Source organism: Coregonus lavaretus (genome assembly GCF_964263955.1).
Source record: "Coregonus lavaretus genome assembly, chromosome: 20".
Lineage (NCBI taxonomy): Eukaryota > Metazoa > Chordata > Actinopteri > Salmoniformes > Salmonidae > Coregonus > Coregonus lavaretus.
The window spans coordinates 40,902,382-41,130,978 of NC_140007.1; the positions used below are offsets into that span (position 1 = coordinate 40,902,382).

The 228,597-nt window shown below is 44.3% G+C and overlaps 4 protein-coding genes and 2 pseudogenes across 10 annotated transcripts in view; 2 read left to right on the forward strand and 4 right to left on the reverse strand.

Annotated features, from left to right (window-relative positions):
• Window positions 1-11,224: 11,224 nt before the first annotated feature.
• LOC311147517 (transmembrane protease serine 12) lies at window positions 11,225-13,024 on the forward strand (the record flags this gene model as incomplete). The annotated part of the gene is made up of 4 exons (XM_084184270.1): window positions 11,225-11,415; window positions 11,800-12,077; window positions 12,463-12,605; window positions 12,788-13,024. The coding sequence occupies 4 exons, from the start codon at window positions 11,225-11,227 to the stop codon at window positions 13,022-13,024; spliced, it is 849 nt and encodes a 282-aa protein (XP_084040396.1).
• Window positions 13,025-32,702: 19,678 nt separating this feature from the next.
• LOC311147283 (disco-interacting protein 2 homolog B-A) lies at window positions 32,703-118,746 on the reverse strand. The gene is made up of 37 exons (XM_084183967.1): window positions 118,528-118,746; window positions 80,245-80,316; window positions 78,702-78,872; window positions 77,409-77,534; window positions 76,486-76,698; window positions 69,886-70,032; window positions 66,288-66,407; window positions 65,859-66,056; window positions 65,536-65,627; window positions 64,925-65,035; window positions 64,589-64,712; window positions 63,749-63,858; window positions 60,967-61,069; window positions 57,549-57,707; window positions 57,054-57,173; window positions 56,610-56,724; window positions 56,386-56,525; window positions 50,135-50,271; window positions 47,938-48,018; window positions 47,613-47,740; window positions 47,190-47,304; window positions 46,214-46,415; window positions 45,986-46,098; window positions 44,399-44,479; window positions 44,088-44,211; window positions 43,727-43,848; window positions 43,415-43,526; window positions 43,075-43,184; window positions 42,653-42,783; window positions 42,258-42,426; window positions 41,932-42,102; window positions 41,702-41,763; window positions 41,519-41,576; window positions 40,829-40,903; window positions 37,935-38,109; window positions 37,013-37,136; window positions 32,703-34,667 (listed from the first exon to the last, which is right to left on the reverse strand). Exons 1-37 carry the CDS (start codon window positions 118,610-118,612, stop codon window positions 34,415-34,417), a joined length of 4,749 nt encoding a protein of 1,582 aa, XP_084040093.1. The 5' UTR covers window positions 118,613-118,746; the 3' UTR covers window positions 32,703-34,414.
• A 4,034-nt stretch (window positions 118,747-122,780) lies between these two features.
• LOC311147284 (cyclic AMP-dependent transcription factor ATF-7-like) lies at window positions 122,781-174,375 on the reverse strand (the record flags this gene model as incomplete). Of its 5 annotated transcripts, XM_084183972.1 has the most annotated exons (12): window positions 122,781-124,242; window positions 125,172-125,268; window positions 125,997-126,185; window positions 129,217-129,357; window positions 129,922-130,041; window positions 130,341-130,425; window positions 133,474-133,661; window positions 134,054-134,230; window positions 134,644-134,774; window positions 135,117-135,213; window positions 145,519-145,590; window positions 174,341-174,375. In XM_084183972.1, 11 exons carry the CDS (start codon window positions 145,564-145,566, stop codon window positions 123,980-123,982), a joined length of 1,536 nt encoding a protein of 511 aa, XP_084040098.1. In that variant the 3' UTR covers window positions 122,781-123,979. The 5 variants fall into 5 exon arrangements, with proteins under 5 accessions (XP_084040098.1, XP_084040095.1, XP_084040094.1 ...); XM_084183969.1 differs by lacking the exon at window positions 174,341-174,375 and having other exon boundaries at window positions 134,069-134,230; window positions 145,519-145,614; XM_084183968.1 differs by lacking the exon at window positions 174,341-174,375 and having other exon boundaries at window positions 145,519-145,614.
• A 10,817-nt stretch (window positions 174,376-185,192) lies between these two features.
• LOC311147285 (ankyrin repeat and SOCS box protein 8-like) lies at window positions 185,193-186,726 on the reverse strand (annotated as a pseudogene). The gene is made up of 3 exons: window positions 186,598-186,726; window positions 186,186-186,290; window positions 185,193-185,824 (listed from the first exon to the last, which is right to left on the reverse strand). The product of its transcript is annotated as an ankyrin repeat and SOCS box protein 8-like (transcript).
• A 17,285-nt stretch (window positions 186,727-204,011) lies between these two features.
• LOC311147688 (eosinophil peroxidase-like) lies at window positions 204,012-216,983 on the forward strand (annotated as a pseudogene). The gene is made up of 12 exons (XR_014615644.1): window positions 204,012-204,169; window positions 205,160-205,344; window positions 205,466-205,598; window positions 206,364-206,493; window positions 206,617-206,823; window positions 207,236-207,599; window positions 207,812-207,972; window positions 208,189-208,447; window positions 208,591-208,761; window positions 215,636-215,873; window positions 216,045-216,312; window positions 216,920-216,983. The product of XR_014615644.1 is annotated as an eosinophil peroxidase-like (transcript).
• Window positions 216,984-224,696: 7,713 nt separating this feature from the next.
• The window catches only part of LOC311147286 (la-related protein 4-like), a 4,598-nt gene continuing 697 nt past the window's right edge, over window positions 224,697-228,597 (reverse strand). Inside the window, exons 2-6 of the mRNA XM_084183973.1 lie at window positions 228,440-228,491; window positions 228,055-228,213; window positions 227,709-227,881; window positions 227,238-227,448; window positions 224,697-227,070 (exon numbers count right to left, since the gene is read on the reverse strand). Of these exons, the coding sequence (XP_084040099.1) occupies window positions 226,627-227,070; window positions 227,238-227,448; window positions 227,709-227,881; window positions 228,055-228,213; window positions 228,440-228,491 (1,039 nt within the window). The 3' untranslated portion in view covers window positions 224,697-226,626. The remainder of the gene's footprint in view (window positions 227,071-227,237; window positions 227,449-227,708; window positions 227,882-228,054; window positions 228,214-228,439; window positions 228,492-228,597) is intronic.

Below are 228,597 nucleotides of genomic sequence, written 5' to 3' on the forward strand. Positions count from 1 at the left end.
TGATGAAGTAAAGAACAGCTATAGACAATGACATTAAATGAAATATACAGTGGGGGGAAAAAGTATTTAGTCAGCCACCAATTGTGCAAGTTCTCCCACTTAAAAAGATGAGAGAGGCCTGTAATTTTCATCATAGGTACACGTCAACTATGACAGACAAATTGAGAATTTTTTTTCCAGAAAATCACATTGTAGGATTTTTAATGAATTTAATTGCAAATTATGGTGGAAAATAAGTATTAGGTCACCTACAAACAAGCAAGATTTCTGGCTCTCACAGACCTGTAACTTCTTCTTTAAGAGGCTCCTCTGTCCTCCACTCGTTACCTGTATTAATGGCACCTGTTTGAACTTGTTATCAGTATAAAAGACACCTGTCCACAACCTCAAACAGTCACACTCCAAACTCCACTATGGCCAAGACCAAAGAGCTGTCAAAGGACACCAGAAACAAAATTGTAGACCTGCACCAGGCTGGGAAGACTGAATCTGCAATAGGTAAGCAGCTTGGTTTGAAGAAATCAACTGTGGGAGCAATTATTAGGAAATGGAAGACATACAAGACCACTGATAATCTCCCTCGATCTGGGGCTCCACGCAAGATCTCACCCCGTGGGGTCAAAATGATCACAAGAACAGTGAGCAAAAATCCCAGAACCACACGGGGGGACCTAGTGAATGACCTGCAGAGAGCTGGGACCAAAGTAACAAAGCCTACCATCAGTAACACACTACGCCGCCAGGGACTCAAATCCTGCAGTGCCAGACGTGTCCCCCTGCTTAAGCCAGTACATGTCCAGGCCCGTCTGAAGTTTGCTAGAGTGCATTTGGATGATCCAGAAGAGGATTGGGAGAATGTCATATGGTCAGATGAAACCAAAATATAACTTTTTGGTAAAAACTCAACTCGTCGTGTTTGGAGGACAAAGAATGCTGAGTTGCATCCAAAGAACACCATACCTACTGTGAAGCATGGGGGTGGAAACATCATGCTTTGGGGCTGTTTTTCTGCAAAGGGACCAGGACGACTGATCCGTGTAAAGGAAAGAATGAATGGGGCCATGTATCGTGAGATTTTGAGTGAAAACCTCCTTCCATCAGCAAGGGCATTGAAGATGAAACGTGGCTGGGTCTTTCAGCATGACAATGATCCCAAACACACCGCCCGGGCAACGAAGGAGTGCCTTCGTAAGAAGCATTTCAAGGTCCTGGAGTGGCCTAGCCAGTCTCCAGATCTCAACCCCATAGAAAATCTTTGGAGGGAGTTGAAAGTCCGTGTTGCCCAGCGACAGCCCCAAAACATCACTGCTCTAGAGGACATCTGCATGGAGGAATGGGCCAAAATACCAGCAACAGTGTGTGAAAACCTTGTGAAGACTTACAGAAAACGTTTGACCTGTGTCATTGCCAACAAAGGGTATATAACAAAGTATTGAGAAACTTATTTTCCACCATAATTTGCAAATAAATTCATTAAAAATCCTACAATGTGATTTTCAGGAAAAAAAATTCTCATTTTGTCTGTCATAGTTGACGTGTACCTATGATGAAAATTACAGGCCTCTCTCATCTTTTTAAGTGGGAGAACTTACACAATTGGTGGCTGACTAAATACTTTTTCCCCCCACTGTATATACTGAACAAAAATATAAACATAACATGACTCCTGAGTGGCGCAGTGGTCTAAGGCACTGCATCGTAGTGCTAACTGTGCCACTAGAGATCCTGGTTCGAATCCAGGCTCTGTCGCAGCCGGCCGCGACCGGGAGACTCATTGGCGGCGCACAATTGGCCCAGCGTCGTCCAGGGTAGGGGAGGGAATGGCCGGCAGGGATGTAGCTCAGTTGATAGAGCATGGTGTTTGGAACGCCAGGGTTGTGGGTTCGATTCCCACGGGGGGCCAGTATAAAAAAATATGTATTCACTAACTGTAAGTCGCTCTGGATAAGAGCGTCTGCTAAATGACTAAAATGTAAAAATGTAATGTAATGTGTTGGTCCCATGGTTGATGAGCTGAAATAAAAGATCCCAGAAATGTTCCATACACACAAAAAGCTTATTTCTCTCAAATGTTATGCACAAATTTGTTTACATCCCTGTTAGTGAGCATTTCTCCTTTGCCAAGAAGCTCATTAAACAGTATGATCATTACACAGGTGCACCTTGTGCTGGCGACACAACACAATGCCACAGATGTCTCAAGTTTTGAGGGAGAGCGCAATTGGCATGCTGACTGCAGGAATGTCATCCAGAGCTGTTGCCAGATAATTTAATGTTAATTGCTCTACCATAAACCGCCTCTAACATCGTTTTAGTTCCGTGTGGCTCAGTTTGTAGAGCATGCCACATGCAATGCCAGGGTTGTGGGTTCGATTCCCACAGGGGACCAGTATGGAAAAATAAATGTATGCACTCACTACTGTAAATCGCTCAGGATAAGAGCGTATGATAAATTACTTAAATGTAAATGTTTTCAAGAATTCGGCAGAATGCCCAACCGGCCTCACAACCGCATACCACGTGTAACCACGCCAGCCCAGGGACCTCCACATCCAGCTTCTTTACCTGTGGGATCGTCTGAGGCCAGCCACCCGGACAGCTGATGAAACTGTGGGTTTGCACAACCGAAGAATTTCTGCACAAACTGTCAGAAACCGTTTCAGGGAAGCTCATCTGCGTGCTCGTTGTCCTCACCAGGGTCTTGACCTGACTGCAGTTCAGCTTTGTCACTGGCTTCAGTGGGCAAATGCTCACCTTCGATGGTCACTGGCACACTGGAGAAGGGTGCTCTTCACGGATGAATCCCGGTTTCAACTGTACCGGGCAGATGGCAGACAGCGTGCATGGTGTCGTGTGGGCGAGCGGTTTGCTGATGTCAACGTTGTGAACTAAGTGCCCCATGGTGGCAGTGGGGTTATGGTATGGGCAGGCATAAACTATGGACAACTAACACAATTGCATTTTATCGATGGCAATTTGAATGCACAGAGACACCATGACGAGATCCTGAGGCCCATTGTCGTGCCATTCATCCGCTGCCATAACCTCATGTTTCAACATGATAATGCATGGCTCCATGTTGCAAGGATATGTACACAATTCCTGGAAGCTGAAAATGTCCCAGTTATTCTATGGCCTGCATATTCAACAAACATGTCACCCATTGAGCATGATTGGGATGCTCTGGATCGACGTGTACGACAGCGTGTTCCAGTTCCAGCCAATATCCAGCAATTTCGCACAGCCATTGAAGAGGAGTGGGACAACATTCCAGAGTGAAGGAAAAGCAGTCAACAAGTGCTCAGCATATGTGGGAACTCCTTCAAGACTGTTGGAAAAGCATTCTAGGTGAAGTTGGTTGAGAGAATGTCAAGAGTGTGCAAAGCTGTCATTAAGGCAAAGGATGGCTATTTGAAGAATCTCAAATATAAAATATATTTTGATTTGTTTATCACTTTTTTGGTTACTATATGATTCCATATGTGTTATTTCATAGTTTTGATGTCTTCGCTATTATTCTATAATGTAGAAAATAGTAAAAAATAAAGAAAAACCCTGGAATGAGTAGGTGTGTCCAAACTTTTGACTGGTACTGTATATATATATATACATATATATATTGGAAAGACACTAAGAGACAGCAAAAATACTATTTACACACTATTCATACACTATTCATACATTTTTTTTAAAATATTTGTATATACAGTTAAGTTAGCTCTTTAGAAAGAGGCCTTCATAGTTCCAGGTAGAACCTTTTTGGTTCCGGGTAGAACCCTTGTGGTTCCAGGTAGAACCCTTTTGGGTTCCATGTAGGCCTCCTGTAGCTCAGTTGGTAGAGCATGGCACTTGCAACGCAGGGTTGTGGGTTCGATTCCAACGGGGGGCCAGTATGAAAAATGTATGCACTCACTAACTGTAAGTCGCTCTGGATAAGAGTGTCTGCTAAATGACTAAAATGTAAAAAAATATATAGAACCCTCTGTGGAAAGGATTCTGCCTGGAACAAAAAAGGTTATTCAAAGGGTTCTCCTATGGGGACAGCCGAAGAACCCTTTTAGGTTCTTGATAGCACCTTTTCTTCTAAGAGTGCAGTATAAAACACTAAAATTGTTTAGGTATGGCAAGCATAGAATTAGAATGCTTGCCATCTAATTCTATCATGGCAAGTTTTTCACTGTCACACTCCATGCTAACCATGCTTGGCCCAATGTATAAAATACAATAGTATTATGGTAATAGTACAGTAGTAAAGTAGTAGTATAGAAATGTGTCATGTCATGAATCTGTGCCAACAAGAGGAAAAAAGAGACCTATCTGGCAACAGACCACAACAGACTATGGGATGTGGAACTGTAAGGAAACACCTTCCACTGACCTGCATTTCCTGCTGAGTCAGAGGATACACTGACACACTATAGTACAACACATCTTACCTAGAGCAGCACGATGCTTGGCCTACCATGCATAGGGTCCCCCTCGTAAACTAGGTTTTTAACCTCAAGGGTATTTTCCAGGTTAAATAAAGGTTAAATAAAATATCTATACAAAATGTTATGTTATGTTGTTATAAATGTTAATTATAAGTGCATTCATAGGGTGATGTTTACTATCACACATGGTGCCAGGCTGCTACACTTACTTTGACTATGTAGAGTAGACACTAACTTCACAGAGCTAAGGATGCTATATGGGATGATACGTGATCATAGGACGACATGGTTATCAATGTGTCTCAAATGGCACTCTATTCCCTTTATGGGAATCTGGTCAAAAGTAGTCCAGCGCTTATAGGGCTCTGAAGACACTAAAACAGATGTCAGGGGGATGAATGACCCTCCCTGGCCTGAGAGCACACTGAGAGCATTCAGACACACACACACACACACACACACACACACACACACACACACAGAGAGAGAGAGAGAGATCCACAGAGGCCTCCACACCAAGAGCCTAATCAATGAAATGGAGTCAGAAGAGCAACACTTCACTCTGACACACTGACAACACACTAATACACTACACAGTCTAATCCCACTAATAAACTACAGTCTAATCCCACTAATACACTACAGTCTAATCCCACTAATACACTACCGTCTAATCCCACTAATACACAACACAGTCTAATCCCACTAATACACTACCGTCTAATCCCACTAATACACAACACAGTCTAATCCCACTAATACACTACACAATCTAATCCCACTTATAAACTACACAGTTTAATCCCACTAATACACTAGAGTCTCATCCCACTAATAAACTACACAGTCTAATCTTACTAATACACTACAGTCTAATCCCACTAATACACTAGAGTCTCATCCCACTAATAAACTACACAGTCTAATCCCACTAATACACTACACAGTCTAATCAAACTAATAAACTACAGTCTAATCCCACTAATACACTAGAGTCTCATCCCACTAATAAACGACACTGTCACGGACGTTTACGGAAGACTCGTGGAACCAAGGCACAGCGTGTTAAGCGTACATACTTTATTTGTGTACACACACATGAACCAAAACAATAAACCAAATGATACGTGAAGTCCTAGGTTATACACAAAACCCTACGGAACAAGATCCCACAAATGACTAGTGAAAACAGGCTGCCTAAGTATGGTCCCCAATCAGAGACAACGAGCTACAGCTGCCTCTGATTGGGAACCACCCTGGCCAACATAGATCTAAACGATCTAGAAAAAAACATAGAAAACTATAACATAGAAAATTCACACCCTGGCTCAACATTTAATAGTCCCCAGAGCCAGGGCGTGACAGACACAGTCCAATCCCACTAATACACTACACAGTCTAATCCCTCTAATACACTACCGTCTAATCCTACTAATACACTACACCATCTAATCACACTAATAAACTACACAGTCTAATCCCACAAAAAAAACGACACAAATCCCACTAATACACTACATAGTCTAATCTCACCAATACACTACACAATCTAATGACGGTGTAGGCCGTCATTGTAAATAAGAATTTGTTCTTAACTGACTTGCCTAGTTAAATAAAGGTAAAATTACAACAACAAAACAATCCCACTAATAAACTACACAGTCTAATCCCACTAATACACTAGAGTCTCATCCCACTAATAAACTACACAGTCTAATCTTACTAATACACTACAGTCTAATCCCACTAATACACTAGAGTCTAATCCCACTAATACACTACACAGTCTAATCCCACTAATACACTACACAGTCTAATCCCACTAATACACTACAGTCTAATCCCACTAATACACTAGAGTCTAATCCCACTAATACACTACACAGACTAATCCCACTAATACACTACAGTCTAATCCCACTAATACACTAGAGTCTCATCCCACTAATAAACTACACAGTCTAATCCCACTAATACAGTACACAGTCTAATCAAACTAATAAACTACAGTCTAATCCCACTAATACACTACACAGTCTAATCCCACTAATACACTACACAGTCTAATCCCACTAATACACTACAGTCTAATCCCACTAATACACTAGAGTCTAATCCCACTAATACACTACACAGTCTAATCCCACTAATACACTACAGTCTAATCCCACTAATACACTACACAGTCTAATCCCACTAATAAACTACAGTCTAATCCCACTAAAAAACTACACAGTCTAATCCCACTAATACACTACACAGTCTAATCCCAGTAGCTAATACACTACAGGAACTTTAATTTACATTCCCCATTACATTGGCATTGTTTTACATTAAGTATTGGTGGTTCCCAATACAGTATAACTGTAACTTTGCTTTCAATTTCATTGAGAAAATATCAATATTACAGCACAAATTCAGTTGCTGGTAGATCCATTTCCCATATCACCCTCACATAATCGGGTACTGCACATGACACACTAGTACATAATCATGTCGAGGCGTCTGTCAAAAGACAATTTCTAAATACGACCACAATCACTGTTCAACAACTTAAAATGTATCCCTATGATATGACTTCAGTCAGAGTGCAATCTCTTTCTCTCTCTCTCTGCACATGCACACACACAAACCAGCCCTCATCAATATTTGAAGTCAATATTCTCAACGTTTCTATGACTCTAAAGCTCATGTCTCCAGGGAGGGTACTTCTGCTGCTGCCCATAGCAATATCAAGCTGTCCAGAGTACAGGTCTGGTATACTCATATCAGGACAATTCACACATTCTACAAATTATACATTATTACATTTTAGTCATTTAGCAGACGCTCTTATCCAGAGCGACTTACAGTTAGTGAGTGCATACATTTTCATACTGGCCCCCCGTGGGAATCGAACCCACAACCCTGGCGTTGCAAGCGCCATGCTCTATCAACTGAGCTACACGGGATTACATTATACAGCCTACACAATCTGTAGAGGGTTGCATCTAACCTCTGAAACCATAAGGCCAGAGGAGGATGAGGCCTACCATGTATCATGTATAAACCTGCAAATATCGAAACATAGCGCTAACGTATTGCAATGAATAACGTTGTATCAATCTCACGATTTCAAATGAAATATTAAATTCAAGGCGTGTCCTCACACTGAATGCTTGTCCACTGTAGAGCTTGTTGTATAACTGTGTTGTTATACATTCACACAATATAGCTAAATACAGGGATTGACAGCGTAACCAACCTTACAGGCAGCTCGAAACACTTCTAACAGGCTAGAATCGCAACAATAGGCTATTGCAGCCTAAAAATCAGAGATTAGAAGAGAAAGAAGGGAAAACTGCATTCCAATTCCTTATCACTCCCTCGTCTCGCGCTGCTCACGGGCGCTGTCCATTTCAGCACCAGACAGGCAAGCGAGAGAGGCAAGCAAGAGTAGTTCCTCAAATATCCGGTAAAAAAAATAAAAAAATAAAAATTGCCTTTTGAATGCGATATAAACATGCACACTATTTTTCTTTGATTGCTTTACTCCGAAAAAGTATTGCATTCGGGCGTTAAAGATAACAGGACAAGATATTTTGGGCAGAAATTGATTTAGGATGCAGGCCATGAGCCTATAGTCATAGGTTACATTAATACTAACAGGGATATGGGGCTGCAGGTGTCGGATAATCCGATAATGGTATATGTTCTGTTGATTAAACAAACACAAACAAGATCAAAATTCACATGATGGTTGTTTAGGCTACAGCGTTTATTTACCTAAGTAAATGTTACTACACTGGCTGATGTAAGATTAGGCTAGCATATGCATCAGCATAACGTGATAGCAAACATCCCGCATATTCTATTATTGCTTGGACCCAGTGGGACATAATTCGAAATGAACCATTTTTCATTCATTTTGTTTCATCGGGTGGCGGTGCACCCGCCTAGTTTTATGTAACCATCTCAGACACAGCATTCAGAAAGCGCCATGCTGCTCTTACTGTTAATGACCGCGTCTCACAGGTAAACCGGTGGCCTTAATGTCCTTAGGCTACTTAATGACCTTACTTCACAGAATGACAAACATTTTCCAAACATAGCCTAGGATACACATTCGGCAACATGGTATGATGGCAAATGGCAATCTATATTCTGTAACTCAGTGTGTTGTTGCACCAGAACCTGCCATATTCCTGGCAGTCGAGGGCCCTATCAATTTCAGGCAACTATTGTTTACTATAAACTCAATGACAGCAATCTACCTGCCAAAGACATGCACACTAATTTAGTGTATCGTTGTTATCTAATCTGATTTTCACAGGAGGAGCAATAGGCTAAACACTGTCAATCGAGTATTGCTGAATGGTGTATTTGTTTTGATGTATAACAAACGTGTCTGTTTTTATATCGATCATTCTACCGTTGCCAATCGTATCACAAAGTCGGTTTGTAGACTTACATAATAAGACAAATTAACCATCGTGCACAGATATTGTAATGCACACGTTTAGCAGCAGCCTACCCACGAGTGCGGCCCATCACAGCCTAGGAAACACAGCGAAATGCTGCAATGGGTGGTTTCTATGTTAAGCTTTTAGGCGGTTAGGTTTTTCCACCCGGCAAAATATCCCATCTCGAACACATTATCCTACCTTGTCGCCATCAACATAGTAGACTCAGAAAAAAAATATATAGTTCTCCATCCTTGTCTCCAATAATTCAATGTTTGTAGGATATTCTGAGCGTTTTACGCGCTGCCCAGTCCTAAAATTGGCTCCAATTGAAGGAAGGAGATATGTAGGCTACCACACCCGTAAAGCCTTGTCGACCACCAGATCGATACCAGGGTATGTGTATGCAACGAAATTACAATGGTTATAAGATTCTTGCTTTGATGATCAATTTTGAGATGAAAGGTGGATGAAAAAGTGTCGTGAAGGATAGCAGCACCGTTTCAAAGGCTCTGGCACCAAAAAACACACCCCCTACATGTTAGAATAGGCTAGAATAGATGGATGAGCATTTTTTGGGGATGGTGGGGGAGAGAATGATCACATTAGGCAACTGGCACTCATCCCTTAGGCCAATATTTGCAGCGTGTCATAACTATCACGAAATGAAATACCATTTCAGCACAAAATCATTCATTTTCGTTTGATAATCATACTTTTAAAATAATTAAATCGTTGAATTTTTGAAGCTGTCAAAATAGGGGCCATCGTCTTCTCCTTATAATTTGTCCTATTTGTCTAAACAATATTATGGCTAGCTCAGTGAAGGATATTAGCAAAATGTCGATTAAGCTTAAATATAACGGGAATCAGGTTGAGGGTAAGGCAGGCAGCCAATTCAAGCCAAAAAAGATGCTGGGCAGAGAGCGGCTCTGCGACATTTTTATCAGGTTATTGAAGACTATACAAACAACCGATTCCTCAAAACATGCAACCATTTTAGAAAAAGCTAAGAATTTACCTACTTTCTAAGCATTACAAGGAACCCAGAAAGGCGTTGCTGGACTGCAGATGTCGAAAAGATTCGGGAGAAACTGCGGTTGTCGCCATATTGTTGCTGCTACCTCCCCTCTTAGTGCCCTGGCTGCATTATTGATGACTCGCAACAGAAATGTAAGGGAGTGTCGGCAAATGCATTTTACTGAAGAAATCAGTGACCACCACTACAATTCATTTGTGCGTCAAAGATAGGCCTACATGTTAACAAAATAAAGAGGTCAAATACCTCGACAAGAGCTGAAATAGTTATAAATTCTAGCCTGTAGGGCGTTCAGCACAGGCACAGCAATTGAACGAGCCATATCAGCTGCCCATGGTGGACCACTTTTTCCAGTCTTGTAAGATTTGTGATGGATGATATGCTGTTTAGGCTACTGTAGACCTACATCATGGCCAATATAGCCTAATGAGTTGTTTGCATACAATAATGTTTTATTTACTGTGTGTAAGTGATCATTAGGCTATTGATGTGGGCTACAATGATGACATAAGACACTGAGGAAATTGGGCCTAAAATTCGTTGCAAATAATGATATGCAAAATCTGAAATGATATTGTAGCTTTTGATAGCCGATATCAATATTATCCCAGTCCCTAGCTATTGACAAGTGACCTCACACATACCCTACAGTAAAAATTACGTCACAAAGCCGACACCTCTGCTTTGGAACAATAAATGAATCAATCAATCAATGATTGGAGGAGATCCACCAATCCACCTGTCAGTTTAGTCCACCTACATGTTCCTCACATAAAGATGGACTTTAAGGCATTTGGAATCTTTTTACAATGTGCCCTGTCCATAAGTGTATTGTTATCTGAAGTTTCAGCACAAGGAAGTAAGTCCTAGACCAAATGTAGCCTATCATGAAAAGACTTGTGCGCAACGAGTAGGTATATAGGCCTACGCTTTGCAGGTGGAGCGCGAGCTAAATGTTGCCAATAAGCGATGACGCCTAAATTGAATCTAGTTTACTGAGCGAGGCTTGCGCTACCCGTGCTGGCACATGCGCCGATTAAATAACCCGCTGGAACGCATATTAAGCCGTTCACATGTCCTAATAATTCGAAAGATTGCTCAGAAAACCAGTGTTTTTAATAAGCTTATGCTTACTTCGATTTTGACCTTACGCCGATTAAGTTAATCAGAGTAAGGTGTTTACTTTTGCCATACTCGGCCTACTGCGATAATCCGTTTCATATCTAATTATTAGTGTGCATGCTTGACCAGCATAACTTTCAACTGAAACTTCAATTTACATTCTACATTTCCATTATTCTGCGTTGGTGATGATAGCATGCGGACAGCGGCCGTTGGCGGACGCTCCAGGAGGTTCACGTGTTGTTGGAGGGCGCAATGCACCTTTGGGTGCATGGCCTTGGCAGGTCAGTGTGCAGGTGATGTCCTGGCACCTCTGTGGCGGGACCATCCTCAACCGCCTCTGGGTGCTCACCGCTGCACACTGCTTCACTGTTGTTCCGTGAGTCATCTAATTTATATAACCAACAATAAATAAATGACAAGAATAGCCTATATTAACTCTACATAGGCATGGTGATGGCTGGGTAGCCTAATAATACAGGCAAAAAGATCATACCAGACAGGTGAACAGGTAGGCTACAATCACTTGAGATACATCATTGAAAGTGTCACTGATAATACATTTTCTTCAATTGCTTAAAGGCCTAATAAGACAAAACGATTTAACTTAGAAATGACTTTGCAGTGACAGATACATACTCTCTCATCCTTTAATATTGCCTTTTTCCTCCTAGTCATTAAACGCTGGAAAAAGCTGCTGACACTCTTCTGCTCAAAAGAATAATGTCTGTTGTTCACCCCCAACCGCTTTTGCTGCACCCAGACCTCATAGGATGTCCAGTCTGCGCGTGGTGTCAGGACTGAACGTGCTAACAGAACCAGGGCGGTACTCCCAGCGCCGCTATGTTGTGGAGGTCAGAGCTCATGAGAAGTTTGACCACCCCAGCTACTCCAACGATATAGCTCTTCTGCGTCTCAGCTCTCCACTGGAGTACACAGACTTTGTCCAGCCTGTCTGTACAGTGGAAGACGAGATGGAGGAATTCAACTTAAACCTCAACCAGTGTTTCATCAGTGGTTGGGGCAGCACTTATTTCAAAGGTTTGTGTGGGATCTATTAGGAAATGACAATACAATATGATACAATACAACCGTTATTAATCAAACTGTAACATCGGAAATCGGCCTCCTGCTCTGCTCTCAACCCCCCGTATAACACAAACACATCCATTTGAGAGGACCAAAGGGTCCACAGTGCCACAGTGCAGCTCCCCGGGATGAACAGCAGTTTAGGGGTTAAGAACCTTAGCCTGGGTACCAGTTTGTTTGTGCCATCACGCCACTCCTTGCCACTTCTTGTCATGCATGACAAGGAGTTGACATGATTGCACAACCATTTCTGGGACCAGGCTATAAGGGTATAACAGTGCTGAATGTTGAATTTAGCAGGAGATGAATACAGCATGTGTGTCTGGTCTCGCTTTAGGAAAGCCAATGGACACACTGCAAGAAGCTGAGGTGGAGCTGATTGAGCAAAATATTTGTAACCGGATCGACTGGTACAACGGTTACATCAAGAATGGTATGATCTGTGCTGGCTCTGAGACCGGGGTGGTTGACACATGTCAGGTGAGGTGGCCATCCTGTTTGTGTCCCAAATGGCACCCTATTCCCTTTATAGTGCACTACTTTTGACCAGAGCTCATGGAAAATAGGGTGCCATTTGGGACATAGCCCATTAGAATAAAGTTGTGTTCTCCATGATAATAGCTACCATAAAAACACACTCTGTTGTTCACTACATTATGAAGGGAGACAGTGGAGGCCCACTCCAGTGCTTCAGTGAGGATCAGGAGAAATTCTACATTGTTGGCGTGACAAGTTTTGGGGATGCCTGCGGATTGCCTAAAAGACCCGGAGTGTATGCTAGGGCCAGCAAGTACTCAGCCTGGCTGAAGACAACTCAGTCAAGATCATTGTCAGCCGTCTGTCGGCTAGATAACAGATTCATCTTAGTCCTGTCCAGTGTAGTTTCTATGCTTATCTGAATGAGGTGAACTGCTGAATCTGGTCCAATGTTTGACATCAACTACTCTCCCATGGATGGTCATTACATTTTGGTGTGTTGATGATTTTACGTTGTCAATAGTTTTCTGTCACTTCTCAGGAGTAGCCTAAATAAACTTGGGTCATATTATTCAAAGGCTCTGTAGGCTATATTTGATGGGTCATTTCAACAATTTAATTATTTTTGAAGGATAAACCTGTGAAATGCCATAAGGCATTGGTTCCACTGTCTTACTTTATCATAGCAACCCATAAAAACATTAGCTAGGCCTTAAGGAACATGAAATTAAATGTTGTAGCATACTTCTCTCAAGGAATTATATTCCTTGAGAGAATTATATATTAATATATTCCTTAGGCCTACTAGCCTACTTATATAGGTAACTTTTTGATCTCACAGGTTTGCAAACATGTCAAGTTCAACCACTGAGCAGTGGCGGTTTGCCCACTAGGGCATTAGGGGCGGCGCCCCGCTTGTGATTGGTCCCAAATTAAAGTACAAATATTTTTTATACAAATATAATATATACACAGTACCAGTCAAAAGTTTGGACACACCTACTTATTCAAGGGTTTTTCTTTATTTTTACTATTTTCTACATTGTAGAATAATAGTGAAGACATCAAAACTATGAAATAACACATATATAAGTATTAAACAAATCAAAATATATTTTATATTTGTGATTCTTCAAATAGCCACCCTTTGCCTTGATGACAACTTTGCACACTCTTGGCATTCTCTCAACCAGCTTCATGAGGTAGTCACCTGGAATGCATTTCAATTAACAGGTGTGCCTTCCTAAAAGTTAATTTGTGGAATTTATTTCCTTCATAATGCATTTGAGCCAATCAGTGGTGTTGTGACAAGATAGGGGGGGTATACAGAAGATAGCCCTATTTGGTAAAATACCAAGTCCATATTATGGCAAGAACAGCTCAAATAAGCAAAGAGAAACGACAGTCCATCATTACTTTAAAACATGAAGGTCAGTCAATACGGAACATTTCAAGAACTTTGAAAGTTTCTTCCAAGTGCAGTCGCAAAAACTCTCATGATGACTGCCACAGGAAAGGAAGACCCAGAATTACCTCTGCTGCAGAGGATAAGTTCATTAGAGTTACCAGCCTCAGAAATTGCAGCCCAAATAAATGCTTCACAGAGTTCAAGTAACAGACACATCTCAACATCAACTGTTCAGAGGGGACTGTGTGAATCAGGCCTTCATAGTCGAATTGCTGCAAAGAAACCACTACTAAAGGACACCAATAAGAAGAAGAGACCTGCTTGGGCCAAGAAACACGAGCAATGGACATTAGACCGGTGGAAATGTGTCCTTTGGGCTGGAGTCCAAATTTGAGATTTTTGGTTCCAACCGCCGTGTCTTTGAGAGACACGGTGTGGGTGAACGGACGATCTCCGCATGTGTAGTTCCCACCGTAAAGCATGGAGGAGGAGGTGTTATGGTGTGGGGGTGCTTTGCTGGTGAAACTGTCTGTGATTTATCGTGACAACTTTATACCAGTTGTACGTGGGCTATTTAGATTGGTCATTATGGAGATTCCCTTTTTCCATAAAACATATTAACGCGCTAGAACTGATATAAAGGCGACAATGCATTGGAAAACAACTTTAGGCGTACTAGAGCTCTTTAGATAAATTCGCTCAGAGGTGTTTTAAAGTAAACTGCATTCTAATGTCGACTTTTCTTATGGATAACCGTATCAAGCGAAGGGTTTTACTCATGCTCAGTTCTAGGGTCTGAAGCGCTGCGCAAGTTGACATTTGAAATGGAAGTTATGGAACTCCCTCGCTTGCTTGTGTTATGGGGAAAAAGTCCACAATGAAAATGATATTATATTTGCATCTGTTGGCCATCAAGTAGGCTATTAATTTCTATGCCATTGTAGGCTGCTGTAGCCCACCATTTGATACAATAAATATGTTGAAATGACTATATCACTGGAGTCACTGCAAATCAATTTGTGCCACTTGTGAAGCCTACCAGGAGCTGGCAAACGGATTTCATAAATAGCCTATAACTTCAGTTTGTTGTTGTAGCCTTGTGTTATTATGCAATTATTAATGGCCATTTTTTGTTAATTGAATTGGAAGTTATCAATTGTGATCATGGTCACAGCTCAATCGCAAATGTATCATTCTCAACATTGTGGACCTTTCCCTGAAATGAGATGTTGGCATATCAGGGGCTATAGGCTACCTGCATCTAGCTCAGTAAACCATGGCAAAGTTGAATTGAAGTTATAAACCCAGATTTTAGTCAGTGGCCTATGCCTATTGAAATAAGTCAATCTTGCAAATAGGCCATTTATAACGGTTTGTAGTCTTAACATCTGGCACATAATAACGTCATAATTGCCAGAAAATAGCCTAACATTTGTTTTTTTAAGTTCATCCAAGTGTTTCTTGCTCAGAGATTTCGAGATCCTCTGTCCAACTTTCATCACTCAAACTCTCCTGTCGGATTTATCTATAGTTATGCACATGAACAAATGGGATTTATTTAGGCTACAATTATAAACTGGGTGGTTTGAGCCCTGAATGCTGATTGGTTGAAAGCCATGGTATATCAGATGTGTACCACAGGAATGACAAAAACTTACTTTTTACTTTTCTAATTAAGTTGGTAACCAGTTTATAATAGCAATAAGGCACCTCAGGGGGTTGTGGTATATGGCCAATATAGCACGGCTAAGGGCTGTTCTTTGTGATATATGGCCAATATACCACAGTTAAGGGCTATGTCTTGAGAACAATCCTTAGCCATGGTATATTGGCCATAACCACACCTCCTTGGGCTTTATTGCTTAATCATAGCAGTCAAAACAAGTTAAATCGACATCCATTGATGGAAAATGATTTTTTTTGCAACCCCGGCTCTGAGACCACGTTGCAGAATCAGGTTCTACTGTAGGTGACAGGGCAACATGTTGTGTTGACTAAAACAGCATCAAACCGGGTGCATCACGAAGCCTGATCAAATTAATTAGCCAGCTATACTAATTTTTAGAAACATTGAGAAATTGTTTGGTTGATTTTTTTGGTCAAATTAACCAGTTATCTACCTTTGATAAGCAGCTAGCTAGCTATAGCGGGTAGCTTGCTAGCTAGCTCCAATGGCAATTTAAAGTATTTCTAAACCAGTGGAGGCTGCTGAGGGGAGGACAGCTCATAATAATGTCTGGAATGGAGACAATGGAATGGCATCAACCACATGGAAACCACATCTTTGATGTGTTTGAAACCATTCCATTGATTCCATTCCAGCCATTATTATGAGCTGTCCTCCCCTCAGCAACCTCCACTGTTCTGAACTCATCAAACTAACTCGGAAATATGAAGTTAACTGGCTAGCGCATCATGCTTTGTGACATTATGTTAGCTAGATAATGTGTTTTCACTTAGCTATTGCATCTGCATGGTTGTTGTGTTCTCCCTGGTGCACTCTTTTGTTCGTGAGCTGGCTGCTTGTTCTAGTATAATCTAATCTGTTCAAAACAGTGGCAGCATGTACAGCAGTGATCATTCGGTTTTTGACATACAAATGTGAAATAGGTGTATTTATGCTGTTGTTCAAATGCACAGATCGCTTTATATATATATAATCAAATAAACTACCGGTAGTTCAAAAACTTGACATCATATTTCTGTCAATGTCATGCTGCTTTGTTGACAACTCCAAACATCTCGCGCACCGGGTATTAATAGTAATTGTTCTAATTTTGTTGGATTTAGCTACATGTGCAAAACAAAAGCTGTTTAAAATAATAAGAAAAAATATGTTGCAATGACACCGTTTTGGTTGGCCTGCACATAGGCATATACTACATACATAGGCATATAATACACAGCCTCCACTGCAAAGTGGACTGGACTCTTTACAAATCGTTACATTGTGTATATAACGACTTGAGTTCACCAATCACGGCGCTCTGTGGTGTGGCGCGCAGTCAACGACCAATGATGGTAGTGCTTCATCCAATGTAACAGTTTTTGACCGTTTGAATAAAGACACTTCTTGTACCAGAGCTTGTCAATGTAGCTAGCTATTTAGCGAACGCCTGGTCGAGCCAGCTAGCTAGCTAAATCTAGCTAACCTACTTTGCTAAGATGAACTCCTGTGCCAAATTGTTCATTTTGATAGCCATCGCAGGAGTTTGTGTTATCTTGTATTTGGCCACTTTGGAGGGACATTTTACAATGGACCGTAAGTAGCTAGCACAGAGTTTAGCTTAGCTAACGGTAGTAAACAAACATTCCTTGGCAGATATACCTGTATTATACTAGGTGTATTATATATTCACACATATACACCTGTATTATTTTCTGCCTATACAAACGAAATCATGATTCAATACAATGTTTTAGCCTATTCAAATATGCTGATGATATGGCTCTAGTTGTCCTTCAGCTTGAGGGGGAGACTATAATGAAAACCTGTATTTTAATCATGCCATGTCTCTTCAGAACTGGTGCCAGGAAAGTGCCCTGGTAATCAATGTTGGTAAAACAAAATAGATAATTTGCAACAAAAAGGACTCCTCCCTATTCAAACCTGTTACTGTCAGTGGTCAACCTGTTACGTTAGCTAGTTGACAGTACGAAATACTTGGGCACTCTGAATTGTACTATGAACACTGACTATATTTTTAGGAGGCAACGCTGGATTTTTACCTGATCAGGAACTTAAACAGCTTCGGTGTGAGCTAGCACATTTTTGAAATGGTGTACAAAAGTCTGGTAGAAAGTATTCTTTGCTTCAATATGACCACATGGTATGGCAACCTTAGTGCCAAGAACAGCAAAATACTGTCCAGAGTAGTACAGTGACATATGTGCTAGAGGAAAGCACTGACCATTACAAATGACCCCTCCCACCCACTATTCCCAGAGTTTGAGAAGCACCAATCAGGGAGGGGGTTTAGGATGCCGAGGGCTACTAAGAATATATACAAAACGTATTTTGTTTCAAGTGCAATAAGCACATTAAATGCTGAATCAGAACTGGACTTTCGTTTTGTACTGCATAATTAAATTCATTGTGATGATGAGTTTTTTGTTGTTGATGGTCTCGGACCATGATGCACATATTAATGACTGAAATCACGGACAGTTGAAGTCGGAAGTTTACATACACTTAGGTTGGAGTCATTAAAACTTGTTTTTCAACCACTCCACAAATGTCTTGTTAACGGTTAGGACATCTACTTTGTGCATGACACAAGTAATTTTTCCAACAATTGTTTACAGACTTCACTTATAATTCACTGTATCACAATTCCAGCGGGTCAGAAGTTTACATACACTAAGTTGACTGTGCCTTTAAACAGCTTGGAAAATTCCAGAAAATGATGTCATGGCTTTAGAAGCTTCGGATAGGCTAATTGACATCATTTGAGTCAATTGGAGGTGTACCTGTGGATGTATTTCAAGGCCTACCTTCAAACTCAGTACCTCTTTGCTTGACATCATGGGAAAATCAAAAGAAATCAGCCAAGACCTCAGAAAAAATTGTAGACCTCCACAAGTCTGGTTCATCCTTGGGAGCAATTTCCAAATGCCTGAAGGTACCACGTTCATCTGTACAAACAATAGTACGCAAGTATAAACACCATGGGACCACGCAGCCGTCATACCGCTAAGGAAGGAGACGCGTGCTGTCTCCTAGGGATGAATGTACTTTGGTGTGAAATGTGCAAATCAATCCCAGAACAACAGCAAAGGACCTTGTGAAGATACTGGAGGAAACAGGTACAAAAGTATCTCTATCCACAGTACAACGAGTCCTATATCGTCATAACCTGAAAGGCCGCTCAGCAAGGAAGAAGCCACTGCTCCAAAACCGCCATAAAAAAAGCCAGACTACGGTTTGCAACTGCACATGGGGACAAATATCTTACTTTTTGGAGAAATGTCCTCTGGTCTGATGAAACAAAAATAGAACTGTTTGGCCATAATGACCATCGTTATGTTTGGAGGAAAAAGGGGGTGGCTTGCAAGCCGAAGAACACCATCCCAACCGTGACGCACGGGGGTGGCAGCATCATGCTGTGGGGGTGCTTTGCTGCAGGAGGGACTGGTGCACTTCACAAAATAGATGGCATCTTGAGGAAGGAAAATTATGTGGATATATTGAAGCAACATCTTAAGACATCAGTCAGGAAGTTAAAGCTTGGTTGCAAATGGGCAGAACTGAAAAAGTTTGTGCGAGCCAGGAGGCCTACAAACCTGACTCAGTTACACCAGCTCTGTCAGGAGGAATGGGCCAAAATTCACCCAACTTATTGTGGGAAGCTTGTGGAAGGCTACCTGAAACGTTTGACCCAAGTTAAACAATATAAAGGCAATGCTACCAAATACTAATTTAGTGTATGTAAACTTCTGACCCACTGGGAATGTGATGAAATAAATAAAAGCTGAAATAAATCATTCTCTCTACTATTATTCTGACATTTCACATTCTTAAAATAAAGTGGTGATCCTAACTGACCTAAAACAGGGAATTTTTACTAGGATTAAATGTCAGGAATTGTGAAAAACTGAGTTTAAATGTATTTAGCTAAGGTGTATGTAAATTCCGACTTCAACTGTAGATGACTAGGTGCCCTTCAGTCTTGTTAATGATGATGATGATGATTAATGTCTTTGACCATTCATGTATTTTAAATGAGGATCTCTTCATGATGATTACGGTTTTAGACCAATGACGCAACACATAGGAACATTGAACTGCACCGGTACGATAACACTTTTGTACTTTGTATGGTTTATTTATTGATCTCGAGAATTATGCGCTCATGATGGTGTATTAATCTTGGTTTTTATGTGGTGAAGCCCAAGAAAAATTTCCACATTGCGACAGTAAAGTTTTCCTAATTCTAATTCTATAAGGGGCTCAGCTAAACTGACGTACAGAACAAGTATTTGATACACTGCCGATTTTGCAGGTTTTCCTACTTACAAAGCATGTAGAGGTCTGTAATTTTTATCATAGGTACACTTCAACTGTGAGAGACCAGAAAATCACATTGTATGATTTTTAAGTAATTAATTTGCATTTTATTGCATGACATAAGTATTTGATCACCTACCAACCAGTAAAAATTCCGTCTCTCACAGACCTGTTAGTTTTTCTTTAAGAAGCCCTCCTGTTCTCCACTCATTACCTGTATTAACTGCACCTGTTTGAACTCGTTACCTGTATAAAATACACCTGTCCACACACTCAATCAAACAGACTCCAACCTCTCCTCAATGGCCAAGACCAGAGAGCTGTGTAAGGACATCAGGGATAAAATTGTAGACCTGCACAAGGCTGGGATGGGCTACAGGACAATAGGCAAGCAGCTTGGTGAGAAGGCAACAACTGTTGGCGCAATTATTAGAAACTTGAGGAAGTTCAAGATGACGGTCAATCACCCTCAGTCTGGGGCTCCATGCAAGATCTCACCTCGTGGGGCATCAATGATCATGAGGAAGGTGAGGGATCAGCCCAGAACTACACGGCAGGACCTGATCAATGACCTGAAGAGAGCTGGGACCACAGTCTCAAAGAAAACCATTAGTAACACACTACGCCATCATGGATTAAAATCCTGCAGCGCACGCAAGGTCCCCCTGCTCAAGCCAGTGCATGTCCAGGCCCGTCTGAAGTTTGCCAATGACCATCTGGATGATCCAGAGGAGGAATGGGAGAAGGTCATGTGGTCTGATGAGACAAAAATAGAGCTTTTTGGTCTAAACTCCACTTGCCGTGTTTGGAGGAAGAAGAAGGATGAGTACAACCCCAAGAACACCATCCCAACCGTGAAGCATGGAGGTGGAAACATCATTCTTTGGGGATGCTTTTCTGCAAAGGAGACAGGACAACTTCACCGTATTGAGGGGAGGATGGATGGGGCCATGTATCGCGAGATCTTGGCCAACAACCTCCTTCCCTCAGTAAGAGCATTGAAGATGGGTCGTGGCTGGGTCTTCCGGCATGACAACGACCCGAAACACACAGCCAGGGCAACTAAGGAGTGGCTCCGTAAGAAGCATCTCAAGGTCCTGGAGTGGCCTAGCCAGTCTCCAGACCTGAACCCAATAGAAAATCTTTGGAGGGAGCTGAAAGTCTGTATTGCCCAGCGACAGCCCCGAAACCTGAAAGATCTGGAGAAGGTCTGTATGGAGGAGTGGGCTCCCTGCTGCAGTGTGTGCAAACCTGGTCAAGACCTACAGGAAACGTATGATCTCTGTAATTGCAAACAAAGGTTTCTGTACCAAATATTAAGTTCTGCTTTTCTGATGTATCAAATACTTATGTCATGCAATAAAATGCAAATTAATTACTTAAAAATCATATAATGTGATTTTCTGGATTTTTGTTTTAGATTCCGTCTCTCACAGTTGAAGTGTACCTATGATAAAAATTACAGACCTCTACATGCTTTGTAAGTAGGAAAACCTGCAAAATCGGCAGTGTATCAAATACTTGTTCTCCCCACTGTAGCTATCTGTCATAGCTAGCCTAATCATAATGCTACTCCATTGCTGGTATTTATGTTTTTGTTGCCATACATAGGATTGTCAGTAAAGTTAGGCCTACTTGTGTGGTAACGTTTCCCCAGCCCGATCAGCTTCATGTACCAACTCAAATGGCTGGGCTGTCTGCCATTAGGCAGAAGCAGCTACATAGGCCGAAGCACAAACTCAGGATTGTGGTTCTTGTCATCATATTTAGTGAATTGTGGAAAGAGACCAGAGAGACCATCAACGATGATGCCATCTGACTATGATGATAATGGTGGTGGTCGGTTCGTTGGTGGCACTCCAATTGACCCTAGTATTTGGCCATGGCAAGTCTCCATCATGCACCGCCCGACCGCAGCAGATCCTTTCCAGCATCACTGTGGAGGAGTCATCATCAGCCAGGACTGGATACTGACAGCTGCCATATGTGTCCATGCACCACAGCATCGGTATATACACACGACAGCCTATATTAAGTGTCTACCATTTAGCTACTTTAGCAGTTGTCTTTTTCAGAAACATTTCTTTTGCGCTTTTTGTTGCAGCCATTCGAGCAACCTGGTAGTCAAAGCTGGGACCACGGATGCAAACCACAATGACGCTAACACACAGGAATTACAAATTGAGAGGATAGTTCGGCACAAGCGTTTTAATCCTATCACACTGCGATACAACATTGCACTTCTGAAGTTGAAACCCTCCCTTGTATTCAACACCTTTGTGGATGGAATTTGCATCCCAGATGACTCCAATGTTGAAGAACATCATTACAGTATCTGCCACATCACAGGCTATGCAGGGCCCAATGGTAAGTCCTACAACAAAATTACACTGCTTTACATCGGCAAAGTAGAGCTGGCCACAGCCTGCTGCAGGGGGCTTGAAATGATGGTCAGACATAAGTTAGAGCAGTGGTTCCCAACCAGGGGTACTAGGCCTATCCACAGGGGGTACTTGAGAAGACTCATGAGACCATAGGCCTACTGGTAAAATGCACGAGGGGGTACTTCAGGGGTACTCCGGGCAGAGCAAAATTCAGTTGGTGGTAGTCTAACCATTGGGTTAGACTATAGATATAAAACAGTTCTCTCTCTATGGGTTAGACTTAGAGTACTATTTGCCAGACAGCTGGTGGTTAATTTAGAGGAAAATGTTGTTTTTTAATAGCAGTCAGTCTGCTTCTTTCTATAACTATCATATACACTTAGTATACCAAACATTAGGAACACCTTCCTAATATTGAGTTGTGTTGCACCCCTTTTCCCTCAGAATAGGCACAATTCGTCGGTGCATGGACTCTACAAGGTGTCGAAAGCATTCCACAGGGATGCTGGCCCGTGTTGACTCCAATGCTTCCCACAGTTGTGTCAAGTTGGCTGGTTGTCTTTTGGGTGGTGGACCATTCTTGATTCACACTGTAAAACTGTTGAGCGTGAAAAACCCAGCAGCGTTGCTGTTCTTGACACAAACCGGTGCACCTGGCACCTACTACCATAACCCATTCAAAGGCCTATTTACATATTTTGTCTTGCCCATTCACCCTCTGAATAACACACAATCCATGTCAAGGCTTAAAAATCCTTCTTTAACCTGTCCCCTCCCCTTCATCTACACTGATTGAAGTGGATTTAACAAGTGACATCAATAAGGGATCATAGCTTTCACCTGAATTCACCTGGTCAGTCTGTCATGGAAAGAGAAGGTGTCCTTAATGTTTTGTACTCTCAGTGTATTAAAAACAAAAATATTATAGTGTATAAGCCTTTAACACAAATCACGGTTAACCTATTTGCTCTTTGACAGCAAACACCAGCATTTTACAAGAAGCCGAAGTGAAGGAAATTGGCAATCCCAGGTGTAACATGCCTACCTGGCAGAACTACAAAGTGGCTAGGGACATGTTTTGTATGCCTCATCCCAGTGGCATGGGTGGTCCTGATGGTTGTGAGGTAAACCGAGGCCGAAACAACCCGTTACGTTCAGACATGGGATGCGTCCCAAATGGCACCCTATTCCCTGCACCACTTTCGACCAGAGCCCTGGCCCATTTGGGACGCAGTCATGTCCTACACTTTGTTTAATCTCCGAATTACATTTTAGATAACGTGTTAGTTAGGAATCATGGATTACATCAGTTATACACAGAAAATAGTTATAAACGCAACACGTAAAAGTGTTGTTTCATGTTTCAAGAGCTGAAATAGAAGATCCCAGAAATGTTTCATATGCACAAAAAGCTTTTTTCTCTCAAATTTGTTTACATCCCTGTTAGTGATCGTTTCTCTTTTGCCAGGATAATCCATCCACCTGACAGGTGTGGTATATCAAGAAGCTGACTAAACAGCATAATCATTATACAAGTGCACCTTATGCTGGGGACAATATAAGGCCACTCTAAAATGTGCAGTTTTGTCACAACACAATGCTACAGATGTCCCAAGTTGAGGGAGCGTGCTATTTGCATGCTTACTGCAGGAATGTCCACCAGAGCTGTTGCCAGAAAATTGAATGTTAATTTCTCTACCATAAGCCGCCTCCAACGTCGTTTTAAAGAATTTGGCAGTACGTCCAAACAGCCTCACAACCGCAGACCACGTGTATGGCGGTTTGCTAATGTCAACGTTATGCACAAAGTGCCCCATGGTGGCAGTGGGGTTATGGTATGGGCAGGCATAAGCTATGGACAACGAACACAATTGCATTTTATCGATGGCAATTTGAATGCACAGAGATACAGTGATGAGATCCTGAGGCCCATTGTCGTGCCATTCATCCGCCACCATCATATTTTACATTTATGTCATTTAGCAGACGCTCTTATCCAGTTAGTGAGTGCATACATTTTTCATACTGGCCCCCCGTGGGAACCAAACCCACAACCCTGGCGTTGCAAGCGCCATGCTCTACCAACTGAGCTACATCACCTCATGTTTCAGCATGATAATGCACGGCCCCATGTCACAAGGATCTGTACAAAATTCCTGGAAGCTAAAAATGTCCTAGTTCTTCAATGGCCTGCATACTCACCCGACATGTCACCCATTGAGCAGGTTTGGGATGCTCTGGATCGACAGTGTGTTCCAGTTCCTGCCAATATCCAGCAACTTCGCACAGCCATTGAAGAGGAGTAGGACAACATTCCACAGGCCACACTCAACAGCCTGATCAACTCTATGCGAAGGAGATGTGTCACGCTGCATGAGGCAAATGGTGGTCACACCAGATACTGACTGGTTTTCTTATCCACGCCCCTACTTTTTTTTTTTCAAGGTACAGTATCTGTGACCAACAGATGCATATCAGTATTCCCAGTCATGTGAAATCCATAGATTAGGGCCTAATGAATTTATTTCAATTGACTGATTTCCTTATATGAACTGTAACTCCCGAGTGGCGCAGTGGTCTAAGGCACTGCATCGCAGTGCTAGCTGTGCCACTAGAGATCCTGGTTCGAGTCCAGGCTCTGTCGCAGCCGGCCGCGACCGGGAGACCCATGGGCGGCGCACAATTGGTCCAAGGTAGGGGCGGGTTTGGCCGGCAGGGATGTGGGTTCGTTTCCCACGGGGGGCCAGTATAAATAAAAAAAAAACATGCATTCACTAAGTCGCTCTGGATAAGAGTGTCTACTAAAATGTGAAATGGTTGCATGTTGTGTTTATATTTTTGTTCAGTATAGTTATGATTTTAAAATACATGTTATGATAATGAATATTCTTCTAAGAAAATCACCTCCTGAAAGAACATGAATCCCAAGTCACAAAGTACTTATGTTATGTTTAAATGTTTGCTTATCGCTTGTTGTTTTCAGATGAATCTTGGGGGCCCTGTGAGCTGCTTTATGCCTGCAAAGAACCGCTACTACGTCTATGGGGTGCGGGTGTATACCAAGGACTGTGGTGTGCCTCGGCAGCCCAACATTTACCTCAGAGTGAGCAAGCATTTCTACTGGATTCAAAGAGAACTTGGGAACAGCGCCCCCCCATCCTTGCTCCATTTCACTCTTTGGCCATTTTTGTGCTTTTTGCTGTCCAGCATAGCTAAAATAGTGATTTGACAGTTTCCACACCAGTTAAATGTTTTGTTAATTTTTTTATTAATTTCATTTGAGAGCAGTCTAAATATTGAAAACTAAACATATACTATAAATAAATAAAAGTATGGAGCAAAGGATGTTGAGTGCTGTTAAAGCTTAAATGTTAAGCTTTGATATCTCAGATGACACAAATGAAGTTGAGTCCCCGCCACACACTTACAATAATACCAAAAGTCAGGTAGGGTAAGGTGACATACCTCCAGGTCATGATGACTGACTCAGCCCCCCATGGGCAGGATGCCCCTGGTGGCAGGGAGAGCAGCACCATAGGCACCAGGCTTGGATGGGCACGTGAATAGTAGAAACAGTCAAATGTTTGCCATGAAACACCCAGATAGATGTTACTGTACAAAGTTAATTTTTTGTCGATGCAGATTTTAGAAAATGTGTTGCCTTGCTGTTAAATCTTTGATATCTCAGATTACACTAATTAAATAAACTTTCCCCCCACATACAGTGGGGAAAAACAGTATTTAGTCAGCCACCAATTGTGCAAGTTCTCCCACTTAAAAAGATGAGAGGCCTGTAATTTTCACCATAGGTACACGTCAACTATGACAGACAAATTGAGATTTTTTTCTCCAGAAAATCACATTGTAGGATTTTTTATGAATTTATTTGCAAATTATGGTGGAAAATAAGTATTTGGTCACCTACAAACAAGCAAGATTTCTGGCTCTCACAGACCTGTAACTTCTTCTTTAAGAGGCTCCTCTGTCCTCCACTTGTTACCTGTATTAATGGCACCTGTTTGAACTTATCAGTATAAAAGACACCTGTCCACAACCTCAAACAGTCACACTCCAAACTCCACTATGGCCAAGACCAAAGAGCTGTCAAAGGACACCAGAAACAAAATTGTAGACCTGCACCAGGCTGGGAAGACTGAATCTGAAATAGGTAAGCAGCTTGGTTTGAAGAAATCAACTGTGGGAGCAATTATTGGGAAATGGAAGACATACAAGACCACTGATAATCTCCCTCGATCTGGGGCTCCACGCAAGATCTCACCCCGTGGGGTCAAAATGATCACAAGAACGGTGAGCAAAAATCCCAGAACCACACGGGGGGACCTAGTGAATGACCTGCAGAGAGCTGGGACCAAAGTAACAAAGCCTACCATCAGTAACACACTACGCCGCCAGGGACTCAAATCTTGCAGTGCAAGATGTGTCCACCTGCTTAAGCCAGTACATGTCCAGGCCCGTCTGAAGTTTGCTAGAGTGCATTTGGATGATCCAGAAGAGGGTTGGGAGAATGTCATATGGTCAGATGAAACCAAAATATAACTTTTTGGTAAAAACTCAACTCGTCGTGTTTGGAGGACAAAGAATGCTGAGTTGCATCCAAAGAACACCATACCTACTGTGAAGCATGGGGGTGGAAACATCATGCTTTGGGGCTGTTTTTCTGCAAAGGGACCAGGACGACTGATCCGTGTAAAGGAAAGAATGAATGGGGCCATGTATCGTGAGATTTTGAGTGAAAACCTCCTTCCATCAGCAAGGGCATTGAAGATGAAACGTGGCTGGGTCTTTCAGCATGACAATGATCCCAAACACACTGCCCGGGCAACGAAGGAGTGGCTTCGTAAGAAGCATTTCAAGGTCCTGGAGTGGCCTAGCCAGTCTCCAGATCTCAACCCCATAGAAAATCTTTGGAGGGAGTTGAAAGTCCGTGTTGCCCAGCGACAGCCCCAAAACATCACTGCTCTGGAGGAGATCTGCATGGAGGAATGGGCCAAAATACCAGCAACAGTGTGTGAAAACCTTGTGAAGACTTACAGAAAACGTTTGACCTGTGTCATTGCCAACAAAGGGTATATAACAAAGTATTGAGAAACTTTTGTTATTGACCAAATACTTATTTTTCACCATAATTTGCAAATAAATTCATAAAAAATCCTACAATGTGATTTTCTGGATTTTTTTCCCTCATTTTGTCTGTCATAGTTGACGTGTACCTATGATGAAAATTACAGGCCTCTCTCATCTTTTTAAGTGGGAGAACTTGCACAATTGGTGGCTGACTAAATACTTTTTTCCCCCACTGTATACTCACACCAAAATGTAACTTGCCTGCAAATGTTGTGAAAAGCTGGATGAGCCAAACACTCTAGAAAACACTAGAAAATTCAGCTGAGAAAGAAGGTTGGTGAAAGATGTAATTTTCCTCTGTAATAATGTGACAACACAGTCTCTTTTCATTAGTCTCCGCCACAGCATCTCTGTTCAACACTACTGGGCATTCAGCGACTGAGCCCCCCCCTCCCCCCCCAAATTACAGAAGTGGGTGGGCTGTTGATGTTCAAAATGAAATTATTGTCAGGTTGTAACACAAATCAGACATCAAGTGGGAGAGGCTGTGGTGGAGACCAGCGGCTGTGAAAAGAGACAAGTGGCTTTACAGATCACAGAGCAGAGACGTGCTGACAAAAGCAGATTTTTATTGTTTCATTTTGCTAAACCAAATAGAAAACAAATTATCCCCATTGACAACATGACAGTCAAATAGGACACGTCTCTTTTCTGAGTTGGAATTTGTCATTGCATCACTGACTATATTGAAAAGATACAGCGTTTATGCATAGTGAACAGCCTTGAGGTATATATATTTTGGGCCCTTGAGGTTTACAAATAACATTAAATCATCCGAAATATATTTGTTTATCACTACACAAGTACAGTACATTGTGCTTACAATACTGACTAAAAGCTTATAACATCCTTTGAACATTTATTGTTTTCAATTTTACTGCAATTGGCAGTGTTTTTACAAAATATATGGAAATATCGGCAATCCTGATCGTTTGTCCTAACCTGGTCCCATATCAGTTTGTGCTTTTGCCAACTGGAGCTGGCATAACAGTACAAACAGGCTAGCACTCAAGCTAGGTTTGTCCATGATAGATTCTTTAAAAACGTTTCCCTATTTCCAGTTTTGGACAGCACCAATGTGTCTAATGAATGTATGTCAGGTCAATATGTTGTCACACCCATAGAATTAGAAAGAGTAGAACGGGCTTGGAACCGCTCACACCATGGCCATTTGAGTGGTAAACTCCTAGTTCTATGGTCACACCACTAAGATATGAGTTAAACATGCAAAGGTGGAATGATACCGTAGCAACTTGGCAAGTAAGCTAAATACCACAGAATACTCAAAAAAATACATTCAAAACATTTATTTATGAATCATTCAATTTAACTTCACTCAAAAGATGGACTTACATGTTACAATGTTTGTCTGTCATTCAAGTAGTCTTAACTACTTCCAAAATCAAACAAGGCTTTTGTTTTGCCACAGAGTTGTGCTGTTAAATGTAGGATAGTTAAAAAAGAACCTGAAATCTTGCATGAAACACCATTACAATTCCATTTAAATCATGAATTTCTCATTTGGATGGATGGAATAAAAATTGGTTGGCTGGATCCTTGGGACGTCCCGTTAGAATCAACCTGGAAAATGTTGTAGTACAGTGAATTTGACATAAAATTGCTGGCATTTTGGAACAAAAATATTGTTCAATATTTTGATGTTCATTTAATTAAAAAGGGCAATTAAATGTTTTCCAAAAAGGAAAGGCAAACAATGTCACCATTTAAACCATATGGTCACACTCGCTGACACACACACACACCAGTAATAATGATATGGAAAAGTGCAAATTGTTACCACCTGCCAAACCATAAGATACACTTTCTTTAATTTTGCAATGTGTTACTTAGCCTACGTTTAAGTCAGTGATGCAGAAATGTGCTGTCAAGTATGAAAGATCAGTCAAGTTTTATGAACAAAGAATAAGTTCATAATTTCAATGTACACAGTAACACCAGTTATACAACTTTTGACCTCTAAAATATACCCTATACAGTCAACATCTCAACCTTACCCTCCACAATCCCTTTTCTAGTCATAATACAAGTAGAATACTAAACTGAAATCCTTTGACAAATAAAAACAGTAAAAGTATTACAAGTTCCACAGGTTTTATAAGGCAAGAATGTGTCCTCATCTTATACCCCCTGCCAACTGTTTTGGTAATACACCAAGTCCTTGATTTCTGAAGATGTCACGTTTCATGATGGGACAATACAAAAAGGCACAGCAGCAGTCTTCCAACAACACAGATGTAGCCTCGTGAAGTTAGTCAGAGTTAAAGATGCCCCTTGGTGACTGAATGGGCACTACAGAATCTACGATGAATACAGATGTGTAAAGATAGATATCTACACCAGTTTAGTATTATGTCTGTACATACATAGTGTGTTCGGAAAGTATTCAGACCCCTTGACTTTTCCACATTTTGTTACATTACAGCCTTATTCTAAAATGGATTAAATAAATACAAATCTCAGCAATCTACATAATGACATAGCGAAAACAGGTTTTCATTGATCATCCTTGAGATGTTTCTACAACTTGATTGGAGTCCACCTGTGGTAAATTCAATTGATTGGACATGATTTTGAAAGGCACACACCTGTCTATATAAGGTCCCACAGTTGACAGTGCATGTGAGAGCGAAAACCAAGCCATGAGGTTGAAGGAATCGTCCGTAGAGCTCCGAGACAGGATTGTGTCGAGGCACAGATCTGGGGAAGGGTACCAAAAAATGTCTGCAGCATTGAAGGTCCCCAAGAATACAGTGGCCTCCATCATTCTTAACTGAGCAATCGGGGAGAAGGGCCTTGGTCAGGGAGGTGACAAAGAACCCGATGGTCACTCGACAGAGCTCTAGAGTTCCTCTGTGGAGAAGGGAGAACCTTCCAGAAGGACAAACATCTCTGCAGCACTCCACCAATCAGGCCTTTATGGTAGAGCAGCCAGACAGAAGCCACTCCTCAGTAAAAGGCACACGACAGCCCACTTGGAGTTTACCAAAAGCCACATAAAGACTCTCAGACCATAAGAAGCAAGATTCTCTGGTCTGATGAAACCAAAATTGAACTCTTTGGCCTGAATGCCAAGCGTCACGTCTGGAGGAAACCTTGTACCATCACGACGGTGAAGCATGGCGGTGGCAGCATCATGCTGTGGGGATGTTTTTCAGTGGCAGGGACTAGGAGACTAGTCAGGATCGAGGGAAAGATGAACGGAGCAAAGTACAGAGAGATCCTTGATGAAAGCCTGCTCCAGAGCGCTCAGGTTCACCTTCCAACAGGACAACGACCCTTAGCACACAGCCAAGACAATGCAGGAGTGGCTTCGGGACAAGTCTCTGAATGTACTTGAGTGGCCCAGCCAGAGCCCAGACTTCAACCCGATCGAACATCTCTGGAGAAACTTGAAAATTGCTGTGCAGCAACGCTCCCCATCCAACCTGACAGCGCTTGAGAGGATCTGCAGAGAAGCGTGGGAGAAACTCCCCAAATACAGGTGTGCCAAACTTGTAGCGTCATACCCAAGAAGTCTCAATACTGTAATCGCTGCCAAAGGTGCTTCAACAAAGTAGTGAATAAAGGGTCTGAATACTTATGTACAGTTGAAGTCGGAAGTTTACATACACTTAGATTGGAGTCATTAAAACTCGTTTTCAACCACTCCACAAATGTCTTGTTAACAAACTATAGTTTTGGCAAGACAGTTAGGACATCTACTTTGTGCATGACACAAGCAATTTTTCCAACAATTGTTTACAGACACAGTGAATTTTAAGTGAAATAATCTATCACAATTCCAGTGGGTCAGAAGTTTACATACACTAAGTTGACTGTGCCTTTAAACAGCTTGGACAATTCCAGAAAATGAGTCAATTGAAGGTGTACCTGTGGATGTATTTCAAGGCCTACCTTCAAACTCAGTGCCTCTTAGCTTGACATCATGGGAAAATCAAAAGAAATCAGCCAAGACCTCAGAAAAAAAATGGTAGACCACCACAAGTCTGGTTCATCCTTTGGAGCAATTTACAAACGCCTGAAGGTACCACGTTCATCTGTACAAACAATAGTACGCAAGTATAAACACCATGGGACCACGCAGCCGTCATACCGCTCAGGAAGGAGACGCATTCTGTCTCCTAGAGATGAATGTACTTTGGTGCGAAAACAGCAAAGGACCTTGTGAAGATGCTGGAGGAAACAGGTACAAAAGTTTCTATATCCACAGTAAAACGAGTCCTATATCGACATAACCTGAAAGGCCGCTCAGCAAGGAAGAAGCCACTGCTCCAAAACCGCCATAAAAAAGCCAGACTATGGTTTGCAACTGCACATGGGGACAAAGATCGTACTTTTTGGAGAAAAGTCCTCTGGTCTGATGAAACAAAAATATAACTGTTTGGCCATAATGACCATCGTTATGTTTGGAGGAAAAAGGGGGACGCTTGCAAGCCGAAGTACACCATCCCAACCGTGAAGCATGGGGGTGGCAACATCATACTGTGGGGGTGCTTTGCTGCAGGAGGGACTGGTCCACTTCACAAAATAGATGGCATCATGAGGAAGGAAAATTATGTGGATATACAGTGGGGGAAAAAAGTATTTAGTCAGCCACATCTCAAGACATCAGTCAGGAAGTTAAAGCTTGGTCGCAAATGGGTCTTCCAAATGGACAATGACCCCAAGCATACTTCCAAAGTTGTGGCAAAATGGCTTAAGGACAACAAAGTCAAGGTATTGGAGTGGCCATCACAAAGCCCTGACCTCAATCCTATAGAAAATGTGTTGGCAGAACTGAAAAAGCTTGTGCGAGCAAGGAGGCCTACAAACCTGACTCAGGAGGAATGGGCCAAAATTCACCCAACTTATTGTGGGAAGCTTGTGGAAGGCTACCCGAAATGTTTGACCCAAGTTAAACAATTTAAAGGCAATGCTACCAAATACTAATTGAGTGTATGTAAACTTCTGACCCACTGGGAATGTGATGAAATAAATAAAAGCTGAAATAAATCATTCTCTCTACTATTATTCTGACATTTCACATTCTTAAAATAAAGTGGTGATCCTAACTGACCTAAGACAGGGAATTTCTACTAGGATTAAATGTCAGGAATTGTGAAAAACTGAGTTTAAATGTATTTGGCTAAGGTGTATGTAAACTTCCGACTTCAATTGTAAATGTGATATCAGTTTTTTTATTTTTTAATAAATTAGCACATTTTCAAATTTTCTTTACATGATCGATGAGATAACTCTCATGGAACGATTCCCGCTCATACATCAAGGACTTGGAATATTGTCCCCAAAATAAACACTGCTTGTCTGTTTTGTTGTGCGAGTTTGCTGCTGGTATGTTTATGCTGAACATCTTTTTCATTCCATACCAATGACAAGTGTGTTTTAAAAGCAAATTATTCTAGTACGTCTGAAAGCTTGTAGTACACATAGCAGTAAAGGGTTAAAAACAAACCTAGATGGATGGGACGGAAACGTAAGATGACCGACCAATCACAGCTCTGCAGTAAGTACAGGTACTGAGTGGTATTGTATTGATTGTAATATTGTTTAGTTCTTCTTCTGCATTTCTTGATGAAAAATGGAAGTGAGTAGAGGAGGTCACATTCTCCCATCGACTATCCAGGGGACACATAGACTACCCTATTCCCTATTTAGTGGCCTACTTTTGTCCAAGGCCCATAGGGTAGTGCACTATATAGGGAATAGGGTGCCATTTGGGACGCACAATACGCCTGGTCCCAGATCTGTTTGCATGGTCTTTCCAACTCCGACGGTCATTGTCACATGAGGAGTTGGCAAGACAGTACAAACAGATCTGGGACCAGGTAGGAGAGACAGGAGAGATTATGGAAGGACAAGGAAAGATTAAAGTGCATGGGGGAAGCTTCCAGTTCGTCACGTTGGTGCCACGGTCCTATCCTGATCAACATGACGGACTGTGGACCATTCAGTAGAGGAGCAAGCAGGGTACAGGCTGAACCAGGGAATGGATTGAGATGAGAAACAAATGTCTACTCCGTTTTTGTCTTCTATAAAACAAGATCAACAATCATCATGTCTGGGGATAAAAATCATTGATCAGTAGCAGTCGGGGAGAGAAGAGGGGAGAGACAGTGAATGTGGGTATTGGCAAACATCTTCTTGATAGGTGGACCCAAGTGTCAATCAAAGAGGAGGAACCAATCATCTTCCTACTCTGTCAGAGGGAGGCGGGGAGTGGTTGGATAAGCACCAGTAAGAAGCAGCAAAACCTCATGCAGACGGACGTGCTGTAATTTCACTCCCATCCACAACCTTAATAAATACAGTCTCTGTTTCATAGAGAGTAGACTCTGGCCGAGAGAGAAAGAACACTGGGGCAGGAGTTACTGTAACAGGGTGGCTAAATCAAGTCCAAGCCAATCCACCAATGCCACTTCCTGCCCTGCCACCCTGTCCCACTGCCAGATGAGTGTGTGAGGTCCGTTCTCGGGAGGAGCAGTCCACCCACCACCCCCCTCTCTGTGTCCAGCGACTCCCTCTCAGAGCCTCTATACCCTAGCCTCCATCCTAGTGGATCCCCATAGCCATCCTACATCCCAGTGGATCCCCATAGCCATCCTACACCCCAGTGGATCCCCATAGCCATCCTACACCCCAGTGGATCCCCATAGCCATCTTACACCCCAGTGGATCCCCATAGCCAGCCTACACCCCAGTGGATCCCCATAGCCAGCCTACAACCCAGTGGATCCCCATAGCCATCCTACACCCCAGTGGATCCCCATAGCCATCCTACACCCCAGTGGATCCCCATAGCCAGCCTACACCCCAGTGTGTATGGGGCCTGGGCCCCCCTCCTCACATCTCACATGTTATAGGCCACGTAGATGGGGTCCAGCTGGTCGGCCAGGAACGAGTCCCGGAGGTGCATCCTCTGCTTCTCTCCCCGAGAGTTGATGGGTATGACCCCCGGGTCAACGATGACCACCACACCCACAATCAGGTGGTGCTCCTCCAGAACCACGTTGGTCACCAAAGGCACCAGGTCCAGTGCCTCCTGCTCCGACCCGGCCAGCTCTGCCACTACCACCAGGAGGTTGGTCCACGTGAACACAGCACTGTGGAGAGAGAGAGAGACAGTCACCCATCAAGTTAACATTCAGTGGTCCATGTGAATACAGCACTGTGGAGAGAGAGAGAGACCGAGAGAGAGAGACAGTCACCCATCAAGTTAACATTCAGCCGTCCACGTGAACATAGGACTTTGGAGAGAGAGAGAGACAGTCACTCATCAAGTTAACATTCAGCGGTCCATGTGAACACAGCACTGTGGAGAGAGAGAGACAGTCACCCATCAAGTTAACATTCAGCCGTCCACGTGAACATAGCACTGTGGAGAGAGAGAGAGAGAGAGAGAGAGAGAGAGACAGTCACCCATCAAGTTAACATTCAGCCGTCCACGTGAACATAGCACTGTGGAGAGAGAGAGAGAGAGAGAGAGAGAGAGAGAGAGAGACAGTCACCCATCAAGTTAACATTCAGTTGTAAGTCGCTCTGGATAAGAGCGTCTGCTAAATGACGTAAATGTAATGTAAATGGTCCATGTGAATACAGCACTGTGGAGAGAGAGAGAGACCGAGAGAGAGAGACAGTCACCCATCAAGTTAACATTCAGTGGTCCATGTGAACACAGCACTGTGGAGAGAGAGAGAGACAGTCACCCATCAAGTTCAACATTCAACTGGTTCCAATGGTTCAGTGGGTTAGAGCACGGTGTACCCTTCCAGTTCTTACTCATCACCAAGGAAACCAAGCATGTGGGTTTATACTAGATACAGTATATGTCACTGTCAAATACAGCTCTGGGAGAGAGACCACAACAGCCATATCATGTTACAATACACCTAGTGAAGCATATACAGTACCAGTCAAAAGTTTGGACACACCTACTCATTCAAGGGTTTTTCTTTATTTTCTACATTGTAGAATAATAGTGAAGACATCAAAACTATGAAATAACACATATGGAATCATGTAGTAAACAAAAAAGTGTTAAACAAATCAAAGTATATTTTATATTTGAGAATCTTCAAATAGCCACCCTTTGCCTTGATGACAGCTTTGCACACTCTTGGCATTCTCTCAATCAGCTTCACATGGAATGCTTTTCCAACAGTCTTGAAGGAGTTCCCTCATATGCTGAGCACTTTTTGGATGCTTTTCCTTCACTCTGCCGTCCGACTCACCCCAAACCATCTCAATTGGGTTGAGGTCAGGGGATTGTGGAGGCCAGGTCATCTGATGCAGCACTCCATCACTCTTCTTCTTGGTAAAATAGCCCTTACACGGCCTGGAGGTGTGTTGGGTCATTGTCCTGTTGAAAAACAAATTATAGTCCCACTAAGCCCAAACCAGATGGGATGGCGTATCGCTGTAGAAATCTGTGGTAGCCATGCTGGTTAAGTGTGCCTTGAATTCTAAATAAATCACAGACAGTGTCTCCAGCAAAGCACCCCCACACCATAACACCTCCTCCTCCATACTTTATGGTGGGAAATACACATGCGGAGATCATCTGTTCACCCACACCGCGTCTCACAAAGACACGGCGGTTGGAACCCAAAATCTCAAATTTGGACTCCAGACCAAAGGATTTCCACCGGTCTAATGTCCATTGGTGTCCTTTAGTAGTGATTTCTTTGCAGCAAATCCATGAAGGCCTGGTTCACACAGTCCCCTCTGAACAGTTGATGTTGAGATGGGTCTGTTACAATTTCTGAGGCTGGTAACTCTAATGAACTTATCCTCTGCAGCAGAGGTAACTCTGGGTCTTCCATTCCTGTCGTGGTCCTCATGAGAGCCAGTTTCATCATAGCGCTTGATGGTTTTTGCGACTGCACTTGAAGAAACTTTAAAAGTTCTTGACATTTTCCATATTGACTGACCTTCATGTCTTAAAGTAATGATGGACTGTCGTTTCTCTTTGCTTATTTGAGCTGTTCTTGCCATAATATGGACTTGGTCTTTTACCAAATAGGGATATCTTCTGTATACCCCCCCTACCTTGTCACAACACAACTGATTGGCTGAAACGCATTAAGAAGGTAAGAAATTCCACAAATTAACTTTTAAGAAGGCACACCTGTTAATTGAACTGCATTCCAGGTGACTACCTCATGATGCTGGTTGAGAGAATGCCAAGAGCGTGCAAAGCTGTCATCAAGGCAAAGGGTGGCTATTTGAAGAATCTCAAATATTTTTTGATTTGTTTAACACTTTTTTGGTTACTACATGATTCCATATGTGTTATTTCATAGTGTTGATGTCATCACTATTATTCTACAATGTAGAAAATAGTACAAATAAAGAATACCCTGGAATGAGTAGGTGTGTCCAAACTTTAGACTGGTACTGTATGTACAGTGTGTGTTTGAGCAGACAACAGAACAGACTGGTGTATCACCTCTCAGCAATGCTGCGGTGTGCCCGGGACACAGAGGTCTCGATGTCGATGGGGTGGTATCGAAGCCCCCTGAGCTCCAGCGTCTCATCCAGCTGGCCCACCACAAACAGAGCGTCGTGACGATCTGAAGGGAAGGCAGACGGATCAGGAGAGAAAATAGATAGTCATCAACACAGACTGCTTAGAAACCCAACATCCAATGGAGCCGTTTTTATCTCAATATCAAAAAATTTCCGGGTAACAATTAAGTACCTTAATGTGATTGCTTTCAATTAAAATTGTAAAAAATTAACAAAAATAGCTTCATAGCAAAGAGCAATTTCCCAAGCAAGAACTTAGCTAAGACTGTCTGGGAGTGGTCTGAGTTGGGAGGGGATAAGTGAAAACTAGCCGTTATTGGCAGACCGGTTTGGAGCTCTCTTTCTTATTGGTCTATGAACCAATTTACCGCCTAGTGATGTCACCAGGCAGGCCAAAGCTCCATCCCAACAAAACAGGCTGAAATTTCAGGCGATCTTTTCAAACAGCTCTTACACTAAAAGGGCATTATCATCATTTTCACAATTTCACAGTATTATACCAACCTCATTCACTGCACCTATCTAGTGTATGTGACAATAAAATAAAATAAATTTACAAGAAACACAGGAAAATCACATTTTTGACTGCACTGGGCCTTTAAAAATCAGGTTGGTTTGAAAGCACAATCTACCCCCTTTCACCTGCATAAATGACATTAGGTGAGATGATCCTAAAACAGAATGAACATGCCTTGTACAACTAAACAGAACAACTCTTCAGATTGGTTTGGTGTAGCAACCGCTGGGGGTGAGAATGACCACAAACCCAAGAAAGATATCTCACTTGGGAGAGTCCATAACATGCTAAATGCTAGGATGGTTACATTATAAGAGTCCCTAACCTCCAGTGGCACCCAGTAGCTCTGTCCTCTTGACGAAACCCAAGTATCCTGTCCTGGCCCACAGGGTGTGGGGCTCCCCGAAGCTCAGCCGCGTGTTGAAATGGTCCGCCTGCAAGCTCTCCTCTCCATAGATGGTGTAGTAACCACTGGAACTGTGGGGGCTCTGAACCCAGATCTAAACAGAGAGTGAGAGGGTTTCATCATCCTCTGCATCAGATATGGGCAACTGGTGGTCCCCCTTTTGAAGGCCCTCAGAACAATTCCAAACAAATAAAGAAATAATTGTTTATGTCTTTATATACAGTACCAGTCAAATGTTTGGACACGCCTACTCATTCAAGGATTTTTCTTTATTTTTACTATTTTCTACATTGTAGAATAATAGTGAAGACATCAAAACTATGAAATAACACATATGGAATCATGTAGTAACCAAAAAAGTGTTAAACAAATCAAAATATATTTGAGATTTGAGATTCTTCAAAGTAGCCACCCTTTGCCTTGATGACAGCTTTGCACACTCTTGGCATTCTCTCAACAAGCTTCATGAGGTAGACACCTGGAATACATTTCAATTAACAGGTGTGCCTTCTTAAAAGTTAATTTGTGGAATTTCTTTCCTTCTTAATGTGTTTGAGCCAAATCAGTTGTGTTGTGATAAGGTAGATATCCCTATTTGGTAAAAGACCAAGTCCATATTATGGCAAGAACAGCTCAAATAAGCAAAGAAAAACGACAGTCCATCATTACTTTAAGACATGAAGGTCAGTCAATCTGGAAAATGTCAAGAACTTTGAAAGTTTCTTCAAGTGCAGTCCCAAAAACCATCATGCGCTATGATGAAACTGGCTCTCATGAGGACCGCCACAGGAATGGAAGACCCAGAGTTACCTCTGCTGCAGAGGATAAGTTCATCTGCACCTCAGATTGCAGCCCAAATAAATGCTTCACAGAGTTCAAGTAACAGACACATCTCAACATCAACTGTTCAGATGAGACTGCGTGAATCAGGCCTTCATGGTCAAATTGCTGCAAAGAAACCACTACTAAAGGACACCAATAAGAAGAAGAGACTTGCTTGGGCCAAGAAACACGAGCAATGGGCAGTGGAAATCTGTCCTTTGGTCTGATGAGTCCAAATATGAGTTTTTGATTCCAACCGCCGTGTCTTTGTGAGATGCAGAGTAGGTTAACGGATGATCCCCGCATGTGTGGTTCCCACCGTGAAGCATGGAGGAGGAGTTGTGATGGTGCTTTGCTGGTGACACTGTCAGTGATTTATTTAGAATTCAAGGCACACTTAACCAGCATGGCTACCACAGCATTCTGCAGCGATACGCCATCCCATCTGGTTTGGGCTTAGTGGGACTATCATTTGTTTTTCAACAGGACAATGACCCAACACACCTCCAGGCTGTGTAAGGGCTATTTGACCAAGGAGGAGAGTGATGGAGTGCTGCATCAGATGACCTGGCCTCCACAATCCCCCGACCTCAACCCAATTGAGATGGTTAAGGATGAGTTAGACCGTAGAGTGAAGGAAAAGCAGCCAACAAGTGCTCAGCATATGTGGGAACTCCTTCAAGACTGTTGGAAAAGCATTCCAGGTGAAGCTGGTTGAGAGAATGCCAAGAGTGTGCAAAGCTGTCTTCAAGGCAAAGGGTGGCTATTTGAAGAATCTCAAATATAAAATACATTTTGATTTATTTAACACTTTTTTGGTTACTACATGATTCCATATGTGTTATTTCATAGTTTTGATGTCGTCACTATTATTCTACAATGTAGAAAATAGTAAAAATAAAGACAAACCCTTGAATGAGTAGGTGTCCAAACTTTTGACTGGTACTGTATATATACAAATAATACTAATTGGAACTCCGTCGAGGTCTCAACTTCCTGTTGATAGTTAGAATAGTAGAATACACAAGGTGCAATTTCGAAATTTGGTTGTGCATCAGCAATTTTTCCTCATGTCAGTCACTGATAGTCAGTCAATTAGCCCAAGTAAGCTAAAAAAATAAATAATTGCTAAGTTAGCTGGCAGCTAAACTATCTAAACTTAGTAATCATGATCGAATTACCGACCAGGGGCCCCCCATTGATTTAGTTAGTCTCATATTGCAAACATTTCTCTCCACCCGATGGCATAATGTGTAGAATAGCAGGTGAAAGCTATGATCCCTTATTGATGTCACTTGTTAAATCCACTTCAATCAGTGTAGATGAAGGGGAGGAGACAGTTTAAAGAAGGATTTTTAAGCCTTCAGACAATTGAGACGTGGATTGTGTATGTGTGCCATTCAGAGGGTGAATGGGCAAGACAAGATGGAAGTGCATTTGAATGGGGTATGGTAGTAGGTGCCAGGCACACCGGTTTGTGTCAAGAACTGCAATGCTGCTGGGTTTTTCACGCTCAACAGTTTCCTGTGTGTATCGAGAATGGTCCACCACCCAAAGGACATCCAGCCAACTTGACACAACTGTGGGAAGCATTGGATTCAACATTGGCCAGCATCCCTGTGGAACGCTTTCGACCCCTTGTAGAGTCCATGCCCCGACGAATTGAGGATGTTCTGAGGGCAAATGGGGGGGTGCAACTCAATATTAGGAAGGTGTTCCTAATGTTTGGTATACTCAGTGTATCGTGTAGTAGCCAGGGGCTCTGAGCCCAGATCTGAAGAACAGAAGAGACAGTCATTAACCAGGGTGAGAGATAGAGAAAGACAACAGGCTAAATATATTGAGTAGGTCGTAGTAGAGCAAGGTGATGGGGTTAAATGATTGTAGAGTACAAAAGGAGAAGTCTTCGCTACAATAGTCTCACAGCAAACCCCTTTCAACTTGACCATACATCCCCACCACCTGGTCCTCTGTGGTGTCTGCACACTCACCTCTCCTAGATGAGAGTCCCCCAGCGGACCTCTGGTCTCTGGGTTCACGATGATCACCCTCACCCCTGGAAGAATCTGCAGACAGGGAGATAAGGTTTAGTTGACAACCCACTGACACAAGAAGAAGTTTCACTAGAGGCAAGAGGTCAAAACACAGTCTAAAGGCTTCCTCATACATAGGTTTGGTTTGCTCCTAGCAGAACTCGGCTAGGCGAAGCAACCGTCTGTGCTCTCATACTCCCTAAAGACCGTCGCTTGAAAAACAGCAATATTACTGTTGTTTATCCCTCTTGAGCCACCGTAGCAACAACTTAACCAGAAACACTCCCTCAAAATAGTCCAAATTAATCTAAGATAAATCAAGAAATCTGTCATTAATTTTGAAGGTCTTAGTCATTAAGATGTTTGGTGCAGTATTTCTCAAGTGAAACAATTTGCATGAAAATTAGTTGTCTCTTGTTGAGTGACAACAAACACTTCATGTTCCCACTCCTACTAGGAGTAGTACTGTTGAACAATCATAGACGAAGGGGATTAGACTTCGGCTACCGAACTTCGACTTGCCTCACGAACAGCCCAAAAAAATACTGCCGAAGACCAAAACGTCACAAAATGTCATAATATATGAGTGAACTGTTTAGACTGAGAAGCACACGGTAAGCTTTAGTCATCTCAGTGCCATTTGCTTACAGTGCCTGACTCCATGAGGGGAAGACTCTGGGGGGCTCCTCGCTCCACCAACCTCACCCTGGAAAACACAGACAGACAGACTGACTGTCTCCATTCTCTGCAGTGCGGTTATACATGACCATGTGACCTGACCAGGAAAAACCCTGGGTAAAAACCTTAGTGATGTCCGCTAGCTATCCTTACCTGTCATGGCGGAGGGACTTCATGTCTACATAGACGGTGGAGGGGTCTGGTCCAGCAGTACCCTTGCAGAGAAACAGAAAGGGAAGTTAGTGATTGTTCATCTAAAAAGTCAAAATGAGTCACCATCATCGTTGTTTAGATCCAGCTGTGTGTGTGTGTGTGTGTGTATGCATGTTTTGCGACTACCTGCATGTGTTTGTGCGTGCGTGCCTGTGTGTGCTGGGGCCCACCTGCAAGCAGATGGCTAGGTTGACCCTGGATCCGAAAGCTGTGTTGACAGCGCGGGGGGAGAGGCCCAGGTCTTTAAACAGCTTGGAGAAGGACTGGGTCAGGACCAGCCGGGGACGCTCCTCTGCTATCACCACACAGCTCCTCACACATGACAGGTTCACACCCCGCGCCTGCACACACAAAGGGTGGAGACTCCTAGACATTACACTTACCACCAGCCTCCTCTGGTGTGTGTACAGGATACAGTTGACAGATTTCTGATTCTGGAACCAACACATTTCTAGCCATTGGCGGTAGACTGTGTGTGTGTGTGTGTGTTCCTCACCTTGAGAGCGTCGGTCTGTGTACCCAGGCCCTTGGTGCAGAGCTCCATGACAGAGTAGGAGCAGAAGGTGTCTCTGATCTTGTACTGGCTCAGGGTGCTCAGCCACAGAGGTAAGGACATCTCCAACTCCATAGGGGGGATCAGGATGGACTGGTGACCCGAGTACACACTACACACACACAATATATAGAACTTTCTCTAGTCATTACACAATGTAAAAAGCTGCTGTCACTTTTCTGCTCAATAGAGATCAGCCGCATTGCCAACAACACTAGATCACAGAACTACATAGGAGCTACATAGGAGCTACATAGAAGCGGCATAGAGAAGACTGGGCAAGATCAAAGATTACACAAATGTAGGTGAAATCATCGCAGCCCATCTGTGTGTCTTACCTGGAGAGGCACCACTGTACGAAGCCCAGGCCGCAGTAGGGGTCCAGACAGATGGCTATTTGGCGTGAGGAGTAGAGCTCACACTGTAGCTTGATGGAGCGACACAGAGTACTGACCGCTGAGTGGGACATCTGACACACACAGCACAGAGAGACAGAGACAGAGAGATAGAGAGATAGAGACAGAGAGATAGAGAGATAGAGACAGAGAGATAGAGAGACAGAAACAGAGAGAGAGAGAGAGAGACAGAGACAGAGAGAAACAAATGAGAGAGAGAGCCAGACAGAGAGAGAGAGAGAGAGAGAGTGTGAAAGGAGAGAGAAACAAGATGCATTTCAACAGGCAAAATAATGTCTGTGTGATCATTTCTCCTGAGATGGACATAGTATCTAGGTGTGTACATTCTACTGTAATGCCCTTACCTTGACCCCGGTCAGCATGCCTGTGGTGGACACACTGAAGTCCAGGTAGGCCAGCATCTCTGCTGTGGGGGGCTTGTAGAGCTGGGGGGGGCGCCTCCTGGGGAGGTCGTCTAGAAAGGACACCCACAGAGAGAAGGCAAACAGAGTCCATCAGTTAAAAGGAACATCTCCAATGTATTCATTACACATGAAAAATCAACTTGAAACCTCTCTCAAATGACACCCTAGTGACCTAACCCCTGTATAGTGTACACTACCCTATGTGGCTCTGGTCGAAAGTAGTGCACTATTATGTGAAAATAGTGTGTCATGGGTGTCATTTGGGATTTGCCCACAGTACCTGTGTCTATGATAGTGGGCCAGGTCTTGATGTTGACGCTGGCAGCAGCCTCTCTGGACCGGAGGATCCTCATGAGGAGCTGGGTGGTTAGGATACATGCAGCTTTACTCACCTGCAACACACACAGACAAACAGGGAGGAATTTGAAAAAATAATTTCCAAGATAATTTCAGCAGTTACCAAAGTTTTCAGCAGTTAGCAAAGCAGTTACTAAGGTTTTCATAGCACAAACATATGTTTGTGTATTTTGAGGCCTAGCATCTTTCATAAAGCGGTTATGTGAAAACATCTTGGTGGCTGTAGTTGACTCACGTCGATGATCATGCGGACGGTGGGCAGAGTAGCAGCCAGGTTCTGGGGGTGAGGGGGCCGCACTGTTACAGGGATCAACCCCGCATACAGACAGCCATAGAACGCAGCTATCAGATCAATGCCTGGTGAGAGAGAGGGAGGGAGGGAGGGAGGGAGGGAGGGAGGGAGAGGAGACAAAGAGAGAGAAAGGAAGAAGGGTGGGGGAGGAGACCGAGGGAGAGGGGAGGACTGTTAACAATAGCATTTAACTGACTATTCTAAGGCTAAAATTGTATAGGTGAGGATGGGCAGCCATAGTAGCTATAGGTGTGAAGTGTGTGTGTGTGTGTGTGTGTGTGTGTGTGTTGATCATTCAATTTACCAGGGGGGTATAGCAGCACCACGTTGTCTCCAGTGTTGAGGCCTCCTCTCTCCATCAGGGCTGAGGTTATCTTCTCTGCTCTCTTATGCAGCTGAACACATGTGGCTGTGCACACTGCTGCCCCCTGGAAGACAGAGGTGGTAAGACACGGCTGTATTAGCCCACTCAGCTAAAGCCTAGGCCCTAGGCATTAGCTAGGGTAGCCAACGCAAATCTTAGGCAAGGTTACTCATCACCACCTCCACAGTCATATGTTAAAACATACAGGCGCATAAGAAATGGGAATATCTAAAGAGGTGTGACCATGCTACCTTAGCGTTGAGCAGCACATACAGGACATGGTCAGGGTCGCTCTGGGCTCTCCACTGTAGCGCTTCAGACAGGAACTGGTGCTGAGAGGAGAGAGTGTGGGTCAGGCCTTTGAGATTGGGGATAACTACTAGTAATAGGCTCATTCTGGCAAGCAAGGCTAGGGATCCACCCATTAGGGGAGAAGATAACCACAGACTAGTGGACAGAAACAGGACGGCTGGGGAGGGAGTACAATAGCAGGCTTGCAGCACAGTAATAACACACACACACACACACACTAGTATAGTGAGGTTCTGTGTGCTTAGCTGTGTGACTGTACTGCTCATTTCCTCATTCAAGAGGTGCACACCATTGATCTGCTCACGGTTACAGGGGTGCACACCATTGATCTGCTCACGGTTACAGGGGTGCACACCATTGATCTGCTCACGGTTACAGGGGTGCACACCATTGATCTGCTCACGGTTACAGGGGTGCACACCATTGATCTGCTCACGGTTACAGGGGTGCACACCATTGATCTGCTCACGGTTACAGGGGTGCACACCATTGATCTGCTCACGGTTACAGGGGTGCACACCATTGATCTGCTCACAGTTACAGGGGTGCACACCATTGATCTGCTCACAGTTACAGGGGTGCACACCATTGATCTGCTCACGGTTACAGGGGTGCACACCATTGATCTGCTCACGGTTACAGGGGTGCACACCATTGATCTGCTCACAGTTACAGGGGTGCACACCATTGATCTGCTCACGGTTACAGGGGTGCACACCATTGATCTGCTCACGGTTACAGGGGTGCACACCATTGATCTGCTCACGGTTACAGGGGTGCACACCATTGATCTGCTCACAGTTACAGGGGTGCACACCATTGATCTGCTCACAGTTACAGGGGTGCACACCATTGATCTGCTCACGGTTACAGGGGTGCACACCATTGATCTGCTCACGGTTACAGGGGTGCACACCATTGATCTGCTCACGGTTACAGGGGTGCACACCATTGATCTGCTCACAGTTACAGGGGTGCACACCATTGATCTGCTCACGGTTACAGGGGTGCACACCATTGATCTGCTCACGGTTACAGGGGTGCACACCATTGATCTGCTCACAGTTACAGGGGTGCACACCATTGATCTGCTCACAGTTACAGGGGTGCACACCATTGATCTGCTCACAGTTACAGGGGTGCACACCATTGATCTGCTCACAGTTACAGGGGTGCACACCATTGATCTGCTCACAGTTACAGGGGTGCAGACATAATACACAGTCACTGTAATGCAGCACATCTGACAGAAGCAGCCTTACTGTGGCAGGTATGTCTGCTAAACTCTTACCATCGTGGTGGGCCACATACAATGGAGTAGAGACAGAACAACGCTTCTGTTATACGGTAAATACGATTTGGTGAATGCTGGTAAAAGCAGCTGTGACGTGCTCCATTCTTGGTGTTGGTGAGAAGCGAAGACAGACTGTAGAGCTTGTACTGTACTGTCTCTTTCACACCGTAGGGCCGACACCAACCATACCTCTCTGCCCAGTACAGCTTGGCTCGGCTCAGTGGTGTCTTACCTTCCTGACCAGGCCCTCTTCCTCCACCACCCCCAGCTCTCTGCCTGCAGCCTGGGCCATTCTGTTCCCTGCTACCAGGTTACCAACCATGATGGAGGCCGGGCCCACTCCAACTTTAGTACACAGAGGAGAGGAGGGTTAGCGATACACACTTACTACAGTGTCAAATGTCACTGTGTCAGAGATATATACAGTCATTATTAGACAGTCACACACACACACCAGTACCTGGTTGTTTCTGCCGTGGTTTGGGCAGGTTGGTAACACAGGTGTGTGGACAGAGGAGGATGTTACAGGGGTGCAGGTTCCCCTCTAGGAAGTTCTGTTTGGTCTCAGAGATGTGGATCCCTCCCAGGGGGGTCTTGGGTAATGTGTTGGCCGGGACCAGGGCCAGGCAATACAAACCCACCTGGTGGATACTGTCTATGGCCTGTAGAGGAAAACACATGATATACTGTTTATGTGATGCCAGCACTGTATGCACTGCTGTTAGGGGTGCTAGCTATAACAGGGTAATGTGTTGGCCGGGACCAGGGCCAGGCAGTACAGACATATAGAAGACAGAACACACATCATAGGGCCTACTGTTAATGTACTGTCTGATCGCCTTGATGTACTACTACTAACTTAAAGCTGCAATGTGTCAACCAAATTCACATAGAAATGTGAGGTATTGATCTGTCATTCTTATTGAAAGCAAGTCTAAGAAGCATTAGATCTGTTCTATGTGTGCTATTTCTATGCTTCATGTTCTAAAGTTTTGTTTTGGAGTTATTTTACTTTCGGTTCTGTACACCAGCTTCAAAAAGCTGAAAATACAATATTTTGGGTTATGGAAAATATATTTCACAGCGGTTTATATGGTACAATGATTCTCTACACTATACTAGCTTGTTTCGCCACATAAACTGAAATTAGGCAAACTATTAGAGTTTTAGCAACCAGGAAATGGCGGAGCGATTTCTGCATATTGCACCTTTAACCTAAAAAGTGCACACTGATAGATAACTAGAAAGAAACATATGGAGATTGGTTATAAAAGAAAAATGGCGTGGGGTGAGTTGGACAAGTGGAGATAGATGATAAATAGATGGAAGGATAGATAATACTATGTACCTGTAGTAGATATGAGACAATATGTATTCTATCTTTAGCACTGAGATATATATATTTATAGAGGAGAGAACACATGTATATAATGTACCTGTAGGACTCTGCTCATCCACTGGAAGCTGTCCTCTTCACTAGCGTCTGGTCTTTGTTCTGCTACAATCACTATCCTCTCATCATAGAACACCGTTACTGAGAACACAGCGATCCTACACCGGGGAGAGAGAGAGAGTCCGTCAGCAATAACACACACAACCCACAATAACAACCTACTCTTACACCAGAGACCACTGTCACAGAGCACACAGTGATCCTCCCCCCTGGGGAGAGGGAGTGACAAGACAACACGGCACACTCTCACACCATAACACCTCAGCAAAACAGCACAGCACCCCAGAAGGACTGTGGCACTCACCTGTTTTGACAGGCTCCACAGACAATGCACTGTCACACCTTGCCACCACAGCAAAACAAGACTGCAGAACACACGAGAGCGCTGTGCTCCTGACACACTCACCTCCCTCTGTAGACAGTTTTGACAGGCTCCACGGCCAGGGCTGTGGCCACCAAGTCGTCGGCATTGTGTCGTCTACCACTGACCATCAAGAGCCCCTCGTTCTTCCCCACTACAAACACCAGACTGCCCTGTGGAGGGAGGGAGGGAAATAGCACAAGGTCACAAAGCAATGTCACAATTTATTTTCATTCTCTGGACATCAACAGACACAGAGACGCCAAAACTCTATTCTAAATTGACATGTTTTGATGATATAAAGTAGTTGAGCATAGCTTTAGACTGAATAGGTTAGGTAGGGACTGAAATGACTGTCTTTCTATCTTACCGGTCCTACGAAACCCAGCAGGCCAGTCCTAGTGAAGGGGAGCTCTCCTATCGGAGCTCCAGCCTGGTTCACAGGAATAACCTACACAGAGACAGAGGGACACACGTTCAGTTATGGAGGTTACGGCATAATATATTTTATAACGATCATCCTTTCAAACAATCACAATAACAACACGTTTAACTGTCAACACAACTCATCATCTCAGTTTAGAGAGACTATAGAGACCAGAGTTGCAAAGGGAGGAAACTTTCAAAGTTTACCAGTAAACTACCAGAATTATTTTTAACTGGCCCTTTTGGGTACTTCAGATTATCACAGGTGTTTGTAATTATCTCTGGTCCTCTCTCTGGTCTAATCACATGTAAAATATATGAAATAATTAAATAAAATGATTTTAAAATAGAAAATATACTGAACAAAAACATAAACGCAACATGTAAAGTGTTGGTCCCATGTTTCATGAGCTGAAATAAAAGATCCCAGAAATGTTCCATACGCAAAAACAGCTTATTTCTCTCAAATTCTGTGCACAAATTTGTTTACATCCCTGTTTGTGAGCATTTCTCATTTGCCAAGATAATATCAAGAAGCTGATTAAACAGCATGATCATTACACAGGTGCACCTTGTGCTGAAAAAAAAAAAAAAAAGGTGCAGTTTTGTCACACAACGCCACAGATGTCTCAAGTTTTGAGGGAGTGTGCAATTTGCATGCTTACTGCAGGAATGTCCACCAGAACTGTTTCCAGATAATTGAATGCTAATTTCTCTACCATAAGCCACTTTCAATGTCGTTTTAGAGAATTTGGCAGTACGTCCAATCGGCCTGACAACCGCAGACACGTCTACGGCGTTGTGTGGGCGAGTGGTTTGCTGATGTCAACGTTTTGAACAGAGTGCCGCATGCTGGCGGTGGAGTTATGGTATGGGCAGGCATAAGCTTCGGACAACAAACACAATTGCATTTTATCGATGGCAATTTGAATGCACAGAGATACCATGACGACATCCTGAGGCCCATTGTCGTGCCATTCATCCGCCGCCATCACCTCATGTTTCAGCATGATAATGCACGGCCCCATGTCAAAGGACCTGTACAAAATTCCTGGAAGCTGAAAATGTCCCAGTTCTTCCATTGCCTGCATACTCACCTATTAAGCACGTTTGGGATGCTCTGGATCGACATGTACGACAACGTGTTCCAGTTCCTGCCAATATCGAGCAACTTCGCACACAGCCATTGAAGAGGAGTGGGACAACATTCCACAGGCCACAATCAACAGCCTGATCAACTCCATGCGAAGGAGATGAGGCACGCTGCATGAGGCAAATGGCGGTCACACCAGATACTGACTGGTTTTCTGATCCACGCCCCTATCCTTTTTTGTTTTAAGGTATAGTATCTGTGACCAACAGATGCATATCTGTATTCCCAGTCATGTGAAATCCATATGATTTCCTCATATGAACTGTAACTCAGTCAAATCTTAGAAATTGTTGCATGTTGCGTTTAGATTTTTGTTCAGTATAGAATGTCAAAGCTGTAAAACATTACCCTAAATATAAACCATCAACTTAGTGAATACCATTGGTGTTCATTATGAGGGTTTCAGCATGAAATATCCTTTAAATATATATTTTTTTACACACTGTCAAAATGTATTTGTTCTCAATGTTTTTTTGTGTCAAACTGGTGGCAGCTGTAAAAAAAAAAAAAAAAAAAAAAGTAAATAGTGGGAAGAGTTGCAGAGTTAATTGAAAAGAATGCCATTGTTGATTAGATGCTTTTTTAATTAGGCTATTTTCTCTTGAACCATATGGTCTATCCACTAGAAACTCATGGACAATATGGACATGGATCAAATAAATTAATACCATAATATGAATATATAAACGTTATTCAAGCATAAGTTACCAAAAGGTACCATAGATTTCCATAGATTTTCTGTTAATTACCTAAATTACTTTGGTAAATTACTGGTAGCTTTGCAACCCAAATTAGTAATAGACACCACAGGCAACAATGACCACTGAATAATAAAGGTGGGGTAGAGCTTTTAGAAGTGTAATGCTCTGACAGAGGAGTCATGTTCTGAGGTTGATGGCTTCATCCCAGTGTCAGTAGCACTTCACTCCACTGTGAACAGAAATGCAGAAACTTGATGAGAGAGTTCAGTAAACAGTCCTCTCCTCACCTCAAAGGTGTTCTTGGTGACCCCAGGTAGACCATAGTACATGGTTCCTCCAGCCCTGGAGTTCAGCACTATCTCTCCGATCTCATCGGTCTTACAGAGCTGTGGAGGCCCGTCTGGCTTCACGATACACATCAGAGCTGAACCACAAGAGACTATGACATTAGGGCTAAAACACACAAAGCACATTAGAAACCAACTTCCCAAAGAATCTTTGGGTCCATGAGAAGTGCTATATAAAATCGATGTATTATTAACCCATAAGAGTATAAGCCCTGTCTAAGCTGGGGGAGGGGGGTTCTACTAAGCTATATGGAACTGTTTTAAGAAGGTTATACCAAGGATCATTTTGTTATTATTTGATTTTGAAGACCCCTTGAAGTCAAAAAATATATATAGAAAACAATTATCTGATGAACATTTGTATTTGGCCTTGCTTCTATTAGCCCATTCAAAATGCATTGAAAAACAGATACACTACATGGAACAACAGATAGCCCCCCAAAAAATTCTAAAGGAAGTTTGTTCTGAAGTGTCTATCCTATATCTGACAGATATAAGAAAGATTAGGAAACATTATTTATTTGATATGTATTTAACCCCTTATTTTTTTCACTAAAACAGTCTCCATATACAGTGCATTCGGAAAGTATTCAGACCCCTTGATTTTTTCCACATTTTGTTACGTTACAGCATTATTCTAAAACGGATTAAATAAAAAAAATCCTCAGCAATCTACACACAATACCCCATAATGACAAAGTGAAAATAGGTTTTTAGAAATGTTTGCAAATTTATTAAAAATTAAAAACAGAAATACCTTATTTACATAAGTATTCAGACCCTTTGCTATGAGACTCGAAATTCAGCTCAGGTGCATCCTGTTTCCATTGATCATCCTTGAGATGTTTCTACAACTTGATTGGAGTCCACCTGTGGTAAATTCAATTGATTGGACATGATTTGGAAAGGAACACACCTGCCTATATAAAGGTCCCACAGATGACAGATCATGTCAGAGCAAAAACCAAGCCATGAGGTTGAAGGAATTGTCCGTAGAGCTCTGAGACAGGATTGTGTCAAGGCACAGAAGGGTACCAAAACATTTCTGCAGCATTGAAGGTCCCCAAGAACACAGTAGTCTCCATCATTCTTAAATGGAAGTTTGGAACCACCAAGACTTCCTAGAGCTAGCCCCCCGGCCAAACTGAGCAATCGGGGGAGAAGGGCCTTGGTCAGGGAGGTGACCAAGAACCCGATGGTCACTCTGACAGAACTCCAGAGTTCCTCTGTGGAGATGGGAGAAACTTCCACAAGGACAACCATCTCTGCAGCACTCTTTATGGTACAGTGGCCAGACGGAAGCCACTCCTCAGTAAAAGGCACATAACAGCCTGCTTGGAGTTTGCCAAAAGGCACCTAAAGGACTCTCAGACCATGAGAAACAAGATTCTCTGGTCTGATGAAACCAAGATGAAACTATTTGGCCTGAATGCCAAGCGTCACATCTGGAGGAAACCTGGCACAATCCCTACGGTGAAGCATGGTGGTGGCAGCATCATGCTGTGGGGATGTTTTTCAGTGGCAGGGACTGGGAGACTAGTCAGGATCGAGGCAAAGATGAACGGAGCAAAGTACAGAGAGCTCCTTGATGAAAACCTGCTCCAGAGCGCTCAGGACCTCAGACTGGGGCGAAGGTTCACCTTCCAACAAGACAATGATCCTAAGCACACAGCCAAGAAAACGCAGGAGTGGCTTTGGGACAAGTCTCTGAATGTCTTTGAGTGGCACAGCCAGAGCCCGGACTTGAACCCGATCGAACGTCTCTGGAGAGACCTGAAAATAGCTGTGCAGTGACGCTCCCCATCCAACCTGACAGAGCTTGATAGGATCTGCAGAGAAGAATGGGAGAAACTCCCCAAATACAGGTGTGCCAAGCTTGTAGCGCAATACCCAAGAAGACTCAAGGCTGTAATCGCTGCCAAAGGTGCTTCAACAAAGTACTGAGTAAAGGTTCTGAATACTTACGTAAATGTGATATTTCAATCTAAAAACCAGTTTTTGCTTTGTCATTATGGGGTATTGTGTGTAGATTGATGAGGGGAAAAAACAATGTAATCCATTTTAGAATAAGGCTGTAACGTAACAAAATATGGAAAAAGTCAAGGGGTCTGAATACTTTCCAAATGCACTGTATACTGTACATCCATTAATTATTTCGACTAGTACCGGGGGACCTTCAGACTAGTCCTAGAGCCAGACGTGTTCGTGAGAGTCTCACCTTTACACAGAGTAAAACGGAGAATAGCATCGTGTTTGTGAAAGTCTCATCTGTCCATAGAGGGGTCATAATAGTTTTTAGGCCAAACCGTTCGGACGCTACAGACGATTGTGAGAAGACCGATTTTCAGGATGTCTCATGGTCTGACAAACACCGCTCTAGCTCAGGCACCTTTCACGGCAGATGAGGAAGTGTTACATAGGAGGATGCGGTTGATATCTCTAGCTTAAACTGATGGGGTTTTATGGGGAATTTGTTATTATGCTAATTCGATTTTCGCGGGGGCGCGGACATCGACCTTAAAGTATTTTAACGCAATGACTAAAACCCTGAGCCAAGTAGAATTAACACCAGGGAAGTGACATTGACAAGACACAGTAAAATCGTCAGTCAGTGAGGAACAGAAAGCTACTCTTAAAGGAAAACTAACAGTAACAGTACACAATAGTGTGGTCTGGTGGGTTATAGAGTGGTGTGTTATAGTGAGGTGTGTTATAGTGAGGTGTGTTATAGTGAGGTGTGGTGTGTTATAGTGAGGTGTGTTATAGTGAGGTGTGTTATAGTGTGGTGTGGTGTGTTATAGAGTGGTGTGTTATAGTGAGGTGTGTTATAGTGAGGTGTGTTATAGTGAGGTGTGGTGTGTTATAGTGAGGTGTGTTATAGTGTGGTGTGTTATAGAGTGGTGTGTTATAGAGTGGTGTGTTATAGTGAGGTGTGTTATAGTGAGGTGTGTTATAGTGTGGTGTGTTATAGTGTGGTGTGTTATAGTGTGGTGTGTTATAGTGTGGTGTGTTATAGTGAGGTGTGTTATAGTGAGGTGTGTTATAGCGTGGTGTGTTATAGCGAGGTGTGTTATAGTGAGGTGTGTTATAGAGTGGTGTGTTATAGAGTGGTGTGTTATAGTGAGGTGTGTTATAGTGAGGTGTGTTATAGTGAGGTGTGTTATAGTGAGGTGTGTTATAGTGTGGTGTGTTATAGTGTGGTGTGTTATAGTGTGGTGTGTTATAGTGAGGTGTGTTATAGTGAGGTGTGTTATAGTGAGGTGTGTTATAGTGAGGTGTGTTATAGTGAGGTGTGGTGTGGTGTGTTATAGTGAGGTGTGGTGTGTTATAGTGAGGTGTGTTATAGTGAGGTGTGTTATAGTATGGTGTGTTATAGTGTGGTGTGTTATAGTGAGGTGAGGTGTGTTATAGTGAGGTGTGGTGTGTTATAGTGAGGTGTGTTATAGTGTGGTGTGTTATAGTGAGGTGTGTTATAGTGAGGTGTGTTATAGTGAGGTGTGGTGTGTTATAGTGAGGTGTGTTATAGTGAGGTGTGTTATAGTGTGGTGTGGTGTGTTATAGTGAGGTGTGTTATAGTGAGGTGTGTTATAGTGAGGTGTGTTAGTGTGGTGTGTTATAGTGAGGTGTGTTATAGTGTGGTGTGTTATAGTGAGGTGAGGTGTGTTATAGTGAGGTGTGTTATAGTGAGGTGTGTTATAGTGAGGTGTGGTGTGTTATAGTGTGGTGTGTTATAGTGAGGTGTGTTATAGTGAGGTGTGGTGTGTTATAGTGTGGTGTGTTATAGTGTGGTGTGTTATAGTGTGGTGTGTTATAGTGAGGTGTGGTGTGTTATAGTGAGGTGTGTTATAGTGTGGTGTGTTATAGTGAGGTGTGTTATAGTGAGGTGTGGTGTGTTATAGTGAGGTGTGGTGTGTTATAGAGTGGTGTGTTATAGTGTGGTGTGTTATAGTGTGGTGTGTTATAGTGAGGTGTGGTGTGTTATAGTGAGGTGTGTTATAGTGAGGTGTGTTATAGTGAGGTGTGTTATAGTGTGGTGTGTTATAGTGAGGTGAGGTGTGTTATAGTGTGGTGTGTTATAGTGAGGTGTGTTATAGTGAGGTGTGTTATAGTGAGATGTGTTATAGTGAGGTGTGGTGTGTTATAGTGAGGTGTGTTATAGTGAGGTGTGTTATAGTGAGGTGTGTTATAGTGAGGTGTGGTGTGTTATAGTGAGGTGTGTTATAGTGTGGTGTGTTATAGTGTGGTGTGTTATTGTGAGGTGAGGTGTGTTATAGTGTGGTGTGTTATAGTGAGGTGTGTTATAGTGAGGTGAGGTGTGTTATAGTGAGGTGTGTTATAGTGAGGTGTGTTATAGTGAGGTGTGTTATAGTGTGGTGTGTTATAGTGAGGTGTGTTATAGTGAGGTGTGTTATAGTGAGATGTGTTATAGTGAGGTGTGGTGTGTTATAGTGAGGTGTGTTATAGTGAGGTGTGTTATAGTGAGGTGTGTTATAGTGAGGTGTGGTGTGTTATAGTGAGGTGTGTTATAGTGTGGTGTGTTATAGTGTGGTGTGTTATTGTGAGGTGAGGTGTGTTATAGTGTGGTGTGTTATAGTGAGGTGTGTTATAGTGAGGTGAGGTGTGTTATAGTGAGGTGTGTTATAGTGAGGTGTGTTATAGTGTGGTGTGGTGTGTTATAGTGAGGTGTGTTATAGTGTGGTGTGTTATAGTGAGGTGTGTTATAGTGAGGTGTGTTATAGTGAGGTGTGGTGTGGTGTGTTATAGTGAGGTGTGTTATAGTGAGGTGTGTTATAGTATGGTGTGTTATAGTGTGGTGTGTTATAGTGTGGTGTGTTATAGTGAGGTGAGGTGTGTTATAGTGAGGTGTGTTATAGTGTGGTGTGGTGTGTTATAGTGAGGTGTGTTATAGTGAGGTGTGTTATAGTGAGGTGTGGTGTGTTATGGTGAGGTGTGGTGTGTTATAGTGAGGTGTGTTATAGTGTGGTGTGGTGTGTTATAGTGAGGTGTGTTATAGTGAGGTGTGTTATAGTGAGGTGTGGTGTGGTGTGTTATAGTGAGGTGTGGTGTGTTATAGTGAGGTGTGGTGTGGTGTGTTATAGTGAGGTGTGGTGTGTTATAGTGAGGTGTGTTATAGTGAGGTATGTTATAGTATGGTGTGTTATAGTGTGGTGTGTTATAGTGAGGTGAGGTGTGTTATAGTGAGGTGTGTTATAGTGAGGTGTGGTGTGTTATAGTGAGGTGTGTTATAGTGTGGTGTGTTATAGTGAGGTGTGTTATAGTGAGGTGTGTTATAGTGAGGTGTGGTGTGTTATAGTGAGGTGTGTTATAGTGAGGTGTGTTATAGTGTGGTGTGGTGTGTTATAGTGAGGTGTGTTATAGTGAGGTGTGTTAGTGTGGTGTGTTATAGTGAGGTGTGTTATAGTGTGGTGTGTTATAGTGAGGTTTGGTGTGTTATAGTGAGGTGAGGTGTGTTATAGTGAGGTGTGTTATAGTGAGGTGTGGTGTGTTATAGTGAGGTGTGTTATAGTGAGGTGTGTTATAGTGTGGTGTGGTGTGTTATAGTGAGGTGTGTTATAGTGAGGTGTGTTATAGTGAGGTGTGTTAGTGTGGTGTGTTATAGTGAGGTGTGTTATAGTGTGGTGTGTTATAGTGAGGTGAGGTGTGTTATAGTGAGGTGTGTTATAGTGAGGTGTGGTGTGTTATAGTGTGGTGTGTTATAGTGAGGTGTGGTGTGTTATAGTGTGGTGTGTTATAGTGTGGTGTGTTATAGTGTGGTGTGTTATAGTGAGGTGTGGTGTGTTATAGTGAGGTGTGTTATAGTGTGGTGTGTTATAGTGAGGTGTGTTATAGTGAGGTGTGGTGTGTTATAGTGTGGTGTGTTATAGTGAGGTGTGGTGTGTTATAGAGTGGTGTGTTATAGTGTGGTGTGTTATAGTGTGGTGTGTTATAGTGAGGTGTGGTGTGTTATAGTGAGGTGTGTTATAGTGAGGTGTGTTATAGTGAGGTGTGTTATAGTGTGGTGTGTTATAGTGAGGTGAGGTGTGTTATAGTGTGGTGTGTTATAGTGTGGTGTGTTGTGTTATAGTGAGGTGTGTTATAGTGAGGTGTGTTATAGTGAGGTGTGGTGTGTTATAGTGAGGTGTGTTATAGTGAGGTGGGTTATAGTGTAGTATAGTTAGTGAGTGGCGTACCTCCAGGCATCACATGACCCACGTCCTGTACAGTGAGGGCAGAGTTCTTATCCTCTGTGTTGACCCTGATGACCCCATGACTCAGCCCGCCCATGGAGAGAATGGCCCTGGCAGGGAGGGCTGTACCACGGGCACCAGGCCTGGAGGGAGGGGGGGAGGAAGATCTCAGTGTAGTGTGAATGAGAGAGAATCTGAGAAAGAGACAGAGCTGTATGTTGTATTACCTGCGTATAGCCACAGTGAGACCTTCAGGAGAGGAGGCACAGGGGCAGATGACCTCCGGCTTTAACCCATGAGACTGGAACACGTTGAGGAAGGCGTCGCACGATGACACAGACCCTGAAAGACAGCACAAAGTGTCAACAATGTGCTTCCCTCTTCAGAATCAAACCGATTATAGGAATCCAATTGACCGGATCAGATGTGTTTCTTGCAAGTTGTGTGCACTGCATCTAAAAATACATATCATAGTGTACCAATAGAGGCAGGGCACCGCTTGAAGACTCTGAAAGGTCAATGAAAGGACAAATAATAGTTTGGGGAATAGATAAAGCAATCATGAGTCACGGCTGCTATGTATACGTGACTCACAGGACAGGTTGGTGTGTCTCTGGTCCCTGTGTGTGTCTGTGTGTGTGTGTGTGTGTGTGAGAGTGTGAATGACTCACAGGGGTTGGCTCCATCAGCTACTATGAGCATGCGTATGGAGGACAGGTTGGTGTCTCTCTGGTCTCTGTGAGCCATCATAGCCCAGTGGAGGTCACGACACTTCACCACGGCGACACGTGCTGCAGGGGAGAAACAAGAGGGACAGCTCACATCTCATCGCCTCAACACATAGTAGTGTTAATGCTAATCCCTAATCATCTGAGTCATGTTCATTAGGCACGAAACAAGAGGGACAGCTCACATCTCATCGCTTCAACACATAGTAGTGTTAATGCTAATCCCTAATCATCTGAGTCATGTTCATTAGGCACGAAACTGAGAAGAAAAACAGTCTGAAACAAGGGAGCTAATATCATGTTCCGTCGGACAACGCCTTCTTTCCTAATGAACCCGACCCTGACTACCTTAATCCATAGTATACAGTTTAGGATGCTAATGCGTGCTAGTCTCTATGCAATTTACAATAAAAAAGCTAAGGCTAACGGTGGCCTTACCTTTGTGTATGTGGACCCTCTGCACCCAGGACATGGGACAGGCCTTCATGACAGCGTAGGGTACAGTGATGGTGTGGATCCTGTTCATGACACTGGTTAGCACCCCGTGCCACAAGCCCATGTCCTTCTTACAGTCCAGCACGTTGACCAACGTTTCTCCTGAGAGAGGACACACACATTTTAAATACTTTATTTCAATACACAAATCACATTACAGTCAGAAAGAATTGGAACATTTCAAAGGTTAAAGATACATACAGTGAGGGAAAAAAAGTATTTGATCCCCTGCTGATTTTGTACGTTTGCCCACTGACAAAGAAATGATCAGTCTATAATTTTAATGGTAGGTTTATTTGAATAGTGAGAGACAGAATAACAACAAAAAAATCCAGAAAAACGCATGTCAAAAATGTTATAAATCACAAAGCCCTGACCTCAATCCTATAGAAAATGTGTAGGCAGAACTGAAAAAGTGTGTGCGAGCAAGGAGGCCTACAAACCTGACTCAGTTACACCAGCTCTGTCAGGAGGAATGGGCCAAAATTCACACAACTTATTGTGGGAAGCTTGTGGAAGGCTACCCGAAACGTTTGACCCAAGTTAAACAATTTAAAGGCAATGCTACTAAATACTAATTGAGTGTATGTAAACTTCTGACCCACTGGGAATGTGATGAAATAAATGAAAGCTGAAATAAAACATTATCTTTACTATTATTCTAACATTTCACATTCTTAAAATAAAGTAGTGATCCTAACTGACCTAAGACAGGGAATTTGTACTAGGATTAAATGTCAGGAATTGTGAAAAACTTAGTTTAAATGTATTTGGCTAAGGTGTATGTAAACTGCCTGGCCTGCCTGCCTTGCCTGCCTTGCCTGCCTTGCCTGCCTCGCTCCCTCGCTCCCTCGCTCCCTCGCTCCCTCGCTCCCTCGCTCCCTCGCTCCCTCGCTCCCTCGCTCCCTCGCTCCCTCGCTCCCTCGCTCCCTCGCTCCCTCGCTCCCTCCCTCCCTCCCTCCCTCCCTCCCTCCCTCCCTCTGTGGATTCCCCTCAAGGGATCTAATGTTCTCTGAGACAGAGAGAGGCTAAAGTGCCCTTTCTCTGTCTCAGAGAACATTAGATCCCTTGAGGGGAATCCACAGAGGCTAAAGTGTCCTTTGTCTAACAGCTGATCTGAATATACACAAACACAGTTGAAGTCGACAGTTTACATACACCTTAGCCAAATACATTTAAACTAAGTTTTTCACAATTCCTGACATTTAATCCTAGTACAAATTCCCTGTCTTAGGTCAGTTAGGATCACTACTTTATTTTAAGAATGTGAAATGTTAGAATAATAGTAAAGATAATGTTTTATTTCAGCTTTCATTTATTTCATCACATTCCCAGTGGGTCTGAAGTTTACATACACTCAATTAGTATTTAGTAGCATTGCCTTTAAATTGTTTAACTTGGGTCAAACATTTCGGGTAGCCTTCCACAAGCTTCCCACAATAAGTTGGGTGAATTTTGGCCCATTCCTCCTGACAGAGCTGGTGTAACTGAGTCAGGTTTGTAGGCCTCCTTGCTCGCACACACTTTTTCAGTTCTGCCTAAACATTTTCTATAGGATTGAGGTCAGGGCTTTGTGATGGCCACTCCAATACCTTGACTTTGTTGTACTTAAGCCATTTTGCCACAACTTTGGAAGTATGCTTCGGGTCATTGTCCATTTGGAAGACCCATTTGCGACCAAGCTTCCTGACTGATGTCTTGAGATGTTGCTTCAATACATCCACATAATTTTCCTTCCTGATGATGCCATCTATTTTGTGAAGTGGACCAGTCCCTCCTGCAGCAAAGCACCCCCACAGCATGATGCTGCCACCCCCGTGTTGCACGGTTGGGATGGTGTTCTTCGGCTTGCAAGCAACCACCTTTTTCAGTTATATTTTTGTTTCATCAGACCAGAGGACATTTCTCCAAAAAGTACGATTTTTGTCCCCATGTGCAGTTGCAAACTGTAGTCTGGCTTTTTTATGGCGGTTTTGGAGCAGTGGCTTCTTCCTTGCTGAGCGGCCTTTCAGGTTATGTCGATTTAGGACTCGTTTTATACTGTGGATATAGATACTTTTGTACCCGTTTCCTCCAGCATTTTCACAAGGTCCTTTGCTGTTGTTCTGGGATTGATTTGCACTTTTTGCACCAAAGTACGTTCATCTCTAGGAGACAGAGTGCGTCTCCTTCCTGAGCGGTATGACGACTGCGTGGTCCCATGGTGTTTATACTTGCGTACTATTATTTGTACAGATGAACGTGGTACCTTCAGGCATTTGGAAATCGCTCCTAAGGATGAACCAGACTTGTGGAGGTCTACAATTTGTTTTCTAAGGCTGATTTCTTTAGATTTTCCCATGATGTCAAGCAAAGAGGCACTGAGTTTGAAGGTAGGCCTTGAAATAAATTGACAGGTACACCTCCAAATGACTCAAATGATGTCAATTAGCCTATCAGAAGCTTCTAAAGCATGACATCATTTTCTGGAATTTTCCAAGCTGTTTAAAGGCACAGTCAACTTAGTGTATGTAAACTTCTGACCCACTGGAATTGTGATACAGTGAATTATAAGTGAAATAATCTGTCTGTAAACAATTGTTGGAAAAATTACTTGTGTCATGCACAAAGTAGATGTCCTAACCGACTTGCCAAAACTATAGTTTGTTAACAAGACATTTGTGGAGTGGTTGAAAAACAAGTTTTAATGACTCCAACCTAAGTGTATGTAAACATCCAACTTCAACTGTATATATATGAGAGAGAGAGAGAGAGAGAGAGAGCGAGAGAGAGAGAGAGAGAGAGAGAGAGAGAGAGAGAGAGAGAGAGAGAGAGAGAGAGAGAGAGAGAGAGAGGGGAGGGAGAGAGGGAGAGAGTGAGAGAGAGAGACAGAGACAGAGAGAGAGAGAGAGACAGAGGGAGCGAGGGGGGAGAGAGAGGGAGCGAGGGTGGAGAGAGAGAGAGAGGGGGGAGAAAGAGAGAGAGACAGAGAGAGAGAGAGAGAGAGAGAGAGAGAGAGAGAGACAGAGAGAGAGACAGAGAGAGAGGGATAGACAGAGAGAGAGAGAGAGATAGAGAGAGAGGGAGAGAGAGAGAGACAGAGAGAGAGGGAGAGAGAGAGACAGAGAGAGAGGGGGAGTGAGAGAGAGAGAGAGACATGGAGAGAGAGAGAGAGAGAGAGAGAGAGAGAGAGAGAGAGACATGGAGAGAGAGAGAGAGAGAGAGAGAGAGAGAGAGAGAGAGAGAGAGATAGAGAGAGAGAGAGAGAGAGAGAGAGAGAGAGAGAGGACGGGCTCATTGTAAAGACTGGAATGGAATAAATAGAACGGTCCTATAGCTCCTCCCACCAGCCTCCTGTGGTGTGTGTTAATCATGTACTGACCTTCACAGTAGTTGCAGGCCTGTGTCAGGGCCTGGCAGTGTGTCAGCAAGGCTATCTTAGACACGGCTACTCCCATCACTGTCCCCTCTTTACTGGCCTTGTACTGGGAGAGCACAACAACACACACAATCAGAGTTGAAGAAATAAACACAATCACAAAATAATCAGCGACACTAGGGCTGTCCCCGACTAAAAACAAATCTTGGTCGACCAAGAGTCGTCTGTTCTTTCGACCAAAAACATATTTTTCCATATATAGACTATGTGTTTTAATCAAATCAACTATATGCACTGTGCTTGTCTGATGCTTTAAGCGAACCGCTTAATGAAATAATTAAGACACACAAATGACTAGAGGGAGTCCGACCGCAATTGATTTGATTGTGCTGGGCCTGGCTCAGACTTTCTGCTCTGTGTTAAAACAAAAGACAGCGAGTGACTGTGTGACTAGCACCCGTTGTCTCACTCTCCTCCCTGCTGCAGCGACCACCACAGAACATCATCAGTGTGTATCGCGCTGTCCGTGTTGCTGAAGCTGCAACATAATTATGGCCATGTCTGACTGAAAAGTTGTTACCGAAATCCCTAATTTGTTTAGGAAAAACATTCCCTATTCCCTCAACCCATGGTCTCTTTACGTGACACATGTATGCATCCAATATGGCCTGACCTATAGCATATCATAATCACATCAATAAATTGGTTATAATAATAATAATAATAATAATAATAATAATAATAATAATAATATGCCATTTAGCAGACGCTTTTATCCAAAGCGACTTACAGTCATGTGTGCATACATTTTTACGTATGGGTAGTCCCGGGGATCGAACCCAGTACCCTGGCGTTACAAGCGCCATGCTCTACCAATTGAACTACAGAGGACCACACCGTAACAAATGTGACAGCAAAATGGATGCAGAGGACGTGACAAATAAACTCGAAACGGGAGAATGTTTACTGGTTGCTCAGGAGGTAAAGGGGAAGTCAGATGTGTGGAGTTACATTTTACATTTTAGTCATTTAGCAGACGCTCTTATCCAGAGCGACTTACAGTTAAGTGAGTGCATACATTTTTCATACTTTTTTGTTTTGACTAGTTGTGGAAAATACTGGAGATCAAGAAAAATAAGGTAAGGAGCAAGCGCTGCGTGCATATTATGTGTGCCAAACAGGTGCTGTTAGATTACAATATAATTTTTCTGACCGTTTGGAACAATGTAAACAACACTTAATAAATTATACCGTCCCAGAGAGTCTGTTGTAATGTTTTTTTTGTTTTTTTGTAAAGCCTTTATTACAGCAAAGACTAAAAACAGTCGCATTCATTCGTGAATGCATTTGCCGAAATGGAACAGTTCAGGCCTATTTATTGTTTACGCTAATGGTCATTTTATTTTATTTAAAAACTAAAATTCTTGATTGCATTTCAAATCATGAATGACTCGTATGCTATGTGATGACATGAAATAATTAATTATTGATTGATACAGTAGCCTATATAAGTATTGAAATATAGGCCTAAGTAAGTTACGGTATTAAAGACTAAACAGGATGCGCTCTTAGGCCTACAGCTCGACGGTGGCGATACAAGGCTGCTATACTAAGCCTACTAATGATAATTACATTACTTATTATTATAATGATGATCATAATAATAGTAATAATAACAATAGGAAGGAGATCAAGGAAAAAGGAGGGTTATTTGTATTATAAATATTATTTTTCCTGACAATTTGGAAGTGTAAACACTAAATAATGTATACATAACGAAAAAAATTGTAAGCAAAGATTAAAAACAGCCGAATTTGTGAAATTGTTTATCCGACATGTGGGTTGCGTGAGCCTTGGTGCTCAAAAGACAAACTAGCATAAAAAAAAACACACATTTCCATAAAATACACACATAATGGTCTGGACATGTCACACCTCGATGTAAGCTGTGTCTGTGGACATGTCTCACCTCGATGTAAGCTGTGTCTGTGGACATGCCTCACCTCTATGTAAGCTGTGTCTGTGGACATGTCTCACCTCGATGTCAGCTGTGTCTGTGGATATGTCTCACCTCGATGTAAGCTGTGTCTGTGGATATGTCTCACCTCGATGTAAGCTGTGTCTGTGGACATGTCTCACCTCGATGTAAGCTGTGTCTGTGGACATGTCTCACCTCGATGTAAGCTGTGTCTGTGGACATGTCTCACCTCGATGTAAGCTGTGTCTGTGGATATGTCTCACCTCGATGTAAGCTGTGTCTGTGGATATGTCTCACCTCGATGTAAGCTGTGTCTGTGGATATGTCTCACCTCGATGTAAGCTGTGTCTGTGGACATGTCTCACCTCGATGTAAGCTGTGTCTGTGGACATGTCTCACCTCGATGTAAGCTGTGTCTGTGGATATGTCTCACCTCGATGTAAGCTGTGTCTGTGGATATGTCTCACCTCGATGTAAGCTGTGTCTGTGGACATGTCTCACCTCGATGTAAGCTGTGTCTGTGGATATGTCTCACCTCGATGTAAGCTGTGTCTGTGGACATGTCTCACCTCGATGTAAGCTGTGTCTGTGGACATGTCTCACCTCGATGTAAGCTGTGTCTGTGGACATGTCTCACCTCAATGTAAGCTGTGTCTGTGGACATGTCTCACCTCTATGTAAGCTGTGTCTGTGGACATGTCTCACCTCTATGTAAGCTGTGTCTGTGGACATGTCTCACCTCGATGTAAGCTGTGTCTGTGGACATGCCTCACCTCGATGTAAGCTGTGTCTGTGGACATGCCTCACCTCGATGTAAGCTGTGTCTGTGTTGGCTGTGGGGATGTGGGGCTGCCAGTCTTTCGAGGTCTTGGTCAGGTACTTGGTGTCCGTCACAACCCACTTCATACGGGGCCAACCTGGGAGGCAGAACAACAACACCATCAGCATAATGGATACACAGGGCATTACTAGAAGTCAGTTTGATGACTGGACAAAGATCCACCTTGGATGGAAATGTTGTAGCTATTAAAAGGTGGCATTAGGACCATTAGTGTGCACACACCTATATGTATGGGACAATGGACATCTACCTATCCACATAACTGCCAATGGACATCTACCTATCCACATAACTGACAATGGACATCTACCTATCCACATAACTGCCAATGGACATCTACCTATCCACATAACTGCCAATGGACATCTACCTATCCACATAACTGCCAATGGACATCTACCTATCCACATAACTGACAATGGACATCTACCTATCCACATAACTGCCAATGGACATCTACCTATCCACATAACTGCCAATGGACATCTACCTATCCACATAACTGCCAATGGACATCTACCTATCCACATAACTGACAATGGACATCTACCTATCCACATAACTGACAATGGACATCTACCTATCCACATAACTGCCAATGGACATCTACCTATCCACATAACTGACAATGGACATCTACCTATCCACATAACTGACAATGGACATCTACCTATCCACATAACTGCCAATGGACATCTACCTATCCACATAACTGACAATGGACATCTACCTATCCACATAACTGACAATGGATATACTAATGGCCATCTACCAGCAACGCCAGCAGTTTGTGCATGTGTGCTGACCTTTGAACTGCATGATCTCTCCCTGGGGAGTCTTGGGCAGTCCTTTAAGACAGATCTCACTGGTCAGGGCGAGGTCCACCCCACAGCTGCCCAATAGGAAGCCAATCTGAAGACTGCCTGCGTCCTGGGTTGTGAAACACAAAGATAACAGTTAGAAAATGACACAAAGAAAATCTAGATCATTACTTTTTAAATGCCACTGTATTTTGCTGTGTTCTCCTGCTGAGGGGGTGAATCTTGCCAGGTCTCCATCGATTATTTGTATTTATTTTTAATATCAAGGGATTTTATTCTGGTTAGATAAATACAATTTGAAGTGGGCATTGCAGTCCTTACCTGTCGAGACAGTGGCACCTCTATAGGTACAGGGATGACCTCTGCTAGGAGACAGCCATAGAAAGCCACCCAGAACATCGCAGGGTCAGTGTTAGGGTACACCAGCGCCACCTAGGGGACAGACACACACAGTACAGTTTCAGACAGTACGTCACAATGGAAGGTTGGCATTTACTGGGATGACTCATGTACTGGAGGCAGCTCTGCAGAGAGGTCACTAACTGGCACAGCCACAAAGCCAGAAAATCGGATTTTAAACCTAACCACACTGCTAACCCTAATGCCTAACCCTAAATTAAGACCAAAAAGCGAATATTTCCTTTCATGACATTTTACGATATAGCCAATTTTGACTTTGCAGCTGGCCCATCTAGTGGAAATCGCTCAGTTCTGCCTCCAGGGCAAGATTCATGACAATAAACGTCAACCTGCGTCACAATGGGGAATATCTTACATAGCTTATTGTGTTGTCTGTGCAATGCATCGAGAAGACACAGATCATGTTTTTAAATAAAGATCAATCAATGTGGTAAAGTGTGAAGGACAGAATAGATGAAGAGGTGAAGACATCTGTCATTCCGTCTGAATAGCTGTGTGTTTTTGTCACTTACCGTATCTCCAGGTCTCAGGACAGGTTCATTCTTAGTGCCCAGTTTGTTTAACAGAGTGTAGGCCAGCTTCAGACTGCGGCTCCACAGTTTACCTGAGAGAGAGAGAGAAGGGGAGATACACCACGGTCACAAGAGCAATTTCTCAGAGGAGATTAAATGACCTCAGATCTCCATAGATTGACTGAGAGGAGGGTGATCTTTTGAGCAGATGAACTACATTACATTAGTTATAAAGTAAAGAAGTCTGATCTGAGACTGTGGGTTAGCCTGAAAAGTCTCCTTATTCCCTGCTATATAGGGCCATTTCAGATGGTGAGACCTACCGTATGTCAGCGTGTAGAGGGGTTTCCCGGTAACGTCCAGGGCGGTGAGAGCGGGGCTCTTGGCCTGTGTAGCCCCCCATCGTGCCAGGGCAGCCTGCAGAGCCGGGGGCCAGTTACTGACCACCCCCAGGGGCTCCCCCTTCACTGGGATGATCTGACGGCCCTCTGGCCTGGGGGTGTTGGGGTCCGGCTGGGGAACTACAGAGAGGAGAAAGGGACGGGATGGATAGGTGAGGAAAGAGGGATGGAAGGAGGAAATTAAGAAAAATGTTTTATTAAAGAGGAGTAAAGTTGAGTTCTCTACTGGTTTAATAAAAGGCAAATAAAATAGTTAGATATCTGCTTTCCATTTATTACATCATTTTCAGGAAGCGGGGAGAAATGTTGGAATATTATTTAAAGTACTGGAGCAGGTCCTATGCATCTTACCCTCTACGATCTCCTCTGAGTCGTCCAGGAAGAACTCACTGAGTGGAGGTCTCTTGGGCCGTTTCAGAGTGTTGAGCAGCTGCTGGATCTTAGTGGACACACGGCTGTTTACTGGTACACCTGGACATGGTGGTAGAGGCAGGACAGAGGTAGAGGCAGGACAGAGGTAGAGGCAGAGGCAGGACAGAGGTAGAGGCAGAGGCAGGACAGAGGTAGAGGCAGGACAGAGGTAGAGGCAGAGGCAGGACAGAGGTAGAGGCAGGACAGAGGTAGAGGTAGAGGCAGGACAGAGGTAGAGGCAGGACAGAGGTAGAGGCAGGACAGAGGTAGAGGCAGGACAGAGGTAGAGGCAGGACAGAGGTAGAGGTAGAGGCAGGACAGAGGTAGAGGCAGGACAGAGGTAGAGACAGGACAGAGGTAGAGGCAGGACAGAGGTAGAGACAGGACAGAGGTAGAGGCAGGACAGAGGTAGAGGCAGGACAGAGGTAGAGGCAGGACAGAGGTAGGGAGTTACACACATGATCATAGACACAAGCGAGCATAGACACACACACAGTCACGATTATACAGAGACACAAACACAACACAAGCACGCGCACAACTGCACACACACAAACTGAGTTAAGGGTCAACATGGCCTGCGCTTTGAAAGCAGCACACGTAGATACAGTAGAACTAAAGTCAGGGTTAAAAACAGAACGGTATTTCTCTCTGTGAAGAGTAGACCAACAGACAGGATAGACAGACGACAGACGAGGTGGCAAAGCAAGCTGATTGGAATCCCTCCATCGCCCCTCCCCAGACCCCTTCCCTTTGGATTCATATTACCTTTTCTCTTTCCTTTTGTAATGAAAGACATGACACGTACGGCAGAAAAACAGATCACCCCAAAAAAGAACAAAATATAGCATGTTAGCAGCATTCTCAACACAACTGGAATGAGGATGAGGGTGAGATTCATTTAATGTTGTCTTGTCAATGTACCATTATCTCTGAGTAAAAATAGATTATTAAAAAAGATAGGTTTTACCAGTCTACTGCCGTGTGTGCTCGTAACATTCTGCAGTGTCACTGTTCTGCGGTGTGTTCTACAGTGTTTCTGCAGTGTGTTGCTGTTCTACAGTGTGTTGCTGTTCTACAGTGTGTTCTGCAGTGTGTTGCTGTTCTACAGTGTGTTCTGCAGTGTGTTGCTGTTCTACAGTGTGTTCTACAGTGTGTTGCTGTTCTACAGTGTGTTGCTGTTCTACAGTGTGTTCTGCAGTGTGTTGCTGTTCTACAGTGTGTTCTGCAGTGTGTTGCTGTTCTACAGTGTGTTCTACAGTGTGTTGCTGTTCTACAGTGTGTTGCTGTTCTACAGTGTGTTCTACAGTGTGTTGCTGTTCTGCAGTGTGTTGCTGTTCTACAGTGTGTTCTACAGTGTGTTGCTGTTCTGCAGTGTGTTGCTGTTCTACAGTGTGTTCTACAGTGTGTTGCTGTTCTACAGTGTGTTGCTGTTCTACAGTGTGTTGCTGTTCTACAGTGTGTTCTGCAGTGTGTTGCTGTTCTACAGTGTGTTCTACAGTGTGTTGCTGTTCTACAGTGTGTTGCTGTTCTACAGTGTGTTGCTGTTCTGCAGTGTGTTGCTGTTCTACAGTGTGTTCTACAGTGTGTTGCTGTTCTGCAGTGTGTTGCTGTTCTACAGTGTGTTCTACAGTGTGTTGCTGTTCTGCAGTGTGTTCTACAGTGTGTTGCTGTTCTACAGTGTGTTCTACAGTGTGTTGCTGTTCTACAGTGTGTTGCTGTTCTACAGTGTGTTGCTGTTCTACAGTGTGTTGCTGTTCTACAGTGTGTTCTGCAGTGTGTTGCTGTTCTACAGTGTGTTCTACAGTGTGTTGCTGTTCTGCAGCGTGTTCTGCAGTGTGTTGCTGTTCTACAGTGTGTTGCTGTTCTGCAGTGTGTTCTGCAGTGTGTTGCTGTTCTGCAGTGTGTTCTACAGTGTGTTGCTGTTCTGCAGTGTGTTCTGCAGTGTGTTGCTGTTCTGCAGTGTGTTGCTGTTCTGCAGTGTGTTCTACAGTGTGTTACTGTTCTGCGGTGTGTTCTACAGTGTGTTGCTGTTCTGCAGTGTGTTCTACAGTGTGTTGCTGTTCTGCAGTGTGTTCTACAGTGTGTTGCTGTTCTGCAGTGTGTTCTACAGTGTGTTGCTGTTCTGCAGTGTGTTGCTGTTCTGCAGTGTGTTCTACAGTGTGTTGCTGTTCTGCAGTGTGTTCTACAGTGTGTTGCTGTTCTGCAGTGTGTTCTACAGTGTGTTACTGTTCTGCAGTGTGTTCTGCAGTGTGTTCTACAGTGTGTTGCTGTTCTACAGTGTGTTCTGCAGTGTGTTCCTGTTCTACAGTGTGTTCTGCAGTGTGTTGCTGTTCTACAGTGTGTTCTGCAGTGTGTTACTGCTCTGCAGTGTGTTCTACAGTGTGTTGTGGTTCTACAGTGTGTTGCTGTTCTACAGTGTGTTCTACAGTGTGTTGCGGTTCTACAGTGTGTTGCTGTTCTACAGTGTGTTCTACAGTGTGTTGCTGTTCTGCAGTGTGTTGCTGTTCTACAGTGTGTTACTGTTCTGCAGTGTGTTCTGCAGTGTGTTCCTGTTCTACAGTGTGTTCTGCAGTGTGTTGCTGTTCTACAGTGTGTTCTGCAGTGTGTTACTGCTCTGCAGTGTGTTGCTGTTCTACAGTGTGTTGCGGTTCTACAGTGTGTTGCTGTTCTACAGTGTGTTCTACAGTGTGTTGCGGTTCTACAGTGTGTTGCTGTTCTACAGTGTGTTCTACAGTGTGTTGCTGTTCTGCAGTGTGTTGCGGTTCTACAGTGTGTTGCTGTTCTACAGTGTGTTCTACAGTGTGTTGCTGTTCTGCAGTGTGTTGCTGTTCTACAGTGTGTTGCTGTTCTGCAGTGTGTTCTACAGTGTGTTACTGATCTACAGTGTGTTCTACAGTGTGTTGCTGTTCTACAGTGTGTTGCTGTTTTACAGTGTGTTCTACAGTGTGTTGCTGTTCTACAGTGTGTTCTGCAGTGTGTTGCTGTTCTGCGGTATGTTCTACAGTGTGTTGCTGTTCTACAGTGTGTTCTACAGTGTGTTGCTGTTCTACAGTGTGTTCTACAGTGTGTTGCTGTTCTGCAGTGTGTTGCTGTTCTACAGTGTGTTACTGTTCTGCGGTGTGTTCTGCAGTGTGTTGCTGTTCTGCAGCGTGTTCTACAGTGTGTTGCTGTTTTACAGTGTGTTCTACAGTGTGTTGCGGTTCTACAGTGTGTTCTGCAGTGTGTTGCTGTTCTGCGGTGTGTTCTGCAGTGTGTTACTGTTCTGCGGTGTGTTCTGCAGTGTGTTACTGTTCTGCGGTGTGTTCTGCAGTGTGTTACTGTTCTGCAGCGTGTTCTACAGTGTGTTGCTGTTTTACAGTGTGTTCTACAGTGTGTTGCTGTTCTACAGTGTGTTGCTGTTCTGCGGTGTGTTCTGCAGTGTGTTACTGTTCTGCAGCGTGTTCTACAGTGTGTTGCTGTTCTACAGTGTGTTCTACAGTGTGTTGCTGTTCTACAGTGTGTTCTGCAGTGTGTTCTGCAGTGTGTGTGTGCATACCGTCAGCGGTGGTATCCAGCATGCTGGTGCGGCTCTGTCCTCGGGGCATCGCCCTGGGCATAGCATTGGGGGGCAGGTCCACTCTGGAGTCCACCCTTGTACCCCTCTCAGGGGTGGAGGACGTCACGTCTGGGGGGACACTGTTCTCTGGAGAAAAGGGTGGAGAGGAGGGGACAGTTAGACACTCAGATGTTAAGGTTTACTTATCTTAAGTTATATTCTATAGGACCCCTAAACCTGTGTTGTCTGTCATCCACCCCTGTTAAATTGCAGGATGTTAGACTTACAGAGGGGTGTCTGTGTGGGTTAACATACGCATGCGTGGCCGTTTGTTTGTTTGTTTGTCTTACCTACAGTGAGGGAAAAAAGTTTTTGATCCCCTGCTGATTTTGTACGTTTGCCCACTGACAAAGAAATGATCAGTCTATAATTTTAATGGTAGGTTTATTTGAACAGTGAGAGACAGAATAACAACAACAACATCCAGAAAAACGCATGTCAAAAATGTTATAAATTGATTTGTATTTTAATGAGGGAAATAAGTATTTGACCCCCTCTCAATCAGAAAGATTTCTGGCTCCCAGGTGTCTTTATACAGGTAACGAGCTGAGATTAGGAGCACACTCTTAAAGGGAGTGCTCCTAATCTCAGCTTGTTACCTGCATAAAAGACACCTGTCCACAGAAGCAATCAATCAATCAGATTCCAAACTCTCCACCATGGCCAATACCAAAGAGCTCTCCAAGGATGGCAGGGACAAGATTATAGACCTACACAAGGCTGGAATGGGCTACAAGACCATCGCCAAGCAGCTTGGTGAGAAGGTGACAACAGTTGGTGCGATTATTCACAAATAGAAGAAACACAAAAGAACTGTCAATCTCCCTCGGCCTGGGGCTCCATGCAAGATCTCACCTCGTGGAGTTGCAATGATCATGAGAACGGTGAGGAATCAGCCCAGAACTACACGGGAGGATCGTGTCAATGATCTCAAGGCAGCAGGGACCATAGTCACCAAGAAAACAATTGGTAACACACTACGCCGTGAAGGACTGAAATTCTGCAGCACCCGCAAGGTCCCTCTGCTCAAGAAAGCACATATACAGGCCCGTCTGAAGTTCGCCAATGAACATCTGAATGATTCAGAGGAGAACTGGGTGAAAGTGTTGTGGTCAGATGAGACCAAAATCGAGCTCTTTGGCATCAACTCAACTCGCCGTATTTGGAGGAGGAGGAATGCTGCCTATGACCCCAAGAACACCATCCCCACCGTCAAACATGGAGGTGGAAACATTATGCTTTGGGGGTGTTTTTCTGCTAAGGGGACAGGACAACTTCACCGCATCAAAGGGACGATGGACGGGGCCATGTACTGTCAAATCTTGGGTGAGAACCTCCTTCCCTCAGCCAGGGCACTGAAAATGGGTCGTGGATGGGTATTCCAGCATGACAATGACCCAAAACACACGGCCAAGGCAACAAAGGAGTGGCTCAAGAAGAAGCACATTAAGGTCCTGGAGTGGCCTAGCCAGTCTCCAGACCTTAATCCCATAGAAAATCTGTGGAGGGAGCTGAAGGTTCGAGTTGCCAAACATCAGCCTGGTGGCCAACTACAGGAAACGTCTGACCTCTGTGATTGCCAACAAGGGTTTTGCCACCAAGTACTAAGTCATGTTTTGCAGAGGGGTCAAATACTTATTTCCCTCATTAAAATGCAAATCAATTTATAACATTTTTGACATGCGTTTATCTGGATTTTTTTGTTGTTATTCTGTCTCTCACTGTTCAAATAAACCTACCATTAAAATTATAGACTAATCATGTCTTTGTCAGTGGGCAAACGTACAAAATCAGCAGGGGATCAAATAATTTTTCCCCTCACTGTATGCGTGTGTGTCTTATTATTATTTTTTCCTCCACCTTTATTTAACCAGGTAAGCCAGTTGAGAACAAGTTCTCATTTACAACTGCGACCTGGCCAAGATAAAGCAAAGCAGTGCGATAAAAACAACAACACAGAGTTACATATGGGGTAAACAAAACATAAAGTCAAAAATACAAACAGAAAATATATATACAGTGTGTGCGAATGTAGTAAGTTATGGAGGTAAGGCAATAAATAGGCTATGTGCAAAATAGTTAAAATTTCGTATTAACACTGGAATGATAGATGTGCAAAAGATGATGTGCAAATAGAGATACTGGGGTGCAAATTAGCAAAATAAATAACAATATGGGGATGAGGTAGTTGGGTGGGCTAATTTCAGAATGGCTGTGTACAGGTGCAGTGATCGGTAAGCTGCTCTGACAACTGACGCTTAAAGTTAGTGAGGGAGATAAGAGTCTCCAGCTTCAGAGATTTTTGCAGTTCGTTCCAGTCATTGGCAGCAGAGAACTGGAAGGAATGGCGGCCAAAGGTGGTGTTGGCTTTGGGGATGACCAGTGAGATATACCTGCTGGAGCGCAGACTACGGGTGGGTGTTGCTATGATGACCAGTGAGCTAAGGTAAGACGGGGATTTGCCTAGCAGTGATTTATAGATGACCTGGAGCCAGTGGGTTTGGCGATGAATATGTAGTTAGGGCCAGCCAACAAGAGCGTACAGGTCACAATGGTGGGTAGTATATGGGGCTTTGGTGACAATACGGATGGCACTGTGATAGACTACATCCAATTTGCTGAGTAGAGTGTTGGAGGCTATTTTGTAAATGACATCGCCGAAGTCAAGGATCGGTAGGATAGTCAGTTTTGCGAGGGCATGTTTGGCAGCATGAGTGAAGGAGGCTTTGTTGCGAAATAGGAAGCCGATTCTAGATCTAACTTTTGATTGGAGATGCTTACTGTGAGTCTGGAATGAGAGTTTACAGTCTAACCAGACACCTAGGTATTTGTAGTTGTCCACATACTCTAGGTCAGACCCGCCGAGAGTAGTGATTCTAGTCGGGTGGGCGGGTGCAAGCAGCGTTCGGCTGAAGAGCATGCATTTAGTTTTACTAGTGTTTAAGAGCAGTTGGAGGCTACGGAAGGAGTGTTGTATGGCGTTGAAGCTAGTTTGGAGGTTTGTTAACAAAGTGTCCAATGAGGGGCCAGATGTATACAAAATGGTGTCGTCCGCAAAGAGGTGGATCCGAGCGTCACCAGCAGCAAGAGCAACATCATTGATATACACAGAGAATAGAGTCGGCCCGAGAATTGAACCATGTGGCACCCCCATAGAGACGGCCAGAGGTCCAGACAACAGGCCCTCCGATTTGACACATTGAACTCTATCTGAGAAGTAGTTGGTGAACCAGGTGAGGCAGTCATTAGAGAAACCAAGGCTATTTAGTCTGCCAATAAGAATGTGGTGGTTGACAGAGTCGAAAGCCTTGGACAGGTCGATGAAGACGGCTGCGCAGTACTGTCTTTTATCGATCGCGGTTATAATATCGTTTAAGACCTTGAGTGTGGCTGAGGTGCACCCATGACCAGCTCGGAAACCGGATTGCATAGCGGAGAAGGTACGGTGGGATTCGAAATGGTCGGTGATCTGTTTGATAACTTGGCTTTCAAATACTTTCGAAAGGCAGGGCAGGATGGATATAGGTCTGTAACAGTTTGGATCTAGAGTGTCACCCCCTTTGAAGAGGGGGATGACCGCGGCAGATTTCCAATCTCTGGGGATCTCAGACGTTACGAAAGAGAGGTTGAACAGGCTAGTAATAGGGGTTGCGACAATTTCAGCGGCTAATTTTAGAAAGAAAGGGTCCAGATTGGGGGGGGGGGGGGGGGGGGGGGGGTGGGGGGGAGGGTGCAGAGCTGGTGGCCAGGGTAGTGGTAGCTAGGTGGAGAGCATGGCCAGCCGTAGCAAAATGCTTGTTGAAATTCTCGATTATTGTAGATTTATCGGTGGTGACAGTGTTTCCTAGCCTCAGTGCAGTGGGCAGTTGGGAGGAGGTGCTCTTATTTTTCATGGACTTTACAGTGTCCCAAAACTTTTTGGAGTTAGTGCTACAGGATGCACATTTCTGTTTGAAAAAGTTAGCCTTTGCTTTCCTAACTGATTGTGTATATTGGTTCCTGACTTCCCTGAAAAGTTGCATATCGCGGGGGATGTTCGATGCTAATGCAGTACGCCACAGGATATTTTTGTGCTGGTCAAGGGCAGTCAAGTCAACCAGGGGCTATATCTGTTCTTAGTTCTCAATTTTTTGAATGGGGCATGCTTATTTAAGATTGAGAGGAAAGCACTTTTAAAGAACAACCAGGCATCCTCTACTGACGGAATGAGGTCAATATCCATCCAGGATACCCGGGCCAGGTCAATTAGAAAGGCCTGCTCGCTAAAGTGTTTTAGGGAGCGTTTGACAGTGATGAGGGGTGGTCGTTTGACCGCGGGACCCATTACGGACGCATGCAATAAGGCAGTGATCGCTGAGATCCTGGTTGAAAAGAGCGGAGGTGTATTTAGAGGTTAAATTTGTCAGGATGATATCTATGAGGGTGCCCATGTTTACAGATTTAGGGTTGTACCTGGTAGGTTCGTTGATCATTTGTTTAGTTTAGATTGTAGGTTGGCCGGGGTGTTAAGCATATCCCAGTTTAGGTCACCAAGCAGTACGAACTCTGAGGATAGATGGGGGGCAATCAGTTCACATATGGTGTCCAGGGCACAGCTCGGGGCTGAGGGGGGTCTGTAGCAAGCGGAAACAGTGAGAGACTATTTCTGGAAAGGTGGATTTTTAGAAGTAGAAGCTCAAACTGTTTGGGCACAGACCTGGATAATCTCTACAGTAGATTGCAACCCCACCCCCTTTGGCAGTTCTATCGAGACGGAAAATGTTGTAGTTGGGGATGGACAATTCTGAAGTTTTGGTGGCCTTCCTAAGCCAGGATTCAGACACTGCTAGGACATCAGGGTTGGCGGAGTGTGCTAACGCAGTGAATAACTCAAACTTAGGGAGGAGGCTTCGGATGTTAACGTGCAAGAAACCAATGCTTTTACGGTTACAGAAGTCAACAAATGATAACGCCTGGGGAGTAGGAGTGATACTGGGGGTTACAGGGCCTGGGTTAACCTCTACATCACCAGAGGAACAGAGGAGGAGTAGAATAAGGATACGGCTAAAGGCTTTAAGTACTGGTCTTCTAGTGCGTTGGGTACAGAGAAAAAAAGGGGCAGGTTTCCGGGCGTTGTAGAATAGATTCAGGGCATTATGTACAGAAAATGATAAGGAAGGATATGAGTACAGTGGAGGTAAATCTAAGCGTTGGATAACGATGAAAGAGATAGCATCACTGGAGGCACTGATTGTGTCCGTCTCCGCGTGTATGGGGGGTGGTACAAAGGAGCCATCTATGGCAGGTTGAGCTGGGCTGGGGGATCTACAGTGAAATAGTACAATAAGAAATAACCGAAACAGCAATAAGCAAGGCATATTGAAATGGGAGAGAGGCATAAAGCAATCACAGGTGTTATTCGAGAACTAAGACAACAGCTGGTAATGGCAACAAAGTTTAGGCTGAGGCTAAAACATAAACAGGATGCGGTACCGTATAAAGGAACAGTCCAGCAGGCATCAGCTGTATAGCTGAGTTATCATAAGGTCCGGTGAACAGCAATAGGAGAGTTCAGAGGTAGTTTGGGGGCTGCTATAGCACTAGCAAGCAAGAGGCCACGGCTAGCGTGTGCTAGCGGGCCGGGGCTAGCAGAACCTGTTGTAATCACATCAGACGATTTCGTCGGCAGACCAGTCGTGTTGGATCGACGGGGCTCCGTGTCAACACTAGGAGGTCCCGTCCGGTTGACAGAGAGGTAGATAGCCGGGAGAAGGGCCTGGCTCACGGCTAGCTCGAGGCTGATTAGCCAACAACAATGTCCATTTGATTGCAGCTATCTAGCTACGATGATCCGGTGTTAAAGGTCCAGTGAATCAGTGATTCCGGCAGAAAAACCGATATGTTCTGGGTCGATAACGCGCTGTGCAGACAGTGCAGACTGGCGGATAATAGTCCAGACTAGAGCTGGCTGGTAGGTAGTGCAGGCCACGGACAATGGTGAGAAACCGCTAGCGGTGGCTAATGGCAAGTAGCTAGTTAGCTGGCTACTCCCGTCCGGTAGACAGAGAGGTAGATAGCCGGGATATGGGCCTGGCTCAAGGCTAACTGGTGCTTGCTTCAGGGGCAGTGGTGATTAGCCAAACAGCAACATCCAATTCGGTTGCGGCTAGCTAGTTGCGATCCGGTGTTAATGTCCAGTGATTCAGTTATTCCGGCAGAAAATCCGATGTTCTGGGTGAAAACCGCTAACGGTGGCTAATAGCAAGTAGCTAGTTAGCTGGCTAGCTGGTATCAACTGGAGATTCTAGATAAAAGGTCAATAATAGAATCCGTTCCACATTGAGTGAGGCGGGTTGCAGGAAAGTATATTTTGTAGAAGGATTAAAAGTGTGATAGGGAAATATGTACGAAAAATACAAAAAATACAAAAAAACTGGCTATTTACACAGACACACAACAAAGAACACGACCGCACTGCTATGCCATCTTGGATTGGTCTACCTATGCACGTGTGGTTGTGTGTGTGTGTGTGTGTGTGTGTTTGCAGAGTGTGTGTGTTACCTATGCGTGTGCTTGCCAGTATGTCGGCCAGCGCGGAAGTGGGAGTCTTATTCTCTCCGTGAGACAGGGTGGAGGAGGCGGAGGAGGAGGTGGAGGAGCTCTGCACTGAGCGGTTTATCCAGTAATCTGGGCTCTGGAGGCTCTGGGCCAGCACTGCACTCAGAGCCACCTGGCGACGCAGGGAACCCTCGTCCTCAGATGCTGACGACGTGTCTGACAGGAAGACAGAACCACATTAAAAAATATATATATATATTTAACCAGGTAAGCCAGTTGAGAACAAGTTCTCATTTACAACTGCGACATTAGTGAGGTGCAGTTGAAATTCATTTCACAAGAGGTAAAAGACGCTACCAGACAGTATTTAGGTGACGTGTGGTGAGCTTTGTGGCGCAAAATGACTGCCGTGACATCCCCCAGGTGGGTTACATTGTTAGTGAACAGGGAACAGTGGATCCTCCTGTTCTTACTAGAGATAAAGCAGTGATACCCAACCATCCCTGGTCCTGAAGAGCTACAGGGCGTGCAGGCTTTTGTCCCGACCCACACCTAAACCAACTCATCAAAAGTTACTTTACATCAAGACTTTGAGTGCGCTGAGTCAGGTGTGTTAATGCTGGGCTGGAACTAAAGCATGCACAGTGCACACCCTGTACTGTATCTCTTCAGGACCAGGGTTAGTTATTGACCACCACAGAGTACTACTCAAACATATAACTAGGGTTGCAAAATTGAGGTAACATTCCCAAAATTCCCTGGTTTTCCCAAAAATCCTGGTTGGAGGACTCCCGGATTTCCTGCTTATTCCATAAAAATTCCAGGAATCTTCCAACCAGGATATCTGGAAAACCAGAAAATGTGGGGAAAGTTCGTGAAATTTTGCAATCCTACATAGAACATAGTTTGATCTCTATTGTAGTGACCTGGAGGGGTGCAGTTGTCTACAGGTGACTGGACGAAGGCTGAGCGGCGCTTGGTGGGCATGGGCAACGCCATCTTCTCCTCCTTGTGTTTGGCCAACGCTGCCTGTACCGCCTCCGTGTGGATATCTGACGGAGAGGGAGCGAAAGAATGAGAACAGGAACAAGAGAATAGAAAGACAACAGACAGTAATACAGGGATGGAAGAGCAGGGCAGTCACTGCTCCAACTGTTTTCCACTAGACTCCTTAGTCACAATCAGAACCAACCACTATCCTTAAGCCAGGCACCAGCCCCCACACACCCCACTCCTACTGTCATGCCATGCATGGTAGAGATCTGTGTGTGTTCAGTGTTCAGTGTGTTTGTGCTCAGTGTGTGTATGTGTGTTCAGTGTGAGTGTGAGTGTGTGTTCAGTGTGTGCGTGTGTGTCTGTGTGTTCAGTGTGTTCGTTCAGTGTTTGTGTGTTCAGTGTGTGTTCGTTCAGTGTGTGTGTTCAGTGTGTGTGTGTTCAGTGTGTGTTCAGTGTGTGTGTGTTCAGCGTGTGTGTGTGTGTTCAGTGTGAGTGTGTGTGCGTTCAGTGTGTGTGTGTGCGTTCAGTGTGTGTGTGCGTTCAGTGTGTGTGAGTGTGTTCAGTGTGTGTAAGTGCGTTCAGTGTGTGTGTTCAGTGTGTGTAAGTGCGTTCAGTGTGTGTGTTCAGTGTGTGTGTTCAGTCTGTGTGTTCAGTCTGTGTGTGTGTTCAGTCTGTGTGTGTGTTTTCAGTGTGTGTGTGTGTGTCCAGTGTGTGTGTGTGTCCATTGTGTTCAGTGTGTGTGTTCAGTGTGTGTGTGTGTGTGTTCAGTGTGTGTTGCACCTTAACATGTAGCTCAATTTCAACATTTGTATCAACATTCCCTTATTCAGTCTACTTGGCTTGTACACATCCTTGTTGCTGTTGTTGTTGTTGGATGTCATTTCCTCTGTACAGCATGGATTGTTTCCTGCTTAATGTTGAGAATCTGAATATGTTTCAAGTTTTAATGTCATGTGCAGAAGTACAGTAAAATGCCTTTCTTGCTCTAACCCCAACAATGCAGTAATCAATATCAATGTAGAACTAAAAATAACAAGGTAGAACAAAAACACCAAGAAATAAAAATAAAAATAAGAAGAACAGGAGAAGTAAGTCAACTATAAACAGGGTCAGGTCCAGTCCCATATTTACAATGTGCAGGGATACTGGAGTGATAGAGGTAGATACAGTGATCTCCAAAAGGATTGTATGAATGTACATTGTGTGTGTGTGTGTCTCTGTACCTGATCTGTAGCGGTCGTCCCTGGCCCCCCCGCTGCGGTTTCTGCGCCCCCCGGAGGAAGACGAGGGGCTAGAGGCCTCAGGACTGGCAGGGCTACAGTCAGGGCTGGGTTCACCACTGGTAGGGCCGGAGGACGACTGCTGCTGGATGTCTGGGAGAGCTAACTCCACACCTGGACAGAGAGATAGGATGGTTGACACCTGGCTCTAACACACACACAGCACACACACACCCAAACATTCAGAAAGACACACAAACACACACAAACACACACCGAGCAGATGAAAGCTCCGATGCGCAGCCAGAACAAGCAGGAGGTGATCTTTCAGGTTCAAAGCATCCTAATGCCAACTCTGACGACCTGGGTACATTATCAACGTTACATACGGAAGCAACATCAGATGGTGCCACACCTTGAGAGACTTGGGATTTTCCTGGAGTCATTTTCCAGGTAATTAAGCAATCGTTTGATAACTAATGCACTAGAGCAGGGTTCCCCAATAGGCATGATTTTGATTTGGTCACACCACAAACTGACACACACTTGACATGGACATCCTCCAGTGGCAGTCTGTTGGCTGACTCCGGGCCTTCCATGGAGACTGACTGGAACTGACCCGTGAGTTCAGGCCGACTAGAGCTAGAGGGGGAAGAAATTGTAGGCTACACCCTAGCGAGTGACTAACTGCCATAGCTAGAAATTGGACAAGGGCAAAATAAGTTTGAAGTGAAGGGGGTCAAGGAACACTAGGCTAGCTGCATTTAATACATGTTTGAGCAATAATGACGCTGTTCCTTAATCCACCACTAGGACACAGCAGAGAGCCATGAAACAGATGTTATGGATGGGGGGAGGCGGGGGTCAGTACAGTTAGGCCTACCCACTATCTGTGGAACAGTTTTGGTTTCTCTGTGCATTCTTTCCCCATGAAAATGACTTGTTGATGCAAAACAGACATAGTTGAAAAGGCATGCGTTTGAGTCTGGGGTTAGGCTGAAAACTCTATGCTACTATGTCACCTTCTGCAATGAGGAGACACATGGATTATAAATGTCAAGAGGAGGAGGAGTAGAAGAGGAGGAGGAGTAGAGAGAGGAGGAAGAGGAAGATAAAGTACTTGGTGGTGATCTGAGGGAGGAAGATAAAGTACTTGGTGGTGATCTGAGGGAGGAAGAGGAAGATAAAGTACTTGGTGGTGATCTGAGGGAGGAAGAGGAAGATAAAGTACTTGGTGATGATCTGAGGGAGGAAGATAAATTACTTGGTGGTGATCTGAGGGAGGAAGAGGAAGATAAAGTACTTGGTGGTGATCTGAGGGAGGAAGAGGAAGATAAAGTACTTGGTGGTGATCTGAGGGAGGAAGAGGAAGATAAAGTACTTGGTGATGATCTGAGGGAGGAAGAGGAAGATAAATTACTTGGTGGTGATCTGAGGGAGGAAGAGGAAGATAAAGTACTTGGTGGTGATCTGAGGGAGGAAGAGGAAGATAAAGTACTTGGTGGTGATCTGAGGGAGGAAGAGGAAGATAAAGTACAGTACTTACTGGTGATCTGAGGAAGGAAGGGGGCCAGCAGCTTGGCTCGTTTCTTCTCATAGCCTTTCTGTGTGATGTCACCTAGCAGAGAAGAAGAGAAGAAAACACAACACACAGTCACCAGTCAGTCACCACACTACCATCGATCAACAAGACACTCACAGTCACCAGTCAGTCACCACACTACCATCAATCAACAAGACACTCACAGTCACCAGTCAGTCACCACACTACCATCAATCAACAAGACACTCACAGTCACCAGTCAGTCACCACACTACCATCAATCAACAAGACACACACAGTCACCAGTCAGTCACCACACCATCAATCAACAAGACACTCACAGTCACCAGTCAGTCACCACACTACCATCAATCAACAAGACACACACAGTCACCAGTCAGTCACCACACCATCAATCAACAAGACACTCACAGTCACCAGTCAGTCACCACACTACCATCAATCAACAAGACACTCACAGTCACCAGTCAGTCACCACACCATCAATCAACAAGACACTCACAGTCACCAGTCAGTCAACACACTACCATCAATCAACAAGACACACTCACAGTCACCAGTCAGTCAACACACTACCATCAATCAACAAGACACACTCACAGTCACCATTCAGTCAACACACTACCATCAATCAACAAGACACACACAGTCACCAGTCAGTCACCACACTACCATCAATCAACAAGACACACACAGTCACCAGTCAGTCACCACACTACCATCAATCAACAAGACACACACACAGTCACCAGTCAGTCATCACACTACCATCAATCAACAAGACACATACACAGTCACCAGTCAGTCACCACACTAACATCAATCAACAAGACACACACACAGTCACCAGTCAGTCACCACACTACCATCACTCAATAAGACACTCACAGTCACCAGTCAGTCACCACACTACCATCAATCAACAAGACACTCACAGTCACCATTCAGTCACCACACTACCATCAATCAACAAGACACTCACAGTCACCAGTCAGTCATCACACTAACACACCATCAATCAACAAGACACACACAGTCACCAGTCAGTCATCACACTAATACACCATCAATCAACAAGACACACACAGTCACCAGTCAGTCATCACACTAACACTACCATCAATCAACAAGACACTCACAGTCCCCAGTCAGTCACCACACTACCATCAATCAACAAGACACACACAGTCACCAGTCAGTCACCACACTAACACTACCATCAATCAACATGACACACAAATGGATGTTCGTCTCTAGTCACCACACAAACACTACTACAATCAATCAAGATATAGGACCTCAAGAGGACCCAGACAGAACACTAACTCTAAAGCATGTCTACAGACATTCACACGTCAGTCATCACACTTTTCCCTGTATTATTCCGTTTTCATTGACAGGGACAGACATGGGGAGGGAGACAGAGGACATTGTCTATAGAAGTGTGTTGGGACTGCATAGGTGCCAAGAGCAGTGACATTAACCACTCAACCAACCGATAGCGATAGCGTCACAGGGAGACATAGGAGTGGGGTAAGTCTAAAGGCTTGCACACATTGCACCGAATGTGGATCTAGCCCCACCCCCACCACCCACCCACCCACACGAGAACAAGCGGCCCCCCTTGGTGTCAGGCAGCTCAGAATAGAGGAAGATAAACATGTGATGAGAGAGACTGGTTGGTCAGGAAAGTGAGAGAGAGAACATAACAGTGTGTCAAATAACAATGGAAAGAGAGGGAGGGGGAGAAGGGGAGAGAGTTAGTTATCAAAATCCAGAAAAGAGCTGTTAAATTCTACACATTCCACCACAAAGCCCTCACCTACAGAGAGATTAACCTAGAGAAAAGTCCCCTCGGCCAGCTGGTTCTGGGGCTCTGTTCACAAACACAAACAGAACCCACAGAGCCCCAGGACAGCAACACAATTAGACCCAACCAAATTATGAGAAAGCAAAAACTATCACTGTATTTTTTATTTATTTAATGTTGACGGTATGACAGTATTTTTGAATAATTAAAGTTTTATTTGTACTGCGTGACCCTACGGTGGCAACACATACATTCCAAGGGATTTCAAATGGGTCTTTCTGCAGTCTGACTGTTTTATGCTGTTCAAATCAACCACAAATAATTTCCTGCACTCATTTGAGATCTTTTTCACACTGCCACATAGGGCTGCACAATATGGACAAGAAAACTATACCTTTTTTTTTAACCAAATTTTGGACTTGCGATTTAGATCAAAACACTTGGGTGAACTGTTGGACTCATGGAAATAAAATGATTATTCTAATTCTATAGTTAGAATATAAAAAATATAGAGTTCACTTTGAATACAGTGTTGTTTGGCAAAATGCCAGGGAGGAGTTATTGTGACAGGGTAGGAACCAAAGTGATGGTCAGTGTTTCCTAGGGGACCCTTTAAATCTTTTGCTACATGTTTCTTCATGTAGCCAACATATACATGCTTCGCCTATTCCTCTCTGATTTAGAAGATACTGTTGCACAAACAACATGCTGATTTAGGCCGACACCAGCACTGGTATCAGGCTGTATTAGCTAGCCACGCTTGCTCTCACTCAGTACATGTATTAGCTAGCCACGCTTGCTCTCACTCAGTACATGTATTAGCTAGCCACGCTTGCTCTCACTCAGTACATTTATTAGCTAGCCACGCTTGCTCTCACTCAGTACATGTATTAGCTAGCCACGCTTGCCCTCACTCAGTACATTTATTAGCTAGCCAGCTAACTAGTGATTAGCAGCGAACACAATTTAGCTAAAATTTGCTAGAAAATATAAACTAGCTGTTTGCTGTAAGAAACACAAACCAAGTGTAATTATAAAGCGCTTGTGGTTTTATATTAAGAAGCAACGTGGGATACATCGTTGTCATCAACATTGTTGCATGTGCTACGTTGACTATGCACACAGAACGCAAGTGTCTCGTGGTCAAGCAACAACAAACGCACTCCTTGAGTGACAGGGGGCGGGGCTAGGTCTGTGTGGAAAGCAGCATTGAGAGAGTGGAGAGGGATGACTAAAGTAGCTTGTAAACTATTACCCACGGCATATCACATTCAACAAACCAAACGTTCAAATACCGTTATAGAAGGTCAAGTAAAAACCCAAACCAGTCCGTCCATCAATAATGATATATCGTAAAATACGATATACCACCCAGCCCTAGAAAGAATCAAGCAAAAACTGAGCAAATTGGAATGCTGTCTGGCCCTAAACAGAGAGTACACAGTGGCAGAATACCTGACCACTGTGACTGACCCAAACTTAAGGAAAGCTTTGACTATGTACAGACTCAGTGAGCATAGCCTTGCTATTGAGAAAGGCCGCTGTAGGCAGACCTGGCACTCAAAATGAGGTGGAAACTGAGCTGCACTTCCTAACCTCCTACCAAATGTACGACCATATTAGAGACACATATTTCCCACAGATCACACAGACCCACACATTCATAAACAGAGCGGGAAATGACCCGGGCAACATGGACAAGCCTACATCACCAAGCGTTTGTGAACAACACCTGCTACAGTTTGTATGTATTAGAGTACAGAGGACAGGATGAGTGTTACCCCACCCCATCTCCCCTGCCAAAAGCAGCTTCCAGTGTATTGAGACTACAGAAATGAGTTCCAAATGGCACTTAATTCACAGCCCCATATAGTGCACTACTTTTGACTAGGGCCCATAAGGCTCAGGTCAAAAGTAGTGCACTATATAGGGAATAGGGTGCCATTTGGGACGCACACTAGAGGAATGTGCTGATGGGAGAACAGCCTCCTAACTCACTGGGGCCAACTGGCTCAATGGGCAAACTACCTAAACATGAGTAAGTTACACACTTAAACACCATCATATCATACCCCTCATAACATAACCATCTCATCATACCCCTCATAACATAACCATCATACCCCTCATAACATAACCATCTTAAACACCATCTCATCATACCCCTCATAACATAACCATCATACCCCTCATAACATAACCATCATACCCCTCATAACATAACCATCATACCCCTCATAACATAACCATCATACCCCTCATAACATAACCATCATATCCCTCATAACATAACCATCATACCCCTCATAACATAACCATCATACCCCTCATAACATAACCATCATACCCCTCATAACATAACCATCATATCCCTCATAACATAACCATCATACCCCTCATAATATAACCATCATACCCCTCATAATATAACCATCATACCCCTCATAACATAACCATCCTACCCCTCATAACATAACCATCATACTGACCCTGTGACACTTCCTGTTGACCCCTGACCCTCAGGGAGAGTGAAGGCTGATCTCTGACAGACAGCTGAAGACCAAGGTCAACTTGAGGTCACCGACACCACCCTCCTCTCCTCTGGCTATCAATCTAGAATATACAGTGTCTATGAACACACACACACTACAGCAGTCAGCTTAGCTCACCTAGTTTGCCTTAAGGGGCTTTAATGTAAAAGCCATTTTGTCATTATTGACCCTTTGACATGTAAACCATAGGGAGGTCAGGACTGAGGGATTATGTTATTATTGCATTTTATTAGTTGGATGTTATTTTAATTTACTCCCATTCAGACACACTCAACCCCCCAGTCAGCTTGCTGATGACCCATTCAAATGCTCAGCTTGACCACATCGGCTCACTTGTGATTATCTGTCTCCATGTTGACCTTTAACATTGCTGGGTTAAGGTCAACACCGTAAATGCTGTATGTTTCCATCTACAGTAATTGACTCCAGAGAGATGTGGTTACCATGCAGTCTGGCAGATTACATTCTGAACCCCAAATCGACCATCGCCCACTACCCAACACTTCATCATGTATAACTGAAAGGATCAATTCTCAACCAGATGAAACACCATTTCAGTTACAGGAATTTACTATGTACCGTAAATGATGTAATATATCATTTATGCCTTCTACAGCCGTATTGGTGGACTAGGAATATGGTCATAGTCTGACATGATGAAGGTCAGCACGCTGTAGTAGTTCCTATTCCATGAGACTTGGGAAGAGCTAACAGACAAGACGGCACGCTGTAGTAGGTCCTATTCCATGAGACTTGGGAAGAGCTAACAGACAAGACGGCACGCTGTAGTAGGTCCTATTCCATGAGACTTGGGAAGAGCTAACAGACAAGACGGCACGCTGTAGTAGGTCCTATTCCATGAGACTTGGGAAGAGCTAACAGACAAGACGGCACGCTGTAGTAGGTCCTATTCCATGAGACTTGGGAAGAGCTAACAGACCAGACGGCACGCTGTAGTAGGTCCTATTCCATGAGACTTGGGAAGAGCTAACAGACAAGACGGTGACTGGGTTGGTGTAGTAATACTGTATGTACACTACCAGTCAAAAGTTTGGACACACCTACTCATTCAAGGGTTTGTCTTTATTTTTACTATTTTCTCCATTGCAGAATAATAGCGAAGACATCAAAACTATGAAATAACACACACGGAATCATGAAGTAACCAATAAAAGTGTTAAACAAAATCAAAATATATTTTATATTTGAGATTCTTCAAAAGTAGCCACCCTTTGCCTTGATGACAGCTTTGCACACTCTCGGCATTCTCTCAACCAGCTTCATGAGGTAGTCACCTGGAATGCATTTCAATTAACAGGGGTGCCTTGTTAAAAGTTAATTTGTGGAATTTCTTGTGTTGTGTTGTGACAAGGTAGGGGTGGTATAAAAAGATAGCCCTATTTGGTAAAAGACCAAGTCCATATTATGGCAAGAACAGCTCAAATAAGCAAAGAGAAACGACAATCCATCATTACTTTAAGACACGGTCAATCAATAAAGAACTTTTCAAGAACTTTGAAAGTTTCTTCAAGTGCAGTCCCAAAAACCATCAAGCGCTATGATGAAACTGGCTCTCATGAGGACCGCCACAGGAATGGAAGACCCAGAGTTACCTCTGATGCAGAGGATAAGTTCATTAGTTACCAGCCTCAGAAATTGCAGCCCAAATAAATGCTTCAGAGTTCAAGTAACAGACACATCAACATCAAATGTTCAGAGGAGACTGTGTGAATCAGGCCTTCATGGTCGAATAGCTGCAAAGAAACCACTACTATAAGGACACCAATAACAAGAAGAGACTTGGGCCAAGAAACAAGCGCAACGGACATTAGCATTCTGCAGCGATACGCCATCCCATCTGGTTTGGGCTTAGTGGGACTATCATTTGTTTTTCAACAGGACAATGACCCAACACACCTCCAGGCTGTGTAAGGGCTATTTGACCAAGAAGGAGAGTGATGGAGAGCTGCATCAGATGACCTGGCCTCCACAATCATCCGACCTCAACCCAATTGTGATGGTTTGGGATGAGTTGGACCGCAGAGTGAAGGAAAAGCAGCCAACAAGTGCTCAGCATTTGTGGGAACTCCTTCAAGACTTTTGGAAAAGCATTCCAGGTGAAGCAGGTTGAGAGAATGCCGAGAGTGTGCAAAGCTGTCATCAAGGCAAAGGGTGGCTACTTTGAAGAATCTCACATATAAAATATATTTTGATTTTGTTTAACACTTTTATTGGTTACTTCATGATTCCGTGTGTGTTATTTCATAGTTGTGATGTCTTCACTATTATTCTACAAATGTAGAAAATAGTACAAATAAAGACAAACCCTTGAATGAGTAGGTGTGTCCAAACTTTTGACTGGTAGTGTATAGTAATACTGGTCAGTGGTCAGAGTAGTCGTTTCTATTTGAAGAGCCTGGGATGAGCTAATGGTTGATTCTAACAGACAGGAGAGTAGTATTTAATGCCCACCCATCCCCAACACAACAAATCAGATTAGACTTCATTATTAGACTTCATTCATACTTACACTGAACCAAAATATAAATGCAACATGTAAAGTGTTGGTGCCATGTTTACCATAAGCATAAAAAGCTTATTTCTCTCAAATGTGTTTGCATCCCTGTTAGTGAGCATTTTTCCTTTGCCAAGATAATCCATCCTCCTGACAGGTGTGGCATACCAAGAAGCTGATTAAACAGCATGATCATTACACAGGTGCACCTTGTGCTGGGGACAATAAAAGGCCACTCTAAAATGAGCAGGTTTGTCACACAACACAATGCCACAGATGTCTCAAGTTTTGAGGGAGCGTGCAATAGGCATGCTGACTGCAGGAATGTCTACCAGAGCTGTTCCCAGATAATGTAATGTTAATTTCTCTACCATAAGCTGCCTTCAACGTTGTTATAGAGAATTTGGCAGTACGTCCAACTGGCTTCACAACCGCAGACCACGTGTATGGTGTCGTGTGGGCGAGCAGTTTGCTGATGTTAATGTTGTGAACAGAGTGCTCCATGGTGGCGGTGGGGTTATGGTATGGGCAGGCATAAGCTACGGACAACGAACCCAATTGTATTTTATTGACGGCAATTTGAATGCACAGAGATATCATGACGAGATCCTGAGGCACATTGTTGTGCCATTCATCCACCGCCATCACCTCATGTTTCAGCATGATAATGCACAGCCCCATGTCGCAAGGATCTGTACACAATTCCTGGAAGCTGATAATGTCCCAGTTCTTCCATGGCCTGCATACTCACCAGACATGTCACCCTATTGAGCATGTTTGGGATGCTCTGTATTGATGTGTATGAAGCGTGTTCCAGTTCCCGCCAATATCCAGAATATCCAGCAACTTCACACAGCCATTGAAGAGTGGGACAACATTTCACAGGCCACAATCAACAGCCTGATCAACTCTATATTTGAAGGAGATGTGTTGCGCTGCATGAGGCAAATGGTGGTCACACCAGATACTGATTGGTTTTCTGATCCACGCCCCTACTTTTTTTTAAAGGTATCTGTGACCAACAGACGCATATCTTTATTCCCAGTCATGTGAAAATCCATAGATTAGGGTCTAATATATTTATTTCAATTGACTGATTTCCTTATATGAACTGTAACTCAGTAAAATCTTAGAAATTGTTGCATGTTGCGTTTATATTTTTGTTCAGTAAAAATGTTGTGAGTAAACACAACACATATTTAGTAACAATGCATCTTTATCCATTTTAGAGCTTGGAAAACAGAAAACGTTGGATGATAAATTCAACATCATCTGTGTTGTTCTTGAAGGTTGTGGTTGAAAGTGGCAACTGATGTCATCTGCTTTTCTATTCTGGTCCGTCTCTTCCTTTCCTTTATCGCATACTAAAAATGCCTACCGTTCATAACGCAAGTATGGGTATTCGGACACGGCCAGTATTCATATGCTAGTAGCCAAGTTCTGTAATTTGACTGACAGACTGGCAGTTCTTCCTGGTTTAGAAACCTGATTCAGCAGCATGTCAATCATGTGAAGCAGTCAGTGTTTGTTCCCTGACCACACTGCAGCTAGTTGTTGGATAGAGGAGAAAACACCCACAGATAAACAAAGGGGGTGACACACACACCATGTTGTGGCGGACAACGTGACCGGGAAGATTTTAATATACCAGATATTTGAGACATTTTACGGACCCCTATGGATTGAGTGCATAGCCCATTAGGGCGTCCACCCACGGTGCTCAGAATGACAGAAATGTAATGAAGCAGCCAATAAAACGTCATTTTCATTTGCCAAAATGCAATTTGCAGGAAAACACCATTCTAAAACAGCACACCTGGGAAAACACCATTCTAAACAGCGCACCTGATAGCGGTTCCATATCTGACAGAAATAAACATCTCTGTTAGAAACTTAGAAAGAGGGAGAATCTAAAGATGCAAAAATGGTGATGGGTTGCTATGACGATGGTGCCTTTGGCTCCCGGACAACGAAAGAAAGTTGATATGAAAACCAATAGAACAGGAGAGAAATGGCATAGCGGTGGGTCCAATAGGGAAGTACAGTGCATTCTGAAAAGTATTCAGACCCATTGACTTTTTCACATTTTGTTACGTTACAGCCTTATTCTCAAATGGATGAAATTAATTTGAGTCTTATTGGGCATGACACTACAAGCTTGGCACACCTGTATTTGGGGAGTTTCTCCCAGAATCCACTCAAGCTCTGTCAGGTTGGATGGGGAGCGTGGCTGCACAGCTATTTTCAGGTCTATCCAGAGATGTTCGTTCGGGTTCAAGTCGGGCCACTCAAGGACATTCAGAGACTTGCCCCGAAGCCACTCCTGCGTTGTCTTGGCTGTGTGCTTAGGGTCGTTGTCCTGTTGGAAGGTGAACCTTCGCCCCCAGTCTGAGGTCCTGAGCGTTCTGGAGCATGTTTGCTCTGTTCATCTTTCCCTCAATCCTGACTGGTCTCCCAGTCCCTGCCGCTGAAAAACATCCCCACAGCATGACGCTGCCTCCACCATGCTTCACCGTAAGGATGGTGCCAGTTTTCCTGCAGACGTGACGCTTGGCATTCAGGCCAAAAAGTTCAACCAGAGAATCCGACCAGAGAATATTTTTTCTCACGGTCAGTGTCCTGTAGGTGCCATTTGGCAAACTCAAAGTGGGCTGTCAATTGCCTTTTACTGAGGAGTGGCTTCCGTCAGGCCACTCTACCATTAAGGACTGGTTGGTGGCGTGCTGCAGAGATGGTTGTCCTTCTGGAAGGTTCTCCCATCTCCACAGAGGAACTCTGGAACTCTGTCAGAGTGACCATCGGGTTCTTGGTCATCTCCCTGACCAAGGCCCTTCTCCCCTGATTGCTCAGTTTGGCTGGGCAGCCAGCTCTAGGAAGAGTCTTGGTGGTTCCAAACTCTTCCATTTAAGAATGATGGAGGTCTTGGGGACCTTCAAAGCTGCAGACATTTTTTGGTACCCTTCCCAATATCTTTTCCCTAGACACAATCCTGTCTCGGAGCTCTACTGACAGTTCCTTCGACCTCATGGCTTGGTTTTTGCATGCACTGTCAACTGTGGGACCTTATATAGACCGGTGTGTGCCTTTCCATATCATGTCCAATCAATTGAATTTACCACAGGTGGACTCCAATCACAATGTAGAATCATCAAGGATGATCAATGGAAACAGGATGCACCTGAGCTCAATTTCGAGTCTCATTGCAAAGGGTCTGAATACTTATGTAAATAAGGTATCTTTTTTTTTAACCCCTTTTTCTCCCCAATTTCGTGATATCCAATTGGTAGTTACAGTCTTGTCAAAATACTTCACCAGAAAGCATGACTTCGCCACAGAGGAATTGAGGATCATTAGCTTCTTTTAAAAAATGGCTGTGGATTATTTCAAACCACAAGCTCGTAGGTCTATGCCTATTTGGGAAGCCAGGAAGTTGGGCAGCGAGCGTGGCAACAGGCCTAGCTGTTTATTGAGTTGCGACTAAGTGAAAAGCATCTAATATATGTGTGAAGATACTGTCTTCAGTATAATTTTAAATGTTGAGACAATTCTTGCGCATTCATTGTTTCATTGTGTGAATTGTTTGCCCTTTGATTTATATTTTTTATCAATTACATACTGTATGTCACCAGTAGTAAATATACCATTAATTCCAATCATTTGGTTACATACATTTCTGTTAATGCATGTATTAATTACAGACATTTAACGTTCTCATTCTCGGATTGGAAACGTTGTTTGCAGAATTCACAACCTGCTACACTTGTGAGCCATCATTTATGAGATTTGTCAATTATTTTTTAAATTGTCTTTTGTTTGGAGTGCTCCATGTGAGCAATGAGCATTTGTCTGGTTTCTTTGTCCTGATAATGTTGAGGGCGTGCGCCTGAGCATGCATAGAAGTTCCTGGACTGCTGCGCGGAAATGTAGGAAAGTGGTTTTTTTAACATCCATTGCGGATGATAATATATTAAAACAATCTCCCCCTCGATAATCACCAATCCTTGGAATGGATAATCACCAATCCTTGGAATGGATAATCACCAATCCTTGGAATGGATAATCACCAATCCTTGGAATGGATAATCACCAATCCTTGGAATGGATAATCACCAATCCTTGGAATGGATAATCACCAATCCTTGGAATGGATCAAGGTGTATCAATGTGTCCATGTGGCAGAGGCTAGTGATTCGCATTAGTTGACTTTTATCTTTTGAATTTGTATCATTTTAATTCAGATTTGTATGATTAACCACGTGACAATGACTGAGAAAGGAAAACGTTATTATAGAAATGAAACTGTTCCATGAAAATGTGCATATGAAAATCATAACTGGCACGCAGAACGGTAGAAAAGGTAGGATAAATTGTAAGCTTCGCAATTGGTCGGATTTTGCTTATAGGCTACTTTGAAGCAAGCTAAGAAATGCCTAATAATATGAAATAAAACATGCAGGTTTTAAACAATGAAGTATGTTTTCAAAATGCATACTGCCTCCAGCTCACACTGTAAAGTGGTGGGGGACTCGCTGACAGCCTGCTGCCTGCACTTCAATTGTGAATGGGAGCCGCGCTTCAATTACCATTTGAGAAATAAAAATAGTAGCAGTTTTTCCACAAAATTATGCAAATTGACCTATAGGCATGAAATGTATTTACATTGACTGGTATTTCCATCAATGAATTAAAAGCATTATTTTGCAATGGGATTATCTTCTCCCGGTCATTTTGGCCCGCAACAGTTCTAATTATGGGCTTTTCATTTATATACACTGCTCAAAAAAATAAAGGGAACACTAAAATAAACATCCTAGATCTGAATGAATGAAATAATCGTATTAAATACTTTTTTCTTTACATAGTTGAATGTGCTGACAACAAAATCACACAAAAATTATCAATGGAAATCAAATTTATCAACCCATGGAGGTCTGGATTTGGAGTCACACTCAAAATTAAAGTGGAAAACCACACTACAGGCTGATCCAACGTTGATGTAATGTCCTTAAAACAAGTCAAAATGAGGCTCAGTAGTGTGTGTGGCCTCCACGTGCCTGTATGACCTCCCTACAATGCCTGGGTATGCTCCTGATGAGGTGGCGGATGGTCTCCTGAGGGATCTCCTCCCAGACCTGGACTAAAGCATCTGCCAACTCCTGGACAGTCTGTGGTGCAACGTGGCGTTGGTGGATGGAGCGAGACATGATGTCCCAGATGTGCTCAATTGGATTCAGGTCTGGGGAACAGGCGGGCCAGTCCATAGCATCAATGCCTTCCTCTTGCAGGAACTGCTGACACACTCCAGCCATATGAGGTCTAGCATTGTCTTGCATTAGGAGGAACCCAGGGCCAACCGCACCAGTATATGGTCTCACAAGGGGTCTGAGGATCTCATCTCGGTACCTAATGGCAGTCAGGCTACCTCTGGCGAGCACATGGAGGGCTGTGCGGCCCCCCAAAGAAATGCCACCCCACACCATGACTGACCCACCGCCAAACCGGTCATGCTGGAGGATGTTGCAGGCAGCAGAACGTTCTCCACGGCATCTCCAGACTCTGTCACGTCTGTCACATGTGCTCAGTGTGAACCTGCTTTCATCTGTGAAGAGCATATGCCAATCTTGGTGTTCTCTGGCAAATGCCAAACGTCCTGCACGGTGTTGGGCTGTAAGCACAACCCCCACCTGTGGACTTCGGGCCCTCATACCACCCTCATGGAGTCTGTTTCTGACCGTTTGAGCAGACACATGCACATTTGTGGCCTGCTGGAGGTCATTTTGCAGGGCTCTGGCAGTGCTCCTCCTGCTCCTCCTTGCACAAAGGCGGAGGTAGCGGTCCTGCTGCTGGGTTGTTGCCCTCCTACGGCCTCCACGTCTCCTGATGTACTGGCCTGTCTCCTGGTAGCGCCTCCATGCTCTGGACACTACGCTGACAGACACAGCAAACCTTCTTGCCACAGTTCGCATTGATGTGCCATCCTGGATGAGCTGCACTACCTGAGCCACTTGTGTGGGTTGTAGACTCCGTCTCATGCTACCACTAGAGTGAAAGCACCGCCAGCATTCAAAAGTGACCAAAACATCAGCCAGGAAGCATAGGAACTGAGAAGTGGTCTGTGGTCACCACCTGCAGAACCACTCCTTTATTGGGGGTGTCTTGCTAATTGCCTATAATTTCCACCTGCTGTCTATTCCATTTGCACAACAGCATGTGAAATTTATTGTCAATCAGTGTTGCTTCCTAAGTGGACAGTTTGATTTCACAGAAGTGTGATTGACTTGGAGTTACATTGTGTTGTTTAAGTGTTCCCTTTATTTTTTTGAGCAGTGTATATTTTTTGGCCAAAAGCCATCAATTGCCGGCTAACAGAAACCCTGACACACACACACAGGGGGTGAGAGGAGAGAAACTAGTGTCACCCATAGATACGTATTTTTAGCTTATCTGTGGCTACAGCATACAGACATGACAGTAGAACTTCCATCACCATGAGATTCAGACTAAGCCAACATGTTTTCACAGCTCAAGAGATCATTGCTCATTATTGTCAATAGAAGCTCTGGCAGGGGCGTACAGGTCCACATGGTAGATGAACTTGTATCACCTAACAGGTTTTAAACAGATCAGCTTCAACATGTTTACAGATCAAGAGGGAGAATATTTGTCCTATTTGTAGTTACGTTGAGCTCAACTGAACAGAAAGGATAATGTGTTGTTCAATTCGATGTTCTAATTTAAGTAGCCTTCAGCCCTGGCCTGTATCCCGTTACATTAATACTATGACTACAGTGAAACAGGCCCAATCCCAATCCTTAGCCTTCCTCCTCATTTTCGAGTGTCCCTCGGTGGGGGAGTGGCACTCAAACTGAGCAACTAGTGGTAGGGAGAGCTAAATTAGGCCTAGTTAATGGAACATCACTACATCACTCGCGCACATCACAAACTGCCAACGGATACCACGCAATTCATTTACGACGAGCCTTGTTTTTCACAATGCCTGTACTGGCGGCAGTAATAGCTTTCCTTATATTTCTCATCCAACAAATACACCTCCTACAAAAGTATGTGGACACCCCTTCAAATTAGTGGATTTGGCCATTTCAGCCACACCCGTTGCTGACAGGTGTATAAAATCGAGCACACAGCCATGCAATCTCCATAGAAAAACATTGGCAGTAGAATGGCCTTACTGAAGAGCTCAGTGACTTTCAACGTGGCAACGTCATAGGATGCCACCTTTCTAACAAGTCAGTTCGTCAAATTTCTGCCCTGCTAGAGCTGCCCCGGTCAACTGTAAGTGCTGTTATTGTGAAGTGGAAACATCTAGGAGCAACAACGGCTCAGACGCGAAGTGGTAGGCCACACAAGCTCACAGAACGGCACCGCTGAGTGCTGAAGCGCGTAGCGTGTAGAAATCGTCTGTCCTCGGTTGCAGCGCTCACTACCGAGTTCCAAACTGCCTCTGGAAGCAACGTCAGCACAAGAACTGCTTGTCGGGAGCTGCATGAAATGGGTTTCCATGGCCGAGCAGCCGCACACAAGCCTAAGATCACAATGTGCATTGCCAAGCGTCGGATGGAGTGGTGTAAAGCTCGCCGCCATTGGACTCTGGAGCAGTCGATACGCGTTCTATGGAGTGATGAATCGCGCTTCCTCATCTGGCAGTCCGAAGGACGAATCTGGGTTTGGCGGATGCCAGGAGAACGCTACCTACCCCAATGCATAGTGCCAACTGTAAAGTTTAATGGAGGAGGAATAATGGTCTGGGGCTGTTTTTCATGGTTCAGGCTCCCAACATCTAGTGGAAAGCCTTCCCATAAGAGTGGAGACTTATAGCAGCAAACTGGGGGACCAACTCCATATTAATGCCCATAATTCTGGAATGAGATGTTTGACGAGCAGGTGTCCACATACTTTTGGTCATGTAGTGTCCGTACTTACCAACAAATGAGAACAGCAGAACAACAATGTATCTGTAATGTAGCCATGCTCTGGCTGTGGTTCAATGTTGGGTAGTAATGTAGCCATCCTCTGGCTGTGGTTCAATGTGGGGTAGTAATGTAGCCATGCTCTGGCTGTGGTTCAATGTGGAGTAGTAATGTAGCCATCCTCTGGCTGTGGTTCAATGTGGGGTAGTAATGTAGCCATCCTCTGGCTGTGGTTCAATGTGGGGTAGTAATGTAGCCATCCTCTGGCTGTGGTTCAATGTGGGGTAGTAATGTAACCATCATCTGGCTGTGGTTCAATGTGGGGTAGTAATGTAGCCATCCTCTGGCTGTGGTTCAATGTGGGGTAGTAATGTAACCATCATATGGCTGTGGTTCAATGTGGAGTAGTAATGTAGCCATGCTCTGGCTGTGGATCAATGTGGAGTAGTAATGTAGCCATCCTCTGGCTGTGGTTCAATGTGGAGTAGTAATGTAGCCATCCTCTGGCTGTGGTTCAATGTGGGGTAGTAATGTAGCCATCCTCTGGCTGTGGTTCAATGTGGGGTAGTAATGTAGCCATCCTCTGGCTGTGGTTCAATGTGGGGTAGTAATGTAGCCATCCTCTGGCTGTGGTTCAATGTGGGGTAGTAATGTAGCCATCCTCTGGCTGTGGTTCAATGTGGGGTAGTAATGTAGCCATCCTCTGGCTGTGGTTCAATGTGGGGTAGTAATGTAGCCATCCTCTGGCTGTGGTTCAATGTGGGGTAGTAATGTAGCCATCCTCTGGCTGTGGTTCAATGTGGGGTAGTAATGTAGCCATCCTCTGGCTGTGGTTCAATGTGGGGTAGTAATGTAGCCATCCTCTGGCTGTGGTTCAATGTGGGGTAGTAATGTAGCCATCCTCTGGCTGTGGTTCAATGTGGGGTAGTACTGAAGCAGGACTTTCATTCCATAGCAGTTTGACATGTAACAGTCACATTTCCGTCACTCAGTCCTTACCAGTGGAAGCACTGTAGCTTGAACAATTAAAACCACTGTTCTGAACTAATATTTATACCAAACGTTTTCGGGTCCATACACATAGCTACACATCCATAGAATGCAGGTATCTTTATCCTTCACTACAAATAAGCAAGAAAATAGTTAGCTACGGCTACGTTACCTGCATTGGCAAATATCTTCAATCTCTAATGTTACTACAATAAAGAAAAATTATAAGTGATTGACTTTGATTTTTTTTAAACTGAACAGCAAGGTAAGCTTACAAATTTGTACATTCAATTTGCAGTAAATGATTAAGCTAGATTCCCTAAAACATTAAACAACACGAATTACAATTTCATACAAATGTCAAAACGCCCATATAGCAAGCTAAATGTATAGCTGGTTGGCTAATGTTAGCTTGTCAACTAGCTTGTTAAAATAGCAATATTCGTAAATTAACTTTATGACCCAAAAATATGCCTAATTGTGTTTCTCTACACTAACTAACCTATTCCTCTTAACTGTACATTTTTTGCATGATTCATTATGAAGTTTTAATTACTTACATTTGCTTCCATCCTAGTGTTTTTGTCAGCCATCTTCCTGAAGAAACTTTAGAGCCTTGCGTCGCAGAGCTTCATGGGAGTTTTGATAGGCAGTCTTCCTATCGAGTGGTTGTCTATTTGATTCGTTTGGAGGGCCAACTAGAAGGCTGAAAAGGCCCTACCCTTCACTCAGTTGAATTGGAACACCACTCCGACTCAATGCGGCTCGCAGAGGATCGCCCAAAACTGAGGGGGAGGGATAAGGGGGAGGGATAAGTGGGAGGGCTAAGGGTGGGGGGGCGGGGGGTGGTATTGGAATTGAGCCATAATACTTCACCTTCGCTGGTGGTGTCACACTTAGGTGACCGAGCTTTGTTGAAACACTTGTCTGCTATGCAGTCAGGCAGCACTACATAAGGGGGGGGGGGGTTAACTTTCTAAAGAAAGAGATGGATGCTCCAGACCAGTGCTGATGGTGTGGAAGCTTGAGTTTGGTTTACCTGTATATTAGGTGGTGTGTTTGATTAGGCTTAGGTCTACTAGGTCTATGTGTCCCACAGGACTCCGTGTCCGTGTCCCACAGAACTCCGCCCACAGGACTCCGGGTCCGTGTCCCACAGGACTCCGTGTTAAGTCTTCATCAGGATTATTGACACAGTCTGTCTGACATGTCTGTCTGTCTGTCTGCTTCCAGTTTCAGATCAGTCAGAGTCCCATAGAGGTAGCCTCGACTCCAGGCGAAGCTAGCGTAGGAATGCGATGTATTGTCTGGACGTGCAAGAATACTAGCGAGAGCAAGCATCAATGTCGGCTAATATCATGACAGTAAATCGCCATTATTCACCCAGCTGCTAGTAGGCGAACAGTCAGACAACGGTATAGCAGCAAGCGAGAAGGTGCATTTAGTTACCTTCTAAACCTTCACTGACTGACTCAGCAATCTACAAGCGCTGCAAGTTCGGAACTCTTTCTTTTTTAATGAATTAAGTAATAAGAAGATGTGGACTATTATCCATAAGAATGCTCAGGCTAGTCGTGTTGTAAGAATCTGTGAGAAAACGATGATCAACTGTTTTTGTGTTGAGAAAATGTGTTAACAGTGTGGGAAAGTGGGATGGGAGGATGAACAGTGAAGTGTGGAGGGAGGGAAACTCCTATTCAAATGGAGTTATGGATGATTGGTAGAAAGGTGCAGGGGGGGGGGAGTGGAGCTGTATATGAAGTGAGAGCCTGGGAATCTGCTGCACTGCAGGGGTAGAGGATGGAGTGGGAGGAGGAGGAGGAGTATAGGAGGGTTTCTCCCTTCCTATAGCCTGGCTAGCTCACTGCAGCCTGGAGGCAGGCGCAGAACAGAGCAGTCATTTCCACTCTCCCACACCCCATCATAGCTGGGGGCTAGAAACTCTCCCCTGGGGTCTACAGCTCATAAACTAAGCCTAATCTGGAGTGGGCTCAGTAAAGATGAATTCATAGTTCAGAGCCACTGGCCGCCAGACCACTATGACATATTTAAAAGCCTTGTTTAATTGGGTCTTATCCAGGCAATGACGTATGACACATTTAATGCTGTGAACTAGGTTTGAAGCTTTAGCCTAATCTCCCCCACTGAACTCTACTACGTCACACTGAGGTCAACACACATACACTGCTGCACTGGCCATAGATGAGCTCCGTCTCAACCAATAGCCTACAGTATGTTGGTAACCAATAGCCTACAGTATGTTGGTAACCAATAGCCTACAGTATGTTGGTAACCAATAGCCTACAGTATGTTGGTAACCAATAGCCTACAGTATGTTGGTAACCAATAGCCTACAGTATGTTGGTAACCAATAGCCTACAGTATGTTGGTAACCAATAGCCTACAGTATGTTGGTAACCAATAGCCTACAGTATGTTGGTAACCAATAGCCTACAGTATGTTGGTAACCAATAGCCTACAGTATGTTGGTAACCAATAGCCTACAGTATGTTGGTAACCAATAGCCTACAGTATGTTGTTGGTAACCAATAGCCTACAGTATGTTGGTAACCAATAGCCTACAGTATGTTGGTAACCAATAGCCTACAGTATGTTGGTAACCAATAGCCTACAGTATGTTGGTAACCAATAGCCTACAGTATGTTGTTGGCAACCAATAGCCTACAGTATGTTGGTAACCAATAGCCTACAGTATGTTGGTAACCAATAGCCTACAGTATGTTGGTAACCAATAGCCTACAGTATGTTGGTAACCAATAGCCTACAGTATGTTGGTAACCAATAGCCTACAGTATGTTGTTGGCAACCAATAGTCTACAGTATGTTGGTAACCAATAGCCTACAGTATGTTGGTAACCAATAGCCTACAGTATGTTGGTAACCAATAGCCTACAGTATGTTGGTAACCAATAGCCTACAGTATGTTGGTAACCAATAGCCTACAGTATGTTGGTAACCAATAGCCTACAGTATGTTGGTAACCAATAGCCTACAGTATGTTGGTAACCAATAGCCTACAGTATGTTGGTAACCAATAGCCTACAGTATGTTGGTAACCAATAGCCTACAGTATGTTGGTAACCAATAGCCTACAGTATGTTGTTGGCAACCAATAGCCTACAGTATGTTGGTAACCAATAGCCTACAGTATGTTGGTAACCAATAGCCTACAGTATGTTGGTAACCAATAGCCTACAGTATGTTGGTAACCAATAGCCTACAGTATGTTGGTAACCAATAGCCTACAGTATGTTGGTAACCAATAGCCTACAGTATGTTGGTAACCAATAGCCTACAGTATGTTGGTAACCAATAGCCTACAGTATGTTGGTAACCAATAGCCTACAGTATGTTGGTAACCAATAGCCTACAGTATGTTGGTAACCAATAGCCTACAGTATGTTGTTGGCCGATTGTAAAATACAGACCTACTGTAAAAGTAAGGCAAGAAGAGGTGTAAGACTGATACATGTATTCTTGATATTTATATTATCAAACCAATCCTAAAGGGTGTTCACTGCTGACATTGAGCTTGGTTACATATTGTCATCTTATTAGCTAGGCCCCACACAATAGAGTTCTATTGTTTTGGTCCGGTAGAGGAAGTCTTGATTTGATGAAAGGATTGCATTCTTTAGGGCTCTGGAGCTGGTTACAGCGGGTCAGGAGAGAACAGGAGCATTCCAGGTCTCTTTGAGGAGGGAGAAGGCAGGAACAGTTAGAGGTGAACAGAGGATAGATAACTATCTCTGTTAGTTACATCACATCTGACTTTGATAACGTCCAGACTACCACAGAAATCAGTGTGTCATGAGTGTGTCATCAGTGTGTGTGTGTGGGAGACAGTGTGTCATCAGCGTGTCATCAGCATGTCATCAGCGTGTCATCAGCGTGTGAGTGGGAGTGTCATCAGCGTGTCATCAGCGTGTCATCAGCGTGTCATCAGCGTGTGAGTGGGAGACAGTGTGTCATCAACGTGTCAGAAGATACAGATAGCAACACACAGAGATATGAGCGTTAGAGACTGACTGCTAGACCTGCTTCCTGACTTCCTCCCATTACTCCCATTGTGAAACACGGCTCACCCCATTAGGCCAACCATTACTCCCATTGTGAAACACGGCTCACCCCATTAGGCCAACCATTACTCCCATTGTGAAACACGGCTCACCCCATTAGGCCAACCATTACTCCCATTGTGAAACACGGCTCACCCCATTAGGCCAACCATTACTCCCATTGTGAAACACGGCTAACCCCATTAGGCCAACCATTACTCCCGCAGTCATCAACGACACCATTCACTGGCTACTACATAACATAACCCACTACGACAGCCATAAGATGACCCGTTTTAGCTCATATTCAGAAAGCGACTAAGACTGGAGTAATATTGTATGGGACACCTTTAAATGTGCCTTTAGAGGCCATGCAATTCAGTACTCATCTCGAAAACAAAAGCAATTTAGGTCAAAAGAGTTTATACTAAGAAAGGAAATAGAAAGTCTAACAGAACAGATAGATGGCAATAAAAACTGTAACAGAGTCTCAGAATAAATTAGAGGAAAAACAAAAAGAAATGGAGAAACTTATTCAAGAAAGATCAAGTGTAATATATTATAAAAATAAAGCAAACTGGATGGAATATGGGGAAAAATGCACACAATTCTTTTTTAATCTTCAACATAGGAATGCTACCAAAAAGAACTTAATGAAACTGGTTACAATTGACGGAGTCACCCATAATTCACCAAATGATATTTTGAAGGAAGAAACAAAGTACTTTAAGCATATGTTTTCTTTTCAGTCGCCTCCATCTCCTCTAACTGAAGCTAATTGTAGAGATTTTTTTTCTATTGATAATGTCAAATTAACAGCCACACAGAAAGACTCATGTGAAGGTGAAATTACAGAGGAGGAACTTCTGGATGCAATTAAAGACTTTAAGTCTGGGAAAACTCCAGGGTTGGATGGCATACCAGTCGAGGTATACCAAACCTTTTTTGATATACTAAGAGGACCGTTATTAGCATGTTTTAACCACTCCTATGTAAATGGTAGATTATCTGACACTCAAGAAGAAGGTCTGATCTCATTATTACTGAAACAGGATACAAGTGGAAAATATAAAGATCCAGTCCATTTACAAAATTGGAGGCCCCTTACACTTCAGTGTTGTGATGCAAAAATCCTAGCAAAATGTATAACGCATAGAATTAAAAAGGTATTGTCGGATATTATTCATTCTAATCAGACAGGTTTTTTACATGGAAGATACATTGGAGATAATATAAGGCAAGTATTGGAAACAATAGAACACTATGGAAAATATGGGAAACCAGGCCTGCTATTCATAGCAGACTTCGAAAAGGCATTTGATAAAGTTCGACTGGGGTTTATATATAAATGCCTGGAGCATTTCAATTTTGGAGAATCTCTTATAAAATGGGTCAAAATAATGTATAGTAACCCTAGGTGTAAAATAGTAAATAATGGCTATTTCTCAGAAAGTTTTAAACTGTCAAGAGGAGTGAAACAAGGTTGTCCACTATCGGCATATCTATTTATTGTGGCCATCGAGATGTTAGCTATTAAAATCAGATCCAATAATAATATCAGAGGATTAGAAATCCAGGGCTTAAAAACAAAGGTGTCATTGTACGCTGATGATTCATGTTTTCTTTTAAATCCACAACTAGAATCCCTCCACAGCCTCATAGAGGATCTAGATACATTTTCTAACCTCTCTGGATTACAACCAAATTATGACAAATGTACTATATTACGTATTGGATCACTAAAAAATACAATTTTTACATGACCATGTAGTTTACCAATAAAATGGTCTGATGGTGATGTGGATATACTCGGAATACATATCCCAAAGGAAATAAATGATCTCACTTCAATACATTTTAATAGAAAGTTAGCAAAAATAGATAAGATCTTACTACCATGGAAAGGAAAATACCTGTCAATTTGTGGAAAAATCACCCTGATTAACTCTTTAGTATTATCCCAGTTTACCTATTTGCTTATGGTCTTGCCTACGCCTAGCGAACAGGTTTTTAAATTATATGAGAAAAAAATATTCAATTTTATTTGGAACGGCAAGCCAGACAAAATTAAAAGAGCATATTTATATAATGAATATGAATTCGGAGGACAGAAATTATTAAATATTAAAGCATTAGATCTATCACTAAAAGCTTCAGTCATACAAAAGTTATACTTAAATCCGAACTGGTTCTCAAGCAAATTAGTAAGATTGTCTCACCCACTGTTCAAGAAAGGCCTTTTTCCCTTTATTCAGATTACAACCTCTCACTTTCAGTTATTTGAAAAGGAAATAATCTCCCAAATGTCACTATTTCTAAAACAAGCCATAGAAAGTTGGTTGCAATTTCAATTTAATCCTCCAGAAACGACAGAACAAATAATGCAACAAATATTGTGGTAAAATTCAAATATACTAATTGACAAAAAACTTTTATTTTTTTGACAGAATGTTTAAAAAAGGTATAATCTTCGTAAATTATATCATCGGTAGGACTGGTGGAGTTATGTCGCACATGCAGCTGACAAAAACATATGGAAATGTCTGCTCTACCCAAAATTACAACAAAATAATTGCAGCCTTACCGCAAAAGTGGAAGAGGAAAGTGGAAGGGGGAGAAAGTAAGGAACTTGTCTGTCGGCCTTGCATTAAAGAACATAATTGGTTAAGGAAAACTGTGATAAATAAAAAAGTATATCAGTTTCACTTAAGGACCAAAGGATTGACAGCCGTCCCATATAGATTGCAAAATTGTTGGGAAGAGATCTTTGACGTACCGATCCCATGGCATAGTGTTTATGAACTGACACGCAAAACGACACCGGATTCAAAAATTAGAATCTTTCAATTTAAATTATTATATACAATTATTGCTACCAATAGAATGTTATTTATATGGGGGATACAATCTTCCCAGCTCTGCAGATTTTGCTGTGAAGAGACAGAATCATTAGATCATTTGTTTTGGTTCTGTCCATTTGTAGCTTGTTTTTGGACACAGGTCCAGGAATGGCTAAAGGATTGCAATATTTACCTGGAACTAACCTTGCAGATAGCATTACTGGGTGATCTGAAAAGTCATAGTCAATCAATCAATAATATAATAATACTTTTAGCAAAAATGTTTATTTTTAATTCACAATCTGTAGAAGCAATGAGAATAGAAAGGTTCAGAACTTTTGTAAAACATCACAGTACGGTTGAAATATATATGGCAAATAGAAATCCTATATGGATGGTGTTAAGAGATAGATGGGAGGTATTGAATAGAGTTGAAGGATGGGACTAATAACAAATAACAACAAATAATAACAAAGATAGCTAATAATGTAAGCATACTGTGTCCATAATAAGTATATAGGTTGTATGTTGGGAGCTTTTGGGAAAGAGCACAGTTAGAAAGATATGGCATATAGAAGCAAACCGGATGGACATCATGAAAATGATCGGAGAGGTTGAGAGTAGAAGAAGTTCAGGAGCAATAAAAATAAAATAAAAATATATATATAATATAATTATTGTAAAATTAACTCTGTCCATAAGGTGTAGATAGTAAGTATAGACCGGAAGTAGAGGCCTGGGCATTGTTGTTCACTAATTTACTCCAAGTAGGGAAAGGATGGTGGGGTTGAAAAGTAATAAAGGGGAGTATATATATAAAAAATAAAAATAATAAAAATAAAACATGGGGGATTGGAAGTGATGCAGACAATTACATTAATAGAAGATACAATCTATCTGCAATATTAAGCTGATCCATTCCCCCCCAAAAAATAAATAAAAAAATTAATAAAGACTGGAGTAATTGTCACTATTGATTCTAATGGTTCACACACTTCCTTTAGGCATTGTTCAACGTTATACAATTGTTAGGCTATACAGTTGTTGTTGTTACTATACAATATTAGCCCTCGTATTGAAACGAATGTAAGGCTAAAACAAATGATGAATGTTGTTGAGTACATTGCTTCAGCCTACTGAACGTTTCCTGACTTTTTAAAGCACAGCCATTCAGTTTCCATTCCCTTTGTTCTCCAGAGAGTTGAGTTATGGGGGTACACACACACACACTGCTCTGAGGCAGACAAAGGATAAGGATCAGAGCAGAGCGAGGGTTCACTGAGGACTGTGAATTTTAACAAACCCTGTAACGGAACATCAGTCCATAGGGATTTACACAGATACAACTTTGTTGAAATCAACAACAATTCCTAAAATGTATCCCCAGGCTTACAGTAGGAAGATATCAACATTGTTGAAAATCACAACCACCGGATTCCTAAAGATTTTCCCTAGGGATATAGGCTACCCATAGCAGAGAAAGTACTGATACTGTACAAAACCACACCCACTATGAAATCAGCCCAATAACCCATGAAGTACACAACATAACCAGCCCTATAACCCATGAAATTTCACAAAACCCAGTAACGAACCATACGTCAATAGGGATTGAGAGAGATAAAATATAGTTGAAATCAACCACAGTCCAGTATAAACCTGTGTTGTCCCCTGTCCAATCAGCCCTGGCTAAAACCCATGACATACGCAGTGGTTTCATATTTAGAAAGTGACCAACTGCTGAGAATCTCTCCACACCCTCTCAAACAATTCACATTAATGACCACATCCAGAGAGCCTAGCCCACAGAGACACACAGAGACACACAGAGAGAGAGAGAGAGAGAGAGAGAGAGAGAGAGAGAGAGAGAGAGAGAGAGCGAGAGAGAGAGAGAGACACACAGAGAGAGAGAGAGAGACACAGAGAGAGAGCGAGAGACACACACAGAGAGAGAGCGAGAGATACACAGAGAGAGAGCGAGAGATACACAGAGAGAGAGAGAGAGAGACACAGAGAGAGAGCGAGAGAGACACAGAGAGAGAGCGAGAGAGACACAGAGAGAGAGCGAGAGACACACAGAGAGAGAGCGAGAGACACACAGAGAGAGAGCGAGAGACACACAGAGAGAGAGCGAGAGACACACAGAGAGAGAGCGCGAGACACACAGAGAGAGAGCGCGAGACACACAGAGAGAGAGCGCGAGACACACAGAGAGAGAGGAGAGACACACAGAGAGAGAGACACACAGAGAGAGAGAGAGAGACACACAGAGAGAGAGAGACACAGAGAGAGAGACACACAGAGAGAGAGACACACAGAGAGAGAGACACACAGAGAGAGAGCGAGAGACACACAGAGAGAGAGACACACAGAGAGAGAGACACACAGAGAGAGAGACACACACAGAGAGAGAGACACATAGAGAGAGAGACACACAGAGAGAGAGAGCGAGAGACACACAGAGAGAGAGCGAGAGACACACAGAGAGAGAGCGCGAGACACACAGAGAGAGAGCGCGAGACACACAGAGAGAGAGGAGAGACACACAGAGAGAGAGACACACAGAGAGAGAGAGAGACACACAGAGAGAGAGAGAGACACACAGAGAGAGAGACACACAGAGAGAGAGACACACAGAGAGAGAGCGAGAGACACAGAGAGAGAGAGCGAGAGACACACAGAGAGAGAGCGAGAGACACACAGAGAGAGAGCGAGAGACACACAGAGAGAGAGCGAGAGACACACAGAGAGAGAGCGAGAGACACACAGAGAGAGAGACACACAGAGAGAGAGCGAGAGACACAGAGAGAGAGAGCGAGAGACACACAGAGAGAGAGCGAGAGACACACAGAGAGAGAGCGAGAGACACACAGAGAGAGAGCGAGAGACACACAGAGAGAGAGCGAGAGACACACAGAGAGAGCGAGAGACACAGAGAGAGAGCGAGAGACACAGAGAGAAAGCAAGAGACACAGAGAGAGAGCGAGACACAGAGAGAGAGAGCGAGAGACACACAGAGAGAGAGAGAGAGAGAGCAAGAGACACAGAGAGAGAGCTAGAGACACAGAGAGAGAGAGAGCTAGAGACACAGAGAGTGAGAGAGAGCGCGAGAGAACAGACACAAATAGGTCTGCCTGACTAACTCCTGCATGGCCCTACTTCAACATATCTTTTGTGAAATGGTGTCAGAGAGTCGCTTGTTTTCCTCCTGCTCAGCCATGAAAGTGAATTTGTCTCGCCAGGTTTATTTCTATATTTAGTGAGAAGAACATTCTTCAACATCACCAACAGTCACATGATTGCCGTGGATAACAGGATGCTGGAGGGGCTGATAGATTCCAGAACATTATCGGTTCGCACATTCTGACAACAGGGTCGTGTTCATTAGGCACCAAATGGAACAAAACGGGCTGAAACAGGGAGGGACTAGCAACTAGGTCTAGTTTTTGCATTCTGATGCACACTGATTTAAAAAGGCACCATTGGTCCCTGGTCAAAAGTAGTGCAATATATAGGGAATAGGGTGCCATTTGGGGTGCAACCATTGAGTAAGGCTACATGAACACAATAATATGATTATTATGAACAGGGCATAAAATGTACTCTTTGGTCCACCAGCCACTTTTTTTGCAGCCAAAATTACACAGACACACAAAAAAAGAGATAAGCATGCTTTGTAATGTTTCTAAAACAATAAACTGTATTATTAGTAAGAAGTATATTGAATAATTAAATTTGTGACTTGAGTCTTTTAACCAAAATATCACAGAAGAGACAAAAATGTTCACCTCCCCCTTTAAAAGGCGGGGGGGAGGGGGGGTACCATGGTAGCGTGACTCAAATCATGTTTGTGCCTGTGAGATTGAGTCTGACTAGTAGAAGCCTTGTCTTCTCTTCCCTAGCAGTTGAAACTCAAACATAGAAAAATAACCTAGCTTGAGAACAAAACAATTTAAATAACCAAGAAACACAAGGACAAAGTCTTCTAAAAATGTGTCTTGCACTCAGCTCTTGGCGTGCGCACAGCCCCCAGCCAGGCAGTGTTGCAGCGCCAGGTGGAATAGGCTATATAGGGTTCCTAGTTCTTTGAATGTACCAGCTATGAAACAAAATGGCGAAAATGCATCGAAAACAGCTACTGCAGCATTTATTTTACTATAAATGTTATCATACTTGACTATTGGTATTCACAAATGTGAGTGAAAGGCTCGCACTGTGGAGCCCTGACTACCTGCAAACGTGGCTTGTGAAATAGACATATTACCCGCCAATGCCAAAATATACCCGCATTTTGCAGGTGTTAATTTTAGGCCCTGATTGTGAATAGTCAGATTAATACAATAGCTCGATTTCCCTAATAATCTTGTTTACATGGACACATCTGAAATCAGGCTACCTGATGGGATTCAATGTCTTAATGATCCTCCTGTCTGATATATGTAAATCAGATAAAGTGACAGTTGTATTTTAGTAACTCAATACCTCTCCTCTCTGCAGTGTGATGATAGAGTTGTAAAGACTGGGTGTGAGTGAGTGACTGGCATATGGTGGTAGGTGTCTGCACATGCCTATAGGAATTCGGTGGGACTGATAGGCTGGCTGACTGACTGACTCCAAGGCAGTTTAGTTTAGCACAGGGGTGGGAAAACTTTTTGGCTCGAGGGCTACATCGGGATTTCGAAATTCAACGGACGGTCGCAGAATTTTTGGGGACTGATTTGTTTGTCAAAATCAATTTACGGGCCACAAAAAAGGCCAGTTATTTGAAAATATACAGGTCCATTATAACATACTTTCTATCTAGTTTTAGATGTTCAAGAGTGGCCTGGAGTGCTTTTTTCTGCCCACAATGAAAATAATTCCCCCCCACCACCCCCCAAAACAATATATTGAATGGGCCACTCCTGGTTTAATTTACTCTCAAGTCAACACAAGCCGAGGTACCGTACCCGTAGACTTCCAGTCATTGCGCTAATGCTAGTTAGCATTGGCTCACGAAACTACCACTAACTTCCTTCATACTGCACGCAGAGACACAAACATGGTATCCACAAATTCATCTGACTCTGGGTACGTAGAACAGAACGCAGTATCCCTTTAAGACAGAGTGGATCCAAGTACTTCCTCCAGGAGGAACCCATTCCCTGTCGACTCAACATGACCCAAGTACTTCCTCCAGGAGGAACCCATTCCCTGTCGACTCAACATGACCCAAGTACCTCCTCCAGGAGGAACCCATTCCCTGTCGACTCAACATGACCCAAGTACTTCCTCCAGGAGGAACCCATTCCCTGTCGACTCAACATGACCCAAGTACTTCCTCCAGGAGGAACCCATTCCCTGTCGACTCAACATGACCCAAGTACCTCCTCCAGTAGGAACCCATTCCCTGTCGACTCAACATGACCCAAGTACCTCCTCCAGGAGGCACCCATTCCCTGTCGACTCAACATGACCCAAGTACTTCCTCCAGTAGGAACCCATTCCCTGTCGACTCAACATGACCCAAGTACCTCCTCCAGGAGGAACCCATTCCCTGTCGACTCAACATGACCCAAGTTGTCGCCACATACACCTCAATAACAATGACTTGTGGGGTAGGATAACACACACACACCCCTCCTGGGACAGAGACGAGTGGTGACAGCCTTGTCTCCTGGTATATAATGAGAGCATGTGAATTATTCAGCCCTAAAAAGGAGTGAAGGGAACACAGCCCTTGGTCCACCCTAAGGAGAACGTTGGATGGGAGACATTAACTATTCACAGTAGAGAAAAGGAGAAATGCTCACTAACAGGGATGTAAACAAATTTGTGCCCAACATTTTGAGAAATAAGCTTTTTGTGCGTATGGAAATGATCTGGGATCTTTTATTTCAGCTCATGAAACATGGGACCAACACTTTACATTAGGGATGCACCGATATGACATTTTTGGCCGATACCAATTTCCAATATTTTTTCCTTGCCAAAAAAAACGATACCGATATCGATAACCGATATTTAAAGTTTTAGCGGCCTTTTAAGCATTCTAGTACAGTTAAAAAGTTGAAACAAAGTGTCATATGTTCATTTGTTCAGTTAGGAACAGATTGTTTAATAACTTGTAAATGAGAAAAATGACAAATCCATGAATGTTTTAATGACTCCAACCTAAGTGTATGTAAACTTCCGACTTCAACTGTAAAAGCAAAGAAATAAGACATTATTTATTGCAGATTTCAAAGTGCCATGTGTTCTTTTCTGCGAAATCATCTAGAGGGCAGACGAAGGAAAAAAATATACTTGATACCAAAACGACAAAAAAAAAAAAAAAAAAAATTGTAAGACTGCATCTGCGTCATCTGACCACTTTTTTTATTAACCGAGTCACTGGTGCTTCCTGCTTTAGGTTTTGCTTATAAGCAGGAATCAGGAGGATAGAGTTATGGTCAGATTTGCCAAATGGAGGGCAAGGGAGAGCTTTGTATGCGTCTCTGTGTGTGGAGTAAAGGTGGTCTAGAGTTAATTTTCCTCTGGTTGCACATTTAACATGCTTGTAGAAATTAGGTAGAACGGATTTAAGTTTCTCTGCATTAAAGTCCCCGGCCACTAGGAGCGCTGCCTCTGGATGAGCGTTTTCCTGTTGAGTTATTCCTTATACAGCACAATCTTAATGCCAGTATTGGTTTGTGGTGGTAAATAGACAGCTATGAAAAATATAGATGAAAACCATGAAATAGCTTATTTACATACGTTTTCAGACCCTTTGCTAAGAGACTCGAAATTGAGCTCAGGTGCATCCTGTTTCCATTGATCATCCATGATTCTACAACTTGATTGGAGTCCACCTGTGGTAAATTCAATTGATTGGACATGATTTGGAAAGGCACACACCTGTCTATATAAGGTCCCACAGTTGACAGTGCATGTCAGAGCAAAAACCAAGCCATGAGGTCGAAGGAATTGTCCGTAGAGCTCCGAGACAGGATTGTGTCAAGGCACAGATCTGAGGAAGGGTACCAAATAAATTCGGCAGCATTGAAGGTCCCCAAGAACACAGTGCCCTCCATCATTCTTAAATGGAAGAAGTTTAGAACCACCAAGACTCTTCCTAGAGCTGGCGGCCCGGCCAAACTGAACAATTGGAGAGAAGGGCCTTGGTCAGGGAGGTGACCAAAAACCTGATGGTCACTCTGACAGAGCTCTAGAGTGCCTCTGTGGAGATGGGAGAACCGTCCAGAAGGACAACCATCTCTGCAGCACTCTACCAATCAGGCCTTTATGGTAGAGTGGCCAGACGGAAGCCACTCCTCAGTAAAAGGCACATGACAGCCCGCTTGGAATTTGCCAAAAGGCACCTAAAGACTCTCAGACCATGAGAAACAAGATTCTCTGGTCTGATGAAACCAAGATTGAACTCTTTGGCCTGAATGCCAAGTGTCACGTCGGGAGGAAACCTGGCACCATCCCTATGGTGAAGCATGGTGGTGGCAGCATCATGCTGTGGGGATGTTTTTCAGCAGCAGGGACTGGGAGACTAGTCAGGATCGAGGCAAAGATGAACGGAGCAAAGTACAGAGAGGTCCTTGTTGAAAACATGCTCCAGAGCGCTCAGGACCTCAGACTGGAGCAAAGGTTCACCTTCCATCAGGACAATGACCCTAAGCACACAGCCAAGACAATGCAGGAGTGGTTTCGGGACAAGTCTCTGAATGTCCTTGAATGGCCCAGCCAGATCCTGGACTTGAACCCAATCCAACAACTCTGGAGAGACCTGAAAAAAACTGTGCAGCAACACTCCCCATCCAACCTGACAGAGCTTGAGAGGATCTGCAGAGAACAAGGTGTGCCAAGCTTGTAGCGTCATACCCAAGAAGTCTCGAGGCTGTAGTTGGTGCCAAAGGTGCTTGAACAAAGTACTGAGTAAAGGGTCTGAATACTTATGTAAATGTAATATTTCTAAGGCTGTAACATAACAAAATGTGGAAAAAGTCAAGGGGTCTGAATACTTTCCGAATGCCCTTTTCAATACGGTCTGAATTGGTGCAAGCTTTACTGTATAGCCTATGTACTCACAACAAGTGCTTGTTTCAAAAAGCTCTACTGTAAAAGTACACTGACAAATGCTTGTTCCAAACCAACATCTGGTACAAGAGTGAACAAGGCCCACAGTATCATGTCCAGTTGAGTCTAAAGCCCCGAGAGCGAGTATGGGGATACGTGGTTGAGCTTCAAGCCGGACATAATGCATCTCTCTCAGCTCCGTTCTGGCCAGAGACTACTACAGCGCCGGAGAAGATGGCTGCCGTTTTACAGCCCTCTAACCAATTGTACTATTATGTGTGTTTTTCCGCGTTATTTGTAATTTATTTTGTACATAATGTTTCTGCCATCGTCTCTTATAACCAAAAAGAGCTTCTGGATATCAGGACAGCGATTACTCACCTCGTATTGGACGAAGATTTTTTCTTCAACGAGGCGGCCGCGAAGGATATCATACAGACACCCGACAAGGCCCAAATCCCCGTCATTCGCGTGAAGAAGAGAAGGAGATATCGTGGACGCAGATCGGGGTGCCTTGTAAGGATCCGACGGCGAGCGAGTAAACTGCCTCTTCCATCAATCCTATTAGCCAACGTTCAATCTTTTGAAAATAAAGTGGACGATTTAAGATTACGGTTATCCAACCAACGGGACATTAAAAACTGTAATATATTATGTTTCACCGAGTCGTGGCTGAACGACGACAATGATAACATTCAGCTAGCAGGCTATACGCTACATCGGCAGGACAGAACGGCTGACTCTGGTAAGACAAGGGGTGGCGGTCTGTGTATATTTGTAAACAACAGCTGGTGCACAAAACCAAATACTAAGGAAGTCTCGAGGTTTTGCTCACCTGAGGTAGAGTATCTTATGATAAGCTGTAGACCACACTATTTACCAAGAGAGTTTTCATCTATATTTTTCATAGCTGTCTATTTACCACCACAAACCAATGCTGGCATTAAGATTGCACTGAATGAGTTGTACAAGGCCATTAATCAACAGGAAAACGCTCATCCAGATGCAGCGCTCCTAGTGGCCGGGGACTTTAATGCAGGGAAACTTATATCCGTTCTACCTAATTTCTACCAGCATGTTAAATGTGCAACCAGAGGGAAAAAAACTCTAGACCACCTTTACTCCACACACAGAGACGCATACAAAGCTCTCCCTCGCCCTCCATTTGGCAAATCTGACCATAACTCTATCCTCCTGATTCCTGCTTATAAGCAAAAACTAAAGCAGGAAGCACCAGTGACTCGGTTAATAAAAAAGTGGTCAGATGACGCAGATGCTAAGCTACAGGACTGTTTTGCTAGCACAGACTGGAACATGTTCCGGGATTCTTCAGACAGCATTGAGGAGTACACCACATCAGTCACTGGCTTCATCAATAAGTGCATCGATGATGTCGTCCCCACAGTGACCGTACGTACATACCCCAACCAGAAGCCATTGGATTACAGGAAACATCCGCACTGAGCTAAAGGGTAGAGCTGCCGCTTTCAAGGAACGTGACTCTAACCCGGACGCTTATAAGAAATCCCGCTATGACCTCCGACGAACCATCAAACAGGCAAAGAGTCAATACAGGTCTAAGATTGAATCGTACTACACTGGCTCTGACGCTCGTCGGATGTGGCAGGGCTTGAAAACTATTACAGACTACAAAGGGAAGCACAGCCGCGAGCTGCCCAGTGACACAAGCCTACCAGCTAAACCACTTCTATGCTCGCTTCGAGGCAAGCAACACTGAATGCATGAGAGCACCAGCTGTTCCGGATGACTATGTGATCACGCTCTCCGTAGCCGATGTGAGTAAGACTTTTAAGCAGGTCAACATTCACAAGGCCGCAGGGCCAGACGGATTACCAGGACGTGTACTCCGAGCATGTGCTGACCAACTGGCAAGTGTCTTCACTGACATTTTCAACATGTCCCTGACTGAGTCTGTAATACCAACATGTTTCAAGCAGACCACCATAGTCCCCGTGCCCAAGGACTCTAAGATAACCTGCCTAAATGACTACCGACCCGTAGCACTGACGTCTGTAGCCATGAAGTGCTTTGAAAGGCTGGTCATGGCTCACATCAACACCATTATCCCAGAAACCCTAGACCCACTCCAATTTGCATACCGCCCCAACAGATCCACAGATGATGCAATCTCTATTGCACTCCACACTGCCCTTTCCCACCTGGACAAGAGGAACACCTACGTGAGAATGCTATTCATTGACTACAGCTCAGCATTCAACACCATAGTGCCCTCTAAGCTCATCACTAAGCTAAGGATCCTGGGACTAAACACCTCCCTCTGCAACTGGATCCTGGACTTCCTGACGGGCCGCCCCCAGGTGGTAAGGGTAGGTAACAACACATCTGCCACACTGATCCTCAACACGGGGGCCCCTCAGGGGTGCGTGCTCAGTCCCCTCCTGTACTCTCTGTTCACCCATGACTGCATGGCCAGGCACGACTCCAACACCATCATTAAGTTTGCCGACGACACAACAGTGGTAGGCCTGATCACCGACAACGATGAGACAGCCTATAGGGAGGAGGTCAGAGATCTGGCCGTGTGGTGCCAGGACAACAACCTCTCCCTCAACGTGACCAAGACAAAGGAGATGATTGTGGACTACAGGAAAAAAAAGAGGACTGAGCACGCCCCCATTCTCATCGACGGGGCTGTAGTGGAACAGGTTGAGAGCTTCAAGTTCCTTGGTGTCCACATCACCAACGAACTATCATGGTCCAAACACACCAAGACAGTCGTGAAGAGGGCACGACAAAGCCTATTCCCCCTTAGGAGACTAAAAAGATTTGGCATGGGTCCTCAGATCCTCAAAAAATTCTACAGCTGCACCATCGAGAGCATCCTGACTGGTTGCATCACCGCCTGGTATGGCAACTGCTTGGCCTCCGACCGCAAGGCACTACAGAGGGTAGTGCGTACGGCCCAGTACATCACTGGGGCAAAGCTTCCTGCCATCCAGGACCTCTATACCAGGCGGTGTCAGAGGAAGGCCCTCAAAATTGTCAAAGACTCCAGCCACCCTAGTCATAGACTGTTCTCTCTGCTACCGCACGGCAAGCGGTACCGGAGTGCCAAGTCTAGGTCCAAAAGACTTCTCAACAGCTTCTACCCCCAAGCCATAAGACTCCTGAACAGCTAATCATGGCTACCCGGACTATTTGCACTGCCCCCCCACCCCATCCTTTTTACGCTGCTGCTACTCTGTTAAGTATTTATGCATAGTCACTTTAACTCTACCCACATGTACATATTACCTCAACTACCTCAACTAGCCGGTGCCCCCGCACATTGACTCTGCAACGGTACCCCCCTGTATATATAGCCTCCCTACTGTCACTTTATTTTACTTCTGCTCTTTTTTTTTTCTCAACACTTTTTTTGTTGTTTTATTTTTACTTTTTTTGTTTAAAATAAATGCACTGTTGGTTAAGGGCTGTAAGTAAGTATTTCACTGTAATGTCTGCACCTGTTGTATTCGGCGCATGTGACCAATAAAATTTGATTTGATTTGATTTGAGACTTTAACCCTACCTCTATACACCACACAGACCTGGGTTCAAATACTATTTGAAACCTTTCAAATACTTCAAGTGTTTGCGCTAGCCTGCCTGGAGTCCCAGATATGGCTGGGTTTACAGATTTGGGACTATTCTATCGGCCCATTAAGCCAGGCAAGGCATGATGTCAACTTTTATTTCAACCCAGGTCTGATAAACCAACAAAACACAAGGCTCATCAGCTGTTCTAAAACTACAGGGAGGAGCTGTCTGTCAGTCACAAGCCTGTCATCTGTCTCAAGTAAAGCCCTCTAGGCCCTGTCTGGCTTGGCAGGAAAATAGAACCGCTTGCTACTTCACTGCAGGTTCAATCCCATCCACGTTGTCCACAGTTCAGTTCAGACAACTTGACCAAGGGAAGGAAGTGGAAGTTAAGGACCTTCCTTATTCTTGTTCTCCATCATGTCTTATCTACAGTGCTGTCACTAATGGTTGTAGTTGGATGATTAAAGAGTCGGATGTCATCTGGGTTCAAATATAGCATTTTAATTATTTCAGAATTATACTTTGAGGTATTGGGGTGCGTTTGCACTTTGGGGACTATTCCATTGGTTAGGCTACATTGCGCTAGAGAGAGCTTGGTCAAGCACAGCTCCAACCTTTTGAAAGAAAAACAAATAGGTGTAGGCTGCTACTAATGGCTGGATGATAGCGTAGCATAGCAATGTGCTGCAGATGTCCTTATTTTTCAGACTGGCCCCATTTCGCTGCCTCTGCGGCTGAGGCTGTTTCTGTCTGTTTCTCTAGCCTCCCGAGTGGCGCAGTGGTCTAAGGCACTGCATCGCAGTGCTAGCTGTGCCACTAGAGATCCTGGTTCGAATCCAGGCTCTGTCGTAGCCTGCCGCGACCGGGAGACCCATGGGGCTGCGCACAATTGGCCCAGTGTCGTTCAGGGTAGGGGAGGGAATGGCTGGCAGGGATGTAGCTCAGTTGGTAGAGCATGGCGTTTGCAATGCCAGGGTTGTGGGTTCGATTCCCACGGGGGGCCAGTATGAAAAATAAAAAATAAAAATGTATGCACTCACTAACTGTAAGTCGCTCTGGATAAGAGCGTCCGCTAAATGACTAAAAATGATTTTTTAAATGTAGATCCACTAGCTACCCTGCCTGGCTGGCTGGCCTAGATAGGAAGCAACTGGCAATAATCTGGTCTGGCCACATCAGCAGTAGGTGAGTCAGTAAATAGGTAAGGCAGGACCTCATCATATTGTCCACAAACACAGACAGATACCACACTATGCACGGCAGCATTGCTCCTGTGGCTCTAGTTTCATTTTCAAAAGAGAAAATGCAGAAAACAACAGTTTCCTATGGAACAATATGAGAGCAGCAACCGACAAACACCGACCTCTGTCATAGTCCTGCCTGCCTTACTATCCCAAAACACCAAGAATAATGTATCATTCCTGAGTAAACTCAGTGAACCCTTGCTGACGAAGGCAAATACCTCAACAAGCCTAATGCTTATGTAAACCTTGAGAAGAAAGGTGGGACATTTCTCAACTATCAATTAGGAGAAACAACAGTTAGTTAGGTCAGGTCAGTCATGCCTAGTCACTCCTGGCTGAACACCAACAAACACAACACGGGGGGGCTTTGAACACAGACACACCATCTTCCTAACTACGTCTGACCCCTCCCTTCCTTCCTTTCCTATAAGAGCTGCTCATTCCACTGCGGCACACCAAGGCTTGGTCCCAAATGGCACCCTATTTCCTATATAGTGCACTACCCTGGTCAAAAGTAGTGCATTATAGGCTAAAGGGAATAGGGTGCCATTTGGGACGCATTCAAAGAGTCTAGTTGAATGGCCTACTAAATGCCACCATGGCTGTGACCAGCTGAATGAAGCTCATTGTCCTCACTGGTCACTGGGGGCTTCACACAACACACACCCACAACTGGCTTGTTATTTAAGAGGACACTACGCTTGCCTCTGTTTTCCTCTAAGCAACCCAACAGGCATTTCCGCTCCGGTTCGGCTCTGTTCTGTGGTGGTGTTTGTTATGAACAGGGCAGGCAGGGTGGGGGACAAAATATGGTTCTGTGTAACCACATTTCCATCCAAATTCATACAGTATTTTTTTTTTATCACGACAGCTGTGATGGAAACAGGAAGTTTCAGTACAATTATATAAATGCAGACAGATAATTTGTTCATTCAACATGGTGGGATCTTTTTGTGTTAATTACGCGAGAAATGGCAGTGGAAATGCTATTAATGCGCAAATATTTATATAATAACCATCATATCGAAGTAAGCCTGGGAGTCATGCCATGATATGATGTGTGGTCCTCCCACTACGACTCGGGAAACAATGCAGTTTATTAGACTACAGATTAAATAAATGATGATGAACTTAACAGGGTGGCGAAAGTTCATGGTGATCTTGATGCTCCTTTCCAATAAATATTGAGGGCCTTATTCTGGTGACATGATGATCGATGCTTGACTGCCATTTGACAAATAAACCTATTCTCACTCTTATCCATAATAATCCCATTATGTAGACTAGCCTACCCACACACACTAGCCTACCCACACAGTCTTCCTACATGGAACATAGGCCTTGACTAGAATACAGTATGTACATATGAAGTGGGTAAAACAGTATGTAAACATTATTAAAGTGAACAGAGTTCAATGATTATGTACATAGGCAGCAGCCCCAGGGGAAGAAATGTTTCCACAAAACGGTGCACACTGTTCTTTAAAAGCCTTTTGAGGTACGTTTCCTCTGATTTGGTGAGTATGGCCTGATCAATGAGTGTGGCCATTAGAAATCGCAAAACTCGTGCAGCACACCATACAACAATCTCCTATGGGCAGCCATAATCACGCCATTCTTCAGCTGGCCGTTCAGTACAGAACTGTTTCCGTTTCATTAAATGCTTAACACCGCTCGGTCGTACTGAACGCACCCCAGGGCCTCACAATGATGTGATGGTGCAGCTGTTGGACTGGGAGGGAGGGGGCCTGTGCCACATGTGGCCACACACACACACAACAAACACTTCCCCACCCCAACTAACAGACACACAGCTCAAGCTCATATTGAGTGTGCCTATGCAAATGACGAAGCCTAAATGTCATTGGTGTGTCAAAAGGTTACTCTATCAGGTCAAGCCATGCAGAGGGCCGTATGATATCACATCCTGTCCTACGCTAAGAGGTTGTCTCATAGCAACATATTAAAGCCTAGAGACCACAGGTGAATGTACTGTATGATAGGTGATGAGTATCATTACTCATGTTTCATCTCAAAGGCTGTTGTAGTTACTCCCATTCTGCAGTCACAAACCCACACAGCGAGTCGCAGGTTGTGCAATGCAGAAATACTCGACTGAAACCCCCACATTGCATTGCTACATTCACTGACTGGTGGTGTTACCATGGTACCACCAGTCTCAGGTTAACACAGTTACATACTGGTTCTAGACACCAACCATGAATTGATGGTCAAGGAGATACATGATTACCAAATTTAGCAGATGATTCTGACAAGTTTGGCTTTGAAGTTCAATCATGGATATGTAGAGAATACAGATTAATCAATTACTTTCTATATAGAACAGCTATGAAATGATCGATTTGAATGATTGAACCTAGTCTAGTACGAGACCCATCACAGACAAGAGAACCCATGGCCACGGTTGAGCCATTCTCGTTCTTCTGTCTGTCAATGCAATGCTAGCAGAAAAGGGTTGCTAGCTGGCTAGCCATCCAGACATTACTGGCTGAATATGATTGTGTGTCTATGTTAGCTTCAAATGTTGCTATTGACCTTGTATATTAATAGAGATACATAATACATAGTGCTAATTTGAGCGATGCCGGTGGTGGTTAGCTAGCAAGCTACATGGTGTGAATTTGAATTCACTCCCTAACGTTAGCTTGGTAGCCTCATCATCATCACCCTCCTTACCTTCCGATAGCTCCAATTGCAACTCCGCCAAATGGTCTCGAACCTCTTTCGGTATACCGGACAAATCCACGCCACGGTCCGCCATGACGTAAAAAGAATACAACGAAGTGTGCCTTAATTAAAACGAAATCTCTTCTGTTTTGAAATAGTCCCTTCAAGACACGAAACATGCATTTGAATTGAAGAGACAATCCATTCGGCCGACTGCTCCCTCCGCCATAATGGAGAGAATTCACCAATGGCAAATAATGAACGGTCACGTGATCTCTCGTGTGTACTATAATCACACTAGCGGCCTGGCAAATTACTGCATCCAAAACATGGTATATGTCGAGACATACAGCTTGTGCTCCCTCTCGTGTTGATCTAGAGATGTTACAACTATGTACAATAAAACGGATTACATGTGCATCAGTACAGTTTAACTTGTAAACTTGATTTGTATGACACATTAAAGATAAGTATATGACTACTCACTCAGGTTTTCATACCAACGTGTGGCCTTGCTGGACTACCATCTCATATGCTTCTCAGTGTGCATTATAGACTGTATAAAATGTGCATGACTCCAATATCAGGGTTTTCCCTTAAGACAATGTTAAGGTGGCCACCTTGCTGATACCCTGGGTCACCTTAGAGAAAATATGAAAACATTTGGATAAAAAAAATTACTCCCTTAGACTGTTAAGGAACTTATTTCATCAATTGTGTTCCAGAAGTTAGCTAGTAGGGGTTAATTTGGAAGGATCAGTCAGGTGGCGGTGAAGGCTAAATGACGTGACGACGGATAACTTGCGCACTGGCCCACGCCAAGAAACCACCTTCGCCTGTTTTTGAGCCAGGAAAAAAACTCTGAATATACCAAATTTCTCTCTGGTCCTCGATGTTGACTATTGGCTCTATCCTTATTGTCCTCAGTAAATCTCTGATGTAGTTACAGGTGGCAACACGTGGCAAGCATGCATTTAGTGATTACAAGAGAAGGATTGCACAGATTAGTTGGCCAAAGATCTTCAGTACAGGGATAGGCTACTACAGAATTGAGCAATCAATGAAAAGACCATGTAACACACACACACACACACACACACACACACAGAGACGGAGACAGAGCTGCACTTCCTAACCTCCTGCCAAATGTATGACCATATTAGAGACACATACTTCCCTCAGATTACACAGACCCACAAAGAATTCGAAAACAAATCCAATGTCTATTGGGTGAAATACCACAGTGTGCCATCACAGCAGCAAGATCTGTGACCTGTTGCCACAAGAAAAGGGCAACCAGTGAAGAACAAACACCATTGTAAATACAACCCATATGTTTATTTATTTTCCCTTTTGTACTTTAACTATTTGCACATCGTTACTACACTGTATTTAGCCATAATATGACATTTGAAATGTCTCTATTCCTTTGGAACTTTTGTCATGTTTACTGTTAATTTTTATTGTTTATTTCACTTTTCTTTATTATCTATTTCACTTGCTTTGGCAATGTTAACATACGTTTCCCATGCCAATAAAGCCCCTTATATTGAAATTGAATTGCGAGAGAGGCAAGAGAGAGGAGAGACTTATGTGAAATTGTCTGAATCAAATATTACAGAAACAGTTGATATCCATTAAGTTATTTTGTTTAATTAAAGCTGCAGCACAGTAAGTGTTCATAGTAGTTTCACTTAGACATGCATGGAAAAGTAAATATATTCATATAGCCTAGTACAGATATGTACAGTACAATAAGGACAATTTCAGAAATTATCAGTCCAACAATTATTTCATGGGAGTGCGAATGAACAATTAAAATACAAAAAAAAAGAAACTTTTACAATTGTCTTCTCATATGTAAAATTGTTATTTTTCTTATACAATTCTGTTACTTGTTCACAACAACTGTTAATATTTTGAGAGGGATAAAAAAAAACATTGATATCCATGAAAACAATGCAACAATAACTTAAGTTGATTTGTGAGTAACGGGCAGTGCAGACAGAGCAGAGTTCCAGCCATAGGATTAGAATCATGATTCCAATTCTATGGTTCCGGCATAGTCCGGCTGATACAAACAGTTGGGTTAAAGTAACAGTCTTTTTGACAGGAAAAACAGAAGACATTAATGTACTAAAACAAATACATTTCTATATCTTATCATTACAACACAAAAATATATAACAGAAGAAGCGTTTATCATGCCAGAGTATTTATATAGTCCTCGTGACAATAGCACGCAATTAAGAAAATACCAAAAACAAAAATGGGAGAAGAACAAAGTGCCAATGACAATCAACTGACATGAACGCTAAATAAAGTTGAGTTTTTTTCCATTTCATATGAACAATCGTCTATTTCTAAAGGGACAGCTAGCTAGTGCCAGCTCAGAGTACTACACAACACCAGACAGGGTCACCATTGGGACGGTCACTGTAGGGTCGCACACCAAATCGCACCATATTCCCTATATAGTGCACTAATTTTGACCAGAGCCCTGGTCAAAAGTAGTGTAATAAAATCGGGAATAGGGTTTACCATTGGGACTGTAGTAGAATGACAAAGCGGTTCAGTCATTTGTGAGACGTGTCAAGTAGTTACTGAGTAGCAATCCCTTGTTGGGCCGGTTTCCCGAACACAGATTGAGTCTATCCATGAACTAAGAAGTACCTTCAATTGAGAATATCCATTGACATGCTTTTTAGTCTAGAACTAGGTTTAATCTGGATCCGGGAAATAAGCCCATTATGTTTAAAATACATTATCAAGACAAAAGAAATAGCAAACTTTTCATGTTACTGAAAGATAACCTATATTCAGGACAAAACAAAAAGTTTACACAAAAACAAACAAAACAAAACAAAGAATTAAAGATAAACCTGCATATTTTTGTGCATTTAGACATGCCCTTATGTTTTTTTGGACAGATACCCTAGTTATTTCTGCAGGATTACACACTGCAAATGGTTACACATACATTAGCTAGATGGTGGGGGAAGTTCCATACAAATGCAAAAAAACAACAAGATTATCACTTGTTTAGATGGCTGTTTTTCTAAAACAAAATGTCTAAAACTAAAATGGGGGGGGATCCCTGAAGAATTTAAACAGTTCCGAGACCTCCATAGTTCTGAAAGAATTTCCCTCAAAGTCCCATGTTCCATTCCCATCCTTGTGAGAGAAGGTAATGGTCATATTAGTCCACTAGATGGCAGCTTAACACACACAACATTGATCATGTGTTGAGACACCATGTTGCCATTTTACTCCTGATATTTGAAGGAATCTACTACTATATGAAAAATTCTCAGCATGTAAAAAAAGTTAATCAGTTGTTACCCATTGCTAATGGCTTTTAATTTCCGAGATAATTTTTTTATTCCTAAGGCAGAACAATAATGTTTTTTCATGCAACCCAATAATCTTTGAGGAGGATGTCGGCAGCACGAAAGTGATTCTTTAAGGCAAAATCGTTTTCAAACACATAGTGTGTGTGTGTGTGTGTGTAGCAGTGAGTCCTGATCCATAGTATGACACTCAGTTTATGTGTTTGTTCAGATTTGTCAGTGCCGTTTGTAAAGACACTCACATACATACACACATCCACACACACATATACACACATACATACATACATACATACATACATACATACACACACACACACACACACACACACACACACACATACATACATACACACATACACGCTAAAAGGGTAACATGGCTTTGTTTTGGATAGAGTCATTAATAAAGAACAGCCAGGTTCGTGTTCATTAGTGCACTCAATGGAAAACGTTTTATAACGTTTTGCAACGGCAAAAGAAAATGAGCATTTCTTATTGAACAAGTCCAGGTTGTGCCTCGTTGTTTCAGTCCGTTTTGTTGTGTTTGGTACTTAATGTTTGAACAAGCCTGGAGACTTCAGAGTAGCCCATCACGCTCCAGAAAGCAGCAAGGATGAACTACTAAAGAACGAGAAGGTTTAAGGAAACAGAGGAGAGCGATAAAGGCCAGTTAGAAGCAAAGCTTTCTGTCAGCTAAGATTTCAGAAAAGATGGTAATGACATACATTTAGAAAAATAAATACGAAAATTGGGAATGGGAATGAGGAAATGGTTAGACAGGGGAGAGGGGAGGGGGGAGGGGGGAGGGGGGAGGGGGGAGAGGGGAGGGGGGAGAGGGGAGAGGGGAGGGGGGAGGGGGGAGAGGGGAGAGGGGAGGGGTTGGATTTGTTTAGCGTCAGATACGGTCCCAAAGAAATTCTGAAGCTCGATGTAAAAAGCCTTTCTCTTTTAAGTGTATAAATGATTTGTAAATGGCAGTATACACTAAATATATTACTTTTAGCTTTCCGTTTCTGTCACACTGAATTTGGTTCTCTATGGCCCAAGCTGCAAATAATAATGTGCCGATAAACTTATAAAAAGAAAGCTGCACAGGAATACAACAAAGATGTAAATATAAAAATAAGTCACATGCTACCAAACCAGATCTTATTTTATCAGACCTTGAATCAACAAACTGCTTGATGTACATAAATATACACACACCCCACACACACTTTATTAAATGTATCATAAAAGCGCTAAAAATGAGGTCAAGCTTTTTCGTGAACGACTGCGACAGATCCTCGAAATGAAACCACTTACAAAACTGCTAGGGATTCAACAGACCAAATAGAAAATATTTTAGATCTGACCATCTTGAGGTATACAAAACTGTTGGATCTTTGGAGTTGGAGCTTCAATTATTAAAACCCATTTTTGTGTGGGAATAAAACGTGTTAACATGTGCAGGAGAGCAATGACACAACTCCCTGTTCCAATAGTGTGGATCCCTGCAGTGATCAGGGTTTTGGTATATCACTTGATAAACAACAAACATGAATCAATTCAATGTTGAGTGTATGTGTCAGGTATGTGTGTGTTACCGTGTGTTAGAGTCTGAGTGTCCGAGTTCATCACAATGACAGTTACGACACTCGGGACGATGCTATGCAGTCCTACAGTCCTGTGAAGTTCATAAGGGCTTGAGGGTGGCTTGAGGGTGAGGCAAGGTGAGAGGGTTGTAGGGTGATTGGGGGGGGGGGGAGGATACGAGGGGTGTGGAGTCCAGCCCCTGTATGTAGTCTATATATGGCATAGTGAACAGAACAAGAAGCTCTTTTTCTCCTATCGTCCCGGTCCATTCCCAGAAGGCTGTTGTTGCTGAGCTCCAGCAAGGCTCCAGGCCTGACACAAAGTTGCTGACACAAAATGGCCGCCACAGCACAGGCAGAGAGGAGGGAGGTTGTATCATGTAACTACTCCTCAGGTTGATTTTACTAGGAAGGCATGTTGCCCTCTTCCTTCTCTACCCTCTCCTCTGCTTTCCTCCTGCCCCTGTGTAGGCTGGTGCCTGGTGGTGTGTTTACCATAGAGTCCCGGGCCGTGGCGTGTGATACGCTCATTGCTCATCATCTGGCAGAGTGGTGCGACTGTGTGGCCATGATGACGTGGGAGGAGGGTCCATCCCTCCCGTCTCTCCCTCCATCCCTCTCTCCTCTCCTCTGCTGGTGCTGACCCATCCCAGCCAGCACAGACATGGCCTCGGCGGCCGCCTGGGCATTTATGCCGTTGGGGCCCGAGGAAGGAGAGGGGCTGGGCAGGGAGCTGTGCTGGATGACGGGTGCTGGGGAGCCGGTGGGCTCCGACACGTCTTTCATAGTACTGTCTTCTCCTACAGCACAGAGACACAAGAGTTACAAGGATGAGTTTACCAGAGATACTCTACATGGTAGAAAGAACAGAGCCACCAGAAACCACAACAAGCTATTTCAATCACTTAACCCCCATTAATGAAGACATTTAGCATATGTACTTACTGGCTCATTGGTTCTAACAACAAAGTATTTTTGTTATTCCTACCATGGCCATCTAGAGATCTGAACTAGCCACTGACTAAGCCAAGGTAGTGATCTGAACTAGCCACTGACTAAGCCAAGGTAGTGATCTGAACTAGCCACTGATTAAGCCAAGGTAGTGATCTGAACTAGACGCTGACTAAGCCAAGGTAGTGATCTGAACTAGACGCTGACTAAGCCAAGGTAGTGATCTGAACTAGACGCTGACTAAGCCAAGGTAGTGATCTGAACTAGACGCTGACTAAGCCAAGGTAGTGATCTGAACTAGACGCTGACTAAGCCAAGGTAGTGATCTGAACTAGACGCTGACTAAGCCAAGGTAGTGATCTGAACTAGACGCTGACTAAGCCAAGGTAGTGATCTGAACTAGACGCTGACTAAGCCAAGGTAGTGATCTGAACTAGACGCTGACTAAGCCAAGGTAGTGATCTGAACTAGACGCTGACTAAGCCAAGGTAGTGATCTGAACTAGACGCTGACTAAGCCAAGGTAGTGATCTGAACTAGACGCTGACTAAGCCAAGGTAGTGATCTGAACTAGACGCTGACTAAGCCAAGGTAGTGATCTGAACTAGACGCTGACTAAGCCAAGGTAGTGATCTGAACTAGCCACTGACTAAGCCAAGGTAGTGATCTGAACTAGCCACTGTAGACTTGACTATATAACGTTATACAATGCCTTTCATCCAACAGCCTGAGGAGAGGTTTCAGTGTGTTTTCTAGATGCTGCTAGATAGCAGGCTCACCCATGTTCTTCTGTAGAGTGGTGACAGGGCAGTCCTTATGAGCCAGCAGCAGCTGCTTGAGATGAGCCACCTCGTTCCTCAGAAGAGACACCTCATTCTGAAGAGACACAGTAACACAATGAGTCAATACTATTATTATTAATAATTACAATAACAATGAGTCAATGCTGTTGTTATAATTACAATAATAATGAGTCAATACTGTTGTTATTAATAATTACAATAATAATAATAATGTCAATACTGTTGTTATTAATAAAAATAATAATAATAATAATAATAATAATAATAATAATGAGTCAATACTGCTGTGTTTTCTCACACGAATACACAGAGAGAGAGGGTCTGAAGTCACTGTTGATGAAGCAAACAAGAGTGATATATATTTATTTATGTATTATTTTGACTGGGACAGATTTAGCAGGCTGGCTAGTTTATCTGTAGTCCCTGGGCAGATGGATAAAAACATTGAAGAAAGCAGCATGGTATGCACATCTCAAACGTATGGGGCAGGAATAAAGCATTGAGGACTGAATAGCAGCATTAAACTGTGTGCAAGTTTTCATTTTTTTCCTCTGCCATTACTGTTGACTCACACCGACACAGAGAAAGGCAATGGATAATACTGAGACATTTAGATTGACTTTTCAAACTGGTTGATAGAAATATCTCAATGAGTGGGTGGTTCAAAGAAAGGACAGATGAGAGCAGAATACAGTGCAATCTTGAAAACGCGCACTCACACACCCACCCTCCCACACACTCACACACCCACACCCACCCACCCTCCCACACACTCACACACCCACCCTCCCACACACCCACCGCCAGGAAGACGTTCATGGAGGAGAGCTCCTCGGCCTTCTTCTCTAAGGAGTTGACCCAGACTTTGCGTTTCTGTCGGCAGCGCGAGGCGGCTGCCCGGTTCCTCTCCAGGAAACGCTGTCGTCTATCATCCGGGTCGTCCTCCGCCGCACGCCGCCGCCGACCACCGGTAGGCTGAGCAGGAGACACCTGGGGGGGAGAGAGAGCGAGAGAGAAAGAGAGAGTCATGGCAGCAGGCAGACAGGGGTATAGACTGAGGGGGAGTGGGCTAGACAGATTGAGCTCAACACTGGAAGTCTTTTAGTGGCTAAATTATAATTTTGCATTTTAAAGCCCCTCTACTGATGTCAATGAACCAAGAGTCATGAAGATCCAAGTCAAGAGGGTTTTGATCATTTTCTATTGTGGCCACAGAGTATAAGTCTCCATTTATATTCTTTACAATTAACATGCGTGTGTGTATCCTCATTCCTCCTAAGTGGAGATTTTATTTTTTCTACCTCACTCACCTGTCCATCTCCTCATTTGAATTCTATGCGGTCACTGTCACTTGTCCACTCAAGCTTAACATTGTTGTCATCTATCGCCCACCAGGTGCCCTTAGAGAGTTCCTCAACGAGCATGACACCTTGATAAGCTCATTTCCTGACGATGGCTCACCGCTCATCATTCTGGGCGACTTCAACCTCCCGACATCTGCCTTTGATTAATTTCTTTCCACCTCTTTCTTTCCCCTCCTTGCCTCTTTTGACCTCACCAGTCCCCTCCCACTCACAAGGCAGGCAATACGCTTGATCTCATCTTTACTAGAGACTGTTCCCCCTCCAGGTCTCTGATCACTACTTTGCTTCCTTTTCTCTCTCCCTTTCCTCCAACCCTACCCACTCAGCCCCTACCCAGATGGTCACTTGCCGTTTCAATCTTCGCTTTCCCTCCCCACTACTCTCTCCTCTTCTATCCCATCATCTCTTCCTTCTGCTACATCCTTCTCCCTCCTGTCTCGTGATTCTGCCTCTTCGACCCTACTCTCCTCCCTTTCCGCATCCTATGACTCGCACTGTCCCCTTTCCTCCCGGCCGGCTCGGCCCTACCCGCCTGCGCCGTGGCTGAGTGGCTCATTGTGAGCTTACAGAACAGGGCTAGGACACTTCCTTCCACCTTTATCCTCCACCCGCTCCCTCCTCCCTCTCTGCGGATGACTTTGTCACCCACTTTGAAAAGAAGGTTGACGACATCCGCTCCTCATTCACTCAGCCTATTGAGTCCACTGATCCCACTTACACAGGACTACCCTACGCTTCGACCTCTTTCTCCCCTCTCTCTCCACATGAAATCCTGAGACTAGTGAGGACCGGCCGCCCGACAACCTGCCCGCTCGACCCCATCCCCTCCTCCAGACCATCTCTGGAGACCTTCTCCCATTCCTTACTTCCCTCATCAACACATCCCTGACCACTGGCCAGAGTTGCTCCCCTCCTCAAGAAACCAACACTCAACCTCTCTGACGTCAAAAACTACAGACCGGTATGTATCCCTTCTTTCTTTTCTTTCCAAAACACTTGACCGTGCAGTCTCTGACCAACTCTCTCACTATCTCTCTCAGAAATAACTTCTTAACCCTAACCATCCCTTCTTTCTTTTCTTTCCAAAACACTTGACCGTGCAGTCTCTGACCAACTCTCTCACTATCTCTCTCAGAAATAACTTCTTAACCCTAACCAGTCAGGCTTCAAGATGTGTCACTCAACCGAGACTGTTCTCTTCTGTGTCACGGAGGCTCTATGCACTGCCAAAGCTGACTCACTCTCCTCCTAGATCTATCCACTGCCTTCGACACCGTGAACCATCAGATTCACCTCCCCACCCTCTCAGAGCAGGGCGTCTCAGGTTCTGCACACTCTTGGATTGCATCCTACCTGGCAGGCTTGCTCCTACCAGGTGACGTGGAGAGGATCTGCCCCACGTACTCTCACTACTGGTGTCCCCCAGATCTCAGTTCAAAGCCCTCTCCTCTTCTCTCTATACACCAAGTCACTCGGCTCTATCAAATCCTCACATGGTCTCTCCGATCATTGCTAAGATGGTGGATGACAACTTATTTTCTGTTTCCCTTCTTCTGACGCCCAGGTTGCGACACGCATCTCTGCGTGCCTGGCAGATATCTCAGCTTGGATGTCAGCCAATCAACCTTGGCAAAATGGAGCTGCTCTTCCTCCCGGAGAAGGCCTGCCCACTTCATCACGGTTGACAACTCCACGGTGTCCCCCTCCCAGACTGCAAAGAAACTTGGCGTGACCCTGGATAAACACCAACATCCATAGAGTCCGACCCTACCTCACACAGGAAGTGACGCAGGTCATAATCCTGGCACTTGTCATCTCCAGTCTGGACTACTGCAACTCACTGTTGGTTGGGCTCCCCGCTTGTGCCATCAAACCCTTGCAACTTATCCAGAACGCCGCAGCCAGCATGGTGTTCAACCTTCCCAAGATCTCCCATGTCACTCTGCTCCTCCGCACACTCCACTGGCTTCCAGTCGAAGCGCGCATCCATTACAAGACCATGGTACTTGCCTACAGAGCAGCAAGAGGAACTGCCCCTCTCTCCCTACCTTCAGACTATGCTCAAACCCTACACCCCAACCTGAGTACTACCAAGTTCTGCCTCTCGTCTCCTGGCCCTCCCACCCCTACGGGAGGGAATCTCCCGCTCAGCCCAGTCAAAGTTATTCTCTGTCCTGGCTTCCCACAGAGTCCCTGCCCATCTTCTGAAACCACCTCACCACCACTGACTTTGCTGATAGCTACTTTTTTTAAAGGAAAAAATGAGCTTAAGATATGTGATTGTCCCACCTAGCTATCTTAAGATGAATGCACTCTGTATTTTGCTCTGGATAAGAGCGTCTGCTAAATTACTCAAATGTAAAATGTGTGTGTCCACGTCTCCATGTTGTCCTACCTGTGGCTGTGCAGGGGAGGGTCCATGTCTCCATGTTGTCCTACCTGTGGCTGTGCAGGGGAGGGTCCATGTCTCCATGTTGTCCTACCTGTGGCTGTGCAGGGGAGGGTCCATGTCTCCATGTTGTCCTACCTGTGGCTGTGCAGGGGAGGGTCCATGTCTCCATGTTGTCCTACCTGTGGCTGTGCGGGGAGGGTCCATGTCTCCATGTTGTCCTACCTGTGGCTGTGCGGGGAGGGTCCATGTCTCCATGTTGTCCTACCTGTGGCTGTGCGGGCGAGGGTGCGTCTGGGTGCTGCACCAATAGCTGGCTCTGCTCCATCCTCTGGGGGTGCATGGGGCTGCCGGCCACACCCCCCATCTGACCCCCTGAACTCTGCTGTGCTAGTGCTGCCTTCAGCCTCTACAGGAGACAGGACAACCAGGGCCATGTTAACAGTAACCCCACACACACACACATATAACTATATAGACAGACAGACAACCACACACACAGACAGAAATAAACAGACACACACACACCTGCTCATTCATGTTATCACTCCCAATGTACCTGCTTAAACACACCTGTTTATGTATCTGATCTTTTCCTATACAAGCACTCCGAATGTTCATCAAAACTATTATTGGACTGCAATCTCTGTCATGTGATGAACAAACAGAGATAGAGGGAGGGAGGGAACGCAATAGGGCAACAAAGAAGGAAAGAAAGAAGGAAAGAAAGAAAGAAGGAGAGAGAGAAAGAGAGAGTGAGAGAGAAGGAACGGTGAACCGGAGCAAGACAGAGAGACAGAGAAAAGCAAGATGAAAAGCGAGAGACAGATGGCGAGTGAGCCAGAGCGACAGATATAGTGAGCGAGAGAGAGAGAGAGCAAGAAAGAGAGAGCGAGAGAGCGAGGGCGAGAGAGAGAGAGCGAGAGCGAGAGAGAGAGAGAGCGAGAGAGAGAGAGAGAGAGAGAGCGCTCACCATCTTGGCCTCAGAGTGTGTGGTGTACCCGGAGGGGGAGTTGGAGCCACTGCTGCCGCCTCCAATAGGAGGACCAGGGATGCCGGGAATGTTGGGCACCATGTGCATGGGCCGAGCCAGCTGGAGACAGAACACACACACACTTTAACGACCTAGCTAGGTCGGGGCTCAGGCTGGCAAAGTCAGAAACTACCTCAATGTCAGTCTTTTCAAACTGCTTCATATATGCTTCTATGTGAATTAATACACATTGTAGACGACTAGTGCAAGCATACAATTTCATTATTTTATCAAACTTTCTGATTGAGATGTTATTACTCCCTTAGCGAAGGTCAGCTTCCACGTCAATCAGAATTGGCAACAACCACCATTCCCAAACCAGACAAGGACAGACAGATGGGTGAAGGCAGGGTACTTACAGAAATGACAGAGGGTATCTGCATAGGACCAGGCAGGAGCCCATTGGGAAGGTGCATCATCATGGGGTAGTGGCCAGTGGGAGAGCTATAGAAAAAAAGAGGTAGAGGGTTACTGGTAGAATAAAAAAATATATTTAAAAAGCTCCATCTTGCCCTCTGATAGGGTAGGTGGAATTGACACCATATTGGACACACCTATCCAATCCTTTCAGATGTACAGAAGTGGCCTAAGGGCTAGGTACAGAGTTAGTTAGATATATATTCTTTGTATCTGTACCATAATGGCGACTATGACAGCACGGGCAGATCCATTGAAGCTATTTTCTTTTTATTTTGTGTTTGAAAAAAAGCATAAAGCTTATAATGGTGATTTACCGACACCTGCAGTGCTGGAGTCCTGAACCAAATCCTGTGTGTCATTAATTTGTGGCCACTAGATGGCGGTGATACAGCTTAAAGCCATTTAAAAACCAGGTAACCCAATTTGAAGAAGTCAATGCTCTGATCATTGGCTAATCCCTTCCAACCCATAGGAATACCCACAAAGCTGACTACTTTAAAATGGTGGAAGCCCTCAATGGCAATGGCAATGCAAAAACGGGTTAAATCCAACTAGAGATCTCGTAACTACAGTGCCTTCAGAAATAATTCACATCCCTTGACTTTTTCCACATTTTGTTGTGTTACAGCCTGAATTTAAAATAGATTAAATTTAGATGTTTTTGTCACGGGCCTACACACATGCACAATACCCCATAATGTCAAAGTGGAATTATGTTTTTAGAAATGGTTACAAATTGATTAAAATGAAAAGCTGAAATGTCTTGAGTCAATAAGTATTCAACCCCTTTGTTCAGGTGTAAAAATGTGCTTAACAAGTCACATAATAAGTTGCATGGGCTCACTCTGTTCGCAATAATACTGTTTAACATGATTTTTGAATGACTACCTCGTCTCTGTACCTACACATACAGATAATTGTAAGGTCCCTCAGTCGAGCAGTGAGGTTTTCCAATGCCTCGCAAAGAAGGGCACCTATTGGTAGATGGGTAAACATTTAAAAGTAGACATTGAATATCCCTTTGAGCATGGTGAAGTTATTAATTACACTTTGGATGGTGTATCAATATACCCAGTCACTACAAAGATACAGGCGTCCTTCCTAACTCAGTTTAGGGCTGTCCCCAACTAAAAAATGTGATCGGTCGACCAAGAATCGATTGGTCTAAAAGAATTAGGTATTTTTCCATATATAGAAACATCCTATGTGTTTTAATCAAATCAACTATATGCACTGAGCTTGTGTGATGCTTTAAGCGAACTGTTTGATGAAATACTTAAGACACAAATGACTAGAGGGAGTCCGACCGCAATTGATTTGATTGTGCTGGGCCTGGCTCAGACTTTCTGCTCTGTGTTAAAACAAAAGACAGCGAGTGACTGTGTGACTAGCACCCGTTGTCTCACTCTCCTCCCTGCTGCAGCGACCACCACAGAACATCAACAGTGTGTATCGCGCTGTCCGTGTTGCTGAAGCTGCAACATAATTACAGCCATTTCTGACTGAAGTGTTATGTTACTGAAATCCCTAATTTGTTTAGGATAAACATTCCCTATTCCCTCAACCCTTGGTGCTGTTAGATTACAATATAATTTTTCTGACCGTTTGGAACAATGTAAACAACACTAAATAAATTATACCGTACCAGAGAGTCTGTTGTAATGTTTTTTTGTTTTTTTGTAAAGCCTTTATTACAGCAAAGACTAAAAACAGTCGCATTCATTCGTGAATACATTTTCCGAAATGGAACGGTTTTGGTGTATTTATTGTTTATGCTAATTATCCAATGGTCACTTTGTTATTTTATTTAAAAACTAAAATTCTTGATTGCATTTCAAATCATGAATGACTCGTATGCTGTGTAATGACATAAACAATTAAATAATTGATTGATACAGTAGCCTATATAAGTATTGAAATATAGGCCTAAGTAAGTTACGGTATTAAAGACTAAACAGGATGCGCTCTTAGGCCTACAGCTCGATGGTGGCTATACAAGGCTTCTATACTAAGCCTACTAATGATAATGACATTACTTATTATTATAATGATGATCATAATAATAGTAATAATAACAATAGGAAGGAGATCAAGGAAAAAGGAGGGTTATTTTTATTATAAATATTATTTTCCTGACAATTTGGAACAGTGTAAATACTAAATAATGTATACATAATACCAGAGAGGCTGTTCTAACGAAAAGCCTTTATTACAGTATAGCAAAGATTAAAAAACAGTCGAATTTGTGAAATTGTTTATCCGACATGTGGTTGCGTGAGGCTTGGTGCTCACGATATCTGTAGGCTATTAAACAAACACTCAAACAGGTTACAGAAGCAGGATCTGTCTTATTTCTGTAGATATACACTACCTGTCAAAGGTTTGGACACACCTACTCATTCAAGGGTTTTTCTTTATTTTTACTATTTTCTACATTGTAGAATAATAGTGAAGACATCACAACTAAGAGAATGCCAAGAGTGTGCAAAGCTGTCATCAAGGCAAAGGGGGGCTATTTGAAGAATCTCAAATATAAAATATATTTTGATTTGTTTAACACTTTTTGGGGTTACTACATGATTCCATATGTATTATTTCATAGTTTTGATGTCTTCACTATTATTCTACATAGTAGAAAATAGTAAAAATAAAGAAAAACCCTGGAATGAGTAGGTGTGTCCAAACTTTTAACTGGTACTGTATATGGATGATTTATAAAGCCAGGCACATTTAACAGTTAGGCTGTTGATTATAGACGTAATTAAGTTGGGGTTTCGTCTCTCCTGACTTTTCTTAGACAATTAAGACATGGGCTGTTTTCTAGTCTCCTAACTCCGCTGCTGCCTACAGCACACTGAAGTGTTTCAGAACCGCGACAGGCATGCTTGCAGCTTTACAGCAAAGAAAACGGCTTGTCTCTAGCCTAAACGGTCGTAAAAAGGGTTGATGTGGAATTCAGCATATAAAAGTAATCTTTAACTGCAGCTCCAGGCCCCATGGAGGACTAGCCTGGGTCCAGATCTGAGCAGTCTTCAAATCTAGAACCAGGCTTGTGCAGGACCAGTCACTCACCCCAGCAGGGTGCGGTTGGAGGGTGGGGTGGGTGTGATGACGGAGGTGGGTGAAGGCATGGTGGGCTGCAAGGTGTCAAAGCCCAAGTGGAGGGGCAGAGAACCTGGTCTGGGACGCATAGGGAGGGCACCGTGCCTCACGATGGTGGGGGTGGGGGCCGAACTCAGCACTGACCTCAGGGGAGTGTCCTGAGAGAAGACAGGAGAGATGCCTAGTTCAACAACAGATGTTTAGTATAAGGTCAATTATGACTCTCATAGGTTTAATACAGCCTCTTTCCCAATGCATTGTGGATTGTTTCTTGATAGCTCATAGACATAGTTAATATGGAGTACAGCAGGTCCGTACATGTTGTTTCCCGATCCTGTCAGACGCTCCCCATCAACAGACCACAGTGCCCATCCATCCTGGTCACCCATACCTACCCGTTCCTCTGGCGCTCCCCTGTCCCCTACCTTTGGGTGTGACTGAAGGGACATGACTGGCATGTCAACCCATAACTCTAATCCTAACCAGAACCAATTAGGTCATTCAACATGGGTTTGCTGGTCAGTCATGTCCCCTAAGTTTTGACCCCTACCTTTCCTCGTCTCACCATGGCATCCCTGCTACTGTCTGACATGCTGGAGAAGGAATCAGGACTTCCTGGTGGGGAAGAGTCAACCTCCACAGGCTCCTCCTCCTTCACCTTCATGGATTCTGCTGACGGTGTCTGCAGGCTCATGTGTAGGGCCACCTCTCTGTGGGGGGCAGGGAGCTGGAGGGGGGGGGTGGGGGGGAGAGACTGTGACACTATGAAACACAGCAGAGATATCCCTTCAGAAGATCCAGGACTCCCATCCCATTCCACCCTATTGCTCATGTGACCGATTGGGTTCCGATCCTGCTCTTCTGCGTGCAACAACACTGTGTTCTGACCTAAAGCTTAGACCTAATGCAAGTCTTTGGGTCTCAGATACAGTACCTAATCAGGCAAACATGGTCTATCAAACTCCCTCGGTTCTATAATATGATAATATTATGCCATTTAGCAGATGCTTTTATCCAAAGCAGTCTTGTGTGCATACATTTTACATACGGGTGGTCCCGGGAATCGAACCCACTATACTGGCATTGCAACCGCCATGCTCTACCAACTAAGCTACAGAGAACCAAGCGATTTCTACTCACAGGGTTCTTGGCCCGCTTGTCGTCGTCCTCCTGGGCCTTCCTGAACTCCTCAGCGAAGGAGCTAGCCAGCTCGTTGAACAGCCCCACCTCCTCACAGTTCTTCAGGAAGCGAGTGGGAGTAGGGGTCTGGTCTGGAACAGGAGGAAGAGAAACACAAAGAGAAATGTCAATTTGAGAAAATATCACCTTTTTCAAAGCCCATGGATGACTTTTATTCTGACACACTTTGGCATGACGATTTAAAGATCAAATTAATCCAATATTCAACTACTAAAGGTCAACCACTAAAGGTTTTCAGAGAAGTCAAACTTGACAGGTGGGGACATCAGTGATCCTATATCCGACTAAAATGTTCTGGTGATCACAACTGACATTTGGGTACTCAACAACTGACAAATGGACCAAAGTAAAGAGGTGCCAGAACAGTAGAGTAATAAAACTAAATATTACAGACTCACTAGGAGAACCAGTACCTTGGATAATGACAGAGTCAGTCCTGGCAGGGCCAAACTTTAGAGTCATCTCATGCTTGTGTTTGTGTACAGCCAGGTGGTCCTCATTGGTAAACCTCTGGAGAGAGGGTGGGAGGGGGAGAGAGGGAGGGAGAGAGGGTGGGAGGGGGAGAGAGGGTGGGAGAATGGGAGGGGGAGAGAAGGAGAGAGGGGGAGAGAGGGTGGGAGAGAGGGTGGGAGGGAGGGGGAGAGAGAGGGAGAGAGAGTGGGAGGGGGAGTGAGAGAGAGAGGGTGGGAGGGGAGAGAGGGAGGGAGGGGTAGAGAGGGAGGGAGGGGTAGAGAGGGAGGGAGGGAGGGAGGGAGGGGAGAGAGGGTGGGAGGGAGGGGGATGAGGGGAGGAGAGGAGGAGAGAGGGTGGGAGGGGAGAGAGGGAGATAAGAGGGAGGGTGGGAGGGGAGGGGAGGAGAGTTAATATCACACACACACACACACACACGTCAGTTAGGGCCAGAAAGCACCTTAACCTCAATATCAGATGTCACAGAAGCCACTGGCTATCTTATGGATAACACATACGGTATCATTTTGGGTTGCACAACAAAGAATATACAATATATACAATACACTAGGATTTGTGTAATGCAGCCTTTTTCAGACCCTTTTAACCGTAAGCGACACAAGCCTACATGTATAGGAAATGGCATTGGTGACTGAGTGTGAAAACACATTGAGCCAACCGCTTGCCTTGCTCATTACCAGGAAGTGGCAGGCTAAGGTTAGGGAAGTGGCAGGCTAGGGCTAGGGTTAGGGAAGTGGCAGGCTAGGGCTAGGGAGGTGGCAGGCTAGGGCTAGGATTAGGGAGGTGGCAGGCTAGGGCTAGGATTAGGGAGGTGGCAGGCTAGGGCTAGGATTAGGGAGGTGGCAGGCTAGGGCTAGGATTAGGGAGGTGTCAGGCTAGGGTTAGGGAGGTGTCAGGCTAGGGTTAGGGAGGTGACAGGCTAGGGTTAGGGAGGTGACAGGCTAGGGTTAGGGAGGTGACAGGCTAGGGTTAGGGGGGTGACAGGCTAGGGTTAGGGAGGTGTCAGGCTAGGGTTAGGGAGGTGACAGGCTAGGGTTAGGGAGGTGACAGGCTAGGGTTAGGGAGGTGGCAGGCTAGGGTTAGGGAGGTGGCAGGCTAGGGTTAGGGAGGTGGCAGGCTAGGGTTAGGGAGGTGGCAGGCTAGGGTTAGGGAGGTGGCAGGCTAGGGTTAGGGAGGTGGCAGGCTAGGGTTAGGGAGGTGACAGGCTAGGGTTAGGGAGATGACAGGCTAGGGTTAGGGAGGTGACAGGCTAGGGTTAGGGAGGTGACAGGCTAGGGTTAGGGAGGTGTCAGGCTAGGGTTAGGGAGGTGACAGGCTAGGGTTAGGGAGGTGTCAGGCTAGGGTTAGGGAGGTGTCAGGCTAGGGTTAGGGAGGTGGCGGGCTAGGGTTAGGGAGGTGACAGGCTAGGGTTAGGGAGGTGACAGGTTAGGGTTAGGGAGGTGACAGGCTAGGGTTAGGGGGGTGACAGGCTAGGGTTAGGGAGGTGTCAGGCTAGGGTTAGGGAGGTGACAGGCTAGGGTTAGGGAGATGACAGGCTAGGGTTAGGGAGGTGACAGGCTAGGGTTAGGGAGGTGACAGGCTAGGGTTAGGGAGGTGTCAGGCTAGGGTTAGGGAGGTGACAGGCTAGGGTTAGGGAGGTGGCAGGCTAGGGTTAGGGAGGTGTCAGGCTAGGGTTAGGGAGGTGGCGGGCTAGGGTTAGGGAGGTGACAGGCTAGGGTTAGGGAGGTGACAGGCTAGGGTTAGGGAGGTGTCAGGCTAGGGTTAGGGAGGTGTCAGGCTAGGGTTAGGGAGGTGTCAGGCTAGGGTTAGGGAGGTGTCAGGCTAGGGTTAGGGAGGTGGCGGGCTAGGGTTAGGGAGGTGGCAGGCTAGGGTTAGGGAGGTGGCAGGCTAGGGTTAGGGAGGTGACAGGCTAGGGTTAGGGAGGTGACAAGCTAGGGTTAGGGAGGTGACAAGCTAGGGTTAGGGAGGTGACAGGCTAGGGTTAGGGAGGTGACAGGCCTACTTGTTGGCTTCCTGTACGTTAATAGATTAAGCATCTGCGGTGCACTTGCATATTATTCCATTTGTAAGACGTATGGTCAACTGAACAAGTAGCCTCGTGAACAAGTATGTGTTTATCTGCTTGCAGCACATCTGCAGAAGTCTGTCAGCCAACCAACACACCAAGGTGCTACAAATCAGTCTTTGTTTGTTCTCTTCCTTTTTGGAGTTGCTTTAGTTTAGTTTACGGAAGTAGATCAAAACAAAAAGAAACACTAAGTCGTGAGTGTCAGTGAGTGAGAGAAAGAGAGAGAGAGCAGAGAGAGGGGGGGTGGACAGAGCAGAGAGGATGGGGGCCCAGCAGAGAGAGAGGGGGAGAGAGAGAGAGACAGAGCAGAGAGAGAGAACAGAGAGAGGGGGGGGACAGAAGAGAGATTGACAGAGCAGAGAGAGAGAGCAGAGAGAGAGGGGGGAGAGAGAGACAGAGCTGAGAGAGAAAGAGCAGAGAGGGGGGGGACAGGGGAGAGAGAGCAGAGAGAGAGGGGGGACAGAGCAGAGAGAGAGAGCAGCGAGAGAGGGGGGACAGAGCAGAGGGGGAGGGGGGGGAGACAGAGCAGAGAGAGGGGGGAGACAGAGCAGAGAGAGGGGGGGGAGACAGAGAAGAGAGAGGGGGGGGAGACAGAGAAGAGAGAGGGGGGGGGGGGAGACCGAGCAGAGAGAGGGGGTGACCGAGCAGAGAGGGGGGGGGGGGGGGAGACAGAGCAGAGAGAGGGGGGGAGACAGAGAAGAGAGAGGGGGGGGGGAGACAGAGCAGAGAGAGGGGGGAGAGACAGAGCAGAGAGAGGGGGGAGACAGAGCAGAGAGAGGGGGGAGACAGAGCAGAGAGAGGGGGGGGGGAGACCGAGCAGAGAGAGGGGGGAGACAGAGCAGAGAGAGGGGGGAGACAGAGCAGAGAGAGGGGGGGAGACAGAGCAGAGAGAGGGGGGGGGGAGACCGAGCAGAGAGAGGGGGGAGACAGAGCAGAGAGAGGGGGTGACCGAGCAGAGAGAGGGGGGGGGGGGGGAGACAGAGCAGAGAGAGGGGGGAGGGAGACAGAGCAGAGAGAGAGGGGGGAGAGAGCGAGCAGAGAGAGAGGGGGGAGAGAGCGAGCAGAGAGAGAGGGGGGAGACAGAGCAGAGAGAGGGGGGAGGGAGACAGAGCAGAGAGAGAGGGGGGAGAGAGCGAGCAGAGAGAGAGGGGGGAGAGAGCGAGCAGAGAGAGAGGGGGGAGAGAGCGAGCAGAGAGAGAGGGGGGAGACAGAGCAGAGAGAGAGGGGGGAGAGAGAGCAGAGAGAGGGGGGAGAGAGAGAGCAGAGAGAGAGAGAGGGGAGACAGATCAGAGAGAGGGGGAGGGAGAGACAGAGCAGAGGGGGGGGGAGACAGAGCAGAGAGAGAGCAGAGAGAGAGAGCAGAGCACCAAGTGGAAACTGACAGGAGCATATTTGTAGCCAGTACCAGCTAGCGGCAGCATCACCAATACACTAGTACATGTCTCACAGACTGCAGTACAGAGAGCAATGTTATCATTTATGATGCTGCTCTTGCTTTTCACCAGAGTGGAGCGTCGCGCGTCCAGCTTCTTGTTGTTGTTGTTGTTGGCCAATCATAAGTCATCAAAGCGGCAATAGGCTACAGACAGTCATAGAGCCTCTGTGTGGCAAAAGTTAGGAGATATCTAATCAATGGAAGATGGAATTAAAATGATGGAAATAAAATGTAAAGGAGAAGGATAGGCTACAATGACCAAGAGCCAATAGGTAGGGAGGCTGCTACTTTATATTCTGAACCGAGTTGTTATGTGTAACTGTAGGATGAGAAAGCGCATGCACTGCAGCCTCAGTTAGCCTAGCTAGCTAACGTTAGCTATCTTAACTAGCTTCTCCCGGTTTGAAGCAGTCAAAAACAGGCACTACGTAATCATATTTGATAATAAATAACCTAGCTATGGCAGCTATTGGTCTACTATAGCGCGAGTCGGCTTGGTTGGTTGCCATCTCGTCTCTCCCTCCCTTTTGGAAATGTATAAAAAATGAAATATAACATTTACATAAGTATTCAAACCCTTTACTTGGTACTTTGTTGAAGCACTTTTGGCAGCAAGTACAGCCTCAAGTCTTCTTGGGTATGACGCTACAAGCTTGGCACACCTGTATTTGGGGAGTTTCTCCCATTCTCCTCTGCAGATCCTCTCAAGCTCTGTCAGGTTGGATGGGGAGCGTTGCTGCACAGCTATTTTCAGGTCTCTCCAGAGATGTTTGATCGGGTTCAAGTCCTGGCTCTGGTTGGTTCAGTCAAGGACATTCAGAGACTTGTCCCGGAGCCACTCCTGGGTTGTCTTGGCTGTGTGCTTAGGGTCGTTGTCTTGTTGGTATAGGTTTTCATCAAGGATCTCTCTGTACTTTGCTCCGTCCATCTTTCCCTCGATCCTGACTAGTCTCCCAGTCCCTGATGCTGAAAAACATCCCCACAGCATGATGCTGCCACCACCATGCTTCACCGTAGATATGGTGACAGGTTTCCTCCAGACGTGACGCTTGGCATTCAGGCCAAAGAGTTCAATCTTGGTTTCATCAGACCAGAGAATCTTGTTTCTCATGGTCTGAGTCTTTAGGTTCCTTTTGGCAAACTCCAAGCGGGCTGTCATGTGCCTTTTACTGAGGAGTGGCTTCCGTCTGGCCACTGTACCATAAAGGCCTGATTGGTAGAGTGCTGCAGAGATGGTTGTCCTTCTGGAAGGTTCTCCCATCTCCACAGAGGAACTCTAGAACTCTGTCAGAGTGACCATCGGGTTCTTGGTCACCTCCCTGACCAAGGCCCTTCTCCCCCGATTGCTCAGTTTGGCCGGGCGGCCAGCGCTAGGAAGAGTCTTGGTGGATTCAAACGTCTTCCATTTAAGAATGATGGAAACCACTGTGTTCTTGGGGACCTTCAATGCTGCAGAAATGTTTTGGTACCCTTCCCCAGATCTGTGCCTCGACACAATCCTGTCTCGGAGCTCTACGGACAATTCCTTCGACCTCATGGCTTGGTTTTTGCTCTGACATGTACTGTCAACTGTGGGACCTTATATAGACAGATGTGTGCCTTTCCAAATCATGTCCAATCAATTGAATTTATCACAGGTGGACTCCAATCAAGTTGTAGAAACAGCTCAAGGATGATCAATGGAAAAAGCATGCACAATAAAGGTATTTCTGTTTTTTATTTTTAACAAATTAGCACACATTTCTAAAAACCAGTTTTCGCTTTGTCATTATGGGGTATTGTGTGTAGATTGCTGAGGATCTTTTTTAAAATTTCATCAATTTTAGAATAAGGCTGTAACGTAACAAAATGTGGAAAACGTCAAGGGGTCTGAATACTTTCCGAAGGCACTGTACGTACGTAGGAGATACTGGAAGCAAGGATTATCATATTTAACAATAAATAGCAAACAAGTCAAAATGGAGACCCTGTCACTGTAAACTTGAAGGGAAAACTCTGATGGAAACTCGAATTGTAAGGAAGGATTCTTGGAAAGGCCAGACTCACATCAGGTTTCCACAATTGCATAGCCTACATGCCATTGCATGACGGACAGGCCTGGACAAGACCTGGTCTGGATATCAGAGTGCAATTACCTGAATAAAATCACACTTCTGTTCGGTTTTGACTGAAGAACAACATAGCCTTCACACACATTAGAAAGGGCCAAGTGTTTGAGTGTGAGCGTATCACAACACACCCAAAGCGCACCAACACACTCTGCTATGATGATAGCACACACACACACACAATTTAAAACTACGGGAAAAAACTGGCAAGTCTGCTACAGAGAGGCTAGAGTAGACATCAGTGTTCATTCAACCAAACCTTAAAACACCATCCTGTACCTTTTATCTAAACAGCCATTTCAGTATATATTTTCCTTTCTTGTCACTGAGTAATAAATGTTGTCAAAAAATGAAATATGTAACATCATTATTGTCCTTACATGAGAAAGTCAAGTAGAATCTAAACTCTGTTGTGGTAACTTGAAGTTGAGTCGCAGAAGGTTCTGAGAGGATTAATGAGCAAACAACACATTATTCATTCCAGACGCATGCTGTGCCGTTGTGTCTGCGGTACATGCTTGAGTTGTCTAACCACTAAATACCTTAGGACAGCAAAGAGTACAACACTAATTATCTATTATATAATAAGGTACAAGGTAATAACCTTACTAATTTGCAATTACATTTCCTCTCCACACTCATCTGTCGTCTTCAAGCTGTCCGCAGTAAAACACGTGGTAAAGCCTGCTGGTACAATGCCTTATGATGCTGTGATAAGCATGTGAGAACCTTTATAATGTTTCCTAATGAGGCTTATAGGTCATGTCATCACTAGCCAAAAGGGAAGAACCAGTTGGTAGAGCATGGCGCTTGCAACGCCAGGGTTGTGGGTTCGTTTCCCACGGGGGGCCAGTATGAAAATGTATGCACTCACTAACTGTAACTAACTGTAAGTCGCTCTGGATAAGAGCGTCTGCTAAATGACTAAAAATGGAAATGTAAATATCCCTATGAGCAAAAGACATTGAAAATACTACGCTTCTAGTTATGACTGTTATTCACCATGTTCTTTGGCCACCATGTTCTCTGGCCACCATGTTCTCTGGCCACCATGTTCTCTGGCCACCATGTTCTCTGGCCACCATGTTCTCTGGCCACCATGTTCTCTGGCCAGAACCCATATTATTATACAGACATGTTGTTTCTGGCCAGAACCCATATTATTATACATACATGTTGTTTCTGGCCAGAACCCACATTATTATACAGACATGTTGTTTCTGGCCAGAACCCATATTATTATAGCCCCCTCTGGTCTAAAGTAGTGCACTATAAATGGAATAGGGTTCTATTAGTGGCTGGCTGGCTGGCTTAGTGGCTGGCTGGCTGGCTTAGTGGCTGGCTGGCTGGCTTAGTGGCTGGCTGGCTGGCTTAGTGGCTGGCTGGCTGGCTTAGTGGCTGGCTGGCTGGCTTAGTGGCTGGCTGGCTGGCTTAGTGGCTGGCTGGCTGGCTTAGTGGCTGGCTGGCTGGCTTAGTGGCTGGCTGGCTGGCTTAGTGGCTGGCTGGCTGGCTTAGTGGCTGGCTGGCTGAGACAACACCTTGCCAGCATTGTATCACAACACCGCTAGGCTAGCGGTATTTCTCAGTGATCAGTGCATTGTCCATGTGGGCTCTCATAAAGAAACAGAAGCTTCAGAAAGACCCATGTTGACTAGCTAGCCATCACTATCAGTGGGATCAGTGTGTGTGTGTGTGTGTGTGTGTGTGTGTGTGTGTGTGTGTGTGTGTGTGTGTGTGGCCTGAATGCCAGTGTGTTGTGTTGTCCATGTGGGCTCTTACAAAGAAAATGAATTGCATTAGATACATCCGCATTGTTTCACAATAGCGCTAGCTGTCACTGTCAGACAGTGTGATCAGTGTTTGTCGCCTGGCTGAACGGCAGTGTGTTATTGTCCATGTGTGAGCTCATTAACCAAAGTGGAACAGACCTAGTCTGATCACAGATGTGTCTGTCCTCTCTTGCCACTCAATGTCACACCAAACATGATCATTTCACAAGGAGTTGGCAACAGAACAGAAACAGACAATATAAATGTGTTGTGTTGTCCATGTGGACACTTTCAGTGGCAGCAGAGCTAAATCCTGTTGATGTTTAAAATAAGTGTCTACTCGCTACCCATGTTCCACCACTGCAATGGGAAATGTCATTCATTTCAGATTTTTTTTTTTTTCCTCCACCTTTATTTAACCAGGTAAGCCAGTTGAGAACAAGTTCTCATTTACAACTGTGACCTGGCCAAGATAAAGCAAAGCAGTGCGATAAAAACAACAACACAGAGTTACATATGGGGTAAACAAAACATAGTCAAAAATACAACAGAAAATATATATACAGTGTGTGCGAATGTAGTAAGTTATGGAGGTAAGGCAATAAATAGGCCATAGTGCAAAATAGTTACAATTTCGTATTAACACTGGAATGATAGATGTGCAAAAGATTATGTGCAAATAGAGATACTGGGGTGCAAATTAGCAAAATAAATAACAATATGGGGATGAGGTAGTTGGGTGGGCTAATTTCAGATGGGCTGTGTACAGGTGCAGTGATCGGTAAACTGCTCTGACAACTGACGCTTAAAGTTAGTGAGGGAGATAAGAGTCTCTAGCTTCAGAGATTTTTGCAGTTCGTTCCAGTCATTGGCAGCAGAGAACTGGAAGGAATGGCGGCCAAAGGAGGTGTTGGATTTGGGGATGACCAGTGAGATATACCTGCTGGAGCGCAGACTAGGGGTGGGTGTTGCTATGGTGACCAGTGAGCTAAGATAAGACGGGGATTTGCCTAGCAGTGATTTATAGTTGACCTGGAGCCAGTGGGTTTGGCGACGAATATGTAGTGAGGGCCAGCCAACAAGAGTGTACAGGTCTCAGTGGTGGGTAGTATATGGGGCTTTGGTGACAAAACGGATGGCACTGTGATAGACTACATCCAATTTGCTGATTAGAGTGTTGGAGGCTATTTTGTAAATGACATCACCGAAGTCAAGGATCGGTAGGATAGTCCGTTTTACGAGGGCATGTTTGGCAGCATGAGTGAAGGAGGCTTTGTTGCGAAATAGGAAGCCGATTCTAGATCTAACTTTGGATTGGAGATGCTTAATGTGAGTCTGGAAGGAGAGTTTACAGTCTAACCAGACACCTAGGTATTTGTAGTTGTCCACATACTCTAGGTCAGACCGGCCGAGAGTAGTGATTCTAGTTGGGTGGGCGGGTGCAAACAGCGTTCGGTTGAAGAGCATGCATTTAGTTTTACTAGTGTTTAAGAGCAGTTGGAGGCTACAGAAGGAGTGTTGTATGGCATTGAAGCTCGTTTGGAGGTTTGTTAACACAGTGTCCAATGAGGGGCCAGATGTATACAAAATGGTGTTGTCCGCATAGAGGTGGATCCGAGCGTCACCAGCAGCAAGAGCGACATCATTGATATACACAGAGAATAGAGTCAGCCCGAGAATTGAACCCTGTGGCACCCCCATAGAGACGGCCAGAGGTCCAGACAACAGGCCCTCCGATTTGACACATTGAACTCTATCTGAGAAGTAGTTGGTGAACCAGGCGAGGCAGTCATTAGAGAAACCAAGGCTATTTAGTCTGCGAATAAGAATGCGGTGGTTGACAAGAGTCGAAAGCCTTGGCCAGGTCGATGAAGAGGGCTGCGCAGTACTGTCTTTTATCGATCGCGGTTATAATATCGTTTAGGACCTTGAGCGTGGCTGAGGTGCACCCATGACCAGCTCGGAAACCGGATTGCATAGCGGAGAAGGTACGGGTAGGATTCAAAATGGTCGGTGATCTGTTTGTTAACTTGGCTTTCAAATACTTTGGCAGGGCAGGATGGATATAGGTCTGTAACAGTTTGGATCCCTTTGAAGAGGTGGATGACCGTAGCAGCTTCCCAGTATGAGTACAGTGTTTCCCCTAGGATTTCGTTCAGCAGCGGTGGCAAAGGGGGGCCCTCCTCTTAACTGCAGAGACAATTTTGCTGTTTTAAAGTAATTTCCTGCAATTCTATACATTTTGTCATGGGGCGGAGAGAACATTTCACAGTTTCAAAGCTAGTTTCCTGCAATTCTACACATTTTGCCATGGAGCTAAGAGAAAACGTGCAGTTTTAAAGTAACTGTCCAGTGAAAATCTGACTTTTAAAAGTTAATATTCTGTTAACTCATTCCCAAATAATGTTGTTGACTCATCCTATACTCTTATTTGTGGCCAAAGCATAAATCGGATAGGAAAAAACACATCAAAAACCTACAAAAATATAGAATAAAAATATGTATTGCGCCATTATCTTTTCTACATACTTTATATCTGGTTTTAGTCGTTTAAGTTTACACTGAAAACGTTTTACCATCCCAAATTATTATTAATGAATATAGGGGAAACACTGGAGTACAGTACCACCAATACCATGTTTCAACTTTCCAATCAACTGAGGACTCGGACTCAAAATATAGTTATTCCAGTCAACTGCCAGACAGCAAAATACACAAACAAGTACAGTACAACCACACAAACGCAACTGTAAACACACACACACACACACACACACACACACACACACACACACAGTGAAATCCAAACGAAATGAGGATATTCACTAGACTATATTAATTCCACGATCAACTGCCACAAACAGTAAAACATACATAAACACTAGCACACAGGTAAAACCGAACTCAGAAACACAGACACTCACACACCTGAAACCCAAGACAAGGTAAAGGTAGACGGCTTACCTGTCCACAGCCGGGACAGTTGCACACAAAAGGTCGGTCGTCCCCCATCTTTGCAAAGAGCTTGCAACGTAACTGTGGGAGAGAAGAAGAGAACATTGTTGCCGTTTCCTTGATTTCCTCAATCGGTTCTGTTGGTCCTCCAGTAGGCTAGTACAGAAAACAACAAAGCAGATATACTGATGTTCTGCTGGTAGGCTAGCTGTAGTCAGGGCAGTCAGGATGTTCTACTGGTAGGCTAGCTATAGTTAGGGCAGTCAGGATGTTCTACTGGTAGGCTAGCTGTAGTCAGGGCAGCCAGGATGTTCTACTGGTAGGCTAGCTGTAGTCAGGGCAGCCAGGATGTTCTACTGGTAGGCTAGCTATAGTCAGGGCAGCCAGGATGTTCTGCTGGTAGGCTAGCTATAGTCAGGGCAGCCAGGATGTTCTACTGGTAGGCTAGCTGTAGTCAGGGCAGTCAGGATGTTCTACTGGTAGGCTAGCTGTAGTCAGGGCAGCCAGGATGTTCTGCTGGTAGGCTAGCTCTAGTCAGGGCAGCCAGGATGTTCTGCTGGTAGGCTAGCTGTAGTCGGGGCAGCCAGGATGTTCTGCTGGTAGGCTAGCTGTAGTCGGGGCAGCCAGGATGTTCTGCTGGTAGGCTAGCTGTAGTCAGGGCAGTCAGGATGTTCTGCTGGTAGGCTAGCTGCAGTCAGGGCAGCCAGGATGTTCTACTGGTAGGCTAGCTGTAGTCAGGGCAGCCAGGATGTTCTACTGGTAGGCTAGCTATAGTCAGGGCAGCCAGGATGTTCTACTGGTAGGCTAGCTATAGTCAGGGCAGCCAGGATGTTCTACTGGTAGGCTAGCTATAGTCAGGGCAGTCAGGATGTTCTGCTGGTAGGCTAGCTCTAGTCAGGGCAGCCAGGATGTTCTGCTGGTAGGCTAGCTATAGTCAGGGCAGTCAGGATGTTCTGCTGGTAGGCTAGCTATAGTCAGGGCAGTCAGGATGTTCTACTGGTAGGCTAGCTATAGTCAGGGCAGCCAGGATGTTCTACTGGTAGGCTAGCTATAGTCAGGGCAGTCAGGATGTTCTGCTGGTAGGCTAGCTCTAGTCAGGGCAGCCAGGATGTTCTGCTGGTAGGCTAGCTATAGTCAGGGCAGTCAGGATGTTCTACTGGTAGGCTAGCTATAGTCAGGGCAGCCAGGATGTTCTACTGGTAGGCTAGCTATAGTCAGGGCAGTCAGGATGTTCTACTGGTAGGCTAGCTATAGTCAGGGCAGTCAGGATGTTCTACTGGTAGGCTAGCTCTAGTCAGGGCAGCCAGGATGTTCTGCTGGTAGGCTAGCTGTAGTCAAGGCAGCCAGGATGTTCTGCTGGTAGGCTAGCTATAGTCAGGGCAGTCAGGATGTTCTACTGGTAGGCTAGCTATAGTCAGGGCAGGCAGGATGTTCTGCTGGTAGGCTAGCTGTAGTCAGGGCAGCCAGGATGTTCTACTGGTAGACTAGCTGTAGTCAGGGCAGGCAGGATGTTCTGCTGGTAGGCTAGCTATAGTCAGGGCAGTCAGGATGTTCTACTGGTAGGCTAGCTATAGTCAGGGCAGCCAGGATGTTCTACTGGTAGGCTAGCTGTAGTCAGGGCAGCCAGGATGTTCTGCTGGTAGGCTAGCTGTAGTCAGGGCAGTCAGGATGTTCTACTGGTAGGCTAGCTGTAGTCAGGGCAGGCAGGATGTTCTGCTGGTAGGCTAGCTATAGTCAGGGCAGTCAGGATGTTCTACTGGTAGGCTAGCTGTAGTCAGGGCAGCCAGGATGTTCTGCTGGTAGGCTAGCTGTAGTCAGGGCAGCCAGGATGTTCTGCTGGTGGGCTAGCTGTAGTCAGGGCAGTCAGGATGTTCTACTGGTAGGCTAGCTGTAGTCAGGGCAGTCAGGATGTTCTGCTGGTAGGCTAGCTATAGTCAGGGCAGTCAGGATGTTCTACTGGTAGGCTAGCTGTAGTCAGGGCAGCCAGGATGTTCTACTGGTAGGCTAGCTGTAGTCAGGGCAGTCAGGATGTTCTGCTGGTAGGCTAGCTGTAGTCAGGGCAGCCAGGATGTTCTGCTGGTAGGCTAGCTGTAGTCAGGGCAGCCAGGATGTTCTGCTGGTAGGCTAGCTGTAGTCAGGGCAGCCAGGATGTTCTGCTGGTAGGCTAGCTGTAGTCAGGGCAGCCAGGATGTTCTGCTGGTAGGCTAGCTGTAGTCAGGGCAGCCAGGATGTTCTGCTGGTAGGCTAGCTGTAGTCAGGGCAGTCAGGATGTTCTGCTGGTAGGCTAGCTATAGTCAGGGCAGTCAGGATGTTCTACTGGTAGGCTAGCTGTAGTCAGGGCAGCCAGGATGTTCTGCTGGTAGGCTAGCTGTAGTCAGGGCAGTCAGGATGTTCTGCTGGTAGGCTAGCTGTAGTCAGGGCAGTCAGGATGTTCTACTGGTAGGCTAGCTGTAGTCGGGGCAGCCAGGATGTTCTGCTGGTAGGCTAGCTGTAGTCAGGGCAGCCAGGAAGCAGAATGGATTTTAAAATAACCCAGGCAGGCAGGAAAACACACACACACACACACTAATATCTTAAACATTTGAAAGGGAGATCGTGAATCGTTAAATCCTTATAAATCTTCCAACTGGCTATTTGAAGAACCTCAAATATAAAATATATTTTGATTTGTTTAACACTTTTTTTTTTTTACAACAAGATTCCATATGTGTTATTTCATTATTTTGATGTTTTCACTATTATTCTACAATGTAAAAATAGTACAAATTAAGAAAAACCCTTGAATGAGTAGGTGTGTCCAAACTTTTGACTGGTAGTGTGCATGGACTGACTTCAATACTGGAAAGTGGCCCACACATTGTAGGTTATAATCTGTCCCACTTGATCATGGTAAGTGCTACTAAAACTATTTATATATTTTATGCCAGTATTTGCCATATATGCCACAGTGCAGTGTAACCGCAGTGTAGCCAACTGTACACATTGCTACATAGCCTAGTACTTGACTTACAACCTTTTATAGACCACTAGTTTTAGTAGCACTTATCATGATCAAGTGGGACAGATTATAGCCTACAATGTGTGGGCCGCTTTCCGGTATTGAAGTCAGTCCATGTTTCTTCTCTCCCTCCCTCTTTCTCTCCCTAGTCTGATGTTCTCTCCCTCCCTCTTTCTCTCCCTAGTCTGATGTTCTCTCCCTCCCTCTTTCTCTCCCTAGTCTGATGTTCTCTCCCTCCCTCTTTCTCTCCCTAGTCTGATGTTCTCTCCCTCCCTCTTTCTCTCCCTAGTCTGATGTTCTCTCCCTCCCTCTTTCTCTCCCTAGTCTGATGTTCTCTCCCTCCCTCTTTCTCTCCCTAGTCTGATGTTCTCTCCCTCCCTCTTTCTCTCCCTAGTCTGATGTTCTCTCCCTCCCTCTTTCTCTCCCTACTCTGACGCCAGTTACTCGCCCTGAACCAAGCAGCCAACATGATTTCAGCAGCCTGCCCTGCCTTCCACTCACAAGAGCAGCTCAAGGCAGATATAGAGACTACCCTACCTCTTTACGGAATACCTGGAATAGTATAACAGTAATCCTTCTACCCCCACTCCCACCCCCCCCCCCCCCCCCCCCCCCCCCATAAAAATAAAAAAAGGAGTGGTTGTCCCACTGGCTATCATAAGATGAATGCATCAATTTGTAAGTCGCTCTGGATAAGAGCGTCTGCTAAATGACTTAAATGTAAATGTCAATCATGCGGTCAGGGCAGGTTGTAATATTAACCATTATGTGTCTCATCTCTTTCTTTCCTTGTCTCTCCCTCCGTCTGTCTCTCCCTCCCGCAGTCTGTCCCTCCCTCCCTCAGTCTCTCTCTTCCTCCGTCTGTCTGTCTCACCCTCTGTCTCTCACTCAAACCCCCGGTCTCTCCCTCCCTCCCTCACAAGCACGGTGCCACAAGGGTGCAGAAGGGGGCAATGCCCCCTTAGTTTGAATATTTTGCCCCCTCAGTTTTGTATCCCTATTCTGTCCCACAATCTGCCCCCTCCATCATGCCCAACCGATTTGTTGTGTATGCTTCATTCACGCAACTCCCTTGCACGCATCATACGTACATCATACACGTTTTACCAGTTGAAAAAAAACTACTTTTGATTGGCCTTCACAGTAGAAGGGTGGGGTCAATTTGACCATTTAGGTTTACTTTCAAAGTTATGTAGTACGGAGAAAAAAAGTTAACCGCGCAGCTAGATGGAATGTAGCTAATGTTAACAGTTAGGTAGGTAGCTGATAGCAGGATGGATATTAGAAAGTGGCTTCGCCAGGGCACAACGGCAGCATCGGATCAAAGCGTAGGGGAGGGGGAGAAGCCTGCCACAGAGGCCAAGGCAGCCGAGCCCAGCAGCAAAGGCACCTGGCTAACCGTCTTGCCGCCTGGTGACATACAGTGAGGGAAAAAAGTATTTGATTTTGTACGTTTGCCCACTGACAAAGAAATGATCAGTCTATAATTTTAATGGTAGGTTTATTTGAACAGTGAGGGCCAGAAAAACGCATGTACATTTTTTTATAAATTGATTTGCATTTTAATGAGGGAAATAAGTATTTGACCCCCTCTCAATCAGAAAGATTTCTGGCTCCCAGGTGTCTTTTATACAGGTAACGAGCTGAGATTAGGAGCACACTCTTAAAGGGAGTGCTCCTAATCTCATCTTGTTACTTGTATAAAAGACACCTGTCCACAGAAGCAATCAATCAATCAGATTCCAAACTCTCCACCATGGCCAATACCAAAGAGCTCTCCAAGGATGGCAGGGACAAGATTATAGACCTACACAAGGCTGGAATGGGCTACAAGACCATCGCCAAGCAGCTTGGTGAGAAGGTGACAACAGTTGGTGTGATCATTCGCAAATGGAAGAAACACAAAATAACTGTCAATCTCCCTCGGCCTGGGGCTCCATGCAAGATCTCACCTTGTGGAGTTGCAATGATCATGAGAACGGTGAGGAATCAGCCCAGAACTATACGGGAGGATCTTGTCAATGATCTCAAGGCAGCTGGGACCATAGTCACCAAGAAAACAATTGGTAACACACTACGCCGTGAAGGACTGAAATCCTGCAGCGCCCGCAAGGTCCCCCTGCTCAATAAAGCACATATACAGGGCCGTCTGAAGTTTGCCAATGAACATCTGAATGATTCAGAGGAGAACTGGGTGAAAGTGTTGTGGTCAGATGAGAACAAAATCGAGCTCTTTGGCATCAACTCAACTCGTCGTGTTTGGAGCAGGAGGAATGCTGCCTATGACCCCAAGAACACCATCCCCACCGTCAAACATGGAGATGGAAACATTATGCTTTGGGGGTGTTTTTCTGCTAAGGGGACAGGACAACTTCACCGCATCAAAGGGACGATGGACGGGGCCATGTACCGTCAAATCTTGGGTGAGAACCTCCTTCCCTCAGCCAGGGCATTGAAAATGGGTCGTGGATGGGTATTCCAGCATGACAATGACCCAAAACAAACAGCCAAGGCAACAAAGGAGTGGCTCAAGAAAAAGCACATTAAGGTCCTGGAGTGGCCTAGCCAGTCTCCAGACCTTAATCCCATAGAAAATATGTGGAGGGAGCTGAAGGTTCGAGTTGTCAAACGTCAGCCTCGAAACCTTAATGACTTGGAGAAGATCTGCAAAGAGGAGTGGAACAAAATCCCTCCTGAGATGTGTGCAAACCTGGTGGCCAACCACAAGAAACATCTGACCTCTGTGATTGCCAACAAGGGTTTTGCCACCAAGTACTAAGTCATGTTTTGCAGAGGGGTCAAATACTTATTTCCCTCATTAAAATGCAAATCAATTTATAACATTTTTGACATGTGTTTTTCTGGATTTTGTTGTTGTTATTCTGTCTCTCACTGTTCAAATAAACCTACCATTAAAATTATAGACCGATCATGTCTTTGTCAGTGGGCAAACGTACAAAATCAGCAGGGGATCAAATACTTTTTATACCCAACCAACCAGCATGTACTGTGGGAGAAAACGTGCATTTTGTAGTGCGTGGTTCAAAGGCAGAGGGTGACTGGAATATTCCTGCAAGGCAAATGCAGCTTTCTGCTATCCTTGTTGAAAATGTAACATCGGCTCCAATGCTAACACTGATAAGGCATTCACCCAAACTGGATATAATAACTGGCGACATGCCATTGATAGCAAAAAGGGACTGGGGAGGCACGCACCAAGCAAATAACATTTGAAATGCATGGTACTTTGGACAGAAAGACAAGCAAGGAATGCACAGGGAGCGGATATTTCAACACTTGTGAATTCTGCACAGCTTGCAAGAAATCGTATGTATTTGTCATCGATTGTGGACATTGTGGAATTTCTTGCTGTCAACGAGCTTCCTCTCAGGGGAACTTTGGATGCAAGAGGGGAGGTGGACTATTCTTAGCGATGTTAGAATATATACACTCAGGAAGTCAAGGAACTTGCTAGTGCCTTAAGCACAATTCCCCGCAATGCCACATACACATCTCGTGGCATCCAGAACAAAATAATTGGGCTCATGAGTGAGGTAGTCACAGAGGAAATTGTAAAGGAAGTAGGTGATTCATGGTACACACTTAAAGTGGATGGGACTAAAGATCCAACCGGGTGCGAGAACATTTCAATTGTACTCTGTTATGTGGGCGAAAACATTCGCGTTTGTGAGCGGCTACAGTCAATGGCAACGAGTAAAGAATGTGATGCTTTACCGCTGACTAACTTGGTCCTGTCAGAGCTAACAAATCTTGGCCTTAGCGCCGAGAAGATTCTTAGTCAATGTTATGATGGGGCCAGTGTGATGTCTGGTAAACATGGGGGCATGCAAAGGGTAGTGCAGGACAAGCTGAATCGGGAAGTGCCGTATGTGCATTGCTTTAACCACCAGCTGCATTTAGTCATAGTGCAACGCTATGTCCTCTGAGGGTACATTGGAGGACTTTTTTAATGTGTGTAATTCCCTTTACAAGTTTCTCAGGAAACCAACTGTGGCTGCCCAATATACTGGAGATAAACTGAAACGACTGCTTGAGCAGCGATGGACTGGTTGGTCATCTAGCCACGGTGAGTGTCACTATAAAATCTCTGGACAGCATCATCCACCTGCTCAGAGAAATCGAGAGTACCCGCACCTACGGTACAGAGGTGCGACTTGAGGCTGTGGGCCTATTGAAAGCTGTTTCCGAGCCGAGCTTCAGATTAATTGCCTTCATGGTCCACAAAGTCCTCAGCCTGCTTGACCCCCCTAACAAGTTACTTCAGGCTGAAGCAACTGATCTGCACACTGGCATCCGAGTCGTCCGCAGTGCCCACAATTTGCGTGAAAAGACTGCGACATGACAGTGAGTTTGATGAGTTATGGGAGAAATACAAGCACAAGGACACCCCCGCTCCAAGCAAACGGCAAAGAGTAGTGAGAAGTAATCTGAAAGAACATGTGGTGGAAACAACAAATGGGTTAGCAAGAAGAGGACAATGAGAGGGAGTGTAACAGACTGTTTTTCAGCACTCTGGATGCTGTACTGGGAGAAATGTCAGCTAGATTTAACCAACGAAACAGCCAACTTGTTGAGGCCCTGTGTGCCTTGCACCCAGAGAATGAAACCTTTATGGATGTGGAAAAGGTGAAACCACTGCTGGACATAATCTCAGGAGACTTTGTAGAAGCTGAGTTTACTGTCGCATGCCAGTTTCTACAGACTGAAATCGCCCGATCTGGAGAAGAAAAATGGACTATGCAGAGCATTTTTGGAGAGATACTCCGGGCCTCTAACAGCAATGTCTACTGTGATGATGGCATTGAAGCTGGGAATAACATTTGGAGCATCCACGGCAACTTGCGAGAACAATTTTTTCAACATTGAAAAACGTATTCAGTGAGCAGAGAGGGAGCATGTTGCACAGGAGGAAAGCGCAGCTGATTCAACTGGCATTTGAGAGGGAACTTACAAGCAAATTCCGTGGGGAGTGGAACGAGAGACTGCTGAGGAGGTTCAACACAGCATCAAGGCAGCTACAACTCTTGAATCTGGGTAAGAACAGGCAGCCTGGCTGGGCTTGTATTATTTAGTTATTTGCTAGCTTTTGGAAATGAGTGGCAAACGTCAGAAATAGGCGAAGACGTGATTTTCTTTATTGGCGTTGCTGCCAAGCCTACTGCTTGATTTCTGTGATGTGATTGGATTGGAAATGTTTGGTTAATAATATAATCAGATTGTTTTTAATGTTGTTTTATATGGTAGAAGAGGTGCTTTGCATTACATTGATGAGGGTGGGCAGACCTTGACCAATGGTTGAGTAACGATGTAGCTATAGTGTTGCCATAAACAACTCGTTGCTATGGAATACTAATTTCTCTGTTATCATACAGGCACTCTTGTGGGAAGACAGATTGGTAGCTGCGTCCAAACTGCATTGTACCGATAAGTCATGGTAGTGCATTGTGCATTGTACATTACTGTTTGCTTTCCGCGATTGGAAATGCATTGTATTGGCATGAGGAAGTGTTATTACGGTAATTAGCAACTGTTTTGCATTGGATTGATGGGTATTGTGCATGTAGCTGTGTAGCGGTCATAACTTGCAATTTCTCGAGCCGGTTGTCCATGTTTGTAAAGCGGTGCAGTAGCCTGTCTTCTTGCGGCAAGACAGCCGTGCGTGGCTGCAAATACATTGTGTGTAATTGTACTATCGATTATTATCCATCCTGTGTTATTAGCAAGCGAAAATAGATATGCCGCCTTAGTCATTTCTGATGCCCCCTTGCCGAGTTAATCCTGCCGCCGGGCCTGCTCCCTCCCTCCCTCCGTCCGTCCGTCTCTCTCTCTCTCCCTCCTTCCCGTCTGTCTGTCCCTCTCTCCCTCCATCTCTCTCCCTCCATCTCTCTCCCTCCATGTGTCCGTCCGTCTCTCTCTCCCTCCCTCCCTCCGTCCGTCCGTCCCTCTCTCCCTCCCTCCCTCCCTCCCTCCGTCCGTCCGTCTGTCTCTCTCTCCCTCCCTCCGTCCGTCTCTCTCTCCCTCCGTCCGTCCGTCCGTCTCTCCCTTCTTCCATCTCTCTCTCTCTCTCTCTCCCTCCCTCCCTCCGTCTCTCTCCCTCCCTCCCTCCCTCCCTCCGTCTCCAACTCCAACTCTCCCTCCAACTCTCTCTCCCTCCGTCTCCAACTCTCCCTCCCTCCCTCCGTCTCCAACTCTCCCTCCGTCTCCCTCCCTCCTACTCCCTCTCCGCGTCTCTCTCCCTCCGTCTCCAGCTCTCTCTCCCTCGCTCTCTCTCCCCCTCCCTCGCTCTCTCTCCCCCTCTCTCTCCAACTCTCCCTCCCTCCCCCCTCCGTCTCCAACTCTCTCTCCCTCCCTCCCTCCCCCCTCCGTCTCCAACTCTCTCTCTCACTTTCTCTCTCCCTCCCTCCGTCTCCAACTCTCTCCCTCCCCCCTCCGCCTCCAACTCTCTCTCTCCCTCCGTCCCCCCTCCAACTCTCTCTCACTCCCTCCCCCCTCCGTCTCCAACTCTCTCTCTCTCTCGCTCTCCCTCCGTCTCCAACTCTCTCTCTCCCTCCCTCCCCCCTCCAACTCCCTCTCTCCCTCCCTCCCCCCTCCGTCTCCAACTCTCTCTCTCCCTCCCCCCCCCCTCCAACCCTCTCTCTCCCTCCCCCCTCCGTCTCAAACTCTCTCTCTCCCTCCCCCCTCCGTCTCCAACTCTCTCTCTCCCTCCCCCCTCCGTCTCCAACTCTCTCTCTCCCTCCCCCCTCCGTCTCAAACTCTCTCTCTCCCTCCCCCCTCCGTCTCAAACTCTCTCTCTCCCTCCCCCCTCCGTCTCAAACTCTCTCTCTCCCTCCCCCCTCCCCCCTCCGTCTCAAACTCTCTCTCCCTCCCCCCTCCCCCCTCCGTCTCAAACTCTCTCTCTCCCTCCCCCCCGTCTCCAACTCTCCCTCTCCCTCCCCCCTCCGTCTCCAACTCTCCCTCCGTCTCCAACTCTCTCTCCCTCCCCCCTCCCCCCTCCGTCTCCAACTCTCTCTCTCCCTCCCCCCTCCGTCTCAAACTCTCTCTCCCTCCCCCCTCCGTCTCCAACTCTCTCTCTCCCTACCCCCTCCGTCTCCAACTCTCTCTCTCCCCCCTCCGTCTCCAACTCTCCCTCTCCCCTCCGTCTCAAACTCTCTCTCTCTCTCCCTCCCTCCCCCCTCCGTCTCCCACCCCCCTCCGTCTCCCACTCTCTTCCCCTCCCCCCTCCGTCTCCAACTCTCTCTCCCTCCCCCCTCCGTCTCCAACTCTCTCTCCCCCCCCTCCGTCCCCCCTCCAACTCTCCCCCTCCCTCCCCAACTCTCTCTCTCTCCCTCCCCAACTCTCTCTCTCTCTCTCCCTCCCCAACTCTCTCTCTCCCTCCCCAACTCTCTCTCTCTCCCTCCACCCTCCCCAACTCTCTCTCTCCCTCCCTCCGTCTCCAACTCTCTCTCTCCCCCTCCAACTCTTTCTCCCTCTCTCCCTCCCCAACTCTCTCTCTCTCTCCCCCCTCCCCAACTCTCTCCCCCCTCCCCAACTCTCTCTCCCCAACTTACTCTCTCCCCCCTCCCCAACTCTCTCTCCCCAACTTTCTCTCTCCCTCCCCCCTCCCCAACTCTCTCTCTCTCCCCCCTCCGTCTCCAACTCTCTCTCTCCCCCTCCCTCCCCCCTCCAACTCTCCCCCTCCCTCCCCAACTCTCTCTCTCTCTCTCCCTCCCCAACTCTCTCTCTCTCTCTCCCTCCCCAACTCTCTCTCTCCCTCCCCAACTCTCTCTCTCTCCCTCCCCAACTCTCTCTCTCTCCCTCCCCAACTCTCTCTCTCTCTCCCCAACTCTCTCTCTCTCTCTCTCTCCCTCCCCCCTCCCCAACTCTCTCTCTCCCCCTCCCCAACTCTCTCTCCCTCCACCCTCCCCAACTCTCTCTCTCTCCCTCCCTCCGTCTCCAACTCTCTCTCTCCCCCTCCAACTCTTTCTCCCTCTCTCCCTCCCCAACTCTCTCTCTCTCTCTCTCCCCCCTCCCCAACTCTCTCCCCCCTCCCCAACTCTCTCTCTCTCCCCAACTTTCTCTCTCCCTCCCCCCTCCCCAACTCTCTCTCTCTCTCTCCCTCCCTCCCTCTCCCTCTCTCTCCCTCCCTCCCTCTCTCTCTCTCTCCCTCCCTCTCCCTCTCTCCCTCTCCCCCTCCCCCTCCCCCTGCTTAATTTCCTAATTTAAAAAAAATGGAATGGCTGCATCTTGTTTGCCTGTAAAAAGCAGGCTGGCCCATCCCTTCTCAGTGATATCAAAGGAGGAAACACAACACATACAAAATCGGCTGAGCGGCTTGATTCCGAACAGCCCTCACACTCTGTGACTGCATCCCAAATGGCACCCTATTCCCTATATAGTGCACTACTTTTGAGCAGAGTACTTTTGACTAGAGCCTGCTCTGGTCAAAAGTAGCACACTATGTAGGGAATAGGGTGCCATTTGGGTTGCAGCAGCCCGTCTGTGGAGCAGAGAGCATCAAGTCAATACAACAGGCTGGTGCCAGGCCTCTCACACTAAACACAATCCTCTGAGTCTATTTGTGCATAGATGTGCGAGTGTGAGTTCAGTCCGTCGACAAACAACATACACCAGCAACTCGTTATACTCAGGGTGCGGGCTAACTGGCTGTGTGTGTGAGCAAATCATCTGGGGGAGGCAACATCTGGAAGGAGCAAGAGAGAGGAAGCTGGAACAGATCTGTTGAGTTAACTTGATATAGGCCTAGTTTGTTTGCCCTGGTACAATGGAAGCAATGGAATAGTTAACTCCAAAGCTAAATCAAGCACACCCCAAAAGTATTTGCCACATTAGCCTATGTATTTGGCATTATGTATTTGACGTTATGCTCCAATCAATTTCATTATATCTATTTCAGACATGGGATCCATCCATGTGAGTCAGAACCTCAGTCAGTCCACCCATCTATTTTAGCCTCCATTCATCCAAGGTGACATGGAAACGTCTGCCGGGCCAGTGGGTCCCATTCCAGTCGCTCTCTCTGAGCCTGCAAGTGAGCCCCATTCCAGTCGCTCTCTCTGAGCCTGCCAGTGGGCCCTAATCTAGTGGTAAAAAATACAGTAATATCCGTATACAGTACCCTCGGAAAGTATTCAGAACCCTTGACTTTTTCCACATTTTGTTACGTTACAGCCTTATTCTAAAATGGATTAAATCAATACAAATCCGCAATCTACACACAATACCCCATACTGTCAAAGCAAAAACAGATTTTTAGAAATGTTTGCTAAATTATTACAAATGAAAAATTACATTAACGTAAGTATTCAGACCCTTGAGGCTTCTTGGGTATGACACTACAAACTTGGCACACCTGTATTTGGGGAGTTTCTCCCATTCTTTGCAGATCCTCTCAAGCTCCGTCAGGTTGGATGGGGAGCATCACTGCACATCTATTTTCAGGTCTCTCCAGAGATGTTTGATCCGGTTCAAGTTCAGGCTCTGGCTGGTTCAGTCAAGGACATTCAGAGACTTGTCCCGAAGCCACTCCTGCGTTGCCTTGGCTGTGTGCTTAGGGTCATTGTCCTGTTGGAAGGTGAACCTTCGCCCCAGTCCGAGGTCCTGAGCCCTATGGAGCAGGTTTTCATCAAGGATCTCTCTGTACTTTGATCCGTTCATCCTTCCCTCAATCCTGACTAGTCTCCCAGTCCCTGCAGCTAAAAAAACTTCCCCACAGCATGATGCTGCCACCACCATGCTTCACCGTAGGTACGGTGCCATGTTTCCTCCAGATGTGACGCTTGGCATTCAGGCCAAAGTGTTCAATCTGGGTTTCATCAAACCAGAGAATCTTGTTTCTCATGGTCTGAGAGTCCTTTAGGTGCCTTTTGGCAAACTCCAAGCGGGCTGTCATGTGCCTTTTACTGAGGAGTGGCTTCCGTCTGGCCACTCTACCATAAAGGCATGATTGGTGTAGTGCTGCAGAGATGAATGTCCTTCTGGAAGGTTCTCCCATCTCCACAGAGGAACTCAGGAGCTCTGTCAGAGTGACCATCGGGTTCTTGGTCACCTCCCTGACCAAGGCACTTCTCCCCCAATTGCTCAGTTTGGCCGGGCGGCCAGTCTTGGTGGTTCCAAACTTCTTCTATTTAAGAATGATGGAGGCCACTGTGTTCTTGCAGACATTTTTTGGTACCCTTCCCCAGATCTGTGCCTCGACACAATCCTGTCTCGGAGCTCTACGGACAACTTCTTCGACCTCATGGCTTGGTTTTTGCTCTGACATGCACTGTCAACTGTGGGACCTTATATAGACAGGTGTGTTCCTTTCCAAATCATGTTCAATCAATTGAATTTACCACAGGTAGACTCCAATCACATTGTAGAATCATCAAGGATGATCAATGGAAACAGGATGCACCTGAGCTCAATTGAGTCTCATAGCAAAGGGTCTGAATACTTATGTAAACGAGGTATAAATGTGCAAAAATGTAAAAAAAAAACTGTTTTCGCTTTGTCATTATGGGGTATTGTGTGTAGATTGATGAGGAAAATGTTTTATTTAATCCATTTTAGAATAAGGCTGTAACGTAACAAAATGTCCAGAGGTCTGAATACACTATCTAACTATCAATTTTTTCCCCTATCACCACTGCGGGGCCAGTGGGTCCCATTCCAGTCGCTCTTTCTGAGCCTGCCAGTGGGCCTTCTTGCAGACACTCTCTCTGAACCTGCCGGCAATGTCCCCGCCGCTGTTAACTTGGCGTGCGTCCCAAATGGCACCCTATTCCGTAGGTAGGACACTGCTTTTGACCTGGACCCATAGGGCTCTGGTCAAAAGTAGTGCACTACATAAGGGAATAGGGTTCCATTTGGGACGCATCTTTGGGTTTCTCTGACTCAGCAGGTGTAGCCAGGGGAGCGAGCTGGTCGAGTGGGTCGAGGGCTATAATCAGCCAGAGGGCCGCGATGTTTGATGCAGCCTGCTAGGAAACTAGCTAAACAAACGGTATTAATAGCCTCCCTCTGCCTGCAGCCAGGCTGCCAGAGGACTCAGGAATCTGTTGACAGAGGCATAGTGGAGTCCCCACAAAAGACAGAGACCGATGGCGATAGAATCGGGTGGTGTGGTTTGGGTGGTGGTGATGTATTGGTTGACTCACTGACTTACTGTGAAAATACACAATGAGTAACAATACAGTGCCTTCAGAAAGTATTCATACCAGTTGACTTATTCCACATTGTTGTGTTAAAGCCTGAATTCAAAATTATGAAATATATGTTTTTTCTCACCCATCGACACACAATACCCCGTAATGAGAAAGTGAAAATATGTTTGTAGAAATTGTGGCAAATTTATTGAAAATGAAATACATAATTAATTAACATAAGTATTCACACCTCTTTGCTATGACACTTCAAATTGAGCTCAGTTGCATCCAATTTCCTTTGATCATCCTTGAGATTTCACTACAACTTGATTGGAGTCCACCTGAGGCCAATTCAATTGTTTGGACATGATTAAGAAAGAAACACTCCGGTCTATATTAGGTCCCACAGTTGACAGTGCATGTCAGAGCAGAAACAATAACATGAAGTACAAGGAACTGTCCGTAGATCTCAGAGACTCTTCAGCCTGAATGCAAAGCGCTATGTCTGGAGAAAACCAGGCACAGCTCGTCACCAGTCTAACACCATCCCTACCGTTAAGCATGGTGGTGGCAGCATCGTGCTATGGGGATGCTTTTCAGCAGCAGGGACTGGGAGACTGGTAAGGATAGAGGGAACAATGAATGGTCCCAAAATACAGGCAAATCCATGATGAGAACCTGCTTCAGAGTGCAAACGACCTTAGACTGGGGCGAAGATTCACGTTCCACAACAGGACAATGACCCCAAACATACAGCCAAATCAACGCTGGAATGGCTTCAGAACAAGAATGTGAAAGTCCTTGAGTGGCCCAGCCAAGCCCAGACTTGAATACCATTGACAATCTGTGGACAGACTTGAAGAATGCTGTTCAAATTAGCTCCCTATCCAATTTAACAGAGATAGAGAAAATCTGTAAGGAAGAATGAGAGAAAATCCCCAAATCTAGATGGGCAAAGCTGATACAGACATACCTAAGACAACTCAAAGTTCTAATCGCCGACAAAGGTGATACTACAAAGTACTGACTCAGGGGTGTGAGATTTCTGTATTTCATGTGAAGATTCAAAAGAGAGTGCAAAGAGGGTCAATGCAGATAGTCCGGGTAGCTATTTAGTGAACAATGTAGTAGTCTTATGGCTTGGGGGTATAAGCTGTTCAGGGTGCTGTTGGTTCCTCACTTGGTGCATCGGTACCACTTGCCGTGTGGTAGCAGAGAGAGCACTCTGTGACTTGGGTGGCTCGAGTATGACAATTTTGAGGGCATTCCAGTACCTCTATACCAGGTGGTGTCAGAGGAGCTCGGCCCCAGTGATGTACTGGGCCGTACGCACTACACTCTGTAGCGCCTTGAGGTCGGATGCCAAGCAGTTACCCTACCAAGTGGTGATGCAGCCAGTCAAGATGCTCTCAATGGTGCAGCTGTATAACTTTTTGAGGATCTGAGGGCCCATGCCAAATTTTTTCAGCCTACTGAGGGGGAAGAGGTGTTGTCGTGCCTTCTTCAAGACTGAGTTGGTGTGTGAGGACTATGTTAATTCCTTAGTGATGTGGACACCGAGTCACTTGAAGCTCTCAACCCGCTCCACTACAGCCCCGACAATGTGAATAGTGGCATGCCTGGCCCTCCGTTTCCTGTAGTCCAAGATCAGCTCCTTTCTAGTTGACGTTGAGGGAGAGGTTGTTGTCCTGGGACCACACTTCCAGGTCACTGACCTCTTCTCTATAGGAGGTCCCATCGTCGTTGGTGATCAGGCCTACCACCGTCGTGTCGTCAGCAAACATATTATTGTTTTTGTCAGCAAACTTAAATGGTGTTGAGTTGTGCGCGTCCACGCAGTTGTTGGTGAACAGGGAGTACAGGAGGGGACTAAGCACCAGGGGTTGGAACCGGTTAAGATGGGAAAAGAACGAAATCTTTAGAGGAACAGAATCAGAACCGGGAACGAAAGTGATGTAAAACTGTTCCGGAACACATTTACATTTACATTTACATTTTAGTCATTTAGCAGACGCTCTTATCCAGAGCGACTTACAGGAGCAATTAGGGTTAAGTGCCTTGCTCAAGGGCACATCGACAGATTTTTCACCTAGTCGGCTCGGGGATTAGAACCAGCGACCTTTCGGTTACTGGCACAACGTTCTTAACCACTAAGCTACCTGCCGGAACAGAGCCATTATTTTAAAAGCATGGGAACCGGTTAAAGCTGCAATATGTAATCTTTGGGCGACCCGACCAAATTCATAAAAATGTGATTTATAGATCTGTCATTCTCATTGAAAGCAAGACTAAGAAGTGGTAGATCTGTTCTGTGCTCACTACTTCTATGCTTCCCGTTCTTAAAATACAATATTTTTGGTTATTGAAAATATAGTTTCCAGCGGTTTAAATACAATGATTCTCTACACTTGTTTTGTCACAAACTGAAATTTCTGCATATTGCGGATTGGTGAAGTAATTTAACATCGAGCTAAGGTTAAAACAAGTTTAAAATAGGAACAGAAAGGAACGATAAACCAATACTTTTTTGGGGTTCGAACCGGTTCAGAACTTTATTTTGCAGGTCGGAACAGTAGAACAACATTATTGGAAAATAATTTCTGTTCAAACCACTGAGGGTCCCCAATTTTGAGGGTCAACATGGCAAATGTGTTGTTGCCTACCCTCACCACCTGGGGGCTGCCCGCCAGGAAGTCCAGGGTCCAGATACAGAGGGAAGTGTTCAGTCCTAGGGTCCTGAGTTTAGTGATGAGCTTGGAGGGCACTATGGTGTTGAACACGGAGCTGTAGTCAATGAACAGCATTCTCACATACACTACATTACCAAATGTATGGGGACACCTGCTTGTCGAACATCTCATTCCAAAATAATGGACATTAATATGGAGTTGGTCCCCCCTTTGCTGCTATAACAGCCTCCACTCTTCTGGGAAGGCTTTCCACTAGATGTTGGAACAATTCTGCGGGAACTTGCTTCCATTCAGCCACAAGAGCATTAGTGAGGTTGGGCACTGATGTTGGGCGATTAGGCTTGGCTCGCAGTTGGCGTTCCAATTCATCCCAAAGGTGTTCGATGGGGTTGAGGTCAGGGCTCTGTGCAGGCCAGTTAAGTTCTTCCACACTGATCTCGACAAACCATTTCTGTATGGACCTCGCTTTGTGCACAGGGGCAATGTCATGCTGAAACAGGAAAGGGCCTGAAGTGGAAGCTGTAGCCTTTAGCTCAGTGCAGATGTTGCCTGTAATCCATGGCTTTTGGTTGGGATATGTACGTACGGTCACTGTTACTGAAGCCGGTGACTGATGTGGTATACTCCTCAATATTATCGATTGATTCCCGGAACACATTCCAGTCTGTGCTAGCGAAGCAGTTCTGTAGCTTAGCATCCGCTTCATTTGACCACTTCCGTATTGAGTGAGTCACTGGTACTTCCTGTTTGAGTTTTTGCTTGTAAGCAGGAATCAGGAGGATAGAGTTATGGTCAGATTTGGCAAAGGGAGGGCGAGGGAGAGCCTTGTATGCGTGGAGTAGGCCTAAATGTGATCTAGAGTTTTATTGCCTCTAGTTTCACAGGTGACATGCTGGTAAAAATGAGGTAAAACGGATTTCAGTTTCCCTGCATTAAAATCACCGGCCACGAGAAGCGCTGCCTCTGGATGTGCAGTATCTTGTTTGCTTATGGCCCTATACAGCTCGTTGAGTGCGGTCTTAGTGCCAGCATCGGTTTGTGGTGGTAAACAGACAGTTACAAAAAAATATAGATAAACTCCCTTGGTAAATAGTATGGTCTGCAGCTTATCATGAGGTATTCTAACTCAGGCGAGCAATAGCTTGAAACTTCGTTAACATTAGCGATCGTGCACCAACTGTTGTTAACAAAGGGACACACCCCTCCCTCTCAGCTTACCTGAGGCTGCCGTCCGGTCTGGAAAAGCCAGCCAGGTGTATATTATCCATGTCCTTGTTAAGCCACGACTCTGAGAAACAGGATATTACAGTTCTTCAGGTCCCGTTGGTAGGACAGTCTCGAACGGAGATCGTCCAGTTTGTTCCCTAGTGATTGTACGTTCGCCAACTAAACAGAGGGCAATGGCGATCTAGATGCTCACCGACGTAGTCTAATCATGATGCCGCCACGCTTGTCTCTCTTTCACCGCCGCTTCCTCTTTCGAGTCCCGGGGATGAGGGCCTGGTCCGGGGTAAGTGTAACATCCAGAGCTGCCGACTCGTTGAAGTAGAAATCTTCATCCAAATCAAGGTTAGTGATCGCTGTTCTGATGCCCAGAAGTGGGTTTCGTCACAGGAAATTATGGAGGAAACATTATGTACAAAAAACACTTTCAGATCAGCTTTTTAAAAAATTATAACATTAAAAAATAGCAGAATTGGTCAGGAGCCCATAAGACGGCAGCTATCCAATGCAGCACCAGCTTTAGGTCTTCTTTATCTCACAGGACAGGTGAGGCTCTGCCTGCCCGGCCCCAGCGGCCTGAGGTAAAACCCTGTGAGGGTTAATGACGAGAGATCTAGGCTGCTGCCTGAGTGTGTACTGCACTACAGTCAGCCAATAGGCATCTATGTAACCCAAATGAACCTGAGATTTGGTCAATGGAAAATGGAACAAATTAAACCCTATACGCACGTCTGCATAACTGCCCATGTCTTTAAGCTACATCCATGGCATAACAGACAGACAATACAGGGACCCAGTGCTGTTTTTCTGCAATTAAATTGGAAACACTTGATTTCTATTTATAAGATGGATCATCGGCGTTTAAAAGGACAGCAATGGGTTGGCTGGCCCAAGTTGTTTTGATGCTATAACTACAACGCTTAGGCAATACAGACTAGGCCAATAACCGAGACATTTGATATCTGTGTTATGAACAACTGGTAGGCTGCATCTGGCCTATGAACTTTAAGGATGATTTAACACCCTGTATCTAGTGTAGAGTAGACTAGACGGATAGCACATTAAATACTTTTTTTTTTTTTGGGGGGGGGGGGGGGGGGGGGGTAGATCAGCTTTAATATTGCAGATAGATTGTAACTTCCATCAATGTAATTGTCTGCATCACTTCCAATCCCCCATGTTTTTTTTGTTTTTTCTTGCATATATATACAGTGGGGAGAACAAGTATTTGATACACTCCCGATTTAGTAGGTTTTCCTATTTACAAAGCATGTAGAGGTCTGTAATTTTTATCATAGGTACACTTATCATAGGTACTCATTTGTTTTGGTACTGTCCATTTGTAGCTTGTTTCTGGACACAGGTCCAGGAATGGCTGAAGGATTGCAATATTTGCATGGAGCTGACCCTGCAGATAGCACTACTGGGTGATCTGAAAAGTCATAGTCAATCGATCAATAATATAATAATACTTTTAGCAAAGATGTTTATTTTCAATTCACAAACTGTAGAAACAATGAGAATAGAAAGGTTCAGAACTTTTGTAAAACATCAACAAGATAACTAGTGTAAGACATGCTGTGTCCATAATAAGTATATAGGTTATATATTGTGAGCTTTTGTGAAAGAGCACAGTTAGAAAGATATGGCATATAGAAGCATACCAGATGGACATCATGAAAATGATCGGAGGAAGTTCAGGAGTAAAAACAAACAAAATATAATTAAGACTGTATACATAAGCATTGTTGTTCACTAGTTTACTCCAATTAGGGAGGGGATGGTGGGGTTGGAAAGTAATAAAGGGAAATATATATATATTTTTAAAGGATATGTGTATATATATATATATATATATATATATATATATATATATATATATATATATATATATATATATATATATATATATATATATATATATATATATACAGTAGGGAGAACAAGTATTTGATACACTGGCGATTTTGCAGGTTTTCCTACTTACAAAGCATGTAGAGGTATGTAATTTTTATCATAGGTACACTTCAACTGTGAGAGACGGAATCTAAAACAAAAATCCATAAAATCACATTGTATGATTTTTAAGTAATTAATTTGCATTTTACTGCATGACATAAGTATTTGATCACAGGCTCTCACAGACCTGTTAGTTTTTCTTTAAGAAGCACTCCTGTTCTCCACTCATTACCTGTATTAACTTCACCTGTTTGAACTCGTTACCTGTATAAAAGACACCTGTCCACACAATCAAACAGACTCCAACCTCTCCACAATGGCCAAGACCAGAGAGCTGGGATGGGCTACAGGACAATAGGCAAGCAGCTTGGTGAGAAGGCAACAACTGTTGGCGCAATTATTAGAAAATGGAAGAAGTTCAAGATGATGGTCAATCACCCTTGGTCTGGGGCTCCAAGCAAGATCTCACCTCGTGGGGCATCAATGATCATGAGGAAGGTGAGGGATCAGCCCAGAACTACACGGCAGGACCTGGTAAATGACCTGAAGAGAGCTGGGAACACAGTCTCAAAGAAAACCATTAGTAACACACTACGCAGTCATGGATTAAAATCCTGCAGCGAACGCAAGGTCCCCCTGCTCAAGCCAGCGCATGTCCAGGCCCGTCTGAAGTTTGCCAGTGACCATCTGGATGATCCAGAGGAGGAATGGGAGAAGGTCATGTGGTCTGATGAGACAAAAATAGAGCTTTTTGGTCTAAACTCCACTCGCCGTGTTTGGAGGAAGAAGAAGGATGAGTACAACCCCAAGAACGCCATCCCAACCTTGAAGCATGGAGGTGGAAACATCATTCTTTGGGGATGCTTTTCTGCAAAGGGGACAGGACGACTGCTCCGTATTGAGGGGAGGATGGATGGGGCCATGTATCGCGAGATCTTGGCCAACAACCTCCTTCCCTCAGTAAGAGCATTGAAGATGGGTCGTGGCTGGGTCTTCCAGCATGACAACGACCCGAAACACACAGCCAGGGCAACTAAGGAGTGGCTCCATAAGAAGCATCTCAAGGTCCTGGAGTGGCCTAGCCAGTCTCCAGACCTGAACCCAATAGAAAATCTTTGGAGGGAGCTGAAAGTCTGTATTGCCCAGCGACAGCCCCGAAACCTGAAGGATCTGGAGAAGGTCTGTATGGAGGAGTGGGCCAAAATCCCTGCTGCAGTGTGTGCAAACCTGGTCAAGACCTACAGGAAACGTATGATCTCTGTAATTGCAAACAAAGGTTTCTGTACCAAATATTAAGTTCTGCTTTTCTGATGTATCAAATACTTATGTCATGCAAATTAATTACTTAAAAATCATACAATGTGATTTTCTGGATTTTTTCTTCTTCTGGATTCTCTCACAGTTGAAGTGTACCTATGATAAAAATTACAGACCTCTACATGCTTTGTAAGTAGGAAAACCTGCAAAATCGGCAGTGTATCAAATACTTGTTCTCCCCACTGTATGTGTATATATATATATATATATATACACACATATCCTTTAAAAATATATATATATATTTCCCTTTATTACTTTCCAACCCCACCATCCCCTCCCTAATTGGAGTAAACTAGTGAACAACAATGCTTATGGATACAGTCTTAATTATATTTTGTTTGTTTTTACTCCTGAACTTCCTCCGATCATTTTCATGATGTCCATCTGGTATGCTTCTATATGCCATATCTTTCTAACTGTGCTCTTTCACAAAAGCTCACAATATATAACCTATATACTTATTATGGACACAGCATGTCTTACACTAGTTATCTTGTTGATGTTTTACAAAAGTTCTGAACCTTTCTATTCTCATTGTTTCTACAGTTTGTGAATTGAAAATAAACATCTTTGCTAAAAGTATTATTATATTATTGATCGATTGACTATGACTTTTCAGATCACCCAGTAGTGCTATCTGCAGGGTCAGCTCCATGCAAATATTGCAATCCTTCAGCCATTCCTGGACTTGTGTCCAGAAACAAGCTACAAATGGACAGTACCAAAACAAATGATCTAATGATTCTGTCTCTTCACAGCCAAATCTGCAGAGCTGGGAAGATTGTATCCCCCATACAAATAACATTCTATTGGTAGCAAGAATTGTATATAATAATTTTTTTTTAAAAAATCTAAGTTTTGAATGCGGCGTCGTTTTGCTTATCAGTTCATAAACACTATGCCATGGAATCGGTACGTCAAAAATCTCTTCCCAACTATTTTGCAATCTATATGGGACGGCTGTCAATCTTTTGGTCCTTAAATGAAACTGGTAAACTTTTTTATTTATCACAATTTTCTTTAACCAATTATGTTGTTTAATGCAAGGCCGACAGACAAGTTCCTTACTTTTTCCTCCTTCCACTTTCCTATTCCATTTTTGCAGTAATGCTGCAATTATTTGGTTGTAATTTTGGGTAGAGCAGACATTTCCATATGTTTTTGTTAGCTGCATGTGCGACATAACTCCACCATTCCTACCGTTAATATCATTTACGAAGATTATATATTTTAAAAACATTTTCTCAAAAAATAACGGTTTTTTATCAATTAGTATATTTGAGTTTAACCACAATATTTGTTGCAATATTTGTTCTGTAATTTCTGGAGGATTAAATTGAAATTGCAACCAACTTTCTATGGCTTGTTTTAGAAATAGTGATATTTGGGAGATTATTTCCTTTTCAAATACCTGAAAGTGAGGGGTTGTAATCTGAATAAATGGGAAAAAGTCCCTTCTTGAACATTGGGTGAGACAATCTTACTAGTTTGCTAGAGAACCAGTTCGGATTTAAGTATAATTTTTGTATGACTGAAGCTTTTAGTGATAGGTCTAACGCTTTAATATTTAATAATTTCTGTCCTCCTAATTCATATTCATTATATAAATAGACCCGTTTAATTTTGTCTGGCTTGCCGTTCCAAATAAAATGGAATATTTTTTTCTCATATAATTTAAAAACCTGTTCGCTAGGCGTAGGCAAGACCATAAGCAAATAGGTAAACTGGGATAATACTAAAGAGTTAATCAGGGTGATTTTTCCACAAATTGACAGGAATTTACCTTTCCATGGTAGCAAGATCTTATCTATTTTTGCTAACTTTCTATTTAATTTTTTGGGGAGTGAGATCATTTATTTCGTTTGGGATATGTATTCCGAGTATATCCACATCACCATCAGACCATTTTATTGGTAAACTACATGGTAATGTAAAAATTGTATTTTTTAATGATCCAATACGTAATATAGTACATTTATCATAATTTGGTTGTAATCCAGAGAGGTTAGAAAATGTATCTAGATCCTCTATGAGGCTGTGGAGGGATTCAAGTTGTGGATTTAAAAGAAAACATGAATCATCAGCGTACAATGACACCTTTGTTTTTAAGCCCTGGATTTCTAATCCCTTGATATTATTGTTGGATCTGATTTTAATAGCTAACATCTCGATGGCAATAATAAATAGATATGCTGATAGTGGACAACCTTGTTTCACTCCTCTTGACAGTTTAAAACTTTCTGAGAAATATACATTATTTAATATTTTACACCTAGGGTTACTATACATGAGTTTAACCCAATTTATAAGAGATTGTCCAACATTGAAATGCTCCAGGCATTTATATATAAAACCCAGTCGTACTTTATCAAATGCCTTTTCGAAGTCTGCTATGAATAGTAGGCCTGGCTTCCCAGATTTTTCATAGTGTTCTATTGTTTCCAGTACTTGCCTTATATTATCTCCAATGTATTGGCAATGTAAAAAACCTGTCTGATTAGAATGAATAATGTCCGACAATACCTTTTTAATTCTATGTGCTATACATTTTGCTAGAATCTTTTTATCACAACACTGAAGTGTAAGCGGCCGCCAATTTTGTTAATGGACTGGATCCTTATATTTTCCACTTGTATCCTGTTTCAGTAATAATGAAATCAGACCTTCTTCTTGGGTGTCTGATAATCTACCATTTACATAGCAGTGCTTTAAACATGCTAATAACGGTCCTCTGAGTATATCAAAAAAGGTTTGGTATACCTCGACTGGTATGCCATCCAGCACATTAAATCTTAGCGTGGGATCCAAACGGAGCAATTGAAAACAATGGTGAGTCAGAGCATATCAGTTTGGAATCCAGGCTCATAAAATCTAGAAGTGGTGTACAAACCCTAGAGTATGAAAACCACCTGCCATGTACTGCTGTCTTTTACTCTTCTTGACACTTTCATGGATCGATACACAAGTATAAATCCAATACAGAAAAGTATATAATGTATACAATTTTACATAGCGTTTTGGAATGAAACTACTAACACAACTAGGGTTGGGCATGAGTACTCGAATGGACGTCCAAGCTCCATCTTTAACCAGAGATCACATATTTGGTGGAATGTGCTTTGTGACTGCCCGAATGGGCAAGTACAATTTTGTCCAGAATTTGTTTTACATTTTGACTTGAAGACGATGTTAATTTGCTTTGACTCTAGTGTTACATTTGTACATGTGCATTTGCGGGGCACAACAAAAAAGAAACCAAGCCAAGCATCACACAGTTCTTCTCCCCAAATTCCATTTCCCCACCTTGTCTCATTCACTCAATTACCTTCCGACCGCTCCCTACACACACACATGCTGACCGCTCCCTACACACACACATGCTGACCGCTCCCTACACACACACATGCTGACCGCTCCCTACACACACACACATGCTGACCGCTCCCTACACACACACACATGCTGACCGCTCCCTACACACACACACGCTGACCGCTCCCTACACACACACACACACATGCTGACCGCTCCCTACACACACACACATGCTGACCGCTCCCTACACACACACACATGCTGACCGCTCCCTACACGCACACATGCTGACCGCTCCCTACACACACACACACACACATGCTGACCGCTCCCTACACACACACATGCTGACCGCTCCCTACACACACACATGCTGACCGCTCCCTACACGCACACATGCTGACCGCTCCCTACACACACACATGCTGACCGCTCCCTACACACACACATGCTGACCGCTCCCTACACACACACACACACATGCTGACCGCTCCCTACACACACACACACATGCTGACCGCTCCCTACACACACACACAAATGCTGACCGCTCCCTACACGCACACATGCTGACCGCTCCCTACACACACACACATGCTGACCGCTCCCTACACACACACACACATGCTGACCGCTCCCTACACACACACACACATGCTGACCGCTCCCTACACACACACACACATGCTGACCGCTCCCTACACACACACATGCTGACCGCTCCCTACACACACACACACATGCTGACCGCTCCCTACACACACACACACACATGCTGACCGCTCCCTACACACACACACACGCTGACCGCTCCCTACACACACACACATGCTGACCGCTCCCTACACACACACACATGCTGACCGCTCCCTACACACACACACATGCTGACCGCTCCCTACACACACACATGCTGACCGCTCCCTACACACACACACGCTGACCGCTCCCTACACACACACACACATGCTGACCGCTCCCTACACACACACATGCTGACCGCTCCCTACACACACACGCTGACCGCTCCCTACACACACATGCTGACCGCTCCCTACACACACACACATGCTGACCGCTCCCTACACACACACACATGTTGACCGCTCCCTACACACACACACACATGCTGACCGCTCCCTACACGCACACACACATGCTGACCGCTCCCTACACACACACACATGCTGACCGCTCCCTACACGCACACACACATGCTGACCGCTCCCTACACACACACACAAGCTGACCGCTCCCTACACGCACACATGTTGACCGCTCCCTACACACACACACATGCTGACCGCTCCCTACACACACACACATGCTGACCGCTCCCTACACGCACACACACATGCTGACCGCTCCCTACACACACACGCTCCTGTTAGGCCTACAAAACTAACTGCCTATAAAAATGTATTTAACTGATGGGATACAATTGCTACATTCCCACGGGGGGCCAGTATGAAAAATGTATGCACTCACTGATTGTAAGTCGCTCTGGATAAGATGCATCTGCTAAATGACTAAAATGTCAATTGGATCACTAAAAAAAAATGTCCTTGCCAAATGACAACAGCTTTATCACAAATAAAAAAACTGACTGATTGTGTTCAAACAACAAGCTGCAGTTTTGGAATAATTGCGTCACGTCTATTTTCCACTTAGGCAACTTTGCGAACTGCTAGTGCCATTTAGAATTGGTTAGCCTAGGCTATAACCCCCCTAAACATAGACCGGTTCCACACTGAAAATACACAAAAACATTAGTTTGATGAAGACAAAAAGCATATTTAAGCATAGGCCTACTAACCAAACAGATGTTGTATATTTAAGCATAGGCCTACTAACCAAACAGATGTTGTGGCCGTAATTAATCACCACGCAGAGTTCCATGTGGAATTGCTTATCTGTTTAGAAAATTCCAAAGAGCAGGCAGAATAAACTAAATCGAATGTCTTTATATCAAAAAGATTACAGATTTTGGTTTGTAAGCCTGAATCTTTCTCTTTTTTTTCAACTTGCCAAATTGAGCCCCGTTTCAAATGATGACTCTTTGAGAATAGCTGTTGCAGACGGGAGATGTGCATCACTTCACACTGGCCACTTTTTTCATTTAGAAGAATATTCTGTTATATTTATATTACATCATGTTTTTTTGAAAACTATAAAATAGATGTCTTTCTTGACTGTGATAAGGGCTCGGGAAATAAGACCATCTTGTCTGCTAAATTAACAAAGAAAGGCTATGCCATTGCACAGCCATAGGCTTCTACAAGCAAGCGCCACTGCTGAGGTTACTGCGTTTTTGAAGATGATGTTCCATGATATAATATAACCAGTTGATGACTGAAGATACAGTATATGGGGCAATTTAGCAATTAGGATGTTATCTGTAATGGCTATGATAAATTAGGCATTGTTGCGCACTGTTGGCATAGGCCTGTAGATAAATGCGCACATGTTTTTTTTTTTTCCAGTCTGCGCCCTGTGTCCTAAAATTGTATTTGCTTTTACATTTGAGTACTTTGAAAAAAATCATGTGAATACTCGAACAGTCCAAATGCCCATCCCTAAACACAACCAAGAAAAACCGGGGCTGTATGTATCAAACATATCAGAGTAAGAGTACTGATCTAGGATCAGCCCCCCCCCCCCTTTCCCATTTAGCGTTTGCAACGCCAGGGTTGTGGGTTCGTTTCCCACGGGGGCCAGTATGAAAAATGTATGCACTCACTAACTGTAAGTCGCTCAGGATAAGAGCGTCTGCTAAATGACTTAAATGTAAATGTAATCTTATTAATTGTGATCTAAAAGGCAGAATTGATCCTAAATCAGCACCTACTGACCTAAAGATGCGATTCCCCCCCAGCCAAACATAATCTTGGTGATGAAAGCTAGGCTTGGAGATGCATAGAGGGACATTCACCAGCTCATATTACAACACTACAGATATCTTTATTAACTTAGTAGACGACCAAACAAATACTTGTAGGCATCACAGAACCACACAATGTAATGGCAGCAAATTATAGTCAACTGTGAAATAGCTTCGATGATGGCAGCAATATAGATAGATAGTATTAATACTATGTGTAAATATTAATAGATATGTATTAATATATAAATATAGATATATTCCCATTATTTTAGAGGATGTGAGGTCAAAGTAATAGTTGTACATTATAACCATGTTTATAGGTGTCATCAATGTTACTAACTACATTTTATAACCGTGTTATAAATATATGGCTGAAGTTAAAGCCACAACAGGCAATAGAATGTAGGACTGACTATGTTGAGGAACTTGAATCTCCGAATTATATATATTGTTTTATAATCAGCTAGCTATTTTGTTGCATTGCTGTACTGTAACTTACTGTAAATTATTAGTTCAGCTAGAAACACATGGTGTATGGATTGCTTATGATTAAGAAAACGTCTAGCTAGTTAAAAAGGTATAAACTTATATTTTTAAGAAGCAGAATCGCAATGCCTTAACTTGTGCTAAAAGTTGAAGCCTTCAGACACTGGTTAAGTTAGCATTTTAGCATGCTAGCTGAGACCCCGGAGTACCCTTTTTGCGCAAAAGCCCTGCCTTTTCCCGCACGAGACCGCCTTTTCTTTTAAATGATTGGCTACATACATGTTAACCAGCACAATCTCATTCCCCTATCGCTCAGTGAACTGTCAATCATTTCTGACAGAAGAATGTGATTGGTTCATGACGATTCCACTCAAAATATGGGAGATTTCGCTAGCTAGCTACAACTTTCCACAGTGCCAACTTTGAACAGGCCGCTACTACAGTCAGGTTAAAGCAATGTGCAGTACTAAAACCTCATCAACAACAACGAACTTCATGCATGACAAGAGGAGCATGTCATACAATCGTGCAGTGCTGATAAATAATTAGTTGACACTTTAGTTTGCTAACTGCTAACCAACTTGTTAGCTTAGAGCAAGTTAAAATAGGTAGGCTGGCACTCGAGTGCAGGCGAGAAGACAGACCACAACAGTTTTGACAACTTATTGGCCACTCAGATTTCATGGACGACAACATTAGAAACGAACACACTAACTCTAACGACTTTCAATACTTATATGTCACATTTTCAACGGAATTGCATATGGATTGTACATTTTGACAATAATATACTGTGTTACAAACTCACCTTTGCGCTCCTCTCCCTCTCCCTCTCTCCTCTTCTCTTCTCTTCTCTTTTGGAATTTGACACTCCCCTCCTCCCTGAATCATCGCGAGGTTCTACTTACGTCAGTCTTAATAAACCCATATCGAAGACAGTACAGTATGAAGATAGGCAGAAACTGCTTCTCCAATAGAAATCCCCGATAACGCTTGTCGGCAATTTCATGGTTGGCGTTGGCTAGCTAAGCTCATGCGCAAAATCTCTCGCGCCAAACTGCGCATGTGCAACCCGTCAACTCAACTGTACTCCTTCAATATAAAGTTGTTTTTTACGAAAATAAAACGTGCCAGTTTGTCACTTTCACAAGGTTGGAGTAATAACATGTTCAACTACTTAAGACATTGGCTTGAATCTAGGTTGTGCCTTTAGAATTCGAGAAAATTAACAACTAAGGAATCATTTTTCACTTCTCTCATTGACTTCTCAAACCCCAAACCCCGGCCTGGTCTGCTTGGTCTGTTTCGCAAGCGTTCCCGGAAGTCTTGCAATATCACACCTCTGGCTTTAGAAACTCCGTGCTCATCTCATAGAAAAGGAGTTGGAATTTACATAAGAAATACAGTAGGCCTATATCAAACTTTTTTTTTTTTTTTTACAAACTCCTACCTTCATTATTTTGAGATGTAGTAGGTGGTGCATACAAATGGTATACATTGTTTTCCCAAGGGCCACATGTTTTATTTTATATACCTTGGGTGTCATCAGCCAACCATATATTTCTGACAGTGAACACAATACTGATTTCATTCATAGCTCATACTAATAACCTCTGACAGCTTTCAAAGCAAACAAACATGCACCTTTGCTTTTGCGGCTGTTTTGGTTACCGCAGTAACCTGTCTCTGTCGTAGACGACCGCGACCGGGAGACCCATGGGGCGGCGCACAATTGGCCCAGCGTCGTCCAGGGTAGGGGAGGGAATGGCCGGCAGGGATGTTGGCAGAGCATGGCGTTTGCAACACCAGGGTTGTGGGTTCGATTCCCACGGGGGGCCAGTATAAAAATATATATATATATAATGTATGTACTCACTAACTGTAAGTCGCTCTGGATAAGAGCGTCTGCTAAATGACTAAAATGTAAATGTAATGTAAATGAAATACATGAGTTTTGTCTGTATTTCTCCTTCTAATATTAACTAGATATATACTGTCTGTTTCTGGGGAAAGGAATGCTTAGTGTGACGTGTAAAACGTTGTTTGTAATACATCTAAAGTTGTTAAAGTTAGAAAATAATAAAATAGAATAGAATCTGGTTAAAGTTTATATAATGTATTAGTAGGTAATGGTTTGATGTATTGTGATAGTTTTTTCTACTTTTTGATAAATTGTTGCTGAATTTTGTTTGTGTTTTGTTTTCTACCTTATGCGCATTGAGCGTGGGAAATGCGCTTAAAAAATATATTATTATTATTATTATTTATTATTATTATTATTAATAGGAGTTGGTCACTTAAAAAAAAAATGGCCAGGTTATACATTCTTAATTTTGAACATTTCACATGAAGCAGGTTTCTAAAATGAAAGATGCAAAATAAGAGACTGGTTATACAGTACACTGTACACTTCCCTCTTTTTTTAGAAACCACAAGCAGTGTGTTGCTCATCATTATTGCTGACATCCAATTCTCTGCCCATTTTCTTTGTATCCTGACTAAGCCAGAAGCCTGTGAACAAATAAAACTATGGGTCACGGTCAAAAGTAGTGCACTATAAAGGGAAAAGGGTGCCATTTGGACTGTCTTTAATTATGTATTCAGTCCCTAAGACTACGTCTTGCATAACCACCGCTGGCCTGGCCTGCCTCCAACCCTGGGCATGTGGAGCCACAGAACTAGAATGATTCTAGAACTAAAATGACTCCATAACTAGAACGACTCCAGAACTAGAATGATTCTAGAACTAAAATGACTCCATAACTAGAATGACTCCAGAACTAGAATGATTCTAGAACTAAAATGACTCCAGAACTAGAATGACTCCAGAACTAGAATGATTCTAGAACTAAAATGACTCCAGAACTAAAATGACTCCAGAACTAGAATGATTCTAGAACTAAAATGACTCCAGAACTAGAATGACTCCAGAACTAGAACGACTCCAGCTTATTCTATTTCTGTGTATGTAGGAGCACTGTTGTGAGGGAGGATGAGGGCAGTTAGCTTATCACAATGTTCTGTCATAGTTATAAATGTCACATTTAAAACTCATTACAACATTATAGACCATCTCTGATGAGCGCAGTTACAACATTGCTCTCAAAAATATTCACACTTAATTTTCACCTAACATTTTTCATTACATTTTCTGCTAACATTGTTTTTCTCTGTTTAACATTTTCAAGCCTGATACACGAGTAAAAATCCTGATATATTGAAGGATTGAAAAATGTACAGTAGAGTAGGCTACAGTAGTAGTAATGTACAGTAGGATTGAAAATGTACAATATAACTCATTTTATGTCAAGAAAATCCAGACATTGAACAGATGGAGTGAATTAACTGCTGTATTATACAGTTTTTAAGGAAGTAGTGTGAAAGAGAGCTGAGAGGGGGCCTTTTTTCTCTGTGTTGTTTTAGTTTCCTTCCTGAAATTCTCACCCTTGTTTTCTCTTGCTGGGAAACTAACGTCCTGTCTGTGTCAGGACATGGGGCTAAAATAAAGCATTGGAAATGTCTAAAAACAATACCAACTTGTAACTCAACAAAGGATTATTATCAAGTGGTGCGTTTGAACCTGCTGACATGTAATCAAAGGGGAAGCAGCCAATTAAGACAAATAGCTTTGTGTTTTCACACGGTGATAATAAAGTTAAATATTAGAGTGGCAGCCACTGTAAACACTAAGATAAACAGTCAAATATATGAACTGTCAGTCTTCAGTCGTGCTACATCAACAATGGCATACGAGACCTATCTGTACATTATTCATAGCCAGAAGCATACCACCCTGCAGCCCACTGTTGGCTTGCCTCTGAAGCTAAGCAGGGTTGGTCCTGGATGGGAGACCAGATGCTGCTGGAAGTGTTGTTGGAGGTCCAGTAGAGAGCTCTCTGGTCTAAGGAGATCCTATGCCAGTGAAGGGGACATCGGCCTTGCAAAGGGTGCAGTCTTTCGGATGGGATGTTAAAACGGGTGCCCTGACTCTCTGTGGTCATTAAAGATCCCATGGCACTTATCGTAAGAGTAGTGGCATGAGCCATGATAGAATGGAACTCATTTCCCATCTCAAGCAAACAGCAAAATTATCTTTCAAAAAATTGATTATGGAACGGTGGAGATCTTTTTTTAGTTGTATTGTTTTTTGTTTTTATATTATTGTATTTTACATTTGTGTGACTGTCCTTGTCTATCAGTGTGTCAGTGTTTTGTTACTTGTCATGTTTTGTGTGGACCCCAGGAAGAGTAGCTGCTGCCTCTGCAAAAGCTAATGGGGATCCAAATAAACCCTGGTCTAAATTCCCAACCTGGCCCTCAAACCATCATGGCCACCTAATCATTCCCAGCTTCAAATTGGCTCATTCATCCCCCCTCCTCTCCCCTGTAACTCTTCCCCAGGTCGTTGCTGTAAAATATATGTTATCAGTCGTCTTACCTGGTAAAATAATGGTCAATAAATAAACAAGAGTACACTGTATTCTTCTGTAAATAGGGTGTATTTGGACATGTATAAACTAATTTTGTGAGTACAGTATGTACCTCTCAAGATTTTGTTAAACCAGTCTTTCTTTCTTATCATGATATTTTTTCAATAACACAACACAACTGAGGATTATGAACCTATTTTTCACCTCTTCATTTACTATACTTAGATCTATCCGGAACAGTCTCTCCTGCCATTGAAGCAAAGACTGATTCGTATGTTGAAGGCTAGAGACCCCTTCTGGCATGAGATGAAACTACGGCGGCTCAAGGTGCCCGCATACTAGCTTCGGTTTGCTCCTAGCAGAACTCAGCTAGGCAAAGCTAATGTTTGTGCCTCGCATACTACCTTAAAATACCTTTGCTTGAAAAACGTCAATATTACTGTTTGTCACTCAAGACGCCGTAGCAACAACATAGCAATGGACTTTCTCAAAATAGTCTGAATTAATCTAAGATAAATCCAGAAATCTGTCATTAAAGCTGCAGTATGTAACTTTTTGGGCGACCTGAAATAGTATAGTATAAGGAACAGCATTTACTTCAAAAAATTATTTAGACAGAAAAATGCACTTTGCGTTTACACTGTTTTTCACCAATTGGTCTTTTGACCAATCAGATCAGCTCTTTTGCCAATAATTGGGTAAAAGGATCAGAGTTGGGCAGCCTGTGTGAATACAGCCTTTGTAGGTTTAGATTGGTGTCTTTAAGAGACAAACAAATTAACTATCAATGTTATATATGTACACACCTGGCAAACAATCAAACAGAAACAAGCACAATAAACTTGAGTCACTTGAGATTCACTAGAGTTCCACTACAAACTAGAGTACATTGGTCAATGCTTTAGTTTATATCTTTCAAATACAATAAAAACTTAAATAATCACATAAATAATCTGTGTGCAATAATAGTGTTTAACATGATTTTTGAATGACTACCGCATCTCTGTACCCCACACATACAATTATGTGTAAGGTCCCTCAGTCGAGCAGTGAATTTCAAACACAGAATCAATATTCCAAAACATGTATCCTGTATGCAACAAGGCACTAAAATAATAGAGCAATAAATGTGGCCAAGCAATTAACTTTTTGTGCTGAATACAAAGTGGTCCTCTGTAGCTCAGCTGGTAGAGCACGGCGCTTGTAATGCCAAGGTAGTGGGTTCGATCCCCGGGACCACCCATACACAAAAAATGTATGCACGCGTGACTGTAAGTCGCTTTGGATAAAAGCGTCTGCTAAATGGCATATTATTATTATGTTTGGGGCAAATCATATACAACTCATTACTGAGTACTACTCTCCATATTTTCAAGCATAGTGGTGGCTGCATCATGTTATGGGTATGCTTGTAATCGTTAAGGACTAGGGAGTTTTTCCGGATAAAAAAGAAACAGAATAGAGCCAAGCACAGGCAAAATCCTAGAGGAAAACCTGGTTCAGTCTTCTTTCCACCAGACACTGGGAGATTAATTCACCTTTCAGCAGGACAATAACCTAAAACCCAAGGCCAAATCTATAATATAATAATAATAATATGCCATTTAGCAGACGCTTTTATCCAAAGCGACTTACAGTCATGCGTGCATACATTTTTGTGTATGGGTGGTCCCGGGGATCGAACCCACTACCTTGGCGTTACAAGCGCCGTGCTCTACCAGCTGAGCTACAGAGGAGCACATCTACACTGGAGTTGCTTACCAAGAAGACCGTGAATGTTCGTGAGTGGCTAAGTTACAGTTTTGATTTAAATCTACTTCAAAATCTATGGCAAGACCTGAAAATGGTTGTCTAGCAATGACCAACAACCAACTTGACAGACCTTGAAGAATTTTGAGAATAATAAAATGGGTAAATGTTGCACAATCCAGGTGTGGAAAGCTCTTCAAGACTTACCCATAAAGACTCACAGCTGTAATCGCTGATAAACATGCTTCTACAAAGTATTGACTCGGGGGTGTGAATACTTATGTAAATTAGATATTTTTGTATTTCATTTTCAATACATTTATAAACATTTCTAAAAGCATGTTTTCACTTTGTCATTATGGGGTAGTGTGTAGATGGGTGAGAGAGAAAAACGAGTCCGGCTGTAAGTCAGGCTGTAAGTCAGGCTGTAAGTCAGGCTGTAAGTCAGGCTGTAAGTCAGGCTGTAATTCAGGCTGTAACAACAAAACATGGAATAAGTCAAGTGGTATGAATACTTTCTGAAGGCACTGTACGTATCGATCAACGTTGTGTAACAACATTACCTGGCACACTGATCTCTAGAATATATTAGTTTAGTTAATTATGTACTCTATAAAAATGTATCACGAATTAAGTGATTATTATTCAGTAATTATGAAATGCAACATTTAATTAAATTCCATATTTGACACTACGTTTTTTTGAGATTGCAAGGCTGATTCTGCAGACCCACTGGATGAGGGAAACACTGTGAAAAAGAGTTTCACTCCATTTTTACACACACAATCATCACCCTCATAAGAGCTAAGTACTTTCTTGTCTCCTGCACTATCGGTGTGACTTATTGGACCACTTATATCAACTCACACTATCTAAAATCATCCTTCCTCATTAAGAAGAAACTTTGTTGCCAGGATATATGCACCATCATAACCCGATTCAGAGTTGAGATACACTACATGACCAAAAGTATGTGGACACCTGCTCCTCAAAATCTTGGGCATTAATATGGAGTTGGTCTCCCCTTTGCTGCTATAAAAGCCTCGACTCTTCTGGGAAAGATTTCCACTAGATGTTGGAACATTGCTGCGGGAACTTGCTTCCATTCAACCACAAGAGCATTAGCGACGTCGGGCACTGATGTTGGGCCATTAGGCCTGGCTCGCAGTAGGCGTTTCAATTCATCCCAAAGGTGTTCGATGGGGTTGAGGTCAGGGCTCTGTGCAGGCCAGTTAAGTTCTTCCACACTGATCTCGACAAACCATTTCTGTATGGACCTTGCATTGTCATGCTGAAACAAGAAAGGGCCTTCCCCAAACGGTTGCCACAAAGTTGGAAGCACAGAATTGTTTAGAATGTAATTGCATGCTGTAGCGTTAAGATTTCCCTTCACTGGAACTAAGGGGCCTAGCCCGAACCATGAAAAAGAGCCCCAGACCATTATTCCTCCTCCACCAAACTTTACAGTTGGCATTATGCATTCGGGCAGGTAGAGTTCTCCTAGCATCCGCCAAATCCAGATTTGTCCGTCGGACTGCCAGATGGAGAAGCGTGATTCATCACTCCAGAGAACACATATCCACTGCTCCAGAGTCCAATGGCGGCAAGCTTTACACATTTACATTACATTTACATTTTAGTCATTTAGCAGACACTCTTATCCAGAGCGACTTACAGTTAGTATACCACTCCAGCCAACACTTGGCATTGCGCATAGTGATCTTAGGCTTGTGTGCGGCTGCTCGGCCATCGAAACCCATATCATGAAGCTCCCAAAGAACAGTTATTGTGCTGACGTTGCTTCCAGAGGCAGTTTGGAACTCGGAAGTGAGTGTTGCAACCGAGGACAGAAACACTTGCCAGTCCCATTCTGTGAGCTTGTGTGGCCTACCACTTCACAGCTGAGCTGTTGTTGCTCTTAGACGTTTCCACTTCACAATAAAAGCACTTACAGTTGACCGGGGCAGCTCTAGCAGGGCAGAAATTTGACGAACTGACTTGTTGGAAAGGTTGCATCCTATGACGGTGCCACGTTAAAAATCACTGAGCTCTTCAGTCTGGCCATTCTACTGCCAATGGGCCTCATTCACCAATATCTACCTAAGAATTTTCTCAACTTTGTTATTAATAAACTCCCTAAGAAAAGTCTACGTCGGATTCATGACATGTTCTTAAACAACAGAATTGTTCGCACCTGTGTTCTTAGGTTGATGAATCCCACGTCTTCGTAATTGAAAGCGTGTGCCAGTTGTTCCTAATTAGCATAAGAAAACGCCCCGCAAATTCCCATGACACTTCAGGGTCGTGTGCAAGAAAAGTTGGAGAACGTCCAAAAGACGCACAGACGGTGGTGGTCCACCGATCACCAAACGAAAAAGGAACTTAAGTAATTCTGAAATAGAAATGCTAAGGCAACAGGTAAATGCCAAATGAGGCATAATATTTAGTAGTGTTTCCAGTGGTTTAAAAGCCACCAACAAAACGGAGGCATTGAAGGAGATCACGGATTCCGTGAACTCTGTTTCTGGACAACGTCGCTCAATTGAAGATGTAAAAAAGAAATGTTTTGACTTAAAATCAGAGACTAAAAAATCCATTGCCAAACACAAGAGACATATGCTGACCACTGGAGGGTGCCATGCAGGCCTTGAGTTATGAGATTGACCAGCGCATCGGGGCCATTATTGGTGAGACGGGACTCTCAGGTGTGCCATCAGTGGAGCAACTGGACACTGACCAGGGCCCTATATCAACAGCTTCATATCCTCCAAGGCCATCTCCCACCAGTGAATCAGACGGTAAGCAAGTCTTTCTGAATGTATACAATTTCATGCCATAATTTAACTGAAAGCAACGGTGAAACCATTGGAAATGAATTTTACACCAGTTTGTCAAACCAAATGTGGGCCTATGTGACTGAATGAGTCCTCACCTGAATTCCTAGTTTATTCAGTTTGAAATCCTATTGCTTTTGCAGTAGGCCTATGTTGAACAAACTGAAACATCTAAAAATAAAATCAGTGCACTGACTGTTTTACTTTCAGTATCGTTTTTGTTATTTACAGATCTCCAATCCAGACAACCCCTCTGAAGAGGAACCTGACACCATTCGGTCTTCCTGCAGTAGGCCTGCCTCTGTACTTACCGACAGGTCCCGTCCAACTGCACGTGTCATCTCCGATGCGGTCTTGAATAACCAGGAGCGGATTGCGCAAAGTCTCTGAAATCGCTTCTACTCTGGCCACAATATCAGAAACACTCAGACATAAACACACATTAAAAAATATAAAGAACGTCCACTGAAACCTGTGTCATTTCATGTGTTTAATTCGTGGTATTTAAAGGACAAAACAAATCAAACGAGAAATTATTTGTTGTCTGACTTCCACGCCAAATCGGTTGTCTGGTCCCAGCAATGGGTCAGGACGCACATCCTGGTGTGGTCGTGGAAGTGGAACACCACGCTTCATAGCGATGTTGTGTAACACAACAGGCCATGATTATTCTGCAAACCTAAAAACGGTGTAAAGATGGTCAAAAGCTAGAAAAATAAAATGAATTGTTGGAATTAGATTATTCTACAACATGTTCTCCATTTTTCAAACCTGAATAAAACGAGTAGTCCTACTCACCTTCTCTGGCTTGTAAAGCAGCTTCCCGCCTGCTGTGTCCGAACACAGCCAGCGTCCCCTTCAGAATACCAATGGTTCGCTCAATGGTGGAGCGGGTGCGTGCGTGCCTCTGGTTATAAGAGGCCTCTTGGTGCGTCTGAGGGTTTGTTAGTGGCGTCATTAGCCAGGGCATACCACCGATCTCCTAATGAAACAAGTCATTAATGAAGAAACCCACTTTTTGAAACCAACAATTGGAATTTGAAATTACTGAACGATGCTTACCAATGAGCCATGCGTCTCCAGCAGCTCCTTGTTCCAGGCGCATTCCCACAGAACTGTCCTGCAAAATATAAGAGTCATGTGCACCTCCTGGGAAGCGGGAGACCACGTTCAAGAGATGGTTGTCGGAGTCGCAGATGACTTGTACATTGAGTGATATTGCTTGCAGTTGAGGTATGGGAATGGGTCTGGTGAGGGTGCCTTAATGCACACGTTAGTGCAGTCTATTGCCCCGATTACGTTGTGCAGACCCGCAATAGAGTTGAACCCTCTCTTGACCGGCAGCTGTTGTTGCGCTGTGTAGGGGAATAAAATATATTGTGTGGCCAGTTGATTTATTCCATCCACAACTCGTGGGAGAGCGCGGCTGATGGATGCCTATGATATGCCCCACCCGGTCTGCGAACTCCCGCTGAAATGTCCCAGTGGCTAAAAATTCCAAGGTGGAGAGTACCTGCACATGAGGTGGTACGGGATTGGACCGTTGGGTATGGCTTCGCAGCGCTGGCTCCAAAGTATCACACAGCTCCATTAAAACGTGTCTTGGAAGCCTAAACCGTCCGATCAAGTACTCGTCAGTCTCTGCAAATAAATAAACGTGATCCTCAAAGATGCGTTCCCTTCTCAGAGCACGCTCGGCAATGTCGTCATGCAGCAATAGATGTGCCATTTTGATAGCATGCCTGATGTGCAGAAACAGGCCCATTTTGGCCCTATAAATAGCGCGATCAATCACCACATAATGCAGGATTTAATCAGCTTAATTGCTGATGTAAATTGCAGTGTTAGTGTTTCTTTGCATACTATGATTTTTTTTCAACAAATGATCAGAAATACATTACAGTAAAATACTATCATTGTAAACGACTGTAGAATTAAATGAAACGCGACCGGGAGACCCATGGGACGGCGCACAATTGGCCCAGCGTCGTCCAGGGTAGGGAGGGAATGGCCGGCAGGGATGTAGCTCATTTGGTAGAGCATGGCGTTTGTAACGCCAGGGTTGTGGGTTCGATTCCCACGGGGGGCCAGTATGAAAAAAAATAAAAAAATGTATGCACTCACTAACTGTAAGTCGCTCTGGATAAGAGCGTCTGCTAAATGACTAAAATGTAAATGAAATGTAGTAACCAATTATTTGGAGCAAACTGTCATCACTCAAATGTGCTTGAGTGTGCGTGGATTTTGTTCTTAGCTAAACTAATCCAAGATGAGAAAACATTAGTGAATGTCAGAATCTTCGTAAAAAGTGCCTAAGTGGGGTTTAAGAATACATTACTTCGTAAGAACGGTTGGTGAATGAGGCCCAATGTTTGTCTATGGAGATTGGATGGCTGTGTGGCCGATTTTATACACCTGTCACCAATGGGTGTGGCTGAAATAGCCGAATCCACTAATTTGAAGGGGTGTCCACATACTTTTGTATATATAGTGTAGGTACGTGCAACTCAAGACTTTTGTGTAAATCATTCATTGGTGTCAATGGAAGACTTGTGCAAAAATTGGACCTAAGCATTCAGATTTCAAGTCTGAATACGAACGATAGTGATTACACATCCTGTAACCTCTAGTCCCACACCCTCTACGCTCAGTCTCTCAGCAGTAAGTACTCTTTGACCGACTCTGGTAAAGGCAGCTCTTTGGCCGCGGTGGGGAGGAACCTCACCCCTAGGCTCTTTCTGATGGCACACCACGGGAGGGTGTGTAGTGTCGGTGCTTCAGCCACCATACTGGTCAGCTTGGCCAGGAGCTGGGGATCCTTACTGAGCTCCCTGGGTAAGGTACCGCCGACCCGGCGGATCTCAAACCCCCCCCCGCCGCCCTACACAGCAGCTACAGACACTCCTTCCTCTTGCTCCGTCCCCAGGCCCCGGGCCAGAAGGGCCACCAGGCGAGAGATGGGCGTCTGGCCCTTCAGGTTAGTAACATGGACCTGGGCTCCATATTCTAACAGAACCCTCATGGTCCATAGGTTACCCTTCATGGCGGCCCAGTTTAACCGAGTGCGTTGTTGTAATCGCGTGCGTTGGGGCCGGCCCTGCTCTCCAGCAGAGCCCTGACGCACTCTGGGTTGTCCTTGAAGGCGGCCCAGTGTGGCGGGGTGTCCTTGGTGCCGTCTAAGGCGTTGGGCTGGGCCCCGTACTCTAGGAAGACTTCCACGCAACCCCTTTCTGCTGCGTAGTGCAACGCCGTGCAGTTGTAGCCATCCAGGGTATTCACCTAAGAAGACAGATTGGGGATGTCAATTACACTAAAATACAACGTTATTAGTCCTTTTGAGACAGGCAGAGAGAATGGTTTGTTTAACAATTGGAGGCATTACATAGTAACAAACAGCAGCTATTAAAGAGCTAAGTTCACAGATAATAAATTCACTATTTGGTGCTGTAATTCCGAGGAGGGATCCAAGTAGGAGGAGCAGGTTTGATTTTCAGAGGCCTGCAGCATGTACAAAAAAAACTGGATATTACTTCAGGATCTAACTTATTAACAAAAACAAAACATTACAAAGTACAGAAACTAGCTCAATTGGTAGCTAGCTCATTTCAGATGGATGAGAGAGAGTTAAAAACATACATACCTCTGCTCCTTTCTCCAACAACAGTTCGACACAGTCCTCATCAGGCACCATACAGGCACAGTGCAAGGGCTTTAGAGTAGCATGCATACGGTTCACGTCAGCTCCCTGATGGTAGAGTTCACGTCAGCTCCCTGATGGTAGAGGCATTTATGTAATTGTTGACAGATAACAGACACCATAAACAACAAGTCATATTCAATAACATCAGACAATCAGAATTGTGGCAGAGTTGAAAGATAGTTATGGAACTACGAAACGTTGACAAAATTACCAACGTGCAGAGATACTGTGTGGGGTTGAGGGAGTTATCTTTTCTACAATAAGGTAAACTCTGCGGCACCACCAATGAAATAAGTACAATGGTGTGAGTGTTAACCTTTCATCTCTACAGTTCTAAGATAAACCAACCTACCAACGGAAGGAGATCATCCACATTGTCGTGTGGGAAAGAGCGAATGGCAGCGATGGTGCGGCTGAGCCGCTCAGACAGGGAATATTTACTCTGAATAGATTGCATGATGTACCACATAGTGGAACTCATGTGGAGCTGAGGACCATGGCACCCGGGCTGGGGTGCACTGACACCACACCACAGTCTACAACACCTGGCTGGCCAAGTTGGAGTTTCAGATCTGAAAAAAAAGCCGAACTGTGTTGGTATTGATAATAGTAAAGAATTACAGGTGTTCACTTAGAAGATACATTTTTGGTTTGAGCTAGGTCTCTCTAGACAGATGGGTTGCCTTCTAGAATGTACCAATAGTCCAGAAAGAGGAGGCTGGTGGGAGGAAATATAGGAGGACGGGCTCATTGTAATAGCTGGAATGGAATTAATGGAACGGTATTAAACAAATCAAACATTTGTAAACCACATGTTTGACTCCATTCCATGTATTCCATTCCAGCCATTACAATGAGCCCATCCTCATATAGGTCTGGGATTTCCGAGACTAAACTAGAACTAATTATATTCTAGCAGGTCAATTTGTGGGCTTTTATCAGAAACGTCTTATGCATCAAAGGGGAGGGCAACCCCCCTCTGGTCAATATGTAAATGTAATGTTGACTGACATTGACATACTGCACATCAAACAATAACAACCCTTGTAACCTTTCTGTTTTGATACCCTGCCTACACTCACTGAATGGCTACTGTACAAGACAGTTAACATCATTTCCCAACCTGGCAAACGTTTTTCAAGCTTTAAATGTGCATCATTAGTTAAAAAAAAAGTAGAAACTTGGCAAAGTAACTAGATAGCTACCTTGTTAGGTTAACCTTGCAAGAAAACAACTTACTAGCCTGTTTACAAGCTGTTGCAACTCGTCGACTAGAAGCTAATGCCGACTAATACTTAGTGGCAAACTAGTTAGCTAACTTACTTGCATTAGCTAAGGTAGCGATAAATAAATAATATAGTTAAGCTATAGCTATCTAGCTAAATTCTTAAACATATTTGCAGTAGTTAACCCAAACACAAGCTGGGTAAACTAAATGTAGCGACCTCAGCAACAGCTAGATAACGTTAGATCTCTAACTTAATCGGTTGGCTGTTTTCCACTCTACTAGCTGACAGCTATAGCAGTTAAGATAACCATTATCATACATTTTAATGATTGTGATGAATATATAAAATATTCCTACAGCTTGAAATAAATTCAAGTTGCATCGTTATGTCGATATTTTGGGGCCCACAAACCGTTTATGGTCCAGTTTCAAGGAATGCCCTAACACCGTGTTCAATGCAACCTTGAAAAACACAGAGACGGTAACGTCATTTTATTTGCTGCGAAAACATGCGACTGGGCAACACCCAAAACATCTACACAGGAATCTACTCTCACATTGAATTTTGTGTTTTTGTAATATTGTTGAGCATCTGGCATGTGTTCTTTTAATAGTAACAGCCTAAATGTAGTGCTGGCATTTATCACATACCACAGTAGCTATACTTCCTCTCGAAATATGGGCATCAGATGGCTCTGGGATGCACTTTAAAAACTGCACTCTGGCAGTGCCGTGTCAAATGCCTTACGTGATGCAGTCAGTGTTGCCAACTCCTCAGTAAGGAAAGTAGCTATTGGCTGTCCTAAAAGTCGCTAGAAGTCGCTAAATGACGTCATCACCTAATTTGCATAATTGGCCATGTGCATGTAATTGTGATGGATGCTGTAGGAGAGAGGAATAATGTCGTGGGAGAGACAAAAAGTGAGTAAAAAACACCCTACATTTACATCCCGCCCTGAATGTAAGCCAGGGTGGGATCAGCCAGCGGCGGCTTCCCGCATGCGCGATTCATTTGCAGTCTGGACGCGAAGGGGTGAACATCTCCTGCTCTGACTGCAGCTGGGAGGGACTGCTGCGTGAGGACTGGGCCGCCTGTGAGTGCTTTGGGACGGGGCCCACAGGGGCGGGGCCCACGGCAGCACCCGCTGCTCGTTGAGAAGAGTAAGAACGATACGTGCTTTCACGTCAGAGTCTCCAAAAGTCTCCAATAACACCAGAAAAAGTTGCTAGATTTGTCGCTAGTTGCTTTTTTGAAAATGTGTTGCTAGAGGAGAAATAAACAATAAAAAATGAACAGTAAAGTTCCAAAAGAATAAAGACATTTCAAATGTCATATTATGTCTATACACAGTGTTGTACAAAGTACAAAAGGGAAAATAAATAAAAATAAATATGGGTTCTATTTACAATGGTGTTGGTTCTTCACTGGTTGCCCTTTTCTTGTGGCAACAAGTCACAAATCTTGCTGCTGTAACTGTGCACTGTGGTATTTCACAACGTCCCTTTTTCAGGACCCTGTCTTTCAAAGATAATTCGTAAAAATCCAATCTTCATTGTAAAGGGTTTAAACACTGTTTCCCATGCTGGTTCAATGAACCATAAACAATTAATGAACATGCACCTGTGGAACGGTCGTTAAGACACTAACAGCTTACAGACGATAGGCAATTAAGGTCACAGTTATGAAAACTTAGGACGCTTAAGAGGCTTTTCTACTGACTCTGAAAAACACCAAAAGAAAGATGCGCAGGGTCCCTGCTCATCTGCGCGAACGTGCCTTAGGCATGCTGCAAGGAGGCATGAGGACTGCAGATGTGGCCAGGGCAATAAATTGCTATGTCCATACTGTGAGATGCCTAAGACAGTGCTACAGGGAGACAGGACGGACAGCTGATCGTCCTTGCAGTGGCAGACCACGTGTAACAACACCTGCACAGGATTGGTACATCCGAACGTCACACCTGCGGGACAGGTACAGGATGGCAACAACAACTGCCCCCAAAAACTATAGTACTTACAGTTTTGGCCATGCAACATAGCACAACGACAGGGGGTCATTTAGGAGTGCAAAAGCTACAGGGGAAAGTCAAAGATTGTTTCTACTGGCTGGGGTGGTTTGGAGATGTAAGGCAGGTCTTGGCGGGGGAGCTGTGCTTTGATGAATATTGGGCTTGTAGCCTTTGCAAGTATCCACATTGCACTCACCTTAACAGGGGGAGGTTGTCGTTCGCTGCTGGGTAGGGCAGCCAGCGACGAAGACTGGTAGTGAGGGGGAATTTGGAGAACCAGATAAGATAGTGGTGCTGCTAGGAGTGCGAGCCATCTCCCCGGCTTTTGGGAAAAGTCTGCGCTGCGTGTCGTAGCGTGTTCTTGGACATGCAAATTAATTAGCTAAGCTTTATCAGTGTTTGTAAACAGAGCGCGCTGCGAGTATAGTGCGCTCCTCTATTCTATGTAATTAATCAGGCTAAAGCCTACGGTGATCAACCTGAATCCCAGTATAGCCTAGTTGTTGTTCTTGTCCAGTTTGTAGCCTATTCAGTGCACCGTGGATACGTAGCCACTGCCGGTCTGCCACTAGACATGCCACTAGCCATGCCACTAGCCCAATGGTGGTGCACACGCCCAGACCCCATGCGAGGGGGGTCCCGTCAGCTGGAAAAGCTACGTGTTTTTAAATGTTACATTTAAATGTTCAATGTTATGTTTATGTCCTCTTTCATTGGCCTAGTCTTGTTAAATGTTTTTAGAATGTAACGTTTTTAAAATACAGCGTGGGTTATGTGGGGCGAACAGAACAGGGATTGCAGATGGCGTAGCTCAAAGTGGCAGGTTTTATGACTTTACTATCATGTGTGGATCTCTGGACCGTGTGTAGGCATGTTTGTACAATTGCGTTTCGATTGGCTAAGAAACAATGTGTAAGAAAATTCCAAATTGTTTGCATAGTCAACTTACACACAGTTCGGACACACACACTTACCCCACCAGACATGCCACCAGGGGTCTTTTCACAGTCCCCAAATCCAGAACAAATTCAAGAAAGCATACAGTATTGTATAGAGCCATTATTGCATGGAACTCCCTTCCATCTCAAATTGCTGAAATAAACAGCAAACCTGGTTTCAAGAAATAGATAAAGCAACACCTCACGGCACAACGTCTCTCCCCTATTTGACCTAGATATTTTGTGTGTATGTATTGATATGTAGGCCATGTTTAAATGTATGTAGTTCTGTCCTTGTGAGCTGTTCTTGTCTATTAATGTTCTGTATTATGCTATGTTTCATGTGTTGTGTGGACCCCAGGAAGAGTAGCTGCTGCTTTTGCAACAGCTAATGGGGATCCTAATAAACTACCAAAAGTAGTACTAGAACCTTAGATGTTCAGTTCTCCTTAACCGTATATCTCACTTGTGTGTGTGTAGTGTCACTTTTTAGTGCGTTATTGCACTTAATAACCTCTGTGCTTCACCTTCTTCGGGTCATTGCAACACTCCTGATTTGGTTACAGAGACTTCAGGAATGTAGTAGGCCGTCTAGCATTTCATGCATGCTTTCTTAGGAAATGTATTTTTAATAAAGATAATTGTTTGCTAATATCTGTGAGTGTCACGACTACTCCCGCTCCCCCTCTCGGCGCTCGACGTCACTGGTCTACTAACCACCGGTCCTGGCAACCCATCATTACGCACACCTGGCAACCTTCATTACACACACCTGCGCCTCATCATTAGGCACACCTGGACTTCATCACTTCCCTGATTATTCCCCCTTTATCTAGCGCTCCTTTGTTATCACCCATCAGGCAGTATTGTTTCTGTGTTGTGTTCAGATGCTACGCTTGTGCCTGTATCCACGCTATGTTTGTTCTTATTAAACTCACCGACTGCACCTGCTCCCTGACTCCCAGCTTCTTCGTTACAGTGAGTTTGTGTCCTATTCTGGTGGTGGCAGTGTCAAGCTACTCTGCTCAATCCAGTACTTATTACAGATTTACAGTATCTGTATCTGGCCAAAAGTATGTGGATTCTGCTATTTCAGCCACACCCGTTGCTGACAGTTGTATAAAATCGATCACACATACAGTTGAAGTCTGAAGTTTAAATACAATTAGGTTGGAGTAATTAAAACTAGTTTTTCAAACTATAGTTTTGGCAAGTCGGTTAGGACATCTACTTTGTGCATGACACAAGTAATTTTTACAACAATTGTTTACAGATGTATTTCAAGGCCTACCTTAAAACTCAGTGCCTCTTTGTTTGACATCATGGGAAAATCAAAAGAAATCAGCCAAAAATTGTAGACCTCCACAAGTCTGGTTCATCCTTGGGAGCAATTTCCAAACGCCTGAAGGTACCACGTTCATCTGTACAAACAATAGTACGCAAATATAAACAGCATGGGACCACGCAGCCGTCATACCGCTCAGGAAGGAGACGCGTTCTGTCTCCTATAGATGAACGTACTTTGGTGCGAAAAGTGAAAATCAATCCCAGAACAACAGCAAAAGACCTTGTGAAGATGCTGGAGGAAACAGGTACAAAAGTATCTACAGTAAAACAAGTCCTATATCGACATAACCTGAAAGGCCGCTCAGCAAGGAGGAAGCCACTGCTCCAAAACCGCCATAAAAAAGCCAGACTACAGTTTGCAACTGCACATGGGGACAAAGATCGTACTTCTTTGAGAAATGTCCTCTGGTCTGATGAAACAAAAATAGAACTGTTTGGCCATAATGACCATCGTTATGTTTGGAGGAAAAAGGGGGTGGCTTGCAAGCCGAAGAACACCATCCCAACCGTGAAGAACGGGGGTGGCAGCATCATGCTGTGGGGTTGCTTTGCTGCAGGAGGGACTGGTGCACTTCACACAATAGATGGCATCATGAGGAAGGAAAATTATATGGATATATTGAAGCAACATCTCAAGACATTAGTCAGGAAGTTAAAGCTTGGTCGCAAATGGGTCTTCCAAATGGACAATGACCCCAAGCATACTTCCAAAGTTGTGGCAAAATGGCTTAAGGACAACAAAGTCAAGGTATTGGAGTGGCCATCACAAAGCCCTGACCTCAATCCTATAGAATATGTGTGGGCAGAACGGAAAAAGAGTGCTCGAGCAAGGAGGTCTACAAACCTGACTCAGTTACATCAGCTCTGTCAGGAGGAATGGGCCAAAATTCATCCAACTTATTGTGGGAAGCTTGTGGAAGGCTACCCGAAACGTTTGACCCAAGTAAAACAATTTAAAGGCAATGCTACCAAATACTAATTGAGTGTATGTAAACTTCTGACCCACTGGGAATGTGATGAAAGAAATAAAAGCTGAAATAAATAATTCTCTCTACTATTATTCTGACATTTCACATTCTTAAAATAAAGTGGTGATCCTAACTGACCTAAGACAGGGAATGTTTACTAGGATTAAATGTCAGGAATTGTGAAAAACTGAGTTTAAATGTATTTGGCTAAGGCATATGTAAACGTCTGACTTCAACTGTACATGCACTCTTCATAGACAAACATTGGCAGCAGAATGGCCCCTACTGAAGAGTTCATTGACTTTTAACGTGGCACCGTCGTAGGATGACACCTTTTCAACAAGTCAGTTTATCACATTTCTGCCCTGCTAGAGCTGCCCTGGTCAACTGTAAGTGCTGTTACTGTGAAGTGGAAACGTCTAGGAGCAACAACGGCTCAGCCGCGAAGTGGCAGGCGACACAAGCTCACAAAATGGGACCGCCGAGTGCTGAAGCATGTAAAAATCGTCTGTCCTCGGTTGCAACACTCACTACCAAGTTCCAAACTGCCTCTGGAAGTAACATCAGCACAATAACTGTTCGTTGGGAGCTTCATGAAATGAGTTTCCATGGCCGAGCAGCCGCACACAAGCCTAAGATCACCATGCGCAATGCCAAGCGTCAGCTGGAGTGGTGTAAAGCTCGTCGCAATTGGACTCTGGAGCAATGGAAATGCGTTCTCTGGAGTGATGAAACACGCTTCACCATCTGGCAGTCCGACGGACGAATCTGGGTTTGGCGGATGCCAGGAGAACGCTACCTGTCTGAATGCATAGTGCCAACTGTAAAGTTTGGTGGAGGAGGAATAATGGTCTGGGGCTGTTTTTCATGGTTCGGGCTAGGCCCCTTAGTTCCAGTGAAGGGAAATCTTAACGCTACAGCATACAATGACATTCTAGACGATTCTGTGCTTCCAACTTTGTGGCAACAGTTTGGGGAAGGTCCTTTCCTGTTTCAGCATGACAATGCCCCTGTGCACAAAGTGAGGTCCATACAGAAATGGTTTGTCGAGATCGGTGTGGAAGAACTTGACTGGCCTGCACAGTGCCCTGACCTCATTCCCATTGAACACCTTTGGGATGAATTGGAACGCTGACTGAGAGCCAGGCCTAATGGCCCAACATCAGTGCCCGACCTCACTAATGCTCTTGTGGCTGAATGGAATCAAGTCCACGCAGCAATGTTCCAACATCTAGTGGAAAGCCTTCCCAGAAGAGTGGAGGCTGTTATAGCAGCAAAGAGGGGGACCAACTTCATATTAATGCCCATGATTCTGGAATTAGATTTTCGACGAGCAGGTGTCCACATATCTTTGGTCATGTAGTGTATCTCTGTAGTATTTGCTGATTGGTTATTCATTACATGCTGTCACAAACGCTGAGTGTGGATGTGGTGTAGGGAATCAAGCGCAGGCACACAAGAGTTCGTCAACAGTCTTTTAGTGGTGCAAAACAACTCCAAACAGGAGAGAATAGCCAACCCAACCGGGAGGCAAGAACGACAAAAACGCACACAACACAGTGCGTAAAACAAGGAAAAGCGCACGCAGTGCGGACTCTCAAAATTACACAGAAAGAGAGCAAAATCCCATGAACACGAACAGCTGACAAAAACAATCACACATAACACCTGACCCAAATGACGAAACTAAATAGGGAACACAATCAAACACTAACAAGGGACAGGTGTTACAAACAGACAAAACCAAACAAACATGAAACATCGAACGGTGGCAGCTAGTACTCCGGAGACGACGACCGCCGAAGCCTGCCCGAACAAGGAGGAGCAGCCTCGGCCGAAACCGTGACAGTACCCCCCCCTTGACGCGCGGCTCCAGCCGTGCGCCGACCCCGGCCTCGGGGACGACCAGGACGACGCGGAGCAGGGTGCGTAGGATGACCCCGATGGAACTCGGTCAGCAGGGACTGGTCCAATATGTCCCTCCTTGGCACCCAGCACCGCTCCTCCGGGCCGTACCCCTCCCACTCCACGAGATATTGAAGACCCCCCATCCGGCGTCTCGAATCAAGGATGGACCTCACAGTGTACGCCGGAGCCCCCTCGATGTCCAACGGGGGCGGAGGAGTCTCCTCTATCTCATACTCCTGGAGTGGACCAGCTACCACCGGCCTGAGGAGAGACACATGGAACGAGGGGTTAATATTCCTATAGTCAATAGGCAGTTCTAACCTGTAACACACCTCGTTCAACCTCCTCAGGACTTTGAATGGCCCCACAAATCGCCGACCCAGCTTCCGGCAGGGCAGGCGGAGGGGCAGGTTTCTGGTCGAGAGCCAGACTCGATCTCCAGGTGCGTACACAGGCCCCTCACTGCGGTGGAGATCGGCGCTCGTTTTCTGCCGACGGATGGCCCGCTGCAGATGTACGTGGGCAGCGTTCCAAGTCTCCTCCGAGCGCCGCACCCATTCATCCACCGCAGGGGCCTCGATCTGGCTCTCGTGCCAAGGTGCCAGAACCGGCTGGTACCCTAACACACACTGGAAAGGGGTTAGTTGGGTGGAGGAGTGGCGGAGAGAGTTCTGTGCCATCTCGGCCCAAGGAACGTATCTCGCCCACTCCTCCGGCCGGCCCTGGCAATAAGACCTCAGAAACCTACCCACATCCTGGTTAACACGTTCAACCTGCCCATTACTCTCCGGATGGTAACCCGAGGTAAGGCTTACCGAAACCCCCAACCGTTCCATAAACGCTCTCCACACTCTGGAGGTGAACTGGGGGCCTCGATCAGACACTATATCCTTGGGTACCCCGTAATGCCGGAAGACATGGGTAAACAGAGCCTCAGCGGTCTGTAGGGCAGTGGGTAGACCCGGCATGGGAAGGAGACGACAGGCCTTCGAGAACCGATCCACAACGACCAGGATGGTAGTATTCCCCTGTGAGGGGGGAAGGTCGGTAACAAAATCCACCGAGAGGTGGGACCAGGGTCGTTGTGGAACGGGCAGGGGTTGTAGCTTACCCCTGGGCAAATGTCTGGGCGCCTTACACTGGGCACACACCGAACAGGAGGAGACATAAATCCTCACATCCCTAGCTAACGTTGGCCACCAGTACTTCGTGCTAAGGCAGTGAACTGTCCGGCCGATACCCGGATGTCCAGAGGAGGGGGACGTATGAGCCCAATAAATGAGCCCAATTTTTAGAATAAAACGCACAGGGACGGAGTTTAGGTGGTGTGCCAGAACGTTGGGAAAGAACGGCCCCTATACCGGCCTCTGACGCGTCCACCTCTACCTGGAAAGATAAAGAGGGATCCGGATGCGCCAACACCGGCGCCGAGGTAAACAGGTCCTTCAGTTTCCCAAAAGCCCTGTCCGCCTCAGCTGACCACCGCAAGCGCACCGGACCCCCCTTCAACAGAGACGTTATGGGAGCTGCCACCTGTCCAAAACCCCGGATAAACCTCCGGTAATAATTTGCAAAACCCAAGAACTGTTGCACCTCCTTCACAGTGGTTGGGGTCTGCCAATTACGCACAGCTGACACCCGGTCTACCTCCATCTTCACCCCTGACGCAGACAACTGATAACCCAGAAAGGAGACCGACTTCTGAAAGAACAGACATTTCTCTGCCTTGACATATAGGTCATGCTCCAACAGCCTCCTCAATACTCGGCGCACCAGGGCTACATGCTCTGCTCGGGTAGGACTGTACACCAGAATATCGTCTATGTACACGACTACTCCCTGTCCCTGCATGTCCCGGAAAATCTCATCGACGAAGGATTGGAAGACTGAGGGAGCATTCATTAACCCATATGGCATGACTAGATACTCGTAATGTCCGGAAGTCGTGCTAAACGCTGTCTTCCATTCATCGCCCTCTCTAATGCGCACCAAGTTATATGCGCTCCTGAGATCCAATTTTGTAAAGAACTGAGCACCGTGCAATGACTCCGTCATAGTCGCAATCAGAGGAAGTGGATAGCTGTACTTCACCGTAATCTGATTGAGACCGCGGTAATCAATACACGGGCGCAGACCTCCATCCTTTTTCTTCACAAAAAAGAAACTCGAGGAAGCGGGTGAAGTGGAGGCCCGTATGTATCCCTGTCTCAGAGACTCAGCGATGTACGTCTCCATTGCCTTCCTCTCCTCTTGAGACAAGGGATACACATGGCTCCGCGGGAGAGCTGCTCCTGACTGGAGATCTATCGCACAATCCCCCAGTCTATGAGGTGGCAGCTGCGCCGCCCTAGTTTTACTAAACACCAGTTTCAAATCCTCATACTCGGGGGGAATATGCAGTGCTGGCATTAGATTCGGACTTTCCACCGAGGTCGCCCCTATGGAAACACCCAGACACCGCCCCTCACACTGGGCAGACCACCCTTTAAGAGCTTTCTCTCGCCACAAAATAGTAGGGTCATGGGTCATCAACCAGGGAAGGCCCAGCACTACCGGATACGCAGGAGAGTCAATCAGATAGAGCTGAATCGTCTCCTCATGACCCTCCTGCGCCATCATCTTAAGGGGTGCCGTGACCTCCCTAATCAACCCAGATCCTAACGGACGGCTATCTAGGGCATGAACAGGGAAAGGCTTATCAACGGGAAGGAGAGGAATCCCTAACTCTACACAGAACTGGCGATCTACAAAATTCCCAGCTGCGCCTGAATCTACCAGCGCCTTATGCTGGGAACGAGGTGCAACCTGTGGAAAACAAACAGGCAAGGTTAGGTGAACGACAGAAAGCTCTGGGTAAGTAGGGCGCCTACTCACCTGGGGGGACCCCCCAATGCGTGACCTGCCTTCTCCTCCACCGGGGGACCCTCCCCAACACCTAGCCGCGGTGTGCCCTCCACGGCCACAGTTAGTGCAGGGAACGGCCCCCCTCGGGTTCCTACTCCTCCGTTCTCTAGCGCCAGCACCCCCGAGCTCCATAGGGCTCGGCTCGGAGGTGCTGGAGGGTGAAATGGGCGAACCCCACCCGGGACGTCCACGGGTGGCGAGCAGGGTATCCAGCCGAATGGCCATGTCGACAAGTTGGTCAAACGTCAACGAGGTGTCCCTGCACGCCAACTCTCTCTGGACGTCCTCCCGGAGGCTGCAACGGAAGTGGTCTATGAGGGCCCGCTCATTCCACCCTGCATCGGCCGCTAGAGTCCGGAATTCCAAAGCAAAGTCCTGGGCGCTCCTCATCCCCTGTCGGAGGTAGAACAGACGCTCCCCCGCCGCCTTCCCCTCCGGTGGATGGTCAAACACAGCACGGAAGCGGCGGGAGAACTCCGCATAGGTAGTGGTAGCGGCGTCCATTCTCCTCCATTCGGCGTTGGCCCACTCCAACGCCTTGCCGGTGAGACAGGAGATGAGGGCTGAGACGCTCTCGTGTCCCGAGGGCGCCGGGTGTACGGTGGCGAGGTAGAGCTCCACTTGCAGCAGGAACCCTTGACACCCGGCAGCGGAGCCGTCGTACGCCCTCGGGAGCGAGAGCCGAATCCCACTGGGCTCCGGAAGTTGGACAGGAGGACTGACCGATGGGGATGGTTCGGTAGGTGGGGCCGTGGGTACCCCGCTGGTTTCCCATCGGTGGAGAGTGTTCATCACCCCCTCCAGGGCATGACAGACCTGGTTAATCCGGTCCTCCTGCCCACGAAGATGTTCCTCCATGCTTGCTGTTGGCGCGGTTGCTCCTGCTGATTCCATGGGAGATGTGTGATTCTGTCACAAACGCTGAGTGTGGTTGTGGTGTAGGGAATCAAGCGCAGGCACACAAGAGTTCGTCAACAGTCTTTTAGTGGTGCAAAACAACTCCAAACAGGAGAGAATAGCCAACCCAACCGGGAGGCAAGAACGACAAAAACGCACACAACACAGTGCGTAAAACAAGGAAAAGCGCACGCAGTGCGGACTCTCAAAATTACACAGAAAGAGAGCAAAATCCCATGAACACGAACAGCTGACAAAAACAATCACACATAACACCTGACCCAAATGACGAAACTAAATAGGGAACACAATCAAACACTAACAAGGGACAGGTGTTACAAACAGACAAAACCAAACAAACATGAAACATCGAACGGTGGCAGCTAGTACTCCGGAGACGACAACCGCCGAAGCCTGCCCGAACAAGGAGGAGGAGCAGCCTCGGCCGAAACCGTGACACATGCCTTCTCCATTCATAGATTTTCGGTCAAAGCTATAAACTCAAGGGCACGTCCTCATTGTATAACCTTGGAGTACATGGTACATTTCCTTGTTGTGCTAGAAGAAAGGTGAAGTTTATCACAAAATGGCACATTTTTCAGATGCAAGTGGTGTATTTTCAAAACTCTTAGTACAACACTGAAAACGGATAGCACTTGTAAGGCATTGTACACTACGCTATAATGGTAGTGCATGGTGACTCTTTGTACTTTGTCCTATTGAAGCACACTGGCTGATGGACGATGATGTAGTATTTACAGCCACATCCATAAATGATTTGGTTTTACCTTCCAGCGTAAATTGATGTCAGTTCATACATTTGTGATTTAAAAATATAGAATTTTAGTGTTCAGCAGTTATCAAACTATGTAGGTAAACTTTGCACTATACAGTTTTAGTTCCGTAGTTATCAGTTTTGAGCAGTTTGATGAAGTGATAGTTACATGTACTGTTAACAAATGACAAGAAATGTGAATATTGCACTTTGAAAGGCAGATATTGAATATGTACGCACATTGTCAAGTCAAGTTTATTTATCATATGCACAGGATACACATGGTGTAGACATTTCAATGAAATGCTGACTTGCAGGTTCCCTCGATTATGGACTGATGATAATAAAAAATCAAAATAAAGCTCAAAGGAATAGAACAAAAATGTAGCGTAAGTACAAATTTACAGTACAATATTGTGTGTGTGTGTGTGTGTGTGTGCTAAGGTGCGGAGTCAGTGCAGATGATCAGTCCAGTTGAAGTGTTCAGCAGTCTGATGGCTTGTGGCTGGCTGGGCTGCGTAGATAGAAACTGTCTCTAAGTGGTCCGACACCCGATGCTCCGATACATCTGCCTGACGGTAAAGGAGTGAACAGTGCATGGCTGGGGTGTGTGGGGTCCTTGATGATGTTGCAGGCCTTCCTCAGGCACCGCTTTGAGTAGATGTCCTGGATGGGTGGGAGCACGGCTGGGCTGTCTTCATAACCCGCTGCAGGCTTCCCACTGAAGGGCCCACTGAAGGGCCTTGTTGTCGTGAACAGAGCAGTTTCTGTACCAAGCCATGATGCAGCCAGGTCCGGTATTATTGGAGGGCATAAGGGGTCCTGGCCCGCCCTGCCGCACCTCCTTGCCTGTTCAAATAAAATATTGAAATATTGATCATTTATTTGACCGAGACGCGCTTCGACAGAAAGACGCATCAATCTCAGTTAAAGCATCCGAGCAAGCTAAACAGCGCCCCTCTGTCTCAGTATGTGTAGACCATGTATCTGATGCTGTCTGGTCCAAAAGAGTATGGCATGTCATACTATTTATGGTCAGACCGCATCAGATACATGGGCTACATACAGAGGGGCGCTGTTTCGATTGCTATGTCTGGTGACATAGTTTCAGCAGAGAGGAAGAGGCGAAGCAAGAGGGCTATAGTTACTCCTATCTAAATAAAATAATTCCAACATACTTAACCAGGGAGCATGACTTAGCCACAGAGGATAATTAGCTTCTTTAAAAAATGTTTTGCTGTAGATTGTTTCAAATCACAAGTGTGTAGGCCTATGCCTATATGGGAAGCCTGCAATTTGGGCATCGTGACAAAAGGTCTAGCTGATTGAGTTGCAGCTGTCAGTGATAAGCAAAAATATGTGTGAATGCTTGTGTAATGTGTTATCTTTGACACTTATGCAAGCACAGTATTTAAAATGTGCACCCAACACAAACAGAAGTCTTCTCAGAATGTGTTTAATCATTTTCTCAGCATTTTATTTCCTTAAAACCAGTTAAACTGATGACATTTGGACATTTTGCACAGGAGCAATCTTTCCACTGTTTTGGAGTTGTTGCGTTTTCTCCCCGGTCCCTAAATGAAACAGACAACTTTACCTGTGTTAACTAGATTACAAATAATGCATTCATTCTATCGAGGTAATACATTATTATTATTATTATTATTATTATTAATATCACTACTTTATTTAGTCTTCTGGGGCAACACGTTATGACAGAAGAGAAGCTGCATGTATAGACACTGAACATAAATATAAAAGAAAAATGTAAAGTGTTGGTCCCATGTTTCATGAGCTGAAATAAAATATCCCAGAAATGTTCCATAGGCACAAAAAGCTTATTTCTCTTAAATGTTTTGCACAAATTTGTATTTCAAACCTGTGAAATACAAATTGTGAGCATTTCTCACCTTGTTCTGGGGACAATAAAAGGCCACTCTAAAATGTACAGTTTTGTCACACAACACAATGCCACAGATGTCTCAAGTTTTGAGGGATTGTGCAATTGGCATGCTGACTGCAGGAATGTCCAACAGAGCTGTTGCCAGAGAATTGAATGTTCATTTCTCTACCATAAGCCGCCTCCAATGTCATTTTAGAAAATGTGGCAGTACGTCCAACCGGCCTCACAACCGCAGACCAAGGAGTATTTGCAAAACAAATTATTATGCTGGATCGAACTGCGCAGGTATCCTACAATCAGATGAAAACGTCATCACACAACACTGGTGGTATGTGAGATATGGCGTGCATGTAAATGTGGTGCAGTGGTACAATTTGGAGAGGACCCTGGGGGTCATGCCGATTTTCTTCAGCCGCCTTAGGAAGTGGAGGCGCTGTTGCGCCTTCTTGACCAGAGTGTTCTCTGCTTCCTGAAGTCAACAATCAACTCCTTTGTTTTACTGACATTGAGGGAGAGGTTGTTGTCATGACACCACAATGCCAGTTCACTTACCTCCTCCCTATAGGCTGACTCGTTGTTGTTGGTTATTAGGGCTACAGCCGTGGTGTCGTCAGCAAACGTGATGGTGGAGTTGGTGTCGTGCGTGAACAGGGAGTACAGCAGGAGGCTGAGGAGGGCCCCTGTGTTAAGAGTCAGTGCGGAGGAGTTGTTGTTGCCAATCCTTACAGCCTGTGGTCTGCCCATCATGAAGTCCAGAATCCAAATGTAGAGGGTGGTGTCCAGACCCAGGGCCCTGAGCTTGGTGACGACAATAGTGTTGAATGCTGAACTGTTGAAAAGACAATTAAAGAGTGATTTGGTGCAGTGAACAAGTCACTTTGTGAATTTGTTGCACTCAGTCAATTGAAAATGTGTTTAGAGTTTGGAAAAATGAGCCATTTTGATGATATGTTTACATTCATGTGCTTAGAGTTGTGAAAGTGTAAAATAAGACCATCGAAAGAGAAGCAGCCAAGAAAAATGACTTATCTCACTAATGACCCACTTCTTGGGCCCTATACTACCTCAAGGATAGGGTTTAAGGTATTTCCATTGATTCTTGATATCACTAGGTGCAAGAAACCAACTATGTTTAGTCCTCCATATGGCAGGATGCTGAGAGGACTGGAGAGACCATGGAAACAATAATGCCTAAGGTGTAGAGGCTAAAATTGACAATTTCTATGATCTGTTTAGATGTTTGTGCTTCTAGTTCTGAAAATGTACCACATAATTGCACCAAAGTGATTGAAAACAAACTGTAGTATTCAGGCAGGTAAAACAATCTATATCTTGACTTCTGAAACATACTGCAGTATCATTGTTTGAGATGAGTCTGAATGTTCATCCCTTTCCCAGACACAAACCCTAATAATCAGATTGTTAATCATGGAACACACCATCATGACAGGTCAAATATTCCCTGGGGATTTCCTTTTCTCATTACACAAAGAACAATAAGGCTGCGGTGCATACAAGGAAACGATCCGGCAGCATTCCCTCAAAGTCAATAAAGTGTCATTCCCTGAAACAAGGAAGAATGATGGTGAGAATCTGTTTTATTTCAAATGACCTTAGTCATGTTTAGAGTTAGGGACCTTCATTTTTTTACTGAAACTTCCCTATGGAGGTCGTTTCAACAGACTATAGCTAGCTCTGGGGGTCTACCCAATGGACCAATTTGACTTTACAAAAGTAAAGTTTGTGACTTGAGATCAGTGCTTTACGATACAATCCTAAAGCACATATTTCAATCACAATGCACAAGTCTGTTGCATGATGTCAATTTCCCTAATTCAAATATCGCAAAGCTGCAATCTTAGAAAAAAGGGTTCCAAAAGGGTTATTCGGCTGTCCCCATAGAAACTGTGCTGGTTGTAAGTGCACCATTTCAGTAGTACACAGCAGCTCAAAATAAAGTAATTCATCCATTCTTGTATTATTGTTAGCCCAGACCGTAGACCATGCAGGCATAATCATCACAATCATTTAACTCATCATACTGCAAAAGGGTTCTAGCAGGAAACAGCTGGCCTGAATATAGAGTAGCCAGGTGATTGTAAATTATTATTTTTTCAAATACCATTTATCTTGATTGACTCAAAAGTAACACATTAAATAATATTATCAATCAATGATCGATTTGGTCAAGGCCAGGCCAGACATGCGGAAAGAAGGAACGCCTGACAGACGTCAGATAATAGGGTGAGGCTTTGCAACATTGACTATAAATAGAACTGTTAGCTCTATACATCTTCAGACAACAGTTTACTTCTCAACAAGACTTCACAACAAGAGTTGTTAAAACAAAGGTAAGATTGAATAAAATAAAATAAATGTTGCTATATGTTTCTCTTGTCTGGTCTGATAATCAGGTTATATTTTAGTTTTTCTGTTCTCCATGGTAATTCTGATCCATGCATGAATGTTTTATTAATAAGGATGTCAAATGATTCAAACATTTAATTGATTTAATCACAGGATTTGCTGTGATTAATCGCAATTAATCGTAAATTATTCAGAATTTGCTCAAACTAAGCTGTATAAGATGTTTTCAGTGCATTTTCAACGCTTTCAGACAATGCGGTTAATCACAAGAGGAAAAAAAGAGTGCACTAAAATTACATAGAGTTAACTCGAGTTAACTGATTTACTCTGACAGCCCTAGTTTTTATTATTAATATTGTGTGCAAAAGTATTTCGTGATTTTTTTGTTGTTGAGATGTCTCTGTAGTTCTCTCTCACAATCTGAAAAGCAGCTATAAGCAAAAGATGTGCACATTACATTGAAGAGAGCAGCATGTTTTTTTAAGGATGGTAAACTGATAAACCCCTTTCTGCTTTTCAGAGATGAAGTTGTTTCCCTCTCTCCTGGCATTGTGGCTGTGCCTGATGTTCATCCAGCTAGCCCTGTCTACAGAGGACAGTTTGGGTGGCCCTTTCATTCACAGTTCAATAGAGGAGGCAAAGAGACTCGTAGATGAAGCCTACAAGTACTCCAGAGAAAAGTCAGTAAACCTGACAGTTGACCTCTTCAGATCTCTGTCTTTGTAAATTGTGTAAAATTGAAATAACCAGCACTAGTGTCTTATGCAACTAACACAATTGTCTCACTCAGTCGAAGAAACTGATTTGCACTAGCCTTGTCTCACTCAGTCGAAGAAACTGATTTGCACTAGCCTTGTCTCACTCAGTCGAAGAAACTGATTTGCACTTTCTTATTTTTTAATTCGCTTAATTTTTTCCTTTTGTATTTCCTTTAGAAAATAATGGGTTCATCATTTCTATTTCTCATAAGTTCTTATGATTAGTACAATAAATCTGCCTCTGTACAGAGATTCTATTCAACTGCAGGAGCTTGTTTCTGTTCATAACTCTGTCATCTGCTTGTCCAGTGGTGGAAAAAGTACCCAATTGTCATACTTGAGTAAAAATAAAGATACCTTAATAGAAAATAAGTCACCCAGTAAAATTCTACTTGAGTAAAAGTATTTAGTTTTAAATTTACTTAAGTATCAAAAGTAAATGTAATTGGTAAAATATATTTAAGTATCAATAGTAAAAGTATAAATAATTTCAAATTCCTTACATTAAGCAAACAAGATGCCACCATTTTCTTGTTTTTTAAATTTACAGATAGTAAGGGGCACACTCCAACACTCAGACATAATTTACAAATGAGGCATTTGTGTTTAGTGAGTCCGCCAGATCAGAGGCAGTAGGGATGACCAGGGATGTTCTCTTGATAAGTGTGTGAATTGGACCATTTTCCTGTCCTGCTAAGCATAAAAAATGAAACAAGTACTTTTGAGTGTCAGGGAAAATGTATGGAGTAAAAAGTAGATTATTTTCTTTAGGAATGTAGCGGAGTAAAAGTACAAGTTGTCAATATTATAAATAGTAAAGTAAAGTACAGATACCCCAAAAAACTACTTAAGTAGTACTTTAAAGTATTTTTACTTAAGTACTTTACACCACTGTGCTTGTCCATATCTTAGGAGTCTGGAGAGAGTGCGTGGACAGTCCACAAGGCCCTCAGATGTCCTGCGTCTCATGAAGCAGCCTGCCAGGGACACGCGCTCTGCTGTACGGTCTGCAGACTACCTGGAGAACACCCTGAGACTGATCCATGAGAAAGTCCACCGCAACCACAGGCTGCACAAACGCTCACTCAACGCAACAGGTCAGTTTCACACAAATACACATAACCACGTACACACAAACACACATACACTCAGACACACACACACACCCATCCACACACAAACACATCCACACATTATTCCTTATCTCTTGTTTCTCAGACCTCCTCACAACACAGGAGCTAGACACCATTGCCCGGGTAACCGGCTGTGCAGCTCGTGTCAGCATACCCTCCTGCCGCACCACACCCAACGTTAACAAGTACCGCACAGCCACCAGTGTCTGCAACAACCTGTAAGAGCACCAGGGGCATGACAGGTTTTATACTTTGACGCAACAATTTTAAAGCCTTGTGCACAGTAGTTGTATAGGGTGGAATATAAAGGTAAGTGCAATCAGTGTAGGTCTGAGGTCTGGCTATGCAGTCATAGGTCGCAGGAGATGTGGCCTTATACAGATAACTGCCAAAATAAAGGAAACACCAACATAAAGTGTATTAATATGGCGTTGGGCCACCACGATCCGCCAGAAAGGCTTCAATGCACCTTGGCATATATTCTACAAGTGTCTGGAACTCTATTGGAGGGATGTGACACCATTCTTCCACGAGAAATTCCATAATTTGGTGTTTTGTTGACGGTAGTGGAAAAAACTGTCTCAGGCACTGCTCCAGAATCTCCCATAAGTGTTGAATTGGGTTGAGATCTGGTGACTGAGGCAGCCATGGCATATGGTTTACATAATTTTCATGCTCATCAAACCATTCAGTGACCACTCGTACTGTGCCCTGTGGATGGGGGCATTGTCATTCTATAGGGGCATAGCTATGGTAGCCAAAATAATGGCATGCCCAGCATTTTTATACATGACCCTTATCATGATGGGATGTTAATTGCTTAATTAACTCAGGAACCACACCTGTGTGGAAGCACCTGCTTTCAATATACTTTGTATCCCTCATTTACTCAAGTATTTCCATTATTTTGGCAGTTACCTGTACCTTGAGTTTCTCAAGTGAGGTTTCTCTATTCTGATTTGTATTTTCTTCTTTCTTCTTAGGAAGTACCCTCGTCTTGGAGCCTCAAACACCCCCTTCACTCGTTGGCTGCCTGCTCAGTATGACGATGGGGTCTCTAGACCCAAAAGCTGGGACCCAAACAGGAGCTTCAACAACTTTGTGCTCCCTCTGGTATGATGACAATAAATATACATAGTTGGAATAACTGCTACTATTTCACCACAAGTTAGATATAAAGTAATATAATTGTCTTTCATTGTTCTCCCTCTGCCCTCTTTCCCTCCCTGTGTGCAGGTAAGGGAGGTCTCTAACCGTATCCTGGCAACCAATGACGCCGGTGTAGAGAGCGATCGCGAGTTCACACACATGGTCACCATTTTTGGCCAGTGGAACGACCATGACCTGACATTCACGCCCGAATCCCCCAGCATCCGTGCCTTCAGCAACGGCCTGGACTGTGATCAGAGTTGTGAACGCTCCGAACCCTGTTTCCCCATCCAGGTCAGTCACCGCTCTCACATCACATCCCACAGCCCAACACTTACAGCAGGCACTATGACTATACAGTCACCCCTGTATATCTGGACCTTTTCTATCCATGGTCAATGGATTATTTAAGCAATAAGGCCAGAGGAGGTGTGGTATATAGCCAATATACCATGGCTAAGGGACGTTCTTCGCACGACGCAACACGGAGTGCCTGGACACAGCCCTTAGCCGTGGAATATTGGCCATATATCACAAACCCCCGAGATACCTTATTGCTATTATTAACTTGTTACCCAACATAATTAGAGCAATAAAAATAAGCGTTTTGTCATACCCGTGGTATACGTTCTGATATACCACAGCTGTCAGTCAATCAGCATTCAGGGCTCAAACCCCCCACCTCCGTCTTGTCCTCCATGACCAGATTCCTCTCAATGACCCACGCTTGCCCACTGGCCCAGACAGCTGCATCCCAGTCTTCCGATCAGCGCCCGTGTGCGGCACAGGAAAGTCTGCTTTCAATTTCGGTGACATGGCCAACAGGAGGGAGCAGATCAATGCCCTGAATGCCTTCCTGGACTTGGGGCAGGTGTACGGCTCTGAGGAGGGGTTGGCGCGTGACTTACGTGACCTCACCAACGATGGAGGCCTGCTGCGTGTCAACAAAGAGTTCAAAGACAAAGGACGCGAGTTTCTACCTTTCACTGACGTGAAGGGGAACATGTGTGCAACCCGCGGGAGAATCACCTAAGTCACCAATGCCACGGAGGTGCCCTGCTTCATTGCAGGTTAGCCTTTCAACTCTGTTTGTCCGAAGAGTAGACCAATGTATATTTAGGTTAAAGTGTAAGAAACAGAATGATGACAAAAAGCGATAGAACTTTGACTAGAGGAAGTCTTTGACTTTCATGTATAATAGTTGTCCAGATACAGAAACACAATGTGCATGATGTTAATCTCAATCACTATTTGGCCTCACCTATAAGTCTCTGTCTTCCAGGTGATACTCGTGTGGATGAAAACATAGCTTTGACATCCATTCACACAATGTTCATGCGTGAGCACAACCGTCTGGCCCGTGCCCTGCGTCGTCTCAACCCACATTGGGACGGTGACACACTCTATCAGGAGGCCCGCAAGATCATGGGCGCCTACGCACAGGTACCAGTAACAGACTCATATCACCATATGATGTCATCTCCTTCTCTCCGCTATAGGTCCAGTGCTCTCTAACACACACTCTCCTTCCCTCTGCTTCTCCTCCTCACACACATACAGTAAACAGTCTTTGATCTTCTCACGTTGACACAGCTTCCCTGTCACATAAACACCTCAAAATGAATGTACTCTCACTCTCTTCTTCACCCTCCCTCCCAGGTGTTTGTGTTCAGGGACTACCTGCTGCACATTGTGGGTCCAGATGCCATGGCCCGGTAGCTCGGCCGTTACCCTGGCTACAATGAGACGATTGATCCCAGCATTGCCAACGTGTTTGCGACAGCAGCTTACCGCTTTGCCCACCTGGCCATCCAGCCCATGCTGTCCCGCCTGGACAGCAACAACAGGGAGAATCCCAGGTTCCCCAGCGTGCCCCTTTTCAAGGCCTTCTTCACCCCCTGGAGGCTGGTGTTTGAGGGTGAGTGGTGGTGGGTCACATAGGAATGCTTTGCAGACCCCTTGCCAGTTGTAAACTAATTCACTCTCTGGATTATTAACAGTCTATGATGGGGGGAAAGGTAAAAAACAACAACATCCTATTCTCTGTCTGTCCTCCTTTAGGTGGTATCGACCCTCTGATCCGAGGTTTGGTGGGTCGGCCTGCTAAGCTGAACACCCAGGACCACATGATGGTGGATGCTCTGAGGGAAAAACTATTCCAGTTTATAAGCCACCTGGCTCTGGACCTGGGCTCCCTCAACATGCAGCGTGGACGTGACCATGGCCTGCCTGGTACACACCCTCCACATTCCATCTATACCGTTATACTGCTACCACAGATAAACACATCTATACTGTTATACTGCTCCACAGATAAACACATCTATACTGTTATACTGCTCCATAGATAAACACATCTATACTGTTATACTGCTCCACAGATAAACACATCTATACTTTTATACTGCTACCACAGATAAACACATCTATACTGTTATACTGCTCCACAGATAAACACATCTATACCGTTATACTGCTCCACAGATAAATACATCTATACTGTTATACTGCTCCACAGATAAACACATCTATACTGTTATACTGCTCCACAGATAAATACATCTATACTTTTATACTGCTACCACAGATAAACACATCTATACTGTTATACTGCTCCACAGATAAACACATCTATACTGTTATACTGCTCCACAGATAAACACATCTATACTGTTATACTGCTCCATAGATAAACACATCTATACTGTTATACTGCTCCACAGATAAACACATCTATACTTTTATACTGCTACCACAGATAAACACATCTATACTGTTATACTGCTCCACAGATAAACACATCTATACCGTTATACTGCTCCACAGATAAATACATCTATACTGTTATACTGCTCCACAGATAAACACATCTATACTGTTATACTGCTCCACAGATAAATACATCTATACTTTTATACTGCTACCACAGATAAACACATCTATACTGTTATACTGCTCCACAGATAAACACATCTATACTGTTATACTGCTCCACAGATAAACACATCTATACTGTTATACTGCTCCACAGATAAATACATCTATACCGTTATACTGCTCCATAGATAAACACATCTATACTGTTATACTGCTCCACAGATAAACACATCTATACTGTTATACTGCTACCACAGATAAACACATCTATACTGTTATACTGCTCCACAGATAAACACATCTATACTGTTATACTGCTCCATAGATAAACACATCTATACCGTTATACTGCTCCACAGATAAACACATCTATACTGTTATACTGCTCCATAGATAAACACATCTATACTGTTATACTGCTACCACAGATAAACACATCTATACTGTTATACTGCTCCACAGATAAACACATCTATACTGTTATACTGCTCCACAGATAAACACATCTATACTGTTATACTGCTCCACAGATAAACACATCTATACTGTTATACTGCTCCACAGATAAACACATCTATACTGTTATACTGCTCCACAGATAAACACATCTATACTGTTATACTGCTCCACAGATAAACACATCTATACCGTTATACTGCTACCACAGATAAACACATCTATACTGTTATACTGCTCCACAGATAAACACATCTATACTGTTATACTGCTCCACAGATAAACACATCTATACTGTTATACTGCTACCACAGATAAACACATCTATACTGTTATACTGCTACCACAGATAAACACATCTATACTGTTATACTGCTACCACAGATAAACACATCTATACTGTTATACTGCTCCACAGATAAACACATCTATACTGTTATACTGCTCCACAGATAAACACATCTATACTGTTATACTGCTCCACAGATAAACACATCTATACTGTTATACTGCTCCACAGATAAACACATCTATACCGTTATACTGCTCCACAGATCAACAAATCTATACTGTTATACTGCTACCACAGATAAACACATCTATACTGTTATACTGCTCCATAGATAAACACATCTATACTGTTATACTGCTCCATAGATAAACACATCTATACTGTTATACTGCTCCATAGATATACACATCTATACTGTTACCACAGACAAACATCTATACTGTTATACTGCTCCACAGATAAACACATCTATACTGTTATACTGCTCCACAGATAAACACATCTATACTGTTATACTGCTACCACAGATAAACACATCTATACTGTTATACTGCTACCACAGACAAACACATCTATTCTGTTATACTGCTCCACAGATAAACACATCTATACTGTTATACTGCTCCACAGATCAACAGATCAACACATCTATACTGTTATACTGCTCCAGAGATAAACACATCTATACTGTTATACTGCTCCATAGATAAACACATCTATACCGTTATACTGCTACCACAGATAAACACATCTATACTGTTATACTGCTCCACAGATAAACACATCTATACTGTTATACTGCTCCATAGATAAACACATCTATACCGTTATACTGCTACCACAGATAAACACATCTATACTGTTATACTGCTCCATAGATAAACACATCTATACTGTTATACTGCTCCACAGATAAACACATCTATACTGTTATACTGCTCCACAGATAAACACATCTATACCGTTATACTGCTCCACAGATCAACAAATCTATACTGTTATACTGCTCCACAGATAAACACATCTATACCGTTATACTACTCCACAGATAAACACATCTATACTGTTATACTGCTCCACAGATAAACACATCTATACTGTTATACTGCTCCACAGATAAACACATCTATACTGTTATACTGCTCCATAGATAAACACATCTATACCGTTATACTGCTCCACAGATAAACACATCTATATTGTTATACTGCTCCATAGATAAACACATCTATACTGTTATACTGCTCCATAGATAAACACATCTATACTGTTATACTGCTCCATAGATAAACACATCTATACTGTTATACTGCTACCACAGACAAACACATCTATACTGTTATACTGCTCCACAGATAAACACATCTATACTGTTATACTGCTCCACAGATAAACACATATATACTGTTATACTGCTACCACAGATAAACACATCTATACTGTTATACTGCTACCACAGACAAACACATCTATTCTGTTATACTGCTCCACAGATAAACACATCTATACTGTTATACTGCTCCACAGATCAACAGATCAACACATCTATACTGTTATACTGCTCCAGAGATAAACACATCTATACTGTTATACTGCTCCATAGATAAACACATCTATACCGTTATACTGCTACCACAGATAAACACATCTATACTGTTATACTGCTCCATAGATAAACACATCTATACTGTTATACTGCTCCATAGATAAACACATCTATACCGTTATACTGCTCCACAGATAAACACATCTATACTGTTATACTGCTACCACAGATAAACACATCTATACTGTTATACTGCTCCACAGATAAACACATCTATACCGTTATACTGCTCCATAGATAAACACATCTATACTGTTATACTGCTCCACAGATAAACACATCTATACCGTTATACTGCTCCTGTCACGATGTTAGAAATGGTGTGGTGTGGAATCAAGCGCAGAAGCAGATGGACAGTCCAACAAGACTTTACTGTAGAGTGCAAAAATAAATCCAACAAAGCCAGAGGCCAAAAAGACGCACACAGGCGTCAAAACACGAGCGCACACACAGGGCGCAAAACTCTCCTCAACCGAGGAGGTAGCTCAATGGTAAAGGCGTACCGAAACACGGGTAACGCACGAACACCTGACACAAAACAATAAACGATACGTAACGTCCTCAGACAATGACTGACAAGGAACAAAAACCCACAAACACAAGGTGAACACAGACAGTTTAAATATGGCTCCCAATCAGAGATAACGAGCCGACAGCTGACACTCGTTACCTCCGATTGGGAGTCATTTGACCAAACAAGGAAAACACAACCAATGACAACCCAACCAAACCAAACACAACCAAAACGAACACACCCTGGCTCAAAATACAAAGTCCCGGAGCCAGAGCGTGACAGTACCCCCCCCTAAAGGCGCGGACTGCGACCGCGCCTCCAAAACCCCAAATAGGGGAGGGCTGGGTGGGTGTTGCTCCTCGGAGGCGGCTCCGGCTCCGGGCTTGACCACCACCCTACTTCAATCCCCCCGTAATGGCCCCGATCCGATCTGACCCAGCTGGCTGGATCAGGACTGACGACGCGCACCCCTGGCTTAGCGCGTGAGGCAGGAACGGACCGGACCTGGCTGACGATACGCACCCTAGGCTTGGTGCGTGGAGCCGGAACGGACCTCACCAGGCTGACGACTCGCATCCCTGGCTTGGTGCGAGTAGCAGGAATGGGCTGGACCAGGCTGACGACTCGCACCCTTGGCTTGGTGCGAGTAGCAGGAACAGGCTGGACCAGGCTGACGACTCGCACCCTTGGCTTGGTGCGAGTAGCAGGAACGGGCTGGACCAGGCCGACGACTCGCATCCCTGGTTTGGTGCGAGTAGCAGGAACGAGCTGGACCAGGCTGACGACTTGCATCCCTGGTTTGGTGCGAGTAGCAGGAACGGGCTGGACCAGGCTGACGCCTCGCACCCCTGGCTTGGTGCGAGTAGCAGGAACGGACCTCACCAGGCTGACGACTCGCATCCCTGGTTTGGTGCGAGTGGCAGGAACAGGCCGGGTCGGGCTGGCGACGCACACCGTAGGCTTTGTGCGTGGAGCAGGGACAGGCCGGGCTGGGCTGGCGACGCACCTCGTAGGCTTGGTGCGTGGAGCAGGGACAGGCCGGGCTGGGCTGTCGACGCACACCACTGACTTGGTGGGAATGGCAGGAACCGGCCGGGCTGGGCTGACGACGCGCACCACTGCCTTGGTGGGAATAGCAGGAACAGGCCGGACCGTACTGGGGACACACACTACTGGCCCCACGCAGGGATCAGGAACGGGCCGGACCGGACTGGTTACACACCCCAGTACCTCTCGCCGTGCCTCCACACTTTCCCTCTCCTCTGTGCCCAGTGGCCCCCCTAACCTGGCGGCCTTCTCTGCCAACGCTTTGCACCGCTCTAACCCGTACACCTGCTGCCCCGACGTCGTGAGCCCCCCCCTAAAAATTTCCTGGGGGTCTCTCCTCCCCGTGGCCCAGGCCTCTCTCCCTCTTGCCAGACTCGCAATCATCTCCTCCCACGTCCATCCTCTCTCCTCGTCACGCTGCTTGATCTGGTTAAGGTGGGTTTTTCTGTCACGATCGTTGGTTAGAGAGGACCAAGGCGCAGCGTGTTGAGCGAACATACTTTAATAGTAAAGTGCACACACGAATACAAAACAATAAACGATACGTAACGTCCTCAGACAATGACTGACAAGGAACAAAAAACCCCAAACACAAGGTGAACACAGACAGTTTAAATATGGCTCCCAATCAGAGATAACGAGCCGACAGCTGACACTCGTTACCTCCGATTGGGAGTCATTTGACCAAACAAGGAAAACACAACCAATGACAACCCAAACAAACCAAACACAACCAAAACGAACACACCCTGGCTCAAAATACAAAGTCCCGGAGCCAGAGCGTGACAGCTCCATAGATAAACACATCTATACTGTTATACTGCTACCACAGATAAACACATCTATACTGTTATACTGCTCCATAGATAACCACATCTATACTGTTATACTGCTCCACAGATCAACACATCTATACTGTTATACTGCTCCACAGATAAACACATATATACTGTTATACTGCTACCACAGATAAACACATCTATACTGTTATACTGCTCCACAGATAAACACATCTATACCGTTATACTGCTACCACAGATAAACACATCTATACTGTTATACTGCTCCACAGATAAACACATCTATACTGTTATACTGCTACCACAGATAAACACATCTATACTGTTATACTGCTCCAGATAAACACATCTATACTGTTATACTGCTACCACAGATAAACACATCTATACTGTTATACTGCTCCACAGATAAACACATCTATACTGTTATACTGCTCCACAGATAAACACATCTATACTGTTATACTGCTCCACAGATAAACACATCTATACTGTTATACTGCTCCACAGATAAACACATCTATACCGTTATACTGCTCCACAGATAAACACATCTATACTGTTATACTGCTCCAGATAAACACATCTATACTGTTATACTGCTACCACAGATAAACACATCTATACTGTTATACTGCTCCACAGATAAACACATCTATACTGTTATACTGCTCCACAGATAAACACATCTATACTGTTATACTGCTCCACAGATAAACACATCTATACCGCTATACTGCTCCACAGATAAACACATCTATACTGTTATACTGCTCCACAGATAAACACATCTATACCGTTATACTGCTACCACAGATAAACACATCTATACTGTTATACTGCTCCACAGATAAACACATCTATACTGTTATACTGCTCCACAGATAAACACATCTATACTGTTATACTGCTCCACAGATAAACACATCTATACTGTTATACTGCTCCACAGATAAACACATCTATACCGTTATACTGCTCCACAGATCAACACATCTATACTGTTATACTGCTCCACAGATAAACACATCTATACTGTTATACTGCTCCACAGATAAACACATCTATACTGTTATACTGCTACCACAGATAAACACATCTATACTGTTATACTGCTCCACAGATAAACACATCTATACCGTTATACTGCTCCACAGATAAACACATCTATACTGTTATACTGCTACCACAGATAAACACATCTATACTGTTATACTGCTCCACAGATAAACACATCTATACTGTTATACTGCTCCATAGATAAACACATCTATACCGTTATACTGCTCCACAGATAAACACATCTATATTGTTATACTGCTACCACAGATAAACACATCTATACTGTTATACTGCTCCACAGATAAACACATCTATACTGTTATACTGCTCCATAGATAAACACATCTTTACCATTCAACTCATATCCTTTACCTATGTTATAATTTCTCCTTTGATATACTGTATCTATCAGTTCCATTCATGCATTATTTCCTTTCTCTATCCTAACCTAGACTACAATGCTTGCCGTAAATTCTGTGGGCTCTCAACGCCTAGTAACCTGGACGAGCTGGCCGTGGTTCTGGACAACACAGACCTGGCCTTCAGACTGCTGCAGCTCTACGGCACTCCAGATAACATTGATGTGTGGATGGGGGGCGTGGCTGAACCCTTCGTGCACGGGGGCCGCGTCGGGCCTCTCTTCACCTGCCTCATCGCCACCCAGTTCCAGAGGATCCGCCAGGGAGACAGGTGTGTGTGTGTGTGTGTGTGTGTGTGTGTGTGTGTGTTTGTGTGTGTGTGTGTGTGTGTCATTGCCTGACCTGCATCAAGTAAGGTATTTGACATAGCACTGCCACTTTTTAAAGATCCAGTGTGTGTTTCTCTGTTAGAGTATGTCTCATATTGCTTGTTGATCCCCAGGCTGTGGTATGAAAACCCAGGCGTCTTCACCTCGGCACAGAGGAATGCCCTGAGAAATGCCTCTCTGGCCCTGATCATCTGTGATAACACTGGCATTACAGCCGTGTCCCGTGACCCCTTCAGCATCCCCGGGGGAGGGAACACACCCATCAACTGCAACAAGGTCCCGAAATTAAACCTTAGAGCCTGGAAGGAGAGCGCTTCTATGGCCGATCAGGAGCAGCAGGATGAGGAGCCGGATCAGGAGCCGTCAGAACAGGACAACGAGGTAACTGATTGAACTTCAATATCAGTTAAGGTGACATTTAATCCATCCATAACCCATCCACCCATCTCTCCATCCACCCCTCTCTCCATCCATCCTTCTCTCCATCCCCTCCTCTCTCGTCCCCTCCTCTCTCCATCCCCTCCTCTCTCCATCCCCTCCTCTCTCGTCCCCTCCTCTCTCCATCCCCTCCTCTCTCCATCCCCTCCTCTCTCGTCCCCTCCTCTCTCCATCCCCTCCTCTCTCCATCCCCTCCTCTCTCCATCCCCTCCTCTCTCCATCCCCTCCTCTCTCCATCCCCTCCTCTCTCGTCCCCTCCTCTCTCCATCCCCTCCTCTCTCCATCCCCTCCTCTCTCGTCCCCTCCTCTCTCCATCCCCTCCTCTCTCCATCCCCTCCTCTCTCGTCCCCTCCTCTCTCCATCCCCTCCTCTCTCCATCCCCTCCTCTCTCCATCCCCTCCTCTCTCGTCCCCTCCTCTCTCGTCCCCTCCTCTCTCCATCCCCTCCTCTCTCCATCCCCTCCTCTCTCCATCCCCTCCTCTCTCATCCCCTCCTCTCTCCATCCCTCCTCTCTCCAGACATCATCCTCTTTTTCTCTATTCCTCTCTAGATCTGATGTGATGTGAGCCCCTCCTCCCGACGCCCCCGAACACCCCCCGGACGCCCCTGGACACCCCCCGACGCCCCCGGATGCCCCAGCAGCAACATACGCCATCCAGCAGCTCACCGCCTTCTCTCACCCACAACCCTTCTCTGTCCAGCTGGCCGACAACTTCCTCACCCACAACCCTTCTCTGTCCAGCTGGCCGACAACTTCCTCACCCACAACCCTTCTCTGTCCAGCTGGCCGACAACTTCCTCACCCACAACCCTTCTCTGTCCAGCTGGCCGACAACTTCCTCACCCACAACCCTTTTCTGTCCAGCTGGCCGACAACTTCCTCACCCACAACCCTTTTCTGTCCAGCTGGCCGACAACTTCCTCACCCACTTCCCTTCTCTGTCCAGCTGGCTGACAACTTCCTCACCCACTACCCTTCTCTGTCCAGCTGGCTGACAACTTCCTCACCCACAACCCTTCTCTGTCCAGCTGGCCGACAACTTCCTCACCCACAACCCTTCTCTTTCCAGCTGGCCGACAACTTCCTCACCCACAGCAAAGTCACAGTTTTTAGCCAGGTCGTCTACAACAGGCCAAACCATTACAATATAAAGTCAGGTGTGTTCATAACCACCAGCACCACACCTGGTGATACCAGTTTTCTTTCAGTTTCTCAGTGTGGACCTGTGGCATAACAATGAGGTGAATTGTGTCAATGGCCTCACTTCAGACAGCTTCTTCTCAGGACACCTGCTGTACTTCTTGCAGATAATTAACTAGTTTGTTATGCCTTTGTTACTGTGGGTTTTTATGTGTTGCTATGACAATCAATCAAGGAGTACTTCATACATTTGTATTTGTGCGAAGGAATGCAAAAGACTTGCCTTTATAAAAACGTTTACAAATCATAAAGTAAAAACATTTCTACAAAGAAAGGAAAACTACTGCTGAATTCCTCTATACACACCGCCTTACCTCCAACATATACAATGGCACTAAACATGTAGGACGAATGTCAATCAGCTAGCAGTTCTAGTAGCCATTTTGGATAATTGTGTACTTAGTTTATTATCAACAATCTTAGATTATATATGTTCAAGTCAGTTATCATAAGACTTTGCTAATTGTAGATTTTGTGCACCTTCTGTACTGATTTACATGTTTAGTGCTTTTATTATGATGCATTTTGCTAATATTTTATTTTATTGAAACACTGTATTCATGTGTTTTATTGCATGAATAAGCACTGCATCAGAAAAAGAAATTAAAAAGACTCAACTAAGACAGAACATTTATTTGCACGGTGGCAGGTAGTCTAGCGGTTAAGAGCGTTGGGCCAGTAACTGAAAGGTTGCTGGTTCTAATCCCTAAGCCGAATAGGTGAAACATCTGTCGATGTGCCCTTGAGCAAGGCACTTAACCCTAATTGCTCCTGTAAGTCGGTCTGGATAAGAGCTTCTGCTAAATAACTAAAATGTAAATGGTGTGATAACCTCTTCTACTCTATGCTGAGAGTGTTTGGATGAGAAAACAGGTGGCATACCCTAACCCAGGGGTTCCCAAACTATTTGGGCCCTTACCCCATTTTGATATCTGAAAATTCTCATGACCATTTGAAAAACAATTATGTAATTAACAGCCTGTTTTCTTTTTAATTGGGGCTATGGCAGTCAATTGCAAAACATTCTATAAGTATTTCTGATTGTATTCTCAACTCACCATTATATACTTTTAATGTGGGGCTATGACAGTCAATTGCAAATTAGTCTGACATAATTTATCTTATCTCACCACAACTAATGAGATGGGTGTGCTTGATGCATGTCACGTCCGAGCGTCTCATAGTCAGGGGGCGTGGTCGAAAGTGCGCACCTCATCTCTCCTGTCACATCCAACCTGGATCGATATTTGTTTGTAATGCAGACGAGAGCGCTGAATCAGCGTACCAATAGTTTTAATGCTCGGAGGGTGACGGCACAGTATTCCGTTTGAGTCAGGAACCAAAACTCCTCCATAGTGACCCGTGAATGCGTTGTCTGCAGCATTCGGTTTCATGTACCGGCATGTCAACTGAGCAAGGATCACAGTCAAATGGATTTCGCTGATTCGGTTACTCATCTGTAGAATTGTTTTGTATTTCCCCTGCATGCTTGCGTTCAGTTAATTCAGTTTCCCAAATATGTCTGTTACATAGGCAAGGATACACATTTTCTTTAATTACACAGAAAGTCAACAAAGTCTGTTTTTTACATCCATTGCGAATGACAACAGTTCCTCTCTCAATTCGAAAAATATTCCCAACACTCCCCCTTGACAACCACCAGGCCTCAGTGTGAAATAGAACATTGTCATGCTCTGATCCAAAATCACATCGTTTTGGGAACAGGCGTGCCCGATGTAGTTTACATAGTTACCTACTGCTAATTGTGCTCTCAGGTTGAATTTAAACTTTTAGATTTGAATTATTTTCATTTAGATTTTTAAGGTTAACCACATTACAATCATTTTGAGAGACAAAGAGGATATAATATTATAATATTTTATTTTTACCAGGATTTTGGAAATTCTCCCGTGACACCATTTTCATATCAGATGACCCCACATGTGGTCGCGACCCTTAGTTTGGGAACCGCTGCACTAACCCTATCCCTTTACAGAATGAAGAACACTTAACAGTCTGGGTACCCTCCTTAAGATAACATGTCAATCCCTGAAATCAGCATGAAAAACTGATAATTTCCAAAGCATTGGTGTGGCTGTTTTATTTCAAATGACCTTAGTCATGTTGCACTGGGCCTTTGAACAAGGTTTGCCATTACTCATTTACTCCTGGCTTCTCTGGAAGGTGTGTAGAAAACATAGTATGAAAGATAAGTTGAAGAGGTGTTTTAAGGAAAATAAAGGAAAGTCAATGGGTATGAAAATGTTAACCTATTCAATTTCAGACTCTAAGCTATAAACACTAACAAATATTTTTTTTGTTCAAAATTAAAGTATTTATTCAGGTTTGCTTGCCACCCACAGATTTGGAAAAGGTGGCAGGTTCCTGTCATGCCAAATAGTGTCCATCTCCTGAGTCACAATGGGCTAAAACAGGGTCACACAAGGTGTTTTTTGGTAGTCTTATACAAATCTTTATGGTATCAAAAGTATACACCTCACACACACATGGTTATTGGCTCACACACCTCACACACACATGGTTATTGGCTCACACACCTCACACACACATGGTTATTGGCTCACACACCTCACACACACATGGTTATTGGTTCAAATTGAAGAAACCTGTACCATGTCAGATATTGACTTGAAATGTTTTTAAGTTTGAGACACTTTAATATACAACACAGAAGATTAAAAGATTAAAACCTCTTAGTTTTTTCAAGTGTACATGAAGAGGACTATTCAAAGATGCTCTGTTGGTCAATATTCCACTTCGGTGAATCCTTATCGTCTTGTCAACATGTGCAAAAGAAATGGAGCAGATTTCTTATACCAATCTGTCTGTATAGGTTTTTATCCATAACAAGGCCCAGGCGTCCTCTACTACGTAAGTAAGCCTTGTCCAACCCAGAACAGCCCATAGTGGCAGGAGCCCATCTTGTTTTTATGTAGCGTCAAGCAGCTTGATGACAAACACACCCCCTGGACAGGACGCTAGTCTGTCAAAGGGCCTTACCCCCAATACATCTCTTTAATGCTGAGTGCCAAGCAGACGCATTAGGTCCTGTTTTTAGAGTCTTTGGTATGACTCGACCGTGGATAAGCCCCAACCTTCCAATCTCTGGGCGGACACTTCAATCACAAGGTCATTGAGTTGGTTCCAGGCGTTCTTTGTGTGATAAATCTCTCCAAAATGTCAAATTGTGTAAAATCTTTCTATCCATTTCTATAATTTACATGAAATAATTGTTATGGCCAAAGTGACATTCTTTGATATACAGTGCATTCGGAAAGTATTCAGCCTTATTCTAAAATTGATTAAATAGTTTTTTCCCCTAATCAATCTACACACAATACCCCATAATGACAAAGCAAAAACCGTTTTTTTTTATCTTAGCAAAAAAAATACATATTTTTGATTGAAATATCACATTGTGATTACAGCCTCGAGTCTTCTTGGGTATGACACAACAAGCATGGCACACGTGTATTTTGGGAGTTTCTACCATTCTTCTCTGCAGATCCTCTCAAGCTCTGTCAGGTTGGATAGGGAGCGTTGCTGCACAGCTCTTTTCACGTCTCTCCAGAGATGTTCAATCAGGTTCAAGTCCGGGCTCTGGCTGGGCCACTCAAGGACATTCAGAGACTTGTCCCGAAGCCACTCCTGCGTTGTCTTGGCTTTGTGCTTAGGGTCATTGTCCTGTTGGAAGGTGAACCTTCATGCCAGTCTTAGGTCCTGAGCGCTCTGGAACAGGTTTTCATCAAGGATCTCTCTGTACTTTGCTCCATTCATCTGTCCCTCAATCCTGACTAGTCTCCCTGTCCCTGCCGCAGAAAAACATCCCCACAGCCTAATGCTGCCACCACCATGCTTCACCGTAGAGATGGTGCCAGGTTTCCTCCAGATGTGACGCTTGGTATTCAGGCCAAAGAGTTCAATCTTGTTTCTCATGGTCTGAGAGTCCTTTAGGTGCCTTTTGGCAAACTCCAAGTGGGCTGTCATGTGCCTTTTACTGAGGAGTGGCTTCCGTCTGGCCACTCTACCGTAAAGGACTGGTTGGTGGAGTGCTGCAGAGATGGTTGTGCTTCTGGAAGGTTCTCCCATCTCCACAGAGGAACTCTGGAGCTCTGTCAGAGTGACTATCGCGTTCTTGGTCACCTCCCTGACCAAGGCCCTTCTCCTCCGATTGCTCTGTTTGGCCGGGCGGCCAGCTCTAGGAAGAGTCTTGGTGGTTCCAAATTTTTCCATTTAAGAATGACGGAGTCCAATGTGTTCTTGGGGACATTCAATGCTGCAGACATTTTTTGGTACCCTTCCCCAGATCTGTGCCTCGACACAATCCTGTCTCGGAGCTCTACGGACAATTCTTTCGACCTCATGGCTTGGTTTTTGCTCTGACACGCACTGTCAACTGTGGGACCTTATATAGACAGGTGTGTGCCTTTCCAAATCATGTCCAATCAATTGAATTTACCACAGGTGGACTCCAATCAAGTTGTAGAAACATTTCAAGGATGATAAATGGAAACATGATGCACATGAGCTCAATTTTGAGTCTCATAGCAAAGGGTCTGAATACTTATGTAAATAAGGTATTTCAGTAATTTTTTCAAAATACATTTGCAAAAGTTTCTAAAAACCTGTTTTCGCTTTGTCATTATGGGGTATTGAGTGTAGATTGATCAGGGGAAAACATTATTTAATCAATTTTAGAATAAGGCTGTAACGTAACAAAATGTGGAAAAAGTCAAGGGGTCTGAATACTTTGCATTGTAAACTGTACAATAAATTGTTTATGTTTTCATGAGTGTTAGAGTTTGGGTCCATAACTGGCCACTGTCTGCTTACAGGGTAAGGAAACCTTTCTTTCAGCGTTTCTCAAACGTTTTTGTGCCAGGGACCGGCAAGGTATAGCCTCCTTCCTCTGGGTACTGCTTGTGTAAAAACATATTTTTTTTTTTTTTTTATAAAACATTTTTTATGCTTTTCTCTAGATCTACTACCCTAACACATCATTGTTTTAAGATGGTCCATGTTATTACTGTCAAGCTATTTGATTCTCAATTTTACCTGGGGCTATCAGAAACAAATGTGTAGAAATTATTTGATGAGATTTGAATTTGTCCTTACTGCCATTACCTCAATACATGCCCTAAATAACACAAATGTGTCAAATCAGGTAGCCCACATTTCAATCTGAAGGATTAATGGTTTGTAGTGACTGAAATGCAAAGGTTTTGGGATCATCTGGCAAGAAGTGTGTAGAAAATAAAATCTGCATTGCTTTCAAATGCGATTTTGTTAGTCCCTTCTAACGTGTCCTGTGCGGCTTGTGAACGTCCTGAAAGCTCCAACCGTTCAAAAGTTATAGACGAATCGGAAGAAAACAGAAACCGCTCTGTCACAACCGCTTATAGCAGAATAGCCATCTGGAATATTGGGTGGGACATGTTCCCCTCACATGCAAAATACGCCTATGCATGTTATCAATGAGAACGTGGGAGAACTTGGGAAGGTTGACACCAGGCAGGCTGTGGCGTTCTGGTTGAGTTTCAGGGGTATGATGGCACGGGAGCTGGGAGCCCAGCCAGCAGAGAGTTGCCGTAACCCAGACGTGAGATAATCTTGGTTATTCCAGACGTAAAATCTCATAATTTGGTCAGATGTTTACGTAATCTGTCCACAAGAGATTAGAAGGGAGATGACAAATGCTTGGACTAGCAACACAACATACTTTGATAAAACACTAAAGGACACAGAACTCAAAAGCCAAATCAAAATAATTTATTTTTTTGGGTGACATTGCATACAGAGTTCTAGAATTGAGTGTCTCAAACACTTAAATTGATCCATTGCTTTATTTGCTTGTTGCCACCCCAAACCAAAAATGTACAGAAAAATTATACCGGAAACATTATGGAGACAAAAAAAAAGCTATTCCTGTAGATTTTCGCAAGCCTGTCAACATTAATATCATTACCATATGCTTCTAAAATTCTTTCACATTACTTGAACAGTAAGATCATTTTTTTAAAAACAAGTTAGTGCATCACACTACATCACTAGCTGCTCACAACTCATTAATGAAAAAACAGCCTCAGTGAGTGATTGGTTAACTCAATTAGAACGGCATTACTAAACCCAAAGTCAATGCATCAAGTATTTCTCTGCTGAAATCTCAAACAATATCATCATCATCTGCGTGCTTCTCTGCCAATTCACACACACAACTTGGGGAAACCAGCCTACCAAGACAGTAGGATTAAAATAAATAAAAATTTAAAAGTAAATAATGTTGTACAGTGAGTCCAAACTGCAAACCCCCATGTCAATGTCTTTTATTACCCCATTTTAAAACAACAAAACTCACCCTAAAAACAAAACAATCTGGTGGTAGATACCCATTTTTGACAAAAACCAGCCTCCCTTCCTCTGGATGTTCAGCATTAGAACCAATACATTCTTCCACACACGGCTCTCTAGTGAAGGGTTAATAATACCACAGCATAGGATACTACAGTTCACGTTCAGTTTAACTGGGACAAAGAGTTTTCCCAAAGGACTACATCACTAAGCCAACCATTTCAACTCAAAGAGTGCGTCTCCAATGGCACCCTATTCCCTATATAGTGCACTACTTTTGACGAGGGCTCTGCTCAAAAGTAGTGCACTATATAGGGAATAGGGTACCATTTGGGACACAGTCAAAGCTTACCCTACCACATCAACTAGGGTCATAGGCAGCTGGCACATAGCACATGAAAATGGTCTGATATCGTTTAACCCTTTGCTTGGCTGCCAAATCTACTATATAGGCTAGCTAAATCAATCTCTCAGCTAACAGAACTCTTTAGCCCAGCGTTTCCCAAACTCGGTCCCGGGCCACACCTGGGCGCACATTTGGGTTTCTGCCCTAGCGCTACACAGCCAATTCAAATAACCAACTCATCGTCATCATCGAGCTTTGATTATTTGAATCAGCTGTGTAGTGCTAGGGTAAAAACCAAAATGTGCAACCGGGAGGTGGTCCCAGGACCAAGTTTGGGAAACCCTGCTCTAGCCTACTTCTCAATCTGATACTTCTAAACCATATTTTTATTTTATTTATTTTTTACAATACACAAAATTAGTTGCTAAACCTGAATATCCTGCATTGATGTGGAGAGAAACCACCCAGATCTTGCCAAGACCATTCAGGTTAACTTATCAACTCTAAGCAGTCAGGTTTGACCGCGTCAACCTTTCAGCCTGGTCCAAGATCTGTTTGAGCTCTTACCAACTCCATTGCTGTCAATGTCAAGCCAAATATGACAATTCCATAAGTTAGGGCAGGAGGGCAGAAACACACTGGCACCAGTCAACAGATCTATTCCCTAGGTTTACAAAAAAAATGTTTAGTTAACCTACAACCCCACCTGAATAGTAAGTTGTAAACAGAGAGCCTGGCTGACTGATTATCAGTATGATCTGAATCCGATAGAAGACGGCAAATCCAAACATGTCAGGAAGTGAAGATAAAGAAAATGAACAGCTTTGGACCAGGAAACTGCCATCTAACAGGCAGAGGAGTGCTCTTACCCCAAGTGGATTTCAGCTTAAAACAACAATAAAACAGAGCCACATACAGGTAACTGACAAAATAATGGGAACACTTGAGTAAATGAGAGACACACACACCGGTGTGGTTCCTGAGTTAATTAAGCAATTAACATCCCATCACGCTTAAGGTCATGTATAAAAATGCTGGGCAGGCCATTATTTTGGCTACCATAGCTATGCCCCTATAAGATGACAATGCCCCCATCCGAGCATGAAAAGCATATGCCATGGCTGTCAGTCACCAGATCTCAACCCAATTAAACACTTATGGTAGATTCTGTGGCACCTGAGACAGCGTTTTCCACCACCATCAACAAAACACCAAATGAGGAATTTCTCGTGGAATAACGGTGTCACATCCCTCCAATAGAGTTCCAGACACTTGTAGAATCTACGCCAAGGTGCATTGAAGCTGTTCTGGCTCGTGGCGGCCCGACGACCTATTAAGACACTTTATGTTGGGGTTTCCTTTATTTTGGCAGTTACCTGTATTTGCCACATATACAGACAGCTCAGGGGTAAAAACAGGCATAAAACTGTAGCTTGATTATTACCAATTATTTTTGTTGAATTCTTTACTGATAGCATAGGTGAGCCAATCATTAACAAGGCTCATATTATCATCTTAAAATGTTTCATGAATAAACATTATTAAAGAGGATCATGTCTAACTGGCCAATTTCAGGTAATTGATTCTAGAATGTTAGAATCACAATGAGACGTTCATTTGTTCCATGAAAACCAGTGCACTGAACTGTAGCACTTTGTCCCAATCTGTTTGCTTAGCAACAATCAATGCATAAACAGACATCTCAATCAATCACATCTTCAGTCATTCATCCTTGCTGAACGTACACATACGAGAAAAACAAAAAGATATTGTTGTTGTTAGTGATACCTCTGAATATGTACACAACATATGCATGTATGTTATGTTCTTTAGTGCATATGTTCTTTGCAGACCAACATCTATTGTTAAACATCTAAAAGGTAGAGGGCCTTAATACAGCGCCTAGTGTCCAACCTCTCCCCAGGCAGAGTAGCAAAGGAAACAAACTCCAAATAAAATCACATAGATTTTAAAATCACTGATTTTAAATTCTGCTAATAGATTTGTTTACGAGGCCTAAATTAGATATTTTTCCTTTTTCAAATCACTCTCTGAAAGCCAGTTCACACTTGTTTAGATGATGGTTCTTTCTCCTGGATGTCCTCAGCCTTCCATTTGAACTTCATTGTCATGTCACAAAGCTTTTCTTTCTTTCTCTGGGACAATGTTCCAGGAGACAGACGGGGGGACGGGGGGGGGGGGGGGGGGGAGAGAGGTGGCTACCACTAAGGTTGTTGCTTTTATATGCATTTCATTTTTTTATATATATCCACGTGTGTGTGTATATATACATTTTTTTTTTTCACACTTTTTTTCTCTCCCGTCATTCATATCAGAAGTTTTACTTTGGCGATACCGGGGGGATGTTCTGCTCTTTGCCAGTGTGTCTGGGGCCTCCTTGGGGGGAGATGCGTCGGGCCGGTTGGGGACCCCGTCTCTGTTCATGGAACTTGAGGCCCCCAGAGCCTCCCTGCCTGGGGGGTCCATTGTTACGGTAGTACCGTCCGTCCCGGGAGTCACGGTCTCGATGGTCCCGATCACGTGGTCGGCTCTCCTTGCACTCCCAGCCCCCATCCCTCTCCTGGGCCTTGTCCTGCCGGTCTCCCCTGGTGTGGTCGTCTGGGCTGGTGGTGGAGCTGGAGCCTGGCTCCTCTGCCTTGTTGGCGGGCTGCTCACGCAGCGGCTGGGCTGGTGTGGAGGAGGAGGCCGAGGCTGGGGGGCCGGGAGGGGGGGCACGCTGGCACACCTCGGCATAGCTGAGCTTGCGGGGCTCCTGAACAAGAGACTAAAAAAATTAACAATAATGAGTTAACAGATGTAGACGTTAGAGCTAATGTTAGAGAAGGGAAACCAATTACGTTTCATAAGACGAAGAAGCAATCCTTATGTAAAGCAGAGCCATCATCTGTAAATGGCTAGATTAGAGGTCCAGTATGATCCATGGTGTCTTACCAGTGGTGCAGGGGTAGTGGTGGTGGTGGCTGTGGCGGCCGGCGTGCTCGGTGTAGCTGGTGTGGAGGACATTGTGCTGGGTTGGGGCTTGGGGCCAGGCACAGCTGGCTGTGTGGAGGGGGGTCCGGTTGGGTTGGCCCCAGAGGTAGCAGGTCTGTGTGGGGTGACTTTGGGGGCTGAGGGCTCTGCCACCTTCTCCTGATGGGGTACACTACAGGAGGAAAGAAAAGACAAACACCATGACGACGGAGGCAGACCTGTGCCTCCCTATTTCCCTCGACTTATCATGATTCTAATAAATCCAATACAACTTTAACCTTTATATGAAAATGCTCGGAGGAGCAGAATTACCAGCTGATAGGCCTAAAAGAGGTACAAGTGTTCCCACTCGTATGCCTTCATTTTGTCTCCATAAACAAAGAGTGTGTGAAATTACAGGCCAACTGTGACCCTCAGAAATAATGAGCATACTTTAGCCTGTTTCCTTCCCTGGGGGCTGGGGCATTGGCGGGGGGTCCGTGGGGGGGTACAGCAAGTTTGGCTGCAGGCTGAGCAAGACTAGAGACAGACACTGCCTCCTCATGTCCTGGGGCTGAGACTGGGGTTGGGCCGGCACTCACTTCCTTGTTGGCTTGTTCCGTTGTCTATAGAGAGGAGGACACACTGAAGTGAGCATATGACTTTGATCTGCATGTGTAACTCCCGTTTTTTCAAAAATCTTCCATTGTGTCAATGTGTGATTTATGAGTTAAGTGTACGCATCTCAGGTTAGGAGTGTAGTAGTAAGATGTGAACAACCATAGGGATCAGTGTTTACCTTGTCCCTGTTCAGTCCTCGCACCACGTCAGACATCCTGTTCTCCAGTAGGGGCTCTCCCTGTGTACTGGCCACACAGCCCGGCAGCGGGGGGAAGTTGGTAGCAGCCAGGTCAAACTTAGGGGGCGCCACCTTTACCTCAGCCAGAGGGATGGGCCTCTGGAAGGATGAAGAGATCAGATTATAAAAATGGTAATGCCCTCAATGAGAAAATTAATTTTGCACCATACAAACTCAATTTATATACAATGTAACAGACATTAAACCACAAGCTTAGAAAACAACAGACATGCACCAGGAAGCTGATAACCGGTTTGGTCCTAATTAAATACATTGTGCAAAAAACAACTCTACATTGTTACTGTAGTTCATTATGTAACGTTACCGTAATCCGCTCATCCTCTCTCTTCCTTCGTGTGCCTCTGTATGTAGTCCTTCTGTAATGGAGGACAGAAGATGTTGTTGTTTTAGATGGTGCAGAAATTAGTAAACTTGGTTCTCTGTAAACTGGTTGGTTTTACATTCTCCATCTCAGACCTTCAG

Coding starts and splice junctions, on each gene's coding strand:
- LOC311147283 (XM_084183967.1), bottom strand. CDS start 118,612: ATGGCGGACCGTGGCGTGGATTTGTCCGGTATACCGAAAGAGGTTCGA. Junction 57,708..60,966: donor GGCCTGCAACTACTGTGAAG/GTCAGTACATGA, acceptor GTCCTCTCTCAG/GAGAAACGTTGGTCAACGTG. Junction 44,212..44,398: donor ATGTGCTGCTCAACGCTAAG/GTAGCATGGTCA, acceptor TCTGTCTTCCAG/GGGGCAGCAGTGTGCACAGC.